The 288358-nt window shown below is 41.2% G+C and overlaps 6 protein-coding genes and 5 long non-coding RNA genes across 23 annotated transcripts; 4 read left to right on the top strand and 7 right to left on the bottom strand.

The window, feature by feature from the left end:
• Positions 1–19845: 19845 nt before the first annotated feature.
• Positions 19846–66969, bottom strand: LOC310909939. The gene is made up of 4 exons (XR_014590217.1): positions 66699–66969; positions 28185–28292; positions 20937–21085; positions 19846–20116 (listed from the first exon to the last, which is right to left on the bottom strand). It is a non-coding gene; the product is annotated as an uncharacterized lncRNA (long non-coding RNA).
• On the bottom strand, positions 46404–49460 carry LOC310909940. Its single transcript, XR_014590218.1, has 3 exons — positions 49383–49460; positions 49192–49286; positions 46404–46496 (listed from the first exon to the last, which is right to left on the bottom strand). It is a non-coding gene; the product is annotated as an uncharacterized lncRNA (long non-coding RNA).
• Positions 66970–84728: 17759 nt separating the features above from the next.
• On the bottom strand, positions 84729–96955 carry LOC310909266 (uncharacterized protein). Of its 3 annotated transcripts, XR_014590050.1 has the most exons (5): positions 96669–96955; positions 96035–96103; positions 86826–87026; positions 85232–86180; positions 84985–85016 (listed from the first exon to the last, which is right to left on the bottom strand). XR_014590050.1 is itself a non-coding variant. In XM_083860906.1 (4 exons), exons 1-4 carry the CDS (start codon positions 96747–96749, stop codon positions 86142–86144), a joined length of 390 nt encoding a protein of 129 aa, XP_083717032.1. In that variant the 5' UTR covers positions 96750–96955; the 3' UTR covers positions 84729–86141. The 3 variants fall into 3 exon arrangements, 2 of the variants coding, with proteins under 2 accessions (XP_083717032.1, XP_083717033.1); XM_083860906.1 differs by having other exon boundaries at positions 84729–86180; XM_083860907.1 differs by having other exon boundaries at positions 84729–86180; positions 86847–87026.
• A 91-nt stretch (positions 96956–97046) lies between these two features.
• MAD2L1 (mitotic arrest deficient 2 like 1) lies at positions 97047–100036 on the top strand. Its single transcript, XM_083860905.1, has 5 exons — positions 97047–97131; positions 97319–97465; positions 97546–97666; positions 97982–98085; positions 98569–100036. The coding sequence occupies exons 1-5, from the start codon at positions 97050–97052 to the stop codon at positions 98739–98741; spliced, it is 627 nt and encodes a 208-aa protein (XP_083717031.1). The 5' UTR covers positions 97047–97049; the 3' UTR covers positions 98742–100036.
• RPL7L1 (ribosomal protein L7 like 1) lies at positions 100016–103774 on the bottom strand. Its single transcript, XM_083860904.1, has 7 exons — positions 103730–103774; positions 103489–103597; positions 101757–101920; positions 101451–101588; positions 101110–101219; positions 100733–100945; positions 100016–100472 (listed from the first exon to the last, which is right to left on the bottom strand). Exons 1-6 carry the CDS (start codon positions 103744–103746, stop codon positions 100737–100739), a joined length of 747 nt encoding a protein of 248 aa, XP_083717030.1. The 5' UTR covers positions 103747–103774; the 3' UTR covers positions 100016–100472; positions 100733–100736.
• A 4104-nt stretch (positions 103775–107878) lies between these two features.
• On the bottom strand, positions 107879–130418 carry LOC310909650. Its single transcript, XR_014590131.1, has 3 exons — positions 130256–130418; positions 120075–120190; positions 107879–107990 (listed from the first exon to the last, which is right to left on the bottom strand). It is a non-coding gene; the product is annotated as an uncharacterized lncRNA (long non-coding RNA).
• On the top strand, positions 127807–234603 carry PDE5A (phosphodiesterase 5A; the record flags this gene model as incomplete). Of its 7 annotated transcripts, none has more annotated exons than XM_083861683.1 (23): positions 127807–128386; positions 130491–130580; positions 176874–176976; positions 196037–196619; positions 197326–197415; positions 203633–203704; positions 204682–204828; positions 206038–206175; positions 206638–206705; positions 208814–208922; positions 210642–210726; positions 213487–213662; positions 215664–215714; positions 218852–218998; positions 220462–220587; positions 221826–221920; positions 225141–225228; positions 226331–226431; positions 226524–226601; positions 226976–227039; positions 227260–227334; positions 227815–227898; positions 229244–234603. In XM_083861683.1, the coding sequence occupies 21 exons, from the start codon at positions 176894–176896 to the stop codon at positions 229376–229378; spliced, it is 2595 nt and encodes an 864-aa protein (XP_083717809.1). In that variant the 3' UTR covers positions 229379–234603. The 7 variants fall into 7 exon arrangements, with proteins under 7 accessions (XP_083717809.1, XP_083717808.1, XP_083717811.1 ...); XM_083861682.1 differs by having other exon boundaries at positions 215664–215723; XM_083861685.1 differs by lacking the exons at positions 127807–128386; positions 130491–130580; positions 176874–176976 and adding an exon at positions 183454–183557 and having other exon boundaries at positions 204739–204828.
• LOC310909648 lies at positions 185762–237198 on the bottom strand. Of its 3 annotated transcripts, none has more exons than XR_014590125.1 (4): positions 237037–237198; positions 202639–202698; positions 194857–194910; positions 185762–186943 (listed from the first exon to the last, which is right to left on the bottom strand). It is a non-coding gene; the product is annotated as an uncharacterized lncRNA (long non-coding RNA). The 3 variants fall into 3 exon arrangements; XR_014590126.1 differs by having other exon boundaries at positions 194857–194907; XR_014590127.1 differs by lacking the exons at positions 185762–186943; positions 194857–194910 and adding an exon at positions 199779–200849.
• A 1961-nt stretch (positions 237199–239159) lies between these two features.
• FABP2 (fatty acid binding protein 2) lies at positions 239160–241287 on the top strand. 3 transcript variants are annotated; one of them, XM_083861605.1, is made up of 4 exons: positions 239160–239382; positions 240052–240224; positions 240827–240934; positions 241160–241287. In XM_083861605.1, the coding sequence occupies exons 1-4, from the start codon at positions 239316–239318 to the stop codon at positions 241208–241210; spliced, it is 399 nt and encodes a 132-aa protein (XP_083717731.1). In that variant the 5' UTR covers positions 239160–239315; the 3' UTR covers positions 241211–241287. The 3 variants fall into 3 exon arrangements, with proteins under 3 accessions (XP_083717731.1, XP_083717732.1, XP_083717733.1); XM_083861606.1 differs by lacking the exon at positions 239160–239382 and adding an exon at positions 239552–239788; XM_083861607.1 differs by lacking the exon at positions 239160–239382 and adding an exon at positions 239795–239935.
• A 1303-nt stretch (positions 241288–242590) lies between these two features.
• Positions 242591–244378, top strand: LOC310909847. Its single transcript, XR_014590198.1, has 2 exons — positions 242591–243041; positions 243341–244378. It is a non-coding gene; the product is annotated as an uncharacterized lncRNA (long non-coding RNA).
• Positions 244379–245321: 943 nt separating this feature from the next.
• On the bottom strand, positions 245322–274529 carry USP53 (ubiquitin specific peptidase 53). Its single transcript, XM_083862119.1, has 16 exons — positions 274434–274529; positions 267016–267750; positions 265252–265344; positions 263227–263361; positions 262059–262172; positions 261888–261970; positions 261439–261544; positions 260875–261021; positions 260181–260330; positions 259528–259699; positions 258768–258917; positions 258008–258151; positions 256891–257617; positions 254864–254937; positions 249869–249980; positions 245322–249084 (listed from the first exon to the last, which is right to left on the bottom strand). Exons 2-16 carry the CDS (start codon positions 267157–267159, stop codon positions 248082–248084), a joined length of 3354 nt encoding a protein of 1117 aa, XP_083718245.1. The 5' UTR covers positions 267160–267750; positions 274434–274529; the 3' UTR covers positions 245322–248081.
• Between the last annotated feature and the right edge of the window lie 13829 nt (positions 274530–288358).

Below are 288358 nucleotides of genomic sequence, written 5' to 3'. Positions count from 1 at the left end.
TCATGGTGTGTCACCCATGGATGTTCAGCTGTGTCACTCTCAGAGCAGAACCAATGCTGTTCAGCAGAGCCAGGGTTGGCACTTCTGAGGGGAATGAAGCCAACACAGACTTGCCCTTTCACTCTGAAGAGTGAAAACAAGGCAAGTTTGTCTTTGGAAGTGTGGGTTTCCTTGTGTTCCTGCAACTCCCTGTCCTGAGGTTGCTCCTTTTTGTATTTTAACATAAAGCAGAGCTGCCTCGTGCTCCACAGCACAGGAATAGAGGAGGCTCCCTGGACAAAAGCTGGGTGCTCCCTGCTGCCTCCAGCCTTGTTGCAGTGGATTTTCTGTGCAAACCCCTTACAAGGGCCCTGAACAGGCTGCTGGTGGGAGGGATCCTTTCTGTGCTCTCTGTGGTTTGCAGACCCCTCTCTCCCACTCAGATCAGCAGCTTGACTCATGTAATTAATGGCACCAGACAGAATTCAGCGTTGGCCTAAAACAGTTATCACCATCCAGCTACTGGTTAAATATGTGATTTTTCAGTTTCATTGAGTTCTTTCCTTCCTGCTGGTATCAGCCTGGCAGCCCTCACACTGCAGGGATTTCCCCTTGGTTTGCTCAGTGAGCTCCTGTCCTGGGAAGTGGGACAGGGCTGCATCAGGCACTGAATTTAGATCCCATAACTTGTCCTGAGAAGGAGCAGAGGCAGTTCAGGAGCTGTGGGCACCACACTGGAGCAGCACCTTCCATCCTCTGCTCTGCTCCATCCTGAGCCACAGCAGGGCCAGTGTCAGTGCTGACAGACAGAGGGGCAGGGCTGCCACGGTGGGCAAGGGAATGCTGCTTTTCCCCTTCAGGAGAGAACATTTCCCACACACAAACAGCAATTCTCACCTCCTGCCCAGGGCTGTTGAAGGCTGGAGATGCAATGGCCACATGCTGTGGTTTGGGCCTGCAGGAATATTCACCACTCTGGGCAGGATTATTGTTCAGCAGGGTACTGCTGGACTCAGTGAGGTGGGTATGTTTTAAAAGGGGCCCTTTCTTTCCAGGAGAAATAGATTCTGTGCAGAGAAACCTGAGGGGGTGTTGGACTCAGTGATACCCGCAGCAAGCAGAGCTTTTCCCTGGCATTCATGTAACACCTCACAAACTCACCAAGGCACACAGCAATCCTCAGTGCTAAGGCTGAGGTGACAAAGCTGCAGGTCAGATCCCTTTGCCAGTGGAGAGCTTTGTCTGCACCACTCCTTGTTTTATTGTTCACCTCCCCTTGCAAGCACAATCAAGTTCACCGGAGTGTCTTTAGGTAAAGCAGGGATTTGTTGGTGTTTGCCACTGCTGTTTCTAGAGAACGGGGTCCTTTGGGGGGCATAAGGAGTGAACTCTCTCTCTCTCTCCAGTCTGGGAAATGCTGTATCACATCTCTTTTAAGTTCCTGACTCATTTTGACAGCACCTCACATATTCCTGCCTTAAAGGTCAAAGCTGCTCCTTGGCAGCACCATCTGACAGATAAGACAATCAGTGCTGGAGACAAACGACATCAGGATGGGTTAATCTGCTCCTTATCAGCTGAGCCTGAGAGGATGCTCCTGAAAACTGCCTGGGGACATTCACCATCAGCATTCCTGAGGCTGCCAAAAGCTCAGCTTTAGCTTCCCCTGAAACAGACTGAAAGTGATGGATGTCACATCTGAGGAGTACTGGGGGGTCAAGGCAGTGCCAGGTTTTCCCAGTCACTTGGGACTACTCTGTCAATGAACCTGACTGCATAACTAAACCTGCAAAGGTGCCCTCCAGACAGAACAGGTTTTACAGGATCTCACTGTCAGAAGAGCTCCAAAAAAGGGACTTTGTGTTTCTCTAATCTGTGTTTCTGGAGCTGAAAGACAGACAAAGGAGTTTTAAAATATTTGAAAAAACTTGAACCAACTCACCTTATTCCATGTGTGACCACAGTGGCACTGCAGGTTTGGCTGGAGAGTTTGGCACAGTAAAATTAGTATGGATGTTTGGGCTTCTCAAAGTATAAGAATATGGAATCATAGAATCGTTTAGGTTGGAAAAAAACCCTTGAGATCACTGGGTCCAATTGTGAAACATCAAATGGGCTTTGGGCTGCCTACAAAGAAATTATTTCCTTGGGTCTTGGCAGTGCTGTGCACTTCAGGCTGTTCAAAGTTGGGCTCAGCTCAGGAGTGATGTGACACGCCATCCTGTAAAAAAATTAATCTAGCTCTATAAAGGCTCAATCCAGAACTGATATACAGAACAAAATTAACTGGGCCACTTGATAAATAATGCTAAAATAAACAAACCATAAATTGAAGTTACTTCCTTCACAAGTGCATTCAGGAAGAGTTCCAGTCAGAGCTGTAGCCCAAAGCCCTCAGTGCAGAGGCTCTGAAGTGCCCAGTGTGGTTTGTGGAGTCCCTGGGATGCTGAGATAACACCAACAGCTTGTGACAGAGAATTCCAGCAGTGCCAAAGCCCCCGGGGCCGGGCTCCTCCTCCCTAGTAGCAGAGCTGTGCTGGGGCTGGGGGGACACCTGGGGACTTCATTCCCTGTGCCAGAGCCTGGGATGTGACATCCCAGCACAGGGAGTGAGGCCTTTGCTCTGCTGCCCCAGAGCCACAGGGGCTTCTCTGGGACAGGACACAAATGGAAAACAGGGAAGGAAGGGATCTCCTTAGCAATTCCACCAAGTTTCCCTTCAGAGGAGTGAGCTCAGTGAGGTCCAACTACCCCTGGCTGTGCCCACTGGACCCCAGAAGTGCCAATGGGGGCACTGCAGGTCACCCTGCCAAGGACTGGGCAGCAGTGACAGTGCCAAGGGAATTCCTGTCCCTTGTCCAGGTCAATTCAATTGGTTTGGATGGGGAATGAGTTCTGAGTCCTCTTCTGTGCAGTCTGTCACAGTTAGTCACAGTCTGTGTTTCCTGTTGCTCACAGAAGTGCCAAAAGCTAAAACCCTGAGGAACAGACCTTAATCTGACTCTATAAATAGCTTTGATGATCTCCTTTTTTTTTTTTTTTTTTTTTTTTTTTTTTTTTTTTTTAGGAAATCCCAATTGACTTTGGTTTTGTACAGCCAGAGTTAATCCAAAGTATGTCTCTTCAGGCCCTTTCTGGCCTGGCATAGATCATGGCACACTTTTTTTCCCCCTTTAATCTTTCTCCTTGCTGGTAAGGAAATGAAAGGAGTGAGAGATGATGTGAGAGGACCTCAGGGAAGGGCAATTGCAAAGCTCCTTGCTCTCACCTTTTAAATAAGGAGGGGGAGCATTGCCCAACAGGCAGAAGATGGAACTGTTGAAGGTGCCCTGTGAGGAAGGAATAAGGAATTAATATCTGTAGAAGCCAAGTGAGTGCTGAGGTGTAACTTGGAGATGCACAATAGACATTCTCCCAGCAAAGGGAAGAAGCAGTTTCTCCTGTTTATGGGGAATATCAGGGTGGCTGTTACTGCTGTTATCCTTGTAACTCTCAGCCCAGGGCTCAGACCATCACGAACAACAATTTCTGCCAGGTTATGGGATTGCTGAATGTCTCCTTTGCTGCTCAGTGATGCTCAGCACTCTCAGTGCTGGTCAAAATGATTTTAGTGGGAACCATGAGGCACAAAAAGTGATTTTCACAGAGACATCTCTCCCCTGTGAGTGCAGGGTGCAATTCCAGCAGGGCAGGGGCAGCTCTCCCTGGCTCTGCTTTCCCTCAGGACCTGAATGAGCCTCAGTGTTTGGCAGGAAAGGGCCTCCAGGGAACTGTCTCCTTTCTCCTCTGATTGGAGTCCCAGCTGTAGAAAGAATTAATCAATGAGGTGAAATAATTGTTTAAAATGGCTGAAAATGAATCTTGATCACAGCCTCAAACCCAGAGCCTGGATCATTGTATCTGCATTCCCATGAATGCCCCTGGAGTTACTGCTGAGCCCCAGAGCAGATATTTGTGTGTCAGCTGTACCAGGCTGAGGTGATGGTGACACCTCAGTGAGCAGGGGATGGGGAGCCTTGGCTGCACCTCCCATAACAACTGCGTCCAACATCCGTGGATGGTTCTCAGTGACCACGTCCATCAGTCCCGATCCTCAGGACAGGTTCCAGCTTCCCCGTGCTGCACTGGGAGTGGTCCCTGAGCCCTGGGACACCAAAGGTTTGTAGCAGCCCAGCTGGGAATGTGTGCAGGGGTGACTCCAGGGCTTCCCTGGGCCAGGGGAAAGGATCCCGGCTTGTTCCCGGGCGTGAATTCCCGGGGGTGGAGCAGTGAGGAGCCAGGGCCAATGGAGAGGGGCTGGAGCTAAAGAGAGCAGACCAGGCTGACACCAGGAGCTGCTCAGGGAGCCCAGCAGCCTGGGCAGGGCAGGGAAATGCTGAAAGGGGAATGTGCCAGGACTTGCAAAGGGCAAAAGGCAACATAAACTATGAGGACAAAAGACTCTTAATTTGCCTTTTAGTAATGAAGTAAATACTTTGCCTTCCTAGGGGCCTTTGTTTATCCCTGGGCTTCTCTGTGCTCCTGCTGGAATATGTGAAAGGTCCTGGGCCGAGGCAGGGCAGTGTTGGAGCTGCCCCCAGGGAGCAGCAGCTCAGGTGGGATGAGCCCATGGGGCTGGGAAGTGTCCACAGCCTCCCTCTGGAGGGTGGCCGGGGACACTGAGATTCAGGCAGCTCTTCCTGTCACACTGGGAACCTTCCCTGAGGTCAGAAACGTTTGTTCTGGTCACATCAGATTGTTACAGTGCCCGAACAATGTTTCTGTTCCCGAGTTCTCCAGGTCAGTTTCCTGCTGGCTGTAATGGTTGGGATGTCGCTGATTCCTTAGGGATGGAGGTGATCAGCCTGAGATGCCGCGTGTTCCAGCCAGGAACATCCCTCACTCTACAGTCTGCCTTGCTCTGAACACCCAGTCACCAGCACCGTTTAAAATAAAGGGGAAATGCTGCAGCTCCTGCTCCGGCCTGGGCACCTTCCAGCCCTTCCCACAGGTTCCATCGGGCCGAGCAGATCCTTGGGTGTTCCCTGGGTGTTCCCGGGCCTCGGGAGTGCCGGAGCCGCGGGGGTATCGCTCCGGGGGCCAGAGGTAGCGCAACAAACCCCGTGTTGGGATAACAAGATATCACATCGTTAGGATGAAAAGATGATGCAGATAGCCTACATTTTATGGCTTCATTTCAGGGGAGGCTTCCCACCTTTTTATCCCACGTGTGGTTTTTTGCCAGGCTGAAGTTGTTCTCACAGCAGAATCAAATGTGTGAGAGCTCCATTCCCTGTCACCTCTGTGGGGATGTCCACAGTCAATGCCACGACCCCGTGAACGGAGACTAGGCATTTTTCTCGTCGGAGCCTTAAGGCCTGTGGGGTCTTTTTTTGGTGGGGGTGAAGGTGTGGAGGGCTCAGGGACAAAGTCACATCGGGCCGGGCCTGGGGCTGTGAGCAGTGACCTCAGCGCTGTGTTTGGGAGGCTCGCCCCGGTCCTGGAGCACAGAGCCCAAATCCTGCATTTCGGGGCCCAGGGACAGCCTCAAATCCTGTGTGCGAGCGTCGGGAACACGGAGCGCCGGCCCCGGGCCGTCCGGGCTCGGCCCCGGCCCCGGCTCCGGGGCGGGTTCAGGGCTCAGAGCCGCGGTCGGGCGCTCCCTCCTGGGGCTCTTCCCGCCGCCGGGACGCTCAGGGGCCTCTCGGCGGTGCCGATGGGGGAGACGGGCCGGGAGCGCCGCGGGGCCGCTGTTCGGGGGCTCGGACCGGCCCCGCCGCGGCTCCAGGTGCCGGAGGCCCCGGGGCTGTTCCCGGGCCGGGCAGGAGGCGGATCGGGAGCCGCGGTGTCTGTTCCTGGCCCGGGCGGTTCCCGGGCCGCTGCTCAGGGACGGCGGTGCGGGCACTGCGGGCCCGGGCTCCCGGTGCGGGCCGGGGCTTTCCAGCCTTTCCTCGGGGCCTGCGCGGAGCCACCGCGGGCGGGAGCGCAGCGGGACGGGAACGCGGGACCGGGGCTCCTCCTGCCCGCGGCACGGGGACCAGGAGGGTGACACCGGGACGGGGCTCTGGGGGCTCATCAGAGGCCGGGACGGGGCACGACAGAGCTCCGCGACCCGCGGGGAGAAGCGGAACCGCCCACGCCCCGGCCCCGCCCGCAGCGGGAGCGGCTCCCCGGGGGGGTCCCCGAGCGGAGAGGCCCCCCCGGCCCCCCGTCAGGAAGGGGGAAGAGTGCCGCCGTTTGAAACTGTTTTACTTAGCGGAAACGATGGCAACTTATGGCGCAGAGTGACGTGACCCCTCCTGCTGCCCACCCCCCCGCCCCCCCGGGGCCCCTGTCCGGAGGAGGGTCCTGGGGAGGGGGCCGAGCCCCGTCCGGTAGAGCGGACCCTCTCCCCGCCCCTCCCACCCCGGTCCCCCCTCCGGAGCGGGCCTGCCCTCCCCTCCCCCGGACCCCTCCTGAGGCAGGAGCCCACCTGGACCCTCCTGAGAAGGGCCCACCGTGCCCCCGCCCGCCTCTCGGTGTGATGAGGGGACAGCCGGACCCCCGGCAGGGTAGGGCGGTGCTGACACCTGCGTGGGGGGACCCGCAGAGCGGCTCCGGCCCCTTTTGGGGACACGAGCGAGGGGCGCCGGGCTCCGGCCCTCTGGGCTTTATTATCCGGCGCCCCGAACCCCCGAGGGGGATAAGCGGAGACACGGAGAGGAGAAGGAACGGGGGAAGAGAGGGGAGGCCAGGAGGGGAGAGAAACACAGAGAGGGAATGGGGGAATAGAGAGGGTAAAGAGGAGGCGGGCAGGAGGCCGGGTCCGCAGGGGCAGAGGGCGCAGGGAGAAGGAGGAACAGAAGAGCAGTCGGGGTCTGTAGGGGAGCGGGGCAGGGAGGGGCAGGCAGGGAAGGCACAGCGGGAACGGGGGCGGTCGGGCCGGGTGCCCGGGGGAAGGAGAGGGGAGGAAGGAGGGCTGGGGGGTCGCGGTTTGTAGGATGGGGCAGGGAGAGGAGGGAAGGGGGGGTTCAGGAGGGGAGAGGCAGCGGGGTAGGGGCTAGGAGGAGGAAGAAGAAGGAGGGGTAGAGTGAGGGGTCGGGGTGTGCAGAGGGGAAGGAGAGGACGGAATGGGGTGTTCAAGAGCGGAGAGGGAGCGGAGTAAGGAGTAGGAGCGGGAGGAAGGAGGGACAGAAGGGGAGACGTCACCTGGGCCCCGCCGAGGAGCCCAGACCGGCCGCTGCCGACCCCACCGGGCTCTTAGGGAGCGAATGGCCGGGGGAAAAACATTGGCGAGATTTAAATGCCCTCGGCCCCGCCCACCTGCTCGGCTCCGCCCCCGCCCCGCCCCTGCCCCGCCCCTGTTCCTCCTTTGTCCCGCCCCGCTCGGGGCCGCTGTCTCGGGGCTGTTGTCATCGCTCGGCCCCTCGCTGGGCGCTGTGCGGGCCCCGGCCCGAGGGGCCGCTCCCGGCAGGGCCGCTCCGAACCCGGGGCGCTGCGGCGGGGCCGGGCTGGGCCGGGGCCGGAGATTCGAGCCCGGGTCCCGCTCCGGCCGCGGGCAGCCGGGGCTGTGCCGGGGCCCTGCCGGAGCTCAGCCGGGGCCCTGCCGGGGCTCAGCCGGGGCTCAGCCGGGGCCCTGCCGGGGCCGGGGCAGCCGCGGGTCCCGCGCTGAGCCCGACGGGCGGGGCCGGGCTCTGCCCGTGGCCCCAAACGCTTCGAGCCCGAACCCGGGGCCGAGCCCCAAACCGGGGCCCCGGGGCTCCGCCGCCAGCCCCAAAGGCGGCTCCGAGTGGCCGGTGCCGAGCTCTCCGTGGGGCGGCCGAGCCCCGCACCGCGCTGTGCCCGGGGCCGCCTTCGAGCCGGGCAGCGACTGAGGTGACCCCGGTGAGAACAGCACAGCCCGGTGTGAACAGCACAGCGCGGCACTGGGGCAGTACTGCCGGCCCCAAACACATCCCTGTGTGCAGCCCAAACCCCGGACACGGGGCTGTACTGCCGGCCCCAAACACATCAGTGTGTGCAGCCCAGACCCCGGACACGGGGCTGTACTGCTGTCCCCAAACACATCAGTGTGTGCAGCCCAAACCCCGGGACACGAGATTTGGCCTCTGCCCCAAGGCCCTACAATGCAGAACTCACTCTCTGTGAGCCCAAATGCTCTTGAGTGACTGCGGCTCCATGTCCCCAAATCATCACTGGGGTAATCGGTGTGTGCACTTGGCCAAAGCAGCCTGGTCTGAGCAGTCAAACTGCAGCACGAGGTCTCCATTTCAAAGCCCAAACACACGGACCATGGTATCTTTTTAGACCCCCCCAAAATGCAGAACTTGGTCCCTGTTTCTCAGCCCTAACTGGGGCCACATAAGGCCAGCAGGACTTTTGCTCTCCATTTCTCAGTTTTAGCACTGGCCACATAAGCCGGGTTTCAAGGCTCAAATGCCGTATAGGACTCAGTCTCTGCCCTATGCCCCCAAAATGCAAGACTAGGTCTCTCTGTGTGAGCCCAAATGTGGCTGAGTGATCCTAGGTTTCAAGGTCCCAAAACACAGGACTTGGTCTCTGTTTTTGAGGCTCTAAAATACAGCACTTGGTCTCTGACTTAAGGCCTGAAAAAGCACAGGGCTTAGTCCCTGTTCCTGAGCCCAAATGCAGCCATATGAGCCTGGTTTCAGAGTCCAAAATGCAGGATTTAGTCTCTGGTTTTATGCTCTGACCCTGAATTTTGAGCCCCTCGAACACAGCCCTTGGTCCCTCTTTGTGAGTCCAAAAATTGATCAAGTGAGTCTGGTTGTGAGCCCCTCAGAAACAGAACAGTGATTCAGGTCTCTGAAAGCACAAAACTGCCTGACTTGGTCTCAGTTCGGAGGCCCCAAACCCAGCACTGAGGCCTGTTCTGAGCCCCTCAAACCCAGTGCCTGTGATGATTGCAATTCATTATTTCTTTATAAACATTCCTCTAATTGCTAAAGCAGGAGGGAAGATCTAACAGGTTTTCCTTTAACAGATTTTTTACTTAAAAAATCTACATGGAAATTGCAGCTTACCCGGCCCTTTGTCTTCTGAAGTATTTAATAATTCTTCTAATATATTTCTTTTTTCTCATTACTGATTTGAACAGAGCAAAGTCAGTATTTTCAATTTGACCTCAAGAAATACTGAAATGTGCTTTAATGTTGAAACATTTTCTGAGTAATTTTAAGAAGTGAAACAAAATGGTGTTTGTCCATCTCCTCCTGCCATTCCCTCATGGGAAGCAGTGGCGGGTGCTGCTGAATCTTTCTCCCCAAGGAGAAAGTGCCAAATGGGAGCTGTGTCCAGAGCCTGGAGCAGGGCTGGCATGACAATTAAACAGAATCAGCACTGGTGCTGCTCCCTGGGAATTCGGTGCTGCATGGTTTGGGCAAGACAAATTCCAGGAGTCTGGATACCATGTTCCTAAGAACCCTTTGGCAAGAAGAGAGGCCAGTACATCCACCTGTTACAAAAAGTGGCTGTGAGGAGTTTGTCCATGCCCTCCCACTGGTGAGACATCTCTTGGGCACTGTGGGTTGTTACAGCACATCCTGGAACCAAAACTGATGTCACAGCTTGTTCTTCCTAGGCCTGAGCTACTACTGATAGGGTAAATATGACTGAGGGTGATAGCCAGAATCCCTGAGAGCCTCAGGTGTGGCAGCAGTGGATCCCCACGTGCCTCCAGCCGGGGATTGGGAACCTTGGCTGGGCACTGAGTGCTGAACACGCTGCAGACGGTGCCTGCAGCCCCCTGGGCACAGTAAGCAATGAGCAAGGCTTGGGAAGGCTCAGGGTCTGCCCCTGCCCCAGAGCCCTGGCAGGAGAGGAGCTGTGCCTGCTGTCAGGCACTGGCAGAGATCCCATAAAGGCACCTTATAACCTCTGCCGTAACACTTCACAGCCCCTTGTTAACTCTTTTTCTGGTCCTGTAGGTAAAGGAGTTCATCCTACTGAAATATCCCTGAGGCTACCAGCGAGGAGCTGCAGAGCTGCTTGAAAACAAATCCAGGTGCACAAGTTCTCTGTGAAGATCAGTGTGCCCTGACAGGGATAAAGCTGCTCCAGCTGCATGGGACAGTGAGACAGAGCAGCCCCAGCACAGGCAAAAGGCTCTGGACTGACACCAGGCTGATGGGGACACAGTGTTTGTCCCAGGATTAGCATCAGGAGGCCCCTTACAGTCACATTTACACTCATTCTGTGTGGATAGGGACTGGTTGGCAATTCCCTGAATTCCAGTTTGGAAGAAAGAGTTTTGTGTCTGACCTTCTATTTTCCGTTTTGTGGGTGTGCCTGCCCTGCTGACGCCTTTGATCCATCCCATTCCATTCCATTTCAGTTAGAAATGAGGAAAGCTAAAGCAGCAACACTGCTCTTTTTTTCTGTTATGCTTTTGGCTTAGTGTTATCAGGCTGGGTTTAGTTTCTGCATTCATTTCACTGCTTTCATAAAACAAACTTGGCAAGTTTGGATGACTGATAAGGAATGAACTTTTCTCATCCACAGCAGCTCCAATATGATCTTTTAAATCCCTCTGGACTGAACAAATGCAGAAGGTATTATTGACAATTTCCAAATGAGATAATAAATCTTGGTAATGTTTTTCATGCATATATACTCACAAAGTCACAGTTTTATCTGAACATAATCTAAATGCTCATAAAATTTCCAGAGGTCTCACAAATACGAAAGTACTTTTCTCAAAGTCACAGGAGGATTAAAAGTGAGAGACAAAAAGACATTACCAAGAAAAAAAAAAAGCGTCAAGTTATTTCAGTGCAAGCACCTTAAATGACTGGCATGTCCTGAAGTCTTGTAAAACAAATTTTAGCTGTTGACAATTAAGTCCGATGGGTTACAGTATCCTGCAAGATTGGATATCCCTAGGGGACGTTGACAACACACCTTTGGTGTAGCAATGCAGTGCTGCCCCCTCAAAGAACAAAGGAAAGCTCCTGGGAAATAATTAAAGAACTTCTTGGGCAGTGTGGGATGCAAATATGGAGTTTTCAGGTTATGCAGAAATAAGCTGGAAACTCACAGAATATCACCAAAACTAACTGACTGATATTTGTCCAAATGGGCCTGAAAAGAAAAGTCTGGGAAAGAGAGAGGACAGGAAGGTTTCTGAGTAGCTGTGGTTCCCAAAAAACTCTCCTCTCTGTCCTAATTTTTTTATTTTTGTAGTTTGATGATGGCGACAAAACTAACCAATCTTTTCTTCAATCCTGAATCCTTCTCCTTCACCTGGAAAACTGACACCAGTTAGGACATTAGCTTCATACTTTATGTATTCAGAATCTTGTTAGAGAACAGTATTTGCCTATTCAAATCTGTTATTTTCACTGGTCTGTGCCTGTGTTCTGTGCCAAGCGAAGCTTTAATGTTATATTTTAATGGTGTCACAAATGAGGTCTCCTCATTACCTTGACCATACTTGGTTAGCTCAATACTTCCAACTGTTCTTCATCTCTTGCTAGTTTTTGATTCAAGAAGAGAATTTACTGAAAAGAATAGCAAGTATTTTAAAACTGATCACTTAATTGCTGATGTCTTATCTAACAAAGCCATCTTTGGGTTATTTTGGCAACATGGTAAATTTAGGAGGAAGCTGATTTTAAATGGGACATTTCAGGATTAAAAAAACAGTCAAATTGAGACTTGAACAATTAGGACACAAACTACAGGGAGCAGCCAGGTCACAAAGTCTCTTTCTCATTCTGCCATAATTCACTAAAGGACTATTTGAACATTTCCACAACTGCAAGATTTTGGACAGAAGGAATGGGGAAGGAAATGCATTTTACCATTTAACCCATACATGGTGGTCTCCTCCTATTCAAAGATGCAAGCCTGAAAAATTAAGAGGTGTGAAGTACATACAGCCCAAGGGGTAAAAAAGAGGGATTTCAATCACTTTTATCACTTTTTGCATACACTGCTGTTTAAAACAGTATTGTTTAATGACAAGGTATTTTTTCTAAGGTACCTGAGTCCCTCATTACTGCTGAAGCAATCTGAAGGGATTATTACATTTTTACATGATTCCTGCAGCACAATGAGGAAATCCCACGATGGCTGCATGAGCATTCTTCCCATTGCTTGTAGTTTGAGATGCAGTGAGTTTCCTGGACCATCCTGAGAGAAAATCCTGTGCTGAAGGTGTAAGCCAGCAATGAATCAGTAAATAGCTGCTGAGGATCAGCTCATTAAGCAGCAGACATCTGAATGAAATAAGGCTCCTGGGGAGTCTGTGGCACCACACATGCCAAAAAGAGAGGCATGAAACCTCGTTATGTGCCATGACCAAAAGGAATTTCTACCTTGGCAGGATCTGTGGTTAATATTCTGCCCTTGTGCTTTGCCCACTGAAGGCCTGGCATGCTTTTGTTTCTGGTGTGCTGGTGTGGCTCTTGTTCAGCACATTTCCATGTGAGCACCCTGGGCACAGAACCGAGCCCAGCTGAAATGCCAGAGGCTGCAGCTCTCTTTGTGACGTGAACAAAGCCAAAGAAAAATAGCACAACTTTTTTTTTTTTTTTTTCCTTTGACAAAAGCCTCAACAACTGCTTCCTTATTCAACAGAATGGTGTTGTATGGCTATATTACAGCTGGTCAAAAGACTCCAGGATTATTTAGCTTTTAATTAGCCTTTTTGTACTGTTAATTTTGCTAGTCATAAATAGCTAAATGACACAGTATTTGTGTAACTTAGCAATACCCAGCAATATTCACAGTTTAATTCAGTAATTCACATGCCAATCGCTAGTCATGATGCAAAAAGACCAAAAGACAAATTAAATAATCATAGCTCCCTTGGCCAATTTCTTGAAAAAGAGAAGCAGGGTCTGTTGAGACATATGGCAAACAATGTTTTCTGCAAAACAGCAAACTAAAACACATCACTGCTTCCATGTGGTAGGAGGCTTTTTAAAGCACACTCTCACCATGAGAAGCAGGAGTGGAACTGAGCAGTTGCACCAGTGTTTGAACAGGGAATTTGACTATTATGAACTGAAAGGAAAGGGAAGAAGGCAGGAGAGGGGATGAAATTTCACAAATTCAAATCGCCATTTCCCAAGCAATTTTTTAAATAAAGACAAATAAAGACGTGATTGAGAATGCTCACTGCACTAAGATCTGTCTCTGCCAACATGTGCATAAGTAGGCATCAGCACTGGAATTATCTGCAGTTAAAATAGGCACCCATGCCAGTGGGAGTGAGGAATGAAGACACAGATTCAATTGCTATAAATCTGCCAGGATTCGGGGTTTTTTTCTTACATCATCGCTTCATTATCTCATCACCCTGTTGTGATACATGTATACTGTTAAAAATGGGCGGAGATAATATTTTTCTCCTTAAAATGCCTTTATTAATCAGCTCTTACAATGGTGGCTCGAGGGGTTTTGGCAGCCCGGTTCGCCCTTGAGGAGGAGGGTCCTGGTCAGCTCTGCAGCAGGAAGTTCATCAGGACTGGAGAACTCTTCCCTCGCTGGGAGTCTCCCCGGAGTTCTGAATTCTGTTTGTTTGCCTCGGGGTCTCACTTCTGGTTTGGTACTTTTAAGTTACAGTGAGTTACAAAAACTGGACCAATCAGCTCCACTGATGCTCTAGGGTATACACAGCCCAGTATTGGTTTTTGTGGGTTTAAATCTTACTTATGTTTATTTTTATAGGGGGTTTTTGGTGTTAAAAAGGGTCTCAAGATGCACTTGGGATTTTTAATCTACATGTACGGGGTCGCCCCAGGGGCGCAGGGGCTGCAGGGGCTCTAGCAGCCTCATGGCATGGCTGCGCTCGGGGAGCAGGTGTCTCGGAGGTCCCGATGGTGGCGGGGGGGGAAGCGGGTTCTTTTTGGAGCGGGGCGGGGTAGAGACATGCTGGCAGTGGCGGCGGTCCGGCGGCCCGGCGGCCGCCCGGATTGGTTTGGCCACTCGCGCCACGTGGTGGTTTGCGGGCTGTGGGGTTTTCCGCGCTGGGCTTGGGCCAGGGTGGGACGGGGCCGGCTGGCCCGTCGGTCTGCGGCGGCGGCTGGCTGCCCGGCGGCAGCGGCAGTTCGGCGGCCGCCCGGGAGCGGTTTGGCCGCTCGCGCCACGTAGTGATTATGCGGCGCGGTGGGAGCGCCTGGCCCTGCGGCAGGAACGCTGCAGCCTGGGGCTGCCGGGGGACGCGGCTTTCCCCACGGGAGCCCGGGGACACTGTCCCATCGGCGCGGCTGCGGAACGAGGCTGTGAAGTGGGGACGGAGCGCGGTGGGCTGGGCGCGGAGGAGACGCGGGGCCGTGCGGCCGGGCCTCTCTGAAGCAACGGGCGAGCCTGCTCCCAGAGTCTGTGCAGGTTTTTCTTAAGGTGGTTCGGGGTCTGGGGGGGGTGCAGGCTCTCTCTCAAGGCAGCAGGCAGTCCACTCTGGGGTCGGAGGGAGGGGGCCTGCGGGCGGCTTCCAAGCGACCAGGCAGCCCCCCCTTCACTGCCCCCCCCCCTCCCCGGGGGGGGGGGAGGGACCACAGAGGTGGCTTTTTACTGTTACATTATAATTTAAGATTATTACATTTAAAATATTAATACACTTATTCTATGACAATCAAGGGTTTCAACTTTTCAAATCTTTAACATTTCTAATTTTCATTTTTATCATATACTATATGTAAAAAAAAATATGTACAGCACAAAAATCCAGAAAGTCCCTATATATGGGTTTACATTGTGTTTAGCAGACATCACCCCACAATGAACAACTTCAAATAACAATGGTTTTCTCTTGACCAGGTTCTCTGCTATGGTGATGTTATTTATCCTGATGCAGCCTTGTGCAGGGAAATCCACTGGTGGCAGCACAGTGGTAAGTGTGCCATTTGTTCGTATTTTTCTATTGCACATTGGAAAAAGTCAAACCCAAACAAAACTTGCCAAGATATAATGATATTCCTTGAGAGGAAGAGCACGGTTTATGAGTCTCAGCTTTGCCAGACATCTCTGGAAACCAATGCTTCAGTTTGTGAATAAAGATGTAGGCACAAACACTGCCTCAAGCAGGGTGAAGACCACCCTTGGACAGAAGTGTTTTGGAGCTGCAGTGATGAAAGGATGGGAGTGTGCTTTGTTCTGCAGGAAACTTGTGTATAACAGGCCTGTCTAAACAGAACTGGTGTGTCTGATGGCTGATCCAGTGTTCCAAGGAGGTCCTCTATTCAGAACTTGTTTTCCTTCCCACTTACCCCACTTTGTGTATTGTGCTCAATTATACTAGTTTCGTAAGTTTCACAGTTACTGTTCATCTGGATATGTTTTGAGGCTCTATAAAGTTTTAACAACTGTGAAGGGGGAAAATACTGAAGAATGCAGCCAGTCTATAGTGGTTATCTTGGGCTTTAACCTACTGTCACCAGCAAGGCACAAAACACCCTTACAGGCCATGTAGAACTTATTTAATATGTTCCTTAATAACAGAGCAAAAAGCATTCTCTTATGAGATAAGAGATTATCTCTTTGTATCTGTAATCTCTTAATGAATGAAAACTCTTACAGTATTAAAATCATACTGACATGTCTCTACACATTCAATCTTGATTCAGGACACGTGTAACTGAATAAGATACTTGGTTAACTCTTGCATTTGTCTTACTGCTTGCTACTAAACAAGGAGATTTTATATTTTCCAACATTTTTTAGTAAGAAAATTTATTCTCATGCTGTTAGTTAGGGAAAGCCAATCAGTTTTGAAAACACTTGTGCACACTTGTCATGTCTTTTCCATGTTTAAAAAGCCTTATTTCCCATGTTATCCCAGACTAAATTACCCTGTCAGTCTTGACCTCCTAGCTCTGTGATGACAGATGACAATATACATCTGGCTAGGCATACCCTGAGTCTGTGCAGGCCTTTTCAGGTCAGTAAGGTTTGGACTGGTCATCTTTAGGTGTTAACATCGGCAGGGACTTGTGCCAGGCTCAAAGGGGTCCAGGCCTTTGGGACCACGTCTCTCTAAGCTGTCACCTGCACATCCTGGGCTAAGCTCATTTCCCTCAGAAGCTGGGTGGGGTCTGTTCCCAGCTGGGCACAGAGTGCAGACCAGCACAGCCACTCAGCAGTTCCAAGTGCAATTTAAGTCTCTCTCATTCAAGCACAGCTTTCTGGTACCTCATTCTTTGGCTATCCCAGATAGACTGATAAATTCTTTTCTTTGGCATTTGTAAGAGAGGATTAAACCAGGTTGGGCAGGACAAAACCTCTTCTCCTGGGGGAGGGGGGAAAAGTTAATGTGAGACCATTATAAGGCAGAGATGCTGTTGAAACAGTAAAGAATTTTCCTGAAGGTTCTCAGTACCCATCTGCAATAAATTTTTATGAGGGTTTGGATGAAATAGAGGCCTGGGCTAACCAGCAGGTTAGTGGCTTGGAAAGCTGCACAGCACAGTTACTGGCAAATCCTTGCTTTATCCATCCTGACAGGTTCTGCCATGCTATTTATTTTTCTAATGCAATAATATAAATCACTGCCAGGTCATCAGCATTCCCACAAGTTTCCAAAGTATTTTTGTGTCTGCCAAAGGTTCCCACTGGACCTCTAGGCCTACAGGATGCTACATAAGCTCCTCTAATGGAGCATGTAGTGCTGAGCTGTGCTCTGCTCCAACATTCCTGCTCAGAGGAAGAGGTATAAGGAATGAGGTGGTCCCAAGAGTTATAGCTTAAAGAGCATATTAAAGACCACCTCTAGTGATAAAATGTTTTGAAACACGAAAGCAAAGCAAAGCAGTATTTTACTTAAACAAAAGCTTTTTTTCCTTTCACTGTCCACTTAAGAGATTTCTATATGAGGATCCCAGAGTAATAACACTGGAATCTATGCCATACTCCTGAGGCCATGCTCCAGCTGAAAATAGCTCAAGTGTAACTTGGGCTGGCCACGAGTCCGCTTGTGTCTTGTTCAGTTTTCTTTCTGGGTTACTCTTTCCCTTCTTTTCCTAAACTCTGGTGGAGCACTTCCAAAAGATGTTAAAGAATGAAACAGAATTCAGGTCACTGATTATTCTGTGAGACTCTGATTTCTCTCTGGGAGCTGAAGTTACACCTTTACCAGCCAGTATCATGACAGAAGTGCTGACACTGAGAGGTGGAGTCTCAGGTGACATCCCACAGTGATGCCACAGTGCTCTTGGGCTGCCCTGCTTTGCTGAATTCAGGAGATCAAAGCTCAGCCTTGCTGAAGGATTTGAAGCACAACAGACCCTTTTCATATCAAGGGCTTCTGAGAGCAGCAGGAAACAAGTGACAGCTCATGGATGGAGGAGAGACTGACCTGAGGATAAGGTGAAGGGGTGCAATAATCTCCATCCTGAACTTGGTGCTGTGCAGCAGCTTCCCTGCTGTGCTTGGTCACCAGGTGAACCACTCTGAGCAAACCTCACAGATTTTCTGCCCACACCACTTAGAGAAAAGCTTGGGGTTCTGTTAAACACCTGAGTCCTCCCCTAAAACCATTCCTTTTCATTAATTAATGACTACTGTCCTCCACACTACACTGGTAAACTTGCCGTATTTCTATGCACTGTCCTTTCTTTGGTGCTCTGATTTGTTGCCTCCAAACGCAAGAAAGTATTCAATTTTCTAAATCTAAAACATTTCTTAGGTAAATTATTATTAATTATTATTAAACTTTTAAAACTTTTTTAAACTTTTTTAAAAATTATTAAACTTTGTTTGAAAATCAAAGAAGTTAATGCATGAGTTCTCTCTGTTTGGCTTTGTTGTGAGGAAAGGAATGGTCTGGCTGCAGAGTTGTTTTTTTTCAGAGAGCATTGGATGGGCATATCTGTCAGATTTTTGCTTTTCCTTCTTTGAAGGAAAGATAAAACCAGCTAATGAGTTGCAGGGTTTCTCTAAGCAATGGCCTCTTTATGCTTGTTGTTAAAATCAGCATAGGCAGTATTATCCACAAACCTTATTAAGGAAAAATGTTTTAATGTCCTTTTCTCAGAGACATCACACATATCTTTCCAGTGGAAGAAAAACAGCTGAGCTAAATTTGGAATTTCTCTAAAATAAGAAAGAGACTATCAGAGTCTCTTCTCAAGAGAACCCATGAGGATTTATTCCCAATATATAATGTCCCAAATGAACCCAGCCATACTACTGGGCTGGAGAAGCTCTGGAACTTCCAAGACTTAACACCAATACACCAGTGGTATTTCAGTATGGAGAGAAGGAAAAGCCATCTGACTTAAAATAAACCAAACAGTGAACAGAGGTAGAAAAGCTCATCACAATGAAGACAAGAAGTGAAGGAAACTCTACTCACCATTTCAGGACTGTGTACAAAGTTCTAAACATTGATGAAAGTAGCTGCATTGAAATACAGTATGCCACTTGAATATTCTACCTGAAATTGAAAAATATGAGCTGATAATAGGATCAGATGAAAGAAAAATTGGGGTAGGAGACCAACTCTTGTCATACAGACAAGGAAGAACTGGCATCTGAGCTCTGGAAAGCAGAGGGGACTGAGCAGTAGGCTGTGCATTCAAGTAGATGGCCAAGAAAAATGGAGAGAAACTGAAAAACAGAAAAGATAAAAAATAATCCTTCCAAGAAAGTTACTCATCTCCTAGTCAGGATGGAAAGTTGACTAAGGAATATGTTTGGAAACAGTGGCAGCAGAAATCAAAAAGTCTGGTGTATTTGTAAGAAAGGTACACAAATATTCTACTCTGACTTGGCTGTGAATTGTACAATAAGAAAAGTACAATCAGAAATTCCTGAGAGATTAAAGTAGCTCCCTGTTTACAGTGTTGACATAAGTGAAGGAAGGGCAGAGGGGATTCAGATACGCAGGCAAGTTGTTTATAACACAAGCATTAAAGACAGTGTGCTTTTGTTTTGATGGCATTCAGAAAAGACATCTGATTAACCTGTCATCTCCACCAGTAGTTCCAGCAAACTCATACCTCTTTCCCAAGGAAGCTGTGTGTGACTGGTGTCTGAAGTAACTGCTGAGTTACAATGCCACAAGTGACATGGAATTGCCGTCTGTTCTTGTTCTCTGGCACAGTCAGCATTTTCACTTAATTTAGACTGTAGTTGACATGGCTTGTGCTTTTAGCTCTAGGAATCCTCTGTCTGGCCCTTTGAGTTGGCCAAGGGACTCCCTGTACAAGTACACTCACAGGATTTTGTGTCAAGGGATCTTCTAGTTGAGTCTCCAAAGACCAGCATCTTCAGTTGGGTTGATTTCACTGAACTGAGAAGGAGCACAACAGTGATGAAAAATCCCATTTCTCCCAGCCCACAGGCTGGTTAATATCTGAGGTGCTAATGCATGGTCATGAGGCTTCCACACTGACACAGCAGCCGGGGAGGAAAGGATTTTGTGTCCTTGATGTGTCTGTTCTATGGTACCATCAGACCTAGCAGAGCTCTCCACTCTGAAGCTGCTGTCAGTGTTCATTCCCACAGGCACATGTAAGCACCTTGATTTTAAGTTCTGAAGCAACATACATCCCTAGCAGGAAAGAGAAAAAAAACCAAAAGTGAAAGAAATAAATTCAGAGTCTTAATAAAACAATGAGAAGTATAGCAGAAAGAATAATGAATGATTGGGAATGATTTATGGCTGTAATGGATCACTCTCCATGTCTTTACAGAAAGAAAATATCAAAATTACCTCAGCTTTCATAGTCATATTCCCAGTGACTGCAGATGAAGAACTTTTAAATGTATGTTTAAGACTGGAAATGGTTATAAAAGATCAGAGGCTTTCAAAACTCACTGTGTACCAGGGCTAGTGAGTGCAATGCCAAGAAAAATATATGAAACCTGATCTGACAGTTTCATAATTTTCCTTTGTTTGAGGAGATCCCCATGCAGTGAAAATTTACAGCAATGTGCCAGGACTAAAAGAATAAGTTAGTGGAAAGGACTCAGAGGTAAGGACCACTAGGCAGTTTCTCGTTGGCAAAATATTAAAACAAAACAAAACCAAGAAGAATTAACTACATTAAGAAATCCCATGGAGAATGGTTTAGCTTAACCAGGCCACTGGAAGATGATGTAGCACTGTTCAGGCAGATGTTTGGAAAGTATTCCACAAACTCTACTTTTGGAGAGGTCTTCTAAAGGCTGATGCTCTTCCACTGCTCTGTGCCATCTCCAATTTATCTTTAGCCTAAAATAGAAAAAAAGAGAGAAACAACAGCTTCTCATTAAATAGGAGGGATCTTTTTAAAGAAACACAGTAAAACATAAGATATTACAGTTCAAATCCCATAGATCCTGTATCTATAGTAGGCTGACAGCTCTCCTTTTACCTATATACAATAAAAATGAAGAAAAAGCAAATCTGTCAAAACTCAGCAGGTTTAATGCAGTCCCTTGGTTCATACTGGCTGCATGTGAACAGTGCACAGAGCAATAAATTGCTATACTGAAATCTTGGGAGTTCAGACCTAGTTGTGTGGTTTAACTTTAAAAGTCTGGTTCTGTATTATACTCTGGCTATTGATCTTTAGCAGACAGTGCACCTGGCAGCTGTTCTTCAGCCCTTCTCAGATATATTCCGAGCTGGACCATGTTCCCATAAACATTAAGCACACAAAAAGGTTACTTAAGTAAGATCTCAAGTAAGGAAGCTTGTGTTTGGGCCAAATTCTGGGCCAAGGCTCTGAAGTTCTGTTGATTAGTTTTGCAACTTTTTGTTCAATTCTGACTTTCAGTTGATGAGGAGCTTTGAGCGTTCTTTAAGTCAAAGGCCAAGAGCTCCATCTTCTCTTAAACAAAAACAAACCTGCTGAGTGGTGCCAGTTCAGCTCTGAAAATGACAACCCCGCTCTGCTTATATCCTGTCTACTAAATTTTCCTGCAGCAGAGGAGAAGTGCTCAATGGTGCTGTTTCCCTGCCTGCTCCCTCTTTCTGACTTCCTGCATTTTTGTGTATCTTTTCTGATCATCTCTCAAAGACTCTCTCATTGTCTGCGAAAAGATGTTACCTCATTGCAATACCCAAGGAAACAGTTTCTCCTTTCCCTTCCACATTTCATTGTTGCAAAATGTGATGAGGAATGGCTCTTGTCGTAATGAAAGACTGTGAAGGTTCCATTGACTTCACCGGGGTCAAAACTTCACCCTCAGGGACCTGCTGGAGAAATGGGAAGGAATTTCCATTTTCACAGAGAATTTGCAACCCTTAATTGTGCTGGAACCTCCAATATTTTCTTCACAGGGCAAAGTTCGTCTCTTATTTCAGATGAGTGCCGTAGCTGAGCGTCATCTGCTGCTGGAAAATCTTTGGAAGTTACTTAAAACTAAAACAGGCATAAAAGAGAAGCAGGGTGGGAAAGGGTTGTTTGTTATTAAACACCAACACAGACCAAGCTGGGCTTTCTGTCTGTGCCCTTCCCCCTTTGTGTTCACACACTCCTCTTCACCCTCCAGACAGCCTTAGAATGCTAATTTTTCTAATCACTTGGAGAATGAAAACTACTATAGAAATCAACTAAAATATTATTTTAAGCCTTGTTTAATGAGACTGGATCCACATGACAAATAAAGTCCCGATCCTTCCCTTCTTAACATTCAAAAATGTTATTTCCCACACCCTGTACAACCTGTCACTTTCCAATTCAAGGCAAATACTTGAAACCACTTTCAAAAAAGGATGCTTATACAAATTGGCAGGTGGGATTTATGGAAGAAATGGTTTTAAGTACAAGTCTATTTGTCTCTTTCCACAGATATTTAGGATTTCTTTTCACATAGCAGCCCAGAAAGAATCAGTGCAATATACTGTACTGATAAAGATCTGATTGTGTTACTCTTTGTTAGGGTTTCCATCACTTTCTGAACTTTAAGACACTCAAATATTCTCTTTTTCTCAAGAGTAAAATATGCATGTAACCCTCAGTTAGCACTAAGAACAATGAGCAAATCCTCACACATCAAAGATGTAACTACGTGCTTTTGTCTACCCTAATGGTTTGAAAGAAAATCCTAATAAATCAACATGAGATTTCTTTTTCCCCCCCTTTTTTTTTTTCTTTCTTTTTCTTACATTTCGTTGTCTTGTTTAGATAGAAAATAATAGGGGGCTGTCAATCTGTTTTCTTTTCAGGTCTTCTCTATCTCTTTCTAAATTAGTTACAGCCTGCTTTTTGTAGCTTCATAGCCAGCCTGACCTAATGTAATTACCATGACTTGTGTGGCTTAAAGATAAATAGTTTTATTCAGCCAGCCTACTTTTGTATAAGTTTTCCCTTTCACAGATCTCTCTATATTTTGCCATTCAGAATTCTTGTCCTCTGTTCTTCGGTAGGTTAACACAAGGTTGGTTTATAGCATTGTCCTTATTTTGACAAAAAGGCCTTTGATACCTTTAGTCCCTGCTTTGGTCTGAGGGCCTCTGTGGGACACAAATGAACAGTTACTGGGGCTCAGGAGCACGGGATGGAAAACACAGCCCTGTGTCCATCATGAGGGAGAAATCCTTGGAGCTTCTTCCTATATTGCTACCGTCCAAGATTTTTTCTTATTTTAGGAAAATATTTCAGAAATCAAAGCTTGAGACTTCTCTACAGATTATGATAAACTGACACAAGTGGCTATAAGATCTCCAGTAACATAACTCTGTAGCATGAAAATACCTTCAAATGCTTTACACAGAGATGTCCCTGATGCACAGATCCCTGAGGGTCATGTCAAGATCACTGACAGATCCTTCTACCATCCTGTTGGCCACTTTTAAATACAGAAAGCAAGCAACCAGCTTATAAACTCCAAAATCCTACTTAAAAAAGGGATCACCATATTCCTTCTTCTCTGTCAAATTGAAGGAAGATTGACCAGAAAACTCTGCGTGATACTAAATAATTTTTTAAAAGTCTGATTTAGGTTCTGTTACATTCCTGTAATCTCTGCATTTTTTTTAATCTCACATATAACACTGAGATGGATGTACAAAGACTACTCCTGTATAAATATGTTGTGTTTTGCCTATGAACACTAAATACATTGTGTAGTAGTTTAAAAATATTTTTGAGGCTTATTGCAGTTCTTAAAACAAATGTAGATACAGAATTTGAAGTGTCATTTTTTGTGTCATCTGTGTGTCATCTTAATGCTACTTTGAGCCTCAAGCCCCTATTTAAAAAGGTATCTACTTGGGCTTAAAAGGAGTACATTTGAGGTCATTAGCAAAGGAAATTGCCAGCACTAAGTCTGACCTACCACAGGTTTTAACAAAAAGAACAAACTGTGAAACTTAAAAGGAAACTCAACAACTGTGTTTTATGAATACGTGTGCAAAATTTTTGTTACAACCAAATAAAATGCTGACATGTGCCAGACACCTTGAAGTTGCTCTCCTGTGTCTAATTCTCCTGAGCTAGATTTAAATTAATCTCCCAGTACTTTGCCTCTTCCCACCCTTGTTAATAAACTAGCAAAAGCAATTTATACCAACCACACCATAAGCAAACAGTAAAATAAAAACACTTTCAAGCCTTTGTTTCACCCTATTGGACACCTTTACCTATAATCACAATAATGTTCTGTTAAATAAAATTACATTCATATAATTTTATTTCAATATATAAAATGTTTTGTTTCCAAGCTCAATATTCAAATGCCTTGTTTCAGAATTGTTTGTCTATTTATCTGATGGCAATATTCCACAGAACTTACATGAAACTAACCTGAATAATTGTAATGCTCCCAGGAAACTGATCTGCTTTGGAACAGATGATGACATTTCTGCAGGTGCAGGGAAAAACCAAATCCAAACTTTTCATATGAACTTTTCAAGAAATATTACAATCCTCAGAAAAATCACAGTTAACACATTTTGAGAAAATTCAAAACTTGAGGGCCTGAGGGTGTACTTCTCATACAAACAGGTTCACCTGCAAAGGAATAATTCCAAGACATCTGAGTGGTGGTTCAACCAGGCTTTCCCATTGTCCTTTTGATATTTAATGATATTTACCTGGAACTTTTCCTTGACTGAACTGGTGTATAACTCATAAATACAAACAGACCTATTTTTTGATAGTTGAGGCAGCTGCTTTCCTTGCCTGCTTCCTGTGTGCCATTGCTTGGATGGAAGGAAAAGATGAGCCAGAAGAGACAGGGAAGCACTTCCTGAATGACTCAGGCTCAGTTTACTATGGTAACTTACAGCCACAGTCTGATAATTAAAAAAAAAAAAAAAAAAACCACACTGCATGATAAATAAGGCACCAGCAGTGGATAAGAACAGCAGGAACAGACACACAGGAAATAGGATAGGAAATTTGTGTGAGACATGGAATCTGTGCTGAAGGACTCAAATAAGAGTATCTGGGCTCCTTGAGAAGTTCTTCTGAAAAAGGCAGAATGATCCTGGCAACAGTGACTGGTCACTTCTGCTCTTCTTTCTAGGAGGATGTAAATCTGTTTCCTTTATGTGTCCAGAGTATTTTAATTTTAAATGCTTCACAAAAGACTACTGAGAGTACAATGGTCCTTGACCTCATTTGGTGTCTATAGGTGGTTTCATGTTGCCTAAAAGTAATAAAAGAGTAACTGCAGATGCACTTTAGAAAATATTCCTTATTTACATATTTATCTTTGTTACACCCTGTACAAAAACTATGTCACAATGAGATATGCCATGAGAAAAAAAAAAAAAAAAAAAAAGCACAGATCAATTCACTGGTCTGAACGTGCATCAAACGCCAACTGCACTTGGCAGAAATGCACATCTGATCATTACTGCAGCCAGATTCCAGGAAACAAAGGACAGAATATGGCACAGATTCCATTGCTCTCATCATGCACAGAAAACAGCTGATATTCTGAGGCTCTGAGGTTACAACATGTGGCCCTTCTGAAGAGCAGACAGCAACCTTGAGGGGCTTGTTTTGTTTTCCAGCTGAAATCTGACATGCATTACATGTGAACATTTGGAAGTCATATTGTTCATCATGCATTACATATAATTGCTTGAACTTTTACAGTGTGCAGTCATTAAACTGACTTCCCCAATAACGGAGCACTTAAGAGAGCCCTCATCCATATGTGACCCAATAAAGAGGAGTGTCTAACTCTGCAAGCACTTTGTCCTTTTGCAGAGATGCACAAGTGCCCTCTTTAAATCAGGGTGATGCTTGCATTGGACGGGAAGCAGGCCACCCTGTCATCTACAGACACATAAACACACACAAGGAGAAATTACTTCTGGCACAGATTGACTTCACTGAAGATTCTCTGAGCTGCAGGGAGACATCTGATATGTAAAACAGTAGGCCCAGCCATGCAGGCTGTGGCAGATAAGAACCTTTCCTAAATTTGTGCTGTAGGGTTTCCATGTGGTCTGTTCCTTCAATGATTTCATATTCTCCTCTGACTTCACTGAAATCCAGGGGAAGGGAAGGAATGGAAGGGAGAGAGGAAGATTATGTGGGCCTTGTTTCTGTCTTATGGGAAGCAATGCTTTCATAGTTCTATTCCTCCAAAAACACTCTGTGAACAAGAAAAGTAACTACTTTATTATCCATACAAGTGTAGCTTTTTCAAAGCATTACAGGGGATTCAACCGTTAATATCTAACAGCAGCAAGACTCGAGTATGCTGCTTTGGAAATCTGCCCTGCCATAGTTGTGCGGAAAAAGTTCATCTAAAAATAGTCAAGAAAATTTCAGAAAACCTCCCCCATCATGAATATCTTACATTGCTTTTTATATCTGTGTATTACTACCTTCTCAAAGTTAAGAAAAGTAAAATTTTTCTAAGCCAACATCTCCAAGGTGCAGAGAGACCTGTGGGGAATGCTAGGTTGTTGAGATGGCAATGTTTTAGTTCATGTCCCAGCTAGAGGAACTTGTAAAATTTTTAACTGGTACTTGCATTATTCCACTACATCAGCAAAAGCAGCACCTCACAGTTCCCTCAGTAATAATTTCACAACGTGAACCTCAGTTTTGATTTACACACCTAAAAAAACTCCCATGGGGTTTTCCCTCCAATCTTGTGGTTCTGCATTAAAAGAAAAGGCTAAAAAGGCTTCATTCTACTGATGGGAGTGGAATATTCTGAGTGGCAGATGGAATAGCTCCTGAAACAACCTGGCCCATGGTAAAGGCAGTAATTCAACAAAGATTATAAAAAATATTAGAACAAATGTTATAGGAAGGAAGAACTACCTTCTCATATACTTCTACCTTAAATTAAAAATTGAAAAGCCTGGCAAAAAAGAAAAGAAAAATTTTACAGTTCTTTTAAGTATAGTGTAGAAATAATTTTTGAGGCCTTACAGGGGGGACTTTTACTTTCTTCTTCTTGTTAACTTGATTTATTTTTATGTATCCTCAGAAGCTCACACAAACTTCACACAAAAGTTACTTCCAACAAAAGTGGTTCATACTTCTGGATAGAAAACAAGAAAAACTCAGATCAAAATTCCTCCTTTACTTCCATGACCTGGGGCATCTACCACTGCCTTTTCAAGTCTGCCTTCTTCTCCTGTCTCTGGTGATTGTTATTCATACAGGTTAGGGAAAGTGGTGATAAAGATCAATTCCCAACCAGAAAAGAAACATTAACTGCTTCTTTCATGTCTTCCATGGCCAGTGAGCAGCTACAGTTTCAAATGATCCCCAGATGTATACTACTCCTGGTGCTCAAAAGGAGCGTAGGTTTTCTCCAGAGCCACGTTGGGCGTTTCTGGTTATCCTGCAGACTTCAGCCGCTTGTCCTCAGCAGAAAATGCAAAGGTCAAATAGAAAGTTTGTGTAGTGTAGAAGTCCCCAAGGAAAAATAAGCCAAGGGTGGTCTCTTACTATTGGCCAGCTTAAGCTATGCCTCTGCACATTAATGCAAGGAATTTCTACAGAGACAAGTATGGGAACACTACAAGCTTGTCAGTTAATTACAGAGAGATTCCCTGATTCCAGTAGAAGTGAAATGGCTGTGGTCTCTCACAAAACCTATGCTGTTTTCGTGGCTCTTTACAGCAGTGTTTTCCTGTTTCTTCTCACTCAGAGTTTGGACACAGGGTAGTCCACCTACCTTTGTAAACATGATAGCTAACAGAAAAATGATTTAAAAAATCCTCCTTAGATAATACAGGATTAGGAATAATAAGAACAATTTTCATTCTACTTCTCTTTCCTCTGCACTTCCTTCTAATTAATCCCAAAAAATGTGAAGACTTACCTTCACTAAATCTTAGTCCCATTGGAAACAATTAATAGTGATAAAACCAGGTGCTTTCCAAGAGCTTTAAACAGATTTTTATCTGAAGAGCCCAAAATTTTTATCATTATTTAACCAGGTAAGTAAAGACAGAAGAACATGCCATCCAGGACATTAAAGTACTTCACCTTCTTGCTCTGCCCCATTCCTTTCTCCTCTCATCTTCTGAGGAACATTGACCAAAAGATTTAGTGCTGCATGAACAGCAGAGATGGAGGAAAAATTCTCCAAACCGTGGTAGGACTCAAACCTACTATGGTTTGGTAATTTCTTACAGCTAAATTTCTTACAGCTGCTACAGTGTGTATAACCTAGAGAATGTAATGAAAAACAAAAGCCTCTCAGCCTGATTTCAGGACGATTATTCTGACTGACCACTCAGGTAACTGAGCTGGGCTCCTCTTTTTAATGAATGAGAAGATGCCAATATGACCTAATTAGATCAGCCCACATAGAAATTAAACATTTACATGTATTCCTACAGTTCTTTTATGCCAAATAGGCAGGTCTCAAACTGACTTCTCTGTTCACATGCAATGGTCAGAATTAAACAAGTTGTTCAGTCTCTGCAGGATCAGAATCAAAATACTCTCTGAAAGGTATTTTGAACAGAGTATGGAATTATTTGACCCTACTTCCTTTGCTGATAACTGAGAAGGTGGTAGGATGGATGGCCTTGTACACAAAAATGTGTTCCCAGGGGGAACAGCAACTTTTGAGTAAGATCATGTTAACACAGCACAGTTCTCCCAGTCAGTGCCCTGGCTCAACATAAAGCTACTCTTTATTCTAATGCAAAAATATTAAACATCTATTTCTGAACAGAACAGCACCTAGTTCACATGTGAAACATGTTCATCTGCTAGTATATAAATGCTGATGAGTGTTAATAGCCTGTTAATTCTTGGGTAGTATTTGCCATAGATTTGTTCAAATTGACCTGAAAATTCACTTATTCAATACCTCCTAAATACATACAATCTTACTTTTATCAAAGTCATGTTACTTACTGATCTATTTCACCCAGCTTATCAAAAACAGCTGGAAAGGCTCTGAAATGCAAACACCACAGCCAGAGGTCTTCCAATGTAAAGAGGCCAATCTTCCTGCTGGGAAAGCTGAAAAAGACAATAAAGTGCATCACTGAATTTCTATTTACCCAGAGAAAAGCACATCCATAAGTCTTAAGAAGTAAATATGAACTGCAATCTCCCTTCTACAGCCCTGAAATGCAAAAGAGACACTAGAACTATGCTGGCAATTTGGTATCATGGTTTGCTGAGAAAAACAGCTTGAAAGCAACTTAATAATTTTCACACTGTTTCTCCCCCTTGCAATTTACTTTATTGCAAATTTCCTTTCCCCAATCCCAAGTCTTTCACCTTTTTGTTTTAGCACTTTAAGAACTCTTTAATGTACAGATTTCCCTTCCTTTTCCCCTTTTTTTGCAATCTAGCAATTGTTTCCCTCCTATTTCACCTTGGGAAAAGTCAATTTTCACAACTGGCTATATGGTTATAGAGGAGAAATATGGAAACGTGGAAAAAAATACATACAATAATGTAAAAAGTAATTTTTTTAACTTCAAAAATTGCAGAACTATCTTCCTCTGAAAATCAATTTCTTTCATAGGGATCCTGCTTCTGAGAGAAATCCTATTGTTAATAGGATTTGATGAATGAAGATGCAAGGTCTTCATTCACCTTAACTGGCCATGACAAGAATGAGACTTAACTGCATGCACAGAATTAAAAGGGGATTTATAGACTGTGATAAATGTGACATTGGGTAAAAAAATTCATGATAAAAGAATATAGCAAGATATGTTAGATTGGTGTTAATAAAAAATATGAAAAGGGTATGGTCCGTAGAAACTTTTCCCCAGTCAGGTTTCCACCACCCTCAGTCCTGGGACAAAAAGAACAGGACAAGGGCCATCACGAGAAACAAAGACACTAGCCAACCCAGATAAGAATCGGCATCGCACCCAGACAGAGAAATTCCTCTCCGAACAAGAAAGAGAATTCTCCGCCGAGGAATACACATTGAAATAACCATGGGCCAGTGTGCTCCATCCACATGTGAAAGGACCTTCCTGGAATACGATCTGCAAAGTTCGACAAATCCAGGAAGCCCATCTGAAAATTATTTGGACTATTTGGACTATCCTGGGCACCTGTTCCACCTCAGGACATGAAAAGCCCTATAAAACCCCAAGCTGCGATCTGCTCCGTGTGGATTTAGGAAAACCGTGCCTTAGACTGCGGTCCCCTCATCCACCCGGCACTGTGCTGTGAATCCTATTTGTGGTTTTCTCTTTTTATTGGTGATTGGGATCGTTTTATTAATAAATTGTTTCTTTGTTAATCCAATTTTTGCCGTTGCGTTTATAACAGATTTGGTGCCGTGACTCGGATTCGGAGAAGCTGCGGGGACCTGCTGTCCAGGAAGGGTACCCACGCTGATTTCGGCAGCCTGGTGAGTCGGGAAACCCCGTAGCTCCCTCCAAACACCCAAACCAAATTTAGGAACAAGAAAACCACAAAAGGACAGAGGGAAAATGGATCCAGGGGCAAAGAGAGCTCGGGAAAGGCAGAGGGCCTTCAAAAGCCACGGCTGATTTTGCTCGTAAAACATCTAAGTGCAAGAAGACATCCACGCAGGAAAAGGAGCTGTAAGTACTGCTGGTTGAGTGGGTGATCGGGCGAGTGTGTGAGACGTGATCTGATCACGAAGCGAGTGTGGACTTCAAGGTCGCAGTTCCGTGTTCTCGCGAGAGAAGCGGTCAGCTGCGAAGGAAGCGATTCTGTGTGAAAGTTCTCTCTCATATCACTCGTCAAGCCTGGGACTAGGGAAAGTCACAGAGGACCGATCACGGGGGGCTAAAAGGGGAAGGGTATGTCCTATTGAGCTCGGGAATTGGTAAACCCTTTTAGCCAACAGACCAAGGTAAGGGTCCAGGTAAAAATCCAGAAGGAGATCGAATGCTGATCAGGGGACCCCTTGGCACAGCTCGCTGGAGGGGCGAGTAATTGGCAAAAAAGCCCCAATCCCTCAGAGAAAGTCAAAACACAACGCAAAGGCAGAGAACGGACTCAGGAAGGAGTCGAAGACTGGTAAGAAATCACATACACAAGAAGCATGGGACAGAGAAAGTGTAAACCTCAGAAAAAGACATCAGGGAAACCTCTCTCCAAAAAGGAGGAGGGAACGCTTGACATCCCTTGAAATAGCCCCTTGGGCTGGATGTTAGAGCATTGGGGAGATTGTCCCCAGAGAAGAGAAAAATCCAGAGAAAAGATGATATATTATTGTGTTGATGTGTGGGAAGGCAAAGAGTTGAGGAGCCACCTTACGTGGCCGGTGTTAGGAACATTTGAAAAATGGACGTGCAATGAATTAAATTTCTATGTAGAAAACAAAAGCCTCTCAGACCCTGAGGAGAGGGAATATGCTCGGCTCTGGCTGAATACCTGAGCGGGATTGTTCCCAATAAAACAGAAAGGGTGGCCCAGAACTGGGACCGAGCCCTGGGAACCTCTAGACCATCTCCCACCCCCTTACAATGGGCTGGACTCACCACCCTTGCTGGATCAAGTGGTGCCTATGGCTCCCTTGGATCCCTGAAACCAACCTATGGGGGCACAAGTATCCCAAGCGGGAAGCCCTATGTCCGTAACGACACAGGCTTCCCGTCCCTTGTCCCCACTGGCAGTTTCACTGCTGCCACCCCCTCTCCTTCCCCTACCAGTCAGTCTGGGTCCGTTGGCGGCGCCCCCGCCGGTGGACGTCATGACCACTGGAGTCCCCTCTGAGATCCCATCCACACAAAGACAGGAACAGCCTTACTCGCCCTTGCCGGCACTGCCGCCACAACCAGGGTCCGCCTGAGCGGAGGAGAGAATCCCCTCTGCCCCACAAACGGCGGTTCCACCCCTGCAGCCCACAAAAGGGAGACAACCCACAGCCATCAGTTCCCCTCCTGCTAGCAGAACATGTTTGAAAGCAAGGCTGATGGGTGATGAATGGGGAGAGAGTGAAAATGAGGGACACAGTTTACTTCCTTTAAGGGAAGTACCGACGGCCCCCGGGGTTATTGGGTTTGTGAATGTTCCTCTCAATACAGGAGATGTGAGAGCTTTTAAGAAAGAGATGGGAGGGTTGTTGGATGATCCTTTTGGTGTGGCAGAGAGGTTGGATGAGTTCTTAGGAAGTAGTATCTATACCTATGAAGATCTTATGGCAATCCTAAGGTCTTTGTTTAACAACGAGGAGAGAGAGATGATAAAGGAGGGGGGTATTAGAGACTGGGACCGGCGCAATCCACAGGGGACACCAAGCGACCAGAAGTAGCCCAGCACTAGTCCAAGTTGGAATGCGCAAACAGAGGATGAGAGGCGGAATATGGTAGACTTGAGAAATATCATAATTCAAGGTGTAAGAGAAGCGGTTCCAAAGGACCAAAACATTAGCAAAGTTTTTAGTGAATGTCAAGGGAAAGATGAATCTCCCACTGAATGGACTGAGAGATTGCGGCGGAGTTTGCAGATGTACTCTGGAACCTATCCAAATTCTCCAGTGGGGGAGGTTCTGTTAAAAACTCAGTTTGTTGCTAAATCTTGGGAGGACATTAGGAGGAAATTAGAAAAGATAGATGGGTGGCAAGACAAGACCTTGCAGGAACTCCTAAGAGAGGCCCAGAAGGTATACATGAGAAGGGAAGAGGAGGTACAGAAATTACAGGCTAAGGTCCTAGTGGCTGCAGTAAAGGAGGTTCAGAAGCAAGAACAGGCACAGGGTAAGTATAGAACAATGCCCCGAAAGCCTCAGGGTTTTCGCAAATTAACCCCGGCCACCCCGAGGGAACTTCCAGAATGTTATTATTGTAAAAAGGCAGGACACCTTCGGTGGGACTGCCGAAAAAGGATAAAGAATGAGAAAATCTTTCAGGAAGATTAGGGGTGTCAGGGGCTCTTCACTTTGGGGACCAGAACATCCAGAGAGCCCCTGGTAAAATTAAAAGTGGGCCCCCAACGACAAGAGGTGATTTTTTTGGTAGACACTGGGGCAGAGAGAAGTACCTTGCAGAATTTGCCATTTGGATGTGAGACTAGTCAGGAGAGAGTGATGGTGATTGGTGCTAAGGGGGATCCCTTTAAAGTACATATAATAAAGAATGTGGAAATTGAGTCTGGAAATAAAATTTGCTTGGGAGATTTGTTGCTGGTAGAAGAAGCTGATTATAATTTATTAGGAAGAGATATGATCATTGCATTAGGAATTAGTGTGATTGCAGAAAGTTCAGAACTAGTGGTAAAAATGTTTAGGCTCACTGTGAAGGACGAGGAAGAGATTAATCTGGAGGTTTGGCACTCGAAAGGAGAAGTAGGGAGGTTGGAAATCAAACCTATTCACATTGAGATTGAAAACCCAGAGGACCCCATAAGGGTCAAACAGTATCCCATCCCGATGGAAGGGACAAAGGGGTTGAAACAAGTAATAGATGATCTCCTGAAGGGAGGTACTCTAGAGCCGTGCATGTCTCAATGTAACACCCCCATACTGACTGTGAGAAAAACCGATGGAAGTTTTCGACTGGTGCAGGATTTAAGAGCTGTGAATGCCAGAACCCGAACTAGATTCCCGGTGGTAGCAAATCTCTATACCCTGCTAAATAGACTCTCTCCCAAGGATGTATGGTACAGTGTGATAGATTTGAAGGACGCCTTTTGGACTTGACCTTTGGACGAAAGAAGTAGAAATTACTTTGCTTTTCAGTGTGAGGACCCGGATACAAACAGAAAACAGCAGTTAAGGCGGACAGTCCTCCCCCAGGGATTTGTAGAATCCCCAAACCTTTTCAGACAAGCATTAGAACAATTGTTGACCCAATTCACCCAGAGGGAAGGGACAAAGCTTTTGCATTATGTGGATGACTTGTTAATAGCTGGACCCACCAAAGAAAGTGTGAGGGAATGTACTGTAGCTTTGTTGAATTTTTTGGGAAAGAAGGGCTTGAAGATCTCAAAATCCAAGCTGCAATTCACAGAGCCCAAAGTAAAATATTTAGGACATTGGCTAACCAGGGGGAAAAAGGAATTGGATCCTGAAAGGGTGGCAGGTATCATAGCATTACCTGCACCAAAAACCAAAAGACAAATTAGGCAGATTCTGGGGCTCCTGGGATGTTGCAGGCAGTGGATTGAGGGCTTCAGTGAAAAGGTAAAATTTCTGTATGAGAGGTTAAACACTGACAGAGTGGACTGAACAGGACGAATCAGATTTTCAGAAATTAAAGAATATCCTCATGACTGCTCCAGTGCTGACGTTACCAGACATAAATAAAGAATTTCAGTTATTTGTGGATGTGAGTGGACAGACAGCACAAGGGGTCTTAACCCAAGAATGGGCAGGAAAAAGAAAACCTATAGGTTTTGTGTCCAAAATTTTGGATCCTGTCAGTTGAGGGTGGCCAACATGTCTACAGGCAATTGTGGCAGTCGCTCTTTTGGTTGAGGAGGTGAAGAAGGTAACCTTCGGAGCGCTTTTGGTAGTTTAGACCCCTCATGATGTGAGAAATATCTTGCAACAGAAAGCAGAGAAGTGGTTAACTGATTCCAGGCTTCTGAAATACGAAGCCATTCTAATCAGCTCTTTGGGTTTGGAGTTAAAAACTACCTCTGCACAGAACCCGGCTCAGTTTCTATTTGGAGAAGCCTCGGAAAAATTATTACATGATTCTATTGAGATTGTGGAGCTTCAGATGAAAGTAAGACCTGATTTGGAAGATCAGGAATTGGAAGGAGGAGAGAAGTGGTTCATAGATGGTTCTGCAAAGGTAATGGAAGGAAAAAGGAAGTCGGGATATGCGGTTGTGGATGGTAAATCGGGAGAGGTGGTGGAATCAGGTCCCCTAGAAGTGGGTTGGTCAGCCCAAGCCTGTGAGCTTTATGCTCTTTTAAGGGCCCTTCGGCGGCTAAAAGGTAAAAGGGGAACTATCTATACCGACTCCCGGTATGCCTTCGGAGTGGTACATACTTTTGGGAAAATTTGGGAAGAAAGAGGCCTGATAAATACGAAGGGAAGAGGCTTAATCCATGGAGAAATAATTAAACAAATCCTAGAGGCCATTCGAGAACCAAAAGAAATCTCTGTGGCCCATGTTAGGGGGCATCAAACAGGACTCCAATTCCAAACCTGTGGTAACAATCTAGCCAACAGGGAAGCTAAAAGAGCAGCTCTGCTTATGGTGAGTGTCCCTGAGGTGACAATGGAGGAAGCCCCTGAATTCCCTCTACCCCCTTCTGAAAAGGAAACCGAGGAATTCGAGAAGATCGGAGGGGTCCTAGAAAGGGGGAAATGGAGGCTGCCCAACGGGAGGGAATTAATATCAAGGGAAGCGGTGAGAAAAATCTTGCAGAGATTGCACAGACAAACACACTGGGGAACTCGGGCATTGGCAAAACAGTTTCTGAAATTTTTCGGGTGCAAAGGGATTTTTGAACTTGCCAAACAAGAGGTACAAGGGTGTGTTGTCTGCCAAAAAGTAAATCGATCCAGATCCAGACAAATTGCCTGGGGGGGTCGTCCTCTCTCATATAGGCCATTTGAAAGGATCCAGGTAGATTTCACGGAATTACCAAAAATTGGGAGATACAAATTTCTATTGGTGATAGTGGACAAATTGACTCATTGGGTGGGAGCTTACCCCAGGGCAAAAGCCACTGCACAGACTGTGTCAAAAATTTTACTAGAGGAACTTATCCCTCGGTATGGAATAATTGACTATATTGATTCAGATCAGGGGACACATTTTACTTCAAAAGTTATCAAACAAACCTCAGAAGCCTTGGGCATCAGATGGCAGTACCACACCCCTTGGCATCCTCAGAGCTCGGGACAGGTGGAAAGGATGAATCAGACCCTAAAGTCTCAATTGTCTAAACTTATGCTGGAAACAAAAATGTCTTGGATCAAATGCCTCCCTCTCGCTTTGCTTAACATAAGAACTATGCCGCACTCTGAGACCGGGTTGTCCCCCTTTGAAATGTTGTATGGAATGCCCTACAAACATGGAATGCTGGTGGGACACCCTCAAGTCGAAGATGCACAATTACAACCTTATCTCATTGCTGTAAACAAAAATTTATAGGATCTCCGAAGACATGGACTTATTCCCCAAAGTGCCCCTCTGGGATTCGCAATCCATCAGATACAGCCGGGAGATAAAGTGTTAATCAAAGCCTGGAAAGAACTTCCCCTCACTCCACACTGGGAAGGACCTTTCCTTGTTCTCCTCACCATTGATACTGCGGTCCGAACTGCAGAAAAAGGCTGGACTCATTCATCAAGGGTAAAAAAGGTTGAGGACTCAAATACTTCGGATTGGAGGATCACCATCCCTCCAGGAGAGCTGAAAATTAGGCTTCAGCGTCACCATAAATGACATATCAGATAAGTTGTACCACTCCTAACTGTGATTGCTTTCCTTTTATTCATTTCGAATGTGTCTATTGTAAACAGGTTTGGGTAACTCATTGTTGGGGAGGGAACAGACCGAGGGGACTGTGTACCAATTGTCTAACTGAAGAACAGGAAAATACTATCCGTCTCTTAATACTTGCTACACGGGCCGGACTTTTGGAACGAGACTCTCCTGAGTGGTACCAAATTTACAAAAAGGAGATAAAAGGGAAATTGGATGCCAAGGCAGAGATTTTGGCAATTGAGTGCCGAAGGACTATCAAAGTACTGTGCAGAAGTGATACAATTAAGCTGTCTCGATGGGCGATCTATAAAAGGAGATTCACTATCAGGACAACAAGGGCCCCTGAAGCTTATCCCTGCTGCTGAGAAGATGGTCTTCCCCGGCATATGTTCACATATGGACGAAGGGCGAGGCAGAGGGATACATCTGTGGGAAATCCTGACTGTCCTGAGTCTACCCGTGTGCTTGACCAAGGGGGCCATCCCCAAGGTGCCTCTAGGGGTGAGTTCCCCAGGGAAGTGTGAGCAGTGCCTGACTACCACATTAACCAGACAGATAATTGACTGCCCCCAGGGCAACAAAGAGGTTATTGTTGGTCTAATGGCACTCGATACAGTCTCTGTGAATTGGAAGGGGAGGTCCAGTGTCAACACTCAGGGGTAAGTATTAAGGACGGTCAGTCAGGAATTCATGGTGTGGGAGGGGAAAAAGCTCCACATGTCATATGTAAACGAAGAGTCAGGATGCTTCCTCCAATCCCAGTTTGTGCACGAAGCAATAAAACTGTATGGGTGAGAGGAAAAAGACAACCAACCTCCTTGGTAAACCCTTTTTTGGTACTCTTCATAGCCTGTTCTGTTGCAGGTATTATTATTCTTCTTTGCTTAATCCCTTGTTTTATTAGAAACTAGAAGGAGGGAGGAGGGAGCGGAAGAGCAGCAAGGACCTTGAAAATATTTGAAGTGAAAATAAATGAAGAAGGTGAAACACTCCAGGGATGTGGTGAGATTTCTCAAGAGGACTATGATCCCAATTGGTATTAATAGTCTTCTTCATAGGAAACAAATATAATAAAGAAGCACGAATTTTTAATTTAATAAAATTATTAGGTGGGGGACTGTGATAAATGTGACATTGGGTAAAAAATTCGTGATAAAAGAATATAGCAAGATATGTTAGATTGGTGTTAATATAAAATATGAAATGGGTATGGTCCATAGAAACTTTTCCCCAGCCAAGTTTCCACCACCCTCAGTCCTGGGACAAAAAGAACAGGACAAGGGCCATCATGAGAAACAAAGACACTAGCCAACCCAGATAAGAATTGGCATCGCACCCAGACAGAGAAATTCCTCTCCGAATGAAAAAGAGAATTCTCCGCCGAGGAATACACATTGAAATAACCATGGGCTGGCAAGCTCCATCCGCATGTGAAAGGACCTTCCTGGAATACGATCTGCAAAGTTCGACAAATCCGGGAAGCCCATCTGAAAATTATTTGGACTACTTGGACTATCCTGGGCACCTGTTCCACCTCGGGACATGAAAAGCCCTATAAAACCCCGAGCTGCGATCTGCTCCGTGTGGATTTAGGAAAACCGTGCCTTAGACTGTGGTCCCCTCATTCACCCGGCACTGTGCTGTGAATCCTATTTGTGGTTTTCTCTTTTTATTGGTGATTGGGATCGTTTTATTAATAAATTGTTTCTTTGTTAATCCAATTTTTGCCGTTGCGTTTGTAACATAGACTTCCCCAAAAAAGGAGCAGTTGCCAAAAAAGCATCCTTCTGTTTGCCCATCACCAGGAAAGGTGGTTACAACTCTAAGATGTCAAACTGCAGAGTCTGTGGGGCTTTTATAATCTTTCATGCCCAAGATTATTCGTGTATCATTTTTAGGTGTTATTTTTGTATAGATTAGCTTGTGTTTTCCATCTGGATTCTCAATGAGATGGTAGCAGCAGTGTGACTTCAATCCTTTTAATTTTTTTTTTATTACTTAGCACAGATTTTAAGATAGGAAATAATAGCAAGCTTATTGAGCTTCAAGAAAATCCCTAGTGGTGAACACTTTAGCTGGGGTGTAGCTGTTAATACGTCTGTGATCTAATTCTCCTAAATTCAGCCAGAGAGCCCACTTATTCAAAGCAAAATAATCATTAGGGTAAATATCCTGGGATCTGTAAAATCCATGGTTTTTAAATTCATCTCCTTTACTCCATGAAAGAAGGCTGTGAGGATTATGCATCTGGGAAGTTGCAAAGAGCACTGTACTACAGGCAGTTAAGGAGACCAAACTCTTCCCTCCTGCAGTTCACAAAAGCATCTGCTGGGGAACTGGGGAGCAGATCCTGGGACACTTCATGCAGCAGGATTTAATTCAGTAACAGCCTTTAGCACTAAAAATGACACCTTGTGCCTTTTAAACACTGGGGTCTGCTGGCATAGTGTGACTGCTTCCATCTGGGCACACACAGCGGCAGAGGAGCTGAGCCCACAGATCCCTCCACTGTGTGACCCAAGTGCACAACTGCCCCCGAAAAGAATACAAACACAGGGGACAAGTGTAGACACTGTCCTCAGACAAACCAATACCAGGTTTAGTACACTCTCTTTTCACCTTTCCTATTCTTGAGCATCCACTGAAGTCTTAAGGATGAAGGACATAGTTTAAAAGTGCAGAACTATGTTTTGTGTCCTTTAGATGAGATGCATAGTAGCAAATGGGAGAGCTGCTTGTCTGTAGGCAGATAAATTTTTATTTCTTCTGTGATAATTGCATCTCATCAAACCTCACCTGATTTAACAACTTCCTTAAAATGTATAGATTTCTGAAACAGGGATCAGGAAGAGCTGAAGGAGCACATTATTGTTTCTGTTTCATTCTTCCTGCAGTGTTCTGGATGCAAAGCCACTTCCCTACGTTTCAGCATGCTCCCTTGCAAGGTAAAGATTTCACTTTCTTAAAAAACTGTTCACCTCTGAAGCTGACCAGGAATGAAGGAACAAAGCCTGTCTGGTGAAAGGCTGCAGATAAAGTGACCAACAGCCACAAGGACACAACCTGTGCCCTGAGCAAGTGCAGTCAGCCAGGACAGCAAGCCAAGCAAACAGAAAAACGTGGTGCAGATGGGCAAGGTGATTGCAAAATAAAATTAACAGGCTTTATCAGGAAGCAGAAAAGCAGAAAGCTTAGCTTGTCCTTACACAATTCAAGCTACATTTGCCAGTGAACATGCTTTTGACTAATAAAGATCTCCACTGACCACATTTTACATGAAATTGTAGAATAATCAGTTTTTTACGATAGAAATGAGTACATGAAGTGCTTTGCAGGAGATCATACAATCTACTGTAACACTCTTGGCTTACTGAGCTCTTTGAAACAGAAACTGAGCATTCCAGCAGAAGTTAACCCCACTCAAGAGTCCTTGAAATCGGCTTTTATTCATCACTCATAGATTATCTACTCTCCTGACTACTCCTCCTTTTCTGCACTATTATTATTAATCATGGTTTGGCAGCAGCCAAGAAATTCCACTGGGTTTCAGTGATGAAGTGCCTCATTTGGACTAATTGTTTCACTTACTTTAAAAGAACAAAGAAACATGTCAAAGCCCATTTACTCTTTTGAGGTCACTTTTGGATATCTGTTGCCAGTCGTTCAGGTTTTGGGAAATGAACACTGAACTTACAAAAATATTTTAAGTCAGAGCAGCACATGGGAGACAAGGTGAAAAGAGCATCAAATCCGTTGCATTTGTGCTGCTGCACATTTCACCTGGATGTCACTAATTTTCCCAGACTGCCTTGGCAGATCTCAGGTATGACATGGGTTGTACATCACAGGTTGTAAGAATGTGGCTCAGGTTAAGCACATTGTTTGGCCCCCTCAAAAATCGAAAATCATTATTTTAGTGTGCACGTTTCCTTGGGCTGGTATCCATTTACACTGCTCTCCAGTCTACCACCCCAGTGCCTGTGTGGATAACAAATTAAAGCTTTAGTACCCAGAGAATGCCATATACCTTTTTATTGTAAATTTTATGGCATTATTTCCTTACTATATCAGGACTCAAGAAGAATGTTAAGAGCCATTTGAATTCAACTATTGGCATCTCTCTGGAGACTGTACAGTTGTTAAGGGAATACTAAATCGACCTCTGTCACTCCTTAAGGTGAGCTGCTTGTCTCACTGACAAGTCACCTGTGATGCTAATTCTGTGACATACTTTAAGCTTCTGTGCAGGAATGAAAGGAGCTTGTTAGGTGCTACAGATGATTAACCATGAGACAAATAGAAAAAATAAATTTTCACTGCTTTAGAATTTACCAAATTTAAGACTTATTTGCTGTCTGTCAAACTGATATTTAAAACCAGAGGACAGTTGAATTTTAAATGGCATTACTCTGAGAATTTGCTTGTTACAATAGAGTACGTGAGTTCACTTGATATTTTTCTTTCTGCAGAGCACAAAATAAATAGTATTTTGTGTCATATCCTTGGACTTAGTTGTATAAATATTGCTTTTTATCTTGAAACCAAACAGATTGTAGTTTTTTCCTTAATACTTGAAGAAATCTGGGGAAAAGCTCTCATACTGTTAGTTCTGTGTTCTCCTGGGAATTCACAGTGAAAGTGTCTTTCACAAACCACTTGGGCTGTAAAAAAGAATTGAGCTCCAGCTCAAAATGTAAGGAGCAAAGAGGATTTTGACACTCTAAGATAACTGGAATGGAGCTGTCCAGGCTCTCTCCAGTGCCCACAAGAAGGTGGGAAATAATGGCCAAGAGCAGGTGATGCAAGTCCCTATCTTGCATGGGTTAAGAAACAAACAAACAAAAAAAGCTGATATTGATGATGGTAGGACCAAAAAGAACCTCAAGTCCTTAAGTATAAAATCATCACTCCAGCAGCAGTCTAGCACCCTCCCTGATTCCAGGCCTGCTGGCCAGTCTAAAGATTTCTCCACAGGGCAGAAAAAAAGAAATTATTGAGCATGTAAATCATCATCTGCCCCCCAGAGCACACCCCATAAAGTCTATTTATTGCAAAGGGAGTTCTGTGAAGGCAGATCCTATAACAGCATGTTTTCAAAAGGTATTTACCAAAAGCCTGTGGCTGAAGTGCAGAAGTGCAGCTCAGGACCACATGCACAGGCATCTGACAGGCACCACATTCCCCATGCCAGGCAATCCATCCAGAGTGAGCACTTGCTCCAAAAGAGCAGGAACTCTGCAATCTAGTAACCTCCTCCCCCACATCCCATCTGTCCACCCTCCTCCTATTTCATAATGCTAGAGGCAAGGAAATACTCCACTTTTCACTGTAACTTCTCTAGCTCCATGATTTCCCAGTTTCCTATCATCAGGTTTACTAGAGGCAGCTCCCTCAGATCAACCACCATTTTCTGACCAAGAAAGAGCCTGAGGCTCTAGCAAAACATGTTTGTCCTGTCTCAGAACATTGCTGAGGACAGGTTTCTGCTTTTATTTATTATTCACATCACTCTAAGAGTTTCAAACAACTTATTTTCAGTACTCTGGTACATAATAACACCTTTTTGTGCAACTTTTGCTCCAAGTCAACAGGTTTTGTTTCTTTACCAATTTTACACTCTCTTTACACCTCTTTGGTTTTTGTCTTTCTAGGCAAAATTAATAGATCCCCTTCACTAGAGTTTGTCAATGTTTTTGTTCTCCTTCTTCTGTGTCTTTTGTACAGCCTAACTCTTCAAGTGGTGTCCCTTGAATTGATTCCACGCTGCAGCTTCCTTCACACAGCATTTGCAATGCTTTGATCATTTCTCTGCCCTCGTCATTTTGTTCTTCCACTGGGAAAAATATATTAACACCAGAAAATTTACACTATGGGTGAAGGGGCAACTTTCTCCTTGGAGATACTGCCTGTCATGTTCAGTTTTACATTTTGCCCTGTTACTGACATTGACAATGAATGTTGGCTACTTGTGGAAAGTGGGGACATAATTCTCACCATAAAACACTTACTAGAGTAAACTCAACCCTACAAACAAATTGATGCATGCAAGGGGAACATCATAAAAGCTACCAGCAGGGCACAGGTTTATTTTATGCAGATGTACAGTTTGCATATTATGGGATTTAACAGCACTCAAGTTTCCAATAACTTCTCTTTTTTGCTTGACCAATTCTGTTCATTACTTATAGGTCCCTGCAGAATTCTGGGCTGTTATTACAAACATATACATTACAGAAGGAACACGGCCTGACATGCATAGCTGTTTAATAAGGTTTTCATCAGCTGCTTTTACTGACATTTTTCATTTCTCTTAAGCCCTGCTTTTAATGTCTCAGCCTTCATTTGATACAATGAAACAAAAGGAGTGGACTATTACACAGAATGTGTTCATGGCTGAATATCAAAAGAATCATACAATGCACTTGAAGCATGAAGGCTCTGTAGGCAATTTCCCTTCCTGTCTGCATATGCAATCTAGACTGGAAATGCTTTCCTCTTTTCCCATATCAGATCAACTCCATAAAAAAAACCAAAAAGCATTCTCAAAGAATTGAAAACAATGCTGAGTTATAAGTCTAACATTCAAAAATGAGCATGCCTGTTTCCAGCAAAAATTTGGGGAAATTTTCCAAGAACTGCACTCGTGAAACTGTCCACCTCGAGCTGATGTTCAGAAATCATCCATCTCAAAGAACATATAAAGCCAAAACAAAGTGTCCCTTTATCACTGAGGAGTGACTGTGAAGTTCTAAACTTGAATCATTTGAGCGAATAAAGTTGGCAAGAAGAGAAAGCAGTTCTCTGACTTACCAAGGTGTCAGTTAAAGGGAGGGTCTGATGGCTAATTAAGGTCCACTAGGACCCAAAGCAAGTTTCTTCTGGCTCAAGGGCACAGCTCTAGCTCATACCAAAAAAACACATTTTAGGCTGGGCTACATTTACAAAACAGAGGTCTGTACCCAACATCAAATTGTTCGTTATGATCCAACCATAAAAAAATAAAACAAACAAACAAACACACAAACAAAAAAAATAGCACCCTGCTAATTTTCTCAGCTCACAGGTCAATATTAGTGGTGTCTCTACATCCCTGTCAGCCAAGATTTCCCAGCAGCAAAGAAGCTGAAAGAAGATCCAGTACCTTTTTTCTAGCTATTTTTCTACTTTGGTGGGGTGTAACTCTTCACCACGAGATGCTTTGTGATATGATGGGGAGAAAAGAGAATGAAGCTTCACAGCCTGTGGTCAAAGGAAGTGAAAAGGAAGTTTCCCTACGGATGCAATCCTGCTGCAATTACACTTCAGCTCACTTCAGTGGATTTCTATCCATGGCCATTCTCACTACACCTCTCTTTTCCTTAGCTCACAGCTTAGCTCTGCTGCATGGGGTTGGCTTTGTCCCAGCTCTGCTCTACCTCCAGCACCAGTGATGGATGAAGGATTAGACACACAACTCCCTTTCCTACATTTGGGATATGCCACAACACGCTGGGCAAACACAGTTTCTTTTCTAGCTCCTCACAAATATCAGCAGGTACCCTGAAATCTAAGCTGCTTTTGCTCAGATCTGATATCCAGCACTGCCAGGAGAGGGTTATGATGAAGTGTCCTGGACAGCTTTGCAGACTGAAAATGCCAGTGCCAGCATGCCTCAAAAGAATCTCAGAAGCTGACTGTTTATACAATAAACCTGAAGATATATCCAGCAACAGCACAGAATAATAATAATAATAAAAAAAAAAATCTGTGAAGAGAGGGAAGAAGCTGGAAAAAAAAATCCAGACAGGCTAAAATGTTTGGAGTTGATGTTCAGTATTAGAAATATTGCCCAAATTTTTTGCCAATCCCTCTGCATTCACAGGTCATGCAGGATGCTCCAGAGAGTCTGTCAGCTAAAATAATTCCCAAATGCCCTGATACCACCAAGTAACCCTGCTGCCTACAGATATCCTTTTTAACATCTGGGGGATGATGATGATGCTGTCCATACAAATACCCACTGGACTTTTTAAGTCACATCCAGTAGCACATCACTGCTTTGGGGCCCAGCCCCAGTGTGTAATCAGAAATAAAAGTGGCTGGTTAGACACCCATCATTCAATAATCCAACTAGACTGTAACAAAGAGATGATTAAAACAAGGCCCATATTTCTGCTTTGCTGGTCACTTACTCAGGAAAAAAGCAATTCTGAGCCTCTTCAGCCTTTGTTAATATAGGTATAAACAGATTCCAGATTTTATCCGCCTATAATGGAGCTCATGTAGTTTCTAGGAGTATTCAGTGATGTTATTTGAGGTCACTTTGCTCATTTGTCAGAAGGAGCAGTATTTTTTGTTATTAAATTTTAATTTGCCATGGCATCTATGTAAGACTCTGCCAACTGCCAGGTTTTGTATGTGCTAAAACAATTTTGCTCCTACAGTCAGGCCCAAGTCTAATTAAAATTAAATGGGTATTTTGAGCATGTTTTGAGTCACCTCTGATTATTTTAAGCTTTGGTTTGTATCACCAGACAAAAACACCCCCTTAACCTAAAAATAGTCCAGAAATATATAATAATTATTTTTTTAAAGCCTGCAATTTACACTGACATTTAACCAATTTTCTGGAGCTGCAATCTGACACCTGTGGAATTACATCTGACCGGTGATAATCACAGACACAAATAAAACAAAGCACATTGAGGCTGATCTTTCTCAATTGAACTTTGCAATTAATTATCCATTGTCTGTATATTTTTTACAATCAAGAAATAATTTATATTAATCTTCTGTAATTACATCCTATTTTTTAAAGTGAAAATGATATCATGGGTTTGTTTGGTTTCTTAGTTGTTTAGTCTAAAGGGACTGCTCACTTCTCATCACCTTCACTCGTGCCGGGAAGCACAATCCATAGGCCAGGTGGGAGACCTGAGATAGTTTTAGCCCCTGTACTTCAGACCATGGCTCCCACTTTTTGTGATGAGAATGACAACACTAAGCTTTCCTCTTTAGCTCAAGTAGAAACAATGGATATGCTTTATGCCTGAAAATAGCTGAATATATACAAATATATAGCTAAATATATACAAAGTGCTACTTACAAATATGTGAGAACAGTTATTAAGGCAACTTATGATGAAACACTTACTTATCTCCAAGAAGAGTTCCACTTCTAATGGAGAAGTATAACCTGCCTCCCTAATTCGTTTTCTCCACAGACCTTTGTCTTCCATCCCCAGCTTTATTTTAGCAATTAATGAAGTCATTATAAGTCTTTCTATTGATTTCAATAGCCTCCAGTAGAAGACTCCAGAATTGCCTCTGAGAACTGCTTTCAGTTCTCTTGGCTAAAAGGAATTTGTCAGCTGTGCAGCATTACATATTAATTTATACCACCAGGTCTGACAGTCTGCCTGGGGGGCAGAAAGGCTGTAATTTAATATTTGAAGGTATATTACATTCATTAAGTGATACGTGTACATTACCTGACTGTAGACGTTAACAGAAATTAATTTTCATATAACAGAGTGCAGTATAAACTAATGAGAAATAAAGGAATGCTGGTAACCACTCAGTAACAAAACATTCTCACTTCCACATGTGGCCCCTGAGAACTGTGACCTCATTCCCTGCCTGACAGAAGTCTACTAACAGTGGGTTTTGTTGTCTGAGGTGGCTCACCTGGAATTAGTTAATACTTCCAAGTGAAGCCAAGGAATGTTAATATTTTAAGGAGCTCAGCAACACAATAAATCCTCGCACTGGATTTACAGTATTGGAATCACATTTAACTTTAGTATCTGTGATGTTTTACCACATTAGGTATGAAAAGTGACTGAGAGGTTACAATTGTACTCTAGAACATGCCTATACTGCAACTAAAACCTCTTTTTCCTCCTCTAATCCCACAGCCAAAATGACTTTGTCATCTGTATTCATCCACCAATACTTCAGGATAAACATGTGTATTTAAAATTATATTCCATAATATGCAAACTGACACACCACATGAAAAAAAGTCACTGAGATGACACAAAAGTAAATGGAAGAACAAAAGATTCATCTAAAGTAGATTGCCATTCCTATTGGATATCAAACACCTGACTTTTTCATGGCATGTTTATTCCTTCTCTAGTGTGTGCTCCTTAGGACAAATGATTTCTTGTGGCAGCAAGTTCTGTAAAAATTTGCAAACCATAAATTTAGGCAAAAAGCACTGGAAAAGACACCTGGGCCTAAAATCTATTGAAACACAAAGGAATATTTAGATTCAAGATGCTTTGGATCAGCACATGAGTGCAAAGCACCTTTTGTAAATAAACATTTTAGGAAAATAATGTAATGAAAAAGAAAATAGAAATATCTGGTGACTCATTTCCTTCCTGTTATTATTCACCTGCCAAATTATGTATCTATATGGACATATATACACATCCAGAACCTGTTCTGCAAGAGGGACTTCATATTGAGACACCACAGCTTTCTTAGTACCCTTCATACTCTTCCCTGTTTTTCTATTGCCTCCAATGACCTATTTCTGTTCATTTTTAAGAGACCAACTAATCCAACTGCACCTCTTGCTAACACCAGATCTTTAGAAATGCATTACAGTGACTCTGGAATTCCTGATTCCTCTCACCTTTGACTGAGATCCAAGGTTTCCAATGGCAAGTCCATGTTCTCACATCAGAAAAAGAGACTGCTCCTTGAATGGACTTAGGCTTTGTGCATCAAAACCAAACACCTGCCAGTGCCTTGGAAATTGTCCTCCACCTTACAAACGTGAAGTGGATTTTTCTACAGTGTCAGCGGGAACTTGTATTTTTAACAGCTTTGTGCTCCACTGGTTCTGGAGAAGAAAATGTCCAGGTTTTAGTAATAAGCACAAATAATATATATTCCCTAATTATAATTTCCATAATACCTGAAGAAATACACCTTAGTGTAGGCCTAAAAGCATGTGCCACAGAAAGCATTTAACTTTCACCTGCACTTGTATATGTATCATCCACGTGACTGAATGCGTGGAACAGAAGAGCACTAAGGAAAAACTGCTAAACGAATAACCTTCCAACCACCTACATGTATAATAATTTACTCTATAATAACTTCATGCAAACTTAAGCACAGCCATTCTTACATAAGCCTTCAAATCCCTGCAGGTGGGTCTGAAGAGTCTCTGAACCTCAAAGGCAATTTTATCAAGCAGTGAGAATTTTCAGAACTTCTCCTCCTCAAAATAAAACTACAAAATCAAACTGAATAACAGAAGCAAAAGTCAGTAAAACACTAAGACTAAAGTCTAAATATTACAGAATTATTTCCATTTTTTTTTCCTGGCTGTTTTGGGGTTTTTTTAATTATTTGAAGAGATTTCACCTGGTGTAAAGTAGAATTTATTCTTTTCAGTCTGGAGCAGAACAAGAACCTACTCAACAACAACAACTAAAAAGCCAATGTCAGGATTTATCTGCTGGTTATCATGGAGGGCTGTGATGCTAATGGAATGTGAGCGCAGGTCCTGCCACTTTGTCCACACTGCCTTTCCAGACCTCGTCCCAAATGGAAACAAAAACCAGCTGTGACATCAGAAACCTGATTAATTGAGAGTGGCATCCTGAGCCTGCTGCTGGTGACCCAATGACTGGGAACTGCCCTGGAGGTTTAAAGTCTCATGTCCTTCCTGGGGTGGCAGTCACAGATATAACAAACCTGTCCAGTTAAATTACATGAGCCAACTACTGTTTACAAGTGCAGGCATCACACAGGGCCTGCCCATTGTCTGGCACAGACAGGCTCAGTGAGCCCTGGCATCTGAGGCTGCTGACGGATTGCCAGCCCCTGCTGCAGATGGTGGCAGCTCCAGAGCGCTAATTACCGATGACATTAATGATGAGGTAACATGTCTCCCTTCAGCTAATAAACAGATGGAATACGTTCCCTATTAATTTTCTTCCCAGATAACAAATTGTTTCTTAGATAACAAATTGTAGCTTTAATGATGGAGAGCAACAAAACCAAATTATCTGTTCTTTGGAAAATTTTGTTTTCCACTAATTGCTCCAAACAATCAATAAGAGAATTACAACTGGCATCCCCCACTGAGAACAGAGGCAGAGGAGTCAAAGTCAATTAGCTTCCTGCAGCACGATGCACTCAGATGGAAAGAGTCATTACAATAGAGTGTAAAAGTCAAACAATAAAGTGTGCAGCTTCAGGAACAAAGCAGGCTCAGATAAAAAGTCTAACATAGGACTTTTACATACCTGTGAACTGTTCATGTACCACTAAAGTTTTCAGTTTTACTTTAGATGCTTCCAAGAAAGGATAAAAGACAAGGTAAGAGGGATCCTGGGAGCCCAGGAAGGCTGTAAGTCTTCAGAAGTCATGACCGACAAATATCTCATTACAGAATAAAAGGAGCAGATAATCAGCTCTGTTTTCTGCCTTAGTACAAAAATGATAAAGGTGGAAAAGGCAAGAACTCCATGAGGGCTACTGAAATATTCTACAGGTGGCAGTGTTAGGTCTACAGGTGAACTCAGTGATGTTAGGGGTCTTTTCCAACCTAAATGATTTTATGACCATCCATATCAGTAAAAATTCAAGCATGTAAGACTGACCTATTCTGCTGGAATGAGTTCTCACTGCTGTTTTATTTCATTTTCCTCAAGAGCACAGGGTTTTAGATGTGCTTTAATTTTTTAGACATTATTCATGCATTATTTGGTAGTTCTAGGGCATTCAATTAGAAAGCAACATTTTAACACAGTTTGTGCTGGACATAACTCACTTTGTGCATTGGAAGACTCAAGTCCCCAATATTATACATTAATTCCTTGTACTTTCCAGTGAACAAAAAATATATTTTGCTCTTGAACACTGAAATCACAGAGCTCTACATGAGCCCTTGACTGATTTAACTTCTCTCCTGGGCCGAGTTCCTCACCATTAGTAAGGAGTGGCTCTGGAACAAGCTGAATGATAGTGCTTGCCTCCCCCAGACCTTTCCATCAGGACGCCTTCCTGCACAATTTCCCTAGAGCAATGTCTCTAATTTTATACAGGGTAAAAATTGCTGGCCACCCAAGATCTTAATTAACTGAGCCATGTTTTCAACAATGATGTAATGCTGTATGTGAAAACACATCATCTTCCCACTTTCTGTTTTATGCCGTGGCACACAAAGGTGTCTCTCACTTTTTCATGCAAACACAATTGCAAAGGCATCCCAAACTTCTGTTTAAGGCCACCTACCAGTGCTTTTCCATGAGTTATCAGAAACGACCCAGACAGCCTATTGAGAAGTGAGTAACAATGGATGGCTGTTCAGGACAGGGAAAGGTTTACACACATCCTCATGGCTCTCTTTATTCAGAGCTTGTTAATAACAACAGCATGCAAGCCCTACAGCCACTCATCCAGCACCATGTTGTGACTCCCTCTGTTTCTTTCCACTTGCCTCAGGCAAAGTCAAGTTCTAATGACCTTTTTTGCCCACTGTATAGAAAACTGGTGTGACCTCAGCACAAAGCACTACATACCTCGTACAAAGCAGATATACAGTCTGTTGACCGCCAAATTCCTCTCACTGGGCTTATGGTGGTTTGTCTACACACTGGTGACTAATTAAGTTTTGCTGAAAGGGAAAACAAACGTTTTGTTTTGTTGCAAAACAGTACTAATTCAGAAACCACTCTGCTGCAAAACAGAAAAAGGAATGAAAAAAAATCACCATATTTAACAGTTCTCAGCTTTTCTCCTTGGCCAGGATTCTTGTAGAATGAAGGCAATGTTCCTCCACAGCTGTGTGCATAACAATAGTAAGTTGAGCCACCTGTACAACATGGTCTATGTTCCTCTGCAAAAGAGAGAGAGCATGTGGTCCTTGGAACAGAAACTTGATACAGGAGGAAACATCTCTCATTTAGAGTCTTATTTACAAAGCCACTGACAAAATTTTAAATATTACTCAGAATGTCTTGGTTACTTTTCCAGCAGAAATGTTTTTTCCTGTACTAACACAAGACAGATTTCCATGGAATGCCAGCTGAGTGCTAACATTTGCTCTTTGCAACATATCCCTCTGTTTAAAATGGGCGGAGATAATATTTTTTCTTTAAAATGCCTTTATTAGTCAGCTCTTACAAGGGTGGCTCGAGGGACTGGCAGCCGGGTTCACCCTTGAGGAGGATGGTCTTGGTCAGCTTTGCAGCTGGAAGTTCCTGCAAAACTGGAGAACTCTTTCCACGCTGGGGGTCTCCAAGGAGTTCTAATTTTCGTCAGGTTGGCTTGGGGTCTTGCCTTTTCTTGGGTATGTTTAGGTTACAGCGAGTTACAAAAAATTGTCTATTAATACTTTAGGGTATACACGGCTTAATACTGTCTTTTGTGGGTTTAAATCTTACATTGATTTGTTTTTATAGGGGTTTTTTGGTTTTAAAAAGAGTCTCAGTGTACACTGGGGTTTTTCATTTACATGTTGATGATATGGGGTCGCCCCGGGGGGGTTATTTTGCAATTGGCGCTGCAGCTCATGGTGGGAGTCGAGCCAGGGTCTGGTGGCAGTGGGACGGCTGCGTGGCGGCCGCGGCCGGGCAGGGAGCAGGCGCCGCAGAGCCGGCAGCTGTTCCGCAGTGCAGGGGGTCGGGCTCTTCGTGCGGGCCGAGAACAGCAGTGGTGGTGGGAGTGTGGGTTTGGTGGCGACCGCGGGAGCACGCAGCATGGCTCTGGTGGCGGTGGCAGCAGCAGGGGTCTGGGAGCAGTGTGCGAGCGAGGCTGGGCCAGGAGTCAGGGCGGCCCCCTGCACGGCGGGGGCAAGGATAGCCGCGCAGGCTCCTGGAGCAGCGGTGGGCCACCCAGTTGGCCGTGCCACACCGGAGTGGTGGCGGGAGCCGGGAACCACAGTGCCGGCAGCCGTTCCACGGCGGGGGAGGTCGAGCCGGGCCGGGAAGCCCAGGGCAGACACCCCGCCAGCAGCCATTCCGCAGCAGGCTCGGCAGCCCATGCCGTGCAGCGGCGGGCGTCCGCCCCGCCCTCCCGGCTTCTTGGCACTCATGGCGGGCAAACTCACTCCAGCGTCGGGGGCGGGGGGGCTGCTGCAGTTTGGCAAGTGTAGGAGACTTCTTCTCTTCTCTTTGGCTGCTCAGGGAGCTGCAGTTTTCAAAGAGCTCCCCCCTTTTTGCTTACCAAGGTGGCTTCTCATTGTTACATTACAAAATAAACATTCAAGATATTAATACACTTATTACATAACAATCAAGGGGTTCAACTCTCCAAATCTCTAACATATATTTAGGAGCTTTTCAATTTTCACCTCTTTCACCTTTATAGATGAGACCAAATTCTGCTTTCCATCTCATTTTGGCAACTACTGTATAAGTAATTAGTTGCACTGTGTCATTCTAAATCACAAATTTTGTTTATAATTTTTAGTATTTATCTCATGTTAGACAGCTTTTCTTCCTTAACACTGGAATCTTCATACTTTATTTACAGACACACAGGGTAGGTATCCAACAAAACTTACTTCAGTTCTCACTATGCAACTCCTGTTCTTCCTTCACACACGTGAAGTGTTTACACAAAGGAAAGGAAATCTTTCCTTATACTTTTTGCTCATCTGGGTCACCTGAAATGCTCTGTGCAAAATGAAATTCCTATAAAGAGAACCTCAGTTCATCACTTTTCCTGCACTCTGCTTCACCCCTCGCTATGCACACAAAGTGGAAATTGCTTTTGCTTGACTTGTTCAAACAGCCATTTTCATGATGTGACAGCCAGGGCACTAATATATTTGTGCCCTTTGTAATCGGCCAGCACTGCTTGTAATTAGGTGCAAAGTTAATTAAGTGCAATACATCTAATAACTGCCTGCCAAGAACTGTAAAGTCTGATTTAGTGCATGAACTGTCAAGGTGTCAGAATGGTGTGCTAAAAAATAAGCTGCTAACAGAGAAACAATCCTGCCACAAGCCATGGGAAAGCACAGTGACAGTGAGTGAGCTGAGGAAAGGAAAAACTTACTAATTCTAGCAAAGGGACATGACCCACCTGCACCCTGATAAGTTGTATCTTGCTTAATGGAATGACAAATTGAAGTATTCTTTTATTTACCAGCCACTGTCTTCTATAGACAATCCTTCCCTTCAAGAGTTCTACATATGGCATAGAACTGTTGAAAGTCTGGAAATAATAGTAGAAGAACAGATTCTACTTTTTAGTAATGCATAAAAAGGGTTATAAGCCAGAGGATCTCATTTCATGTCCACAGACCTAGTCTTGTTTGTTTCTTTTATTGCACAAAACACAACTTTTCTTCCAGTGCACCTAAGAGAATATTCCATATTCTTCTTCTTCCTTTAATTTTGATTTGCTCAGGTGTTCCCTACACCTCCATCACCATTTGGTGTGAGCAGCAAAACGTTCATTTCCTCACATTAAGCATTCAGGGCAGCTGAAGAAGAAAAGTGTGGCTAGTCAGTAGGGGCAGGAATAAAACCCAACAAGCAAATGACACAATTCTCAACAGAGAATAATGCAGGACGAGCTGTACATCAGGTTAGAGGTTCTGGGGAGCACAACTGATAAGCTGCACGTGTACCAGAGCAGCACAAGGTACCTGCAGAGCTCAGTAATCATTTGATTATTAACACACTCACACACACAGATGGATGAAGCTTACAAAATTTCCTGTAAGATAGGAAGAAGGACAGCATGGGCAATGTTCTGAAGCTTTTTTTAGATGCAAATAAATGGATGGAATTTGTATATACAGAGGACAGCTCACAAACCTTCAGAGATCACCTAAGTTCAAGGGCAACATTTCTACCTCCAAAGCAGCCCCCAGTTAAGCTCTCTTTATAAAATACTTGACAGAAATCCATGTCAGAGAAGTCAATCTTGGTGGTTTGTTATTATGAACTGATATCTGCTCTGGGGAATTATGCCCTGGATTGACATGAAATTAATAATGCTTGTTGTGTGTACCCAATGACAAAGGTAAATGCTAATAGCTCTGAAATCCTAATGAATGCCAAAGTACTCTTCTGAGCTTTTATTAGTGCTTGTGTTGTGCAATTATGCTCTTCTATAATTACTGTGAATTACCATCATGATATTATTCTCATATTTTCTATTCCTCTGAAATTCTCAAAATTTCCTGCAGCTAAAAATGGATTTCATTTGCATTATCACAAGCTTTGATTGTTTAATGAAAAATTATTCCATGCAGGCTCTCGTGTTAAATTGTCCATTCAAAATTTTCCTGTTATCTAGATTATGTTGAAGTGTCCTTTCTTTCATTTATCATTTGCCTCTATTATCACAGTCACTGCCCTCACTTCATGCTACATTTCAGAGAGAAAGAAAAAAATGAAAGACATTTTTATTCATATCCTCATCTTTTGCCTGGAAGCCCTTTCCTCTACATGTTCTCCCTTTTCCCTAAAATTTCTTATTTGAAAAAGCTTAAAATGAAAATAATAATAATAATAAAGCAGCTTACTTGAAAATGTGGTAGCTATGCTAAAAAAACCAAATTTTTTGTTTGTTTGTTTTTGACTGCAGTAGGGTCTGCAGAAGGATACCTTGGACTTGCATGTCAAAATGAGTACCAGAACCAGCAAAAAACATTCAAAAGCCATCCATGCATAAACTGTGGGAAATGTGGGTTTGTAAGAGCATGAAGGACCCTCAGAGGTGTTGAGTTGATTAATTTTAAAAAACCACCAGACAGACAAGACCTTCTAAATTTAAAAGCATGAAAGTGTCCCACAGTATAAAGAAGTAATCTGATATTTGAAATATTTCTTCCTACACCTATAACTGCTGCATGAAGTGTGTATATGTTTAAATAGGTGGACAAAATGAAACAGAAATAGTGTTTATACTTCAAAATTTAGGGGAAGTCAGATAACTTCTTTTTGATTTACACTGAAATTTTTCATTTCTATTGCAACAAAAATGGAAAAATCTTTTGACCTTTGCACAGTTTGGAAAGTTTCAAGAACTGATATTTTAGTTTCAGTCTCTCACCATCATTTTCCTGCTTGCAAATTAAAAGCATTCATTGCAGTATTTCTATTAAGAGTGAATCAGTTATTTTTCAAATAGATTATGAGAAATTTTCTGATGTATGGAGAAATGATGGACTAGAAGATCATCTAGATAACTAAATTTATATCACCTGTTTCACTAAATACAAAATATTATTTTCTTCTTTTTTGTCTCCCTTATTTCTTTCCAACCCTTTCCAACTGCTTCCATTTTCACCTCATATATGCATCTGATTTTCCTCTCACATACACAATTCTCCTATGCAAAGTGTTAATAGAATACGTGTGGTCACGATTTCACACTTGTAATATTCAAACAGCTTCCAAGTTAATCAGAGGAAGTTTGACCATGTCCACGTGTACACTTAGGAAGATGAAAGCCTGGATGAGATGAAGGAAAACAACCTTTTTAAAAAAACAACAACAGAAAAATCTTATATGAGGCTATTTATGCCTTAATGTTGGGGTTTTTTTAAGTTTTCACCATGGATAAAAACAAATGGAAATACATTATCATCATGGGGGGAAGATTGAGGCCACATGGAGCATCTGCAGATTGCATCTTTCAAGGCAGTGCTGCTGGCTGTTGAAGCAGGGATGTGCACTCATGAAACTGCAGCTTTTCCTGCCTGTCAGCATCACCAACCTGTTCCCATCGCTTCCCACATGGATCACCATCCCAGGGGGCTGTGTAGGTGTCCTGATGGTGATACACAATCATTTCTGGCCCTGCCAGAAATCCCAGCTCTGTGTCCAAGGTGACAGCATGCCTGTGACACTGATGACAAGACTGGCACCTTGCACACTTGAAGTCACACTGAATTAAGCAGGGCTATTATTTTTAGGTACCCAAAACAAGGGCCCATAAACCAATGTGATGGAATAAGACAGGGATCAGGGATGGGGCACTGCCCTTGCCAGTGATCCAACCTTCTGCAACTGGAACCACTATAAATGGAAATTATTAGAGAAGGTCCCACCCATATTTCATGGAAAGTACCACTCTGCCACCCACATGGTCACTGCCCAGCCCTCCCCCTCATATGAGAAGGTCAGCACAGATCCTGCTCATTTCAAAATTTTTCTTTCATATTACAGATCAGCTTCAAGGGCCTAGGAGAGGAGCTAATCCTACACACATGTGCCTCTGGTGAGATGGCAACTGTCCCTGGCCAAGGAATTAACGCCCCTTTTAAAGTTATCCTCTTTATTCTGAGCTTCCAACAAAAAAATCAAACCCAGCATTTAGCAACTGCATGTTTCACATCACCAAAAGCCCTTTCAGATCTCAAAGCTGTACACACTGTCTGCTGGAATGACCCCAAGCACTCTGTGACAATTGAATTATAAGCAGTGACACCCTCTTTCCCACCCCATTGCACTGAGTTACCTCCACTGGCTACAGAGAGGGCTCCACACGCTTTCGTGCAGCCAGCAATGTGCTGGACAACAGCAGGAACATATTATTAAATATTTCTTTTATCTTCACTTACAACAGATTTAACCAGCCCACAAATATTTTCCATTAGAGTATTGCAGCCACAAAGTTCCAAATCTTGGAGACCAAAGGGATTTTAGGTGGTTATAACTCTCCACTCACTTTAATCTAGCCCAACCCATTTTATCCACAAAACTTTGAAGAAAACACCCAGCCACAAGGCACAGCACAAGATGAAATGCACACAGTCATCTGGTCTGCTCTGTTCCCTGCTAGACCTCTAAGACATCCCAGGTTTAGCTGTTGACCCTTCACTACAGCTTAGATTTTGTTTGAGGATGGCAGAAATATTCCCTGTGATTGGAGAGACTGCAGCCAGTGAGCTGGGTGGTCCTCTTCAGTTCAAGGCTCTCAGGAAGTGATTGTACTAATCCATCACTGAACTCAGTGGCCTGAGCAGCCACATTGCTCCACTGTAACTGCAGTGTGGAGGGGTTTCCTTTCTGGATGAACTGGACTGGCACTGAGACTGGATTCTGCCAGTAAATAAATAATTGTCTGGTTTTTTTAATTATCTTTGTATTACTTTGTGCAATGCTTTACCTGTATGCAGGAAGCACTTTACTTCCCCCTGGATAGGAGACGATGGAAGAGCAGCCTGAATGCAGAGGTGTGAAGAAATTACAGATAGTGCTGGATCCAAATCCCTCCAAACATGGAAATAGTCTGATGGGTTCACATCCATTAGCACATGGTTATTCTATTGATAAATTCTTTTCAATCTACCTGGCTAAGGCTATAGCAGTGACTCTGAGCTGCTCTGCAGATAATTCAAAGGGATTTGGGAGAGGGAATTCTAGTCCAGGATCCTCTGCTTAGTTCATAAATAGTCTTGGATTAATCACTTTCCTCCCCTGGTTGCTATTTTCGATTGCAAAGTACACAGTTATTTAAGTGCAGGAAGCTGTACAAACAAAAGTAATTATTATTAAAGGATACCTTTCTTTTCAAACTCCACTAAACTGCAGGAGGATTTAAAACCTGTGCTGCTGTGATCAGTCAAAACCACAATTTATTTGCCCTAGGATGGTTCTACCTGTCACCAACTGAGCCACACTATGAAACTGTGGCCAAATGGCATTTTTTTCCAAGCAGTTACATATAGGCCTGGAGGGATGCACAAACACTTTGTAGCTGCATGCAACTCTCTAAGTCCTTACTTGACCAACCAAGGACTATAAGGAATAATGCACACAGCTTCAATTCCCTGGACCAAACAGCTGTCAAGTCGGGAGGAAGCTCCTTGACTGCTTATTTGAATAATCCTTCTAGCAGGAGTCAGACACACAGCACACACAGTCGTGGCTGAGTCGGTATCATGTTCAGGTTGGCAGGTGACAAGATCTTCCAGACAACCCCAGTGATGCTAGAGATGTTGCCCCAGCTGCCTGTGACAGAATGGCACCGGGGTCACACATCTGGTTAGTCATCCCAGGTTGCAGTGACAGTCACAGCACATGACAAACTAGGCCAGTCACTTTATTGCATTTCAAAGTGAATAACTGAAGGATGTCATCTGTCCCAGATAAAAACTGGAGTGTAGCCAGCAATCCATAAATCCATTTGTCCTATCCTGAAGGCAGTATGCAGCAACATTTTGGAGTCTCTGAAATGATCTTTACCACAGAGATGACAGATGAGATCCTGTTGGGCAAACACCACTGGGCTACAACACTGAAAGAATCCTGTGCCAGGATGTGTGAGCAGGACTGAAGATGTTGCCAGCTTGAAGGTGTTTGTCTGCTTGTCCTGCACCCCATTAACCCAGCCCAAATACTGGAAAGCAGAAATCTGCAGCTTTATGCACAACCCAAGGTTACACAAATGAACAATCACACACAGTTGACCAAGCCAGGACACTGATTGTCCCCCTCTGAGAAATATCTGCAAGCAAATGAGTGCTAAAAACATTTACAGTCATCCACAAAATTAGCAATGATCTTCCCACGTAGAAAAATCCTAGGTAGTTATTTGATCTCACCTTCAAATAGTTTTATAGTTTAGGAAAAAAATCCTTTTGCCTTAATTTAGCCAGCAAACAGAACCAATATGAAACTTGCTCTGTACTACTGCATCCAAATGTGCATTCCAGTTGGGATTTTCACACACTAACACAGAGTGAGCTGGAGCTGCAAGCGTTTGTTCCATCAGTTTGATTTTCTTTTTAAATTTGTATTTTCTTCTGTTTCCTGCAGCAACTCCTCTCCCGTGTAAAATGTGCAGATATCACACAAGGCAGATTCAGGACCAGCTTATTCCTAGATCGTGACATCCCAGCTTTTGGCTTTCTAAGCTTGGCTGCTATCAACAATTTAAGGATGAAACAAAGTGAAAATTCAGAGCTTTCTAACACAAAACCTCTTTCTCGCATATCTGCACACACAAACGGCATTTCTACAGTACTTGGAGATGACATTTTAACACCAACGGCAAAGTCACCAAGCGCCTTTCAGAGCCGGGAGAAGTAACTTTGCCTCTGGCACCACCTACTGACCTGGGAATAAAAGCGCCCGGACTACGACACCAAGAAAGGCCACATTAATCAAGGAAATACACCCCGATTTCTTCTTGCAGTGTGAATATTCCTGCTTTTTCATCAGCAAGACAGCTTTAACTTACATCCTCGAAAAAATATTTTCTTAGCTTCTCATTACTGTTGACATTCATCAGAGTGCAATGATATAATGTAATAGGATCTTTCCAATCTGTAAGATAACCAGTGCAAATAAACAAAAAGCTGCTTGCACTGACTTTGCAAGCAATTCTTCACCACACAGACACTGAGGAGGAACGAGCTGTTTACTGTAACTGCGAGGAATCCACTGAGCTATGCAAAAGACATTAAAATATGATTGCAAAAATAAAACCTCACACAAAGGTTTAGTTTAGAAAACAGTTTTCTTATTCTTGCCTTCCCAAATATTTCATTTTCCCTTTCCAGACAGAAAATATTCTCCATTAACAGGGAAACCATAAATGATAGGGGAATGTATTTTTGATTAATATTTAGGCTGAAAATATTTCTTTATAAGAACAAATAGTAACTTTTATTGGATTTTATGGTTACTGAAAAGCACCAAAGCTGAGGTTCATAAATTTTTGTCACTATTGAAAATGAACTGTTCAAACAGAGAACATTTGTACTAAATATATACATATTTGTATATATATATATATAAAAAATATTGAAAATTACTCCTAAATGTTGTATAATGTTTGGAGTTATATGTAAAATATTTTGCCTTTGTCTGTATGAATGTACTGACCTCACTCAACAGGGAAACAGAATTTAAACTTCAGTCAAAATGCATAAGGACAAGTAGGGGTTACAGTAAGTTCCAAAGATGAAGACAGGCTGGTAAGTAAAAACTGCTGCAGAATAATAAGAATTGATCACCTGTAGCTCTGGGGAATGAAATGAAGAAAATGAATACTGTCTTAAGCCTGCTGGACACTGAGAAGAAGAGAGCTGTCATGCTTGCAGGGCCCACTGATTAATGCTTGGCTTTAGAGTAATATAAGACTTATTGTATTTTGCCTTAAATGGGTAATTGAATAATCCCTCTAAAAAGCAATAATTTTCCCATGAAGTTCATAAAGTTAATGCACTTCAAATCTCCAAAGAGGAGAAAAGAAACAGTTACACATCTACCTGTGGAAATCACTGGACATAAATCATCATGCACAAATGTGATTTCATACAAGTTTGTTATTACAGTGTTTTACAGGAAAGAATAAATAAATTATTTTAAATAGTGCCTTTATACACTCAGCATGACTGGCTGAATGAACACTGATTCCTCATCTCCCACCTTTTTATATCATAGTAACTTCATTGGATCACTGAATATAATTCTCACTTCACATGGACTAAAATAAAATTGAAACCCAAATCAGCCTGACCCAAAATCTAGTTTTTAGTCTTATGGGAGAACAAGTTGCACATGTACTGCTTGGACTCTTGAAATCAATGGGAAAATGGGGAAAAGGAAAGGAAATTCATATTGACTGGTGGTGTGTTTGGGGTTTATAGACCAAATCCTATAAAAGGCTCAGACAATGAGCCAAGGATTGTATCATTAGGAATCTCTACACAGATGGAGGATGAAATCTTTGTGCTCCACAGTGCAGGTCCCCAGAATGAAGATCCTGTCACAGCAGAAAAAAAAGCAAAGTGCCCTTTTCTAGTTTGTCCTACTTAAATCAGGTCTAAGGGGCTCCAGGAATGACTATATTCCATAGAGATGGATTTCTAAGTGCACAAAGCTGCAGGTTAGACTAGCACACCAAAGATATGTCACTTAATTTACACAAAAAAGAAACATTAAAACAAAGAAAATTAAAAGCAGCGTTTGGAAACACTGTGGTGATCAGAAATTCTGCCTCAGATGATTATAATAATAAAGGAATCTGAACTCAGTGTCTTTCAAAACCACACAAAGTGAGCTGAAATATCCTCAAATCTACTTACAGCAAACCTATCAAAATCCTCAAGATTATGTACTTAGAAGGTCTCACCTTTAAAGCATCAACTGTTACCACACTCTAGACATTCTTCTCTTGAGAAAGCGCTGAACAGATACTGGGTTTGGAGAAGAAAATATCAAACACTTAGACTTGCCACACTTGTGGACCCCTGTTAGAACATCCTTAATATTGAACACTACAACAAAGACAGTGAAATATTTCAAGCTTCAGTTTCAACTGAAATTTTGGCTTCTGAACCTGCATTTTCTCTGTAGGCCGTAGGTAACACCAGAGTTCAGAGGGGCAGAATTATCCACTACCACAACTATTATAACTCAGCTCCTCAGTGAATGCAAACCAGTAAGTTCTGGAGTGGTGTTGATGCCTCCACACACAGCCACAATAGATCAGAACCTGGACTCCAGGTTTTCACATCACTTTTCAACCTCTGGGTTCCACCTGGCTGTGACAATTAAATGGCCTTGCCACGGCACGTTCCTTACCCTTCCCATATTTCCCTCCGTGGGTTACGGCTGAGAAAAACTCCGATTTCTTTTGCTCTAATGAAATGATTCCCAGGCTGGATTGCAGGGATACAATGCATTTCAGACATTCTTCTTCTCTGAATTAATGCACATGGGGCTGCTAATGTGGTACTTTTGACATCACCCATCTTTTTTGGTGGTGTACTTCATGTTACATGTCCTCACTAGGAACACCAATGGAAACACTGGAATTCTCTATTCATAGTTTTAAGTTTCACCTTGAACCATCTGGCAATCTCAGCCAGGTATGAAGTACAATAAATTTTCAGAACATTCCCTACTACTTAAGACTAGATAAAAAGCACATTTTAAAAAATATGATATGGACATTTTGCATTTGAAAGCAATGTCACCACAACATATAAAGTAAGACAATGAAAGGGGGAAGGGACATTTTGGTACTGATGTGCACTTAGAAAGAATTATGCATTCATTCTTCAGTCAGTTTTAGCATGGTATACTGCCTTGGGAATTCTGTGCTAAGATAAAGGCCAGATGGGATGACATACTGGCCCAACAGCTCTCAGGGAGCAAAGGGATTTGGGGTTGCTCCTATTAGAGCAGATTAATGGCATATCAGAATGGCTATGAGAAACAAGGGAATTGTTAGCTGAAGAAAAGTTACTCAATCTTGAAAGCAAGCAAGCAGTGTGGGCTGCCAGTGAAGCAGTCCTCAGTATAAGGCATTACACAAGTGATTTCCTTTGTTATAGTTCAGGAATTTACAGTTCTTGCCCATGTTGGTCTGAAACATGATAAACATTGATCTGTGTTTCCATAAAAAGTCTGTAGTATTTCTTAACTGAGTAGGAGAATTGCTTGAATAAAGGTTATGTCACATTCTTCAAGGGTGCCAGTAAGGCTGGGCCTGGTTGGATGTGAGGTACTTGGGATGCCAAATTTGCATTATCCAAAACACATTCTTTAGTGTCTGTGTGAATGCAGCACCTTATGTAGGAAGTTCTGTTCCAGACAGAACAGCAGATACTAACAGGGAAAAACTGGAAAGGGGAAGTCCATGACCTATAAGCAAATTACAGTGGGGCCCAGTGGATGGAAGTTTGGAATGGCTCAAATATTTTGAGGGGTGAGGAGGGGGACTGAAAATTGGGAGTAATGTGAGATAGCAAATCTTGCCACAATATTTATGTCTCTGACCTAAGCAGGTTAGATCTTTAGATGAGAATCTGTTTGCAACCAGGGGCAGCTAATAAAAGTAAAATTTATGGCTTTCTCATAGTAAATGCTGCCCCAGATGTTCAAACACAAAGTACATAGGTTCACCACCAAACCAAATGCAAGGAAGAAGATCAATAAAACAACATCAAAATATCCTTTTACTGGTAAAGTCAGAGTATTTGTCTAAAGAGCAAACAGTATATGGTATCTCAAGTGGCTCCTTAAAACTCTTGCCATAAAGTTATTGACTATGTTAATATGAGAATTGCGATATGAAGACCAAAACTACATTTTTTACTCTTCTTTACAAGGGGAGAAACAGAGCAAGTCTCAAAACCTGGACAGGATTGATACTGTTCCTGAAAGGTTATGAGAAGTTCATTTAATAAGAGGAAACCCCTAAAACATGAAATACAGACTCACGATGTCTTTTTATTTGAACAGACATACTGCCACATGGACTTTGATGTATCCTCTAGCAATAAGCTATTTTCTGGATTTCTGCACAAAGACTGACACTGCAATTACTGTACCTGTGACCTCAGTGCTGTACACCACAAAATCCTTGGCTTCACCCTAAAAGCTGATTTTGAGGGAGACATTGCTCTGTCACATTTTATTTTCACACAGACATTGCTACATTATCTATTATGTATAAATATGATTAATCACTGTGCACTCTTCATACTCTACAGACAAAAGCATCCAGAGCTGTAACTGCTGAAAGGCAAGATTTCCCTTGCTGCCTGCTGAGCAAGTCCAGAAAGCCTCAGTCTTAGCTGAAAATGCCTGTTTTCAGTTGCAAATAAGCTTTCTGCTATTATTCATAAAGTTTAGGGCTCAATGCATGATTATGCTAATCCTCATGATAAAACAGCAATACACTTGCAACCAGTAAAAAGGTGAGTGGTCCCTGCAAATAGTGAAAGACTAGAATAGGTTGGTGAATGTTTTTGTGGTCCAAACTTTGAAATTTTTTTTCTATATTTGCCAGCAGAGTTTTCTGTCTTTTACAGTGCTGAGGCTTAGGACCTCTTCATTACATTCTACATAAAACTCAGCCTTCCCTGCTACTGCTTATTAGCCACATTAGAGAATTTTTGCTACCAAATATTCAGAGATCATGGATAATACAGAGATTAGACACATCTTGCCTCTAGTAAGTCTGTGAGGACACCATATGCCTGGTTCTCCCAGAGAGCTTTAGCTGATAATCTAATAAGATAAAAGGATGACTTCTTATTCCCTGTGAGAGACTTTAGGAGTGTATCTATGGGGGAAACAGCTTTGGAAACACATAAAAGTTGCAAATTTTGATTCTGCTTTACAAAGGAACTAAATAGAAGTACTTGCCATTTGCTGAAAAGCTGGAAATAAGCAGACTGAAAAGAATCAGAAGACTTAATCTAAGATTTCTCAAAGCCAAGTTAGAAGACCAAAGGATAATCAAGGGATGAACAGCATTCTGTGGCAGTGGTGTGAGGCCCCAGCTTTTGTGCCATTCCTGACATTGAACATTACAGGATTATATTAACAACATTTCAGTTGCTGACAATCAGTCCTACAAGTGCCTCACGTGCATGACACCTCCATCATTTATGTCTCACAGTGCTCTCATTATCCAGAAAAAGGAATGCCAAAAATTTAGGACAGGAAGGCTGATTAATTGTTTCATCCCTGCTGCTTTCCTCTATCTACTGGCGTTCAACACATGAGAAAATCATCTCTGGTCAGACCAAAGGTCCACACCAAGCTGAGCAGCAGATGCTCAGGACAACAAGGTATTTAGGGATTTACCCTTCCCTGGAGATGCCCTCTCAGTCACTGGAGAACTGCCTGCTGGCATCTGCTCAGGTGCCTCTCTTCTCTTACTGGAACAAGTATATTCCAAGTGGAGCTCATTTCTCTGGGACACACAAAAAAGGATGGGACAAAGGGGATTTAAAGACAGGCGAAGCCTACAAAGAAGCTGAGCTCTAACCCTTGTGCTAAGGGTTACATAGTGGTTAGTCCATCACACTGGATTCACCCTTAAAATGCTTTCTTCATTTACTTTGAGTTTCAGTCTCTCCTTTAAACAGCACTGCAGTGCCTGACTTGAACAGCCCATGTTTCTGGATCAAAATTTACTGCTCTTCCTTGAAGAATGCTGTTCTTTGTATTGTCACTTGTAACGACTGCACTGTTAGGCTAATATAGATGTAGTCCAAATTTCACTTCCTTTCACATTCCATTTTTGCTGAAATGAAGTAGATGAGATAAATACAGAAACTTCAATGGGAATAGCCTGGTGCAGATGGAGGAAACCCAAATGTGCTTAGTAGAGCAGGTCTTGATCAGAGTCAAAAGAGTCCAAAGGACAGATGTGTTGCCTGTTAATCCTTCAGGAAACCCTTGTGATTAGGAACTCCTAGATCTCCAAAAGGCCAGCCAACTAAAAACCATGCACACTGCTCCTGCACTCAGAGAACGCCATTTGGGAGAATAACAGGATTGCTTGGCCAGAAATAAGAAAGAACAATGTAAATAAGGTTATTATACATAAAAATCAGAGTGCATGCCCTGGAGGATGGGGAGATTTCAGTTCAATAAATCAGCTAGGAAGATCTGGCAAGGTTCATTGTCCAACTGGCTTACAAATTTAACAAGAATACTAGGGCAGCCATTTCTTTAAGAAGTTTAAGGAAAAACAGAGGTAGATTCAAGCCAATGTATTAAAACACTGTGAAAGGCAAGTGAACGCCATTAGGAAAGAACCTGAAAGCAATTCACTGTGACCCTCAGAGAATATCAGTACAAGGGTGGAGGAAAACCAGAGAGTATCCAATGAGAACTAACAAATAAAAGCATAAAGTCATGTGGAATACAGAAAGCACTCAGACTGTAATAAATTTTTTGCATGGATGAAAATAAATGTCTCCATTTTCTATAATTCTATCATTTTAATTTCTATAATACATGTGATACCCTATACAGTGTTTAATCAGCAGTATTATTTTAAACCTTTTTTCTTATTAATAATTATTTGTATTACTGAGACTTCAGTTCACAAACAAATATGAAGAACACAGCTGCTGTCTCAAAATATGGATGAATACATATTTGTAAAAATGAAAAAAATATTAGTCAACAGTACAATCAATGACATCAGCATACCATCTACATACTTTCAATAAATATTTCTGTAGACCTCATGACAAAGCAGAAACATCAGAGGGTGAAATCTCTCAAGTGCCTTTGCTACTCATAGGGAGCACTTTCTCAACATGCAGAACATCTTAGAAAAAAAGTACAAGATGTTTCTTTGGAAATCTCTGGGGAAATGGGTTCAGTGGAAGTAGCAGAGCAGCTCATATGACCACCTGCAGCAGAGGAGAGGAGTTGAGGGCTCAGCCAAGAACAGAAGCTGATGGAGAACAACAGAGATTTCAGTCCGGACTGAAGGAGACACTGGATGCCCTTGTTGAGAGATTATCCAAGAGGAAATCAGGGACACAAAACCCTGCAGAAAGGGAGAAGGGAACTGGAGAGGATCTGCTTATGATGTGCTGAAGGATCAAACAGGAAAGTAGAAGACAAATTGGTATAATACAGAGGCAGGGCAGCAGACCAGACCATGGTCTCATGCAAAAAACAAGAGCAGTTGGATGGGTCAAAGGGAATGAGCAGGGACACTGAGCAGAGAGGCCAGGAAAGGCTGGATGGAGCTGCAGCCACGCTGAGTTATGAGGCAGCTGCAACAGCCGCCAACAAATACTGGGCTCAAATAAGCACCAGATTTAAGTACTGGAATTCAGTGGAACAGAATGGCAGAGTGCAGCAAAATCATCTCTTTCTTGTTATCCCTAGGTATAAGGATGGAGTACTGAACAGATTCATGGCCCATCCGTGAGGGAACGCAGCAAGTGAAATTACATGTGGACACTGGGACCCCGGGTTCCAAAAAGTAATTAGTAATAGTAATGTCCTCTCATTATGCATACTGCTGAATGATTATATATTCATCACATCATTTTCTTGTTTTGATTCTAGGATGTTCCACTCTTCTATAGCTACAATATTCCTACCTCAGTTGACCTAAGGGTTACAAAGAGTAGCGAGATAAAGAAATTCAAATTCTTTGTTTTCTATTCAGAGAGGAAACAATTCATAACTCTACTTCCACTTCTACTTCCAGTCCAAAGGCAGTTCTGTCTTTCCAGCAGCGGTGGCAGCATACTTACGGAAATGCACCCTTTTTATGATGGCTTTTTTTTTTTTTTTTCAAACACCACTAAGGGTTTTGGACAGAACAACGTTTACACAAGCAGTGTAACACAAAAAACCCACCCCTCCTGTGCTGATAGTTAAAAAATGACATCAGCTAACATATCACTTGGTAACTCTATTAGTTCTGAAGAGGCAGAAAAGGTTTGAAGAGATACAAGCTGTATAAGAGACTCGACTTTGCATCTGACACTTAGCAAATCTGAGACTCGGTTTGACCCAAGGGAAATTGGAATTCCACACATAAATGGCTGCCCAGAAAAAATAATCAACTTGCCCACAGTCAGATCTGATGTGGGAGGTCCTCTCCAGATAAAATCATGAATAATCTCAAAATTAACTGAAATATGTTTTCATTTACTTATCCACATTCTGACACTCCATTTCTTATAACATAAATAAGTCCAGAAGTTATTTTAAGAAAGGAAGCAAAAATTACTTGGGGTCTATCAAGAATTGCAGAAGAATGCAAAATATTTTAATCACAGGATTAATTTTTTTGCTAGTTCATTTCAACATTTAGGTCTTTATCATGTCAGGTGTAGCCTGAATTAATATTACATGCTTAAGAAAGAAACTCACATCAGATAAGTATCATCTGCCAAGAAAATGCACTTTTTAAATATTCTTTAGCGTGCAAAAGAAATATTAGATTTCCATGAACTCATTCTTATGTTCTTACTAACAACTGTGGTGGACAGCAAGTAATAACAGAGACAAGCCAGCAGAGCAGTAAAATATGTGAACACATCAATTTATAAAGAGCAGTATTTGGTTATTATTGTTGGTTTTGAGGAGCGGTCTCACCAGCTGTCACAAAAAGCATAAACAGTTCATAATCTGTAGGAGTTCCTCGGACAGCTGCAAGACCATAAGGAACCAACTTTTATTCCTCAAATGAAAGTTATTTCGGTCCAAAATGGACAGATATTTTAGAAAACATAATTTAAAAAAATACAACAGAAAATCAAGATTTTTTTAAAAAGATTTGGGGGTTCCAAGCAGATAAAACTCAAGGTAAAATGCTTATTATCACTCACTACTTTCCGGAGCCCCTCCAGCTTCCCGTCTTCTCATAACTGTGTTATGCAGCACATGAAGGCCCCTGACAGCCATGGCATGGAAAAAAAAAAATAACAAACACAAGAAAATCACATAAATATTCAGACTATGCAACATAGCTGCTCAGAGTTGGGTGTTTTCCTTTGCAAGAGCTTGTGCAAACATTCTGCTCAATTTCATATCTGTGGGAGTTTGGATCCCCCACATCCAATTTTCAAAAACAAACTCTCACAAAGCCTTATTCTCATAATAAACATCCCCAGCTACATCTCACCTAAATTTTCCATGGTGCTGAGTTTAATAAAAGCTGGATTTAGCACCATTATTTAGACAAGAATTGTTAAACAGTTTCTTGTAAAGAACCCCTTTTTTTCCATCTGCACTAAGAGAGGCACAGAATTGGGTGACTTATGATTCTTTGCACAACTATAGAAAATGAGATATTTTCTAACACAACTTAGAGATAAGTTTAGTGATTACAGCATATAAATCCATTCTTTTGGAAGGGAAAAAAAAAAACGTTGGCAATAATGCCTTCTACATGTAGTATGAAATGGAACAGCTAAGGAAAAATACAACGCAATGTTCAGAAATATTCAGAAATACTTCATTTCTGTGAACAAGTTCTAGGATTGAAAGGTTTCTAGCATTATTATGAAACTGAAGTAACAAGTGCTTTAGAAGAGCTTATTTATGAAAGCATGCACATTGCAGCAAAGAATTCCATGCCAAGTATCACTGTTGGAACATTTGTATTCATGTTTGAACAAAGTTATAGCTCCTGGTTTTCCAGCCTTTTAAGGACAGTAGAAAACAATAGATGGTGTTTCTTTTACCAGAAACTTTGATGACAGAGCCCTGTCATGCTTCCTTGCTGAAGTCTGCACTGCCTTAGGCTGATCTGGAAGGCCATCTGGAAATTACCAGTGATTAATTAGCTGTGAGCCTATGATGTGAGGAAGGCAGATGGAAGAACACAGCACTTCATTGCTCCCAGCCCTGCAAGCTCTACCAGTCCAATGCCTGATCCATGTCAAGGTCCCAGTCTCTTTCCAGGAAGATTGGGAAAGATTCAGGAATTCTCCACAGTAACTGTCCTTCCTCAGCTGCTTTTTCTCCCAGCTCTGTTCACAACATTATCAGCGGTAACAAACAATGTCTTAAAACCATAAGGGAAGGGAGATGCACCAGAGTGTTTTCACCAGAAGTTCTGTCATCTTATCCACAGAACTGAGATAAAACCACCTTGGTTTTACATTTATCACTTCTGGATGTATTCCCAAAGGAAAAAACTGCAGTATTATAAACCTTTTTTTTTTTTTTTTTTTTTTTTTTTTTTTTTTTTTTTCTCCCTAATGGAATAAGAGCATTTGCTTCTCCCTCCTGGCTCCTGTGCTTACACACAGAGTCACTTGTCCATGTCACAAACACACACACACATTTACTGCCCATGACTTTCTGGCCAAGATATGGAAGTCTTTACCAATATCCTGGTCTTACAAGCATCCTAAGTACAGTTTTAGACTGAGAAGAGAGGGAAAGCAATTCAGCTTTACCTCCCCACTGAGCCTTCCACTTACCCTCTCTCCATACACTCTAAGTGGGAAGGACAAGATGAAATGCATATCATTATTGTTATGCAAAAAGAAAATTATTCTGTCACTCCTTATTATTGTCAGCTACTTTTACTTAAAAATTAAGACAGATAAGCAAAGAGGTATCAGCTTTGATCAACAGCTTTCCCTGCACAAACAGCATCACAGTACAACAGCTTAAACTCTCACTTCTTTCAAATTTATGTATTTAATCTATATGCATAAGCATCACCGGAAATCACATTTCCACAGGTTTCCCAAAAAAAGTAAGTGGCCATAACTAATGACTTATGATTAACTTAAGATGAACAACAGCAAATGTTGGCCAGAAGATGGCTGGCTAAGAGAGGGATGAAGAATTATAGTAAATTTACTATTAATGTTGAGAAGAATTTAAGACATAAGTTCTTCAATAAATGATTACAAATATTTCATTGTACTTGAATTAAAACGATATTTTGGTCTACATTAAAATATAAGGCTAAGTACCTGTTCATCAAATTCTTTTTCTCTCTTTACGTTACTTGAGAGCCCCTGTTTTGAAACACCAAACTCCTGACTAGGAACACAAAAAAGTTATCTGATGTCTGCTCAAAGAAATCCTTCCTTCCATACTGAAAACAGAGTCAAACACCAGCTATTTAGCTCTGTCATATTTACTGCCATCAGCTGTGCAATTTTTAGCTTGTCAAACTAACTAGTTGTTTTAAACTAAATTTAAAATATTCCATGAGCAGCCCAAAAGTAGATCAAACCATTATATCTAGTTTGCAAAACCTTTCCAGCTCATTACTATTTTTCAGGTAAAGAAAATGTAAAGATCTTTTATTCCCAATAGGATAAATGACACACAGACCCAAATCTGAGTCCATACATTAAAATACTTAAGCTCATGACTTTTCCAATACAAAGTGAGAAGAAGTTCAAGGCTTTTGCTATTAGCTAACAGTAATATGTGTATGCAACATGTTGTTTACTTTCCCCTCCTACTCTTCTTTTCTCTTCTCCCTTCTCTAAACCCTTTCAGTGACTGTATCTTGACACACGGAACTCCCCAGGTTAGGCTGCTTTTGATTTGCGAGGAGAGCTACAATAGTTAATTACAGAGCATGGTCTTCTGTGCCTCAAACATTTTGTATTTATAGGCTCCTGATATAGTCCAGAGCAAGAGGCTAACCCACATTTAATTTGTCCAACACGTTTCTGGTTAAAGTTCCATCAAATGGGTGACTGGAATTCCTCCCATTCAGCTGGAAAAGTCACTTTGAAGGAGGCGTTTATTAGCAACATTTGCCTCAGCCACAACAGGAGGCCCTGAGGGCCTGGGCAAAATCAGTGCTTGCTTATAACAGCCAGCCTCGGCCATTCCCCAGGGGCTCAAGTGTCAATAACGGGTTAGATATTATTGGGAATTGATTTTACAGCGGGTATAAAATGAAAGCGAGGAGGCCGTTCCTGAAGGCAGCAGAGAAAGGCCTGTGCTCTGCGATGCCCTCGGGGAAGGCAGAGCGGCTCGGCCCCATCGGGACCCCCCGCGCTGCACAGCGCCAGCACAGCCCAGCACAGCTCCTTCCCCCGGCGGGACAGCCCCGGGCACACGGGGACACTCAGGGAACACAGGTATCGGCTTCATCCCGTCCTCACGTCTGCTACAGCCACTTTGGACAGTGTTTAATCCTCTCTGCGGCCCCAGGTGCACATGAAAATTCCACGTGTGTGTGGTTTTGACTGCAAAATCCCAAATCAGAATTGTTAGCTCATAGTATTTTCAAGTGAAATATTCGGTAGTTAGTTCTGAACGGCTCTCACATTAAACCATTTTCAGCAGGGATGTGATGGAATATGTTAGGCAGCCTGTAACTACAAATGTTTATTTCTCTCCATGTTCAAGGCAAACATTATTATCCTTCCTGGTAAGTTCACTGTCCCTGGAAAATTCAGTGTTCTCAAAAGTTTTCTTGTTCGAATGTTTTATGAAACTAAAGCTCCTCATTGACAATCACCTCTAAAATTTAGCCCGGGTCTTGCAATGCTACAGGCACATTGGAGCTGAAATCTCAGTGAAACTCTGATCCAGACCCCCTCTGAAAACAGACTAGCTCATAAACACTGTCAAAAAAAGCAAAACATTTTGACACTTTCCCCCTGTTGTAATCAGATACAAATTCACTAGTCCAACTGCACTTATACCCAGGAATATCAGATCTTTCATCCACCTTATGTAAAACCTTGATTGTCTGAAACATATTTTCAATTCTTTTTCTTGAGGGGATTGTGTGGATTCTCTTCTTTTAATTTTATTTGCTTTTGTTAATGTTTCCATCTCCATTCAATGCTTCTTCATGGTCCCTTCTGCACAAGGCTTCAAAAATTATTTTTAACCATGTTAAAAAACAGGAAACTAGGACTTTAATCTCATGGTGAACACTGTATTTGGGAAAAAAAGAGATTTCATCTAGAAAAGATGGTACGTGACGTTTTTTTCCTGCCTTACTGTTCTGTGTGTGTGAGAGAGTGCTCAAAGGAGGATTTAGAAAGTGCAAGGACTGATGGACCCTAGATCTGCCCTCTCCTCTTTTCATGCAGCCCAGGACAGAGTCAACCTTCTGGGCTGTGAATGCACACTCTTGGCTCATGTCCTGCTTTTTACCCATTTTTCCCAAGAGTGAAGGAAAAGCTGGGCACCCTCTTCATGCATATTTGGAGGTCACAGGGGTAAGAGCACTAATACCACATCTCTGTCATCCAGCACTATTCCACACACCTTGACGTGGCCTTTCTTCTCATACTATGCTTGTGTAAGGAAAAGGTGTCCTGTACTTTCTCTGCTTGTGAGTTGCAAACTAATTTTTAAATCTTTGTCCCAAATGTGCTCTTGCTCAGTAGCAGAGACCGTTCTCAGTCTGTTGACACCTTACACACATGTGGTGTAAAATTCATCCTCGTTCTCCTCCCTAAACTGTCACTGAACTATGAATTCCTGGGGAGGACCTTGACAAATTTTCCTCACTGTCAAGATTAGGCAGATTTTGAGAAAACAGTGCTGGTGTAAATACACACCTGAATTTAGTGCTGCAGTGCTCAGCTGGCAGGGGAGTTGGAAGTAAAAAAATGGCTCATTTCAGTTTCATAGTTATGATACAAGTATCCTCCTCCCACCATACACTAAAAGCAAAATAAAGATGTCACAACTTTCCCCCTCACTCCCCAGTGCCCATCCTCTACATTAAAGAAACAGCCCTGATGGGACCATGATTTGATTTACATTGTCACAGAACCAGTTCAATGGTTATTGGAGATGATTTTTGCCGTGTCCTTGGTGCACTGCTTTCTGATGAAGTGTGCACAACAACACACACATCTGGTCTGACAATCTATGGAAACACTGTGTGAACCATGCGGTAAAGGCTGATGGAAAAAAGAGACCAGAGAAATCTTCTGATTCTGGTAACAGCCAGCACCAAGCTGAGGTAACGTAATTAAAAATATGTGATATTACATGGGTCCAGACACAGCAGTGGGAAATTTAATGTGCCACAAGAAAGGCTGAACTTCAGTAGGTGAAGCTTCTAACAATCATGTGACATTTCTGAGAAAATAATTTACCAATACCACCCATGATATGGTGAAACTGCTTAAGTTTTCACATCTGCTTTTTTTTTAAAAAGTACACATTTAAACACATTTTTCTCACTCTTATGAGATGAAGCTGCTAGGTTGCTCCCTGGGATTATGATGTCTGATTAACATATCTCTGCAGACACATTTCCATAGCTATCCCTGAATTGTAGCTTTGTAGGCAATTTTACACTTAAGTATCTCTAAATATGATAGGAGCTGTTTTTCAAGCTAATAATCTAGCTAGGTATATTAAAGCAGTTTGGAGTGTTTTGGCTGAAAGAGATAAACTAATAATATTTTTTAATTATGTAAAACCAGTGTATTCAGATGGACTTTAAACTAGTACTTAATTAATGCCAAGACTCAGGTACAGCTTTCAAGCTTTCAGTTTGATTTCAAATATGTCTTTTGTTTTATTTTGTTTTTAAATAGGAGCAGGTAGCAGTTCTCGGTTCTGGTATTAATTACACATGGAAACAGAAAATCTGAAGTAGACCTGGTAGCATTTTAAGAATACAGCTATTGTGAATTCATCTGGAATTCATTGGGCTACCCCAAGCCATAATAAATTCATGCTGTATTAGCAGTAACATCATATGTACACTAATAGATGTTCTACTGAGATCAGTATTATTTAATTGACTCAAAGGATTACTTTAAGATCAGTTTTCGTCTAACTGTATTTTAACATGGCTTTTTCCTGAAGCACAGCTTCCCACAAGACAAAATGATGACATCAAAAGAAAAATATGCATAAGAAAATACACAAAATCAGACTATTTTTTTCTCCTTAGGAAAAATACAAAGAGCATTAGAAACCATAGAGTGTATCCCCATGTGAGCAAATCAGTGTGTTTATTTATAATCTTCTCTGTGGGAAACAAGACATCCAACTCTCCAAAAGTGAACATATGCAGATTCAAGAGAGGTATTAAGATGCAACTTAGTAGAAGTGATGTATCTTATTTAAACTGGAAAAGAGATGCAAACAATCTGTTTGTAAAGAAGTATTGAGCAATATCACCTGCATATTTCTGCTTTGTCATGCACACTAAATAAAAGAACACAACATGCAGAAGACTTCACTGGTAATAGCTGCACGACTGGGAAATGGTAACGAATGGAAAAACAATACCTGAATACTTTGGATTGGAAAGATGTTCTTAACTGTTTGCTGTGTCTTGTGAACTGTACAGAAACACTGATGTGATGGTGCTACCCCTTGGCAAATTATGTCCAGTTCATACCCAAGTTTGTATTTCCTTCCTGAGCTGCTAATTCCTGCTAGGATGGAGAGGCTGCTCAGCCCTCAAGGCTGAGATCTATTTAATAGAATAATTTCTCATCACCTGATGATAAAAAAAACTGCAGCTCTTCCTGGGTGTACTTGTTGGGCATCACTGAATAAAGCACAAAAAGTAAAAATAAAGTTTTTATGCCAACCTCAGTGATGTCCTGAGCCAATGCTATGCCAGAGCAGCACTGAAATGCAACCACAGACAAAGACATGGCTAAAAGGATATTTTGCCTCCTGAAAAGTGGGTGTGGGCATGCAATTAAAAGCACATGACAGAACTTTTTTGACACAAATCTTGCAAATCCAACTCATATTTTTACTTACTCTCTTCTGGATATCCTGAAGGAAATAAGGCATTTCTCTTTTCCCTCTACTTTGAAAATAGCTTGGCTTTTCTAATTTTTTCCTCTAAAGAAAGAAACCACTGCAGGGAAGTAAAAACAAACAAACAAAAAAAACAACAAAAGAGATAAACAGAGAATACCTAGATTTGGTAATTCTACTTTTCTCAGACAGTATATTCCATCAACAAATGTTTCCAAGGACAGCAAGCCTTGGAAACCATCAACATTTCTTAAGTCAAACAGCTGCACTTCCTTATCCTTTTGTTTCAGATTATCATCTGTTACCCCAGCCTTTAGAGGGGCAACACGTTGGGACATGGGAGCGGAGCCTCACAGAGGACAGCAGGCAGCAGCTTGGTGAATCATGGAAAGCTCTTTATTATCTGACTCCAATTAGCTTATATACATTTTGTACAGAGGGCCAAGATTGGCCCAAAGAGGTTACAACCTCCTGACTCCATTGGTCAATATGACCATCAGTCAAGTTCTCTCTCAGAGAACAAGAATGCAAAACATACAGATAATTTCTAAGAATGCAATATTGTTTACATGAAGCAGCGTGAGAAGCTGCTGCAAAGACTCAAACACTTGAAGGCAAGAAATTCAGGGACGACATCTCACCCTTTTTACCTTAAAAAAAGAAAAAAGGAAAAAAGAAAATGAACTACAGTTCAATTTCTGTTCCCATGGGAGGACCAGTGGTTCCTCCTCTGTTGACCTTCATTCGGTCACGGTTTCTTGCTTTTCACATTGCAGGGTTAGTGAAATTCTGTGGCACCTGTAAGGTGCTCCATGGCATGCAAAGCCTTTGCCAATTAAATTTGCGGGGTTTCACCCTGCGTTCCCTGTTTTTGTTTTTGAAGAACCAGGCCCCTGTGGCACAACGCAGGTTCTTCAGCAAATGGAACAAACAACATTGCTGACTCCCTTTAAATTGAACAACCCATCTGTGTGCCATGTCGACCACAGAAATTAAATCCGTGACTAAATGAAAAAGTTTCTGGGAAAACTGTGGAAATGCCATGACAGCAGCCCCAAACAACCAAATGGGCTGCCCATCCTCAGGGGCTTCCAAACCTTGCCCTTAAAATCATCCTTCCAAGCAACACTGGCCTACCTCATCCTCCCAAATCGTCTGTAAAGACTGTGGGCCCTTGCAGTAAATTTCTGAATATCTTTGGGCCGCAAAAAGGAAGTCCAAAGGATTCTTGCCATTCGCAACAGCTCATGGCTCCAGAGCATTTGGCAGAAAAACACTGCTTGCAAAGCTCCAATCAAATTCCTCCCATAATACTGAGAGTATGAATTTTACAAAAATCTGCACCCATCAAATTCGCAAGCGTTGTTGCCTGCATTATCAATCGAGCAATGAGCTCATACAAAAATGATTGATTGCCATTTTTGCGGCTGAAATCGAGCAATAATTAGCTCAAACAAAAAAATTGATTGTTTGTTTGTTTTTTCAAACAATATTTTGCCGCCTTGTGGCAGATGGGGCAAAATGACCCATTCCAGAACATGCAAGGAATTGGCCATTCATCAGCCAGTGACACCTGCAGGATACAAATGAATCACAGAAAACAATCATTCAGATTCAGAATTGAGGATTGGCTTTTTTGGAGGACTTATAAAAAACCTCCAGTCCCCAGAGTTCTGTTTCGATGCAGAACACAGGAACGTCCCAGGACTGGTTGAAATTTCCAGATGATCCTGGTCCAACAGCTCCCAAACCAAGTCACGAAGGGCGATGAATGGATCTTGAAAGACAGTCCATTCCAGCTGCCAAACAGCGAAGGAAAAAATCGCAATGTCCGTTCCAAATTGTTCCAGGACAGTCTTTGATCAGAGCAACAGTCCAGTGAAATCCAGGCAGCTCAATACTTCAGAGCAACTGCCTTCTCACCACTGACTCTTTGTTCTGTGAACAGAAAACTCAAACACAAATTAAACAATTTTGGTCCCTTCAGGGACACTGACAGGGAGAGGTGGGTGTGGGATTAAACCTTCCCAACAGACCTCCATCGGCTGTGGGGACTGGGAAGACTCTTCTGTCCGAGCACGCTTCCTCTTTGCACCCCACTGCCCTTTTGACAGAGGTTGGCCTTTCACATGGCTTGCCTTGCAAACATCTGCCATGTAATTCGGCCGTCCACACCTTCCACAAAGAAACAAGGGAGTGATTCCTCTTTTTTGCACTCTCTTTTTTTTGTTTCTTGTTGGCCTTAGCATTAGTCTTGCCGGCCTGAGCATTAGATGAGGCATCATGGGCCTCTGATTTCTGTCCCGTGTGCTCCACAGGGACAGGGGTGAGAGCTTTTCTCACCACACCTGCAAAGCTGGGGAATCCATCCCTGCCCTGCAGGGGGCGCCGTGCTAACCCATGGCCGCCCACAGCATCAGCCTCGGCTGGGACATCATCCAAGACTGAGGGGGATCTGGCACCCCGGGATCCTCTGCAGCGGGGAAACACCCACTTGTGGCCGCGCTGTCCCTTTAAAATTGACAGATCGGCCACAGCTGCCTCCGCCACGCTGCTCCTGCTCGGAGCGGGGGGAGACCGCAGCACTGCAGGAGGCGTGTCCTGCTTGCCAAGCGCTGCCCCCACAGGCACGGGGGGAGTGCCCCGATCAGCACGGGGAGGAGCGGGGGGGCTGGGAGGGTGTCCCAGCCCTGCATTCCCAAGCGGAGTCGCGGCTGTGGCTCCGATGCTTGCTGGCTTCGCTGCGGCTCGGCGCGGGGCCGCCCCGCCCCTTCTTGCGGGGGGGACTGGCCCCTGCGGGGGTGTTTCTTCTCGCTCTGGGGCCGCTCCCTCCCATGGGGGTTGGGCGGGCACTGTTGCCCGCTCCGGGCTGGGCCCGCCGCCTCTCTGGGGCCGCCCCGTCCCCCGTGGGCTCGGCGGGCCCCCCTGCACAGACCGAGCGGGCTTTACAGCCTGCCGTGGGCTGGCCCCTTCACTCCTTGGGGCCGCTCCGCCCCGCACGGAATACCTTATTGACATTCCACAGTGCAGACAGTCCCCAAAAACCACCCCTCCCCCCCGATCCAAGAGCGCTCTCGGCACTTTCAAGGCCAGGAAGGCATGCGGGGGGAGGGAAGTGGGGGAGGCGATTTTTCGCCTCCGCCGCTGCTTTTTCAGCTGTGGCTCGGGACTGGGAGGGGGGGCCGATCCCGAGGGGCTTTTAGAAGCCCCGAGTTTTTCCACATTCCATCGCCGATGAGGCGTGGGTAGGGACGGGTTCTGCTCTACAGAGGACCCCGTGCCCGCCTCAGCTGGTGCGCTGAGTGCAGGCAGGCTTCCCGCCAAGCTGCTACCTTTCCGAGGAAGGGGGGTCGGCTGTCTCGCCCGTCTCTGCGGAGCCGGGACAGGAGGAATGACTCCACCGTCTTCCCTGGAACCCAGCCCAATGGGGCTGGAGCTGTCCTCAGAGCTGGAAGGCTGCAATTTAGGTAGCACTTTCTCCAGCCTGCTCCAGGTGGCTATGAGTTTCAAAAGCTTCACACTGTGATCTGCAAAGAAAACCTGGAGCAGATAGTCGCCCAAAGACTGCCACTCTGCTGTAGAAAAAACTTCTTCAAGGCTGCAAAAAAACCCATGAGTTCTAGCATAATAGAACAGTTTCTGGAGAGCATCTCCAGGAAAGGAGACTTCTTCTCTCCGCAGGACCTCAAGGCAAAGGTCCACCATGAGGGTTTCCTCATCTGAGGAGGGTTTAGAGATCATTATCTCTTACCACGATTGCCTCAGGCAGAGCAGCTACATTCTCTCACTGGGCACAGAGGTCCACCAACGTGCAGTTTCTCTCGCAGTCAGAGGTCACTGGTGTGACCTGTTCTCCCACGTCAGGAGTCCGCTCAGACATGGACAGTGTCCAGATGTGCCGTTCAGACACAAAGGGTCAGCAGATGTGACCCAGCTGCAGTCCAGACACGGAGGGGTCACCACTTGTTACCCCACACCTTTAGAGAGGCAACACGTTGTGACGTGGGAGCGGAGCCTCACAGAGGACAGCAGGCAGCAGCTTGGTGAATCATGGAAAGCTCTTTATTATCTGACTCCAATTAGCTTATATACATTTTGTACAGAGGGCCAAGATTGGCCCAAAGAGGTTACAACCTCCTGACTCCATTGGTCAATATGACCATCAGTCAAGTTCTCTCTCAGAGAACAAGAATGCAAAACATACAGATAATTTCTAAGAATTCAATATTGTTTACATGAAGCAGCGTGAGAAGCTGCTGCAAAGACTCAAACACTTGAAGGCAAGAAATTCAGGGACGACAATCATCCTCCCTGATTCTATCAATCCGTTGCAGAAACAGCTCTTAGCAGAGTTCAGGGTTGTGATCACATAACAAATAGTCTGAAGACCAAACTCAGGATTCAGACAAGCTACTCTCTTAGGAAGCAGGAATTACAGAGTCATGTATCATGTACATATCCATTACTGAGCCATCCCTCACAAGAACTTTAAAGCTCTGCCAGCCCCCTTCAAACATCTTTATCAAAACAGCAGAGGTCCAAAGATGTTAAATTTCTAGAGTTTTAATGAACAGGGAGAAAACTTACTAATGTCCATGTGGAAAAGGAATGGTGTCTCCCAATCCTCAGTGGACAGCAGATAACTCATACAGAGGTTATTATGAATGTCCTAGACAGAGGAAAAGGTTGAAGGAGGCTTGCAGCTTAGCAGACCTCACTTAACCCATTTCTAAGCCATTTTAATTGTCCTGTGGATTTTTTAGAATCCATTTCCAACTGTCTCATTTCTCATTGCTTTTCTCTGTCCAAATTATCTGGCAACACTTCCAAGAATGCAGTTCTTACTACTTCAGTATCACGTCTTTCACAGTGACTTTAAATAAAGGTACAGCAACATACATGCATTTAAGGGCAGTGCAACAGCAATGAATGCTGTGGCTTTACACTAATCACCCACGGCATTTCTACATAGAAAAATATGCAAAAAAAGCTCAAATGTCACCTGGGACACCCTTTGTGTAAAAAGAGGTACTTTGAAAGTTATTTAGTGACAATCTGGTTTTTAATACTGAGTTTTAAAAAAGCCAGTTAGTGTTAATGGGAATGAGAGTGATTGTCATTGAGATTTGACTGATATAGTTACTACTGTAATTCAATTTTTCATAGCAAAACAGCAAAATGGACATTAAAAGTGAGTGAACAGTGAAAGAATCCCAACTTGCTGGAATTCAATTTTCTTCCAGCAAACTCAACCCTTGTCTAAGAGTTGTGAAGGCCCTGGGGATTAATTAAACAGCGTAAGAAAGATATACTGAGCATATGGACACAAAATAGCTACAGAACTTGCTAGTATTTACCAAAAAATCATTCACACAAGGAAAGGAGACCTCCTTTGTGGAGCACATGTGGAAAAGACCCTTGTTCCAGTGCCCTCCCAAGGCACATCAACAGGCAGGGACCAGCACAGATTCCCTTTGAAGACAAACAGACACACTCAGGAGGTTCACTGACCTGGATGGGGCAGAAACGATGTAGCAGCCACCAATCCAATGCCATAACGAGATTTTCACATCTCTGCACAGCAGAGAACAGAGAAGAGATCCCTGAACCAAGTCTGACACATTGCCATGCTTCCAAGGGTCATGCAGTGCCACTGGCTCTGGACCCCAGCTGCAACAGATCCTGTACAGATCCCCAAGGCAGGTTTGGGACATGCACCTGCTTTTGTTTGTAAACCAGCTATTGGCAAGCAAAGAGAAGAGACTGCATTTTGTGGGCAGCTGGAGTGGGGCTGCTGCTATCACATGTACAAGAGCACCTGAATAATTTAGTGCAAAATACATACATTCATTAAAGTATCCAGTCTGGAGACATTATTAAAAAGAGAAGTCTCATCTTACAAATATTCTCTATTCTTGTGGCTTCTGGTGAGTTACTGATAGACATCTGGCTCCACAGGTATTGTGCCAAAGCTTGTTCCCATTTTTATGAACGTATATTGGTTCCACTGTTTAACTAAGTGAACTTGCCTTGCTGAACATTCCCATAGGAGATGCACCATTCCTGAAGATATTCTGATGTAGATGAACTAGAGCTGAAGGCTTTCACTGCTTCATAAGCACATGCAATATTGTGCTGGCTGTGTTAACTTACCCCAGTGTACAGAAGAGAGACTTACCCAGACGAAGGTCAAGCCCCAAATCCCACTGACACTCAGTTTCACACACCATTATAAAACCAGAAAGGATTCCTGCCACTGCTGAAACACCAGGAAAGGTGAGGAGTTCTGTTCAGGGTTTTGCTTTCTTAGACAGAAGCGACCAAAGGTGTCTTCACTTTACCAAGATGCCAAACTTTGTTGCCAACCTTGTCACCACCAGGTGCTGAAAGCAACAGAACCACTGTGCTGCCCCTGACAGAGAAAAGGTCCCAGAGCCTGTCTCCAAAGAAAACAATTAAAGCATATGTGTCTGGCAGGCTTTACTCTTCTACAGGTCCCTGAGATTTCCCAATCTGCCAAATTTCATGAGAAAATGAAGGGACTTGGAGGCATTCTGTGCTGTGTAGGAGGCAGCTGTGGCTGTGAAGACTTTAATACTGCCAAGACAAAGGAGATTGCTCAGTCCCAGAGCCTTCATGCCCAAAGCCAAAGCCTGTAAGATGCCCATGGTGTGCAGAACGCCCAAAGAAAAAAAAAACTGCAATGCTTGTAGAAAAGTGAAGATGCAAAATTAAAACTACCAAATTGATTTGCTAGGATTTTGAGTCTTCCTCCTCAGAGAAAAAAAAACCTGTTCAGTAAAGGACTTTATCCAAAGCTTTCCTGCCACATTTTTATTAATGGTCTGGATGATGGGGCAGGGTGTATACCCTCAGCAAGTCTGATAACAGAAAACAGGGAAGAGCAAGCTGATGCACCAGAGAGCTGTGCTGCCGTCCAGAGGGAGCTCAGCCACCTGGAGAAATGGGCTGACAGGAACTTCATCAGCTTCCACAAGGGAATGTGCAAAATCCTGCACTTGTGGAAGAATAAAAAAGCCTCCCTGCAGCAGGACATGCTGGAGGCCAACTAGCCAGAAAGCAGCTTTCCAGAAAAGGATCTGGACACCAGGCTGGATATGAGGCAACACTCAGTCTCCTATGAAGAAAGGCTGAGAGAGCTGGGAAATATATATAAAACCTTCTGTGACATAAATAATGGAAGAGCACGTAACACAGCCAATACAAATGAGGAATATTTAAAACTTGACTTGCTTGTGACTATTTCACTCCCACACAGCATGCAAATTTACACATTTCCTACTTCCTTATGTTATCTGGGACCTTGTTTTTCATTTTCCTCAGATATAGACAGATTTTGATAATTTATAAAATCTGCCACCAAGCCAATGCCAATTTTAGTATTTACATGATTTAGACCTGGTTTAGTTTAATTGACATTTTGCTTATTTAAAACACAAAAACTGGCCACTGAGGAAAAAGCACTCACATTTAACAAGATCATAGAAATATTAGCAACAGCAGTCCATAAATCACTAAAAATGATTTTTACATTCTCAGAGAATGAATAGCCAGTGTGAAAAATGGAATGGAGGTTTTATGGAGAAGGAATGCATTTTTCTGGGAACAATTATTTTGCTTCACAAAAACGAGTCCTGTTATAAGAGGGCAGTCCTATTCCAACATAAGCATAGTTTTTAGTGTTCCAGTAAATAATGTAGTAAGCCTAATATAAGAAAATTCATTCTCAGGCATATTAGCAAGTAACAGCACCTCTGTTTAAAATTTAAAAAAAAAAAAGACTGACCCCACAAAATTTTGCCTTAGTGCTGTTAAAGGTACTGATAATTTCATGTTACAAATCTCAAGGGAAAATAAGGGAGACAAGCAGTTCTAATGTCACACTCCCAGACCATGTCCTTCTCCTCCACTCAAAGACTGAGAAAAGAAAGAGGAAAAAGGGTCATGACAGGGTTGAGTAGAGACTGAGACTGCCTATTCTAAACACCAAGAGTGATTTAACATAGCACAAATACTCCGTATAAAGAAAAACTAAGGTAGCACTACATAGGTCAGTATTTTGTTTCAGACTAGCTTTTACCGAAATCTGGCAATACTAACTTGCAGTCTCTATTACTTAATACTGAGTAGTGACTGAAAAATGGTTCAGGAGCCCTCTGCAAATTAGAACTAAGTCAAGTTTTCCAAAATGCTTCTGAAGTCACATCAAGAATTGGATCATGAAGGTGAAAGGTGTGCACACAATCACAAGTTACTGCCTTGTTGCAGCAGCTCAGACACCAACTGCTCTGTATCCAGCAAAGAAGGTACAGCTGGTTTTTTTTTGAGCCTTTAACATATCAAAAGTTGGCTAAATCATCCTTACTCACAATTCATCATCCTAAGACATGCCTTTTCTTAGGTAACTCAATTCTTTGCCCAAATCTTCTGAGGTTCTCAAAATCCTGCCCAGCCAGTAGGTTCCCATTTGAGATTTCTCCATGTTACTCTCAAGTCACTAATTTTCCAGTTCTAGTTGTGCTCAGCAGCTGTAAAATTCATTTTATACTGACTACACATCCCTGAACAGCTCTCTCAAGCAGGGGTGGCTGATGAATGTTGCCCAAACACCACAATCTTTTACATACCTGTGTCATTTGTGGTACCATGACTACTGCAACCCCACCTTGAAGCACACGAAACTGAAGAACTGAATTTGTTACTGTGTGTTTTGAGGCATTATACAAAATTTTGTCTACAACACTTACCCACCATTAGATCATGTCCTTTGGCTTTACAGCATCCTGTTTAATGTTGGAGAACACCGATGTAACATGTTCGCTACTGCCCCTTTGCTACAAGTTTTTGTTTCAAGTCTAGGTTCAGTTTTGCTACTATCAGCATTTTTAATTTTTTTTTTTTTTTTTTTTTTTTAATTTTATTTTTATTTTTATTTTTATGAAACTGCAGCTGAAACTGGAGATGGAAGTGATCACATGCACATCCTCCGCCATCTGCAGGGAATTTAGGGGGATTCTTTTTCCCCCTTTATGAATAACAGTATCGCCACCCGCCTCTGCCTCTGGCTAGCTCTTCTGAGGGCAGTGACCTTCCCTAGCGAGTTGCCTTGAGTAAGGCAGCCTCAGCCCAGGTGGCGCAGGGCACCTCGGTGGATTTCAGCTCTTTTGTGAAGTCCAAGACTATCAGTCCAGACAAGGCTCTAGATGTTGGAGGCTGCTTCTCCTGGGGGGGTGATCGCAAGCGGTGCAGAAGGAGACGTGGGAGCCAGGGATGGTCTCCGGGAGGCTTCTTTATTCCAGCACCGCCAACGAACCGAAGACCCCAAAGGGCTCGGCTGTCAGGGTTTTATGCACCTACTAAAGGGGGGTGGGGTTTTACCAACAACCAATGGGGTTAGAAACTGAGGAAAGGGACCAATCAGGGAGAACATTAATAAACAAATTAGGGGATTGAAACTTGGACTAATCAAGGGAAGGATACAGAACTGATCAACCAGGGAACAGAACTGGGGTAGCCAATCCATAGCTGGGGGGTGCTCATGCACTGTCTGCTCTCCAAGGGAGTGCAGGGTGCATGACTCTTTCAATGTCCTCTTTGGAGGCAGGGGCCTCCACAATTCCCCCTTCTTTATTTATTAAAAATTAAAGGTGATACTGACGACAGTACAACCTTTAGGTTGGAGTACAGGGGAAAGGACATCCAGGGGGTAAGGGTTAAAAGTAGTGGGAGCAGGATACTCTGGGGAAAGCATTTCTGGGGTAACAGTCTCTTGAGCCTACAGTGAGGCTTAGTCTTTTTCTTGGAAGATTAAAATACAGTCCTTTCTGTCATGGTATGGCATCCCTGTCGGCACTGCTCACACCGTTGTTTGTGACCTTGTGACAGGGCGGTGTGCCGTCTTTTGTGCTTTGGGTCTTCTTTTCCTCCTTTTCCACGCTGCCGTCCGCTGAAGCTCCAGTGTCCCTGCAGGAGGCTCAATAACATTCAGGTTAGCATTGTCTTTGTCAGTAGGCCCCAGATAGGGCTTGATGTTCTTGGCTGGAAGCCACCTTGGACCTGATGGGGTTCACACACAGGCATACCCTCTCCCCCAGGTAATCAACTGGTGGGGACCCAATATTTGATGTGATTCTGTATCTTTGATCAACACGGGCGGCTTTTCTGTGAGCTTAGCTCTGGCCGAATTTGAAAAGTGCCTGATTATGGGGGGGGTTAGGCTCTGAAGCAGAACAATTTAGGAAATTAATAACATATAAGGCCTTAGAGTCTCTCAATGGGAGATAACACCTCTGTACCTCCCTGCTGTTGATTAAGGACCCTCTTGATTGTTGAATGGGTTCTTTCAACAATCGATTGTCCTGTGGGCGAATGTGGTATACCTGTATCATGTTGAATTCCCCATTCTTGAAAAAACGATATTAATTGTTTTGACACATAAGCAGGCCCATTGTCAGTTTTAATTTTCTTGGGGACTCCCAGCATGGCAAAGGCTAAGTAAAAATGTCTCTTTACAAAGGTGGCGTTTTCCCCAGCATGCGCAGAAGCAAAGACGGCTCCCAAGAATGTATCAACTGATACATGAATGTATTTTTGCCATCTGAAAGAGGGGAAGTGTGTTACATCAGTCTGCCATAATTCATTGCTATTTAGCCCCCTGGGGTTAACTCCTTTATCCAGGAAGGGGACTTGGTAGGCCTGACATTGTGGACATGACCCAACTATAGCTTTAGCTTGTTCTCTTGTTAGGTGGAACATTTGGGTCAGGGCATGGACATTTTGATGGTAAAATTGGTGTGACAATATAGCCTGTTGGAAAATATCTGGCACATTGGTAGTTTGTGCTATCATTGCTAAGGTGTCTGCTCTCCTGCTCCCTTCGACAATGGCGCCTGGAAGGTCCGTGTGTGATCTCACATGCATGATGTGGAATGGCTGCTTGCTGTGGGAGATAAGATAGACCAATTTAGAAAGCAGGGAATATAGATTTTTATTAGACACCTCTTTTAAGAAGGAATGTTCTGCCCTCATAGCAACTCCAGCCACATACGCCAAATCTGTAACCAAATTGAAAGGCTGGTCTTTGAATTTTTCAAAAGCTCTGACCATGGCAGCTAATTCTGCAATTTGTGGGGATCCCTCCACCACTCGGACGTCAGACTCCCACTTCTGCGTCCTAGGATCTCTCCAAGTCATTACTGACTTGTGAGAGGATCCCGAGCCATCCGTGAAAACTGTCACAGCTTCCAAAGGAGTTTTGCTTTGGATAAATTTGGGAATCAGATTAAAATTAGTTTTGAATAATTTATGGCCAGGATAGTGGATAGAAATTTTACCTGGATAGCTATCGAAGGAGAACTGGAGGTTGTCATTATGTTGGAGCAAAAATTCCAGCTCTTCAACTGTGGCCAGTGGGACATATATGCATGAAAAATCACACCCTGCAAGAGAGCAGAGGCATGACCTACCTTTACGAATTATAGCAGCAATTGCTTCTTGGGGAGTAGTAATCGTCTTGTTTGGTTGGGCATGTAGGAAGATCCACTCCAGGATCAGCAAAGGGTCTCTGAGCTTATCATCTCACTGCAAAATGAGTCCATAAAAGTGAGGTGTAGTACCCAAAATGGCGTAAAGAAACGGTAAAGACGGTTCATACCTATAGGCTTGACGACTACTTAGTGCCTCTTGTACCGTGACTATCGCAGCTCAGGCTCCCGCTGTCAGGGTCCTAGGCAAAGTAAAGGAACTGTCTCCTTTTAACAAATTGAATAATGGAGCCAAGTCTTCTGATGAAATGCCCAGGAGTGGTCTTATCCAGTTGATCGAGCCACAGAGCTGCTGCACCTCATTCAAAGTCTTTGGGTTGGAACTGATGACTGCTTGCCATGGTTGAATGGTCCTTTCATGCATGCGAAGTCCAAGGTAGTTCCATGGGGAGGTAAGCTGTACCTTTTCCGGCTGAATCTCGAACCTGGAGTCTGTAATGGCCTGGATGGTGGCTTGGAGAACTTGGTCTAAGTCCGACTGGTCTTTGGCACAAATCAATACATCATCCATATAATGTAATAAAATGGCATCATGAAAGGCAGCCCTGATTGGAGACAATATTTTTGCCACATACCATTGGCATATTGTTGGCGAGTTTTTCATTTCTTGGGGTAGTACTAGCCAATGGTATCTTTTAAGCGGGGCATGTCGATTGGGAGACGGCACAGAAAAGGCAAATTTTGGTGCATCTGCCGGATGGAGAGGTATCCCAAAGAAACAATCTTTGATGTCTATTACAGCTAAAGGCCAATTTTGAGGCAGCATAATGGATGAGGGCATCCCCGGTTGTAGGGGTCCAAAGTCTTCCATTACCTCATTAATTTTTCTGAGGTCTTGTAACAACCTCCATTTATTTTTTCCGGGTTTCTTAATAACGAAAATGGGGGTGTTCCAGGGACTGTTTGATGGAATAATATGTCCTTTGGATAACGGCTCTTCTACCAGGGCTTCAAGCGCGCATAATTTCTCGGTGGATAGGGGCCACTGATCAACCCACACTGGGTGATCTTGTTTCCAGGTTAACTGAGGAGTTTCAAACGTGCGCTCTTCAGCGGCCCCTATTAAAAAACCCTGGAATTAATAGTTAGTGTTGCTCCCCATTGGGATAAGACATCACGCCCCCATAAGGTAATGGGTGCCCTGACAACAAATGGCCTGACAGTAGCTACCTTGCCCTCCAGCCCGCTAATGACCACATTCCGTTTTGCCCGCCAGGAGGTTGCTACACCCCCTATGCCAGAGATAAAACCAGCAACTGGCTCCAATTCCCAGTAGGGAGGCCATTCAGATTTTGCCACCAGAGTTACATCTGCTCCTGTGTCCATCACGCCTAGTCTTTTAACTTTCTCTCCTTTGGAAAACAGAGTGCCCTTATAAATGGGCTTTCTGGATCCCCTAATTTGGACCCATAGCACTGTAGGGTTTTGGGGAACAGTTTCAGGTAGAGGCTTTGGTAAAAGAAACGCTTGGGCAATAGGGACATTCGCTGGTAGGAAATACGGGTAGTCTAAGCACATAACTGAAATAAAAATCTCTTCCCCTGGCTCCAGTGTCTGAACTTCAGGGATCACAGCCAGTTCGGCTGGTTTGTAAAAGGGGTCCCCAATAATCAAAATATCAAAAGGTCCATTTAGTGGAACATGTTTTCCTGTCGCAATCTTGTAAATAGAGTCATTTTCTAATTGAACGGACAGATCACTTACCAACTGGTGCCGGGTTCCCACCTGTATCTGGGAGTAAAAGTCATCTTCCTCATCCTGGGGGGAACCTCTGAAGCTGTTGTTTTTGGTCCGTGTGGAAATTGGTCTGCATCTTGGTCTTTGGGTGTTGGAGTGGGCAGGGTATTTTGTGTCGTCGCACGTCGCCACCCCGCGCTCTGTTTCCCGTTTCCCTGCCTCCACCATCTGTCGGGGTTTGTGGAGAAGATAGCTGAGGAATGGGTAGAGGATAAGGGACACAATAGCTCTTAGACTAATATTGTAACTAGAAGCTAGGACAAGGCCAGCATGAGGATGAGGGAGAGAAACTGAGATCATGAGAAAAGAGGAACTGAACATTACAAGGCGATACAACTGTTGCAATATGCTGATATAGCATGAAGTAAGCTATTGTGTAGTCACTACCAATCAGGAGCTTGGCTTTTGCAATATGTATGAACTAATTATTTAGAATATAAATGTAAGCGAGAAAACAAATAAAATTAAGCCTGATTGATCAACATCGGTTGAGTCAGTCTCCCTCCATCCAACAGGGGTTACTGTTAATCCACTGATGATTTTTCCGATGGTCCTCCACAGCCTCTTTTTTTTGGGCATTCTGCGATAAAATGACCAAACTGCCCACAGCTAAAACACCTCTGTCTGTCTTTCGCGGTGATAACAGCAAAGGCACCTGAAACACCCTGTGCAATCCCTTGTGCCACTGCCTGTGCCACAGTGTTCTCGGTAGATTGATGTTTAATGCACGCCTCAATCATCTGGTCAATAGTCGGGCTGGGGTCAAGGGGTAGTGCTTGAAGGATAGGTTTTGTGGTTGCGTTTGCATTTAAAAAAGCCATTTTGACCAACATCTCCTTCCTAGCATCGGCACTTTCTAATTGTTTCTCTAGTGCCGCTTTAAGTCTATCCGCGAATTTGGTAAAGGATTCTTCAACACCTTGTTTGATGGATGTAAAACTTTGGGACGGCACTGATTCGTCGGGTACTAACATGAGGGATGCCTTTGCTGCACTTGCAATTTCTCTTAATGCAGAGTCTGGAATATCAAACTGGTCGGTGGGCCTCAAATAGTTGCCCTCACCAGCAATTTGCTCCAGTATTAAATTTGGTTTATTGGTATCGTTTCCATAGGCTGTTACCAGTGTTGCTAATTGTTTTTTCCAATTCCTTTCCCAAAGCAAGTATTCTGCTGGGGTGAGCAGACATCCAATTATATTCCGGACATCGTGTGGTAACAGCGTGTGTGCTGCAAAGGTAGCCTCAAGTATGTGTCTAAAGTAATGAGACCCTCGACCATGTTCTTTGGCAGCTTTGTTAAGTTCTTTCAGTTCCAAGAATGGCACAGGATGCCATGTAACCCTTCTAGCCTGTCGTCGGCCTTGCCTGACCATGATAGGGAATACAGTGATTTTATTAGCTATGTCCCAGTCATTGTCTTTTATAGCGTCACCTTTTGTCTTTGCCCAATGATCTTCATATTCCTCACATTCAGAATTGGATATTGCGGACTCACTGCTTTCCACATCCGAGGAAGGGGCTTTAATGATTTTCTGTTTGTGTTTTTTCCCCCTGCGCTTGGAAAGCAGTTAACCCAATGGGGCAGTTGAAGCCAAAATGGCTTCCTTCCGGTGTCTCTCACTGACACTTCCAGTCAAGCTGGAGACATCAGTAGGTGGGGCTGGAGGTGTGGCCTGGGAGGTGTCTGGAGGCAGGGCTAGGGGCATGGCCTCCACGTGGGCGTCACCTGGAGGTGGGGACAGGGGCGTGGCCTCCACCTGGGGGGTGTGATGAAGGGTGGAGTCTGCGCAGGGGGTGTAACCAGGGGAGAGACTAACGATGTAATGGGGAAGTGGGGTCACAACACAAGGGGAGGGGCCCGCTGCGGTTACACCAATCGATGCAGAGGGGTGGGGGATAGGGAAGGAACTTGACATGCCCACAACCTGAGATGATGTCACCGAAAAGGGGCCATTTTGTGAAGAAAGGGCGGGAAAACTTGGACAAGGGGAGGACAAAATGGCAGGGCTGACCACACTGGCAGCGCCATCTTGATTAACAACAGGGTTAACTTTTGGATGGGGCACAACTGGGTACACAGGCATAGGAAGGAGGTCACAGGGAAGGCCCAAGGCAGTGTGGCCAGCACTGTCCTGGGAAGGGTAGAGAAGGGGTTGGGGAGTGCCCGAGGGACAGTAGTCTCCCGGCACAGTACTGTGGGACACGCTCGCCGACCCACCCTCAGGAAGGGAAGAGGGTTTAGGAGTGGGGGGTGAGGAAGAAGGGGTACAGGATTTTAACTGGGAGTCCCGAACTCTCTCCCCGCATCTTTCCCCGAACTGATTCCCTCCAACACTTTAATTATTAACTTAAATAACGGAAAATATTTTGCCACTGATAAATTTCCTTCCAACTGTACAATTGTCAACTTGCTTCCCACATCATCCCAAAAATGATCAGACTTAACTGAATCTAACTTAACATATGAAAAATGCTTAAAAATCTACTTAACAAAACTCTTTAAAACCACCCATCTGAACTTAAAATTTGCCCCAACAAGGATAGCTTTAACTTGGACATAAAACTCCTGTTCAGGATGGGTAAGCGATGGACGGCTGAAAATGTTTCCCATCCTGCCTTCACTCCCTCCCAACCGGCAAAAGGTATAAATAAAGGAAAAGCCCAATTAAGTCACTCTTTCTTCGCTCGATAGCACTGATGGGCAACAAAAAACCAGTGAGAGGTGGCCACCTGGTGCGACCGGCTGCAGTCCGATGTAGTTTGCAGTTCCCGGACAACACCTCTGACGTAGTTCCTGCTAGAACACAGGGGGGTCCGCCAGAGGAGCTGGGCTGCCCAAGGCTGTGTCTTCACCTCGAGATCGAGGACGGCTCGCTAGGGGAACCTCCAGAGGGAGGGCCTCACGTTGGGCACCAGCTATCGCCACCCACCTCTGCCTCTGGCTAGCTCTTCTGAGGGCAGTGACCTTCCCTAGCGAGTTGCCTTGAGTAAGGCAGCCTCAGCCCAGGTGGCGCAGGGCACCTCGGTGGATTTCAGCTCTTTTGTGAAGTCCAAGACTATCAGTCCAGACAAGGCTCTAGATGTTGGAGGCTGCTTCTCCTGGGGGGGTGATCCCAAGCGGCGCAGAAGGAGACGCGGGAGCCAGGGATGGTCTCCGGGAGGCTTCTTTATTCCAGCACCGCCAACGAACCGAAGACCCCAAAGGGCTCGGCTGTCAGGGTTTTATGCACCTACTAAAGAGGGTGGGGTTTTACCAACAACCAATGGGGTTAGAAACTGAGGAAAGGGACCAATCAGGGAGAACATTAATAAACAAATTAGGGGATTGAAACTTGGACTAATCAAGGGAAGGATACAGAACTGATCAACCAGGGAACAGAACTGGGGTAGCCAATCCATAGCTGGGGGGTGCTCATGCACTGTCTGCTCTCCAAGGGAGTGCAGGGTGCATGACTCTTTCAATGTCCTCTTTGGAGGCAGGGGCCTCCACATAACAACGCAATTTGTTTGGTAAATATAACACAAAATCACCAAGGGTAACGTGTAAAAACCTGCAGGTCAGCACAGATTTTTACAACTTCTAAATTTGTGCACAACCTTCTTGGCCAAACCGTGCCCAAGGAGGGAGCACGGTTAAGGCTGCCATGGAGAGGAGATCTAAACATCATGAGGGTAATGCAAACCTTGTGTGCAGCAGTAACTGGAGACAGCCCAGCCCAGCGAGATGGAGCTTTTGGCAGGGAGAGCTCAGCAATGGGGCTGTGCTGGCCAGGGAAGGGCAGCACCAGAGGGTGCAGGGCATTCCACACAACCAACAAGCAGACAAGGCCTGTCATCCTGCAGCACTTGCGTAATAATAACAGGAGAAAAATGCCCCTCATTTCTTGTAACCATCTAGGGCTACCAGAGGTATCTTTGTTACCATTTCCCACTAATACTGTTTTGTGGCGTTTTAACACAGCTTACAATGAAAATGTTCTATAAGGAAATGTGACTATCAATAAAAAGAAATATTAGAAAAGCATCTTTGTCACAAGTTTAATTCAGAGCAAGAGACCCCACTGTTTAAATTTTATTGGTACTGAAAAGCCTATGCAAAGTGAAAATATATGGAAAATAAAGTACAAGAAACACAAAGTAATTTGACAGCTGGACTGTGGTTCTGCACTCTCTTTGCCAGGCTTGACCATTAAAGCTCCATCTCTTTCTCTTCTCTGCTGTCTCCAAATGGATTTTCAAGTCCCTTCTGTTCTGTGGCACAGTTTCAAGAGATGGGATAAGGAATGTTGCCCAGCCAAACTAGCTTAAAGCTTGGTGATGACAACACTTCCCTGGGCATGGGAGATGAGGGTTTGGATTTCCTCTGGATATAAATGTTACTGAACCTCAATTTTCTCAGTGTTAGATGACTGTTCTCATATCAGAGCATTAAATGAGTGTGGGCTCTGTCATCACTGTCAAACCTCTAGAAAAACAAAACCAAAAAACTAGAAAACTAAAAAAAACAAAACAAATAAATTAAAAAAAAAATCCCAAAACCACAAACCAAACAGAAAAAAAAAAAAAAAAGTAGATACCCTGTTCTTGAAAATAAAAGGATGGCAGTGCACAAGGCATCTCCACGGTAGAAGCTGCAGAAACTCAATGTACATGAGCTTGGCAGGACTATTAAATCCTTTAGTGGAAATTTGAAATCCACATCTAAACTGATTAGCCCAAGTTCATACAGAGTCCCAGGCAAGGAAGGATGGAAAAGGAGAGTGCTGACTCCCAGCAACCACAAGGGAATTTTCCTCAGTAGCCAGAGTGACCTGACCCTTCAGGTAAGAATCTACCTTCCACTGCCTGTCAGATTACAACCAAGGAGTAGCTTACCTTGAGCAGTAATGCCATGTTTTCACTCAAATCAGATCTCAAGAAAGGAAGACTGTAAGGAACAACAAGCATCAAAGTACATCTCACACTAACTACTGAGCCATCTGGTTTCCATTTTTACACTCCTAGCAACATCACAACATGAGGTTTGGATGAGACCATCCACTGTGCACGAGGCACAGGCGACTGCTTTGAAACTGAGTTTTGAAATTGGACTTTCAAATATTGACACACTCTTCTGTAGTTTTTCTCTTAAAAACTTTGCAGGTGCTGACTAACAGCAAGCAGTGAACTGGATGTCCTTCTAGGCTCATGAATGGCTTAGAAAATCAAGTGCATCAATTCAAATTACACCGGCAAATCCTTTCTTCACTTCTCATGTGTGATGCAGAATTGTGTAGGCTTTGGTTTGTAGCTGATATTTCCCCCACCTACCTCAATGCTGTTCCTGCGCAAAGACACCTTCTTTAATGGGTGTTAAGCCACCAGGGCTAGTAATCAGACTTTGCTCTGATTTCCAGATAAAGGCCTTTTTAACAGTCCATGTTACTTTTAGACTGCTCATGTTTGTTTGTGAACCAGCAGAGCAGATGAGTTCTGAATAAGGCACACGGAAAGTTTAGGAGTCAGTCCATGCTATGGGATATGGGACTTCCCAGAGAAGCAGCATGCACTGAGGGATGCAGGTATGGGGTGGGGAGAAACTGCTCAGGGCACAGCCCCAGCCCCTGTGGCCTCTGTGCCTCAGAAAATATTTTAGCTCAGCTCACTATTATGACTCATTGGTGACAATTAGTCCTGTATCTTTTTAAAGAAAGGTATATGCATCAATTTCTCAAAACATATGGGAAAGGATGTTTTTCTTGAAATAAATTACGTTCATAGAAGAATTCCTCCTACCACACAGGAGTAAACAGCTTTAGAAAGTCATCCTTTGCCATTTTCTTAACCTGTCCAATAATTTGGAGAAAGAATTTGAGTATTTTTATGCCTGTTCTCAGTAATGATTATCATTCTGCCAGCAGGACACCTAACTGTCCTGGAGATCTAACTGTAAGAAAAAATGCATAAAGACTCTTAATTTTCAAGTGGAAAGAAATGAAGTATTCATATTTTTGCCTCAACTATTTCTAATGCCAAAAACATGCTTTTCACAATGTATCTCTCTTCTTCAGCCATGACAGCTCTCAGGCATTATGTCAGCTGCACTGTATTCCTTGCCACACAATCAACTCAGCAAGACCACCGTGGTTAGACATCAGAAGTAACCCAATTGTAAAGCAATCACAAAGCAACAATTCCCATCTAACACGTTGCAACCACACAACAGAATCCTATAGAATTTCCCTGTGGTACTACCAAGGCATATTTACTGTGCTACCAATCTTCAAGATCCATTTTCCCTGTTTCTGATGACCCACCAAAAGCCTCTGTTGATAAGCCTATAAATGATAAATCAATGTTCCAGGGTATTTAAGAAGGCTCATTTTGAATTTAAAGCTAAACTGACAGCAATATGGGCTTAGTAAATTCAAGCTACCTGAGAACTCCCTAGTTTTCCACTGATTTATTAATATGAAAACTTCAGATGTGACAGGAGCTAACTGGACTGAACTGGATTAACGTTCACCTTTCAAACTATCAACCTTCAGGCTGGGGATTAAGTAATGAAGGGGATTAAGTTGTAAAGAGCAGGATTCAGTGGAATCCACATACTTGTTACCAGTGTAACATGACATCATCCAGCACTAAGGAGTTCTAAAGGCACAAAAGCTCAGTAAAGCCCTGCTCTTCCCAATTCTGAAACAGGATTCCTGTCCTCACACGAAATGTTTGAAGATAATCATTCCTCTGTTATGTTGTCTTTAATGCAACAGCAACCAGAGGTAAACACGAAAGCTGGGCATTAAGCATCCCCTTCATCTGGAGCAATGATTTTAAAACTAGAACAAGATGTAAAACTAGTAAAGAAGCGAACAGTGAAACAGCCAAACTGAAGGGTGCAGATAACGCGAGTGCCTATCGCCATCTCCTGGTAGTTCAGAGGTAAAATCGCCACAAAAATTAACTTCTTTTCCTTTAGAAAAATGTCAGGTCTTCGAAGGAAGACCTTCCCCAAAAAAACAGACAAGAAAAAGATACAATTTTATGTTCTACAGAAGGAGCTTTCAAAATTCTCAAAATCTACAAGAATTTATTTTACTGTACAAGGCAGCCACTACCTGGATGTAGCTACTTTCAAGTTAAATGGAGGTCTAACATTGGCTTAAGTCATAAAACATCAAAGCTCTTTCATTTTATAAAAGAAATAAGTACTCACCCGAGCTATCCTAATTTCAAAATACATTCAGAAAATCAACTTTAAAAATTTCCACATGGCATTCCAAACCAAAGAAAGTCCCTTTGGGAAGCCTGCTCATCATATTAAAAGTTACAGTGCAGATTATTGGGCTATAATGATTCATTTTAATATCCATTTCTTTTCTTGAATTGAAGTTCAAGACAATCTTTCATTGCTGCAGTACTCTCATTGCCTTTGGTGAAGGGCACAGCATTGCTATTTGTAATAATATTCCACATTTTATGTTTTAAAAATAGGATTAGCCAACCTGAAAAGAAATTTTGACAGCTGACAGGAGGCACCTGTACTTATCCTGCAAACTTCAATGCTACACAGACTGTTGAAACTTCCATTTCATAGGTTACTTTGCTGTGCTGGAGAGAAGAGACCTGCCCACATCCTCCTGAAGGTTAAAAAATGAATAAATAATGGGAATGAACTCTATAAGTGGATTATGTCTTCTTGTGTGCCAAATGACTATGGGAATGTGACCTGGCTTGCCTGAAATAAAAATGAAGGCATAGCAGTGATTTAGATTGCCCACGGTTCACTGACAATTGCCATGGGGAAACAACTGTTAAATGTTGCAGAAAAGCCAAGCTAAATACAGAACATTTCCTTGCACGGAAGGAGAAGCAAAAAAAAAAAAAAAAAAAAAAAAAAAAAAAAAAAAAATTGTGCCCTAGCATCAAGCTGTAACTGAGAAACTGAACAATGACTGAAGAGTTGTAAGAGACCTAAATTAAATCCAATTGGGATTTCACATGCCTTATGAAAATGAGGGCTTATGAAAAGCAGGGATACATGGATAAAAATATTCCCTATAACACAGATCACAGGCACTGCCTATGGAGCTTGCTCAGGAACATGGATAAGGATATTCCCCAACACAAACCACAGGCACCTCTGTGTGCAAACCATCCAAACTGAAACACAGTGACATTAAAAGGCAAACCAAGAAGTGTAGGAGAAAAAAAAAAAAAAAAAAAAAAAAAACACCACCCAAAAAACCCCACAAAAAACAAAAAACAAAAAACAAACAAACAAAAAAAAAAAAAAAAAAACAAACAAACAAAAAAACAAAACAAAACAAAACAAAACAAAACCAAAAAAAACCCAAACAAACAAACAAAAAAAATAAACCCAGAGGGCTGAGACCATTTTGGGATAAATAAATAAGAGCACCACAGTACATAAGGTTTTAAGAAAAAAAGCTGATATTCACAGCAATCCAACTCCTAAAAGTTTTTTGGATGAAAAATGCTTCCATTATCACAGCCTTGGAAATATACTCCTCTTACTCAGAAAATATTTTGTTCGAAAGACTTTTGTATAACAAAATCACAAGTGAATAAGACGCAGAATAAATTTCCCCTGGTTAAATTAAATTATTCAGACCCTTTCAGAACTTCAGCACATGACTTCAGGACTATAACATTTGTTTTAACCACAGCAGCCTGAACTTTGAGGGAAACCATACATCCTCTTGGATCAAAACTAGAACCAGGAGAAAGCTTAAACTTTTGAGAAAAAGTGTTTTATTATAATAAAATAAGCAATCACAGCATCAATTCACTCTTTTAGCAGCTGGCCAGTACATTACACTGTACTATGTGTACCACACATGGCTTTTATCCTCATAAATATTTCTGTTTTGAATGCAACCTCATTTTAAGACTGTTCAATTTGTTTCTTTCAAGGGCACTGTGAGTATCTAACACAGGTATGTCTTAGAGGATTATATCAGATGATGCTTTGGAAAAATCACATTCAGGGAATAATTTCATTTGCAGTTCTTCTGTGTCCAGCAAATCCATTAATCTTCATTTTCTTGCCTATAATTGATTTTTATCAGCTAATTAGCTGGCCCCCTTTTTTACTATCCCAGCAGACCACAACTTTCCCTCTTCATATTATCAACACACTTCAACATTTCCTTGTTTTGCTCAGTCTCTCTTACCTGTTCACCTCTGCCAGAGCTTCCTCCAGGTGACAGCCACTGCTGGTTGCAAATTCTTCCTCCGTCTCCCTGTAGTAACAGGACTTAAGTTGTTTGACCAAGTAAGTGGCAAATTCCCTTCACCAAGGCAACCCAACGACCCAAATGCCTATTACCTCTTTTTTTTTTTTTTTTTTTTTGGTGGTGTTTTTTTTTTTGGTGTGGGTTTTTGTTGGGGTTTTTTGTTTGTTTGTTTTTTGGGTTTTTTTTGTTTTGGTGGGGGGTTTTTTGTGTTTGTTTTTTTTTTTTTTTTTGGTTGGTTGGTTGGTTTTTTGTGGGGTTTTGGGGGATTTTTGGTTTTTTGTGGGTTTTTGGGGGGGTTTTTTTGGTTTTTTTGTGGGTTTTTTGGTAGGGTTTTTTTTGTTTGTTTGTTTTTTGGTTTGGTTTGGTTTTTGTTTGTTTTTTGGGGTTTTTTTTTTGTTTGTTTGTTTTTTAGTTATTATGGACTGAAGGAAAAATTATATATCCTGCTTTAGTTCATTCTCCCCACCTGCCTCTTCAGAGCACTTGCACAACAGTATTTTTATTTGGAACAGCTACTTACACCATGAAAGCCAGCAAAAAATCATAAATGAAATATTTGTTCAGTCCATACCTGGAAAATACCATTTTTAGGTTCATAAGGCCGAATACAGGTAGGCAAAAGCTGGAAGGCGGCTCCCCACGGCATTCCCATGGCTCCTCCCTCGCTCCAGCCCCGCTCCGGGCCGCCCTCAGCCCCGCCCACGGACACGACGGCACCGGCAGGGACGAGGAGTTAAACACGGGGGAAAACCCCCTTCCTTTGCCAGCAGGCAGCCTGGGGACCCCGCACACAGCCTTTCCCGGCCGGTTTTCCATGGATGAGGGGCGCAGGGAATGGCCATTCCCCGAGGGAAGGCCGGGGGGACTGCCTGAGGCGGTGGCGGGCCCGGAAGGGGCGGGGCCGGACGGGGGCGGGGCCGCATTCGAACCGCGCGGCGGGGAAGCGGCGGCCATGGCGGCGCAGGGGCAGCTCGGGCGGGAGCACCAGGGCATCACCCTGCGCGGCAGCGCCGAGCTCGTCGCCGAGTTCTTCTGTGAGGGGGCGGCGGGGGTCTCGGGGACCGCGCCGCGAGAGAGGGAGGGAGGAAGAGAAGGAGGGTTGGGAGGGAAGGCGAGAGAGGGCGGGAGGCCGCGCCTTGTGGGGCGACGTGGCCGCCGGCTGGGGCGTGGGAGGGGGAGTGTGGTACACATCGCTTTCCCTTCTCCGTCTGAATCGCGCAGCCTATGGGATCAACAGCATCCTGTACCAGCGGGGCATCTACCCCCCCGAGACCTTCACCCGCGTGCAGAAGTACGGGCTGACGCTGCTGGTCACCACGGACCCGGACCTGGCCAACTACCTCAACAACGTGACGGAGCAGATGAAAGGTGCGGGCCGGCGGCGGGGTCCTCCCGGCCATGTCCCTGCCGCCGCTCCCGCTCCAAGTGACCGCCGTGCCTTCTTGCAGAGTGGCTGTACAAGTGCATCGTGCAGCGCCTGGTGGTGGTCATCTCCAGCATCGAGAGCGGCGAGGTCCTGGAGCGCTGGCAGTTTGACATCGAGTGTGACAAAACTGCGAAGGATGACAAGTGAGTACAGCGGTCCCTCCACTTCCCAGTGCCGGTGCAGGCACAGGAGCAATGTCCTGGACTTGTTCCTTCTCCTTTCTCAGTGCCCCGCCCTCTGTTTGTCTGCAAGCCAAACATTTTATCATTGAACACACAAACAACAATAAAGGGAGGCCAGCTATCACTTAACTTTTCTTAGGACTTGAAAGCGTCACTACTACTCTAAAAATACTGTAACAAACAACACTACCAGAGCTTAACAAAGAGAACTGTATTTAGAAGAAACGCAGCACAGTAGAAGTTTTTGCTCTTACCAGAGTTTTCTCACTTTTCCAGTGGACCACGAGAGAAATCTCAGAAGGCAATTCAGGATGAAATTCGCTCTGTCATCAGACAGATCACTGCCACAGTAACCTTCCTGCCACTCCTGGAATCTGCCTGTGAGTATTCTGAACTGAAGAAATCAGACACTTTTGAAAAGCCTTAGTAACTTTCCAACTTTAGAAAATATTTCCTGGTTTTCCGAGGCTTTTAAAATTATTACACGTTGTGTATCACCACGTTTGTAAGACAGCACTTTGTTAGACCGAGATCAGGACAGAACTTGGGGTGGCTGAACAAACTTGAGGAAATTAATTAGTATGTGTGCCCTAAGGAATGCAAGTTTTCATTTATAATTTGTTCATATGAAGTGTTACACAGAGCTCAGCTCCACAGCATTGTAACATGTTTAAAAATAAAAAATATGACACTCACTTGAGAAAACTAAAATGGCCTCACATGAATACAACTTAACCATTGTTTTTTTCACATGACTAGTATCAGTGTAACTTCTGAAAACCTTGGTCCTTGTCTCAAGCTGTAGAAGATGCACTCCAACCCTGCCATCTCCTTGTGGTGAATTTGTTCTCCCTTGCTCCCAGGTGCCTTTGACTTGCTGATCTACACGGATAAGGATTTGGCAGTGCCAGAGAAGTGGGAGGAGTCAGGGCCACAGTTCATCGCCAATTCAGAAGAGGTTCGGCTGCGTTCCTTCACCACCACAATCCACAAAGTCAACACCATGGTGGCCTACAAGAAGGATTCTGTTCCCTAAGATGCAGGGGCAAGTTCTGTGTGTAAATATCCTGTCACCTTGTACAGTTTCTGTTCATCATGCAGCTAAGCCATGACTACATCATTACTGCCCTCTTGATGAAGTATGATACAAAGACAAAATGCCTGTCTGTGATAATGTGACACTAGACTAAGCTGGCATCAATCTTTAAATCATTTCAAAGAGATTTAAAAAAGGTATTCATGGTCATAGTTCAATTCTTACTTTACTGAATTAGCTAAACTGATGGTGTGTTAAACCACTGCCTCTGCTGGAAAAACTGCCTAAATCTAGGATTAGCTGCTAGAATTGTGTTCAGATCCTGTAATTTTACATTTTAAAATTATTTTAAAACTGCCTTCTGTTAGCAGTCTTAAGTTCTCTGTACAACTAAAAGATCTCATTCCTAGCATGTCAGATCTCCTCTTAAAAGGCTGGGCTGCTTTACTACCAGAAATAACCCTACAATGAATCAACCAAGCAATTCTTGTAGCTCTCTACAATGGAAGCAGCTGTTTATCAGGAAAACTTTAAATGCATGAAGACTTCTATTTTAATGACCACTGGGCTCTAGTTCTGGAGACAGGGTTGTTTTAAGTCTGTGTGTGTCTGTAGTGTCTGTCCACCATTTTCTATGTTTGTATTCTTGTTTTACAGAATAAATCTTCAAGTTTTATAGTGTTCTCTTAATTCAGAGTCTGTAGTCCTTTATATTTCAGATGGTTTTACGAATACTACATCCTAGTTTATAACTCTCACAAAAGTAACACCCAAAAGGCATCCTGCTGGTATTGTTACTTGTTTCCTTCCTGTGTCTCCAAGTGCTGTGGAGTCCATACAAAGTCCATTCATGGATTAACAGTTTGCCCCCACCCAAGTCTTCAAATAACAATTTTAGTAGTCACAGTGAACTACTGACTAAGCAAAGTGGCCTCCATATTTGTTAAACAGCAAACTCTTCATGTGTTCTTACCCATTTTTGTAGAAAAAAATAGGGATTTAAAACCCTAGCACTTTCACACTCTTCCATGGTTTTGTTCACTTCCTTCACTAAATTCATTCCAGACAGAGTGTTAAACTCTGTTTTTTCCACTCTTTTCCAGTGACGTAGGACCTTATAATAATTTCAAAAATTTATTTTAAAAACATCAATTACATATACCCCACCCCACGACTGTATTACAATCTTTTGGGGCTTTCTTATTTCCGGGAAATAATTCTCTCCAGCATTCCCAATCTAGCAGAAGTTAAAAAAAAAACAAAAGGCAGTCCTCTTTAAATCAGGAGCACAAACCCCAATATTTTTTAAATTAAATACAATCTAGGTTCTTAAAAAGTTACATTATTCACTGCCAGGGCTTATGCTGCAGTAACAGTAGAATACCTTTTATTTTGCCTGTCAGCACAATCGTGACTGCAATATCCCTTCACCTCCAGAAGGAGATGCACTTCAAAGAGTGAAGTCTGCAGCAGTGAGCGTTAGAAACCCCACTTATTTTACAGAGATGCAAAAGTCAAATTGCTCCAAGAAGCTCATTCTTGTACCAAACAGTTTATCTTCTTCTTTAAGAAGGGCCAGCCCAAAGTCCATCTCCATCATTGTCTCTGTATTTTTTCTTTTTTACAGGCACCAGCAGTCAAGAGAACTTGCATATAGATCGTTGCATATAGGTAATGTCCATGAAAGGTGAGAAGGAACAGGTCGTAGATCCTGAAGTTGTCACAAAACCCCTGCAGAATAGGGAAGAAAATAAACAAGAAAGTCGTATTATGTCCCAGGAAGCAAGACTTCATGGAGGTGTCCAACAGCACGTGCTGATTCCTCATGGGACCCACACTCTTGATCAGATTCCCCTACCCTGAAGTCACTTTTGTAGAGCAACAATCAAACCCAAGGGAGCCCCCCCCTTCATCTCCAATGGCAGTGTGGCTCTCCTCAGGAAAGGGAAGGAAGGGTGAGGCTCAGGATGAAGGCAGCAGGCACTGCTCACCTGCCTAGTTGAGCTGCCGGATGAGCTGGTTGATGGCATCCCCCCTGTAGCCAGGCCTGCCCATCTCCTTGAGGAAACCCACTCTGTTCCGCGAGGCGTGGCGAGCCACTGACAGGTGGAACGGCCACAGGAAGCTGGTCACTCTTTTGAAATACCTCCCAGTTGAGTAGATTTCATGAATAAGGTCTTCCAGGCAAATGATACCACAGCCCCCTGTACAAGAAAAAAGAAGAGATACCCAACTGTATCATCTCACATAGCTCCAGAATTGCCAGTCCTCTAGTTTGGCAAGATTTTGTCTCTCCTCGCCCTTTCAGATCAGACTGTAAATTCTCAATGCCTAACTCTTTCCTCAATTTTCTCACCCTCTTCCTCACCTAAATGTTCCTCTATCAGCACGTTGTCTGTCAGAGGCACCCTCTTCTTCTTGATCTTGGCTTGACCCCGTTTCAGGATGAGCTCTCGTACAGATTTCAGGTTAGGCTGTCTGTACAGAAGCAAAAATCAGATTCAGTAACAGAGAGACAGGACGCAGTGGGAAGCCCCATCCCACTTTCTTGTGCACAGGTGGGAAAGTAATCAAGCTATATAAAGAACAATGAGAAAATGGACAGCACCAAGTTTCAGATAGGAAGCTGATTAAGTTCTGACCATTCCAGGAGAAGTAATGGATCTGTGACAGCAGCTGGAGAATCCCAAGTGAGGGATACGTACGTACCCCCACGCCACGTAAGGCTCCACGACCCGCAGCATCTTCAGCGACAGCGGGCTCAGCTTCACAAACACCCCAGTGTAATTCTTCCTCAGCCGCAGCAGCTCCATCACCCTCTTCACCCTCTTAGTCACTCCCTTAATACTGAGGGGAAAAAAAAATGTGTTAGTAACCACATCTCTCTAATACAGCACCAAAAGGCCTCACATCACCTGCAAGGAGACCCGTCCGGGTTGATCCCACTGCCCTGGCGCAGCAATGACCCAACAAAGGGAAGCAGCAATGAGGGAATGGGCAGGGGCAGGTCCTTACTCCTCAGTCCTCACGACAAAGGCCAGTTTGCTCTCCTGAGGGGCCGCTGCGTGCCCAGGCCTCTGCTCCATGCGCCTCAGCCGGGCGTCATCCCGCCGCTTGCGCCACGAATCCCGGACAAACGTCTCCAGGCGCCTGAACTGGATCTGTTTTCCTGTCTGCTGCTACAGACAAAAGGAAAACAGAGTGTCACCCACCCCAAGTGTCTCAGAGGTTTACATCTGAAAGGCCAAATCAAATGCAGAAGTAGTGAAAAATGTGCTTTCCTTTGGAGGCAGTAAGAAAATAAATCTGATTATCTAAGCCCAAGGGAGACAGAACTGAGAGACAACACATGAATTTACACACAATTATTTCTTATGAACAGTGAACAAAGAGATCTTCTGCAGGGAAAATATAAATTAGAGAAAATGGAGCAAGACCCAGGATACTTCTAGGCACACAGCCCAGCTAGGGCTAGGAAAGCCAGAAACAACGTGTGGGCAAAATAGATGCTACAGCAATACCCCAGTGTGACTCAAAATCACCCTCCAACAGAAAATCACTACACTGGAAGGCCTTTTCTATAAAGACACACATGTGGGGAAAAAAATAATCAAACATTCAACTATTAAGTATTGCTAATTTAAACAGAGAACACCTGGCTCATCTGATTAGTCTTTTCATTATTACTAGAACATGTAAAGCTCCTTTTCAAAATTAAAAATATGTTTAAATGGCTCTCCTTAGCTTAAAAAATAGAATATCCATTTATACATAGTGTTTTCTCATACAAATAGGATTTGAAAATCCACAGCATTACACAGTTATATTTAAGACACTCTACTGGCAGGCCATTTTAAATTAAATAATCTAATGTTGTGTTTCTTCTGTTCTATTTCACCTTATACATCACCCATGAAATTGGTTTGTATTTTCAAACCAGTCAGACCAAATCAAAGTCTCATCACTAAGATCTTTTCTTTTAATGAGACTCTTAAGGAGTGGCTATTTAATGTTACTGCTTATGCTTCCACCTTGGAAATACAGCAAGCCACTGATGCTTTTAAAAATGTAAACACGGTCTCAAACAAAAATGACAGGAGTTCTGCACATAATGCCACAAAATTCACTGTGAAACCTTTAAGACAGACACCTGTATTAGCTGGGGTACAGTAGATTTGAAATTAGATTTGAAATCAGAAATGTTTGCTATGCTCTGCCAGTCTGGAAATAGCACAGTGTGCACAGGGTCTGTCATGCCACCCCACAGGCACAAAAAAGCTTCAGCATGACCTGTGCTGCTCTAACAGATAAATAACTCTAAATGCACCCTCAGAAAAGCAGGGTTTCCATGCAGGGTTACAGCACAAAGGTGGGTTCAGACAGTGAAATCCCAGGGCAGAAGAGACAACCCAGCAGCGCTGCAGTTTCCCACCTGTGGCTGCAAACATCTGAGCACCACTGATCCAATAGAAAACTCACGGCCTTCCATACACTTCTGTTTCAGTGTAAAAGCCTACAGAATTCTGTGCTCTTTACAAGGCCCAGCGGCACACGGAGATGACGCTGGGGGACTCAAGCTCCCCTCGGAACCCCGAAAGATCCCTGCCCACCTGCGGCGCGGGGGGACCCCCTCCCTGAGGGGCCCGGCCACTCGGATCATCTCCTAGGAATTTCAAGGACATGCGATTCCCTGCTCGGGAGGACGAGCCGGGGCTGCAGGACCAGGCTCTGCCGGGACCCGCCGTACCTTGCGCTTGTTGAGCAGCGCCTGCTTGGCCTGGGTGGCCTTGATGGCCAGGTACGCCTTCCTCTTCTTCAGCAAGTTCTCCGGCACCAGCGGGATCCGCCGCCTCGGCCTGCGGGCGGGACAACCCGGTGAGATCCCGGTGACACCCTGGTGACAGCCCGATCCCCCCGGGCCGCCCCCAGCTCGCAGATGGCGGCGGATCCCGCGGTCCCCGCACCCTCCCCGCCAGTGCCGCACTCACTCCTCCAGCTCCGCCATCTTGCCGCGCCGCCGCGCATGCGCGGGGCCGAGGTGGGGCCACGGCTGCTCCCCTGAGAGGCCGCTCCCCTCAGGCGCCGCTCGCCTTTGCCGGGATGGCGGAGTGCTGGGAATTGCTTGGCTCGGGGAAAGGGACGCGCTTCTGGCCCGCCCTGCGCTCTGCCAGCGGCACCCACACATGGCCAGCCCGGGAGAGGAGCGGTGGGACGGGCGGGTCACCCGCAGGTGGTGCCGCAGCCTCACGCCCGGTTTTGGATGGTGCTGCTGGGCTTGTGCTCCTGGAGGGCTCCGTCCGTGCGGGACAGAGGAGGGACCTGTGTCTGTCTGTCTGTCTGTATGTCTGCCCGCCGTGAAATCATTTCCGTGTACACTGACCGCAGTGTCCTCTCGCCAGCGGGGAGATCCAGCCTCGCTGCGAGGTTCAGCCGTGCCGGGGTTTCACTACTCGCCTCGGCGGTGCCGCCAACCTTCACGGCGCTCTAAATGAGCCCACTAATGGTTTGACGCCTAAAACATGAATATCTGTATTTAGGAGCTCGATCCCAAATGCCAGGAAGAGCGCAGCCCTCGGTGAGCAAACACAACTCCCTATTTTTTGGATGTGAGACACAAAGCAATAAACTTACAAAATACATAATCTGAAGCTTTTTCCATAACTACACAATTTTTTCCCCGACTTGCAAAAACAGCTGGAATCCCTGGTAGCTCACAACAGAGAAAGCGCCCCATTTAAATCTACAAATGAACGTGCTTTGTTTAACAAGAGGGAAATGCAAACAGGCTCTCGGGTATCCCATTATTAACGGCAAGGAAACAATAAATAAGTAAATATTTGAAGCGCTGTTGCTATGAAATGTCTTCCAGCACAGCAACAATCCTTGGCTTACTGGTTAAACTTTAACCAGTGGTTATATTGTTTTAATGAATGGATATGCAAATATCCCTGATTGCAGGGATACCCAAGAAAAGTGTTCCCACTTTCCTAGAGAGTGACCTCTTGTACACCGGCCTTCAGCACTCCCAATTCCTGGGCACAAAATTTTAGGGCTCCGATTCCAAAAGCCAAGTCAGGAGATGGGGTGGGATGTCAGAAGTTCACAAAACTTCTTGATTTATTTTCTCATTCCATGTGTGTAAAACCCCATTAAATTAATTTCAAATCCCACAAAATCTTTATTGACACTGTGTGCAGTCTCAAAACAGCAAAAGGGCTTGAAGTCCATCACTTTCATCATCGAACTGTGCCCCAGTGTGAAATTTGTATTTTAATAAATTCCTTATAAAAAGAGCCAAAGAAACTAAATTTTGTTTATTTCACCAATGATATAATCTTGGGAGTATTTTGTGATCCTAAATTATGTCTATTTTCAGGAAAAAGTTTATATGATTTGGAAAGATGCCCAGAAACTACTCCATACACACACTCAAACCAATAATTATTAGAGAGAAAAGTCGGGTGATCTGAGACTTTCCTTCATGAAAATAGCAATCATATGGAGATAGACTATTATTTCATTAATTTAAAAAAAAACAAAACACTGTGGATAGATGCATGGGTTTATTCTTTTCCAAATAAGCTTCCTTAAGATGGGTATTTTGGTCAGAAATGCTGCACGTTCTCTGCAAAAGGAGCAATCTGGGTATAAGGAAGACACCTGGATGAGACTAACTCAGGTGTGTACCTTCAGTTAGCGGCCCCTAATATGTCAAATTGAAAAGGCTAAAACATAAAACTTGTCTTTGTGTCTCCCTGAAAAAAAAACCAAAAACTGAGTGGGGCAAACCAATTCATTCTTTAGTGCCAGTAATTTACCAGCATTAATGGGAATATTCCAGTTTGAAAAGCTCAATTTTACAATAACTATTGTGAATAATTCAATGGAAGAAAAGCAGACTACTAATAAAGGCCTGGCACTGTTCACAATTATTGTCCCTGGAAATTATATCTGGAGTTTTAAGTTAGAAATATTAAATTACAGGTTTATATCTGTCAGAATGTTCTGACATTTTCTAAAAGAGTGGTGGTACCTATTTACAAGTTTCCAAAGTGAAACAAATTTAATTGTATCTTTAAAGAAGAAAGTGGAGATAAAAATAGACATCATTATATGTCATCTCCACAGGTCTCCGTGACCTCTCTCCTTCTTCCACAGGGATGAAAAGCTGCATTTTATTTGGGAGAAAGGCCGATTCAATTATGTCTGAGATGAAAGACAGTGAGAACAGAATAGGAGTCTTTCCCAGACTCAGTAATTGGGAATCCTACCTCCACAAGATCACTTTTTAATTGAACCTTCGAGATAATTATGCCATTTAGGTGGTGGAAGCATATTAATAAGTACACCCCAGCATAAACTATTCATAAAAATACTACAGACTGGGGAGCCATAAAAAGAGATGGAATGGAATAACCTAATTAGGAAGTTGATCATGTCAGTGTAGACAACTTAATAGGGGATGCTTTGTATAGACAGATAATGCTCTATGACCCTAAACTTCAGTGATTCTGATACAGTGGTGGTGGGTGGTGGATGATAACTTTTACTCTTTTTCTAAAAAATAAAGCATTTGATTAATTTTATTTTATGGCTCTGGTTACTGACACAACTACGTAAAATCGTTTTGCAAGTTCAGCTTGGGAGACTAGGGAAACAACAGGCAGCAGAAAAAGGAATCAGAAAAGGATTAAAACATCACAAGTGAGAAGTGACCTGCAGTAATTAATATAAAATCAGAGCAGAGTAGTTTCATTGGTTTGCAGCAAGGTTGAGCCCTGAAAGAAGCTGTGGCCCTGAGTGCCGTGACAGTGCAATAGGGCTGTAAAGGTTCTCTCACTTTTTTCTCTGTTAATTTATGCAGAGAAAGTTCTGATTGGAGTATTTGATTTTGCCTGCAATTATTAGTAACAACTGCCCAGTCAAGATAAAGCTACAGAGCATTGGGATTTGGCCAGGAAATACCAGGCAGGGAAACACAGAGGGATGTAAGTGGTCACCCGTAGCTTTCTCCCAAGAAAAGGGCTGTGTCCCTTCACACAGCAGGAACAAAGGAAGGGAGGAGGTAGTTGCAGGATTCTCCTCATGGCACAGCAGAAGTTGTTATAAGGCTTAGTGCTAAGGCAGATAAAAATCAGTAAATAAAAGTGCAGCAATGATTCACACATTTTTACATGAAAGGATGGGCTCAAGGTGAAATAATAAGCTTAGGAGTAGGGTTTTGGAATTATTAGAGATAGATGAAAATATCAGCTTAATGCTTAGGACAACAGAAGAGTAGTTGAAAATTATTAGAGAAGGGGTGAAGAACACAGCAGATACTGATTCCACAGTGTAGCCTCTTACACCCACATTTTGGATGCTCCAGCTTTGGTCAGTCATCTTTCTTCCATCTGTCCATCCCATACCTCCACCCACCTTCCCCCAGGACAGACTTGGAAAAGGTTCAGAGAAAGAAGATCAAACGCAGGGAATAGTTTCCATCTGTGGAGCAGTTACATAGACTGGGCCTGCCAGCTGGGAGAAAGGTGTCTGAGGGAAGGAAGATAAATTAGTCGGTAAAATGATAAATGCTGGGATAATTGTCCCCTCTTTCTTACAGCACAAGAAGAAAGGAGCCTCAGATGAAGGTAGCAGAAGGCAGGTCCAGAGGAAATGTGGTTTTTTTGGCACATGAACTTGTACTGGCGACCCCGACCTCTTCGTCACCAGAGGTGTTCCACTGTCCAGCCATTCATCCCCACCCAGCTCCCCCCACTCCCCAGTGGATCTGGCCTTTCTGCTAGCTCAGCTCTAAACTTCCCATTCAACTGAGATGTATCTTATTTTATATTTGTCCTTGCTATTTGAGCTCAACATCAGAAAAGGCAGAAACCAGTTTCTTTTTGGGCTCATTTAATCTGAATGCACGCCCTTCTCCCCTGTTCACCTGCGCTGTGTCCCACTTTCCTGCCTTTAAAGTCCATCCTTTCCAGTCTTTAAAGAGCTTTGGATAAATGAATCCTGTTCCTGCAGTGATCTATTATTATCAGCACTGTCTAAAACCTAGAAGGATGAGGCAAATTTGCCAAAAACCTGAGGAGAAGTGGAATAAGTGAGAAGGGAATCAAGGAGCTGTGTAGCTCCAGTTAGCACTGCCTGGACCGTGGCTGTGGAGAGCACCTGCAGCAAGCAAAGCCCAGGTGCTTGGTTCCAGCAGCTTGGAGCATCCTTGTCCAGTTGTAACAGTAATCAACCAGATGGCATCACCTGGAAAAAAGGGGTATGAGATGAGGGGAATGCCTCAACAGGAATAAACCACAGATATTCAATAAACCACAATTCAGCTTTGCTGCTACTCTTGTGCTGTGCTCAGCAAGACTCGATTCTTCCCTGAGAGTTTTCCATAACCCCTGGCAGGATCAAGGCCTTTCTATATCAGACACCGTGTTCTCACATCTGAGAGAGTTTCTGACACAAGAGATTTCCTTAGGAAGAGCTCCTAAAGAAAAAACAGGTCCTGTTTCCAAACCAGTCAGCAGGATAACAAGCCTGTCTTGCTAGTTCAAATTTTCTATACACATATTAATTATACTGTAAATTAATTTTGATATATTGTATAGAAAAAGTTAAAGATTCATCATCTTTTTTTCCCTATTTTTTAATAGTAAGAATAAGCTTCTTCCTGTCAGTCCACAAACCCTATAGTGAAAGAAATCACTTGGGTGCAGGTGTGCTTCAAACAAATGTTAATTACCAAAATTATCAAATAATTATCAAAATGTTAATTATCAAAACAGTATCTCCCACCTTGGCAATGACACACTGCAGTTGTAGCTGAAACAAGCTGACAAACACATCCTGTTGTTTTCTTTAAACCAATTTTGTCAAGGCACTGCCTAATGTAAGAGTTGGTGCTATGTGACGAGGAAGAGCTGATTAGTCAGGTATGTTTTATCAAAGAAGAGAAGGCTCAAATCTGCACCAGCGGGAAGAACTTGACCTACTTTGTGTATATCCTGCTGCTTTCATTTCAGGTGTTTTCACAGTCTTCCTAAATTCCCAATTCCCCATATAGCCAATGTAGAAAGGCTTTGCATATTTTCATAGTACTTAATTTATTTGATTTAACTCAGGTTTCAGTATCTCCCTGTCAAAGAAAAACCATTCCTCACAGCCTTTTAGACAGGAGATGGAAATGAATGCCTCCAAACCCACTACATTCCTAAATCTTGAAATCTCTATTTCAAAATGCTTTAATAGGAAGAAAGAATGGGAAGTGATGGCTTCTCCATCTTGCGTTCTCTTCAGTTCCAGACTGGCTCCCTTTCTGGGAGATAAGCCTGAATGAAAACAGTTATCTGCAGGATTCAGCATACAGATAACAAGGTGCATATAATGGATTGACAAAATGCACTGCTGCAATGGGATCCTGCCTCTGGTATCAGGAGGAACGTGGGGCAGGAAGAGGTGCCCATTCCGAGGCTGGGACTCAGCTCCAGGGATTTACCACAGCTGTTTCCAGCTCCTGGTAGGGCAAGCCCTGGAACCCTCCTCTCCTTCCCTTTGTACCCTGACTTCTATGTGGAAAAAGTGGATGTGCTGGGCAGGAAAACGCCAGGAAACATTCCTGCCACATCCTAGGGAGGCCTAAGAACTGCAGACTACACTGCAGCACAGACCCGTATGGGCTGGGAAGTGCTGCAGCCCCAGGGTTGCATTTTGATCCAGATAAGGATTTAATTCAAAGAGGTCACTTGGTCATGGATACTTCAAAACCTGGAAGGCACTGCTGGAATTCAATCCTGTTATCTGTCTGTAATGATCTGAAGACACCTGGATTTAGTAGTGTTTTATTATTATTACTATAGATCACCCACCAGATGGTTTTAATAAAAATACTTGAGATGATGAATAGCACATTAATTCCTGACATTACTTTAAAGGTTTGCTTTTCTGAATTTGCATTGTGAAAGTGTTCCCTTGGGCATGTGGTTTTCTGTTGCTGATTCTCTTCTTCAGTTTACAAGACACCACATCCACAAGTTGCTTTCTGAATAATCACATCCACCTTTGAGGTGTGGACACTTCTACCAGCACACACGGGCCACTTCCAATGCTTTCTCTGTCTACTAACAGAAATTGACTGGAAAATGAATGTAAGGTTTTCCATATGGAGCTAAAAGGGAAATTTGGGGGATTTAGTGGAACAAATAGAAATATTTTTTCCTTCATTCACCCTAATTAAAATTAATACCACTTTGGCTCCAATGAACCCCAGTGACTGTAAGGAAATGAGTAGTTCAAACAAGCAGCTCGCTGAGCTGAGATGCTGCTGCACATATGGTCTGTGATCACAGACTGTTCCTGAGAAGAGCCCAGATGGGTTACAGCAAGCATGCAACACAGACAGCCACGCTTCACCCTCACTTGTTGCTGTTATTAACTTGTCTCTCCGTTTCACTCTACTTCTACCTGTGAGATACTTGTCTGTTTTCACCTTAGGCATAGTCTCTGCAGCTCAATCGTAATTCCTCAGCGCTTTCTTACAGCCCCTCTTCTAATGACACAGGTATTATTATAGATTATTACACAACGTGCATCTTTAACAGACTTCTCCAAACAGATAACACCCTGACTGCAGCAGTGGCATTAATAACCCCTGTCACACCTCACAGTCCTTTGGGAAACTGCGCTATGTGCCAGTTCTTCACATTATTCCCTAAGTGGCCACTGAGAGTGTTTCACATAAATACATACAACAGGAGACATTCTTCCTGTTCTTTTTTGAACTCAGTTTTGAACAGAAATATGTGGTTTGTAGTTTGTATGCTTGATAGGTTCTTTGGCTGCTGCTCATGAGGTGTGAAATATTCTCTTTCATTCCTTCCAAATTCTATTAAAACCTATCTAGTGCTTAAGTTACACTTCCCCTGAGCTTAACCCATTTTAATAAGTTTTAGATGACTATTTGGTTTCTAAAATTTATCATCCATCTCCTAAATCTCTTTCCTTGCTTTAGCATACCCTTTGGAAGATACATGCCCAGAATATATTAAGAAAAATAATTGCCAGTGGTGCAAATGTAACAGTTTTATTTTGTTAGCAATTCATTTTACGCCTGCAGTTCTAATGCTGGTGTTGGGCAAAAATTAAACATGGCATCTGTAGCAGAAGGTGTATTCACGAAGCATGAGAATATCAGTCTATTGCAAGCCAGCACAATTTTGTACCTAAAAAATAAGGAGCTTCTTATGTTTTTGTATTTGTGGTATTGGAGCACTTTGTAGAGATTTCACACTGCACTGAATCAGAGAGAGACTGAATCAGAAATTCCACCACTCCTCTAGAGCTCCCCTTCCTTCCAGAAGTGCATTTTAAGCTGAAGGAGCAGCTTTGGCCACATGTTCTGGCAGTGTGTGTTTCCTTACTTTCTGTCATCAAGTGCTGGATCTTTATTATGCTGACTGTAAAACGGGATAAAAAATAGAACTATGCTAAATCTTAGTTTATATAACAGTAATTTAATAGGGAGCAATTAAAGCACAGCTAAAATAGAAATGTGCCCTTTAGCCCAAAACTTAATTTCAGCTGAACTTGTGTTCTTTCCAACATAACAGAAGGCCCATGCTAATTCTATAAAAATGAACCTTTTAAGTTACACTTACTTATTAGTAGCATTTTCATTAGGACTGACAAAAAAAAAAAAAATTATTACTTGCCTAGGAAATTATTCACTCTTAAAAAGCTATTACTTATTGGGATAGATGTAACTCGTTGTGATCTTTCCTTTTTTCATTTTGGTTATTTTAAACATGCTACTTTTGAGAAACTTAGTCGCGTGATTTCACTGAAATCTGAGTTAAGCAGTTTCTTGGGAGAGGATTTACAAGGCAATAGGTGCTGTGGTTTGTGTTAAATGAAGTGTATGCAACACAGGTGGTTCCATGATCAACATGCCAGTTGGACACAAAGATCCCATCTCCACAGGTGGGCAGTGAAACCCCAGCCTGTAGTGAACAAATTTATTGCACACAGTAGGTAACTATTTGTTGTACCAAGTCTCATAGTTGCTTCTCTATTATTTTTTCCCCTATCTCATTAAAACTGGATTATGGCTTAATATTGCTTTCTTGTCTGCACTTTGCCTGCACAGCAGCACAGCAAGACTGTTACTTGAGATTTTGAAACACTTTTACACTGATGCAGATGAAAACGACCCTCAATTCTTGTGGGGGCAGAACAAGAGAAGGAATTGATGACCACCTGCAATTGAGGAAAAACTTCCTGTGGTGACCAGTTCTGTGTACTTCGTCACCAGCTGTAGGAATTTCTCATAATTATGCTCTGCAGGTAAATTACCATCAACATAACAAATACATCCAGACATTAAACATGAACTGAGAGGCATCTGGGATCTTTGAAGAGACAGAAAATGTAATGTGATTAGAGTTGCTCTGAAGATAGTTATGAAAGAACTTTCTGTTTGAGAGGATTTTGCCCACACATCCTCCCAAGAATAATACCAAACAATAACTGACATTTCTGCAGGGTCTTTGGACCATGGAGCTTACACAACAGAAGTGAAACAGCTTCCAGTTACCCAAGGGTTTTTTATGTTTTATGATCAGGGCCTCAAAGTCAATGTTCCAGCTTGAAGCTGTGCTTCTTGGTAGGGCAGGATGGGGCTGACATTCCTGTCACCCATGGCAAAAGTTGGGAAGACTATGCCTGACAGACAAGATGCCCATGATCATTCATCCACTATGATAGAATCTAAATGCCTTGGGGCTGGTGCAGGGAGACCTGCTTCACCTCCTGTGCTTTTCACACAGGAGTTAAAGGCCATAAGAGTAAGCCCCAGATCAGCTTCTTTCTTCATCTCCTCCCAGCAACCAAATTTCGAGTCTGAGCATACTCTTGTGGACTGTTGTCTCTGTTTGAGAGCAAATTAATTACAGGCACATTGGAAACGTGAGCAAATTAAAATCCTCCTGCTTTCTATATTTGTGTCCTGTGGTTCTGAATTTCCTGAGAGAAAATGGACAATTAAAACTACACAGAATTCCTTAGGAGCTGCAAGTAGCCAGCACATGGCTGGGAGGTGGCAGCCAGAAGCTTGGGAAGGAATAATTGAAAGGACTAACAGGGAGTGCCATATGCCCACAATTCAGATGTGGCCACAGGCAGCACAGAGCATGCAGCCAGGCCAGGAAGGCCCACAGGTGCCAACAGCTCTAGGAACCAAAATAATAAATCCCTAAGGAAAGAGTAGCTAGCTATATCTAGGACATAGCCATCACTCCATGAAGGATCTGGACGGAGGAGTCCTAGAGGATTTTGCTGCATCTGTGCAAGATATTTCTGCAAATACAGCTGTGGAGTGACTGGAGAAGAATCGGGGACTGTTCCTTTGCCTCAGGCACCACTGTCTGCAGTGCAGTTTTTAAGCCACAACACCACTTTTGCGGGGTTTGTGCTGAAACAAGGACTTGTAACTGGCACATTGACAATGAAGACATGTATCTTGCTCTGATGCTGTGACAGGGAGTGATGGACTATTTATCTGTGGGCAGCACTGCCAGGTGCCTCTGCCAGCTCAGCTTTATGGTCCCATGTGAGCTGAAAAGATGGTCTTGTTAGGGCATATTCCTCATGGGAAAGGAATCTTCTTCCAGGTCCTGCCCAGACATATCAGGGCTGTTCACAGCCTGGCCTTGAAAAGAAGATCAATGCTCCTTCCCACTGGCTTGTGTGTTCTTTTATCTTACCATATACCTAGAAACAACACACTTGAAGAAACAGTAATTTTTAAAAAGCCAGAGGTGAAGTGTTTAGTGTTGGTATGTCCTTTTACTCCGAGATAAATGGTTAAACTCTTCCCAAAGTATCTGAACACAAGAGACAAAGCTGCTTTTGTGACAGCAAGTTCAGTGAGGATGTGGGACTCGACTCTTCTGGGTACAGAATTCTCTTCTCTGAGCTCACAGCCAAGAACTGGACACTGGGAGAGCCTAAGCCCTGACTGTGCAGCAGAGGTAAAGCACTGCTTACCCACTATATAAGGAATAGATCTCCAGGCCTGCAATCTCAGCAAAAGGAGGAAGACATACCAATAAAGTACTATAAACACAGAAGTGTTTATGGGACATGTTATTTAATACTTCTCCTCAAGCTTTGTGCCTTCCCCTGCACTGACAAACACCACAAAACATTTCATCTCTCTGCCTCTTTATATTAAAGGGAATCTAATTTTAAGAACAGAAACTGGGCCAGTATCTTATGATTTAAAGCTATAAATTAGCATTCATATGAGCAAAGAGTTTGTATCGTGTTTTATTTCCTGTTTCTATCCTACCTTCCCCCTGCCAAGAATATTATGCTTTTTTTGTTCTGTTTGCAGACTAGTGCTGGAAGCAGGAGTAGTTCCCCAATTTCAGAATGCACTTAAGAGAGAAAAAAAAATATTTTTCAAATGAATTAATTGAAGAATTACACTAAAAGGCTTAAGTAATTTTTATGATGGTTGAGGTAATAGATGGTATCTGCTTTTCCTTGCAAATAAATGTCAAGTAGCAAGCCTACGATCCTAAAAGATGTGAGCAGCTGCTAACCAAAAAGAGGCCAAAAGTTGCAGTGGAACAAAGTATTTTCTTAATATGTTGTAAGGAAGACAGTCTGGCTTTGCCTGGTTAACATGGGGAGATGATATTAGATCCCCATATAATCCTCAAGTTGAAAGAAAATGCAAATACAGGGAAACCTCATCCCAACCCATCCAGAAGAGTGAACACAGCAATGATGCTGCTGTCTCATACACACCCAACTTCCATGATAAATATAAGACACATGTTTTGGTACAAGAAAGGTTTGTGTCATTTTCTCCACAAAGAGGTGTGTTTTGATAAACAGAATTTCTACCTCTGGGCTTTGAGGACAGTTTGTGTAAATAGTTTGATTTATAGTTGCTGGGTCCTGTGCAGGAAAGGAAGAGAGGGCCAGCCATGTAGGAAAAAAAGCGCGTGCTGTGGGACTGCATCCCTGGAGTGCAAGCATGGGAGGGAGCCAACTTTGTAGCTCTGTGAGGGGTTCAGCTGGCAGCACACCAGGAACATTTTGCTCCCAGCTTGGAGTGAGTATGGGAAGAGGTTGGAAAATAGAGCACCTTCACAATATGTCATTTCTCATTGTAACTAAAAGCTGTCATGGCTTGAGGGAAGAATGTAGGGGGAAAAAATGGAGCAGGAAAGAAAGCATATGGAAAGCACAGGAGGAGAAGGGGTGTGGAAACATGGAAGTAAAAACAAGAAAAGGGGGTTAGAGTAGGTAGACAAATTAAAAGAGAGTAAATAGGAGAAAAGGAAAAGGAATAGGAAAGGAGAAAAAGATCAAAGACTGTGGAAGTGGAGTGGATCAAAGGCTTTAGAAGTGACCATGTCTGGGGCCCTGCAAGGCTGCTTGGAGGAGCAAGTCTTTATCTGGTAAACTCAAAGGCCTGCCTGAGGTCATTTTCACCCACCCAAGCCTTGTGATAGGTTTTGCTGCCTACACCTGTCAGGGTCTCCATACAAAGAGCTTCATGAGGGAGAATGTGTCAGGGCTGGGGCAGGGTCTCAGCCAGAAGGGGACACAAAGCCATTTGCACCTGTGTTTTACAGGTTATTTCCACTATGCAAGCAGTCTACCCTTTCACAGATAGCACAACTGCTGATTTGCACTGCTGCTCCCAATATACTCTGCCTTTCCTGTTTTTCATAAGATTCATCTCTCCATTCTTCAGTCCCTTTCCTTTCCTTTCCTTTCCTTTCCTTTCCTTTCCTTTCCTTTCCTTTCCTTTCCTTTCCTTTCCTTTCCTTTCCTTTCCTTTCCTTTCCTTTCCTTTCCTTTCCTTTCCTTTCCTTTCCTTTCCTTTCCTTTCCTTTCCTTTCCCTTTCCCTTTCCCTTTCCCTTTCCCTTTCCCTTTCCCTTTCCCTTTCCCTTTCCCTTTCCCTTTCCCTTTCCCTTTCCCTTTCCCTTTCCCTTTCCCTTTCCCTTTCCCTTTCCCTTTCCCTTTCCCTTTCCCTTTCCCTTTCCCTTTCCCTTTCCCTTTCCCTTTCCCTTTCCCTTTCCCTCTACCTCTCCCTCCCCCTTTCCCTCTCCCCCTTTCCCTCTCCCCCTTTCCCTTTCCCCCTTTCCCTTTCCCCCTTTCCCCCTTTCTCTTTCTCTTCCCTTTCCCCTTCCCCTTCCATCCTTCTTTCAGAGCCTGGAAAACTCAGATTTAGAGAGGACAGGAGAGCAGCTCCCCAACATCTCCTGGAAGCACAGGCTTGTCTCTCCTGCCCAGGCTGTGGGGAGCACTGGTTCCCAGTACAAGCCCAGTCCAAGAGGGCAGGCAGGGCAAGCTGAGCTGGGGGCAGCAGCAATCAATGCCTGGCTGGAGTGCAGAGCCAGCCAAGGACAAATCCATCTTGTGATTGCACTCAAGGCTTCAAAATCTGCTTTTGTTTCCACAAGGAATTAAAACAAACTCTTCCAAACATTTCTGTGACACAGAGTTGTGTTGAAACATCTGTTTTCTAGCTGAAGATATTTTTTATTATTCTCTTAGTTTGGATATGACCAAGAACTCTGTGCTATATCCTTCCAATTAAATATTTTGTTGTGAAAGACCATGGCTGTTTTAACTAACCTTTTCTTCAGGTTACTGCTCAGATATGATACATACAGAATGCCCAGTAAGTAATCAAAAATTCTTTGTCTCTACAATGTATTTGCCTACAAATAAACTACCTTACACTCCCTCAATAAAGAAAAATGCAAAGAAAGATGCCATTTATGAAATTGTTAATTGAAAAATAATTTGGCTGAGGCATGATTTCAGGATACTTCACAAGCTCCAATTTCTTTATTCAAGGCAAAAAAGAAACCTGAAACATGTTTCAAGCTCTATTTCACAAGGGTTAATTTAATTCTTGGCAATGAAACTGAAAATTATTTCAGATTCAGAGAAAAGCTGGGCTATGAGAGAAAGAACCGACTTTGCAGGAAATGCAGTGAGACCTGAACGTGTTTTCTTCTCAGCTGCTGAAAACATTCCACACAGGAAAGGAATACTTGGTATTGGGGTTCCAGCCAGCACCAAAAATATGGAAATGGAGGTTCAGTGGAGGTACAAAAATATATTTCATACTAATTATTTTTTCACTTATGTTTCACCTATAGAAGTAATTTAGCTTTGTAAAAATCGTTATTCAAAAGGTCTGTTAGGGCATTAATTGTTAAAACCAGCAATATGAACCTACTTATTTTTATCACTGTTTTAGTTCAAGTAAAATAAAATAAATATATATATATATATATTTCAGATATGTAAGCTCTCCAAATGGAAAGCTGCTACATTATGATGGAAATTATTTCGAAATATTTAAAAAAAATATTGCTAAGGATTAAGAATCTGCAAAGTAGTGAACTGAAGACTCCTGATTTTTCTTATTGAGGAGCCTGAACTTTAAACTGCCACAGCTGTTTTTCTTATCCCCTCATCTCTGGAAGTCTTTGGAGTCCTGTAGGGATTCTAAGGATAAACACAGTGAACATTTTGTCTTTGCTATTTCCCCAGAAGTAGTAAACATAACTTTAGAGAAAGAGTTACTCACTTCTGTGATCTGTCAAGTCATTTGAACATAAGGAATAATATTAAACATTTCCCAGAGGAAAACAGATTTCAAGTCCATTAATTTGGACCAACTCTCATTATGTCTTCTTGATGTCAAATCTCATGTAGGAACTTGATTTCAAGAATGGTCTTTTGTGGATCCTGCTCAAGGAGTTGGAATTTGAGCTGGACAGAAGGAAAATGTTTAAAAGCTTACCCAATATGTAAACATAAGTTTTGTAGCCTATTTCCAAACACCTATCCATGCAGCTTTTGTTTATGCTTTACAGCCAAGCTGAGCTCATGCAGTGCTGGGCAGTTCCTCCTTGCCCTCATGTAGAGGAATGGAGACAATGGAAAAGAAGGAAGAAACCAGCAGGAAGATCAAATGCCAGGCTTGCTTCTTCTCTTCCTCTCCATGGCCAGCTGACACCACACAAACACCTCTTAGTGTTACCTCCACACCATTCCTAGTGCTTCAGCTGGGAAGTGGCACAGCACAAAAAGCACAAACCAGCACCCCTAAGAGATGAGCTGTGTTTTTGGGATACTGGAGAACTTGAGAGCACAAGCCCATTCCTGAAGTCTTTGCAGAAAGTGGTTTCACTGCCAGTTGTGCTGGACTCAGGATGCCCTTGTTGGACTTGCAGTGAGATGACCCAAGTGGAAAAGAGAGTCTGGGCTTTGCCTTAGAATCAGAGAAGCACTGGGAAGAGTCCCTTCTCCACAGGGGCACAGCAGTCACTCGCCCAGATCCATTGCTTTCTTCCTGCAGTGTCCCTGTTGGCACTGCATGGCTGCCCCAAGCTTAAGTCTCTTCTCTGCCCCACACAATATTTCTGGCAAAATCTTCTTTCTCAGGGGAAAGTGTGATAGGCAGATAGATCAGAGATTGATTTTGACCTCCTGGCCTAAGCTGAGTAAAATGGGAAAGTTTTAAAAAAACAGCAACATAAAAAGCATTTTAATGAAATATGCGGCATCTCCACAGGTCAAATTTCTCCCTAGATCTCACTCTCAGAAAAAGATTGTTCAGAACAAAAGGCTGTTGTTTCTTTCTTGGGTGCACTCCCACCACTGAAAAAGCCCAGGTGAAAATGTCCAGACTGGAGTGCCTAAGCTGATAAATGGGAAGTCAGGCCCCGAAGCAGATCTCAGGAATGGGCAGGGAAGCCCAGCTGGGAGGCAGTGAGCCCAGCAGAGCAGGCTGCAGTTCAGGGTGCCCCAGGGGACTGCACCAGGCTGGGCCTGGCACTGACTGCACCCACTGCCAGGGCACCCCTGCCCAAAGCCCCGCTCAGAACAGGACGGGATCATTTGCTTTGGCTGGGAAGGAAGCTGAAAAGCAAGAGCCTAAGAGATGTCAGAAATTAATAATTTCTCAGATCAAGGCTCCAGGCAGTTCAAAAAGCTTTTCTGCTGACAGTAGGTTGTTTTCAATGCTAAGAATGAAGTATTTATCTTTATCCTTTGAAGGTGTGCCATTCATACCAATAAAGACACAAGAATCCTGAAAGGGATACTTACTAAAACAAAATGCCTGTTCAAAATTAAAATATTTTTCTGTTTAAAACCACATTGTACACAGAGATCCTTTGGAGCATTTTAAAGACAAAAGCAAGAAAAATAAAGAAAAGAATCTTAAACCATCCTGTTCCTATGCACCAAGCAGTAATAAAAACCCAGGAAAGTTATGTCAAAGTGAACCACTGAATGAGTTTGCTTTCTGTAAATCAAGCCAATACAAATTTCATAAAACTTTCCTTGTTAGAGGTACAAACCATCCACTAAAACAATAACATTGTCAGGCCATAATATTATCATTTGCACCGCTCCAGCTGAATATGAAGTTGCCTATTGCGTTGAAACAACAATATCAGGTATCACAAGGCCATGTCCAGCACCATGACAGCATACTCCATGAAAGGAGCCTGACTCAGGGAGGTGAAATCTTAATTACAGAGGTACTGCTGAGGCAGTCTTTTCTTGCAAGCATTAGGTTACTGGTGCACTGAAATTATTAAAAGGGCATCTATGAAAGTGAATGTCAGTTTACTCTGGTTTCCTAACAAAAATAATAATTAATCCTTGCACACTGCGCTTATATGTGGAAATTTAACTTGGTCATTCAGGTTTTTACATGGCATTTAGGAATGGGTTAGCCATAGCAATCATTACATTGGGGTGTCCTCACCTTTTGCATGGTACCTGCTAAATAGCAGCATATTAAAAATCGTTTAGATTAGGGATGTTAAGATCAAGATCAACAAACAAACCAAGACTCGTTATGAAATTCCCACAGTGCTTCTATTGTCAAATTTCAGAGTGAACAAGAGTGGTGAGCACTGGGCAGCTGCACAAACAACAAATCATGAGACAAAGCCTTAGCTGATATCACATGAGGCTGACACTCCCCAGAGCATGGTGAAGGTCACAGGGGCAATTTATCAAGAGTGTAACTCGAGTTGTTTTCTATCATATTTATATATTCGGAATGTTAAGATAAAGGAAGTGAATGCTGAGGTTGTTCTTGAGCATAAAAGATAAAGCATTTACTCTCTACCTGTTTTGTAATTTCCAGAGAGGCCACAGAGGTTATCACAGGTCTCTGCCTTGTGCCAAAAACTACCAACTTGTTATTGCATTTACTCTGTAAGAGACATTTTTATGAAGTGACCCATGTGCAGATTGCTCCCAGATATGCAGTGGCAGGTTCTTACCTGAGTGAGTGATGTCTGTGTCCACCCAACTGAGTCAACCTTTCTTCAGAACCTGCAGTGACTTAGAGCCATGTTTTCAGAAAGAGCCTCATACCCAAGAACTTCCACTGAAGCACCTAAACAAAAGCATTTTATGTGGTTCATGACAACACCACAGTTACTCACTTCTAGAATTAGCTTGAACAGGGACTCACCTTTAATCCCAGTCCCACTGCTTCATTAACCAATAATGAAAATAAGGATGCATCTAGAGATTTCCTGCAACTCATCCTGAAGTTTTCTCCTCCTGCTGCTGTCATTCCTCATTTATGCAAGGACAGAAGCTCCCTGCTTCTGTGCCTTAAGGCATTTAGTCACATATCAAAGCCTTTTTTTCCTTTTTCAGCCAAGAGAACTCTTGAAAGATACCACCACGGGAATCAAAGTAAGGCAGCAGATAATTTGAGGTTTTATCATAATGTTCCAAGGCCACTGTTTGTAAGCTTGACATTAAAAGATACAGTAAAACTTTTCATAAATAGCTGTTGCTGATCCATTGTCTCACTAGAGCCTAAAGCACTTGCACACATTTGAATGCTGGATAATTTCTTTTCCAACCCTTTTCTAACTATTTGAAGAGCTTCTATAAACTCTGTGATTTAGGTATTATGAACTAATATACCCTTAGAAGGAAAGGAGGAAAAAAATACCTAATAAAATACAAAAATCATTCACAAATGAGCTTGAAAAGGTGTCAACCTGTAGAAAAGAATGCAGTGCAAAAGTAATTTACTGTTTCCATTGGGGTCTATAGGTTAATATTTCAAATATGTACAAGTGGAACATTCCATAGTGCAAACTATCCACATCCACAGTGGTGTTTGTCCTATAGTAACACATGGAAAGGTTAATTCCTACTGTGTTTGTATGGAACAGATTGAACACAAGCTGTTTGAGGAGAACAACAAGTTTGAAAGGCTTTTCATCTTCAGCTGCTTCTAAAACATGTCAGCTGCTGGGGTTGTTGTGTTTTATTATGACTTTCTGATTTATGCCATCAGAAGGAACCCATTACTTTTGCAAAAATGCAATGATGTGCCAGCTCCTCTGAGCAAGGGAAGTCTGCAGCATGAGGAGGAGAGGAAGCCCTGAAAAAACCCCCACATCTGAATTCAGCTGGTTTCTTAGGCAAGGCCACAGGCCATAGCTATTCTCTATTAAACAAGAGAAGAGGGAAAATCGGGTCTATAATGAGCATTATTTTAGAGAAACTCTTTTTCTAGTTATTCCAAGGAAATGGAAGTGCCAAGGATGATTAATGTCCTCACGTCCACAGAGTGCTTGAAGGTAAATATAGTCTCAAAGGCAACTGGACAGCAGGCCACTAATCCTCCCCTGCCCACACCTTTTGATCCCAGCAGTGTGGAGAGCTACCAGCAGACATGCCCAGGGCACACATTTCTCCACAGGGTGATCAGGTTTTCACATGCTCTGTGGAAACCTCAGTAAATGCAACTCCCTCCTCCCCTCATCTCTTCATCTATCCCCAAAGAGTGGCACAACAAAGCCTCTACTGTTGCTGTGCTCCTGTTTTAGTCTGTCACAAAAGCCCAAGAGCTTTCAGATGTTCCTTTGCACATTTTCTTAGTAGACTAAATTACCTGACAGCTTCTGATGTAAACTGATGATGAGAAACCTCAGATCTGAGGTGTGTCAGGAACCAATAGAAGTATCAAAGCACAGAAGCAGTTGCCTTGTTTGTGGTATCTTAGTGATGACATCTTTAGTAAGGCCTCCTCAAAAAGCCTGAAAGTCAAACCCACCCCCCACAACAGAAAGGGCTCATAGAAAAGACGCTCCAAGGGACTTTGTCACAAATTAATTTGCATGTTGATTTACAAGAAAATTGCTTACTGGAAGCAAGGAGAAGACACCTCAGTACAGGTATGTTACCAGTGCTGTGGTGACATCTGTTATTCGCTGTCATCCAAATTGATGGGACTAAGGCTTTCTTGAGGGGCACATGAAGCAAAAGACAGTTTACCCTTGGGGTCATTTTTGCAGCAACCTTCCCAGGCCCTCCAAGAGCAGCACATGGCCCCTCCATCAGCTCCCTGTTGGGCTTTCTCTCCAAGTGCCAGCACCCACACAGGGTTACACCCAAGTGCCCAGAGCCTGCCCTGGTCCCTCAGCATGACCTGCCTCCTGTGGCGGTGCAGAGGACAGAGCCCTGAAAAGCGAGCCCTGCCCTGCCCTGTCCTGCTCACCATCTGTTGGTGGATGAGGCTGTAACTCGATTGCCTTTCAAGCCGGGGCCGTCTGCAATTCAAGCCTAGCAGCACCCCGAATGCATCAGCAAAGGTGGCTGGTGCAATTCAAACATCTTTCCAGAGCTTTTTATTTTCCCTAAAGATTGAATTATGTGCTGTTTCTTTTTTAATTATTGTTTTATTTTATTTGACAGTTATCTCTGATCAAAACCTGTGTCACAAGGCAGGACATGGAAGTGAGAGAAATTTCTTTGGAGCTAGAGCAAAAATTGTTTTTTTAAAATTCTTTCTTCTACTATATTTACTTCGGGTTAGCTTTTAGCATTGAAAATTAACTTCATTTGAACAAATCCATTGCCCTCCTGCTGCAGAACATAGCACTAAGTAGAAGAGTTTATCTTTTGGAAGCAGTAAATTCAGATCAAGCGGGGCAGCAGAGATTAGTTAACTTCTGATTTGATCTTTGCAAAGTAAGATTATTTTTTTTAGTAAACAAGATGGTTTCACAGAACAAGTCTCTAAGTCTGTATGAAATTTCACAGAGAGGACCAAAAAATTATCTCAGTTTCAAGGATAGAGATGAGAGAAAATTAATATTAATTTTCCCTGTCATTATCACAGTCCACGTGGAGCAAACATGAGCAAAATGGGATCTAACGTGGCTCATGAATTCAGGATTTCTACCATGACCTCTCCCACACACCAGGGAGCAGCAGCGGCACAGGGAAAGGAGGCAGGAACACCCCACTCTGCCTGGTGGCAGCTTCCTCAGGACCAGTTTTCTGCAGCAAAGAATCCACCTGGTAGTGTCTCAGCTCATCAGCTTGCTCAAAAAAATACCAGAGGGAGCAACAAAATTCCTCCCTGGTATTTGCAGACAGGATGTCTTTTGAATAATACCTCCTTTACTTCCAGTGGAGAAATCCTAGTCAAATATGCCAAAGCATGATATTTGACTGGGAACATAATCCACTGGCCAAGTCTCTTCCCATGGTTTTCTGGATCTGCTGGAGAGATTTAGCTCCCAGCAGCACCTGAGGGACTCAGGTGAATAGTAAGTGTACTATCCCCTCATCCAATACCTGGTCTGATGGGCAAAAGTGATTTTGTTTAACAAGTCCTGGCAGCGGATCTGCTTAAGAGCTTAGTCATCTCATGGAAATCTAAGTAGAAACCCATTAAACAGAACCCAATGTATAATAATCATTGGCATTAATCAGTGGCTTCAATGAGGAAATATTTTAAGCGACAGTCAAAATAGCTGTGGGTAGAGTAAGTACAGGACTTTATGACAAAAGAGAAAGGGAGAACCATGCTTGTTTATTGTATATTCCAATGAGAACCTTCTTCCTTGGTAAAGATACCCAAATTAATACATGTTACAGAGGGGTGGAAATGCAGAGCTTCTGAACCCAAATTCTGAAATAGCCTCAGCCCCTTGTTTCGTATGGACAGCAAATGCTCCAACTCATCCAAAGGCTGCAGACAAGTGAAGACTGAAAAATGGAGGAAACAACACTGCACTTACACATGTCCTGGTGGAATAAGTGGAACTGAAAATTAATACTGATAAACTCTTTTTTTGGAACATGCTTCTTTATCTGGGTCCAAAGAAACATCAGGGAGGAACTTTTGGTTAGAAAACTAGGCCAGAAATAAAGCAGCTTTTCAGTTTGCAGTCGATGCAGGAACAGATTTGATCAAATTGCTCCTTTTGGAATATCACACAGGATATCTTTTACATTTGTGAGCTGCTTGTATTATAATCAGATTGCCCAAGGATTGTCTTTTAGCATGTATAATGCCTCACAAATTGAAGCTTCCCCCTTTCCCCCAAATATGATTGCATCTCCCAGAGTTTATATCAAGGCTTGCAATGCCATCCAGATTAAACTGGAAATAAGAAAAGTGCCTTGAAAAGCTGCAAGTCTATGATTCCAAATGATAAAATCTCTAATGAAGGGAAACACTCCACTATGGGTAGAGTGTTGCATGTGATCCTAGAATTGCATTTCCTACACTTTCCAGAGCATTTGTCACTGGTCACCACCACCGACAGTAATGTGGCTGTGGTGCAATCCAGCACGACAATGCACCTATTTCACTGTAAAAACATATTAATCCTCTACATTTTCATTATACAAGTCAGTTAAGAACCATTAATTTTCTTTTCTTTTTCCCAGAAAGTTTCACTGCAGTTCATTTACCTTAAGCAACACATTAATTTTACCATGACATGGAAGGACTGTAGTCACTTGGCACCAGAGAGTGCATGGTCCCAGCCTTGTTCCCACTCTGAAGCCCTGCTGACTGATTAGGTGACTTCAGCAAGTCCCTGCGGTTTTACTAAATTTCAAATATATTCATATCTCCTTGACCAAGGGATTTGCTCTTTCTCTGGAGGTTTCCAATTTTAGATGGCTCTGTAACACTTCTCAAATATTCTCCAAGAAAAACAGGGCTGTCATTCAGAGAGGGAAGTTTCTAGGTGCATGGAGCATTGCTGAGCTGAGGAACACCTGTGATTCTATGGAAAAAATAACATGCCATGGCATGGTGAGCATTTCATTGGCATAAAATTGAGCTAGCTTCATCCTGCTAAAGGAAGGAGCTGCAGTTACCTCAAAGAAAACTATCTGTCTTTTCAATAAATCAAGCAGATCTTTATAGGATTCTCTCTGTAGACCTGTTATGGACAGGAAGCAGCTTCTGTCTTAAATGAAATAACTGAAAATTGTAAAAAGTGAGAGCCCCTCAAAGATTTCAGCATTTTCTGCTGCTAACTTAAAGAAGTCTCTTCTGATTAAATAATCAAATTGTAGGGGCGGATTCTTCAAGGTCTCCCAATCAATTACCAAATGAGTCTAAGAATCCCATTTTTCACAGGTAAGCTAAGGAGGCTATGCAACTGTATTTGTACACGCACACAATCATTGGCACACAAAGTTGGAACACTTGGGTGCATGAACTGAGACTTAGAAAGGGAAATAATGATGAGCAGGTTCACCTTTGGCCATCTAGACCTGAAATCTTTGATCCTTTGTCATCATTAGTCCACAAAAATGTGATTTAAAATTGCAACCAAAACATGGAATGAAATGGACTCATCTGAAAGAGCAACTAGAACTTTCTTAGTTTGTTTTCAACACCGTCTCTACCTCCCCTCTTCAGGGATCAGAAGTACCAAAATAAAGTGAGAAGCACTTCTTCCACTATTCCTTTCCTGGCTGAAGACAGGAAACACTGGAAATCTCAAAGGAAAGACCTTTGCCAACAGCAAACCTTTAGGTATGCTTCAAGTAAGTAAAGAGTTTTGGATAATTACCTGTCCCTTGGCCAGATTTCTCTAGCAACTCATTGAACTATACCCTGTTTCTGATCACTGATGAATACAGTTTATTTTTGCTTTCATCTAGGTGGGCATTTCTTCCTTTTCTCTAAATTTCTCAGGAAACACAATACTCAGAAATACTTGAGATACCGAGGAGAACAAGACTCCTGAAAATGGGTGTTTGATAATTGATTTTTTAATGAAAACCCTTAGCAGTCAAAGATTAGCTTTTAAAGGTTTTTGTCTCTTCTGCATGCAGTTCAGTGCCTAGTGTGGCTTTCAGAAAATGTCTAGGTAACTAAACTCCTTCAGAAATGTTTTTCTTGCTGGATAATTTGTTCTGAAGTCACAAGGAAATCTTCTGGAAAGCTATTTATATCAATAGCTATCACACCACTGAAGTCATCCGACCTAATCATCCCCAGAGAGCTGCAACAGTGGGAATTAAAAATAGCAAAAATATCCTGGATATCATCTCCACTATTTTAAAAGCATTGTTTTCATAGAGAACAGTAACTCAGAAGAAATCTCAGGACATAAAGTATCAGAATATGTACACACTTGTCACTGCCAAGAGGTCTTTCCAAGGACCAGGTACTTTTCCCTGAGCTAAAGCCATTTAATGCTGCAAAGGTGTCACAATGGTCTGTACATTCTCTGCCTGGCTCCTGGTTTCTCTTTCATAATATTATGCAAGGAGAGAACTGAAACTGTGTTGATAGATAGCCTGGAAATGCAATAGGTTAGACAAGGTAACAAAAAGCACTGTCCTAGCTTGTGGATAAAAGGAAAACTGCATTCAATGAGTTGTTTATTTCGAGTTCATTTGCAGATGGATTCATTTTGCCATCTTCTGCATTGCAGTTTAAGGGTGTCCAGGACAAACTGACCTCTACAAGGCCTCTCTATTTGTTTTATAACCTAGCTCCCCACACAGCACAAATCCAAAGTGTCTTAAATAATAGTATATGCATTATTTTAGTAATTTAAGCATTTCTTTATTTCAGTGGAGTTACACACTTGCCCTCTCTGATGAGTACTGCCTGAGAAAAGCTGGGATATTGAACCCTTTACACTGTTTCAGTAGTATTCAGAAGATCCTCCAAATCCATAGATAAAACCAACCAAAGATCCCCATATATGTAGTTCCTTATATTATTGTATAACGTTTCTAATGCAGACAGAAATTGGAGTGGTTAGTCAGATGCATGGAGAAAGCCCTAACTCTATAACATGTGAAAAGTTATAAAGCCAAACTTCAAGTATCCAGGTTGAAATTTCTTCTTCTTTGACTTAGTAATTTTTTTTTATTTTTGTATTTTAAATTTGGTAGAAAATAGTTCAGCCATTTTTGGAACAAACTTACTGACGGGTGGTTTCGCCAACATTCATATTTTTCATCTGTTTTCTGAAGAGCCATAGTGATTTATAAGAGGAGCTTGAAATCCAGCAATGAGACAACCCTCAAGTTAGAATGGTATCTTTGTCCCCAGGAAAATCCATTCCTAATCAGATATGTTAAAAGTTACAGAAAAATCTCAGTTGGTATTCACAAAGCAGAAAAACATTTTGATTTTCAGAGTGTTTCAAAGGGAGTGTGCAAGTCCTGAGCCTGCTCAGCCTCTTGTCCTGGGCAGGTACTACATGTCTGTAGGCACAACTCAGGGCAAGTTTTTCTTGAACAGAGTTCTTGTTTTCTTACAGCAAAACTCTGACATCAACAAAAAAGGCATAACAGAGGAGTTGACAGGGAAGGAAAAGCTAATTAGGAATTAGTTGGGTATTAGAGGCTCCTAACATTATTAGACAGTATTAGAGGCTCAGCCTGCACAATAATAATTTCCCTAGAATTTAAGGGCTTATTCTCCAGTTGTTCTAACTCAGCTCTATTAATTTCACTGGAGTTACATTAGTTTGCCCTGACTAACAGCCTTTAGTTATGCAGACAAGCAAATAAAATCACTTTAGCTGTTCTTTTAAAGTCATTCCCAAACATCATCTGAAAGGCTCCCTCAGTACAAAAAACAAACCCCAAACCCGGGACCCCGATCCTGAAGTGGCTGCACATTCCACATTGGGGGTCAATAGGAGTTGCACAAGGATACCCTCGGTCACGGCTTCCTTGCAGCCACTTCGGAGGGAGGGGAAGAAAGGCTTTGAAAAACATTCCAGATTTCAGCTGCGTTTCTGTAGCTGTGCAGACACAGAAGTTGCTGAAATGTCCGGAGGGACAGCCTGAGCAAGCCTGTGACCTCCTGTGACAAACTGGACCATGGCATTTCAGAAGGGATTTAGCTGGGATTGTTAAACATGTGCCAAAAAGAGAACTGCTTCTTGGATTTTTTTTCTATCAAGCAGCACTATATTTGGACTGGAAACAGCCCGTGGATGAGCAGGAATAACCATTAGAAGGCAAGAGAAAAGTTTCAAGCAGATACTACAGTCAAGGAAGAAACAACTCGAACGTATCTGGGCAAGTTTCCATACTGACCGAAGCCACACTTTTTTCCCATGACATCAGACTCAAAACAAACAATATATTATAGTCCATATGTTGACTAAGGAAAGCCCAAGCCATGCAGAGCCATGCACCAGCCTTCAGAACAGCGACTGAACAAAAGCTGGATCGCTTGCGAGCCATGGGAGTTAATCAAACAAACAAAAAGCCCCAGGTTCTCAGGATAAGGTGCCCGGGTTAGACTTCTCAGCACCATGAGGTTGTGAAGCCCGAGGTAAGACTGAAAGCAAACTGCCTGGATCAAAGCTATGCAGTCTGACTAGATGACAAGGGCAATAAGTAAACAGTGCTTTGAATATGCAGCAGCCAAAAGGCTCAGGAAACTGTAAAGCTGGTTACAGATAATGTGCTCAGAGAACCTGGAGTTCTCTACCTACCTGAGGTCATACAGTATTTGCACGAGAAATTTGGACTTTGGAACGGTTTGCAGTCAGAGCTCAGAAGAGCTTTTGGCAGGTTAAACGTTCCCAGTAAGATGATGATGAGGATAAACTTGCAAGAGAAATCTATAAATGCTGTTTTCACAAGAATAGTGCTGTTTTTTTAGAACTGCCTGTATTTTAGGGAGGAAGGCTAGAATGCAGTCCTGATGGGATGCCAATACAGTCCGTCAAGAACAGTTAGTAAATCACATAGCTTAGCAACTGAAAAGGACATGGTACATTTTCAAATTCGAAACAAAAACAGAACCATGTTCCACAGGAAAGAGGTACTTGTTTAGAATGTATTGAGGCTGTTTACAAAAGGATTGGGAGTTTAACTCTTACTGTAAAATGGCCTAATAACATCATAATTACTGCACACAGATGAACTCACTGAGATATTTTTTCAAACCTTGAATTATCTGATCCATTGATCCTCTGTAATAAGGAACAGGAGGGCACCTTTGATCTTTCTCACAGAATTTAATAAGTCAAAATTAGAAAAGAGCCCTTTCAAATGAGGACAAATTTGACTAGGAGGATAACTAGGCAAGTTGTTAAATTTTAATTGTGTTTTAACAAAATTATCTGAGCTCATAGATTTAATAGTCACAACAAATCGGAAATAAAATGCTGCATTATTGTCACTGGTAATTTAAAGTGGCAGAACCTAGGTTTATACAAGCATTAAGGGAAAATCTTTTGTTTGCACAGTACTGAAAATCTTTTGTTTGCACATTCACAAATCCAACAAGAAATGCCTTGTTCCTTAGTCAGATTTGAAAAATGCAATTCACTTAATGATTTTTTTTTTCTATTTTAAATTATGGATATAGTAAAAAGAGTTGTTTTCTACTTCTGTACATCCATTTTTATTTCCTTATACTGTTTCCCAGTGCTTCAATCCAGGAATGACTTTTTTTTAGTGTGAAGCCACACAGTGAGAAACTCAGCTAAAAAACCCCATCTATGTAAACAAATTTGGCAACCACAATTCTTCATCACTCAATTTGGATCTCTGCAGCCATTTCCTTCAAGACAGACCCTTGTCCACAGGGATCTTTAGACAACAGTAGACTAAATTAATCCCAGGTATTGTCAAGAAAAGAGACACTGAAATGTGTTCCAAATAACATCAACCCTCTGGAGAGAGCCGCTCCAGCAGGCTGATATCTGTCAGGAAGATCCAAGGCCCTCAGTATTAGTGATTAGCTCCTACAGCTCTGTGGGCCTCACTGTACATCTGCCACAGTCTTTTAAAAATTGAATCTTCCTGCCAGCTGAGGTGTGTTAACATCTGCCTGCTGCTGCTGCACTGATCATCAGTGCCTAAATCCTAAGGGAACACTTAACAGCTTTCTTCACGGAACTCCCAGTTCTGTTTTTTGTGGGAAGCAATGATGACATATTGGCCAGATTTGCTGCATAAAGATCAAAAGAAGTGATGAAGAGGAAGAATTGCACATCTTTGTAAGATTACCTGGATTTTAATTATTTAACTTGGTCTCTAGGTCCAGACTGAAACCACTGGTATAGAAATTATTCACCTGCCATTGTTCTGTACTCACTTGCAAGTTACTCAGAGTATAATGCACATCAATGCTTCATTACAGCTTCAAATAAACAAAAAAAGTAATAACACTGGATGTTCAACAGCTTACCTTAAGATACAGTTAATAGCAACTTGGCTTTCACTTATGATATCCATCCTATAGGCTGATGAAATTCTAGAAGGAAAAAAAGGTACAATAGTCAGGTAGCCTTAACTAATCCTGAGGAAGTCATTCCTGTGAAACTGTGGTAAACAAATACTGGTAGTCTGACAATTATCAGCCACAAAAGTTATCTATTAGCCCTTGCTCTTGATTTTAAGTTGCTGCTGTACATTCCCCTCAGTGTGAAGAAAGAAGAAGGGAGCTCAGCAAGACTGAACTGAGAAGAAACATTCTGAACGTGGCAACTGGGACCCGTGTGCAGGACTGAGAGGTCAGTTATGTGCTATACTTCTCGTCTTCCATGCTTCATTCCTGGGATGCAAAGGTAGAAACAGACGTGGTGCAGTTTAACCTTGCACTGACTGCACTGCTGTGAGTACCCATTCCGTAGGACAAATCTACCTTTCTAATCTATGACATGATTAAATTATTAGGATCTTGATTAGGTTCTGTATAAAGCACTCATCACTATTACAAACACTTCGTAGGAGCTTTCTCTACATTCTTATTCTAAACTCAGGCAAGTAACCTCTGCTCATTTAATTTAATTTACTGCTCAACAGTAAATTGTTTCAATTATAGCAAGAACCTTTTTCATTATTAGTCAGCACAAATTACCCCAGTATTTGTTTCACTGGATGCATGTAAAACATCTCTGTGACTTTGTTTTGCTTTCAGTAGTTAGACCACCAGAAGTTAAAACCTTGTAGCTCCACAGGTCATAGTTTCCACAATTTACCTAGAGATTCTGTGAAACTTATTTCAGCGTAACATGCCAGCATGATTTAATAGAAAAACCAGAGATTTTCACATTTTGTCTCCTTGTATATTTTATGCACATGATTGCTTTTCAGATAATATTTATTTTAGTGTAGGAAAATCAACAGAGTGGCAGTAAAATATCAGGAAGCACTGGGCAAAGAAATGTTCTGCTGGACTGAAGCAGCTGTCAAACATGTCTTCTCAAAAATCCTGAGAGCCATGTTAGCTGCTACATCTCAGTTTTTGTGCACCTCAGCAGTTCTTCGTTCTGGCTGGAAGTGTAAGCTGTGAAACGACTGTTCACAGCATTCCGAGTTTGGCCAGGGCCACGGTGTCCTGGAATTGTGACACTGTATTCTTTGGGATCTATTCAATATTAACTAAGTTTCCAAATGCTTCTTGGCTCAGCAGCCATTAACTGGACCTCAAACTTCCCATTTGTATTCAGTGGCGGGGGTCTAAACCTGCCATCTGTTTTGACAAATGTTTTCCATTGCCTCTGCATAGCTGTCAGAAAACGAGGCATATTAAGAGAAGTTAAAGTTGTCTTTCTGAACCACCAAGAATTCTTTGAGTCCTCAGAAATCCCATCAGAACACAGCTAATTGTAATTCTGTTTGCAAAAGATTTTAGTTTGTCATGAGCTGCAGGTCTTAATATCTTCCTAGATCCATACTACTTGTTCTCTGAGCATCTGCCTACTCTTCATTCCTTTGGGGCAAAAATCTTCACTGAGTGGAAAATCATAGCTGCAGGCATTCTGGAAAAAAAATAAAATAAAAAGAAAGCATCACCTCTACTCGTGTCTTCTGCACTTTTCTTCAGCCTGAACAGTCCCAGCTCTTAGCAGAACCAGGAGAATCAAGGGAGCTTGGTAAGGGTTGCCAGTTATGATATCAATAAACAAAGAAAGTGTCCAGAAAAAAGTAGTAATGAAAAGCTACAGTTCTTTTTGAATTTTAGTGAGCTTTTCTAGATTTTGTGGAAAATACATAATAATCAGACACAATTGGTCTTGCATAAATTGCCCTACAAAATGTGCATTTAAAATATTCAGGTCTGAACTGGAGCTGAATGTTTAATTGATGCTACCAGTAGAAGAGAATAAAGGAAAGATGAGAAATAAGGATGCCTCACTAAATGAGCTCTTCAAGTTTGAGCAGATGAACCATGTCAGCATGGAAAAATAGTCTTGTATCATTCATGCCACATGTAACAAGACATCTTACCTGTGATTGCTGCCGTGAGCCACTGAGCCATTGTGCACGTGAATAAATCAAATGCCGTGCAAGACATGCAATTAAGTTCAAAATATCTGTTTTCAGATCTGTTTCAGATGGGTAATTTATCCACACAGATGTAGCTGTCACTTTTTACAGGCTGGACTGTCACTAACAGATTGTAATTAACTAAAGCCAGGAGAGCAATATTCCACATATTTTTCACATGGGGTATTTGTGTTCCTGGTCATACTATAGGTTCAGCCACTGAATACATGCCAGGAGTCTGTCTGAGGGATCCTGAGAGATTCCCAGCCTTCCCCTGGCAATCACCCACCCTGCCAGGGCACAACAGAGAGGTTTTACTCTTTCCAGATGCATCAGTGGTGTCTGTGCCATCCTGTGCTCCACGAGGCATTAATGGTTTCCAGATGTTGGCTCACAGGGTGCTGACACATCTCCTGCACCATTAGAGGATCACACAGCAATATTATGAGAAGGATCAGAAACACAGGAGAATTTTATAGCCTTTGGAATCCAGAGTGACAAGAAGAGCAAAATACGATGCTGCTGTAACACTGAACTTGCTCAGCATTGCTGCTTAGGATCTTGTCCAGATCAGACTTGTGCTGCAGCCCAGAAAGGGAGAAACTTTTAAATTCACTGTGCAATTTCTACCATTAGCTGCTATACCTGAAATGCTGTGTAATTACTTAAGTAATGTCAGGAATAAGTATTAGTAGCTAGGTCTAGTTGAAAATGATACAGTCATTTCACATAAAATAGTGAAACTTCGTTTTCTCTTTCAAAGTATTTGAACACATCGATTTCCTTTCTGAAACACAAAATTCTTCCATACTCGCCTTTCCTACTTGTCTTCACTTACAAAACCACATTAAGAGAAGAGAATAGAAGAAAAATTAAAAAGAAAAAAAAAAGAATAGAAGAAAATTTAAAAACTGGTCATAATCACTAATTTTTTAATCATTATCAGATTAAATGATATAACTTTCTTTAGAAAAAAAGACTGGCAAACATAAAAGTACAATCAAAACTACAAATATAAAAGTATATTCTAGAATTGGAAAAGACAACAACAATAGTATTTTAAAGACTTGAGACAGATTTTAAGAGGATTAATTGAAGCTTCTCCTAGCATATCAGAAAGATTTTAGACCATAGGAAACCTGCTGTTTTTCAGGGATATCATCTCAAATATAAAGATGATTATAAGGAGCTCTTCACTCATCTCATTTAGAAATTATTCCCTCATCTATGAAAGCAGAGACAACAAGTCTGTTGATATAAATGAGAATAAAAGAAGCTGCTGATTTGTGGCTGCATTTGTATTTAAAAAGGTGACCATGTAACAGCCAGTAAACACAAACCACGAGAAGAGGAGGGAAGCCCAGTGATAGTAACCATAAAACATTTAAAGGGCAAAACTAAGAAGAAATACAATTTGATCTGGTTTAGTCCATCTGACATTTTTATATCCACATGTAACTAACAGGTCATTAATACCCACACAAATGTAAGCAAGGCAATTTTGAGCCGAGATGTCTTGTTTGAAGCAATAAAAGGTTTATTCTAGCTCTGCTTTTACCTCAAACATTTCATAACTTGGCAGCCCTGAACAAGCACTCCATGAGCTGCCAGTCCAATGGCACAGAATGGAATAAGCCAGCATCTGTTTAAAAACTCCTTGCTCTGCTATGGAAAAAAGCAGCCATCATTAAAGTTTTCCCCTCAGAAAAACCTGGCTACACATGAGGGGAAAAATCAGATAGCAAGCTGTGTGCAACAGGGAGTTTTAGTTTTCCCTTTTTGCCTTCTAAGTAGAAGAGATTCCTTCAAGTGAAGTCCTTTTGCAGATTATAACTTCCTAAAGAGCTACAAGAGGATTTGCTCATCCAAGTTCCCTTAATACAGTCCTGTCCTATTCCGAAACATTCTTAAATGCTGAGATCAGCACATAGCAAGAACACATGTTAGAAGAGATGTGTTCTTTTTCATTCAGGGGAAGATACCAGGGACTGCTTTTTCAAGTTAGCTATTTGCAATTTGTCAGAAAGTCTCAGCTTCCCACTTCAAACAATGGTTTCTGCAGCTGAACTTCTTTGTGCAGACTGTGCTTCATAGAAAACAGAATATCACTGAAAAAAGGAGGATTAAAATATTAGAACAGTATTTTTGCCAGCATAGTATTTCTAATAAAATTTTCCATTTTCTTGACAATTTAAAGGGAAAAAACTTATTTCTGAGATGACCCTGTTTTCAAAAAGAAAACCAAAGACAATCCCAAACAGAATGATGCCTTCCCAACCCTAAATCAATTTGCTTAATGACTTTAGGTTTGTAAGGAATATTTCTATAAGGTTTGCATTTAGGCATGACTACAGTTGGGATTCTCACAATGCTCATAAGACTTAAACAGTCAGTGCTCCAGATATGTGCAATGATTAAACCTTCAAGAATGGTTTCACTGACTTTGAGGTGCCCAGGTCTGATTTTCACAGTTTTTTATTCTAAAAAGAACACTATGAAGTTGATGTGGTAGTGAGTCTCATTTTGAACTGGGCTGAAACTAATTAAGTCTTCTTTTATATTTTTCCCATGCTAAGGGGAAGATCTTATAGTACCTAAATCTCAGGTAATTTAATGGTCTGTTGGGACAGTCCCATTGTTTTCAGTGGGAAGTACGATTTTAATGGAGCATTTTTTAAAAATTAAAGATTTTTCCTGAGGGTCTTTAGCAAAATAAGAAAATGTGTTTGTTAGCATAAAATACACTCCATGTACACAGAATTACTTTAATGCAGAGTTGGATCAGCCATAATTCAAAGAGAAGGATGCACAAGATTGAAGCTGATAGGAGACATAGGCCAGGCTTTGGGAAGCCTGGCTGAATCAACACCATGACTAATGGGTGAATCTCAGCTGAGAACACATCTTTGGGAAATGCCACTGTAAAGATGACTGGTGAGAGCAGGAAAACTGATGACTTACTTTGTCAAGAACATCTCTGTGTGTCTATGCAAGCAAAGAGCATTTTCAGGATATATGAAAATCAGCCTGTTTGTCTGGGCTGACAACAGTCACTGTCTGTGGAGGGCTGTGGGTTGTGTGTGCCGTTGGTGAGCTCATCTTTCCACAACTCCAAAATACATTGTGTGATATTGTGGCCATAGACAGCCAGTTCAGCAAATATTATTCAAGGTCAAACACTTCAAAACAATGTGGAGACAGTCACAGCTATCAGAAAAGTCTGGGTTTAATTACAGAATACTGAAATAATTGATATCCACATCGGATTACTTTGGGTCCATGACTTACCTTAACATTTCTGTAAGTAATGTGTTGTGTTTAACAAACTGAGCTCATAATCCATGGTTTCAGTTTTGCTTGGAAGCCCTCTTGAAAGTTTAATTTCTACTGCAACTTGTATATGCATTTTCTCTCTGTTGAATGCTAAATGAAACTGATTTGCTTCAGACAACTCCTGAGGCTAAATTTCTGCAAGGCTCTGGGCTTTCCCTGCTTTAAAAATTAATGGCCTCTCCTACTTAAAATATAAAGTGGCTTTTAGTCACTGTGAAGGTTTTCATGTCGCAGTGTTGTCATTGAAATAATCTCTTCTCACCAGCATTTACCTTCTGTTATGTAATCTCTATAACACATCACCTGTCTTCTATTTTATTAGCCTAAATAGAACAAGTTTTCCCATATTTTCTTATGTGTCAGATGAGCTGGCAGATTCCATCAAGCTCTCTTTAATATTTCATTTCTATGTTCTACTCCCATTTTCACTTTCCTGCCAGGTATTCAGAATGAGTTCTGTAGGTAAAGTCTGTAGCAGGACTTTTGTCTGTGGCACATGGCAGAGTCTAAACAGATCACCAGTCCCAGTCAGGAAGAAACAAGGGAGCACTCAGACTTCAGGATCTAAGTGAGACTTTTGAATCCAGAGTAATATCAATAAGTCAAAGGTGAAAATAAAGTCATCTCCTTCCTTCACAGAATTTATCAATTCTTATCCTGAAAAATGTTGCCCCTCAATTCTCTTGCTGTTCTTTGAGACATGTTCCTGCAAGAGAATATTTTGTACCAAGTGATGAGCTCATGTTGAGAGCAGCCCTCAACAAAATTTCCACGTCCAGATGGCGTATGAATTATAACCTTCTATCATGGACTTAACAAGCCGTGGGCTGCTGTTAATTGTCACTTCCAGGTTTCAGTGTTGTCACTAATAAAACCTGCTGTTCTTCTTAATAACAAATCAGGAAATTTTAATTTTTAAGGGATACTCTTAGCATTCTACCTTCCTTCTCCCTCCTATTACATTCCTGCCATGACTGTCTCCTGTGCTTTTCGAACACAATCAGCAATAGGTCAAATCTTAATATATTATTGAGATTTTCTTCATACCCTTTTCAGGCAAAATTCTTAAAGGGAAGAACTACATGCCAAAACCCTTCTGCTGCATCCATTCATTATTGAGAAAAGATTTTTTTCCCTTCATGCTTATTACTGTGAAGCAAATTCAGAGTCCCTGGTGAATAATACGTAAAGAGAACGTGCACAATATGAAAATACATCTAATATTTTATTATATTTTAGCTACCTGTTAGGTATTTCACCCCAGCCAGCAATTTATAATCATGTGCAAGAGGCAGCTTCCTGAATTTGCATGGTTTACAAATAGCAAAGGAGAAACAACATGGTGAGGGTAATTACTTTTAAACAATATTAGAGCAGAGCTTAGTGGATTAGTGCAGCATCTGCAAAGTTCTGCCCATTAAGAACTGCAAAGCCTTCAGATGAGGCCCTGAATAACATGAGCTACACAAATTCAGCCTGTTAATTGCAGAGCTTTTATTAAATTAGTTCTCAGATAATTGTAAAGTGGACGTCGGAGTTGGGGCTTCCAGAGCCGCTTGAGAAAGTTCAGGGTATATAAAACAATCACTACTGGAATGACCAGAAACAAGGCCCTGGTGTCAACACAGTTTCAGCCCAGGACTCCTGTGCTTCCCCACAGGGTTAAAGGGAGCACTCAGCACCTCGGGCTGGCAGAACCTGTCCCTACAGATTAGGAGGGCCTGGAATGCAGGGAGTGTGTGCAAAGAGAAGTGAGGACACTGAAAGGAGAGGAAGGTGAGCATGTGCACATCTCCCATCATCATATTCCTCCCCCCACAGCAGCACTCAGGACAACAGGCCAAGGTCATCCTTCATAACCACAAAACTGCCTGGCCAGCCCATCTGTGGATGGGATCTCCAAGGAAGTCACTTTAACCTCAAGGCCACATGTACAGCTGTAACACATCCTCACGGCCCGGAGGGAAGGCTCCCTCCTTCAGCCTTCAAGGCATTTCCCAGCACAAAGTGCAGCTGTTTGGGGTTTGTGCTGGGAACAATTTGGAATTAGGGCTTTGAAAACCCTTCACTTTTTATAGCTATTTGAAAAGTAATGCAACTGCAACTCACCGCAGAGAGGTCAGCTAACCCAGCAGTGTGGTTTGCACGCTTCCTCTCGACACACATCAAAGGCAAGCCCAAACAAAAAGGCTTTTCTTTGCACTTATAATTGGCACTGGGCAGAGGCATGTTCTCCTATGCAGGCCCCTGAAAGAAAAGTAATCTGATAATGCAAACTGGAGGCAGACAATTCCAAAGAAGTCGTGCACCCCAACAGCTACACAAATACCTGGCATGGCCAGTGACCTCTTCAAATTGATGACAAAGTAGAGAAGAGCAGCACACTCAGAGCAGGTCACATCAGCACAGCCTGGCAGCTCCAGGAGGGACAGGGTCACTTTGTCACCAAATGCATCCCCCTAACAGCCAGCTCTGCTCGAGCCTCTGTCTCCTCACCTACATGTAGGAACAAAGTTATCCTGTCTCCAGGACAGACTATACACCATGGACTTGGACTCTTAAGTTCCAAGTAGCTCTTTTAGGCTCCAACTGCATATTAAATCTTTTTCTCAGACTGTTAGTCATGCTTAAAAGACAAATATTGCATGAACACATGTGAGGTTCCAACATTCTGCAGTCTTGTATGCAAAGTAGAAATAAAATCCCAGTCAAGTTTCTTTTTAGACAGTCTCCTTCTCAATTTCTGGGAGCAACTCCTGCTTTGCCTTTAGAAATTTCTTCTCTGACTCCATGCACTAATACAATTGGAACTACATGTATGTTGTATATTAAGATGTATGCACAGTACATTCCTTTAATCACACATGAGCTTCCTGAACTGTATTCTTTTTCAGCTGTTTTTTGAGTAAACAATACAGGAAGAAAAACAAACAAACAAACAAAAAAAAAAGGAGTGTTTTTCCAGTGTTTTGGAATGTGTATTTTGGGGTAAGAAAGTATTATGTTGGATTTACTGTACTTTGGTACTTCTGTCTCAGTTACTCAAGATCAAACCTGAATTCCCCCAGCCAGGGGGAGGGTGGGAACCACAGTAACCCTAGCTTACATGGTACAAATGGTATTTACAGTTGGCTATTACCAAAAAAATCCTACCATCAGTAAGACAATCCATCCAAGGATACTAACCAAATTCCATATTTTCTGTGAATTAAATCAGCTGTCATGACTTAGTTTCCATACACTGGAAGATGTTATCTACCTACTGAATTGGTACTATTGGCTTTAAGTTGCAGCATTTTGCTCTTCAGGGTACTTTGGAGCAACTGCATGCAGAACAGCATAATGTAGGTTTTGGAGCATTTTCCATAACAGTAGTGATTTTACTCAGATTTTAATTCCTACAGGAATGGTGTTATTTCATTTAAGAGGAACATCTCTGCAGCAGCTCTTCTGGCAGAGACAGCTCATTCAGCAATCTCTTGTTTCCATATATATTGGGTCAGCTTCTCTCAGAGATCAGTCCTGCAAACTCTTTTTGGGCCTGGGGAAAGCAGTGTTCTCTTTCTTTTGGACAGTTAGATCAGATAATTATAACCCATTCCTCGATGTTTTTTGATAATTCAACTCTTTCCTTTTGCATACTGATTTTTTTCTCAAATATCTTCTGCTGTGAGCAGGCTGTGTAATATTTTCTGCCTTCAACACACACCATAGGATAAGATCTGTCCTTAGCAGAAGGAGTTTTCAGACTTTGACATCCTATTCAAGCCCCTCAGATTTTCATGCAAGTAGCTTCAGCAACTACTCTGATAACACCAAACTTCCTGAAAAACATACCAGTCAATAGAGAAAGGCTCCCCAAAATCTATCATTTCCCTCACCTTCTCAGATCTTTGAATCCCTACATAATCCAAATTGCACAGAGCAGAAGTAATCCTGTACTCAGAGGAAAGCAGAGCTGAAAGGTCAAACAAATCTCAGGCTATGCTGCCTCAGGCCTTTCTGCCTCCAAAGGAGTGGCTAATGACTTGTTCTCTGGGAAGACTGGAAAGAGTTCAAATATGAAGGCGTGATTAAGAGAAGAAAAATCCTCCACACCAATTACAGCTTCCATGCTTTTGGCCAAAATCCATAACCCAGCTTCCAGGGGCAGCCCGATAACTTTTCACTTCCCTTATGCTCCACAGGGTCAAAAGGATAGATGCATGCTATCAGCTTTCTATTTTATAAGCTGGAAAAGAGAGAAACTGGACGGGCAGGCTGTCTCGACAATTCTTTTGAAACATAATTGGCACTGAAAGTTTTCCCAGAAGAAAATTATTCAGGTTTCAAAATTTTCTGAGATTGAGGACTGCACTCAAACTATGTTTCTCTCCAAGCTCATCATCACTACAGTCTCCAGTGCCATCACAACTTCAAAAAAAAAAAAAAAAAAAATCTCAAAACACAGGAAATTAGAATAAAGTAAAACATTCCAGCACTTTTTAAAGCACCATGCTCTGTATGCTCACATTTGGCAGCCTGCTGCTTTCCAGCACTTGTTAGCATGCTCTTCTCTCTGCATTTGTCTGCTGCCTTTCCGGCTCACACAGCCAGAATTGCTCACATCCATCCCAACAGCATCCAAGCAGTTCTCCAAAGTGAGAGCTTGTGCATTTACTGATGGTTGCCCAACGATGTGGAGGGTTTCAGATCCTGACAATGCTCAAAGTATTGCCAGGTGAGTGAGAAACGTGTGAATCTGTGGTGAGGGCATGAGAATTTTAGTGAACAGAGCAAAGACACACAGTGACAAGGCATTGTACTGCAGTACTCAGAGCTGCAGGAATAAATGCAGATCTTTGAGAAGGAACCAATATACTTGCAGCAGCATGTATGAGAACCACAGATCACTCTTACAATTAGGTCCCATCCATCTTTCAAGGTTTGTCATCAATTCAGTGGATAAAATTCACAGCTTCCATGAGTCTCATTTTTTGCTCCTGTAGGTTTTTGGCTTTACCTCCACATTACTTGGCCCCAGGAGCAGGGGTCAAGGGTGAAGCAGGAGGAAAGGGTGCAGAAAGTATTCTAATGGTTCCAGCTGGAAGAACAGCTCCTCTGATAAATCCACATGGCTGCTGTAATTTGCATTAGGTAACATCTTGTTCCACAAAACTCAGAAAAATTATCCCATTCCACTGATGTGATAAAAAAGCAATTGGAATCACCCCTGCCTTTTACTGCATGGATCATGAACAAATAGAAATTGGGCCAGTGTTTGAGGTTTGACAAGCACTTGCTGGTTTTTCACTCACTGGCTTTATACAGCTGTGATCAGCAGCACGTTAGGGAAGAGTGGAGCTGGTATAGATATTTCCAGTTCAGCATCAGTAATTAGATCTGTAAGCATGAATATAAATCTAAAGACCTGACACCCAAACAGCTGCTTCAGGGCATATTTCTATTTACTGTCTCAAGATCCTTCTTTAATCTCTTGTAAAACTGTGTATCTCATTCAGATTAAGCCCTGGGATAAATTTCTTCTCTTTCCACTTCACGCCCATGGAAATGATTTGGCTTCATTATTCAGCAGTTCCAAGGGCATGATCCACAGATATCAGAAATAGCAAGAACTTACCTAAGTAATGAACAGCCAGCACAGCCAAGGTCACACACACCTTCAACTTAATTTAAGTGGCTGGGCTTCAGTTTTCCCCTCCAAGCAGACAACCAAACATACAGTTTGCCTTAACCGAATTGAAGAGACTTCCAAGTGGAATTTCCTTTTGGATTTCCTTATTTCCTTACAAGAGCACTAATACATTATTTCTCAATTACATTCTGTATTTTGGCACAGTTTAACAGAGTGGGAGGACAACAAACTTGCGTCCTGTGAGGGAGGAATACAGCAGGCAACAATCAGAACATGGATGTGACTGCAGCTCTTTGCTGGTTTTTTTTGTTGTTTTTTTTTTTTTTTTTTCCAAAGCAAAAGTTTGTCAGAAATAACTGGAAAATGGATAGTGAGAGGATGCATAAAGACTCATAACCAGGATAAACAGCATAATGCAGTCAATAGCTGGCATGTTCTGCTATTTCAATATCCATATTAAGAGTCAAGTATCGATTACCAGTAACATACAGCACATTTTACAGAGTAGCTCCAGGAGTCCTCAAATCACAGACACACCCCTGACATACTCCTAAATAAAAAAAATAGCAACTATTCCTACACAACAGCAGCAGTGGACCAAAACAAAGATGAAAAAAACTAAAGCCTTCTATAATATCTTTAAAAATCGTTTTCGAAACAAGGAATGTTAATACATTAATCACAAGTAAAGCTTCAAGAGAAGTAAAAATACCATCAATAGTATTGGGAGCTCTAACATTTAATATTTTAAGTAAAAGGCAAAAGGAACCTTTCAAGTTTAAGCTGGAATACAAATTTGCTTTGTGACTTGGGGCCATGTCCCGTCTCCTTTGTGCCTCTATAAGCCCAGCTGGAAAGTGTAATAATAAATTAAGAAACACAAAAACAAAAGGCAGGCCTGCAATGAGATCCAGATGCTCCATTAAACTGCCGTTCCCCTTAAACACCTTCCAAACCATAGCTAAATAGAAATACGCCTGACAGCTGGATTTTAGGCATGCCTGTGAAACCATGGAACAGTCTTTATCTGTTTTCCAACAATTAGAAGCTACCATGCCTCTTCAGGAACTGGAACCACATCAGCTCCTACTATCTACTATTAGAACAGAACTCCACTGATGCCACCTCAAGATTAAAGGATCATACACTCCCTGATTCTCTGTTTGTGCAGTAACTTATTGTGTGATTTACCTTGGCCAGGCAACGTGCACACTGAGACTGCTGCGTGTTACATGCAATTCAATCTTTCCACTGTTGCCTTGTCTTTTCCTGGCTTTTTAATTCCTTGCCCTCTCTGAACTTTGTATGGGGTTTCCTCATCTTTACCTGTTTAGATCACACTGTTTTTGCAAAGGCAGTATATTGTTATTGTATGTACTTACAAAATGGTGATTGGAGCTGAATCTGAGAGTACAGAAATTATGCTTGAGTGTCATTATCTCAAGGTGTTTTAGTCAGAATTTTTGCTGGATATACTTTAGCTGCACAAAAAAATAAGCAGGAAATGGGAGAAAACTGTAGGACTGCCATGTAACTGAGGACTGATGCCATTTCTTTGTGTCTGTGGTGCTCAGCTTTGGTACAGCACCTTCATTTCCAGCACCATTTTTGTAGGAGGCGTTTGCAGTACATACTACCAAACACTTGACCTCCTGCAGAACACATTTGTCAGTTTTGTTGCCTCAGACTGCCCTGCTAGGATCTCAAAGGGAAGAACATGACATGGGGTTCCCTCAGAAGCAGTTTCTTCTCAGATATTAAGGACATGCCTGTGAAGCCTTGAGTGCTGTTGAAGTAGTATTATACTCTGAATGAAAGTGCTCAGTTGAAGAGTGACACCTACAGAGAAATGCCTTCTTGCAAACACATAAAGGGGTCCCAGAACATCCCATAAAATGAGGCATTCCTAATGCTGACCTTACTGCAACTTGAGAGAAGTGCTGCTGAGCCCTTCAATAACCTTGAAGGTTATTTTCTTGCCTCAATAGGAAAAAAGTCCTAGTGAATAACTTTACCACTTTTCTCTGAAAAAGTTACAACCTCAGGATAAGCCAGAAGCAAATATGTGTCTCAGAACTCATTCTTAAATTATCACCATCTCTTTTCTAGGTGAGCACAGTGCTCCACATGCTCTTATTTCTTACTGCTGGTAACAGGATACACTGGCTCCAGAAGATTTCAAGCTCAGCATAACCGCCCATGATAATTGCCATTTTCTTTAAAACATCTATCACCACTTCAGTAGATTATCAGGCTCACAGCTGAAATAACAGAATGTGGTTGCTTCCCAAAGGAACGGAGAGTGTTAAAACATGACATTGCTAAGTGGCAAATGACAAAAGACAACCAAGGGAATGGGAACTGATTCATACCAACCGGAATGAAAAAAGTGCAGTCACTGCCAGCGTGCTGAGATCCAGCAGAGGCCCTAAGGCTGTGCTCCACAGGAATATGGCTTCTCCCATAAAACTCCCAGACACACAGAGGACGGTCCTCCCGTGTCCCCAGCGGCAGCGCCACAGCTCATTGCCACCTGGTGGCTGAGAATGTTTGACACAGCCCACCTTGGCCCCCGGCCTCGGCGCAGTTTCAGGAGGGTATTTTCTAAGTTTACTCCCTCTTACAGATCAGCCTCTTCCCGTGGTACTGCATGGGAATGCATTCAACGCCCACACCAGCAACTGCAATCGCAGCTAAATTTCTATTTATTAGAAATGTCTAAGGTAGCATGTTCCTAAAGAAATTCCCTGCTTCTAAAGCGATGTGAAATCACAGTATAAGTTTCCAGCTAAGAATGGCACGCAGCTAAACACATCCACCTGAACTGGGACCTGCACTTCAGCAGTTGCCCAATGCTTACATTTCATCACCTTGAAAAATGTTATAGATTATTCAAAATAAGGTCACAGGCATTTACCATGAGACTTTCATCACTGCTCTGCATATGGCTCACTAACTTTAAATTAAAGTGAAAGAAGAAAACTGATACAGGCAAAAAATGAGCTCCATTTTTATGACAGCCTGAATCTTGACCCTTAGAATCCAATACGGTTTTCTTACAGCATCCTAAAAATTACTACATACTCCTTTGCATCTGTATTTCTCAAGCTGGCCTACTCCTAACCACCCCATCCAAAACTGGGCAGCTGAATAGTTGTGGAAAGACAATTGCCAGTTCAGATGCCAGAAAGAATGCCCTTTAAAAGACAAAGCCAGATGTGAATACCAAACTGTGCAAGCGCTCAAGTGAAAATAATAAAATCATAGGCTTGACCTTGCTCCACCCATTAATTTTGGGCAGAACTTGCCCAGAAAAGTTAATGGGTTTGACCTCAGTTTCAAGAGATGAAGCTAGCTCATGTGGAGCAGGGCCTTTGATGTCAGTAAAGTTATGCCTGATTTACCCCAGCCTAGCCAAAGTTAGAATCTAGCCTGAGGGTAAAAACGTCATTTATGTTATCCAGGCTAGTCCTCCCCCGTGCAGGTTTCTAGCTGCACCACGGTGGCTGTTCTCCATTTCATGTGACTTGGAATATTTCATTGTCTTCTCCTGGTCACAGTGCAGGAGAGATGCTCAGGGTCACAGTTATTATGGGACAGTGAAGGGAGCTTTTCTTACAGACTTCTCATATGATCCCCTTTTCCTGCATCCTCTTCTAAGTGTAACATCTCCAGCTAAGCAGAACCAAGGAAACCAACTGGGTGGGATAACCTACGTTTTCTCCAAGTCTGGAAAGTCGGAGAGTAGTTCTAAAGTAAAAATTGTGAGAGATGAAGATACAGGTTGAATTTACTTTGGTGATCTTGAAAACCAGGATTCTCCTACCATCCAGCGGGATTAATGCAAGCCTAACTATTCAGGGAAGGAGTATATTAGTGACAAGAAGGGATGATGAAGGAGCAGAGAAAAAACCCCTAGATCAAGTGAATAGAAAGCAAGCTCATTATTGGTTTTAACTGCCAAAATATCTTCCTATACCTGCCCCTCCTGGTAATTTAGTAAATGACATCCCACCGTGGTTTTTCCTCCCTATGGAACGGCACAGAACATTTGCTTTCCTTTGCTGTAAAGCTCAATGCAGGAAAGCCGAGTGTGCTGAAAAAGGCTTTCAGGCACACAGTGGCAGATGCACAATCACTGGTCACAGCACCTGGGACCCAGCTCTGGTCCCAAGGCCTTTTGAAGGCTGCCTGGGAGCTGAACTGTGTGGCTGCACTGAGCACATTTCCCTGGGGCTCAACAGAGAGGCACTGGACAGGCTGGGAAACCTCGAGTCAGACACCAAGAATATGCAAAAGACCATGAGCAGCCTGTTCTAATGTCAGCATTAGCCTTGCCTGGAGCAGAGGAATGGGACTAAATCACTTCCTGAAATCCCTTCCAACATAAATATTCAGAGATATCACCAACATTTTTAAAATTTCACGTTTTTTTTTAAACATTAGTTAAACATGAATAGCGGAACAGAACCTCTCCAGAAATAAGCTGTGTACTATTAATAAGCATACGGTAATAAAAACTTTAAGTGATCCTTAAGTGACCATTAAACACATAATAATACACTTTCCTACAGACAGCAATGAAATTGAGCACTAAACACTACAGGCAGAACAAAATCATTTAGCATAGATGCCTGGAAATTTCATTATTAAAATAAAAAAAAAGGACATTTGTTCTCCCTACATGTGGTGCCATATGAAGAACTCATTCCCACGTTTTTACTAGACATAAGCTTAGCTGAAATTTACTCTGTGCTTAGGAGAGCAGAGTTATATATAAAGTTTCTTAGAAGTTCCTGGAGAGATCTTTGCCTAATAGAGAATATTGCAGTAGGCTCACATGCTCTGTGTCTGCAGCTTTTACAATTAGCAACACAAAACACTGGCTAGACAACGAGGAAGTAATACTGTAAAGAATATTGTTTTCCAGTCAGGTAGACAAAGTTCCTTTTGTGATATCTTAACTTGGATTTGTTTGCTTTATCACTGCTTGTATGCTCTGCAGCTGTTATCAGACTATTCCAATGGCTGTCTCAGTCACTGGTGTGACTTACAGCATTCCATCCAGCTGCAAGCACAGATTCACGGATGAAGCCTGCTACAGGAAGTCAAAAAGTCTATCTATGATCTGTTCTCTCAATTAATGTTGCTTTGCTTCATGCACAACACAAGCCAGTCACTAAACAACTGTTTCCAAAGATGGGTAGACACCTGAGGGTGGGAATGGACTATACTGTTTATCTTAATCAGACAGAACACATCTGTCTTAGCCAGAAACGCCAGTATTTCTGTGACAGAGGTTTCAGACATACACCCCACCCCAAACAACCAAAAGTCGCTGCTGACATGGAGCTACATAAAATCTAATAACAAGTTATTTCTATTTTCAATCTGATCAGCAGATGCATCTAACCTTTTCCCCCTGTGTGGCATCTCCCCTCTAGGTCTGCATAAAGTGAGGTCATGTACCTTGCATTTCCAGCCCCTTGGTGTTCTTTCTATAGTACAAGCCCAGCTAGCCTTAACCCAATAAATAAATATTTCCAGTCTTGCTGCCTTCTCTCTGTGCTGCCCAACTGCAGTGACATCACAGCAATAGTTCCTGGCACTGGGAGATGATGGGAAAGTATAAACAGTGCTCCATCTGCAGTTCATGTGCTCTCACTATGAAAAAGAGACCAAAACAAGCTCTTGACTGATGGTTGCTTTCCACTGTTTGGTGGCAACAGCTTTGCAAATGAACTATTTCAGGAAGGAGCTGGTGGCAGTTATTTGATAAAATGCAGCAGGGCTGATAATACATGAGGGTTTTTTTAACGTGGACTTTGTAAATGAAGGATTCAAGGACAAACTTGTCAGGTCAAATCTGCCCCAGGTGCTGAATATGTAAAAGCCGAGAGGTAGAGATTACTGCAGGGAAGATTAATGACACTATTAACATGACTCTGTGGAGCTACATAGCTCTGCTCAGAGGAAAAGTTTGGGCGGCAGGCATAGGAAATGAAGTCTGGGTATGCTCTAGGCATACTTGTGTTCCCTTTTGTGTAAGAGATCCTTTATTTCAGAGTTAATCAAATATACTCAAGCTTTATAAGTGAACCTTAAAAATTAACACATTTTAACAATCCTTTTAACTGATGAATCAGTTACAAGGTAAAATCAGCACAGGTTTGCATCAAATTACCTTCTGTTTAACATTATCCAGCTAACTGTACTGAAAGCTCAAAATACTCACAGCATTGTCCACAGCTGCTCCCTGTAACAGAACATGTTTTCCATGCTGCTGCAATGCAATTAGTGTGTGATATTTTTAATTATTATAATTTCAAATGTGTGAAGCTCAGCTCTGATTCTCCCTGGGAAAACCATTCTATAGCTCATCAGGTGTGAAGTACTCCTGTATGGAGAACACACTTTTTGTGTCAAACAATAGGAAGACTTGAAGCCATTGTGGACAATATTCTTTCCTGGCGAAATCAGCCAAGACTTTTCTAATTTCATTACTTAACTCATTTACATTGGCTGAAGAGATGGCACCCAAGGGAGGCAGGGCCACCCAGAGAGAAGGGCAAAAAGTTTTTTGTTCCCCTGACTCCAATTCATCCTTCATTTGCAACTGGTCCTGTTGCTGCCAACAATGTCAAGAAAAATTTTAAGATTTGTTTTTCAGCTCATCCTTCTGTCATTCAACAATTTCAGTGACAAGAAGCAGTTTTGGGGGAAACTGGATTGTGAGAACACAACCCAAATGTTCCTGAGTTTAACGGAAAGTTCACTGAATTCAGTTCACTGAGCTATTTTTCAGTCATCTCTCAGTTTCCAGAGATGGACAAATAATTCAGTCAAACATAAACATAATAAATTTTGAAATCTGTTCAATAAAGGAGCTTTTCTTTTTTTCCCCTGATCACGGCCTGCGGTTTGTTTTGGGTTAGTGGAAATGCATTGTGATTAAAGCACTGCACATCACCAGAGCAACATCCTGCTCCCAGGTCAACCCATGAAGATTGTTCCTTGCTATCAGTTTGCAAAGTTCCTGAATATTCATGGGCCTTATTCTCTTCAGATTAGGTTGAAGTCTTGCACTAACTCTGGAGACCAGGCTGTGAACAGCAGTACTCAGATTTCTCATCTGCAAAACGGTGTTTCTTTACATCACAGAGGCATGAGAAGCATGAATCAAAATACTTTCCAGGCAGGGAGGGCTTTTGAAGAAAAGGGTACGTAGGGGCTGTGCAAATTCACCTGGTGTGTTGCAGGATTTTTCATCCCTTTTGCCCCTACTGGAAGTTCCTGGCATGCAATGTGGCCATAATTGTATGCCAGTACTTTTCTTTTAATTGAAGCTGCTTCTATTTCAGAGTATTCGAGGAAAGTAAAGGAGCCTGTTGGTGGTTAAAGTTCAGTGCTGCTTCTCCATTCATCTCTCAAGTACCTTGCAGAGCTCCTAACTGAAAGCTTGAAGTTCTGTACTAATTCATTGAAATGTTTATTTTACAGCCTTTCATTCCTTCTTTTTGCAATGAGCAACTGGAATTGCATCTTTTGTTTTTACTAAACCTTTACTCACAATGGCAACCCACATATAATCTCTCCTTTCCAGCTGGGAATTGTTTGTTGCAATCCCCCTGTACACACCAGAAATGCAGGAGGATGAATGAAGGCAGTGACAATATTAAGCCATGTGCCATGTTTTGTCTGGGTATGAAATTTCAGGATATCTGCTCAAACCCCAAAATGGCTGAGTAACTCCATCCACCTCTCCCTTGCTCATAATTATTTACACGGAACCATCAGGAGACAGAGTGTCATAATATCCATTTATACTTGCAAACCCTAAACAAGGAGAGCGCTAAGCCAGGACTAAGTCAAAACACACAGAGTAAGAGACAAGTACATCTGGCAGGGAATAAACAGCCAGATTTTTGCTTCCTCTCCTGGAAACTTTCTTGACTTTTGTTCTATCTCAGTTTATCCTCTCGGAGATGGAATGGCCTGCTTTAGCATTTGTGTAGCAGTTCAAAGCATCCTCAGATTTGGATGTCATTGAAGACTTAAATGTTCCAGAGCAAAAACAGAACTGATTTTCAGAGCTGACAACCTCTTGCTGTATAGATGAGCACAGGCTGAAGGAAAGAATCCTGATTGTATAATCAGCTCTCCATCTACAAAGCCAATACCAACAGGGGTGAGAATGATGAGCATTCCTTACTGCTCTTCTGATGTTTGAAGCATACTGCATTGTAATGAAAGAGAGCTTGGGGAAATATACACAACAAATTGAATCAAACTGGAAATGCTGTTTGCCTCCAGAACAGACATGGGGAATTAATGCTAGAAACCTTCATTTATTTTATCTGTCTCCATGCCATGGTAACTTGCTGTGTATTTTTAAGTACAATAAAAAGTTCAGTTTATTCTTCTCCGAAGTTATTCTAATGGAGTCATTCATCCTCTTTTAACAAAATTGCAACAAAACATCACAGAAACATTTACTGGGGAGGCTGAAGAATGGTAAACAGAAAGAGACTTAGGATTTAATAGTAATATTTGTCATATTTGTCATAGATGAGTAGGTACATTCAGTTATTTCTACTGACTCCTCTAATCCAAAACCTATGTTCCAGACACAGTTCTCAAAGATATTTTTATTAAAAGGAATGACTTTTCTCAAAATTCCCTCAGTCATGTTTAAAACCTTCATATAGGAAAAAAACCTGTTACAGAAGGGTAAATTAAAACCAAGTTTTATCTAATGTTTTAAGAAAAAGGTTCCTCTGATGGCAATTGATTATTCTAAAATTAAGTCATATACAGCAGAAACATGAGGGGTATTTACAAGGTAAATGCTACCAGAAAGATAAAATCCAAGTATCAGTGGTAACTTTCAGTAGTCTGCATATAGCCTTTACTTTGTTATTTACAACCATTTAGCATTAATTTATAGAAATTAATTTTGTAATTTTATGTTTATTAATTCTAGCTCTCATCTCTCTCCTAGCTGAGGGAACTGAGCTTTCTTAAAGAAAGGATTTCCAAAGGTTTCCATAGCTCACAAATGCTTCAGCAACAGCTCCATGTCTGTTCAATTACTCTACAGTGTAAACAAAACAGGATTTCAAGAAAAGGTGAGAGTTTGCTTTTGCAGATTTCCTCTGCACATCTACCCAGACTAAATCCAGAGCTCTTTTGCTTTTAGCACACATGCTTGGAAATAAGAAGCTTGATAGTCAAAAGGTCACAAATAGGAGTGTTTTTCTAGAACCAGACCTGTGTGGATAGGCACTCACATGTACATAACTCTTCCAAATTTGAAGGAGCTCCCAAATGTGTAAAATTAGGAACCGTTTTTGTCTGGTGGCCTTGAACGAACTGGGCTTGCCCACAGACGGGGACCAAAGATAGAAGTTAACCATATTGGGAGGTTTTGTATTTTTTGTGTAATAAAACTTATCCTTCAGCTACATTTACCCACCTCAAACAATGAGATCACCACAAATGTATCTGCCTTGCTTTGGGAGCAAGACAGACACTATTTATATCCAGAGCTTTGAATTTTTACTGCCTAGTAACACAGGACAAGACTAAGGAGATAAAAAAAGGAGAAAGTAGTTCACAGCTATCTGATAGTTGGTGCCTTTTCCCCATCCTGGAAAGTTTTACAAACAACTGTTGCTTATTACTTTATGGGTTTAACGAGACCTCATTCTGAAATCGGTGGTTTGAAATTTGGCTTGAAGACACTTCCCAAACCCAGTACTTAAGCTTTAATGGTGCAGGACTAATGATAGGGCAGGATATGTAAAGATTATTGTAAATAAATAGTATGATGTGCCAGGAAAAATGAGGAAAAGAAATAATGAAAGACAAGTGTTCTACCAGGATTTAGCGAGTTCCATCTCAGACTGGCACCAGCACAGTGAAGTTCTATTATGAACTTGAGCAAAGCTGCAAGGAGCAAAGCCCTGAGCTTTTCTTTTGCACTGAAAATGTTTTGAGAAGATACTTTTCAGGAATTTATCATCACGAAGAAGAACTACGTTTCCCTACTTGCACTCTTTGTGGTTTTAATAAATTTAAGGTAAATTATTCCAATTAGATATTTTTCTTGGGATTTTTTTTCCCATTTAGGGGGAAAGAGATGACTGTTGTGAGAAGGATTTAGTGCAGGCATTCAAGCTGTGCTGCTGGAAAGGGTTAGTAGCAAGTGAAGCAGATCTCCAATGTCAACTCATTGTCTTTGTTTCATTGCAGTCAGGCTTGGGTAAACATGAGCAAATTGAAGTGTGTGCATACACACATCCTTCTGCTTATGGAATGTAGAACTCCAGGAGAGCTGAAATATTGTGACAGAGAATAAACACAGAACAGTATAAACAGATTTCATTGCACTTGGTAGTCCTCAGCTAAAGCTTTCGTGTATCCATGTAGTGCCAGCCCCAATAAAGACACCATTTAACAAAACTGGATGTAAAGTCCAAACCTAGGATCCAATTACATTTTAATGTATGTAGAAATTTTTCCTAACAAATGTATAAATAAACTCTGGATGCAAATATTTTGTAGCTAATCTGGGAACAAAAAGCTCAAATCTGACCCCCTTGCTCAGTTTTCTGTGAATCAAAGAATGCCCTAAACTTTGTCATTATTATTTTAAAATACTCTTAATTAAATTCAGAACAAGCTGTAGCTAAAAGGTCATAATTTAAGGGCTTTAGACCATGGAGATGCAGCTCTGAGGAAAAGTGTGTTTTTGTGTTGCTAGGGGAACCCTTAATGTGCTATGGCACCAGGAACGTTTGGAAAAACAAGAAATGAAGCAGAAGTAAGTATTCAGTAATGAAAAACATGAGAAGATTAAACCAAGGTCTAGAACTCCAAAAGAGGGAGAGACACAGCATTTTAAGGAGTATTTTAGAAGAGTGGTATAATGTCTGTTTAAAATATTTATTTAGAAAAGTCATATTTAGTTATTTCAGGGGAAAAGTTTAGACCTGAACTATTGCCAGAGATTGCTTAAATAAAAGGACTAAAGGTGCTCTGAAGGGTCTCAGATGTCTGATGTTCAATCAGTGGAAAGGTGTGGACTGGGATGTTTCACAACATTCTCTCAGAAATCCAGAAAATGTTTTCTGAGAAAACATTTTTCTCAGAAATTCAGAATTTGTTATAAATCAGATCTCAAGAAATCCATCTTATATGCATGGTTGTGCCATTTTGTACAGTAACCTTCTCCCAGAGGAATACGAAAATCCTTTTGAATTTAAGCCTAAACAAGGACTTTCTCCATTTGCTATGGATTGAAACCATTGTTCCACATCAGAACCAACAGGTCAGAGGCTATGCTGAGCAATGCCCATTTATACCCACTGAGCAGATAATCCATAAAAGATGTAGAAAGTCATGTCAAGGAAACAAGTTTTTGTATAGCTTGAGTAGAACTGTGTGAATAATTGAAATTTTGGCCAACTGATCATACTGTGTCACTTAGTGACACTGAAGTATTAAGTGAATATAGCTAAACCTAAACTCAAGCATAGTTTGGCATTCAAAATTACACTAGCTAAATATTGAAACAAAACATTTTGACCAGTCTAAGAGAAATCTACTTGCTTGGGTCGAAATTATTTGAATAAACAGCCTGAGGTTACTTCATCCTTTCATTGCCCTGACATTATTTTGCTGCATATATTTGAAAATATTTCCAAGAAGAGTGGCAGGAAAACAATCCTGATTCAAAAGCATTTTATACCCAAATGATTGACATAATATATGTTTAATCATACAGGAACTGAGCACTGCTTGATAGAAATCTTCCTGTCTCTCACAGCATCCACAGAGCAATGCTAATTTATACCAGATGCACATATGGCCTGGCCTGTGTAAAGAAGCTGTTGAGGTGGAAATTTAATATTTAAACTAGTACAAGTCTACAGAATTCTGCAAAAAATTAAAATTGGGTAAAGGATTAGTTACTACTTTCATTATCTACTAAAGGAGGCTTATTTTTATAGCAGACAGACATCGCAAATAATTGGAATCGATATTTTTGCTGCTAATGCAGTGTCAATGTCATTACACCCTGAAGGTATTTAGCTCCCAGGTAGGTGAGTGATGTGGATAAACGTGGTGACAAAGTGACCCAGCACCTGAGGTTTCCTTCCTGCTTTTCTACAAAAGTTGCACACAGCCACATACATGAACTCTTTATAGAGAGATGAACTTTGACAAATCACAATGCCCTTAAGAAGTCACAAACCCTGAAAATCAGGGAAGATGAGAAGAGAAATATTTACCACACCAGGCTTTTTATGAATCAAGGGTTGCTGAAGATACTTTTGGGACCAAGGCTTCAGCTTAGCAAGTTCTTAAAGAGAAACAGCTTTTCTATCAGTCCCTTTTCTGCTCTAACTCCCCCAGTTCTGCTGCTGTTTCTTCTTTCTTCTGCTTCTTTCCTTCTTTTTATCAGGATATAAGGGGGAAAGGATAAGATGGGGCTCAAATTATGACTTTTCTTCTGTATTTGTTTCTTGTTTTCAAAAAGTGGGACTAGTCCTGAGGGCAGGTGCCTGGTGCCCTCTCAGTGACTGAAGAGGATGTGGAATAGCATGGTTGGTTCCCTATTGTCCTGCCTTTCCTAAGCAAACTTTATCCTCCCTACCCTAAATGGGGTTTGTCTGGCTTTGCTATTGATGGGTCTAAGTGATCACAAGTTTTAACATAAGACCTGAAAAAGATAAACAGAGTAATAGAATATTAAGCTGCCATGTGGTTTTTCTTAGCTTTCACCTGACATTCCAAAGATTTAATTAAGATTCTCCAGTTCTGGCCGCTGCTGGGAAGTGTGATGGAACAGAGAGGGATCACTGGAATTTGTGCAGTCCTTGCCTGACCTGAGGCACAGCAATGTGAGGATGTGCTGGAAAGTCCTGCAGAGAGCCAGAGGATAGAAGGAACAGTGTAGTGCATCTTCCCCCCCACAACACTGAACAGCTACAGTATTCTCCTCACATTATTTTCCTTGGATTAGCCTGACCTTTTTTCTAATGTGATGCCTGTTGGGTAATGGGGGCATTTAGATAACAGCTCTAATCAGCCTTACAGCTCCTGCTTTTCTCTATAATGGTCTCTGAAGGCACTGCTTCCATATCCACCTTCAGTGCACTCTGAAAAAAATACATTGTGGAGGGATGGTGGGGTGAGAAACAAAAGGCATTCACCATCAGCAAGAAAGGAATAATTCTGTAGATATTTATTTGTTAATCTATCTCAGTCTCTATGTGCCTGCCCAAGGGGTGAACTCTTGTAGAATTAGCAACAGACTTCCCAAAGCTTAGGGATGAGGTAATGGTGCACTGGAAGTGTGACCAGCACGACTCTGAGTGCTGCAGGACAATGCACATGCTACACAACAAATTGTTTATGCACTTACAGCAACAAGAGCAGCTGGAATTTTTATAGGGATGACAAAACACTGGAATATGAGTGGTTTGATGCCATTTCTTAGAAATGGATTTGAGTCAAAGATATCAAAGCACAGACAAGGACTTCATTCTGTATTAAGACCCCTTTGTCACTAGGTTTGAAATATCATCTGTTTCTATTCTTTTTGGTTCAAGAAATTTTCTTTACAATTTAGGCCAGCAACAATTAGCCCTAGATTTGATAAGGGATCTTCTAGCACACATCCCTATCAGCTTGTCCCTCATGACCAACTATCAGGGAAATTCAGCACAACCTGACTTCACAATTACAGAAATCTATTTGCGATATTAAAAAGCAGTCTATGCCCTTATTTCATTAAGATGTATTATTTTCATGGAAGTCTGAAAAAATTATTGAAATATTCATGGAAAAATATCTTCCCTTTCAGGTGTTTTGAGTCACTATTCTGTTGGGTATATCTATTGAGCATGATCAGCATTCAAAGTTCCTTTTTAAACAAATCCAAAATAATTCACCATAATACTAAAAAGTCTATAACCCAAACCTGATAATCCTCTATCAAAAAATTATGGAATGATCCTGATTATGGAAGATTTCTGCCAAACAAATAGAATGGAATACAAAACAGCTGCAAAAATTATAAAGCAGAATTGACCTTGTGGACCATTTGGTTAATTTTTCATGGTATTTTCCCATGTTTTCATGCCTCATTAGTCCCCATGACTATGGCTTTAAATCTGTGCCCAAGGCCATAAGAGTGAGTATGAAATAATGAATCCATGTTATGTCAGTGGACAGGACCAGACAGGAAATCTATGTGAAATGCACCCAATTTAGTAGAGTTTTCAGCAATTTCTATTGTTGAAAGCTATGAAAAAAAGCAATAAGTTACAATTAAGTTCCATTCTGGCAGATTAAATATGCAAACTGGACACTCAGTACTCACACTCTCAATAGATGGCTAAAGCATTGCCAGACAACCCACCATTTTCTGGATAATATTCTTTTTTATTTGGTATTTCCAGATCCTCTGAAAGAGCCATCTTTGCTATTCAGTACAAATATGCCCTGTGGAAGATTTCCCCCTAAACGGTTAAGAGAGAAAAATGTCTCCTCTGAAAAAAACAAGCATTTGCTGGAGGAACTGAGAAAATGGCCTTCCACTTATCTGAACATAATTCCAAGAACCAGCACAGAACTTTAGATAGTGGACTTTCTGCATTTTCTAACTGCTTGGTTCATTCTCTTATTTCAAAGCATATATTCTTTAGAGAAGACAATATTTTGTCCTAGTCTAATGTAATATTGCCATAAATCACAAGTGATTACAAGTCACAAACACAAACGTGGCATAAGGACCAAGCAGTATTTTGCTATATATTCTATATTTACACAGCAGCTATACTATAAACACCAAGTATGCAATTCCACAATCCTCAAAAGAAAAGGCAAGTGATCTGTTTTTAATTTTAGGTTTTCTATGTTTATATCTGGGAACCGTATACTTCCAGGAATTACAAGTTAAGTTGGAGGAGAAACAGGAGCAACTTGCTTTGCCAGTTTATAATAGAGTTCACTGATTTCAGGAAGAATTTCTTTTCCACATGCTGAGGCTTCTCCTGAGGGAATAGCTCAATGTTACAGTAAGGACAACAGGAGCAAGGTGTCTTCCTACAGTGTAACATCAGAACAGTAATGACTAGATATAAAAATTCGTAATTTAATGCTTTGAAAGGACAAACATTTTGAAAGCACGTTTCCAAAATACATCTGCAAAATACCTTGTCCTTTTCTTTTATTCACTCTTCCATGAGACTCATGGTGTTATGTATTATGGTTGCTCAACTCCAGGCACAAACATTTTCCTGCTGAAAGACCAGCAATTCTTTTTGGCAAAAGGCATAAGCCAAAGCCAGTGTGGAATGGATCTCCAGCATGGATCCACTGAAACAGTGCACTGCATCTCTGCAAGTGACAGCAGTAGTGAAATACTATAAACATCTTTCCTCCTGATCCACTGTTGGTCTAAATGAATTGAGATTGTACACGAGGTATATGATATTCATGGTCAAAGCTCAGAATGGTTATTGTATATTTTTCAAAAACTATGAATAACTTATCAGCTGCTAAATTCATGGCTCCTGCCCCTAAATTACACTCTATACTTCTCTTGGCACAATTAATACTAGTGGTCATGGTAGCTCCAGTGGAATGGAAAAGCTGTGGAACAGCAGCTCTGGCAGAATCAGACACAGCAATAAGGTCACAATGTATGGAGGGAGCAGCCAGCACTGTGCTTTCTGCACAAGAAAAAGCAGAAATGGAAATTTCCATAGGAAATGGAAAAACACCCAAAGAAATATCTGTTAGCAGAGAGCAAAGAAGGTCAGCCAGGCCCTCTAGGATCCCTATTTATAAGAACCTACCCCTGAGTCCTCATTTGTGTAGGTGACTATTTTTAATAGGAATGACAGACCGAAGTCTAGTCATATCACACAAAGCGATTTGTGTACACAAGAAGTATCTTCTGTGCTTCCTTTTCTTTTTCCCAGAAAGTTTGGAGTTTCAAGCCATGCAAGATGGATGAATGAGGACATGGTCTTGTCTTTGGAGTTTACACTGTTCAGATTAAACTGAGGATATTTTCCAAAAGCATGTGTTATGTATTTAAGAAGAGAGGTTCACTGTGGGGTGATAGAGATCAACTTTTTTTTTTTTTTTCCTGGAAGAAGCTTTGTTTAGTTTCCATTAAGTAATGAGCTGCTAAAGGATTTGCTGCTACAAGAATCTGAAAAAAAAGACACCTTAAACACACTGCAGCAAAGTATTGTCCTGTGGGACAATTCCATAGTACAATTTGGTGCCAGTAGGCATTCCATCACTGAAATACCAACTAGAAATAGCTAAACACTAAAAATTTGTTCCAGAAACATTCTTGAGAAAATTGTTTTCCTGAAATACATAATCATGCTTATTTTTTTACATTCCAGTGTTTTTACTGGTTTGGTAGTCTTGACAGGAGGCATGAATCACAAACTTACAAGCAGACAGCATTTTGCATTCATTTTTGTGAAGAAGTTGGCCCCTCATGGTTTTTGCAAGATAGAGCAAGGGAATATGCAACATGAAGATTGCTTATTTGAGTTTCATTTATATAAGAATGAGAAAATTAGATACTTCTATGGTTACAGTTAAAATGAAAGTTGTGTCAAAAAATGTGCTTTATTCTTTACTTAGTAATGTAGTTATTTATTTTATAGAAATAATTTTTTGACTAGAATACTCTATGAAGTGTGCATGACTGAGAACAGAGGGGCAGTGGAGTCAGCTGAACTTCATACTGAGGAATTGTTGGTCAATATACCACGCAGCCTTTATACTTCAGAAAGTTTCTCTTTGTTGCAAAAAAATAACTAATGTCAGCCCATATGAAAGTTTTCTGAGTGCTCAATATTCACAATTCAGCATCTGAGATGTTTGCTCAACCTTAGTTCCTTGATATTGTTTCTTCTTCCTGACTGGATAGCCTCCCAGACTAAATTTGTTTCAAATATCCTCTATTTCATCATTAAATTAATCTCGATTTCAAGTCCAACAGTCACGTTCTGCAAACATATTGTCACGACAAGAAAATAAAAATGAGTGCAGGCATTTGCTGGGAAAAGGGTGAATATTTTCCTGTAATGCTGTTGCATTGCTCCAATCATCCGGTCTCCCGTAAAATATACCAGCAGTAAAAAAGTGATAAACAGTTGGCCAACACTTATCCACTTATTTAGAAACAATTCCTTGGTGAAGATTTGTGATTAACACTGTGCATGTGTCCTCAGCTGTGGGGCAGGATATGTATTTTATCCAGCCACACAAGAAGATCTCATCTTTAGTTCCTACTTGTGGAAGTCAATTGGGCGTGATGCCAAGCCGTGGCTCCTTGCACAGACACTGTTCTCTGAAACCAGGTCTATGTGGAGCTCACAGCACTGGCTTTGGCACTAGAACCAACCCCAAACACCAAAACTCCACATGTGCTTACCTAGAATTCTGTTTGCTCCAGCCTTACTGGAAGCCCTCATATTTCAGCCCAAACAAACCACAGTGAGCTCCAGGCTGACAGAAATAAATCTGGCTTACTTCAGGCTTGAGATTCACCACAACAGCTTGACCCTCAAGACACTCATAGGGAAGACAACAGGTATCAGATCTTCATGCTGACAGCCTAGCCTTCCACACTGGAATAGCTTTCAAGCAATTTGAACAAATAACTCTAAAAAAAAAAAATCCAGATTAAAACAGCTCTTCCTTGCCAGGTTGGTACAAGAAGGAAGGAACAGATCCAGCTCACTTGTGCTGGAAGTGCAGAGCTCACCAGCTTGGCTTGTGACACCTGTGTAATGGGAACAGTGCTGCTAATTTACCCATTTGCACAAGGATTTTCCTGAGTGAGCAGCAGGAAAACATCTCCTGTGGAGACAATAGATCAATTGTCTCAATACCACTCCAAAATCTCTCTGCAGGACAGAAATACAAGTATTACCTGCAAATGGGTAATTGAGTATTTGTACAAAATCTGGGACTCCTTCAAATCTTGGCTGTTCTAAGTGCTTACCAATTTGTAGGATTAAACCTGATATTCATATAGGAGACAACCTCGAGCTGAGATCTCTGTTTCTGCTTTGAACTTGGGTATACAACTCTGTCTTCCAGAGACAAACTTTCAACATCTGTCAAAAAAGGTCTGAAAGTACTATTTTTCCCTAAAGGGAGAATTATAAAGTGAACTAGTTAACACTTAGAAAGGGTTTAGGGTTTCAGCAAACTAAGTACCATGGAAATGCAGGGTGCTGTGATCCCTTTATAATGGAATATTTTATCATCCAAAAGTGGCAATTTCCTTACAAGTCAATCTTTCTTCCACTGTTATTCCACGATACCCTTAAAAACAGACATGATAGGGTGTTCCTTGCATTTCTTACTTCAGCCAGACAATCCTCCACTCCTGCTTGGAAAAGAATTGAGTACAGTAATGCTTCTGCTCCCACCCTACAAAACACTTGGAGTTTTGCACTTCACACTTGGGCTCGTGTTGTATAGGAAATGCTAATGGTGACAGCAAGGAAAGGAAACAGCCCTTCCGAGTTGTAAGCTCCTAGGTGAGCTGCCTTTGTTTTTCAGAGTCAAAGCATGGCATGAATGTTCTAAATTAAGAATCAAAGCATTCCATATCTCTGAGTACAAATTGAAAGTAGGAGCTTATAAAATACTTTAAGCCCTTGAACAATAGGAGGACACCACAGCCCATTCCACAGTTTTGGGCTGGTTGGCTGGTCCATTAACATTTTATATACAGTTGGGCATATATCTGATAAACACTCCTACATAACTGCACTTTAAAAAAAAAAAAAAAATCACTTAACATGTTAAAACAAAGATGCAAGTAGCAGAGGTCAAACCAAAACACAAAGTGCAAACACTCATAGATTTTCAGAACTTTGAGATCTTAAAAAAACTTGCATTCTGGATCCAAGCATTCTCATACTAACCTTGAATTTACTGGATGGCTGGAGACTTCAGAGTGGATGAAATCCAGTCAGCAAATGCTCCAAGTTTCTAAAACTCAAATACTTACCTGAATTAGAAGTATATCATGAATTTGTCTTCATACAGTAGAGACAATTTAAGTTGCATTTGGTACCCATCCATTAAATTATGCAGACTTGTAAAATGCACAAGCTTATAGTAAGGACCTCCAGAGCATTCAGAACAAAGAACATTTCTAGGTATTTTAATTCTCTATGTTGATGAAGGAACAAATCAATATAAAATATGTTATTTTAAATGTGTGCTTTCAAAGGTTCCCCCATTTACTACATGTTAAGCAATTTTTTTCAAAATTGTATTATTGAGAAATAAAGTGGAAGGTAAAAATATGAATCTTAGATATTTAGTGTTACGTCTGTAATACTGTCTCATGTCACAGCAAGTTAGGGAAAAAGGATGTCCAATGTGAGTGCAGAGCTGAACAGTTATGTTCCTTATCAAATGGGAGGATGTATGAAATAGATGTTCCAGGGGTCTGTCCCTGTGTTATTCAGTGCTTTCACTCCTTACCCAAAGGTCACATCATAGAAGAAGCTGTATGTTTGATATACAGACAAATGAAGTCTGGTACATTGCCAGTACTTTGGAGGTCAAGAATAGGATTCCACATAGTTGTGACAAACTGGAGATACGAATGGAAAACTTTTTATCTTTTTTGACTTCTACAAGCGTGAGCATCACACTCAGGAATAATGACCTGCACAGACAGAATATGTGGAATGGCTGAGGAGGGAGAAATTCAGATAGAAAAGAGCATAGAAATGACAGCTGAGAGCAGCCAGGACGGGAGCTAACAACATCATGCTGCTGCCAACACAGAGTGTCATTCTGGAATGTGGAGAGCAGACAAGTTTGCAGAGGAACCCTTTTGCTAGAGCAGCACTGATAAGGCTTTAGCTGCATTGCTGTGGCTGTGTCAGGGACCACACTTCCAGAAGTCTATGGACTGGTCAGAGACAGTCCCAAACATAGCAATAAAAATGATGGAGTGATCTATGAATTATGAATTAGGGTAAAATATTGGAAAAGTGGGATTTTAGCCGAACAGACTGAGGAAAGCCTTGATAACAGTCTCTCAGACATGCAGAGGGCTATTTTATGTGTCTGCAGAAGTAACAAGATAAAATTCAAGAAAGATTCAGGTCACATCATCAGAAACATTTTGTAATGAAAGGGCCATGAACAGCAGGAAAATTTGACTGAGGTTTTGTGCATCCCTACTGAAGATTTCAAGGCAGGCTGACAAATGTCTGCCAGGAAGCACCCAAAGTTTGCTGCTTTTGCCTTGTATCAGGGGACTCTTATTCCTTCCAGCCCTATGATCCCATGGCTCTGTTTGCTCTTTATCCTGTTAAATTCAAGCACTAAAAGTTCTGTCACACACCACACTGTGAAATACATTTGATTTCAGTGAGCCCAGAATATGTTTCTGCTTATCCACCTTCTACTTTTACTTCCTGCTGAAGGCAAAAGACAAATTATTATTTGTTGGAATTTTGGTTCTCATTCACCCAATTGTTCTAGTGAAACATCAGTTTCTCAGTGATGATCTAGAAACTGAAAGGCTCAGGCCTGTGGGATGTGAACACTGTGGTCCCAACTCAAATATAAAAAAAAAGGTTAAGAAGAAGCAAACACATACTTGCTGTTTCAGTAAGTGTGTCAGTGTCTGGTAGCTTGTTCAGAAGGCTCCTTATCTTGTATGGAGAGACTGGGCTGTATGTGTTTCATTCAGGCAGAAAGACAACAGAAAATTAAATCTTGAACACTGCCATAAATATCTCCAAAACATTGTTTGTTGTTTAATTTACAATTTCAGATGACTGGCACAGCTCAGACTGAAAGGACAAAAATGATGCAAATAACCACAGGAACTAAGAAATGCCAACAATGGTATTAATCTTTCTATGGAGGTTTTCTGAAAGTTTCGTAGAAAAGCTGGCTTGTAGGGAAATATGAACTAATTTTATTCCTTTTCTTAACCAGGCTGAGTTTTGTATCAAATGCCCATCCACAGCTCATTTGGAGCTATTATAGGGATTAGGTGAAAGGCATAAACTGTAATTACGAGAGAAACCATGCCAAGCCAACATGGGCATTGTTCAGGAAGTCTTGCCAAATGGCATCCCAAGCACACAATGTGGAGAGAGGATCTGCCAACAATTTTAATTTGTGAGAAATTGTCTCAGTATTTTGTTTCACTTTGATAGTAACATGTTTTTTTAAAATGTCAGTCAGTTACACAGGGGCTGGCTGCAGTCCAGATGTGAAACTGTCATGAAGAGGGCCATTAGTGAAAAATGCCAACCTCTGAATTTCATGTCATTAATATTTATGACACAGTGTGAAGAATCTTATTTAAATGCCACTCTGTGTGCGGGTTGGGGGTGAAGAAAAAGAGAGATGCTAGGGAAGGAGAGTTACAGTATTTATGCTAAAGTGTGCAGGCATCTTGACAAGGAACAAAGCCCTTGACAGACATGGGGTAGCAATAATTAGTCTAATGATTGGATAGTTACACTTCATCTGACCCCTGATTTTAATGGCATAAAATTCTAAAAATCACTGTTCAAATGTCAAGCTGCCAAGTAAAATGCATTTGGATGGGTATTTGGAAACCAAATATAATTTTTAACCATCATCTATTATTTTGGGCAAATTGTCTGAAGTGGACTGAACCTCAAATATTTGTTTCATGCCAGCCTGCTCGTCCTGAAATTCTGTTGAGATTTCAGGCAGACAATATGTTTTGCTCAGTAGGGTGCTATAACTCCTACCAGTGCCTGCTGAAGTCCTGCAGCAACTGAATTCCTCCCTTTGTAGAGAGTGAGAAAGAAAATCTGCCGCCAGGGAGTGCTGCCCTAGAGCCTTCCTGGGTCACAGGAGGTGGTGAGGCACTTTCACATCCAGAAATTCCATAAGCAATGGGGTTTGTGCACCTACCAGATTCAGATTCAGAATTTGGGTTTCTCCACAGTGAAACTATGAACTGTTTGTGTGCCTGTCCTGGGGTGTCAATGCTTGGTGCTTTGTCACAGGCTGCAGTGAGTCCCTCTCATGTTTTTATAGTTCACATAAGATTTGCATGAACTATGTAGCAGAGTCGTCGTCTCCCTGTTTTTAATGCAAATTGTCTCCTTCTCTTGATATAAATAGTCTGTTTTATGTCCTAACTTAATTCCTACAAACTGCTGTGTTTTTTCAACTTATGTTGTTATGTCAAGAAATAAATGAAGCGCACTATACACATCATATTTTTCATGCAAGTGTCTGGCCTGAGTATTGCTTACATTAAAAAAACAGCATTGTTTAAGAAAGAGAAGGATTTAGGAGGAGCTGGTATAAGATATCCTTTTTTTGTTTTTTAAGCAGCCATTCCTTGGAGTTTTTGGTTTTTTTTCAAATGACAGTATTTCATACTGTCAAAACACAGAAAACCATCAAGTAAAATGAAAGTTAGTATTTTATACAAAGGACCCCTGCTATTTGTAGCACTGAAATATAAAATGAAATACTATTGGAATTAACTGCTGAAATTTTATTTTAATATGTGCTTGGTCGTGCACTCTGTTACCCAGGGAATGTATCAGCTTTGAAGTCACTGTCTCCTGTTTCTATTCAGAGAAGGTCAATGCTAAGGTTCATCAGGAAGCCAGGAACTTTTAAGGCAAGGATGAATTAACTCATGTGTCATGTTGTCCTAAATTATTGCTTTGTTACTGTATCCATCTAGAGCATGCAGTAACATCCAGAAGTTAAGGATAGGTGATTGTACTTTGCACTACACAATTAGCCATGAAATAAGAAAGAGCTTGGTTTCTCATTGACTTTTAACTGATAAATAATGACTATGGAGAAATTCCTTCTAATGAATTTTAATAGAATTCTCATTAGTGGGATATCCCCTTCTGCATTCCTCTGGTGGTTCTTTAAATCTGACTGACTTTCATACATTTGCCAGCCTCATCTCAGGGTCCATACTGATAAATTTAAAAATGCTTCTTGCCATGTCAAAGAAACCTCAGTGGAAGGAGAAGAAGCCCTGTTTGATAATCCTGGGAAGGCCATGTTCAAGGGGCAGTGAGGATCAGCCCTGGCTGGAGGGCTAACCCAAAGCTGCTACACTGCAGCAGTGTTAGTTAAAGGGGAGGCTGCCCAGCATCTGGAACTGTTTAGCTTTTAGTGAGCATTTTCTACTGAGCACTGAGATTATTTTATCTCCTTTCTACCTCTGTGCAACGTAGAGACCTGTGTTCCAACATGGTTATTGTTAGTGGGATTGCTACATTGACACAATTGCATCAACAGAGTTCTTCAGCATTTGATCCATTTCCTGCAAAGAGGGAAGGTCTTTGACTTCAGGCCTAAAGAGGGTGACTGCAGGCTGATCCCAAAGGTGCTGAACACTGATGATCAGGACATCTCCGAATGAAGTGAAGAGTTCAGCTAAAAAGGTCCCTGACTCCCAAGAGCTGTGCACCTCCTGGGAGGCCCCTCCAGCTGCCCTGGCCATTAATGCAAGCTGAGGATGCTCAGTATTTTGCATAACCCAGCTATAAATGCATTACACTTAACTGCATAATCTCAGGGATAAGGGAACATCTGTCATCCAATAGCAGCAAACACCATCTGCTTTTGTACCACCATAGTCCTACTTGAACAAATGGAGCTCAAGGGACATTGGGCACTGCTTAAGAAAAAAACAAAATGTATTTAGATTTGTTACTTTGCCCTTTTGCACACTTGGAATAGCTGTAATGAAAGGCTTTGCTCACAAAAGCTTTCATTAGAGTAATTTGCTAGTCATGCTTTCTCCCCTATAATTTCAGAATTATATCATTTTTCTCTAACCAGCTCATGAAAACTATCCAAACTAGTTATGAAATAACTCACCTCCCATTACTGCTGACCTTAGCCAGTAGCCTACATCCTTTTTAAAGATAATATCAGGAGTCATTCTTGATCTTTTCAGCTCTTGTCCAGAAGAATGGCTGGTCCAGCCTTCTGCTTCTCCTTGCTGGTACTAAAAGAATAGAAATGCAAAGGCAGCATGGTATCAGGAAAAAATCTTCTCTGGAAGACCTAAGTAGACCTCTGGAATTTTGCCAAAAGAAATTTACAGCTGAGTTGGTTTGAATTCTTTGTACTGTTCATAATTTATAGTGACTTCTGATTAATAATTTTAATGTCTGGAGGAAAACAAAATTACGCTCTACTGCATTGTGGAGTCAAATTTTAAAGATGTTCAAATTATCTGACTAGATAATTGTTCCTCTTCTGGCTTTTGACTATGACTGTTCCTTCTGTTACTTGATTAAACAGATAGCAGAGCATGTGTCTTGGTCTGAAGTAGGAAATGGTTCTTTAGGAAGCTTTGGGAAATCTATCACTTCTCTCACTACTTCAATGCACTCTAAAGGCAGTTAATGATAACAATTGGTGCTGTGCTTTCCAAATTTAGCTCTCGAGGGGTCGATGTGTTGAGTGTCCCCAGAAGAGTACTTGATTGGAAAATCCAACTTAGGGACTGGCGTAGAAAAGGATGCTCGAGTAGGCCAAATGAACCAAATATAAACACAGCTCCAAGAACTAAGAGGAAATTAGTGGAGAACTAGAACAGCTCATAAATCTAGAGAGACAAAAAATATGTTTATCTGGAATCTTGGAATTCAAATTCAATTTGTATCTAGTGCTTGGTTGAACTTTTCAGACAACATTTTACAATGTTTGTCATTTGCTATACAATTTGTACATTTTATTATAATTTATAGAAACAGTCTCCCTGTTTCCCTAAATATGTACAGAGGCAAGGCCTGTAGACAGGTTTTGTACATATTTGACAAATTACATCCATGCAAACCCCCTTTGAAAGAATAAAGCATTTTATTTGAAATGCCTTTAAGCTCGCAGATGAAGTTCCAGCTCTAAAGTGAACGGCATTTCTAAAGCCCCAAAGTCTTCAGAGCTCCACACTGGCATCTCTGTTCTCATCAAAAAAATGAAAAGTGACATCTCAAGGTAATGTTTAATATTATTTGTGTCTCACAACAGGACTTGGGAACCTGAAAAACTGTTCCCACAGTATTTAGGAACTGTGCAATATCTGTAATACGAGGCTATCTTATAGGTTTTAGGTTATTAGCTCCTAACAGACTGGGGGTAGGAGGAGAAATAAGCTCTGAGAGATGAAATGTTACAGCTCTATTGAATTCTAATCCAGCAAATGGCACAACAGGACACATTAACTCCTAAATTATCACAGAAACTGGAGCAGCCTCTGAAGGGAAACTCAAGTACTTGTGTGCCATTGTTTAAAACTATTTCTAAGTCTGGAGACTGAAAGAAAGATTTGCATTGCCTTGCAAGTTGAAAGAAAAGAAGAATTTGTTCAAATTCCCAATGAGCACATCTGGAATAGCCTCCAGTATCTTCTGCCAACCTTCAGAGCCAGACACTGTGAGGTTTCTCTGGTTTTATCCACACCACAAGCTGTGGTACCGCACAGCCATAATTGAGCTGTTCCTGACCACTCTGCCTCAGCTGCTGAAAACAGGATCCTTATTAGTGCTGACATTAGTGCAAGCTTATTTATCTCACTCTCCCTCCACTGCATTACTACCATGCTTCTCAGAATGTCTTCTCAGCCTCAAATTAAATTTCAAATTATAATGTAAATTAAATTGTTCTTTTTTTCCTGGCTATCTTTGGTTTCAAGAAGGCCATACTTCCCAAATAAACAGTACCATAAGGCCTTGGAAAAAACGACATGGGGAGAAGCCACTTGTCTTCTTTTGGCTGAAAATCAATGGGATAAACAGGCTTCTGTCATGATCACACTTCTAGATCTCCATCTCCTAGTTTTTTTTTACATAAATCAGAGGTAGTTAAACCCTTAGAACACGTACTTCAAAATAATCCAGGTTACTTCAAATATTACTAAAAGTATTTTGGTTTGTTGCTTTTTTTTTTTTCTCTAAATGAATGCTCTTTAGCACAAATTTCATTAATACCTTTGTCATCAAATTATAGGGATCAGTAACCTCTGCAGAAGAAAAGGCAAGTTTTGATGAGAAACTTTAACAAATGTGCACTGGGGAGCATTAACCTCATTGCTGTGGTTTGCTGGAGCTTGAGCAGGGCCCAGCTCAGCAGCCTCATGAAGGGTTGGCTGACAAAAACAAGCCCTGCATATGGGATGTGAGACAAGTCAGGAAAAGATCCTTTACAAGGCTGCATGGAATACAGACTATTCCCTTGGACCACTTCCCATCTTTAACCATTTCATTAGTATTGAACCCTTCAGGGCTCTGAGGGTCCACGATAACTCTCCACTGCTGCACAGCTACCACTGGGTGTTCTATATGTAATGTGAGCTGAGGCTGTGACACGTGGGGCTTTTCAATGTTTTCCCCTAAACAGAAAACTTTCTCTGAAAACTTTTTTTGGCTAAGTTCCTGGAAAGAATTGTAGGGTGGGTTTTTTTCCCCTTCTCATGAAAGGCAAGCTCCAAAGTGACAATTTCTTCCAGTGGGTAAAAGGAATTAGTACTTACCCTAATAACTGAGTACTTTAGGGCAGTGTACAAAAACTTTTGAGATAAACATATAGATACAGATGATATAGATATGAGCTTTTCCAGACTAATCAAAAGACTTAAGGAGCCTTCCAGAGATCACATGCAGTTGATATCTGTTCACTGGTGATGATGTAACAACCTCTTTCCTCCTGCTGTTTGCAACTGATACAGACTAAACCCCTTTTCCTCTTTCTCTGATGGCCCTTATATTCTTTTACACCTAAATTACAAAAGGAAACAAAATTCTTTCCGTAGGCAGATGATACAGTTTTAATTTTCCTTGCTGGGAATGTCAAAGCCGGCAGTGCAATCCTTCCTGCTTCAGCAATAGGAATAAACCCTTGTTTGATAGGTTGCTGATTCCTAGATCATCTATTAGAAAAGCTAAATGACCAACTTTCTCCAGTTTCAGTCGCTGACATATTTGCATATATCAAATGAGAATACATGGAAAACTAATGATTGAAAATCAGAGATCAGTGTTCTAGCGCAGAAGGCAAGCAAAATATAACCTATGACAAAGTAGATCCCACATATTTATAGTGCAACTTCTGGCCAAATTCCACTGGATGATACTGACAGGCGGATGTTTCAAATCCATGTTCAGTACATGTCTGATTTATTTATTTACTTCATCCATATGGGATTCTGAATATTTATTATGAATTAACAACATCTTTTTCAGTAATAAATAAATAACTATTTATAAAAAAAATAATCCTCATTTGTGGCAGGGGTAGAAAGGAGTGACACTTTTTCTATGAAGTCAGTAAAATTAGCCAATTAGACAAAAATGGCAGGAAATCAGAAGGAACTAAATCCCTACTTGTATCCAGGAAGGAACTGCACTGCTGGAAGCCCTGCTCATGTAACTGAGAGCTTGAGCCACTACAGAACTCAGCGCCTTTCTCTGGTTTACAGCTCCAGCTTTTCCCCCCTCTTTCCACAGCGGTTTTATTTCTGGTCTGTGCACTGCAGCCACGTTAACTAACTGGTGAGATGGAAACTATCCTTTTCCATGAGGAAGCCAATTCAAAGAGCAAATCTTTGAAGAAGAGCAGGCTGGGTGAGAATGGAGTTGTGGCCCATGCTAGGCCCCCTCAGCCCACAGCACGAGTGGCAGGACAGAGCTGATGGCCAGGTCCCATCACAGCCTGCCCATGCCCCTTGCTCTCTCCCTCCTCCCAAAAGCGCCCTCTGACTGAGAGCAGCCCTGGCTGCTTTGGACATGGAGGGAGAAGCGTTTGCCTGGGGCAGCCCTGGTGCCCCTCTGCCCCATGTCTTTATCAGAGGGTGACAGCCACAAAATATCAAAGACTGTTTTTCCTCTCCAAACGCCCTGCCTGTTGTTTTTTTGTCCAAACGTGAGTCCATCTGTGCCTTCCCAAGCGATGGACGTGCGGCAACATCTGCGTCACTTCGACAAAAACATTTGTGTGCTTGCTTCTCACAGGAAGTGGGAATTGCCAAGAAATCATCGCCAAGACCCTTTGTTGCTTTTCCCTTTTTGCACCTATTATTTCTGAGCAACCTCACCGATGCAAATCTGATTTAAGCTCACAGAGTTACGGAGAATAAGGTTCTCAAAGCATCAGAACCAATATTCTTGATTCCAGAGGGTATTTATTTACTGATTTAGATTGCATAGATAACCCATAGCTGCACTGAGCTCCCACTGACATCACTGGACTTCCTGTGTGGTAGCAAAGTTCTCAGGGCAGTTCTTGGGGCCCATGTGCTCTATTAGTCACTCAGAGATATTCAGACTGATGGACACTTCTATGTATTCCCAAGATAGCACTGGAGACCAAGACAAGAGTATTTCTATAAACTATTGTGAGACAGAAGTGAATATGTTATTTTAGAAAAAGCTGAATCTGGTAGTTCAAGAAAAACAGTAACAGCTTTTAAAGCAAAATTGTTAAAGTGAAATAACACATCATTCAGATTTGGTGTTTCCTCACAGCTTTGATAGAAATCTCCTAATGAGGGCAAAATGTCATCACCAACAAGCTTCACCTTTATACTACATTTGTATAAATACAGATAAATCCTAGTGAAATGAGTCACTCTAAACATACAGTACAAGGTAGAGAGGAGACCCACACATCTGCTTCTCAGACTTAACTAGTTTTGCAGTTGTGAAGAGAATATGATGGTGAAGGGGACGGCAAAAAAAGTATCCAGGTACCTCTGCAGCCATTTCTGCTCCTGAGCCTGTGATATTTCTTCTGCATTCTGCACTTAGTGAGGTCACTGACGGGCACAAATCTGTGCATCATATCCTGCCCTTATCTCAGAAAGATGAAATAATGAGCCACTCCTTGCCATAAAATACCTGTGTTTCACAATTCCGCCTCTTTTTCGTCATTATGATTAATTTATTTCAAGGCAGCTGATAAGTACAAAACATTTTGTTTCAACTCTGCAAAAGATGTGGAATTTTCCTGAGGAAAACCAAACCATGCAGTGACAACACTGTTGACTAAAAACACAACAGCTACCATCCAATGTAGCTTATGATTTATCCCTTCTGTGGCAGGAGGGACATTATTTTGATAGTGGGGATGATAAGTTATGGAAAGAAATTAAAATCTTTTATCTGAACCTTTCAGACATATCCTTTAAAAAACCCATCAGTTCTTCATTGATTTTCCTTTTTCTTTGGAGGTTGCATTTGTGAGTTGCAGCTCATCCTTAACTAATCAAGGGAGGGTTTACTTAGACACAAGGGAATTTTAGCATGAAATGTTCAAAATGAAGAGATGAGAATAAAAAAATTTAAAAAATTAATTATTTTGGCTTCTCAAGACCAGATTATCTTTTCAATCACATTTAAAATCTGCTTTACATTCCCCAAAGTGAGAACTTCTGGCTTGATAGCCAAAAATACAGACTAATGGGAATTGAGTATAATTTCATAAATATTGGGTTTTTTCTGCAAAACCTTCCAGATTAGTAATCAAAGTCACAGGTTAATCCATGAAATGAAAATCTATAAAATCTTAGCCAGCAGTGCCATTACGTAGCAGGCTGAAATTATCTGAGACAGCTATCTGGTGGAAAGAAATCATCTTTCTACAGAAATATTCTTGGTGTTCATGAGACCTCTGTTTTGCAATCACATTGCCAAAGCACTAGAAACTTAAGGGAAGAGACAGATTTCTTAGGAGGGATTCCTATCTCTGGGCACCAGTAGCTTTTTCTTCCAGACAGGATTGCCCTGTGGGAGTTGTATGAACTTTCTTTAAGGGACACAATTTTTGCTTCAGAATAGCTCAGACTGTTCTGAGCTGCAGGTATTTTGAAAATAAAACTAGGTTTCCATACAAGGTTAAAAATATTCCCTGAGCCCTCTCCCACATCAGACTGCAGGAGCTGGACACTACTGTGCTATCAATACAGTCAGTATATTTTTCAGGAGCAAAATACAAACATTGAGTTAGAACACTTAATATAAGTTTGCTAAGTACTTCTGCTTCCTTTCTTGGTCATGGTTCTGAGAGTGTTTGTTTAAATGAGGAGGAAAATGAATAGATTCCCCAGACTTCCCTCCACTGCCAGCAAATACAGCGCTCACCGTCATCCTTTGCATGCCATCTGGTGAAAGGGGAAAAATTAGATTCTCCTGTTAAAATACTTGTTGTCTGTCACTGCTTTGCTTTTCACTTTTCCTACAAATGTATACCTATGGCCACTTCAGTTTCTGCTGACTCTTGTAACAAGAGACTTTGAGAAACATCTTTGGTGCAAATTCTGTGCTCACATGAGCTGGCATTAATTCTGAGCTTTCCTGCCATCCTGACAGCAATGCTGAGGAGTGTGCTGGGGGACTGGCCCGAGGGTGACAGCTTTTATTGGAGAGGTTTAGTCAACCACAGCAAAAGCGTGCTCTTGAAAAGCGAAGGATGCCATTCTAGCCTCCCCTTTCTGCTGGGCTGCAGAGCTGCCTGGAATGGCACATTAAAAGGCTCTTTGAAGAGTGAGCTGTGCACCGTGCTCTGTGGATGAGGATCATGGCCCCAGCACTGACAGATCAGTCCCTTTCAAAGCATATTAAAACTCTTACATGCAACTAAAAAAGCTTCTTTCCTTAATTTCTGGGATATATACCTTCCAAGAAGGAATTTTAATGCAATGTGCACACATCATTTCCTACCAGATTCATGGAGATACAGGGATAAAGACAATAGTATTAACTATACATTAACTTCATATCCCTTTTGTATGAATTTCTTTGTCATTCTCATGTGTGAGACATCTGTGAACAATCTGCTAGGAACTTACCAGGGAAAGCATCTGTGCTCAGGATAGCAGGGTGTATGAATGGTGCTGCTCATCTGCCTGTGGAGCCCAGGCCATGCCAGCTGTTTGACAGGATGAATTGGAAGGCAGATCAATGAGAGGCTCTGTGAGAGAGGCCATGGCACACTCCAAAACCAGGTTTTTTTTCCTTTCGTTCCCCTGCTTTTATGCACTGCTCATATTACTTCAGTTATTTAACTTCTTTAATCTGATAAACATTAATAAAGCAGCAAGTTCTCCTCCCAGCACTGAATTTTTTAATCATTTTTTTAGGCAGTGAGCTTACAGTCAGCTCCTTTGCCAGGGTCAGACAGCTCAGATTACACAGCCACCTTCCTGCATTAGCACCCAGGGATTTATGGAGAAAGTTTCTATTCTGCTTTGTAGGCAGTGAAAATCAACAAGACTGGCAGCACAACCAGCTTTGTTGCAATGCCTTCTGTTCTGAAGGGACCATTGTTGTTGATTACTCAAGTGGTTTTACCTTTAATGGTTTTCTTTAAATTGTGTTTAAAGAAAACCATTTCTTTAAATTTCATTGTGTTGTGCTTAGTTCACTGGCACTCATTAATCTGCTCTGCTGAGGAAAGAAGTATTGGTTGTGTTTTTCTCATATTTGAAATAAAGACAGATTAAGTTGAATTCAAATTACCCATTTTGCCAACAAGGAGAACGTAAATATTAAGAAAGCTTTCTTCATCATTTTGAAGGCCTTTTCTTCTCTATTTACAGTCTTTTTATTTGAGCTCCATGAACATTTGTGTGGGCAAAGCTGTGTTGGCATGCACAGTACACAGAGAGAGTTTTGGGCCAGTAACAGAGAGTTGTTATCTCCAAATTAGATTCTTGATTAAATAAACCACATTTTGACAGCCCTAAAGTTGCCTTTTAAAGGTCAAGACATTCAGCCAGAGAACAGAAACACTCTGTACAAAACACAAAGGCCTGGTCTGTGTCCCAAGGACCTTTGCTAAGCAGCACAGGTCTGCAAGCAAAGCACAGAGATCAAAAGGGGAGCAACAAAGCAGAAGCAGCAGCGTGGTCAGATAATGATGACTCCCTGTTGACATTGACTCGTGTCTCTGAGTGCTGCCAAAGAAGAGTTTCCTGAGGGACATGCAAAGAGGAGAGGGTATTTTGCTCTTGCACTAGAGTGTAAGGTATTTCCAAGCACTGGTGATGATAAGAGTAGGAAGGAAACGGAATATGGTGAAATGTGGTGAGGAAACCAGACACACCAGAAAAGAACTTTAATCTTGAGATGGAAGATCGATGTGCAGAGGGACATTTCTCCAATTCCTTCCAAACTAAAGCTAGGAAGGCAAAGTTAGGCAAGGTAGGAAAGTTATGCTGTGTCCACACTCTTTCTGGAAGTAGTGGGTGAGATGTGTAAGCTCGATGTTAGCAGAGGAAAAGGAGCAAGAGAGCAGAGCCCAGCCTGAAGCAAGAGAGACGTTTGCTCTGGGACCATCAGAATAAATCCAGCTGCATTTCTTTCTATTTGTATATTTGTGCCAGATTTTTAAGTGAATCATATTAACACCTTCCTGGGACTGTGCAGAGCCCCAGTGGAAGCTCCAGCACCAGCAGGCTGTGGGTTCTCTGCTGCGTGGGTGCTGTCCCCTCCTGAGATGGTCACTGACACCCTGACTCTTGATGAAGGCAAGAAAACGGTGTCTCTTTTCAACAGGACACCTATTTCTTCTGAGGTGTTCACAGTACTTTGTTATATTTATCTTTCCACTGGATGTGCTTGAGGCTGGCTAGTGAATTTGAAGGGTCCTGAGGTTTCAGGAACTGATAGATACTCAAAGACATAGATAAATACACAAACTGGAAGATATTTCAGATATTTCACCCCCCATATTTTTTAATTATCTTGTAGTAAGAGCTTCAGAAATTATTTTATATTACTATTCATGAGCATAAATCTTTAGAAACAGCAAGAACCCTGGGGGAATTAAAACAAAACAAAACAAAACAAAACAAAACAAAACAAAACAAAACAAAAACAAAAAAAAAAACAAAAAAAAAAAAACAAAAAAAAAAACAAAAAAAAACAAAAAAAAACAAAAAAAAAAAAACAAAAAAAAAAAAAAAAAAAAGAGAAAAAGAAGAAAAAAGAAGGTCTGTTTTTAAATGAGGGAGGCTGTTTCAATTTCAATCCAAAGCTTTCCTACTGAGATGTGAAGGGTCCAAACTGTCCTAAAGCTTTGAGCCACTTGGAATGAAAAACAGCCAGAACATGCAGGGACCCCTAAAGCAAGTAAGGCCTGTTTAGCAAAGGGAAACAATAGTACTGTGCATGTTTCAGCTCAATGCTCAGCTGGGCTGTGTCTGTGGTAAAATCTACTTTCTGCAAGTTTTTATGGCTGGAAAGTACTTGGAAAAATTTGCAGCATTCGCTTTCAATTTTACCAGCTTGTTTAAGAACAACTTGTATTTATTTCCTTTCCTTATTAGTAACAATAAACATTATAGAATTCCAGTTCCTGTTCCTTTTGTTTCCATAGATATAATTATAACCTTTTTTTGTTATACACTTTCCTTTCTAAATAATTCAACTTCTAGCAAGCAGTAGAATTACAAGATTATAGGAATGCCAAAATTTGTTTTACCTGGTTGTAAATTAAACTCCATGTATCAGTCAAAATTAATATTAATCCATAGAAAATCAACATCTTTCAACCTCACTAAAATTCAAAACCAGCAGGAAGATTGATTTAGTTTGTGTTGTGCTTTTCCTTTTGATGGTTTTCATTATGTACAGCTCTGTATTCTCTTACTTCCCTGAGTACTTTTAAGTAACAAAACAAGGTCAGACTTTTATCTACACACAGAGATCAAGAAATTAAGAGTCAGCCACTAAGTATTTAGAGGGAAGAGCTGTGATTTATCTCCTATAAACTAACAAAAATATTTTGCCTAAGACAGAAATTCTGGGAAGATAAATCAATTCACATCTGAAAGACAAAGAGCAGATTAAAAGAGGACAAAAATTTAGCAAAAGAGCTACTCTGGTCAATTAGCAATGACATGTTTGGTTTCCATTACACTGGAAGAATCTGTGGTGGCAAGCACTTTCTGATTTACCTTGGGTTTTCAGGGCCTTAAAGTAAGAGCAGAGGAAAAGATGCGATTTAGGGGGCCTGAAGTAGCTGTTTTCCTGTTAATGCAGAATGCAACCCTGTCAATACAAATTTAATCAGCTGTGAGGTTTTCCTCACAAAACACGTAATTCAGCTGTCACAGAAAAAGCAGATGTTGACAGTTCTAATCAAATGCACACACTGCAAATTCAGACAACACAGTGTAAATGAATCTGAAGTCAGTATAAATGTACTGAAGTCCAGTACTGCAATGCTTCTCTGTCCAGGCTTTTACCTGGTAATGTCACTATACTGGCAGTGTGCAAGTAGCATAAAGTTCTCATAAAGCACAGGAACTCTTCTATATCACTAACAAAGGAAAGCAAAATGGCAGAGAGGTACTATGTCCCCCACACACAAAAACTTGCTTTTCAGTCCATTTTGCACTTCTGTCACTCAGTCTCACATGGAAAGGAGGAAAACAGCAGGGAATATGTATGTGCTCAACACAGGAAGAACTGAGGAGCCAGGCTGCAGCCTGCAAGCACTCAGCTGTCCTCACAGGCTGGCCCATGCTGTGTCACTCTTCATTTCCTCAGGGATGCTTGTGTTGCTCACTATTTGAGCCATGAGAACACCACACCAACTTGTTTCCACATAAACATTTTACTGTGGAAATAAACAAAATTAAAACAAATTCAATAAGCTCAAATAAAAACTGAGATTTTTCAAGGTTCTAAAAAGAGACCAGACTTAGAAGCCAGAAATCAGGAACATCAGGCACAGCCAGTAGCTCACAAGCAGCTGGAAGGAGTTTTAGGCTCATCAAGAGCCTCCCTAATATTGTTCTATATTGGAACAGTTTAGCAAAATAATGTGCTTATTTCCATCCTGTTGTCCCCACATTCCTCACTCTTTCTGGCAGCTTTCTTCTCACACAGTTTGATTCTCCCCTGCTCTAAAATCTACTGTGAAGGCCTCAAAAGTGGGTGCCACAGCAGTGAACGGGCAGGGCTGAGCCAGCTGCTTGTGTTTTGGGGCTGAGTGGGCAAGGTTCTCCTTCACCATGAGCACAGGCCAGCAGATTAGGCAGCCACCAGTGAGGTACAAGCTGTTTTCAGGTGCTCACATTATCCATTTGGGAGCAAAGGTGCCAAATGAAGTCTCCCACATTGTTGACACGACTCCTGCTGCACCTCCCAGGACCTGGGATAAGCTGCCAGAAGTGAGCGCGTAACACTTGTGGCTGTAGAAAGACAGATTAAAAATCAGCTCCCTGGTGATTTAGAAGACTAAATGTAACACTAAAATCAAGTCACTTATTTGATGTAATTTTACCTATAACAGAAAACTTTTCTATAACCTAAGTGAAATCCCATGAAATTTCTACCTTGCTACAGCTACCAATAGTACAGTACCAGTGACAACTATTGCCGTCCTCGCTGATCAAATGGAGGGAGAATGATTAATAAAAAAGCTCATAAGGGATGCAAATGATGTTTGGATTCCAACAAAAAATGGATTTAATTTGTCCCTTGTATTGGTTTTACAGCTGCAGATGAAGAACCAACTATGCTAAAGGCTGCAGAAACACATGGCCATGGAAAGCCCCTGCCTCAGAAACCTAACAGTGTGCAACCTGCCAGAGATGACAGGTAAGTAGCAATTTCAGAAATGTGGCACCAAATGTGAAAAGCTAGGTACCTATCACAATTTGGAGCCAGCAGCTCTTGTAATACTCACTCATTTCCTGAGTAATATGGCTTCACTTCTTCAGGGAGGCAGAGTGATGCTGACCCCAAGCTATTTGATGGGAGAATCTAAAGATCCATTTCACTGATTTGCTCTAATAGTTTTCTTCATTTATTTACCAGAGAGAAACTAGTTACCAAGTATCAAAAGGCTTTGAAAGCTCCAGGTGCTCACATCAGCCAAAGCTTTAAAAAAAAAGAGATAAGAAACGAATAGGCACTGTGGAGAAAACCTCTCCATGAGACTGCTGATGATTTGGGGTCAGCAGTGGTAGGTACATTGTGAATACTCTCATTCAGATTCCCTTGGCCAAACAAACATCAACACCACAGATGTCTTCAGGGATAGGCATGAAAGGTGAAGGAGAACATGGAAGGATCCTGAGTGTGCCATACCTCCCCCCAAAAAATCAAATGAGATAGTCAGAAATGGACACACACTCCTGTTTAACAACGTCTTTTCAGTCTGACTGTTCTCTTGAGTATAATTAAAATGTTATGCAAACCCTTTACATTCACTTAGCAGCACCACAGTGAGCCTTAGTTACAAACTAATCTCTTACACATTTTCCTTTCACATTGTTCAGAACAGTGAAAATGTTGTGGTTATACTTTTAGGTTATAACATCAATGTTATACATAAATAATCACTTTATTCACTGTATTTACTGTTCCATTTTTTTGTATTGCTCTTTCACAATCTGAGATTAATATTTCCCTCCAATACCAGAATATGTCTGTGCATTCCTAAAAAACCCTGAAAACAATTTTATGTCCATTCACCAGCTCTGTGCCACTAAAATATTCTTCATGTGATCTGTTAAAGAAGAAATTCATATGTTCACTATTAAGATTCCAAAACATCAAGAACTAAAATAATACCAGTTTAACAGGGATGAACCCTAAACCTAAACACTAAAACATAAAATTAAAAAGAACCAAACTAAGCAAAACATGTCTTGAAATTCCTCATAAGATCTCCAAGACAGAGGAGAAGCAAGCATTGTTCCATGATTTAATAAGGAAATTGCAGATCATTTTGCCTGACATCAACGTCAGGGAAACTGATGGAAAGGCTGGTACAGGAAGAAATCAGTGTACAATGAAAGGATGATAGTACAATTAACGCCAGTCAACACAGAAAATTAGTTTTGTCAGGAATAAAAAAACCTTTCTATTTTCCCATGAGACCACAAATTAGTTTGATAAAGTAAACTCCTGTAAGATTTAATTAGGGCTTTGGCTCACAAGTCTGCAGGAGTTTTGATAAAAGCCCCAGCAATGTACACTAACAGTCTGGTCCACAGTAAATGGACCCAAATCATACTGAATGATCTGAACAAAAGTACAAAATTATTGACAGAAAAAGCTGCAAATTACAAAAAGTTATAGAGCTATAAATAACATGAAGGCCAGGCCCTTAATATAGACCAACTAAGAATACCTATTGAGGTCTGGCCTATATTTTTACACAGAGTTTTTCATTAAAGGAACAAAGAAAATCTCATTTACAAGACAGGAAATAATTTTTTTAAAAGGAGTTACTGTGAAAAGAAAGAAATAGTACTAATAGGCCCAAGCAGACACATTCCCAGAGCAAAGTGTAGGCAAAATTATTCCTATTGCCCAAGGTGGATTAAACCATGACAGAGGAGTTGGTGCTACTAAACCTCTCTGTGGTTTCAAAAAGATCATTACTGGAAGAGTGTTCTGAAAAAACATCTCCAGAAAACCAAGGGTTTTACTGATGATACTAACATTCTACAAATCATTTTACAAATGATACTAACTTTTGATGATAGGAGGCCTTCAGAAACTCAAGAGGATAGATTAAGGTGTGAGAAGTTTAACAGAGAATTGTGGCATGTGAATACAGAAACAGGAGAGTGAAAGCCCACATTGCAGTGGTATGTACTGGAAAAAAAATTGACTAATTTTTCATTTATATCATTTGCCACTGACTCTCCATTCCCAAACAACCACAACTAGGAAAACAAGTCCCTTATAACTTGACTCAATATTATCTGTAAGACTAGGTATAAACCAAATACTTCAATTCAAAATCAAAATTACTAGTAAAAAATATTAATAAGAGCAACTACTAACTGAAAATTACCAAGTAATTGCTAAGAAGCTTTTTAAAAATATGCTAAGTATCATTGTAAATGAAGAAAGGGTTTGATATGCCATTGATAAGGGCCTGGAATGAATCTGCCCTACACCTTCCAAGCAAATCACCACCTTCCAAGCAAAATCCACCAAACCCTATGCATACATCATTCATCTGCATCAAACCCTATCAACTTCCCAGGCCTTCAGCAAACCTGCACTAAGCTTGGCCAAGGAGACATTGCAGGACAGGCACAGAATTCAGCTTGACAAATTGGAGATGTACTGCAAGTACAGGATGAAATTAAAAATGTTCAAGAGCAAGAAAATGCAGTTAGGCAGAGGTAAACATACAGGCAGCACCTGAGTACATGGCAAGTATATAAAAAAGGGAACAGAGAGTACAGAAGTCAAAAATATCAGGCTGTTGCCAAGAAGGTATGAGCAAGGGTGACTATTAGCAGGAACAGAGTTTGCAAGGAACCCAAAATATTCCTTCCACTTCATTGAGATTTGATCTGTGTTCAGCTGGATTACTTAATCCTAGCCTGGTGAGACACTGCAGGGATGGGAGAGACAATCTAGGGAATGCCCAAAGTAAAATGAAGGATCAGAGGGCTGGACAACATGATGCTCAAGGAAGAACTGAAAGATGTGGCACTACTTAGCTTACAGGAGAGAAGGCTGAGAAAAAGAGAGAGATTTGCTAACAGCTCTCCAACTTAACCTGAGACTTCCAATGGAAATCAGAAGTTAAAATTTGAACATACTGGTAGATTTACATATCAAATGCTAATATGTCAAACTCAAATCCTAACTTACACTTTTCAGGAGATAAAGTTTGACAGTGTTATCCAGACAAATACCCATGAATTAGAAGCAGCTTTGAGAAGCTGCTGCTTTCCTGATGTGAACAATAATTTCGCCTGGTACTTTGATTGACGCAAATGTTCAATCACATTTAAATCAAAATAGGAGGAAGCTACTATTTTCCATGGCTTCCTGTAGGACATATGCACTGTTATCCCAGAGGAGAGGGCAGGTTATGCAATTGCTGAGCAGCTCTGGGGAAACATTTCCAGCAATTATTTGGAAAGGATTGAGAGAATAAACTTTTAAGACATTCTCATCATTTAGTGTTTTCATCACTAAATAATGGTTAGATTTTAAATTAACTGGATTTTGGTCACTATTTCACCCTCCTTATGCAACGGAATGGAAGGGAAATGGAAACTTGCCTCACTAGTATCAGGATTCTTCCACTGCATGTGTGTGAAAGTGCTGGCTAATAAAGAAGTGGAATAGTTTCCTCTACGTTATTATATCCTAGCCTCACTGGCCATAGAGTACAGTCCTAAACTTGATTTAGGAGCCAAAAGGGACCAACTGTTTTCCAGATATAAGAGACAGCGGAAAGACAACCAATTCCCACTTCATAGAAAGCTCAATGCTGCTCCAATTCACCTAATGATTAAGTCAGACAAGTTAACAATGTTGACATCTGAAACGTTATTTTTTCTCTTTTAAAGGGAAATGAAATAGAATGGTATTACTTGCAAATAAATTTAAATATAGAGTTCTTTGAGCATAAATTATCACATAAATACTTTTTCTCTAGTTATATACTTCCTTATTTATTCTTACCAATTATCCTGAGTTAGCAGAATTTCTCATTTATGTGCTTTGAGCATACAACTCCCCCATCCCCCTCACACATACATTTTTTTATCTCCTTACATGACAATATTTGCAAACCATCAGATGAAAGATTTCAGCTATCTAATTTTCCATCCACCAGCAATAGCATGGCCTACTGATAGAAAAATTTCCTGGCTTCAACACTGGGCTCTCAAGCAGCTTCTAAACTTGAACTGGGCATTTTTATTAGTGTGTCATTACTACAAGGCCTTCTCAGGTTTAGAGCTACTCCACATCAGTTCTATCCTCTGAGCTCTGGAAACAAACTGGAAAGCTAAGATACACAGAGCTTTTTCAGAGCACTTTGGAAGCCAGAGTTATGGAAGACTTTTTCCACTTTGACCATTCATTTTTTGTTATGCTTGGCCTTTGTCCCCTCCTGTCACCTTAAAAACGAAAACAACGCATTCATTATTATTCATGGAAATTCATGGATACAGAGAAGGCATCCCTTTTCCCCCCAACTCTTCCCTTTTTATTTCTTTTGGGAAAGACCATGCTATTCTTTGCTTGGGTAGCAATCCTTTGAACTGTTGCTTTGCCACCGAATTCACAGGAAGATAATCATTTGCATTGGCTTCACTGATTCTTATCTGCAGGCTAAATAAAGGCCCCAGCAGCAGCTGCTGCTGCAACCACGGGTCCCAGTTCTTTGTGCCATGGAGTACAGGGATGCTGGATGCACCTCAGCTGGTCTGGTATTTAATGTTACATGTTTACAGTGCTCCTTGGTGCAACCTCTGCTCCTGACTGGGGCATACTGGATGTTACCACAGGATAAATGCTTATTTCTATTAGTGCTACTCCTAATTACATGAAATGAGGCACTATCTATTGCAGCTGACATAATTGCATTGACCATTACCTTGTTATTCTCCTATGAGACAGAGAGAAAATACTATCTTACTTTTTAAATACCAGTAATTAAATTATATATTTGTATTTCTCCTTTGGTAAACAAACTCTTTCTGCCTCTTTACAAAAAAGATATTTCCATGTGTTTGGTCCTTCTTGTTTTTCCTGTCTAGATCACCTCTGATGATTCTGCAATTGCTATTTGAGATTGGACGAGCAGTACCATGATCAATATTCCATATAAAACAAATCAGGGAATGGCATTTCAGTTACTTCTAAAATCTGCATTCTATAATTGTATGGTTTACATTGCTATTATACTTGAGCATTTTAACATAGTGACGTTTTCCAAAACCTCTGCCTAGCTTGGGAGCTTTAGCTGCCATGTCTACTGTAGCCTCAGAACTCTTTTTCTGAAATGAAACAGTTAATGCAGAAATCTGTGAATTACACAAAGGGTTTATTATTTTTTTTCCTAAAGTACCACTCTTTCCAGGTTCTGGGACTAATCATCTGCTTCATTTATTGCCATGTTGTCTGTTAAGGCAATTTGCTTGGTAATTCTGTATTTCCCTGCTGAAAGATTTGTCTTTGCCTTGAACAGCAGTTTGGCTCGTGCTGCACGTAACTGGCTTATGTTTTATCTTCACCATTGCTCTCTGGTCACCATGCACAACATTTCCCCTGAGATTCCCTTTACAACAGAGTAACGTTCATGTCAATCTCCCTTTCTGTGTGCCTCATATTACACACAAACTCTCACAGCCAAAAGACACACATGTCCAAGTCAGTGCTATACACAGATGTGACACAAAGACACAGAAGATAAAACTTTTCCCTTGAGGTCATGGACAGGCTCTGAATCTGTTTGCTGTGATGTTCCTGCTGCAGCCCCTTCTCAAGCTGCAGAACCCCACCTCTCTACATATAGGAGATATATCTCTGTATCAGGAGTCTATATACATCTGAAAGGAGGTCAAGAGCAGCAGAAAATATTTCTTACAATAGCTCTCAATTGACTACACAGGAGAATAATTTTCAAGACTCTGTATATTCCCTTCCCCTGAAACATTGTGCCAATTTGTCATCTTACCTTCAAAGATACGTGTGGCAACACAGGAAACCATAGATATGCATCGGACTTTGTGAAAGGTGTATTGTGAATGCAGAGCATGAATTATTGTAAATGTGTGCATGTGCACATCATAGACTGGAACTACAATACATCAAAGTGGTGCTCAGTGCTAACCAAATTGCAGTCCCAGCTGTCTGATTTCGAGAAAGCAGGAGCTGTATGTTGAGCATCCTCAAAGTACTTATTGAGAGTCTAAAATGGATCTAACAGCCGCGTTGTAGGCATGAAGGACGGTAAAGCCAGGGCTTTAGTACTCATATCCAGGCTGTAGTCTGACAGAGACTACACAGTAACACCAGACAGCGGAACCCTTCAAAGTGACACTCGGTTTACCACTTTTTCGAAGCAGGCGGGGCCGCGGTGGAGGTGGAGCCGGCTCTGCTCGCTGCGGGACCGGCGGCCGGGCCGGAGATGCGCTGAGGTGCCGCGGGCCGGGCTTCCTGCTGCCCGCACACCTGGGAGCGGGGCGTAGGCGGGGGTGGGAGCTCCGGGCACCGCAGCTGGAAGCGGGGCCGGGCCGGGCCGGGCCGGGGGAAGGCAGCGCCGGCAGCCGCGGCGGGAGGCGGCAGAGCGGCGGCGGGAGCATGGAGCGCTGCTCTCCTCCCGCGCCAGAGCAGGAAGCGGTGGAAGCGTGGCTGGACGATCACGGCGACTTCACCCGCTCTTACTTTGTTAGAAAAGCTACGAGGTAAGACCGGAGCGGCGGCGGCGGATAGAGGCAGTTCCTTTCTTTACAGGAAAACCTCGTTCTTTGCCATTTCATTTCGCTGCCTCCAAAGAAAATAAAAAGAAGCGACTCCCCCTCCACCCCCCGCCGCCCCCACTCTCGAAAGAGCACGAACTGAAACCACCACGCAGGGGCTCCGTCCGGCTGCCACCGAAAGGCACATGCGGCGCTTCCCCGCGGGCTCTCGCCTTCAGCCCCGGCCCGCGGCCGCGCTGCGGAGGGGAGCGCCCGCCCGGCACCGCAAACCGCTCGGGGAAGCCGTGCCAGCCCCGCAGCTCCCTGCCCCGCGTTCTCAGTTATTTGTGTTCTCCTCCATTCAAAACAGACATGGTCAACTTCTCGTGAGTAGCGAGCAACTACGTATTTCCCCGCCCTGAGAAAGTAGGTAGAAGCCTCAAAGAGCATCTGATGTCTCGGGGAGGGCGGGTTTTGTCAGTACTTAGTGATCTCGAAACAAAGCGCTGCTCTTCAAGAGTTCCGTCACCCTGTGGGTTCGTCACCTTTTTTTGACATGAGGGCGGCCCCCGGACCGCCGAGGGCCAGGGGTTAAGCGCCGAGGGAGCTGATGAGCCGTACGCGGTGCAATCGAGACCGGAGCTCCGCCAGAGGAGGGGGGCTCGGGAGCCCGTCCAGTGAGGAGAGCGCCTCTGGGACGCTGAGCCTTCCCCCGGGAGGGAGGCGGGGTGCAGCCCGGGCAGGACGGCGGGCAGAGCGGGGGTCGCTGCCCGGCCGAGCGAGGGGCAGCCCGGGCAGGGCGGGGGTCGCTGCCCAGGGAGTGGGCGCGGTGCCGGCAGGGGGCGGCCGCTCCGCGCTCGCCCCTTCTCGGTGCCGGTTCTTGCGAAGAGCCCAATACTGAGGACCTGAAGAGCTCGTCTGGGCATTTCCCCCCCCTTGGCTTGACATGCTGCCTTTTGGAGATAAGACGAGGTATTTTCTCACTGTTGTCACATGCTTCAACAGCGGGACTTCAAGTTGAATTGGAGTAAATTCGGCTATTTTTAGAAGTGGAGTCAGGTTTCCATTTTGAATATTTTCCGATAAACAAAGCCGTGGGGATGCAGAGCCCGGGCGATCTGCAGCTCCCACGGTATATCTTAGCGGGAGCTTGGGTTAGTAAGTCCTGCGGTCTCGGCTCCTCGGACGCGCCGTCTCCGCGGGCTCGCTGCGCTCCCGCTCCCGAGCCCTCGCACCATCTGCTCACCGCTGCTGGTTCGCTCCTTCCCCGAGTCACTTGGCGGGGATGGATGCATTCTGAATGAGGTTTTGCTGCTGCTGCTCCTCTCTGCATGGGATGGGGCGGTAAGAAGAGAAATCCCCATTAATAATTGACTCGCAGAGAGCTAGAAAGCTTCAGGGGTCACCTGCTTGCTTGTGACCATCTGTCAGGCAGTCCCCTTTCTTCTGCTGCTGCTTCCTTAGGCTCATTTAGGAGGAAAAAAGGCTTTTAAAATGTCTTTTAAGTGTTGAATTTATTTTTTTAAGGCTGTACATAGGCGCAGGATACATAGATGGAAGTCGTTGCCCTTGAGGCTCTCCAGAACCACCAGTGCGTGGTGTGGCACTGAAGGGCAGCTTGTTTGCCCAGGAAATAGGGTGCTAGCAGCTTTGAGAAGTAGCATTTTCCTAGTCCAGCCTGTCACATTTCCTTTGGAAACTGGATGTAGTATGGAGCAAATAGGAATGCTAATTAATAGTAACCGCTGTGTCAGATTTGTTTTCTCCATGGACTCGGTCGGTTAGTCCTTTTTTTTTTTTTTTTTTTTTTTTCAGTCTGAGGCACAGTTTTGCGTTTGTGCCATTCTGAAAGAGGCAGTACTTCAGAAAATACAATTCAGTCGAGTCTCCGTGATGGCAATGCCTCTGCAGTTAGAGAGGGGTTTGCAGAAAGGCTGTGGACTTTTGAGTCCTCGCCTGGCAACAATTCTGTGGTGTTTTTGAAATGACGGAAACATTGCAATTGTCTCAACACTCTTTTCTCTGCTGTCTTGCATAGATTATTATTTTTTTTTAATCCTTATTGTTTAAATAGAAAAGTATATATAATAAGGAATACCTCTGTTATACATAAGTTTGTATTTGAAAAGGCAAATGACAAATTACTTGACTGTATGTTAGTTCAAAGATAACACGTAAGGCTGAATGGTTTGAAAGAACTGCTGTACTGTTCCACTTGGTAGTGTTATTATTTAGGGCTAAGAGAAAATCCTAGCATCTAATACCATGCTTTGTTTTAGATGAATCCTTGCAGAGCAGCAAACAATGAACAAAGACTATGCTGTAATGTTTTGCTACTTAGCATTATATTTACTCTCTCAAGTAAAGCAGCATTCCCTGAGCTACTTTCAGCTCTTTTCTAATCATAATTTACTGCTTCTCTTTTTCTTTTAAGTTGTTTTGTTTTCTAATATGCTGAAGTTCTCACAGGTCCTGAAAGCAATAGACCAAGAAGTTAGTTCATCTGGTATCTTGCCGAGCACAGAGGAGCTGCATGTTCTGAGGCACAATTGCTAATGGTTCAAGACAGTTTCTGTATCTGTTTCTCAAATATTTCTACATAGGAATAGGAAAAGATTACCAGCTCCATCATTTATGACTGCATAATACAAGCTGTTTCCACTCATAATAATAAGCTTCGAATTAGAACCTAATTTAGCTATTTTATAATGAGTGTTGGATAGTTAATATTTTTTTTCTGCAATTAATTAATTCCCACAGTGTTTTATATAGTAGTTCTACTGGTAATTTCCAGACACAAAGATTAATTAAGTGTCTAAATAATACTTAGAAGACATATGCTTTGTTATTTTTTAAAGTATGGGGTTAGGTTATCATCTCATATAATGGAATAGTTGCCTCCTGATCCAGTTTGCATACAGCAGTTTGATATCAGTATGTTTTCATGGTTTGAATAAAAATTGTATTTTCTGGCAAGGTGACACTTTAAAAGATGTTACTTTCTAGTCACAATTTGTTCATAAAGTGACAACTGTTGCAGTTGCTGTGCTCCCCAGTCCATGTTCCCTGGATTCTTGGAGAAAAGGGCTGCAGGTCATCAGCCTAACAAGTGTGCACCTGTGTTCCTCTTTCCCCTCCAATGTGTTGCAGAAGGTGAGCACATTCCAAGGGCTTACACCTCATGTTTTGATCTGCAATGCCTCGAGGTTGGCAGTGTCTGCAGGAAGGCCACATCCCAGCCTCCTTCCAGGCTGGGCTGGCTTTATGGATATTCTCCGATAAAACTGCCTCCATTCCACCTGAGCAGTGCGAGGCTACAATCCTACAAGCTTGTCATCCAGGTGAACAGCTTTGAGTCCTCCCTCCTTTGAGTAGGTGAATAAACTGGGATCCTGTAAGTAGGAAGGTATGGAATCAGTTATTTATTATTTTATTTCCTACCAGGGAGGTGAGTGGCATGTGGAGGTGATATAAATAGCTGTTATCCATGAGATGCTGTTTCAGGATGATGAAAGTGCAGCACAACAAAGAGGAAGTGTGTCACCAGCACGCTCAGGGACGAGATGAATTTGGTTCACTCAGTGAGACTGTGCTGGCTGACAGAACTTCTGCCTGGGGAGTTTTGTACTGCAAACCGAAGGGTCAAGAGTTTCTAAATGCCTCGCTCTTATGAAGTTTAAGCTTTTTTGGGGTTTTTTTCCAGCTCTTGTTGTTTTTCTCTTCCCAAAGTTTTAGAATTGCCTATCATATTTTGGCTTCCCAGAAGCAGAAACATTTTCAAGTGAGGTGATTCTGCTTTGTTGCTACAACTACAGTTGTTCTAACTAGATGCTATAAAGGCATAATCTGCAAGTTTTTGTTGTTGTTGTTTGGGGGGTTTTTTGGTCACGTTTATGGCTAGATTCATTACCCTTTTGTCTTCCTCAAGTTTTATCATTTTACATTCCTTTAAAAAAACAACCCATGCATTGCCATCTTCAAACATCACACTTATTTTAGCCCGCTATGGAATCTTTCTGTACTTCTGACTTCCTGTTTGTCCCTGTATTAAAAATATGGGAATGATTCTCTCATAGTGCTCTTTGCAGTCGGAAGCAGCAGACTGCCAAAACAGCCAAAGTAAAATTTCTCCTCTCAATTAGAGGTAACTGTATTCTTACAGGCAGCTTTTACCTGATTCCCTAAATGTATGGTGTGATGAAGACAAATTATTGACCCAAATCTTATATGCCCTTCAGTGAAAATAAGATTATTTTGTTATAAATACATCTTGGCTTCTTAGCTGGTTTGAGAAATGCTTATAAATGAATTAAGGTGAGGTTGTATTTGGAAAACTAAATGTTCCTAACAGTATGGTACTTCACATTACTCCACTAAAGATTCCAGAACTGGGAGTGTTTACTGGGAAACTCTGCTAAAATTCAGATATTGCATTACTTGAATGTATCAATTACATTTATTACTTGGAGAAAACTCAAGCACAGTTGTTTGGGTTTTTTATTTTTCTTCTTGGTGGCTGGTGAACAGTCAATTTGTAACGTGCTGCCTGTGGTACTACATTAGGCAGGACATTTGCCTTCTAGTCTCTGTCTAGAGGGCTTTTAAAAATGTCTTTCAGTTTGAGCCAGCTATAAGAAGTTGACTCTCTGAAATATTATGTCATATGTGTTCTGTGAATTGGTAATGCGTGCATGCTTAATTTTTTGAATGAATGAATTAATTAATTAATTAAAAATGAATGAATGAATTAATTAATTCATTTTGAATGAATGAATTAATTGAATGAAAATTCTGACTTTCAAAGCTAAAGCTACTGGAGGTTTTCTGCACTGAAATGTGCTGTGGCCTGTGTTTTTCTTAAAAAGGTGTTGCACACAAAAGTAATAATCCTAAAAATGCCCAGGTATGAACCGTATGCACTCCAAATAGCTTGGTAAGTAGACAGTGAGCTTTGAATTTCCATGATTGAAAGACCCCAGTAGCTTTTCAGTGGAGGCACAGAATGCTCTGCAGATAGTCGGGATATGCTGAAAGGGGACTGGCTTTTCTAAGTTACTCAATATAAACCATTTACAAGAGGGCTGCAGACCCACTGATTATTGGGACCATGGCTTGAAACCCACAGGAAGCAGTGGTGTTAATGCAGGGGATCAGAATATTTTCTCCCGCTTATTTGGTTTTATTGGATGTTTACTGAGCTTTTCTGAGAACTAAGTACAGGAAAAAATCTATTTCTGTGAAATCTTGGAGAGTTTTTCTTGTTGGTGTAATGATGTTCATAGTTATCCCACTTATAAATAATGTATCCATATCCTTCCTTATGCCTTTCATGATAGCAGCAAAGTTTTAAGATGATCCCAAAATATTTTTAACTGCTGATTCAAAAAGCATTCAGGAAGGTGAGGAATGTTATCCGTATTCATCAAGTTGCAAATGTGATTGACTACTTCTGGCATTTGTTGTTGGAAATGAAGGGAGGTGAATGCTGGAGTATTTTGGAAATTATCTCTAAAACAGCAATTACTGTAGACTGAATAAACTGTCATTTGAGGAATGATAAGAAACCACTTACTAGCTATTTACATCTTAAATTCCCCCAAAGCTCTAAACTGAATTCCTACACAGAATCTTTGGTATGGAGATGAACCAGTCAGCAGAAACTCTGAGTAGCTACAAGGAAAATGTGCTTTCACTCAGTTCTGCTCTCCCTATGTGATAAAGAAACAAATGTGTGCAGGATACAGTAATTAAATGCACTGGTAAGCCTTAGAGGATGGGTAGAAAATCAGATGGGGCGCACCACTCTGACAGTAAACATCCCTTTTTGCCTCCGTGTTTCAGGGTAACTATTACCATATTGCAGTACTTTTGATAATGCCAATAGGCAGTGAAATCTCACTTCCATTGTTGGGCGTTTTTTCGGCTGTAATTGGGGAGACTTTAGAGAACAGGGTCAAATTCCTGGCAACTGGGGAGAAAAGTGGAGCTGAGGTACACATTGCAGGAGACTCAGGGAAGTTCAATACATTTATTTGATTTCTGAGTTATAGAAGATCATGGAGGTTCTGTATTGGGTATCTGGGTGAGGATTTAGGCAAGACATTCTTGGCTTGAACTGATATGCTACCACCTATTTTCATTTTCACCATTGAAGCATTTTGGTTTTGTCGTGGAAAAATATAATTAATAAGAGAAGAGTATAGAAGTTTTTCTTTTCCTTACTGGAAAAGAAGCATATATTTACATGGAATGCTTTCTGATTTATATGGCTGACCTGAAGAAAACCATATTTTAAAAAGGGCATTAAATACAAAAGGAGCTATTTGCAAAGTGCCAGAAAATAAGCCCTACTCAAATAGCCCTTGTGGATAACACAATGGTTGTAATTTCTCATTGGTCTGGCACTGAAAATATCACCACAAAATATATTTGCTTAGTAAAAGATATATAATTTCCCACTTATTTGTACGTTATGGATAACTCACCCCAGCAGAGAGAGCCATCCAAGAGCCTCTGCACCACTTCAGTCATACCTGATCCCTGGTTTAGGAATTCAGGTGGAAATTAAGTAGTGATGAAGATTTACGTGAAGTCTCCAAGTAGATATGAATTTTAATCTTAATCCGTTTTTCACTGAAATTACTGATTTGTCCTACTGCTTTCCCAACAAAATCATTTGGTACCTACTTATTTTTAATATTTCTTATTTTGAGTTTGACTGAGAAGCAAACATAGGGAGGATAAATAAAGGTCAGGTTTTAGAGTTCAATCTCTTTAATCCCTGAGGGTTTAGTCTGTCTTTCTTTATAGTGCAAGTAGAAAGTCTCTTCTGTGGAAGAAATCTTTCTTGTAAAAAGTGAACCTTGAAGTTAGGTTATTAAAGAAAACTTAAAAATAGCCAAGAATAGCCTATCAGTGTTTTCCAATTTGAATACTTTTGCTACAAATAATAACGCAATCTCTGCCTTCTATTAAAAAAAAAAGAGCATTCAGACAAGATTAAAATTTCATCATTCTAAAAAGTTATTTCAGTCTCTCATGAGCATGGTTTAAATCAAAAATTAACATTCTAAGTTAAGAACTGTATTCAAAAAGAAGTCATTTGTGCCAATTGAAATCTTTAAAGCTAAATGTATGCTAACATATTTGACCGAGTTGTGCTAAAAAACGGTCATACTTCATATTCTAGAGCTGCTTGCCTACCACCATGAGAAATGGCATCTCCACTAACTATAATTGGGAAGGGTTTAAGGAAAAACATCTAATTTTTTTGTCAATCTACTCTTTCAGTCAGTTTGAATGCACTTCTTTTACAGTCAGTTTATTGTTTCCATCTCATGAGGCTTTACACAATTTATTTAAATGCTTCCATTGCTAGAAAAGAGACAAAACCACCTAGAATGTGATTGTGAAAGAGGAAGTATGAGAAAGAAAATGGGAAGGCAAGTATAACATCCAAGTTGCTTTGCATTTCAACCTCCTTTGCTAAAACCAAATAGTTTTGGAGTTTTTGCTAATGCCTTAAATGATTTCCGTGTCTAAATTATGTCAAGATGCTGGAGAGAAATTTGAAGACATCTAGTGGTTATTTTATGGAAGGCAATTGAGAAAACAGTTATGAAGTTTAGCTTGAAATATTGTTGATTTCAACATTGACGGGATTAGGCTACAGGAATTCAGACACTTGAAAGCTGGCGTTTTCTAGTAGGCAAGTTTGTAATCCCTCTCCTGAAGTGTGTTACCATTAACTGCTGGTTTGAATGAAAAATGAGCAGTACCGTCCATGCAATTACTAAAAGGTTACACACTGTATATATGAATGGTTTATGAGCAACAGAGAAAAGAGGGAAGTTGCTGTTTCCCTGAAAACTACTTATCACTGTGTTCTGTCTTTGTGTGGGAGATAAGTACTATGCAGTTTTTACTGTCACTGCTGCATCTCAGTGTTACCTTTGCATTCTGTTTTCTGTACGTTTTCTCCGAAGGTGCCACGCAGTTGTGCTGAATCGTCACATGGGTGTGTTCTCGCATAGGCAGTGTGGTTATACATAAGCAAGACAATCACAACCTGACTGATAATATTTAAACATCTTCACTGGGTCGGGTTGTTGGGGTTTTTTTGAGAAGTCTGCTGTGCACTTTGAAGATAATCCCAATGAAGCAAAGATGGGTACAATAAATTATTTAATATTCCCAGTGTATGACTAGCATAGTGATTAGTGTTGTGTCAGTATGGTTTGATGCATACAGCACAGGAAGTACAGGAAGGTTCTCTTCAGCTCTACATGTGCACTCTTGGATGACCTGGCTCAAGACATGTTGCTTCCTTGTGCCTGTGTTTTCTCAACCATTGATTTGCTATTTTTCTTGCCTATTAATACTGAAAATTTCTTGCTCTAAGGACAGGTCTACTTTATGTGCAGCATTTAACAAATCGGGGCCAAAGCGTCTTAATTCCTCTGAAGCTCACAAGGTCTCATGTACTGCAGATTGTGTGCTTGTATATAAGCAGTGATAGAGGGGAGGATCACACCATCTTTCTTTCTCTTTTTCTTCAATGTTTTGCCTTCCATTGTATTTTTATCCCCTCCTTAGCACTATCACTTCAAAATTTCGCTCCAGTTTTGTCATCTGCTGATGAAGTCACCAGCCAAATTCAGCAGTTACTACTGTCAAGTTTTATAGAGGAAAGATTGGATTTGGCTGATAGGAGTGACTAAAAAATGGTAACTTCATATTCTACTATTCCTGTTCATGAGCTCTGGGATAAATTACATCTTTGTATTAAAGGATCATAGTGCAGTAAAGGATGCATCCTGGTCGTGAGGAATATGGGTGCTGTAACTCCTCAACTCGCAGTGATTCCCATGGTGGGAGAGAGACACTGCATTGAGTTGAACCGTCTATATGGATCACTGTGAATCAGTATCTGCTCCTGCAGCTTCCAAAATACAGCCAGGGTCTTGGCTTTACAATCAGCTCTTGACAATGCTAATGCTTACTGAAGACTGTTCATATGAATAGTCACAAGTGTTGGTTTCTTCCTGCAGTCCTTTCAAAACGACATCCTAATTTCACATGGCGCTCATTGCCGATTTCCAGGAGCCTCACTCGTGGCTCAGGATGTGTCTGGTGTCAAATATCTGCTGAGCTAATTCTGTGCTGTGAGAGTACTTGCGTTAGTCATAATACCCTTCTTGTGGTGCATTATTAACTAGGACTGAGTGTCAACAAGCGAATGCATGTCAAGACAGGGAGAGATTTTAAATAGAGTTAGAATACGTCAGCTTATGCGAAACGCTGGTTCTTCCACCCATGTGTGGAACTGGGTGAGTAAAAGGAGCTAAATAGTTTCTTTGTTAGAAGAGGCATTTGGTAAAGGTCACTGAACACTGTTCTTTTTCCAGTTGAATTTGAATGGCTTTCCTGTTGCCCAAAGTAAAATGCTTAAAAGGCTTGAAGTTGAAAACCATGCTTTAACCAGTTTAGTTAAGGATTTGTTGTTGTTAATCTAAAGAGCTTTCTGAGAATCACGCACTATGTTGGCAAATTATTGAACCATCACCCAAGAGAAATGAAAGGACAGGAATATGTTACTCATAATTATGCAGCTCCACATATAGCTCTGTTCAGTGTTTAAGTGCTTTGTAAACTGTGCTGATACCCAACCAGTAGTCAGTTCTTGTTAAACATAATTCCTTCCACGTGAAAGGTTTTACGGCTGTGTTCCACATCCCTCAATAACCTCCATAAGAAATGTATGCTTATTTTACACAGTAAAAAGACAAGAGGGTAAAAAATTAATAATCTCACGGCCACTGTTTGACAACAGGTATTAGCATTCAGAGTACATTGTTCTTACTGCTTGCTATTGCTACACCATTAAGGCCTGGGGAAATCATAACACATGACATTACAGAATAAATAAAATGACAGGTTTCTACTGATAAATCAAATTTCTGCTGTAGCTCTTTCTTTATGCATGAAGGTTAACAGATTCTTTCTCTGCCCTGCATCTTGTATCAATTCATCCCCTTCTGATTTACATCCACGTATGTAAATCAGAAGGGAAAATGATAGCTTTTTATATTCTCCTTTTCTCAGGAGTAAGTGAGCAGTGAATCAGGCTGCTCTGCAAATTGCTGTCGCCCAGCACAGGTTCATTTCTAAACGTGCCTTCAAACATGTGCATTTTGAATCACATGGCTTCTGTGCCTCTCATCAGTTGTTGGAGAACACCCTCCATCTGGTATGATGTTATTACTGCTACTTTTCAATCTTACCTTTCATTAATACTAGTCCTCAGTGCTCAGAAACTAACTCAGCACACATGTGAATCTGGGTCAAGTCACCAATATTCTTTAAAACTATCAATTTTTCTATACCTACCTTTTTGTGCCTTTTGTGTGTGGTTTAAATGCCTCCAGCTGGCATTTGCAGGCTCCTTTCTGCAGTCTTAGTGCTAGATGATAGTTTTGTTTTGGAGAAGCTAAAATTTCTAGGTAATTTTTTATTTTGAGGAGATCAGAGTAAAACAGGACTCATATATAACATAATTGCTAACAAGAGTTAGCAGCACTGATTTTAGAGGTTGTACTGTATTTACATACGGAATTTTGTATCTTCAGCTTTTTAATTTTCTTAAGGATATTTCTGGTCATTTTAATTGAAAACTTTTATTCTTTTTCATTTGGTCTAACAAATGAAAATTCCAAGTGTTACCAAATGCTGGCTTCTTATTTTGACTCTCAGTGAAAGAGCTTTTGCAAATGTGATGCTGTTCTATGCAAATCATATTATGCATTGCAGTAATAAATGGTAACAGCTCCCACATTTAATCCTGTTTAAGTATTGGAAAGTAATATTGTTAAAGTCAAATTTCTAAAAATATATTTAGTTGTTCTTTCTTCACTGCAAGAAACACTTGGATGAGGTTAATGCACAAAAAAATAGGTATCAATGCTTTAATAAAGGAGGCTCAATGGTTTTTAATAATTCAATTTCTTATAGCATGTTTGCCTACAGTTGAGGTCTCCAAATGATATGTGATCGAGAAAACTCCTTCAAGCCTTCCTAACAGAAGTCAAATGAGTTTGCTTTTGTGGACGGCTTGCTATTAAAAATAATATTGTTGGACTTTAGATTTTAATTGATCATTTTGCTTTGAGATAAGAGTTTACTGTGCTTGCAGTATTGCATCCTACAGCCAAGATCAAGGTGTGCTGTAAGAAAAATAAGACTATTGTACAGTGCTTTTCATATGTAACGTACACCAATGCATGTAACTGGTCAGCGGCTGACTAACCTGACTGACTTCCATGGCTTCATTCAGCTTCACTCTCAGAATTCCTGTGGTCTGCTGAGCAAATAAAAAATATCCCAAATTTAAAACATGACCACCATGAAAGGCTTCCAAAAGATCAGACTTGTTAATAGGATTTTTTTGCTGTTCCTAGGCTTGTATGTTATGTAAGACAGCAGGAACCCATTTCTTTTGAGAGCTGGGCATGTGCTGTGAGGAATCATTGACACTGAGCGAATGAAATAAAAAACCCTGTATTGAAAAGAAACCCAACCCAAGAACAGACAAAAAGAAACTGAAAAAAAAAGCCCTTCAGATTTTGGATAAGAAAATATTACAGTAATTAAAAAAGTGTACTCATGTTATGATGATATGCTGTATTTAGTGAGGACATAATTAGGGTTGGCTTTCTAGTGCTAACTTAATTTGAGAAGCACAGTTAAATACTAGAGATGCATGGCATTTTTTTTGATTGGTGATGAACCCTTTAGAATACCATTTTAGGGTTATTCAGTATGGGGTTAAGTTGGACACTGAGTGTCATCTGCAAGGAAAGGAAATAGGAGAGATGCATGAAAACGTTTCCCTATTTGAAGGGGGTTGAATTGGTAATATTCATGTTTCTTTGATGGTTTTTAAGCAAAACTTTTATGCTTTTATGTATCCAACCAGCTTTTTTTTATAAACTTGGAGGGGATGGGACATTAACTTAAAAACAGTATATTGGCAGCAGAAAAATAAGAAGGGCTGCAGGTGATTGACAAAGTTCAAAATTATCTTCTTTGAGGTTAGAAACAGAAAGTTTTGTCTTCAAATGAATAGATATATATATATGTCTTAAACAGAAATCCAAATCTTAGGAATGGAAAGGACTAGAATTTTTCAGTCACAAAACGATGGTGTGAACTTCTAATCTGTACTCTTGAAAGCCACAGCGTAAGTGATCCTCCTCTGCCTTATTCAGGTGCTTTCTCTAGGCAAAAATAGCTTCTTTTTTTATGGGGCAGAAAATGTTACTGCTTAATCTGGGCTGAGTGCTGCACAAAACTGGAGACTATTGATACAGAGGAGTCAATGCCCTCTGTGTGAAAAGTTTTAGTTGCCCTTTCAGTGTCAGCTTCCAATACGCACTAGAGGATTTCCAGTTCACGTCATTTGGTGTATTTTTGGTTTTGTTTTACAGAGAAATGGTTAATGCATGGTTTGCTGAGAGAGTTCACACCATCCCAGTCTGCAAGGAGGGGAGCAAGTCCCAGAGCGAAGCCTGTGCCTGTCACCAGCCTGCCTGTGCTGAGACCTCCAACTCTGGGACACCAGCGAGGAAAATCTCTGCTTCTGAATTTGACAGACCCTTAAGGCCTATTTTTGTCAAGGACTCAGTAGGAGCAGTGAGCTTCCTCTCTGGCTCTGACAAGAAGGAACAGATGCCTCTGCAATCTCCAAGGATTGAGACCAGTGCAGGGGATCAGTGCTCGAGACTATTAGAACTTGTGAAAGATATTTCTAGTCACTTAGATGTCACAGCGCTTTGCCATAAGATCTTCCTACACATCCACGAGCTGATCGCAGCCGATCGCTATTCCCTGTTCCTGGTGTGTGAGGACAGCTCCAACGAGAAGTTTCTCGTGAGCAGGTTATTTGATGTGGCTGAGGGATCCACCCTGGAAGAGGCTTCCAACAACTGCATTCGCCTGGAGTGGAACAAGGGCATTGTGGGTCACGTGGCGGCCATAGGGCAGCCTCTCAACATCAAGAATGCCTATGAGGTAAGCCAAAGGGATTTATCTTCAGCAATTCTTGGAAAAGAAGCTGCCACATTATCAGCTGCTGGAATATTGCCATTTTAGTGCCTGCATTTGGTGCTGTATTGACTTCAAGTGGTCAAGATGCAAACTCGACAGCATGGTTTTGGTTATAGCGCATGTATCGCAGCTAAACATGCATACAGAAACATGACTGTAGGACTAAAAAAATCAGAGTTCTATTGAGGTGATTATTCAGAGTTCAGTACTGAGGTGCAGAAATGAAACAAGCCATCTCTGATAAAAGCAAAACCATGAACCACATTTATGAAACTCTGTTCCTCTGTGGGCACCAGTCTTTCAGTTTATTTCTATCATTTCTTCTTGATGATAAAAGGTAAACCAGGGATGGTTAATCCATGAGCATATTTATTATAATGATGGTCTAGGCTAAAAAAAAAAAAAGCTTTTCGTAGGGTTTGGGGCTTTTGTTGTTTATAGCAGTGGTCTTAATCTATCAGCACTCATGTTCCACACAAATGCTCTTCTGTTGTTAACACACCCATAGTAACAACTTCAAATAATTATTGGCTTGTAATGGAACGTTTGTTATCCTGGGTAACAGGCAAATAAAACATTAAACTTTTCTTTATCTATAAACCAAGGAAGAAAAAGAACTGGTCTTTAAGGCAGCGGTCTAATAATTGCTTTTTTTTTTTTCTTGTATCAGGATCCAAGATTCAATGCAGAAGTTGACCAGATCACAGGATATAAGACTCAGAGCATTCTCTGTATGCCAATAAAGAATCACAGGGAAGAGGTAAGTTGCAATCTTGGGATCACTTCATGTAATACTATTTCCAGTCATGCTGATGCTTTAAACTTTCATTAGCTGACAGTCGTCATCTTCCAACCATCTTTTTTTTTTTTTTTTTAGCAAGACTGCTTATGTTTGTTTAGACTGTAATTTTGTCTTATCTAGTTGAGTAATGTAAGCCAAAGGGAACTGTCAGGAGGAGTTTAATCCCAAATACAGCAGTAGAATATATGTATTTAACTCCAGAAGTGCTGTTCCTGTTTCCTGTCCTCAATATCTGTCAACATTAAAGTTCTCTGCACATTTAGCGGTCTATCTCAAATTGTGATTAAGTTACTGTACTTCAGCTTAGTTGGTCTCTATATTGCTTAATTCAGAGGGCACAAACTGGGTTTTATCATTGTCTAAAAACCTGATTATTTTTACATTCTCTTAACTCAACATGGTTCCTAATTTATTACTCGTGAGCTAAGTGCCTGACATCAGGCATTGAAAAACACACTATGTCGAAGTGATTCAGAAAAGTCATCCTCAAGTCTTAACTTAAATCACTCCTAATTTGAAACAGTGAGAATCTGCTCACTGAACTCTTGTCCATATTTCCTGTCCATGCTGCTTCTCATGGGAGCTTTCTCATCCTGTCTCATGCTATTGCAGTAGAGAGAATTCTTATTGTGGGCTAACAACACCTTCTTAACCCTGATTATTTGAAGAGTGACTTTCATTGAAGCCAACGAATGGGGAAAAGATGACATCCACTCTTTGACTTAGGGAGTAAGTATGGTTGGGTTTTCTTTCATCCTGACTGTAGTGGCCTTCAGCCATATCACCAGTTCTAGAATACTCATAGAATGTAAGGCTCTCCACACAGTGTGTCAGAGCTTTGAAGTGGAGATTTTGCTCTCCTGGAACTCATTTGTTTTTCAGAGCATTTATAGTTTGCTTCCAGAAAGCTCAAGCTCCCAAAAAGAAATCTTGCCAAGATTTATTTGAAGACATCATAGCTTCTTTTTTCTGCTCTTCCATCTTTCACTCCTGTTGTAGAGTGTCACCTTGACTTCTACTGCACTGAACCTTTTCAAATTAAATGAATTGATTAAACTCCTGCATTAACTTGTTTATTCAGTCTCATTCTAGCCGACCCAGATGGTCAGCCAGTATTTCCTGTCTTCACGTACTGCAAATTTCAGCTTAAATTATTTTGTTCGCTTCTTCCAAGGACAGCACTTGATCCTTTCCTACTCCCACTCCTGCTGAAGTCTTCCCCTTTCTACCTGGCAGCAGCCACTGCTGGCCCTGGGCCAGCAGATGAGCAAAGCAGATGCCATGTGAAGAACTGTCAGGGACCAGTGGTCCATGTCAGGCTTATGCAAAGGCTTCCAATTTCACCCGAGCCATGCCATTTTCTCTTTTTTAAGTGGAAAAAGATGGAGCTGGGCACAGAAATGAGCTACCGAGCCCTGCTGCTGCCTGGGGAGTGTGGAAGTGCTCACTTCTCACCAGGTGCTGCTGGTGAGTGGGGAAGGAATGAGAGCTGCAGTCTGTCTGTCCAGCCCACCATGACTTAAGGGCTGAATAAACCTGCAATGGGCCATGTCTTCAGGCAGCTTCCTGCTCCTCCTGAGTGCATCAGCAAGCGGAAATGAAGCAGGAATTTGTTTATTTTGACAAGTTCAGCCAACCTGAAGCTTGAGGAGTGTTACATTCATAGGCAGTCATTTGAAGGTTGTTAATCTGTAAGATTTCTTACAGGAAAGGATGGCAGTTCCTAATCTTTTTTCAGATTTTTACAGTCTCTACCAGAAGGTTTTTCCCATTCTCGTTGTAACAAATGACTGACATGTTTTTGGAGAGACGCTGGAGTCAGTGAATCAGTCCTTGATTTTTCCACTTGCATTCTGCTGTTTTTTCAGTTTAAAAATCCCCCAGAATCCTGGCTCCTCCCTGTTAAAATAACAAATCGATAAAATTTAAAAACCCCCAAAGCCCCTCTAGAAATATTGAGTTTTGTGAATGCTGCCTTAGCCCAGGATGTCAGCAATCACAGTCAAAAGACTATTCTGGAAGACATCCAAAAATAAACACTGAGAAAGAGGAGCAACTGGAGCTTTCTGTTTGTTTGTTTAGTATTAGTGCTATTTTTTAAAAAACAAAAGAGTCAGTAATTGAGAGGAGGAAAATCTCTTGCTGATTAATAAATCCTCTGGGCCTGCTGAAGTACAGAGATTTTTCCTGTAGATGTTTTCCACATTTGCCTATATTTCCACAAGGCATGTGAGAAACCAAAGTCTCATTTACAAATAACAACTAGTAAGAAATTCCATAAATGCAAATGATTTGATTCACAGAAGAGCTCATGGAAAGGACCCAGGAATTAGTAACGAGACACATTGCAGTGCAGTAAGAGGACTTCACCTTTGATATGCTTTTGTAGCTGTCCAGCAGGTTTGGAATACCTGGAGAATGGGTGGTCTCTGAAGCACAGAGCCACCACAGCTACCATAAAACATCTCCAGAAGTGACACAATTTTCTGTTATTGCTGGGTTTTTGGGGGTTTTTTTGTGGTGTTTTTTTGGGGGTTTTTGTTTGTTTGGTTGGTTGGTTTTTTTGTTTGGTTTTTTTTTTGTGAGTTGGGCATAGTAATTTTCAAAAAAGTCAATCGCAGTTTAATTTCTGCTAAAATCTGTAAGATTTTCCCATATGGACCTTTTAGCTGAATTAACTGAGATGTCTCTCCCAGGCTGTAAGCATGTAAGATTGAATTTCCTAGTAATTGGCTAGGGAAATGTTGGGGTTTTTTTCCCTGGCAATGCCCTCTCAGTCATTTGGTTTGTTATTTACTGGGCCCTATCTCCTGTCACTGGGAAGCTCTTCTCAACAAATCAGGGGTGCTACTGCTTACAACAGCCTTTGAAAATCCCCCGTTGAATTTTATTGTGTAAAATGGGACTGGGCATGTCACCTTTAGCCAGAGAAGTTATTTTCTCCCCCAGTGAACCCTTCAGATATCACACAACACAATCATTGCAGGATAGAGCAGGTCTAGCTAAGCTGACTTTAAGCAAACTCAGTTCCAGCAGCAGTCTTGCTGCTGGATTATGGAGATCAGTAATTGGCTTTTTGGATGGATTTTCAGTTTATGCTGAGACTCACATTGTAGTTGCTAGACTGCTGCAAAGTGTGGAGGCTACTGCTGGCATGAATGATAGAAAGGGATGTGAAATTTTTGCTGATAAAAAATGAAAATCTGTAAATACAGTTCTGTCACTGCAGGATAATTTTATAAGCTTGAATCCAACCTCTACAAGACCAGGAGTGCAAAGTAAGGTCAACACCTCTTTGTATTCTGATGTGGCTATGTTCTCTTATCAAAAATGTCAAGTTTCCCATTTTCTGTTACCATTCTTTGGCATTAATGTAATTTTCCTTCAAATGCCTGCAAAGAAAATAAAAAATATATTTCCTTAAAAAGCAAACTTAATTACATTAGAAGTCATCTTAAGTAAGAGTCTACTGAAAAAGGCACCAGCTGCCTGTAGAGCTGAAACAGCTTTCACAGAGTTAGGCCTGTAATTTTTATGTACAAAAAAATTGCAGCCTGAAACCATCCATATAAAATTCAGAGCACAGTCATCAGCATTGAAGTCATCAGTCATCACCTACTCAAGGTAGCCTGCTACTTTTAGAGGCAGGACTCAGGTGTTGCAAGTAAACAGTAAAAAATGAAGTTCTCTGATAATGAGAAGAAATCTCTCCTTGTAATGTGGACCAGGATTTATTAAATTGGAAAAGTAGCTAGAAAAGAAAGGTTAGAGAACAAGTAGAGCACTGAAAGATCACCTGTGTTACCAGCAAGAATTCAAGGAGGAAAGCTGTGTTCAGATATGGTAAAACACATGTAGGTATTGAATCAGCAATTGATTCAAGGAAGGTTTGTTCTTCTTTGGGACTGAAAATAAGGGAACAATTCCATCATCAAATTTCTTTTTGTCTTTATGGTCTGTGTCTGTATGATGTGATCTGAATGGAAGATAGCCAAGTACTTGGTTTCTGATTCAAGGGGAATTTCCTTCTGCTTACCCTTTATGCTCTTTCAATAGAGCAAACCTGGAAAAAGGCTCTTGCTGGGAACTGCAGGACTCCTCTAGATATCCTGTGTTCTGTAACCCCACCTGCCTAGTCCAAATTGGAGGGAAAGCTCAGGAAAAGGAGCTTGTAGCCCTTCACAACCCCTGCTTACTTCAGTAATTAGGCCATAAACTCACTGGTGTCAAAGCATAAGCAGATCCTAAATTCTTCAGTCTTTCCCTTAGCCTTGGTTTTCTTCAGTCCAAAGTAATATCTTAAGCTTTTTTAGTTCTCTGTGTAGCTGAGCCCAGAGCAGTTGGTTGCCTTTGATTCAGGTTTTTCTGTTGGTGCAAGCATAACTCCCAGCTGGAGATCACAGATTGGGCCTATTGTTATTTGTGATTTGTTTAGAATAAGTTTTAAAAGGGAGGATTTGGGTTTCACACTGTGCTTTGTATTCTCTAAAACGCAGGCATATGTTCTCCATGGCCCCAAATGCTGCCACATGATTGACTTTTGTCCTAACTACATAATTACTTTAGTAACAGGAGCAGATCCTCTCGAGTTTCCTACATCTTCTCCTAATTACCTGGTTGCAGGCAAGACTCCAATGGATAAAAAAACGCCTGTCTGAAGTTTTTCTCATTACTGTGCCTGCACCATATTCTATGGGATTCTGAGAAGTGCACTGAAATTTTAACTTGATATAAATGACGCCGGAATTTGGACCAGTTTAATTATTAAAACTGTTCATTTTGTATGAAAAAGAAATGGACACAATACAAAGTTGTCTGGAAGCTTAGAGTGCCACTGAAACAGCAACTAAAAACAGAAAGGTTTGCATATGCACAAAATTTTTATCCTAATCAGGTCAACATGAATTTTTAGCAGGTTTGTTCTCCTCATTGCTTCCTTCCTCTTCAGTCAAAATCCTTTATTGAAAGACCTTATCAAAGATCTAAAACTGACCATTGCCCTTGAACACCTGCCATTGTTAATGTATCTGAAACCTGGAGTGCTGATGAAAGGAGCCTAAATAGTCTTCTTTTTTTTTCTGTATTAATATGGTTCTTTTATTGTTATAGCTTTTTTTAAGCACTGCAGACTTTCCTTTCGTGGAGGGGATGTATTTAAACAACCAACATGAAGGTACTCACCTTTTGAGTGAAAAGCCTCTGGCCTTGTTAAAAGTAGTCTTAGCTCATGCTGGATTGAAACTGAAAAAAAAGATAAAATTAAATCAGCACCCAGGGAAGACAGTGGCATGAGAAGAGGTCTAAGCATTAACCTCTGCACGTGTAGGTTAACATAAAAGCATAATAACTGGTTAAGGGATTTGCTTTCACTCAAAGTCTGCCAGAGAAGCATACAGGCTGGGTGTACATTGTATTACAGAAAGGAAGTCCACTGGATGAGAAATATTCCTCACTGAAGTAAGTTGACTGTGGGGAAAAATAGGGTTGCATGGAATGTAGCTGACAGTTGAGCTTTATTTCAGACAGATATTCTTGAGCCCCCACTTGGCAGTGATTCACATTAAAGAACAATGGCCTTACTTACAGCATCAGGATTTGGGGAATGCTGGGCTAAGAGATAGTCAATTGTCTTCTTTTCCATTACAAAAACAAAACCACGTGTCTTCCATCAGTTTAGCAGTTACAGCTTTGCCATTAATGGTTAAATACAACTTTTTAAACGTGCTCACTACACAGTTTTCCTCTTATAGTGTTTATCATAAAAAAGCAAGATGAAAAACCCATCATTAGCATTTCGCATTGGTTTTACATTAATTACACTTAAAACAAAGCAAGTTCCTTGCAGTTTTTTTCTATCAGTTGTTATAATCATGCTAAAAAATCTGAAAATATCTAAGAGCTTTGCATTATACTTTGTCAGATTAATGATACTTCATCTCAAAAGGTTCTAGAAACACAGAATTGTATTAGGGAAAGGCTAAGATATTCAAATCCTGTGATCTAGGAAATGTTTGTGCATGAGAGAGAAACATTTATTGTACTAACAATTTGATTTAATAGTCAACCAAGTAAATATCAGTAATGATCATTTATTATCTTATATAAATATGCTAGAAATGGATTCCAGTGACAGACTCACGAAAATTAGCTGATTTCTCTATTTTGATTACGCTAGGTTGTTGGTGTGGCTCAAGCAATCAACAAGAAATCTGGAATTGGTGGCACTTTCACTGAACAAGATGAAAAGGTATAAAACTGGATGTTTGTTTAATTTTCATGCTGCTCACAATTTTTTAAGTTACTAAAAATTAAACATCTCTGAGAAAGCAAACATTCCTGGTAATATTGCAATTTTTTTTCTTTGAGGCCATGAGAAAAGTGGATGTGAAATGATTTCATTTCTGGATCACCATGTCATACATCTCTGAAACACAGGCTTACTTTACTGAAATGCATTGTAAAACACTTTCATAACTTTCAATGGACGTAATTTTTAATTAATTGGTTCTAACTCTCCTGGCAAGCCCAATGAACACAATTTGAATATTAAAATTTGTGGAATGATTCTCTTTTAAAAACATCATGTCACTTCTCAGTATAGTATTTGCAGGAAAAGAAAAAGCTTTAGATAAATTATGAACAATATATGAGAGATTCAGGAGAGCAGCCAGTAGAATTGATTCCTAATTCTCCCAGTGCAGTTGCTTTTCAAAACTTTCCAGATTTCATGTTCAGTTAGGTGGGGCAAAAAACAGGCTCTGCTCAGGCTGAAGAAGTTGACTTAACCATCAGCAGTAAAAGAATCAGAATTCACCCTTTCTCTTTGAAAAGTTCCCCTTTAAAACAAAATGCACACTGCATATCTTCAGGCTATCAGAATTAATTCCATCCTGTATGAGGGAAAATCTTTGCTATATTAGCAAATTTTTATTTTCACTTCCGAAGGTATTGTATTCCCTCAGAAGCGAGTTGTCTGTGGCCAGTTTTTTCTAGCTAAAACGTGCATTGCTGCACAATTAATTTTTCCTTTAAGCTGCTTTTTAGATGAACCCTACTTGTACCAATGTAATGACCTTTAGATTTTAGCTTAAAAAAAGAAGGGATTCTTAAGGAAATAAGAAATTATGAGTAGCTGGAAAAAAACCCTGAACGTGCAGTTGCCAAAAATAACAATAAATACTTCAGAGTGAAAACCAAACGTTGCAGTAGCTGATCTTTTAATAGAGTTTGGATGCTGTGGGACGTTATCTCTGTGAGATGCTGAAGTTGGTTTATCTCCAGGATTTTGCGGCGTATTTGGCGTTTTGTGGGATTGTTCTTCACAACGCTCAGTTGTACGAGACGTCCCTGCTCGAGAACAGGCGCAACCAGGTACGGCCAGCAGGTTTGTCCTAGGGATATAGAAATGAGGAGGGTTTGCAAGTAAGCAGTGCCTCCTCTTCCCGTTGCTGATGTGGTAGTTATTCCCTGGCTGCTTCTATTCCCTGTGACTGAATGCTGTGTGTCTCTGATAAAGCTCTCACCAGCTGCCCTGGGAAGAGGCTGGGCACATTCCAGCCTGGGTGGTGAGAAATGGCCCCTGTAGAGGAAGCAGGTAGAGCCACATGGCAGAAAACTCATTCCATGTTAATAGAGTTGATATTGCCTGAAATTATCCTGTGGTTCACTGTATGTATTTAACAACCAGAAGTGTCAGACTTCAGAAATTACAGGCAGGAATATCCCTGTGGAATAGCAGAGGGCATACAGACTGCTCCTTCAGGCTATTACCACTATAACACTCACTAACCATGTTTTCAGCAATGATCAAATGGAAAGCTGAATTTCCTTCACATTGCTATAGCTCTGCTTTGCTGCCAACTTCATAAATGATGGGTTATTAATGCCACGGCCCTTATGGGTGACTATGCCTGCCCTGTATGATGTGATAATATTTCAGAGAAAAAACTAGACAGCAGCTGTTTTAAGGTTTTCCTGGTAGGTCTGAGTTTCCAACTGACTACAAGTGTTTTTAAATTGGTACAAATTTGGATAGTTTATTAATTTGCCTTCATGTTTCTTGTGAGGGGAAAAAAAATGTATGAGCATGTCTGAGCAGCTAACAGCTCGTATCTGAACAGCAGCTTTGAAATACAGGAGATTGTATCTAAATGATGTTTTCACCAAATGAGTTAATCAGGATCTGTTAGAATTACTAGAGAATAACCATGTTCAGAAGTCTTAAGAAATGTAGATATCAGTGGTTTGAGAGTGCACACATGAGCCATAGGAAAATAGGCTTCCTAAGGTTGTCTGGATTTCACAGGTTTCATTGGACCTATTAAGCCTAAATCTATTCTGCTTCTCTGAATGAAAACATCAGACAACTAATTGTGATATTTAATTCTTCCATAAAAAGTGTCAAACTGGCTAATACTGACTGTTACCTTGCAGTCTGTGAGAGCCAAACTTGCTTCTGGTCACAGACATAAACATTGGCTTCCTGATTCAGGGGAGAGGAGAAGACTCAAAGACATCAGTAAAGATAATTATTGGGTAAATCACAATTAGTCAAACCCTCACAGATGACCTTTTCTTCAGGTGCTTCTTGACCTTGCCAGCCTGATTTTTGAAGAACAGCAGTCTTTGGAAGTGATCCTGAAGAAGATAGCAGCCACTATAATATCCTTCATGCAGGTGCAGAGGTGTACCATCTTCATAGTGGATGAAGATTGTCCAGTAAGTATGTTTATCTTGTCTGAAGGTAGAGGTGTTTATTCCCTGGGAGTGGGATGGGCTTCTCTCCATTCTCATATGTTCTGTTATCTTTTTGTTCTCTCTTTTCTTTCATGGCATCTGCTCAGGTTGGGTGTTGACATGAGTTTTGGCTTTTATGTAATTAAAAGAATTTTTGTGCTGGCATAAATTTGGTTTGGCTTGTAAATACTGGCATTACTTCTTTGGGTCGTGAGTAGAGCTTCAAGACACTTCAGTGATATTTAAAATCGTATCAAAAGACACCTTTATGGTAGGATCCAGTATGCTTGATGACTGACAGATGTGGAAGGAAGCTAAATTTTACACTTGTCTTTAGTACAGAATAGGTCTTGATAACTGCAACAAGGTTTTAATGAGTAATACTGTTCTAAATAATGGCAACCTAATACACTTGTTTATTCAAACATCCTCTTGTTATTCCAGGATACATTTTCTAGTGTCTTTCACATGGAATCTGAGGAATTAGAGGATTCAGCTGAAAATCTGAAGAGGTAAACCGATTAATTCTGACTTTTGTTCATCCTAGGAGAATGCTGAAGAAACTATGGTTTTAATATTCTTTTCACAATCACAGACTTGGTTCTACTGGATCCCATGTATTACTGCTATCTTTATAGAGCAGCTTTTCCCCTGAAGTGGCCACAGACCAACCCTCTTGCCTTAAAAAGGTCCTACTGAGCAGAGCAGGAGAAGGGCTCAATCTCTTCACTTTGCCAGTCTAAGAATATATTTATATTTCAAGGCTAAGCTATGGAAATGTACAGAGGAGCTGCCCTAAAACTGATTTCAAAGAAATCTGTGTGGATGACTATGCTGTAGAGGAGGTATATGCAAATTAGTACATAATAACCAAAATAATGCTTTTGATCAATTATTTTAATCGTTATCCTCATCTCCTAGATAAGGAAGATGACTCAAAAAACATGTCTGACTAATTCAAGACTAGAGTCCTAAAGTTCTAACTCTCACTCATCTTTGGGAAACCACTAAGGAGTTCAGCTGGGAGGAAAAGAAAGAGATAAAGAGCTGAATTAAAATACCCAGAAAAAACAGTTCCCAAAGTTAGCCTGAACCTCTGTACTGAAGTTTGAAAACTACTATCTCTGTCATCAAAAACAGTTGTTTCAAATACTGACAGAATGAGACAGTTGTACATAAAATGCTCTACTACAGACACTTTGTGCAGGGAGGAAACAGATTTTCTGAGCCCCTTTGACGTTGTTTTGCAGCAAATATTTATTATTTTAAGTTTAATTCCATATGTTAGAGAACAATGTCCAAAATGTGTGACTTGAGCAATTAAAAGCTGTTGAGCTGTGTTACAGTTTTAGGCAGTGTTCAGCCAGAAAGCACAGAGGTACAACAGCCTGGTAAGATTACAGGTGAAGAAGAAAATTCGTCTTTAGTCCTCTTCTACTCTAGGAGAATGGACCCTTCCTCCTCATTATCCCTTTTATGGTGACTAGGTAATGGACTCAAAATGTTATTTACTGCTTGCATGAGCCACCGGGAACTTATTTCTCATACCTGGTAAGGAAGAGGAATCTTGGAGGCTTATTTGCCTCTCAGATTCTTGTTCATGAATACAGCACAATTATATGCCAAGGACTGCACTGTGAGTCAACTATTGCAGCTACAACTTCTGCTATGCTTGAAGGGCACAATTTCAGGCAAGAGCAGAAATATAGTGACGTGGATTAGATGGGAAGTATTATTTTACATAATATAAAATTTCAAGCTTGTTATGCAATCAAGGACACTGAATCAAGCCCCAAATCAGACTGTTTGTGACAGACTGTGTTTGTATGTGTGAAATAATGAAAGAATAATTCCTCTCCTCCAGCCCTGGAACCTCCTTACACCGAGAGGATAACAAAAGTCAAATCAAATGTTGGAGGGAAACTACAGGAGCTTAATGGGAATAGGTTTATAAGTAGGATATTTGTCCTCCTCCAAGGCAGGCAAAAGGGTCTAAGAGAATTAAAATACCTTAAATAAATTGTGGCTAAAAAAGTGGAGATGATTGATTCTGTAAAGATACTTTATGTCCTGATTTGGAATAGACAGTTCTATTTCAGTAACAGAACCTCCATGTGACTGATTTTCTCTTTACTTTTAAAAAAACTTTGACATGAACTTAAAAGCAGAAAATTCACAAGTGATACTTGCTGCACTCTCTTGAACTAATATGTGAATTTCACCCAGTATTGGTTTTTCAGGAGTACCAGATTTCTGAATGCAGTCTGTTTTCAAATACTCCTGTTTATTTCTATATAAACCCAGCTGTTCATTCTTTATCCTTCATCTGTGTAAACTGTGGGGAATTGTTTATTTCTTCAGTTTGGTGTTCAGTGTTAATGTTGTTGAACATTAAAGAAATGGTGGGAAGCATGCACCAATCCATGCTGCAGTTCTGTGATGACAGCTGGGTTAGGATACTGGATTTGAACTCAAGTTCATTATATATCTATTGGTTGTATCTATATATCCTTCTCTCATATGGGAAAGATATTCATATTACCTGCCTGGCATAATGAAATAAAATGAAATAAAACTCACTTTTATGCAAAGCACATAATAATAATGTTATATCCTTCAGGGACTATGACACAAACAAAATCAATTACATGTATGCTCAGTATGTCAAGAATACGATGGAGCCCCTCAACATACCAGATGTCTGCAAAGACAGAAGATTTCCATGGACAGTAAGTAAAATAAGCTTAGATTTGAAATTCAGAAATGGAAAATGCTTTTCTGTTTAACTTCTAAACCTTTTTTGCTTTCTCCTTATTATTTCTGTTAGTGTGGCCCCAGATAAAATGGTGTAAACACACAGCCAGTGTTGGGAGGGTCTCAGAAGTTTCTTCTCTTTTATCCTTTCCTTTCTTGTACTGGCAAAGATTAATGTTATAGATGCAAGTTCTTTGCTGCAGTGGAGATGGATCAGCTTTACTTTTCTTTGGGAGCTTTTGCCTAACATTTCCTAAAGTGTGAGCTGGTGATGGGATGGATGACTGAGCACAGGGAAACTGGACAGTGAGGAAGGAAGGTCACTTAGCAAGGCTTAGGTTCCAGTCACATTTCCTTCATGATCATCATCAACAAAGAGCAAACTTTTAATTATGCCTTTTTCCCATATTTCCAATGCAGAAATTAGAAAGATGTCTGCTCTTACTGTTATGTTTAAGCCTGTTGGCAAGAGATTGGTGAGAGAGGGAGGAGCTACTATGCAGATGTCAGCAGATGGCTTTTTACCAAAATTTGTTCTGAGATACACAACAAAATTATTAGAAAAGACCATGCTCAGTGTGATTGTTCCAGTAAGTAGAAAGAAGGGGCAGTCTTGTGGTGGGGAGCTGGGTTGTTTCCCTTTCTTTTCCTGTGCAAGGTTTCTTGGATATTGTGGAGTGGGTTTCTGTGACAGATTGAGCAACATAGGAATTCAGTTTTCAGACTAACCCTGTCTTAACTGCAAGACTGGAAGTAGAGACAGAATCCAGTGGATATACCGTAAAAATTAATAAGTTGTGATGATTTTGAAGACATTTAAAAATAAAATTAATACCTGGAGAATCATCCAGACAAGGGTTTGTTGGCAACAGGCTGTTCAGTAGGGTTAGAGTTATTTTGATTTTTTTTTTTTCATGGAATTCACCCTATGTATGTAAAAGAAACCCATTAAAAAAAGCAATAGTCCTTTTAGAAGGAATCTGGATAACGTTTTTCAGCAACACAGAGACTGCACTTTTACTACTGCAGGAGCAGGGCAAGGCAGGCTTGTAGGATAATTGTTTTGAAAGCTGATGCACCCTGACATGAGGGAAATCCCAGGTGTTGCCAGTGCCCTAGAAACCTTGGCTTGCCTCTTTCTTTGGAGGACATTCAAAACAGCACACTTACCTCATGAAAATCCTGCCAAGATACTCTCTACAGTCCTTGCACAGCACCGGAGCACAAAGCAACAATATAAAAAAACCAGTTATAACCTTTGATCAGAAATATTAGTGCGTGCCCATTTCTTTTGGTGTCACAGCCAACTAGAGATCAGCACAAATGTACTTCTCAACAACTGCTGCATCATTCCTGGAGCACTCAGAGCAGAGCTGTGGCCTTTTCTCCCCAGGTGTTTGAAAAGGAGACATTATCTCTTTGTTCTATCCTTCCACTCCCCAAATCAATTCACCTCCTTCTGTTGGAGCATGGGACATGCTGCAAAGTCCTGGGAAGAGTGCAGAATGCTGACCCTGCTTGGAGGAGTTTTCCTGCCTGTTGTTTGTGTGCAAACTCATTGATCATGTGGTTGCTTTTCAAAGGAAGATGTAAGCCAAGAGTAGTTGTGGAACCCAACCCTACAGCTTTTTCACTTCAGCCACCTGGAAAATAGCCTTTAAAATTGTAACTGTATTTTTCTGTTTGTTTAACAGAATGACAATGCAGAAAGTGTAAGTCGGAGCATAAAGAGTTTGCTGTGTACACCAATAAAAAATGGGAAAAAGAATAAAGTGATAGGTAGGTATCTTTACAAAAATAATGTTGTACATGTCATAGATAAATTTATGTGCTCCATAGTAAAATCACAGCAACATGCAATCTCAAGCTAAGAGAGAAGATCCTTATAATAATAAGTCTACTGCATCTTTGAATATAAATTGCTCACCTAATAAGCTGCCCAAGAGTAGAGAATGGGTGTCAGTCTTTGTTCCTGGCGTCAGTAAGTCCCATGAGCAAACAGAAAATAAAATATGCTGATTCTTAAATAGGAGCATGGATCCAATTTCATCAGCTTTTAAAAATGTGGCAAGTAAATAGTAAGAGTTCCAAGAATCCCTTTTTAATGCTCTTAGAATCATTTTCTTTGAGAATGATGGCAAAACTGCATGGCCCAATTTATAGAGTAAATATGATGTCCCTTTTTTGTGGAGACATATTTAGTTTTTTAACATCTGAGGCTGAAAGAGAAACCTCATCTTTATATAATGGTGTTCTCTGAAATTCCTTTTGCTATTAGCTTCTTTCACAAGTTCTTTTATTATTTTATTTAAATATTCCAACAAACCCTAGAAGACCAAGATGAAGACTGAACTGTGGAGCTTTAATTAGAGATATTTCACCATGCTGTGAGCTATTGATAAAACAGTTGCATCTGCTTTTTTTATTCAGTTGAGATTTTCTATTGAAGTTCAAACTGAAAGTTTCATCCAGGCCACCCATTTAGGTGGGCTTTTCAAATCTGAGTCATTCTCACTGGGAAATGTTCTTTGAAGTATTTTCTGGTTTCACAGCTGCCTCATGTTCAGTTATTTAATAAGCCAAGGTCAATAAGTTGTCTTTGGGACAGTACCCAGAAGTTCCTTTACAATACTACATAGCATGTATGACTACTATTATGAGTCTGGTTTCTTTTTAAAATTATTTTTAAGATTAGGATACCTCAAACCAGAATTTAGGAAGTGGGATGGGGATGGGAAAAACTGTCCATATCAAACCCAGGCAAATCTTACTAGCAAGAAAGATGAAAAGAGATTTATTCTCCTGACTTGTGCATTTCTCAAGCATGTGGTAAAAGCTTTGAAATATTTTTAAAAGCTTTATAAAATCTTATAAAATCTTGCTGAGATTTTATAACTCTGTCCCAATTAAAGATGTTGGAATTCCTTTATTTGTAATTAATGGACCTCTCAGTGCTTTGGGGAAGTTTTTGAAAGAGGTTAGAGAGTCTTAAGTAATACACCATATATGTACTGCAGTTCTCTATTTTTTAAAGAGATGTTTATGTGCAAATACTGTGTCTTTTAAGAATTCTTTTACTTTTGTGGTATATTCACTGTTGGGTCTTAATCTTGTGTTCATTACATCAGAGTTGCTATGGAAATAATTATAATGTCATAAACTGTACTAAACAGAAATCTGAAAGTTTCATGGGATTTTTCCTAAAGAGTTTTGTAAGTCAGCTTCTTTTTTCTCAGAGAATGTTAATCTTGTTCCTTATTTGAATTAACCCTTTTTTGATGAGGTTCTATTTTTTTTACTCAGCTACTCCAATCCCTGCCATTACACTTGGTGGCTGCAACTTTAATGGTCTTGATCTCTTTAGTGCAAACTGTGATACCAAGTTCCCCAAACAGAAAATAATTTGGAAATAGGACAATGCTGCATTGTCACCAGACATCAGAACTTGTGAGGCCAACATTCTTTTAAAGCCACAGTTTACATGTGTGTGCTGCATTCTTTTAACTCAGTTTTATTATCTTCTGTAATAGGGAAGATGCACACGTGGTAATTTTTTTCAGAACTTTTAATTTGCAGCTGGGGTGTCTTGGCACTTGGCCAGGAAAATGCAGATTTTATGCTCATGGGAGTGAGAAAACATTTGGAAAAACATCTCTTAAGACAGTACTCACCCACAAAGCAGTTTTGGCCAAAGACAACCTATTCCTATAATTCAGCTGCTTTAGTTAATATTCTTGTTTCTTTGCAGGTAAGACTAAGTGGAGGTGTATTTCTGAATTGCCCCCAGCCCACAGTGGTGTCAGAGATTTAAAGTGCAGCAAGGTGTGGTAGAAGTTACCAGTCAGACTTCTTCAATGACACGTGCACACAAAAGCCCAGAAATTCTTAACAGAAAATTGACAAATGTAAATATCAGCAAGTTTGAACCTAACAAGCTGAATTCAGTCAGATGCTTCTCAAGGAGTTCAGTAGTGTTTGTAAAGGGCTGTAATTCAACCACATCCACAAAAAATGGGCAAGTGTACTTCAGCTTTGAACCTCAACTTGGGTATTCCCTGTTTAGTTAATTTACTTGAAAAAAATCCTAGTACTGGCTCAAATAAGGGAGTGAAAACTCTGTGTACCACTATTCTGACTTTCATAAATGTTCTTTTGGCATGGTTGCAAAAATTTAATTAGCCTCCAAAGGACAAATTGTCTTTAGGGATTAAATCAATCTAGAATACTATTAATAATAAAAGTTAGGATGAAAATGGCCATGGAATTTTACAGGATAATCAAGTCTTTAAAGCCCAACACCTTTAGTTTACAAATCCTAATAAATATTTTTAAATTAACTACGTATATATAATATTTTAACATTTATTTTATAATACATTGAAATTACCCTTGGAAAAAAAAATGAAAATCCTACAGCATTTTTATGTGTCACTTATGTATGTTAGTGGTTCATACTGTAGACTAATCTGTCCTAAACTTAATTCCTGATGGTGATATGTTCTCTGTATTACTTCTTTTCATTTCTGTGTCCTGACATAGGGGTTTGCCAGCTTGTGAATAAGATAGAAGAAAACTCAGGAAAAATCAAGGCTTTCAACAGAAATGATGAGGAGTTCCTGGAAGCATTCGTCATCTTTTGTGGCTTGGGGATCCAGAACACACAGATGTACGAGGCTGTAGAAAGAGCCATGGCCAAACAGATGGTGACATTAGAGGTGAGCCCCAATCTAGATGATCCTTAATTATCCCCACACAGATCCTAATATTCCCCAGATCCTCTCTGTTCTGCACAGAACTCACAGGGATGCTGAACAGAGATGATCCCTCAGGAGAGCATCATTTGGGCTGTTGAGCTGCTCAGGAATTTTCTGCTTGTTTCTGACTCTTGCCAGCAGACTCTTTAATTTGGTATTGTGTCCTGACTTCACTCCTGAGATTTAGTGGGGAGCTGGAGGCATCTCTTCCTCTCCATGATGCTACACTGGGTCTTTTTCTGCTGGCAGCAGTGGGGGTGTTCTTTTGCGTAGGAAGAGGGAAATGGTTTGGCAGATTAAGGGGCTGCTGCTTCTTGTCTCAGGGTTTTTGTGATGATTTTGGCTCAGTCCTTCAGACAAACCAGTGTGAAGAGGAACAGAAGCGTTATTGTAGGTTCTCAGCATTTTCCTCAGACTCCATCAAACCATATCAAGATGAACATCATCTGGTCCCAGCCTTTGAACTGGTTCCTGTTAAGCTTCACAGCTTTAGTCTGAGAAGCTGAATTACTGAGGGGTGATAACTTGAAGCCGAAAGTGAAAAATGTGTAGACTTTGGATCTCCTAACATTCATTATGTAAACAGAGTGTTTGCAGAGCTCCTAAAATGGGATTATGTGCCTTGTGGCCTCTAAAAGAAACATTACAGTTCTCAAATAAACCTATATTAGGTCATGTTAAATAAAAAGCTGGTAAAACTATTATCAAAATCATTTGCTTATATGGAAAATTAGCAATTCTGTCTTGTCACCACCCACTGAGGCCCGGCTAGCTCTTCTGGGGGCAGCGACCTTCCCTAGCGAGTCGCCTCTAAAGAGGCAGCCTCAGTTCAGGTGGCGCAGGCACCCCGCTGCAGTGATTTCAGCTCTTTTGTGAAGGAAAGCCCGTCAGTTTGAACCGGGCTTTTAAGCCGAAGTGGCTCTCCGTGGGGGAGGCGATCTCAGGTGACGCGGAAAGATCACTTGGGAGCCAAAGATGATCTCCAAGAATCTTCTGTATTTCATCCCTGCCGACGACTCGAAGACCTTGAGGTGCTCAGTCAGCGGGGTTTTATACCCTCACAAAAAGGGGTGAGGTTTCATTAACAGCCAATGTGATTAACGGTTGAGAAAAAGAACCAATCAGAGGGTTCGTTAATAAACAAATTAGGGGATTGAAACTTGCACCAATCAGGGAAGGGATTCAAAACGGGCCAATCAGGGGACAGAACTGGGGTACAAGGCAACATCCAATCATAAATAAGACAGTTAATGTACCAGGAGGTATGTAGCTAGGGTAACGGGGAATGGCCAACCCCCTCTGCAGCACCCTCAGAGGCTTGGTTCCCCACACTGTCTCCTACTATAACACTTTAATCTGGCTGGAACGTCCTTCATTATCTATATAGGTTAGTGTATAAAATGGGGTCTTTTTAAAAAAAACAAATTTCTGTGACATTTTCACATCATATGTTCTCAAGAGTTAAAAATCTGAGCTCATTTTTTTAATTGAAAATGAATATAGTGTCTTTCAGACTTTTGTGCCAAGTTTCAGTTAGGATAAAATTTTCTTTCATGTCTTCACATTATTCTTTCACGAATAAACTCTCAAAAGAATTACTATGGCAATAGTAATGTCAGGCTCATAATAAGAGCTGTTTTGTGTATTATTTGTCTCTGAATGTAGGCCAGGAAAACTTTCCAAAGAGAAAATCAGAGTTCTTTGCTCTTTTATAGAAGGTATTTATGTTTTCCTGGCCTAATTATCTGAAGAAGAATTCTGTGCTGTGGGAGATTTGTAAAAGATGGAGATATCTCCCCATGTGCATTCAGAGAGCTCCCCTAAAACTGGCTCAGGCCCTGCATGGACAGAAGATTTCATCAGCAAATGCAGTGGAATGCTGAAAAGTCTGCTCTAGGAAAAGTACCTTGTTATTACATTGCTCCTTTGTTTGTACTAAGGGCTGCTATTTTCTTCCTGTAGGTTCTTTCTTACCATGCTTCTGCTGCTGAGGAGGAAACGAGGGAGCTGCAGGTAACAGTGGTAATTGAATTTTTTACTATTACTTTAGAAATATTGCTTTAATGGAACAACCAAGAGCAGTCCTGTGTACACATGTAATTCCTAAAGGAGCAGAAGCACATGTTCCAGAAAAAAAATGGCAGTGAAGCTTATGGTGATGGGTTCCTGAGCTGAATCACATAAAAGAGAAATATTAAAATGCCTACAGTGAGAGAGAAAAGCTGGCCAGAGCACTGTGAGAACCAGACCTGTGCTGACTGATTTTTCTCAAGACTTTGTGACAGTCACTTCTGGTACAATGTCAGTATCAAACTCACAATGATTAAGTATTCCAGAAGCAGCATGTTGAGAACTCTCCATTCTGCAGCTGAGTCTGAGTGCTGTGTATCTTACAGCTTTGGTACCTTTCAAACATCCCAAGTGTGGGTGCAGCTTTATGGTCTTACATAGGAATTCTATATCGAATTTTTAATGCAATGATTTAAAAAAAGAAATGTTTTGGTTGCTTTTCTATGCAGTGTCCTGTTCTGCTCATGTTTAATTCTGTGTTTAGAAGCCACTGCCTAAGGAATAACTACAGCTAGGATTTCAAGTGCATTTCAAAGCACAGCGTGTGTTTAGTTTCTCCAAGCCTTCAGCAGCTATTCCAGGGAAATAACATCACCCTTGCTGCACAAAAACAAACAGCAGGGATGGAGAGGAAGGAAGGCATAAGGGACCATGAGCTGGGTAGCATGGGACTGGTCTGGCCAAGTGACACAACAAGGTAGGAGACTAAGGGTGTTTCTAGAGTGGTGTCACACAGATCCTTGAACCTCAGCCCTGCCACACTGCTGCTCATCGATAAAGAGCTAGCCACGACAAGACCAGAGTGCAGCTCCTCTCTAAGGTTTCTCTTCAGGGCTTGTGAGGGAATCTTTCTGGTTCCATCATTACTGCTCAATGAAACAGAGCCACAGTAAACCTAGAACTGGGCCAGTGTCCAGCTGCGTGGCTGAACTGTCCACAGTCCTGGCCTGTGTCAGCCACTGCTCTCTAAGGTGATACCAGAGCACAAGCACAGGCCTTTTCATTTGCACTCATAATACTTTTATTTTAGTTTTTATTTTTTGCACTCGTACTGTTGTATAAAGATGGCCAAAATAGTTTGAAATTTTTTTTCTGGATATGCCTTTTGCTTTTAAATAATCTGTAAATAGATCCTTATCAGGCAGTTGGACTAGAAGATGGTTGTAGGGCTCTTCCAACTGGCACTATTCTATTCTATTAATTATCTACCTCATGGAATAGGCTGCAATCAAATTTTTTACTTTAATCATCATTTCCAAATAGTACAGAACTGCCCTATTGCATCACTCACCTCCTTTGAGCCCGGATACTGTCTGCAACCTGTGTTTTATCATCCAAAGCAGATAAAACAAAGCAAAAGTCTTTATAATTGCCACACAGTGGTCCCACATTTTCCATAGCCTTCTTTTTGCTGCCAATGTATTTACAGGAACCATAGCTCAATAAATTGAAATTAAAATAGCTGATGAACTTTTGTGCTGTAAAACAGGAGGCAGAAGGCTCTGGTGGCTTTAGTGAAAAAGGAAATAGCTAATCTGATTAAACAAGGCTATAAACTGCTATAGTGTGCAAGGTTTTTATGTTTCAGCTGAAATGAAACTTACTTTTGTGGCTGTAAAAGGCAAGAGATCAAGGAAGGGAAGGATAAATTATGAATGAAGTGAGATGTGAGGTGTTCTTTTGAGCTCCTTTTGTGTCCTTCCAGCCCCTTTCCTTGTGAAGTCCCAGCCTGCAGTTGCAGTATTTTGAAATTATGGCAGCAGCTTTGCTGAACAGTTGCATTATTTACCACTGAACATGCAGGCCTTTCATGTGCTCACGGCTGAAATCCCCCATGAATCCAAACAGGAACACAAAATTACTGGCACAAGGAGTGTGTAAGAATGGTGTGTTTTTTCCCCTCTGTCAATATTCTTTTTCACAATCTTCCATGACTTCCTTATACTGACACACAAGAGAGAGGACAGCAAACTGATATGGGATAGAGGCTGGCAGCCATAATTCTGTGGATTTGCATGTTACATCTACTAATATTGTAGATTATGACAAATGCTTCCTTTTCAGTTCCTCAGCCTTCTAGGGCACAGCTGCCCATACTGGAGAAATGCTTTCCCCTAGATTTACAAAGAGGAAAAGAAACACAAAGGTTTATTTCCTTCCCTATTTCAGATCCACCTGATTTGTTTTGGACCACTCATATTGGGGTGAAACAGCTTTAAAGCAGTAGCACTGAGAACCGCCCCACCCCCCTTTTATTCTAATGCAGAAAATTATACTCCATTTTGTTCTATAGCATAAGATTTAGCATTTCTTTTATTAGTATAAGAGTTAATATAAGTTAATAATCTCAACAGTGGTATTTTGAAGGGCAACCAATATAAATACTCTGTATTTTATAACTAGGTAAAGGATGTAATACATGGAGATACTGCTGACAGTTAAAAACTTAGATTTAGGAGTATACAGGATGGGGAGTGTATTGTGTACCTTGTGATCTCAAATTTGGCACTGAAGGTTTATGGTTGTATGCAAACTGTACCAACTGTACCAAAGCCACTGCTCACAGATGAACTCTAATTTTTCAGGTTTCTAGCCCTGAGAAAACTCTGCCTGTGGACACGTTCCGATTCCCATCGTGCTGAATGTGGATTCTGTTAGCAAATCTGTTTTACTGACATCTTTCCTCAGCATTTTTAGAAAAAATGCCAACAGCTCCAGATTTTGCTGTCTGCACATCCATAAAAACAAACATATAACTCCCCTGCCTTATTTTCTCATTCTCCCAATTTCATCAATACTTTTGGTTACAATTTACTTTGGGTGATTTAGATAACCAGACTGACCAGGTAATTCTATCCTTATCCTCTTGATCTATGGAAAAGTGCTTGTTCAATCTGAGGTAATAAGGTAATGTTAAACAAGAGACACCTGGCAAAGTAAATGAGAAGCAATCATCAGTTTTCATTATCACATGAAGGTAAAATTTAGTGTCTCTTGTTCCATTAGTCTGTTGAAAAAGCAAGTATTTGTTCTGCTTTCTCTGCCCTGGTGCTCAGCTGTGTTCTCTCATTCTTCTCCAGGCTGCTGTAGTGCCATCTGCACAAACTCTCAATTTGACTGACTTCTACTTCAGTGACTTTGAGCTGTCAGACTTTGAAACAACACTGTGCACAATTCGAATGTTCACAGACCTCAACCTGGTACAGAATTTCCAAATGAAACACGAGGTATGGTTGCTGCCAAACACTGCTCCACAGAGAGAGAGAGCCTAATTATTAGGAATTCAGAGTCGTGAAATGATCCCACAGTCAATAGACTTGGACATCTGTATTAAAGAGTCATTAGCAAACTAGGAAGGTGTGTGAAGAATTTGGGTCTGTCCTCAATTTGGTTCTACTGAAGGATTAATAATTTTACAGTCTATGATTAATGGACTAGAAAACAGAATACTGAGGACAGAGAGGATAGCAACTTCTCAGGAGATGAAAAACTCTTACAAAGAGGATAATACATTATTTCCATATGAGGGAGCAATTATCTTAGTCTTTCCGTACAAAGGAATAGATTAGAAATTAGGGGCAACTTCATGGTTATGAAGATAGTAAAGACTGAAGCAGATGATAAATTAGATGGGCTGTGGGAATTTCTCTGAAGGTTTTCACCAATACATTGTCAGAGGTGATCAAGACAGGTAAAACAGAAAAATCTCTTCAGCCTCTTCCACTCAGTGCACAGAACACCTGTTTGTAGAAACTTTCATTTTTAAATACCTTATTTTTTGCTTTATAACCTTTCTAACAAAACCATCAAAATTTATATCAAAATGCAAGATTAATTTGTAGGGCTTTATAGGCAAACACATTAGTTAAAGAAAACATGTCTTTATTTTCTAGATCAGTTTATAGACCAGTTTAGATTAGTATTGTTCAAGGGCCAAAAGTGCTGTATTACCTAATCTTGAATATCCTAATACTTAGTTTCCCCTCTGTAGTAAGGTCAACAACCTTAAGAAATATTGTCCCGACATCAAATTACTACCTGACCTTCATACCTGTCACTTCCTTACAAAAAATGATGTAGGGAAAAAAGTCTGTGTTTATATATATATATATAAAAAATTATAACCAACAATTTCTAATACTGTTGAGTAAAACATGGAGGACATGCTTTCCTCATGCATAAAAAAGAAACTATCCTGCAATGGTAGTAATCTTTCTTTCTATCATACTTATTTGCTTTCCAAAGTCCAATTCTGCTTAGGTTTTCACAAGGTCATAGGAGGGAAAAGCTGCCTGTTCATTTTCAGAACAGTTCTTAAGAGGATTCAATAACTAAATAAATTTTCTCTATCAAAAATGTCATTATAAACTAGGAATTTTTTTTCTCCCAAGTATCTCAACATACCTTAGTTTCTGAATTCACAGCAGTGCTTTTGACACTAACATTTAGCCATTAGTAATAAAATCCCAAACCCACAAGTATTTACACACTCAATTAGGAGCTGTACTAGTGGGTGTAAGCCTGTTCTTATCTTTGTTCACAGTTACAAGCGTGTTATATTTGAACTTAAAACTGAGTTAAATGGAATTTTTTTTCAGTAGCAGAGTTCCCAAGTGGTATTAAGAAAGTTTTGAATGTATTAGAAATCTGTTTTTATGACAACATGTCTATGTGATGCTGTTTCTTAAAGGTTCTCTGCAGATGGATTCTGAGTGTGAAGAAAAACTATCGGAAGAACGTTGCTTATCACAATTGGAGACATGCCTTTAACACAGCTCAGTGCATGTTTGCTGCTCTGAAATCTGGGAAAATCCAGGTACATTTCCAGGTCCTCTATTGAGACAAATTCTCTAATGATGCACAGCTCTGATGGTCATGTCAGTAAGATGTTCATCATTCCATGGTATCACCAGTGGAATCTTCTGCTGAAGATGTCTGGCTATGAGGGCTTGGCTTGTGAAACTGCTGCTGTGGTTTTTTGTTCCCCATTTCAGTAAAATCCTCTGGAAGTGGTCATTGGGATGTTCCCAACGGGAATATTTCAAATAAGGCATGTATGTGGTTATGTCCTTTTTTAAAGTTAATGCTTACGCTTCAAGCAAGTCAAAAAAGTGGAGAAGAGAAGGCTGACCCATTTTCAGGATGTTTCCTTAAAATTTTCAATAGGAATTTAGGTTCAAATGCAGAGCTGAGTACAGCTTTAGATAAACAATAGAACATAGAAATAAATATTTAAATGTTCATTCTGATGCTTTTGAACAAATTTTCAGCCTTTCACTTAAAAAGGCACTTAACAATTTAGAAAACAACCTAATAATTCTGATTAGGGCTAGACAATCCTCTAATTAAGATACTGATTCTAGACTCTTCCAAAACATGTTTTTAGGTTTTGGTTTTATATTCTTGTAGGAAACAATGTTTCTGTTCATTATGAATAAAGGTGTTTGTTCAGTTTGATTACAGACAGTTGTTACTACTTGGTTTATACTGCTTTGGAGTAAGCACTGCTGAGAGCATAAATAAATCCCATTTGTAGTCCAAACCCCAGTGCCAATGAGGAAGAGGCATTTCTTTCCTCTACAAACTTAATCTCCCTAATGAAAATGACAAAAGATGCTGAAAGAGACCAAGGCAAGGACATCCATCTTCCCTCCCTGTTGGAATGGACACGGTAGTTTTGCTCTGTGTGCGGCCAAGCAATCTCTGATGATCCTGATAGTTTGCCCGCTATTTTTGGAATCCTGACAGTCTCCACTGCAATTTCCCTAAATTGTTTATTCTTAACTACACTGGATTCACTCCCTGCTGATTCTTATGTCCTAGATTCTGGAGTCTGAACAGCATTGAACATAACTTAATTTTTTCCTGGTTTGAGGGGAAAGGCAAGCGTTGGGAGATGCATCCTCCTAGCAGAAACATAAAATCAGTCATTTCCAAACTGAGTTGTCTTTTGCCTGTACTAAGAACAGGTCTCATTATTTAGAAAGCAGATGTAAAACATGTACTAAATAAAACCCCCACTCACTTCTGGCTTTACTGTTTCTTTGCATACAGAGCAAACTGACTGACTTAGAGACACTGGCTTTGCTGATAGCAACTCTGAGCCATGATCTGGACCACAGGGGAGTGAACAACTCTTACATACAAAGGTAAGTGCGTCTGAGAGAAGCTCATTAAAAACAAGTGAGTGAACAAACACGAGCACACAGCTAAATTAGGTACAGCCTGACTGCTTTGATGATGTGGGGCTGTGCAAAGGAGCAGGTTTTCACAAAGCAGAAAGTGCAAGAGCAGGCAGAACCATCGTGAGTCCAGAGCTGCACAGCCTCAGTTGCTGACTACGATGGCAGATTAAATGAAGCCTTTGTTGTGGAGGGACGTTTTCCTGCTCCCATTCCCAAAGTCCCCTCCCCTACTTCCCATAAAGTAACAGCAGAAGGCTGCAGTTTCCAAGGAACAGCGTGTAGGAAACATGCAACATTTCAGATCCCTCCCTGCTGTTCCCTTCTCCTGCGGGCCAGCATAGCACTGAGATCTGCAGCCCCCTGATACAGAGGGGTGTCCCCATTGTTCTGAACTCACCTTGTTTAACTCTTGGTTTAGCCACAGTTTTCCAGAATTCTAAGTTGTTTAGAGTAAGTTACGTGATTAAAATCACATTTAAAATGTATGGCTGTTTTGCATGGATTGTCAGTTATCTGTTCTTCAACTATGATCCAGTCTGGAATTACAGAAAAGCCTTTACAATACAAAAAGGCAAAATACATTTAAAACATTGAAAAAAAAATTTACTAAACAAAATATTTTGGTTTGAAGTTACCAAAATGAAATATCTGAACAAGTCTAAAATTTCTCCAATAATCTTAATTTTTAACTGGATTTTTTAGAATTTATTAGTAGTTTCAAATCTGCCCCATCCAGTGAATTTGGTATCACTTCAAATAATAGCACATGAGTCTTCAGTTGATTTAAAGCGTGGCTTAATGTGATTCCTGTGATATAGCAGAGTGCCCTGGTCTGACCATAGCTGGGGAAAAGGTACCCAGGGATTTGTGCTTGTGTCTTCTTCTGACAGAGCTGGTTCTGAGAGAATGGTTTTGAAGTGACCTGTGAAGAAGTGGTTCGCTGTTCTCACTATGTCTAAAGTAAGATAATAGGGGAGGAAAAGCTGGTTTAAGGCACAGAATACTGAAAGGCAGAAAATAAGAAAGCTGAAGCAGAACTCCTGCATTTCAAATTTATATGTTTGGAGTAACACTGATGTATAAAGAAAAAAAAAACCAACCTCCACAACATTAGAAGAGTTAACTTTTTCTAGCTTGGTAATACAGGATTCCAGCAGTAACTGTAGCCTCACAGCAACTGGAACTAGTTAGCTATTTTTTGCTTTATTTATTTAAAAATAAATTTCCTGGAAGACATCTGGAGATGCGTCATCTCCTCTCAAAAATGTCCTGGGAAAGTGTCATAGACAGCAAAATCTAACATTTACACATGCTGGAGAGCTGAGATGGCTATAGCTTAATAATTCCTTTCTCAATAGAAAGTTCCATGAATTTCTTTTTTTAAACCTAAATACAAAAGTTTTTATTTCTAGGAACAGATCCCTTTTGTTTTTTCCTTTGAAGCAGGGAGGGTGGATATTCAGTGTATGATTCTTTCCTTAAGCAGCAGGGTTTCAAAAATTGAAATGGTCCTGGCAGCAATAGAAGTTACAGAAAGGGAACTGCTTGAAGGCCTTTTGGTACTTATGCGGGGGTGGGGGGGTGGTATTTTGTTTTTGCTCCAGTCCCACGTGCAAAGTAGGAAGCACAGAAAGCTGCATAACCAGACCCCTGTGCTCAGAAAGCCACTGTGCCCTTTGGCCTGGAGTGGGGGTTTGACCAAAGTGCGACTACAGCAGTTGGACCTGAATTTATTTGCAGCCCCAGGCAGGGTCTGTGAGTGCTAAGCGGGCTCTGGTTTGGAGCAGTACTTGGGAAGATAACCCACAAGATTTCTCACGTATGTCTCTCTCCAGTCAGGATGAACTCTGGGGAGACACAATATGCATCCCACTTAATTCAATGGGAATTTCACCCAGCATGGGTTGGCACCATCCTGCGGTTTGTTTCCGTACAGAAATACACGAGTGCATTTGCTCTACGCCCCTTTTGTAGTGGTCTCAGAGGGAGGTGCTGGGCAGCCAGCCCATATTCCTCAGGGACTTGCATCCTTTAATCTCCTTTTCTGTGTTTTTGTTTGTCTTTCCATCTTTCTCTCCACATTTTTGTGCTTCCTAAATCCCCAGAGTCTCCTCTTGTGACTTTCATTTGAGCCTCTGTGCACTCACTCATACAGGGAGCCAATCCTGCAGCCACTAAGTCTTGTGAATGGTCCTTAACTATAGAGAAAAATCTCATGGAATTAAATGCTAAAAAAGAGCTACTGACATGATTAAACATTTGTAGGTCAGATTATAATTAGAGTAATAGGTCCAGGATCATCAGCAAAATAGACTTCCAAAAGAATCCAGATTTAGTTGAAGAGATGACATGACCAATATGGGACCAGGGGTTGCAAATGAAGACAGAGCAGCAGAAACCAAGAACTGTATTATTCAACAAGGAACAGGGAGAAATTGGAAATCCTCAAGAGAGAAGGAGTTTCTGTACTTTGGCTAAAGCTACTCAAAGAGCAAATTCTGTTTTCTAGATGAAGATACTTTTAACTTTTGCATTAAGGTATTTTACAATACAATACTGTACCTATACAATTAGTTTCCTGCTGTTCTTCACTGTGGTACAATCAGCATCACTGTTGGCCTCTAACAGTTTTCCTTTTGGATTTTACCCGGAGCAAAGGCTAAGTAACAATGTTGCAGCAGTTTAGTCGTGACAATAGTGGTGATGAAACACCAGTTACTAACACTAGGAAATCACTTGATCAATATTTTGGGCCCAGCACCATATTGCACCAAGTTCAGCAGGAATTTTTCCATTGGTATCAGTGGGTTTCCTATTAGGTTTGCATTATTACTTACAAGCTCAGCAGCTGAGCTGACTAAATATGCCAGGTGGCTGTTTAAGAACATCTTAGAGAAACCAAAACTGTTTCCTAAACTGTGCTGGTGAATGAACTCTTGGTGTTACCTTTGCTTTCTATACAGGAACTTTCACTCCTTATGAAACCTTGTCTTACATTCTCACTCCTTGTGTGCTGCTGGTCTCTACAGGCAGAGAAGGCAGAAAACCAGAGCTGTCAGTGCTCTGACAAAAGAACAGCATTATCTTTTTATCTATATTTTCACAAAGGATGTTAAAAGGGAAGTTATTTCTGGATCACTAATATGTTTGTCTTATTTGATTCCTCCATCTTTTTCCTCCTCAGAAGCGAACACCCACTGGCTCAGCTGTATTGCCACTCAATCATGGAGCATCATCATTTTGATCAATGCCTTATGATCCTGAATAGTCCAGTGAGTGCCACATTCCTGTGTATGCTGAAGGAAACTATTTTAATTTCTATTTTTGGCTTTTGGACAGAATCCCACCCTTATATGTTCTTAAGTGCTCTTTATTCCTTTTTGGGTAAAGAAAGCAAATGCAGCAACATAGAAATCACAGCTCTGTTGCTGAGTGCCACCAAAGCCTTCCAAGTGCTGCCCGATAAGGGAAGTCTTGCTGACATCCTTCTGAGTACCTGCTTCCTTGGACCAAAGGAAACAAAAGGCTTTGCTGCCATTTTGATGACCTCTTATGAACCACCAAACAAACCCCAGTCCTTCCTCTCCTTTCAAAAAACATTCAAGCCTACATATACACAAAGCAGCCCTGATGAGACCAAACCAAACACTGCTCACGTTGACATTCCAAAGTGAAGCCAAACCTAAGTTTAGTCAATGTCTAAATAAAACTACATTCTTCTTGTTTGATGTTATTAGCTAATTCTCAAGACCAGTTATTTAGCATTCACAGTCCTTTTGAAGCACTGCTCCTTTTGTACCACAGGTTGTGGTACTCCTGGTATTGTAGTGATACTTTCCTATTCACGTAGGCAGATACGGAAAAATAATGGAGGCGAATTCCATTTCACCAGTGCTTTGGTTTAACAGGGGGCTGCTGAGGTCATATTTCTATTTAATAAGTTGTTATTTATGCTGCTTCATAAAAGGAAAATATTTTCATTTACTAGAGGTGTACAGGCAGGTACAGGAATCTGTTATAATTCCTCTGCCTCAAGGAGGGGGAAGGAAGAGGAAAGGGGAGCTGTGATACAGCCAGTAACAAATTTGATTTGAATGAATGAAATGGACTTGAAGGCTTTGATGTTGCTCTGCTTGCAGTTTCATTTTGTGATAGTGATGATGTTGCTGCTGTGCAGCTTTCTGCCATTACTCAAGAAGACTGGAATTTTTATTTTTAAACTAGGGAATCTGCAAGAGGAAGGAGGGTAAAAGAATGACCTCAGATATCAGCAAGCTACTTGTAATGATTTGGTAACTTAGAGACACTTTAGCAAACTGCTGTGCTGTTGCCCATTTTACTGATAGCACTGATTTTTGGCTTTTTTTGGTAAAGGGAAATCAGATTCTCAGCAGCCTTTCCATTGAAGAATACAAGGCTACACTGAAAATGATAAAACAAGCCATTCTTGCCACAGACCTGGCACTATACATCAAGTAAGTCAGAGGAGACTGTCTGGATAATCACTGCTGGGTATTAGCATCATGTCAGCATCCTGAAAAATCTTTTGTTTTAACTTCTTTTAAAGGAGGAGAGGAGAATTTTTTGAACTTCTAAGGAAGAAGCAGTTTAATTGGGAAGATCCCTCACAAAAGGAGCTATTTTTGTAAGTAAAAGCAGAATAATCAAGAAGTCAGTTAATGTTACTGGGTACCCAATTTCCCATCCTGTGTTGCTGTGAACTTCATTAAACCCAGCAGGTCTTTGTGCTCTGGGCCTGAACAAGCTGCCATGGTCACATAGGTCACTGAACTCCCTGGGTCTGAGCTACCAAGTGTGCAACCTTAGAAACTAGTAGAAGAAACTTCGTTAAATAGCATGTGAAGAAGTTACATTTAAAACTTTTCTTTAATTTCACTTCTTTTTCTGACTTTGATGTTCCTTGAAATTCTATATTCTATTTTACTAGTCATTAAACTTGGTGGCTACGTACATTTCACATAGAGTAATTTATCCCTTTTCTTTCTGTTTGCTCTGCAGAGCAATGCTGATGACTGCTTGTGACTTATCAGCCATAACCAAGCCATGGCCAGTTCAGCAACGGGTATGTATTCAATTTTTAAGATTTCCTAAATGCAAACTGCATTAAAGTTTATTTCCTCGACCCAGTCTTCATTGCAAAGGCAGTGGTGGAATGCAGAACCGGAGTCTCACAATGTGTGTGGGGGGCTAATACGATCTATCCTAAGGAGAGGTAGGAACCACTCTTGTTTGTCAGCAGCAAACAAACTTTCAGAGGTCTCAATGAGTGAAATCTCTTACAGATTGCTGAGCTTGTGGCTACTGAGTTCTTTGACCAAGGAGATAAAGAGCGCAAGGAACTCAACATAGAACCCACAGTAAGTGGCAGAACCACCTCTTGCAAAATGTCTTTTGAAAACAGCACTTAAAATTTCTCCCACTGACCACAATGCAGGGCCAGCTCCTTCTCAGTCTTCCTAGCAGTCAGTTTTGTTCTGTGGCTCCAGAACACCAATAGTGTGTCATTATCTCTGAACCAGAACAGACAATACTATTTCCTTTAAGTCAGTATTACTGAATTGGCTAGGAAACACATTCCTGAATTGGTACCTATTTGCAGCTATCCAAACCCAGTAAGTTTGCCTGGTTATTTGGGCTCTGTTAACCCAAAGGCAGCCCCCTGAGGGAAGTCATGCAGTCCAATTCCCTTCATGGGAACATCTGTAAGGATACCCCACTGTGCTGAGCTTGCTGTGCTGTTTAAGGTGTTGCTTTTCAATTCCAGACTCGCTTTGGTTTTAGTTGGGTTTTTTATTTAATGCATTTAAACACAGACCTTGTTTACTTATTATCTGCAGGATCTAATGAACAGAGAGAAGAAAAACAAAATTCCCAGCATGCAGGTTGGATTCATAGATGCTGTTTGTTTGCAGCTGTATGAGGTATGGTATCTAAGGAAGAACAGCAAATATCTGAAACCAGAACTGTTCACTGGTAGACACAGATTTACAATTAGAATAAAAATCAAATTAAAAACTAGCCCCTCAGTTAGAAAAATATTTTTTATTTTATATTGCATATGGTTCATTATTCTGTTGAAGAAATTATTCTTTTAGAATTTTTAATTAGTTGTATATTTGTCTGATTAATGTATTTTGTCACATTTTTTTAAACCTAGTTAAAATCCTGTGCTCTGTGCAATTGATGTTATGTCTCTAGGTTATATTCTGGATTATCAGGGAAAATCACAAGACTAATGCTTTGACCTCTAGGGAAAGAATGGTATCCAGGTAACACATTGATAGAAAATGTTTTAAAGAATTCAGAATTTGTCATACAAAATGTGACAATCTCCTATATAGAGGAAACTGACCCAATTTTAACACTTACTATCCCATTCTTTTCCTTCTCTTTCATCACACACCAAAGCATTGCATGAGATAATTCACTGAAATGCTTCTTTGTCCTGGTCACAAACTGTATGAGAAGCTGCTTGGTCAAATATAGTGTGAAACACAACATAATGATTTCTGGGGTTCTTTTAAACCAGTATATCATTAGAGTGAATGTCTTTTATTTGAACTGTAGCAAGTGTTTTACAGAAACCAAGGTAATAAAAAGAAAGGAGATGAACAGATAACTGAATTCTGAAGAACCTTCCAGTGCGAGGAACAGGATAATTACTTGAATTTTTCCTTCTGACACAATAAACTTTTCTAAAAAGAATGCTCATTCACCAGTTTAAAGGAAACAGGGATAGAGAAAGGGAGCTACTAGCTGCTGTCCCTGAAAATCAAGTGTTTCTGTGCTGTAGAAACTGTCAGGAAAATAAGGCAGCCTTTGCTTTGAAGCCTCAGAAAACTGTCTCCAGTAGGAGGTAGGCTACTGAAAGAAGAGTGAGTGTCTCTGCAAAGGTGCAGATTGGATAAACAGAAAACACTTGAACAGAACACCTGAGCAGGCTTGAATGCCCACAGTTCTAGAGCCTGAATGTCTATACTTCTCCCTGTTAGGTGAGTGCTTTACCCTTTCCATTGATGAAAAGACCAGAAAAACTGGGATTATTTACTCTGCAACATGCACTGCTGCTGATATCTATACAGTTACCAAGTGATCCTAGTCCAAACTACCCAGCTCTTGTGTTAGGAAACCAGAGCAGTCAATGATCTACAAATCTTACCCTAAGTTCAGAAATCTGAAAAAAAATACGAGAGACGTGTTTCGGTCTGAGTTTTTTAAATTAAAAATGGAATGCAATCTCTTTTCCATGTTCTCCATTTCTTTCAGGCCCTAACGCACGTGTCAGAGGCCTGCTCCCCTTTGCTAGATGGCTGCAGAAAAAACAGGCAGAAATGGCAAGCCTTGGCTGAGCAGCAAGAGAACCTGATTAATGGAGAGAGCAACCAAGGCAAACGGAACTGAGATGCTGATTCCACTTCCACAAGCTCAAGTTTTCATGTAGGAGACACAGTAATAGGGGAGTACTGCATTTTGCTAAACACTCTATGAATTTGGCTGATGTTTTGCACTGCTGTATTATTTTTTCCACATTTCAAGATAGAGCATGACCGTGTAGATGCCGAGGTGATATCTGAAGACAGTATGTTTCTTTTATTACATTTGAGTGAGATGGAAGAAGACCTGCAGGTGTGGTTTTTGCTATCCCACCCCACAAGAAGGTACTGGTGCAGGCACTGACTGTGCTGAGAGCCTGTTGATTTACAGATGTACATAATTGTTTAGTGATTGTGTTGTGGCCAGTATCTGAAAGACTACTGCATTTTGCACCTTTTCTCTCCCTCTTCCCATCTTGCTGTGTTATGTTATCAAAGTATTTGAGCAGTCTTGCCTGTTCTCTTTCCAGAGGTTCAGAGCAAAGATTGGGACTCACTGTGGGGAGCCTATTCCAGCAAAAACTATTGCTAACCTCTCTCAGAAAGCAGAACTGGGCTCTGAGGTTAAAAGCCCCAAAATCTGTACAGCCAGTAGGGTTTGGGGTTTTTTCCCTATCAGACAGATATCTTAGCAAATGTGTTATTCCAGCTGAAGAAATTTCTAGGACCCCTGTGAATTACTAGGCAATGGGAGTCTTAGGAGTGTTGTGGTAGAGGTGTCTGAGTGATCCAGCCCAATGGAAACTCCTTGAAGACCGATGAGACATCCCAGTGTAACTGACAGGCTGCCATGGAAGGACAGCTCCCATAGAAAGCTGCAAGGAGCACGCAGAGAAACAGAAACAAACCAGGACTAGGTTTGTACGCTGGTTTTCACTTCATTCGGAAGTTGATTTTTAACATCATCTAACCAACAGACTGGATCACAGGCAGAAGAGAATGATTGCAAGAGCAAGAGGTGAAAAGCTGACTCAGAGTGATGCAGGAAGAGCACACTCCTGGTGACCATCAGCGACTGATTCCCCAGACCAGTGCTACTATGGAATGGCTGTGACCACTTACAGCAACATTTCATGTTGATGTCTCATAAAAGTCATTTTTCAAATTAGCTAAAAATGATCCTGATGTCTTGAAGAAATAGGGAAAAAAAAATACCAAAAGCAAAAATAGCCAAGAGTGCTACAGGGATTTGCCATTTGTGAGGCATTAATGCTCTGACAAGTAAAAAAATCAATTAACTTGCACTAGTAAAAAAATGTGATCTATTATTTAGACGAAGATGATTAATAAAATGGTTTTGAATAGGGAACCAGTTAAAGAAAATATACACATTGGGCAGATTCCAAAAGAGAAATACAAGGAGAGTGCTATTCTTCAGGTAGACAGGATAAGGAGATGAACATCAGCAGTCTAAAATGCATTAGCAGCACATGTAACTTTGGCTGCACAGAGACGCATGGAATGTTCCAGGTTTTTAATCTGTAATAATATTTTTTTTTTTTTTTGTTAAAATCAGCAACTATGTTTGGCAAAAGTAGCACATTTGGCATTGTGCTTTGAAGTGTAGGAATTTAGTTCTATCACAATAATCCAGGAAATTCTAGCTGGAAACTGCAATAAATTCTTCTTCCCAGGAGATTGTCAACCCAACTTGTAAGAGCTGGTCAGAAAGACAGGGAAGACTCCTCCTTTTTATCAGTTTCTTCTTTTAGATAAACAGTGCCAAAAGCTAAGAAAAGATGAAGCAAATGTTTTGAAATGTTTGACAATACTGAGTTATAGAGTTGATGTTTGTTTTAAATGTACAACAAGGTATTCTGACAGTCAGCAGTATTTCTGCCACCCTAAATTATTTGTCACTGATTAAGTCCTATCTTGAACTTCTCTAGTGAGCACCAACAATAAATTGTTGGAGCTGTGAATTTGAAAACATTTTTCTATAGAAGTATTTCTCCTTATTCTGTCCCAACAAATAAAATAAAAAAAATGTATTTCAACACTGACTAAGAATTCCAGGACTGCTGTTTTGCAGTACTCCATATGTGTATTTCTGTGCATACACAGTATGGAGGTGACAGCAGCCCCCCACCAACACACAACCTCCCCAAAAAAAAGTTTTAGATACTTTTTGATAAACAGAAAACGGCTTCAGGATTTGCATAGTCCTTGTATAGTCTTTTTCCTGAGTGCTTGAGATACTGATAATATAATTATAATGCTAACTGATGAGATACATATTTAATATAAATACAAATAAAATATATGTATATAAAGGTGTATTCTTGCTATTATGGTTGAGACTAGTAACTCATGGTGACAACACAGCAGATAACTATGGTGATACCACAGTGTAGTGATGTAACTTTGACATTAATATTCCAGTCTTTCTTTTCTTTTATATTGTGTGTTTAGCAAAGTTTTATTATAACTAAATTTATAAATGCTACAAAGGAGTGCTGGATTCATATCTTTGACTTGAAAAAAAAGGCGTGATGTTACTTTTTTTTAAAGGTTCGCTTAAAATGAACAGTTATACAGTATGTGCATATATTTAATTACATATCTGTACACATTTATCCCACAGGTTTTCTTCCACTCTAAATGTTGGAACGTACATTTAAATACAGTTCCTAGTAAATAAATATTTAAAGAAATTAATCTGTATATATTTCTACAAAACCAAAGCCTTTAAACTACTGGTTTAAGAACCTTAAAAGCATAGAGTGCTGTATTTCATGAAATTCAAAGCCTTTGCATAGTGTTTTACTCTGCCTGAAGGCAAAATCAGAGTGTGCTGGTTCTCTGTCATGGCTTTGTTTCAATCATTTGCAGAAACTGCTCCTTCCTTTCATAATGTAGATAGAGGACAATATGGGGGAAAAACCCCAAATCCAGCCTGGCTAGGTTTGCTGCTTGAAGTTCACAATCTTCAGCATTCAACATTTCCAAAGCCAGCTGGTGGATTACAGCCACACAGCTGTCATTAATTTCATCCTGAGCTGTTTATCTCATTATTTCAGTCAGCTTTCAAACACCTTCTCCCCAGTTTATATTGTATAGCTATAACAATCAGTATGGCTTACATAAGAAAGCAGCTGAAGTGGAGTTTATACCTTTGTCAGTTCAGCCTTAAGTCCATTGAAACCATTGTCACATTTTCAATTTAAATCTCTGGGTACAAGAATTTGTCCCACTAATTCTTAATACTCCTCTCAATGAAGACAACTAAATTAGTCTCCTACTTGATCTCAGATACAAACAGGTTCTCTCCCAAACTCACTCCACAGTACAGTTTAATGCTTAAAATGCACTTTTATTTCTTGGTTGGTTCTGAAAAAAATTACTTGTGCTAACATACACAAAATTACTGATCAACCCTTACCTCTTCTAATTCCAAATACCAATGAGGCTCTTGAGCTGCAGGTAACATTTCTTTTCCAAGAAATTAGCCATACATGCAATGTTAGCTGTAGAAGGGCCTAGGTTTTCTGTTATCTCACAAACTGGGGGAGAAATAATGTAATGCTGATTTTGGAGATGGTGTTAATTTTTAATTAGAAGCAGTTTATAGTTAAGAGCAGATTACTCATATCTTCACTGAGCACATTTACAAGTGAGCTGCTGATAAAAGGAAACAATTAATTTCACTGATGATCAGCTGATTTCTCAGAAGAAAGAACCAAAGCCTGTTTATGTGCACCACCCCCTGACATTGCAAGCATCTTTTGAATTCCAACCCAATATATTTTACCTGGTAGGGGCATGAACTGACAAATTCAGGGCACTTATCTATTTCACACAAAGGGTTTGTCAAAATTACCAGGTAACTGATTTTCCAACCCATTACACAGAAAGATAATGAAGAATCAGATCTAGGCCATTAAAATTAGAGCAGTGATCCAGCTGCTGTCCTTTCCAGTTATGCATAAGAACATAGCAAAGACTTTTTATGGAAAAAAAATGCCTCACTCATAATAAATTCACATGTTTTTTAAGGTTTTATAAATACCTGATATTTCAAGCAAATTTATATAGTAGTATTTGTTCAGAGTCTTATCTCTGTGATGCTGCAGGTTTTTTCTTCATGTCAAATTACATGCAGTTTACATTCCAGGTTTCAATTTTATTTCCCAGTCCCTTTTTCAGGGGTTTACACTAATTTAAAACATAAGCTTCAATAGCAGAATGAGTTTGGCCTGAGTATGGTAAATAATGAGAGCTGAGTTTTTCAGTTTGGGCTTTGACAGGAAGGAGAAACATCACAGATTCTGTCCTGGTAATTAGTGACACTTGCTAAATGCAGCAAATTGTGACAGCAGGATCTCTTATCTTTGGTCTTTGCCAGGTGAATGGAATTTGCACAGGAAAGTTTCTTTTCCAGATAAGGAAGGCTGTTTTCATAGAGAAACTCGTATCTGAGTGTTTGTAAATGTGTATTTATGAGACTCTGCTCTCTTAATTGCTGGTCCCCACGAAGTCCCACAGCACAAGCTTGGCCTGCCAGGGCCTCACACGTGCTCAGGTGCCCACCCAGAGTCAATATTGTGGTTCCCATTTACCTCAGAGGGGAGCTGGGTTGAGCTGCATAGAAAGTGAAAGAATGGGTCAAATCCACCTTTTTTTTTTTTTTTTTTTACCTGTAAAGAGGGACCAAGCCCTTACCCTCGGTGACAGCTGCCTCACCTGCTCTTTGCTGGGTTCAGCTAATTCCCATTGATGCCCAAGGTACCTTACAGATGTAACTGAAGTTGGAATTTGAGTCCTCTTTGTATTCACATGGCAGACACCTGCACGTGTCTCTTAAAGAATGTAGTTTGGAATGCACTGTAAATAGTTTTAACATACATTCCTACCGTAGTTTAATAAAAACCTTAATCACGGTCACTAGTCACTGAGCTTGTCCATTTGTATTCTATCTTTTAAAAATACCTGAACAAATATATAGTTTCTGGGCACAGTATTTTTGTACTAGGTTAAGGGGTTTCTCTGTATATTGTGTTTTACTTTAATACTTTAAGCAGTATTAAAGTCTTCTGGATGTTGTGTGTTCCCTCTTGCTTCTGTCCTATGACTTAGAATAAAGCTAGTCATCACTTAAGAGAATCATTAGCCCTACTTATTGTACAGCTGCTAGAGAACATAAGGGTCAGCTTATTTTCTGTGGTCAGACTGCTGCTTATTACTTATTTCCTCATTCTTCTCTTTGTACTGTTTTCATGCTTTTTAAAATAAAAAGGACAATGTCAAATTTTACTGTTTGTTATAATTAATATTATTGAGGTGTAATTTTAAATGCCTGATTCAAATCATTCCTTCTGTAAATTTACATTTCATAGTAACTTTTCTATATCCTAGAAATCCTGAAAAGTATGTGTTAATATCAGGATACTTCTGAGTACTACTGAGATCAGCCAGCAGTAAAGGAGTTCTTGTTTCACAACCACAAGAAATAATTCAGTGCCACTGACCACTAGAGAGCACTGGAGCTGCACCTCCTGAGAGCTGTCAGAAACCAGTTTATTTCCGACAGAAAGCAGAACCAGCGAATACAAGAGTTACAGAGATGTATCCTCAGATACAGTTCAGTTCCTGGGGATATCAATTGCAAGAGAGATAGAAATAGCCCAGAGCCTTCAACCAAAACTGTGAGGGAAAAAAATTATTATTTGACAAGCAAAGCCTCATCTTGCAGCAGCTGCTGATCCTAGAAGTAATTCAGGACCAGTGGGCTTCTTGGCAATTTCTGTTCTTTGCCTATTAGGTCCTTCACAGCAACACTTCTGGCTTGACTTTTTTTCGCTCTATGCAAAACCAGAAAGTATGTGCACCTCTGACAAACAGCAGGCTCATTCAAGGAGTTATGAAGGGCCAGATTTAGCTCAGCACAAAACACAAGCACTGTTTGCTCCAACCAGCTGCAACTGCACAAGTGCCCGTGCATATCTGCAAACATCAGGTCACCGTTTGCTGCTGGGACCGCAGCCTTCCCAGCCCCTCAGCAGCCCAGCCGTGCTCCTGCTCAGCCTTTCTGGGCTGCTGCAGGTTTGGATTCCCTGCTGAGAAGGTGCAGCGTTTGCAGCAGGAGCACCGGGATCCATATCTCACCCAGCCCTGGGAAGAACACGACCTGGAGCGAGGGCATTTTTATTGAAGAGGTGAACGAACATTACATGAGGGCTTTCTCTCCTTGTACAGCTCTGATGCCTCTTTAACAAATGGGAAAGATGAAAGCTCTTTTCTGCAGCCACACTTACAGCAGCAGTGGTGACAGCTATTGCATTTCACATTCCCAGGAAACCTCACCCTGTATGATTTTTAGGAAAAGACTCACGTGGGTGAGTTTGTTCTGACTGTAAGCTTTAGGGACGGACTTAACAGAATCTGACAGTCACTGACTTTTAGAACAGTAGCATTTCTTAGCACACACACAGAACTTCAGAACCACTGCAGCTGAAAAATACCCCAAGTTCATAATGGCTGCAAAATCTACAGTTTACACAGGTTTCTCTTATTTCACACCAGCAAATTCTAGGAGTAAAATCCGTGGTCAAATCATACCATCAGTTTACATGTAATATACTTACATATGAGCATCCAGAATCCTTTTATTGTGGTAATTAATGAAGTCACTGGCAATTTATTTTACGATATATAGAGCTTCTTAAAGAAAGTTCATTTTACGGGTAAGTAGAGGGGTTAATTTGATCAAGGCCACATGGGAAGTCCATTTCTGAACTGGAACAAGCACCAGAACCTGGGTGTATGTTCTGCTTTTACATGAGATACATGATGCCCAAACTAAGAAAATAATTTCAATTTGAAATCATCTTTTCCTTGTGCAAATACAAATATTTAAATATCTTAGCCATGCAGGGTGCTCTCTTGCTATAATGCTGCACTCAGTAGAGCTCTGAAGCTCACTATTTTACAGATGAAATTAGATTCAAGCCACTAATCCGGATAATCACAATAACCTTTTGTGGGGTTTAGAGCTATTTTTATAATCAAGATAAAAAGTTTACTGTAATTAAAAAGTTATGTTGAAATGAGCTAAATGTGCAGTTCAGATTCTGGAGAAACTGAAATGACTGATGCAGACTTTCAATACTGTACATCCTTAGTTCACTGGACTCTAACTTGACCCCATCCTACAATCATATCTCATATTCTAAACAAAAAGATATTGGGGAATACAGGAATATTCAGATAGAAATTTAAATACCCTTAGAAAAGCCTGACAAAAAGCCTCACATGGCAACTGGCATATCAGTCTCTGTATAGCAAGTGTGAAATGACACTAGTACTCAGCGATTCATTTAACCTTTTTTGGAAAAGCACACTTATTTTTATTGGCAATTGCTCACTGTCACCCTTTTTCCATTGAAACAAGGCCAGAATCTATCATTCTATGTAATCCTAGGATTCATTTTACCATACAGAAACTGATAAAGTAAATACCAGGGTTGTTACTGTTTTAGTCCTAAATTTTGCTTCCACATTTTTTCAACCTGGATCTTATTAACTCCTGCACTTCAGTTCTCTCCAATAAAAAAACTCTCAAAATTGCAGCACTTTATGGATCAGAGTCATTACACAGGCATTAAAAAGCAGTGTGCACAGGCAGTTTTAAAGTTTTAAACCCCACAGCCCACTGTTAACTAATCACACAAATGGATCTATACTCACTGGAAATTTCTAGGCAATCCTCAAATGCTGAGTTCTCTTGCTGAACAGCTTTCACATTAGCAGCATCCAGGAGATCCTCCTTGAACCAAAACAAAAGCAGAAATTCAGCAAACAGGCAGTTGGATTAGGACAACATCCACCTGAAGCAGGATCCAGTCCTGCTGCAATGCAACAACTGCAGTATGTACTTTGAAATTATTTATCCAGGACATGGCATTAGTTAGGCTCCATCAAGTTCCTGGTTGCCAGGCCACCCACTGTCATGCTTAAGTTGGCTTTACTGGCATAGAATTGTCTATTTGCCACATGGATATAAAATGGAATATTGAGGTTCAAATGCTTAGTGAAACTTCCCACTAAGGGATCCATCTTTGCAACCCATCTCAAGACATGATGAAGAATCATTCAGTAGAAAACAGTGCACCATGAATCTGCATGGCTTTATCAGGGATTAATCTCTTACTTTCAAAATCAATATTTTCATGAGTGTATTCTGTTTATTCTGGCACCAACCCTTAACCAACCCAACAGTTCTACTGTCCTAGCTAATTTTAGTCAGAGCAACTTGAATACAAGCCACAAATCAATAAGCAGGAGAGATGAATACAACCCCCTGCAAAAGCCTTTCTATCACCTTGATCTTTGAACTACACCTTGCCACGATAATCATAGATTGGCAGGATGAAGTTGGCATAACCATATAAGTTAATAATTCATTCATATCCACCTTATCTAAAGATCAAACTTCAAAGTTGAGTTTGTCCATTTTCACTGTTCTGGAGCTGGCACAATGAAGACAGCCACGAAGCCAAGAAACACACCCTTGGCTTTCACAACTGTCATGAAACCAGCAACACTAGAAAACAAGATTTCAATGCACCATCAAAGAAAAAACTGTAGTTCTGAAAACCACACAACCAAGAGGGAGACAGAAGAAGGAAAAATGTTGTGGAGATTTCCACAACTAAGAGAATCTATAAAACCTATTTTAACTGTGCCTTTAGAAGGAAAACCAGCTACCATAGGAAGACAAAAGAACCCTAAATGAAGTGTAGATTATGTGATTCCAGTACATGAGAAAAACCAAAGTCACATTTTGTCATATTGAGCGACTCACATTACCTGAGGCCTCAACTTTCTACTCAACACAGCAGAAGCTGCAGTACAAGCACTGCCAGAAAGATGCTTTCTGCAAAGATGGTAGAGATAAGGTATCGGTTTTGTTATGTAACAACAGCCTCGATGAACTGTAACTCCACACTGGGTGATGTTGTTTATGTAAATACACTACAGAGATCGTGGAAGACTGACAGTGGTAACTGCAAAGGTCAAGATACACGGCAGTGCCATAAAAACAAATAATCTGATCCTTAGAATAAAGTCTGCCCAATTTCCTGAGGTGGCTGAGGGGTAAGAGGGGAATGCATGATTGGCACAGCACAGGACATGGGCTAAAACACCTGTGGAGTCAGGTAATCAAAAGCTGCATGAAATTGTGGGAAAAACCTGCACTACACACAAAGACCTGACTATTGTTGTGAAATGCACATTGTGAGGTACTTCGCCCACCACCCTTAGGAGTAAATAGCCTGAACACCTTCCATCTGGATGGTTTCTTCACTGAATATGTCATAACGAAGAACATTTGTAGATGCTGCTGAGAATTTAAGATACATACATACATATATATATATATTAAAAAGTGATCACATGAATAGAGACTACCATCCCAATTTTCACAGCTCAGTGCTAGGCAGGCAGCAAGAGGTGAGTTTTCTGAAACAACCTGCACACATTCAGTAAATCTCCTGCCCCATGCTTGTCATGCTGAGCAGAACAGAGCCCAAGCAAATTATAATGGACAAAGCAGAGACTCGTGTTTGTTTTGCTGGGTAAACAATACCACCTCCAGTTGCCTGAAGACTCTCCCACAAGCTTGAAGATGCAACTGAGACAGAAAATGTCAAGCACTCCTGTTAATTAATATTTTCACTAGAAACCTGAGCTTTACTCCTCATGATGGACAGAAGAGAATGGATCAGCAATTGTTAACTGAGATGAGCAATAAAGATTGTCATGATCTGAGGGCAGTAAGAGACAATTCAGGCAGCAGCATGGTCAGGACTGGGGATTTGATTAAACTACAGGAAAGTTTTCAGTGCACAAGTTGAGCTTTACTCGGCCACATCATCCTGTGAATTGCCCTCCAGATAAGGCAGTCCATAAATTCCCTGTGCAAAGGCTGGTCCCTGCAGAGCAGCTCCCCTGCAGGCACAGCCATGGCATTCAACGGCACCTGGAAAATTGACAGGAACGAGAACTATGAGAAGTTCATGGAGGCAATGGGTAAGACTCAGTTTCCCAATCTCTCCTGCAGGAAAAAGAGCACTCCAGCTGAATACAAACTCTAGCTGTCTGAGAGGGACCTTTGGACCAGCCTGTCCCTTCCCTCTTGGCTGCTCTGCCACTCCATCTATTTTCAAAATATTCTGGGGGAAGGGGGGGGAAGATGCTGACAAATGTTCTGATTTTAATTACACTGTGTTAGTCTGAAGTATCTTAACTAATTCCAAATTTATTTCAGCAGAAGAACAAATCTTTTAGTCTAGATTTGAGGAAAAGGCTCAGACAACTTGAGTGGATAAACTTTAATCAGAATTCTATAGCTGGACTATTGTTTTGACAACATCAAACCAGTTTAAAAATTAGACAGGGAGGAAATCATCAATCCTCAATTTCATGCTTGATTCAAGTAATTCTAACATCCTGATAGTTACTTAAAGTTTGTACAAACTGTGCATTATATGGATATAAATATAACCACAGTTAAGGCAGTGATTTGTATTACACGTGCACCAGTGAACATGGCCTGGATGAAAACTGAAGGACAAAAATTTGGGTCAGAACGCTGGAATAAACTCACTTGGCCACATAGAATTCACTGAAAAGGGACAATTATGATGCTCCAGAGGTTTGGGAGTTTTTGTCTGATTTTTGTTAACTGATCTTTTTTAGGTATTGGCATGATGAAAAGAAAGCTGGGAGCCCATGACAATCTGAAGATCACCATCCAGCAAAATGGGGACAAATTTAACATCAAAGAGCACAGCAACTTCCGAAACATCGAGATTGAATTTACTCTGGGAGTCTCCTTTGATTACAGCCTGGCTGACGGCACTGAACTCTCTGTAAGAGCCCTCCCACACAGTTCAATGTTTACTCTATGATAATGACTTTGTAACTTGCAGTTTCAAGATGAGCAATTTGTCTTCCTAGTTTTTAATTTAAATTCTCCTTCTGAATTACATTAAATTTTCCTGAACCTGACTGTATAAGCTGCTTGCAGCTCATACATCACAGCACAAGGGGGTCCTTACTGTTAAAGGTTCAACACTGTACCGTGGATCTCAGGGTTTCAGAGAGCCCAAAAAAGCAGAGCAAACAGCAATTTTCACAAAATGAAATCCAGGTGATTTGCAATTTGACTTCTTCTAATACTCAAGTCCACCACCTAGAGTGCAAAGTGGGTATTTGTAAGAAATTACAAATCCTCGTTGATACAATTATTTAAAATAAGGTGTATTGAACAGTAAAAACCACCTGGCTTGGCTATTATGCATTTAAATAAGCCAGTGGTTTGATTGAAATTTCATTTTTACAGCCTTTCTAAAAAGCATCATTACACTGTTTTAATTTTCTTTCACTTTTAAGTATTCTACACCCTTTAAACCACAGCAGTGCCTTAACTGTTGCAAAATATTTGTTGTTGTTTTTTTTTTTCCCACCACAGGGTGCTTGGACCCTGGAAGGAAATAAACTCGTGGCCACATTCACCAGGAAAGACAACGGGAAAGTACTTAAAGCAACCAGAGAAATCGTGGGTGATGAACTCGTTCAGGTGAGTTAAGAAGTCATTTACACACAAGCTTGGAGTAGAACGAACAGAAAAAGTTCAAAGTGCTTTTCTAAAAGTAGGAAATGTTTTCTTTAAGCCAAATAACTTCATTTGTCTTTTGTTAAAATTCTCAGTCACCTATACAAAATTTAAAACTCTCTGAACTTTGTCTGGGACGTGAAACTTTGCAATTCCAGCCACTGATTTTCCTCCTGAATTTTTTAACAGACCTACGTGTATGAAGGAGTTGAGTCCAAGAGGTTCTTCAAAAGGGGCTGAACCCTTCACACACAACTGCACCAGGATGAAGAAACAATAAAAGACAATTTTCTACTCATCCTCTGTGTCGTTGTTTTTGCCTTTCCATCTCCTCGGGACGCCTCCGCGGCTGCAGTTACCAGCCCTGCTGCAAACACGGGCCGATTCTTTATGCCACTGTTTGGCCTCAAATGAACAAACTCCCGTTACCAAACGCTAAAATGTCTTTTGTACCAAGCCCCATCGAAGTGTCACAATACAAAAGGCTGCAGAAACTATTTTGCAGGAGCAGAACTCCAGTATTTTTTGCACGAGCTCTCAAATGGAAACTTAGTTTCCTTATGGAGATATTTATACTGAGAAACAGTTTCTCTGTGCAAAATTATGGGAAAACCGACAATAAACGAGATAATACGGATGGGGACAAAGCTTAAGAGGGAAGTCTTAAGCCTGATTAAGACAGGCATTCTCTGACATTCTTCATCTACTACACATGCTTAACCAAGACTTGCTATATAAAGACAAATCCATCCTTATTTCTATTGACAGAACTTATAAAGGGAAACTGCTACCCTTAAGTGCTTGTTTAAGAAAAGTAACCTCTGTTCAGAAGCAATCTGCTTGCAATCTGCCTTATCTTTTAATAAAATCTCTTAATATTGAGGCTAAAAAGGGGTAATAGCTGCCAAGGGAAGGGTTTTGTTTCACATTCCTGGGTTTGTGGTCATTCCTCTGGACACGAAAATAACAGCCCTGATTCCAATACGGAGTGAACTGGAAGGACTGAGGGTGGCACATCCCCCCTGTGAGTGTGGCATCAGGTTGTGCCACTTCATTTATTTTTATTTACTCCTGCAGCTATGTGTTGTGCAAATAAAGCACAACAGAACGCACTATCTACGTGAAAACTTTCCCAGTTTGTTCCGTGCACAAGCTCCAACCAACCTTCAAGGAGAGGAGCGTTATCTTAAAACGATTTTCATTTTCCTAAACACCTTCACAACAGGATTTCCCGAAAGGTCTTCTAAGTTTTTCTTGGGGCATCGTCTGCTCTCCAAGAAACCGGCATCGGGACGAATTGGTCCATGTTTATTTCCACACGAGCCCCAGCACAGGCGGCACGGTCTGACAGGGCTGAGCGCCTGCTCCTCCCCAGGATCCGCATCCCACCTGGCACAGCAAGGAATGCCAGTCACCAGCACTGGGGAAGCCACCCCGAGCATCGCCTGTCCAACAACAGAAGGACAAGCAGGGATACGCTCCATGCCCCGCGCGTTTACAGCAAGAGCCCAACCTTTAAGGCGGTGCCCGAGGCGGGAAGGGCGGGGACGGTGCCTGAGGCGGGTATGAGGGGGTTTGGCTGAGACGGGAATGGTGGAGCCGTGCCTGAAGCGGGAATGAGGAGCTTTGGCTGAGGCGGGAGGGGCGGAGCTCTACCTGAGGCGGGAAGGGCGGAGCTCTGTCTGAGGCGGGGATGGCGGGGCGGTGCCTGAGGCGGGAATGGCGGAGCTGTGCCTGAGGCGGGAGGGGCGGAGCCGCCACGCGTGATCCCGGGGGCGCGGCCGCGGTACGTGCGCGCCGTTCTCATTGGCTCCGCACCCGGAAGAGCTGTCGGCGCCTGCGTGGTGGGGCCGGGGCGCTCCTCCCCTTTCCCTCTCCGAGATGGAGGCGGCGGCGCGGCGGCGGCCGAGGGAGCAGGAACGGCAGGAGCGGGAACAGCGGGACGGCGGTGGGCGGGTGCTGTCACCATCCCTGTCTGGACAGTCCTACTGGTTGGACCTGTGGCTCTTCATCCTCTTCGATCTGGCGCTTTTCTTGCTTATCTACCTGCTGCCCTGAGGGCGCGGCCCAGGTGAGGAGCGGCGTTCGGGAGCGGTCGGTCGGTCCGTCCGTCGGTCGGTCGGTGAGCCGCGACGGGCTGTGCATCGTGTAGGGAGCGGGCCCCTGGGAGCAGCCTTGGCATTCCCACAGCCCCGCCTCAGAAGGCCTCGGGAGCGCAGATGCCTCTCAGGAAACTGGAAACTAATTCCAAACCACCCCCAGCTTTATTTGTTTGCGAGATTTGTTCAGGAGATGTGACTGATGCTCCTTACAATTCAGAAAGGCTGTACAGCACTGCGAACATAACCAGACCCTTTCTGTTCCCTGCAGGGCCGTTGCCACCAAGGCAATTCTCACCTATTTCGCACCTTATGAACACAGGCGGTGGAAGAGAAAGACCATTTGTGCGGGATAAGCAGCTGGGAACGCGACCCCAACTCGAGTCTCGGCGGAGGAGGCACATTTTTATACGGCATCGTGATAGATCTCTCTGTGTAACTGTTCAGGTTTTACCTGTGTCCTGTTGTGTGTCCTAAACTGCGCCTTAAAGCTCAGGTACGACAGACTGACCGTGCCCTTGTGATCAGTACCTGAAGGTCTGTTGTGCAGAAATGGAATTATGCAGTGTCTGAATAAAATCCACTGAAACGACACCCTGCCCAGTGGCTGAAAATAAAATACAGCTCTTGTGTGCCCTGAAGTTGTAACTCAGACCTAACAGATGAAGCTTAGCCAGGTGTTTTACTCCCAAAAAGTTCATCCTGATGGGTTGATGCTGGTTCGTTTTCTGTTGTACCATCCTCTGCTTTTTCTTTCTTTACCTTCAGCGGTGATTGAGCCCTCTCAGGCTCAGTCCTTACAGAAATAAATATATATGTGTATATAAACATGTCAGTGTTAAATCCAGCAGCATTGTCCTGTCCTCACTTACTGATTAAGATAAGTCAGGTTCTGATTTCCTTGCTAGAAACTGTGAAGGAGGAGCTGACAAGAGCAGCCTTGAGGCAGATGACACATAAAGATCCCTCCTCCTCACGTCCATGGAGGGCTAGAAGTGGACAGTGACAGGTAATTAAGAGGTTTCAACATCAATTTCCTCTGTTTCACTAGAGGAAGACTTTCAAACCTGTGTTAAAGGCAGGAGTCTCTTGCAGTCTTTGGAGAAAGAAGCAGAAGCTGAACACATGGAGTGAGCTTTCTGCAAGGCAGGTTTGGGGGAAGACAGTTTTCAAGCTATGGGTGAAGGGGGTTCGGTTTTCTTAGGCATTTTTCCCTTGGGAATACTAATTTCTAATTCTGAGAAGTATGATCCATGCTTGGTTGGCTGTTTTTTTTTTTTTTTCCCAGGAGTACATATAACAAAGTAACTGGATTGCAGAGACTTGGAAGTGCAGAGTGGTTCAGTGTCTTCCTACACAATAAATGAAAATGGACCAGGATGAGGTTAGATAGGATTTGGGATGCAAAAATAGACAGATACTCTTTCCTCTTATTTTTATTTGTTCAGACAGTTGTGCTGGTGGCAGTGGTTTGTTTCCTGTGTCAGACCTGTGCTGTGAGAAGAGAGATGCTGTGCCCTGCTGGCACTTACCACCTTGGTGCTGGTGCCTGTGAGATCTGTGTGCTCAGAGGTCCTCACTCAGGGTGCACAGGAGCCCTGAGCTGTGATTGCATCCTCCAAACATCCTCCAGTTTTTCAAATGAGGCCATCAAAGAGACAAATTCCCTACATTCACTACCTGTTCTTACCCGTGTCTGGCATGACAGCACAAGCAAAATCCCCAGGGAACAACCTATTGGGAAAGGACTGGAATGTTGCTGCATTTCTTTTTTGATGAGGAAGACAGGTGATATTTAAAGGCTATTAAGGCTTAGAAAGTTGAATATCAAGGTATCTTTCACTAATTTTGTTTTGTCTTTTAGCCATATCTGGCATTAAAGGTTTTGCTGGTCTCAGAATTAAGGGCTAACAAAGGGCAGGCTTGTGCTGCACCGGACTCCAGCTATTCCACAGCTCTTAAATACACAGATCCAGACAAATTTTGCTTACCCCTAGTAAAGACAGTAAGATAGCTCATATATCTGTCCATCACTTGTCAGCAAGTCTATGGGATTATGGTATACAAATGGCTTTATGCATTGCATAGCTATTTAAAAAGTTTCATCTATTTAATAGCTTTATAAACAGATACTTCAGGAGATGAATCTCACTGTTCAGAAAAGGTAACCAAACCACCATCTCCACAAAAACGTTCAACCAGCAGTAGCAACATTATCTGTCATGTGAAAAATGTAGTTCTGGAAATTCAACTTTTTTTTTTTTAAACTTGGAACACAAAAAGGACAGACATCAAAGATTTTAAATTTTTTATCTTGATATTTTGAACAAGTAGAACTTTGCAAGTAAATAATTCTAAAGACTGAAAAATATATTAATTACAAGACTTGTTAATATCTTTACTGTTACAAAAATTGTCTAGGCTCTTATACAAATCTATAGCTGAGGGAGGGACATTTATAAAAAAATAAATAGGCACCCTAGGTAAGTTAAAAGGAGTTATCACATATTAGTTAGCAATATTACATACATGCACAGAGTGCAGAGTCAAATATAAAAACGAAGGTGCCTTGATTAGCAGTCTATTTAATAATGAAATGTCTGGTAAACATGGGTCACAGAGGAAGCTGTCTGGTGAGATTGTTCCGAGCTAAGCCAGGAGACTGAAGTACACCTAAAAGTTACTGCAGCTGCTTCAGAGAGGAGTTTACCAGTTTGTGCTTACGGGGAGCAGAGTTCATTGGTATCAGTCAGAGGCATTCGTATTGCTCGTGGTACAGAAGTATCAACATTGCTATGCATGTTTAAAAATAAGTGTTCTACCATCATTCACAGTTGTTGCTGTGCTGTCCATACATAAAAATACTGTAATTTCAAATACAAGGGTTTTTTTTGTTGTTTTTTTTTTTTTTTGCAAAACATTTTACAAATTATACATTATTTACAAATTCCAATAATCTTTGTTTTTACACCGGTATTAGAGGACAGTTGTACTTAACTGGCTATGTATATTATGTAACATGGCTAGATAAAAAGTTGAATTTACAGGTTCTGAAATCTCTCTTAAAAATATTACAATAGGAATCACCCAAATTCTTACATTTTTAGTGTTCTTCTGTATTCAACTGATTTTCTTACAAAAGGATCATTGTTTAAGTTGCTGTTTACTAGCAGCCATACAGAAACATGCATATTATTTTCACTATATATTCTAGAATTCATTTTTTTTCCCATAAGTGCTACAAGGAATTTTGATCAAGAAGGTAGAAAGAAGGTTAATCTGAGATACCTGGTTTGTTGCATATATATAATGTTCCAGTTCTACTGTAAGGTACATGTTATTTAAAAGAAAAAAAAAAAAAAAAAACCAAACTGACCTTGCCACAGAATAACCAAAACTACTGTTTAAATGTTTAATGAAACATTTGGATAATTGTGCTGAACAAGTGCCATCATTTGGTCGAAGCACTGAAACACATGTACATAAGGTTATAAACATGAAAAAAAAACCCTTTCCTGACTAACAGTACAAGTAAGAGTGTTTATTATGCATATTTAACCTTCTTGCATTATTTTCATAATAAAAGGCATTGATGTTTAGGTGTAATCAGCAGCACCCTAAGTTAACACTCTAATGTGAATAATGGAAAAAATTTGCCTTTTTGGGTTGTGTCAGGCTTTGCTGACGCTGCCTCAACACACCCTAGATGGTTCTGTGCACTGATTTAACTAGCAAAATAAAAGCCAAATAAACCTTCCTTCTTGTCACTTGAGATAAATCAGGGTAACAAAAGACAAGGTAAATTCCTGAGCTGCCAAAACTGGAGACAGAGCAAGAGAGCAGAGAAAGAGAAAGCTCTTCTTTCCACGCCCCCTTGGCCACCAGTCTGGCTGCACATTCAGCCTGATCTGCTAATGCAGACCATATCCATGTGTAGGACTGTTCCAAATGGGAAAACATGTGATTAAAAAAAAAAAAAAAAATTAAACGTGTGATCCCCATGAACCAAAATGTCAAGATGGAAAAAAAAAAAAAAAAAAAAAAAAAAAAAAAAAAAAAAAAAAGGAGGAGTTTAATAATAGCAGCATTGACTTTACATACAATTGTAGAATAAGTCAGAATGAAACGTAAGTAGGTGTTACTTCTAAAATGTTATAAAATTCATCTTTCATAGTTGCATAATCATATTTAAAATCAGCATCCTATTCTGTTATACTGGTTTGGAACTTAGTTAAATTTAATAAGTATACAGCTTAAAGGGTGAACAAATCTAATAAATGTGTTTAAAAATGTACACTAACAGAGCAGGGGTATTAATAGGAAAGTATTACTGCAGTTTTTACTTCAATTCCCTTTGAAAATCTCATTTAACACTTGCAAACCAAAATGGTTTTTAAAGAAATATTATTATTATTATTATTAAGGCTTTTCAAATAAAAAATAAATCCTCTGGGTAAACTTGCATTAAAGACACTTGAAGGTTTGTTGAAAGCACAGACTCTGAGAGACATCAGTTAAAAAAACCATGTCACCTCCTGCTACCTCTGAGGACAAATACTGCTCTGTTACGACTGCATGTGCTGCATTAGTTGTGGTAGCATGTTTTTTTATCCCTTTTGTTAGTCTGAGAACAGAGTGAGCACAGTCTGAAGGAACACTTCTTACACTGCTGCTAACCAGATCTTACAGAATTCCTGACATCCAGCCGATCCCGCTGCTGCAAGGTGTGCACGCCCCAAGGGACCACATGGAATACAAACTGAAGAAGACAAGCTGAGTAACAGAGGTAAGCATTAAGGCAACTAGAGTAAAAAATCAAAGAACCACAAGTTTAGCACCTCTTCTTCTCTGTTGGCCTCTGTTTGCATATTCGTTTGAGCAGTCACAACTCCCAATCAAGTCCAGTCAGCCAGTACTGGTTATCCCCCCCACACACAGAGATTCGAGGCTGTGCCCCCTTACAGACTGCATGAAATGCCAAAGTCACATCAGGTGTGGGTTTCTTGAAGAACCTATCGACTGCAGTGTATTCCTTCTGCATTTGCCTTGTACCTCTGTTCGGGGGTGGGATGCCTGGGCTCCAGAGGGGTGGGGTATGTGGCATTCAGATCTACTGTAGCTGCTGGAGGATGCTTCTCCTTGTGGAAGCTTCCACTCTCTGTGAAATGCAGCTTGGGCCTCTGGTGGTACTTGAGCCTGTAAGTGTCAGTCATGCAGCTGTCTACTGAGAAGTAAGTGGTTAGGGACACGCTGTCATTCCCATCCACATAGCCAGGGCTGGGTCCCATGTGATGAGACCCTTTCTTCAGCATGTTCTCAGACACGGTCCAAAACTCATTAACTGATAAGCGAGGTGGAGAATCTGATTTATGAGCAAACACTTTGTTCCCTGGAAAGGGCTCTTTAAGCCTTTGTTCAGCTGGGACTGCACTTGCTTCTGGTGCAGATTTTGAAGGTGCACCTGTTTGCCTTAAAGGACTGTTTTGCAACACTTCCGTTGATTTTACATCCGCAACAGAGTTATTCTCCGATCCTGCCAAAGTGCTCAGAACATATTTCTTTGGAGGTAAGGGGGGAGGAATGTTCTGGTACATGGCTTCAGGCACCCAGAGGGGCTCTGCCCTGCAGAGCAGGTGCCCAGCATCCTCGCTGGGAGGGCCGGGCGGCACTGCCGGCCTTTCCGGCACGTTCTGAGGAGCGCAGGGCATCAGCCCCACCTTGGGGCCCAGAGTGTGATGGGACACACCTCTGGTGTGGTGGGACTGCAGCTGGGCAGGGAGGGGAAAGTCGCTGTGGATGGGCCTCTTGGCGCAGGCGCTGTCTGGGAAGGGGTGGGACGCACAGTTGGTGCTGTACAGCGGCACCAGCACCTTCTCGAGCCTGTCTGCGGGAAGCCGCTCGCAGGAGTTGATCTCATCCCCCTTGGTTCTGCTGTCTGACTTCACAATCTCCCTGACAACTGTCTGGAGAGTTGAGGATGGGAAAACCTTCCTGCTGGTCTCAGGCATTTCAGCTCTGAAATATAAAACCATGCAAGATGTGAGTATCTGTAAAAACATGGGGAAAGGCTCAGATAACAGGGATGTTTTCAAACACAGCCTTGGTAAACTGCAGAAAGACTCAAACTGACAAGAGAATTAGGATCTGATCAACAGGATACAGCCCTTGGAGTTCAAGTTGTATTAAATTACTCCAGAGTTTCTTTAATTTGAAATGTAAATGTGCCCCAAGAAGGTAAGTTAAATTCCTTCAACACTCAGACCTATGTCAAATACAACCTCTGCTCTCTTCTAAACATCCTTGCGACTCTGAAACATGCCTTTTTCAAATACTGGATGCTACTTTAAGTGGACAATTTTGTATTTAGATTCTTGATTTTTAGGAGACACTGGGCATCTAGAGTTCATATTAGAAACAACAAGATACAGCAGTAGCTTCTAAACACAAATTAACTTTTCCCCCCCTTCCAGGCAAACTTTTTAAAGCTTTATGGGGTGTCTGCACAAACCACAGATTGGTTATTCACTGCATGTTGCATATAATTCCAAACCAAAAAATGTTAAATCCCTCTGTTTCTGGTAAGAGGGTTTCAAACAGTCTAAGCTATTTGGTGACATTGTCAGTGTCAAAATTGAAGACAGAGAGAATTCAGACCCATCAATCATGCAAGATTCAAAAGGAATTGCCTGTCAAAAATATTGAGTGCCTTAACTTGTCAATGCTTAATATTGATCATTGTAATATAACAGAAATCAATATTTCTTAAACTGTTACAGAGGAATATGCCAGCAGTGGTTACCTCTTTACTGGAGGACTGGGCACCTGCAAATGTACTTCTGTTGGGAAACCAACATGAAGATGAGGTCTGTAGTTAACTTCAGAATTGATCTGGTCTTTCCTCAAATCTGGGGCTAGAAAATAAAATATTTCAAAATTAACAGATATACAATCCAATTCCTTCTTTGTAATTCCTCAGAGATTACAGAAGCAAACAAAATATAACAGACAATCTCTTTCAAGATTTGAGATTAATAAAAAAACCCCAAAACATTATGAAGATAATATGTCATGGAAGGTCAGATCTTAGAATCTGGAGGAAATTTTCTGCATTTTCTTGTTACCAGAAAATAGGTAATTATCACAATTTTGAAGTCTTGTAGACATGTTTTCAAGATCACCTTAATATTTAATCTAGCTAAAGGCACATTTTCAAAGGAAGCTTTTCTTAAAATGGTGTTTATCCAAACATCCAAAGCCATTTAAACTACAAAATAAGAACTATGACTTCTAAAAATCCCTTTTGTGTTACAATAATTAAAAGGAACGCAGAGATTGCGGGTGGTTTAGGTTGTTCTGCTATTTGTGGGTTTTAACAACCCAAACCCTGGAGCAGACTGTAAGGCTCACTGTCACCCACGTGCCCCAAACATACACCACTGAGTGCCTGAGCCAGCACTACTGCACTCCCAACTCCAGAAGCTCCTTTTATTCCCAGGCTAATAATCTTTCCCTGAAAATACACAAGTTCTGAACGAGGCAGCTCCTAATGAGCAGGAAATAAAGGAAGCATTGAAGTATTTGTGTCAACACCACACAGAATAGAACACTCACTTGGCAAGTGAGAAAGAAGCAGCAGTCTGTTTGCTTAGAGATAGGTACTCCAAGCCTTCCTAGTGCCATGATTATCAGTCCTAGCCCATTAATATCAGTCATCTGCTCTGAAGCCACTCAAAGGAATGGCTTCTTACTTTTATCATTATTATTATTAATACAATGGTGTTTGTCTATGTACAGAATAGACTCATAACTGCTACACCTATTTCACTTGTTATTTCCCTAAGTTTAAGTATTTAAAGTCTTGGAACTTTAGACTCATGAACATATGACCCAAAACCCCAACAACAGAGCAGAACTAAACTGAGAACTTTGGGTGTTGCTGTTTGGTGACACTCATTTTGAGGGTCAATATCTGCACTATCTTTAGGTGATGTGAGACTAAAGACACGATGAATCTTTGACCAAGAACACAGGTAGTAGAGGCTAAAGCAGCACATAGCACAAGAGACAAAGCCACCATATGGCTTTCTTCAAGTCTTGAGATTAAAAAAAAATAAATATCTATCTCTAAAAAAAAATGTCACAATGCTATAACCTCAGAAAGAATATTTATGGGAAAATATTCTTACTGAATGAGCCCATGCAAGGTGCAAGCAATTAACCTGAGAGTTCCAAACTGCCTGTGTGCCACGGAGCTGCCTCACAGTGAGATAAGCAGCACGGAGGTAACATTTCACCCAGAAAACACTCCGCGGGGCCGCAGGGCGGGATGGTTTGCAGTGCCATCCCCGCTCCCGGAGGAGTCCCGGACTCCTGGGCAGTCCCGCAGGCAGCCGGGAGTCGGCAGCACAGGCCAGCACAGGAGCGGCTCCCTCGGGCACATCCAGCCGCGCCAGGTGCTTCGTGCCCGCGGAATTCCGGCCAGCTTAAAAATAGATGTGTTATTTTCCCTTCTGCTGACAGGACAGCCATGCACGGTTAAAACCAGACGCCGGCTAGATTGGGAGTTTTGGCTCTATGTTCTTTGCAAGCCTTAATCTGGGACACAGGAGTCCTGCTCAGCTGGAGCCCGGCGTGCTTATCGATGGGTCATAAGAGCTGGGCAATAAATGAAAGGTAATTGTGTTCTGACATGTAAAAGGGCCTGCTTTTAAGATTTACAGACATCTATTTTCATATCTGGGTAGTCAATACAGATTGTCAAGAGATTAACATCCATTCTACAGGTAAGACAAAGCCCACAGGTAGGTTTTGTCTCATATCTCTATTTACACAGACAGAACGTGTGCAAAAAATCTGCCAAGTGCAGCTTCTTTCTGATAAATCCCAAAAAGAAAATAAATACAAAACTCCCACAAAAACCTCCAACAAAAACTCAACTGCACATTAAATTCAACTTCTTTATGGGTTTTAGCCGCACATTTCCTGGATTTATTTTTTATTTAATTTTTTTTTAAGTTGCCAATAAAAAACCCAACCACAAAGCATAATACTTATTGTTACAAATATTGTAGCAAATCCCTCTCTCTTAGCCCAGATATTTTCTGTATCCAGTTGAAATTACAGGCAAAATTAGTGGAAGTTTTGGAAGTTTGGAAATTTGGAAACAACCTCTCAGTCAAGGAAGTAAGCATGTTATAACTTGTCCAAAATGGAATACAGTGACCAATCTTCTTTAAAAATATATATTTAAAAAATTAAAAATCCTTATATTCTAGAAACTTTACTTTTGGAGCAACATTCAGTTGCAAAACCTTTCATAAATGTCTTTATCATTTAAAGACACTCCAGTAAAGCATTTATTTGTTTCTCTTTCACAGTAAGTAAACTAGGTAGCTACAAGCTTTAATTCTCTACTCATTTCTTTAAACTTGACATTAATGTACATTGACTGTGCCATAAGGGTAAGAACTGGATCTCCTTAAGAGCAGTCGCATCTTTTAAATTATTCCTATAAATGTACAGTTTTCCTAAGCATATGAGCTGTCTTTTTCAGAGTTATGGTTGGTTTATAGGATTTTCTCAAGTAACACAAGCAAAGGCAATTTGGATTCTTCTTCACACACTAATCAGATCTTCAGAATGATTGTAGATTTCAGTTTGAGCTGTCTCTATTGAACTGAACAATTAAAACATTAAAAAACAATGAGAAAACCATCAAAATTAGTAATCTTTAACTTGCAGAACATGAGGTTGGAAATTTTGCCCTCACACTGCTCATGTCTCAAAAAAAAAAATTGCCTCCTCAGCTTATCGAGTTCAAACTTCAGAAACACAGAGTGGTTAATATTAATCACAGACACTTCATCTGCTTACTCAATATTTACATTTTCCTGCCAAAATCTGACCACACAATTTTGTGTGGGACTGGCCTCGTGGGACCTTTGCTTCAGTACTACAGTTATCCACTGCTTACTGCCCATGTAAGGAGCAGCCACTTGCTCTCCCCATCACTGTGTGATCCAGTGTTTCTATCTTTATAATGTTCTGACAATAAGTTTATTTTTGTAAGTCAGGGACAGAATTCCTCAAGTGCTGAACAGTAGCCTCATTCAGCTCCAGTAAAGAACAAGAAGCTGGTAAAGCACAATTATACAAACAGTGGGCATAGTTACAAGTCCAACATTATTTCCATAAGAAGTTTTCCACACACACAAAAAAAAAAACCACTCAGACTATTTTTTTTTTTTTTTTGGAGTTGCTATGAGAGCCTAACAAAGATTTCTTACATTGCATTCCTCTCTCAGAAAGGACTGAAGGACTGAGCATTTGTTTTTTAAAGTCCTGTTTTCTGGGAGTCCGTCTGGTATTTACCAATCCACGCCTCGCTCGTAATATTCAGAGAAGGAACACAAGGTAATACAACTGAGAGCTGTAAATGACTCCTGCTGTCCTTGCTAAAGGTGTCCTGACACTTTCTGACAACCCAAAAACTAAGTCTAAAGAAATCTTTAACCCCACATACATTTAAATTAGTAATAATACAAGTAAAATTATCGAATTCTTCAGATCTCTTTTTGGTCCATTGATGACTTCCATTAGAAGTATTATTTTCCAAAATGGAGTTAAATACATGCATTTTTTATAAGAAGCTATTTAATAATTAGTTACTGAATTAGAATAACTGAATAGGTGGGATCCTATAATCAATTTCTTCACGATATCTTGGAGGATCCCATGGAATCAATACACTTTTTAAAGAAAATGTAGGATGCATGTTGAAAGCTTTAAGTATTCTGAAGTACTCTCTCCAGAGAACAGTCCATTGCTTTGACCCACTCATTTTTCATGCCTAAAGAGTATTTTAAGTATTTTTCACTGGTGGCTTTTTTCCCCTTTTTCATATCCAACTGTGTTTGATAAGAATGGCATAGTACAGAACTAAGGCAGAATAAATCTTACGCAAAATCAGATCGTTGCATTCCATGCTACTCACTTTTCTTGTTTTGGGTAGGGTTTTTGGGGTTGGTTGTTTTTTTTGTTTTTTTTGTTTTTTTTTTTTTTTTTTGGTTTTGTTTTGTTTGTTTGTTTGTTTATTTGGTTTTTTTTGGGGGGGGTTGGGGGGGAATATTTGTTTGTTTTGTTGGTGGTGGTTTTTTGTTTGATTTTTGTTGTCAAAATTAACAAACACTAAATTAGCTCTCTTTCTGCACCAAATTAGAATAAGGACAGAAAAGGGGTAAGTGGTATGGCAACACCCCCACCCCCACTTTAAGCCCTAGGAGAAACTATACTATACATTATTTGAAAAGAAGTATGATATCTATAAAAATCAAATGTTTCCTGAGGAAGTGGCCTAATATTTATTGCCCCTCTTTGTACAAGCACCCTCCCATTGTTTCAGCAACAGCAGATAATGATTTTGGCTGGCCTCAGGCTGACCTATAATATTTATATGCCAAGGCATTTATCAACTTTATAAAACCCCAGCAGACAGATTAGTATGTAAAAGGAAGTAGACTTCCTTATTACAAGTGTTTCTTCCTGATACTGCTTTCATATCTAGGAGGAAAACAAATGGTGCCACAGTCCACCCAGACATTAAAAAAAAAAAAAAAGTCTTGATTAGTATCCACCAAAAAATCTCCTAGAAAAGCTTCTGGGGAAACCACAGGGAGTGAACCAAAATACCATATCATCTTTGTTGAGGGTTTTTGGGTTTTGGGGCTGGGGAGAAGAGAAATTCTGATATATCTACAGTAGTTTTTGAAAACCTAATTTTTATATGGGTTCTTACCATGGAAGCTTCTGTGCTGCTGGGGTACTGAATGTACCACACTGTCAGCTTTTTTGGTTGGCAAGTTTTGTTCACTGTAAAAGAAGCACATATTGTGATCACAGCACTGAAACTGTTGAACAGACACCACTGGTCATCTAATCCAATTTATTTGTAGGTATCAATATCTTAAGTAAGTGTAACCTGTTAACCAACATTCATCTTATCCATTTTCTTAATTTGATAATGTGCTATTCATTAATTCTTTGTTTTGATAGCAAATATTATTCTAAGTTGTGATTGCCACTTGGTATCTCATTCATAGGGATTTTAATTTAATTTTTTTTTTCTCTCAAACTGGAATAGAACTGGAAGGTGACAGCTACAAACCCAAAAGGAGAGAAAAAAAATTATCAGAGGATTTACTAAATCTTGCTGGGTTAGATAAGCAGAAAACATTACTAATCCAGATGGGGAGCTGACAACCCCCCTGCCAATTTCTATCTTCTAAGGGAGTAAAGCAGGGAAGAAGATACACAGGGGCAAAAGTTCAATTAAAAAAAAAAAAAAAAAAAAAACAACGGATATTGAAAGGACAGGAAAACACGACAAATACTGAAAGAAACATGAAGGATGAAGTTTAAAAAAAAAAAAAACCCAGTAAATTTTTTCCACTTTCTAAAAGAACTTTCATGTAATTAATTTGTATTTTGGGGGGGGTTATGAGACAAGAGTCTGAAAGGTTAACAGGGAACCAGTAGGTATTGCCAGCGAATTGAAATTACCAGTCATATAAAGCACTTCTCGAAGTCCCAGGAAGCCAGTTGTATTTTGATAAAGTATGTTTGGTTCTTTATTTGACAAATGTTTAAACAAAAATATAAGCAGCTTCTTAATGAACTGCACTGTTTGAAATTTATCATATTCTCTCTCAGGAAATGACACATTTGGGTGCCGATTGCCTCTTGGGAATGCTTAAAAACAAGACAGTTTCAACTGTGCAAAATCACTGTTTGAGGCAACCACCAAACACCGAAAATGCAACCAGGAGTTGGAGTAGCTTTATACATAATTGTGTCATTAACCAATAAAAGCCCATCATGTTTTTGCGTAGTGGGATTTTGTACAGTTTGGTGGGAGGGAAATAATGGGACAAAGGGGAGAAAGGTCAAGGCCCTTTCCTGTCCTGGTATTTGCCATTCTCTTTTCCTGTGAAATAAATTGCCACAAAAATACATGTCTGAAAATTTGCTTGGATCTAGCAAATTAGATCTATCAAAGAGACTAGGCTTGGGCTCCCAACTGTGCTCTTCCATTTCATGGATACAAACGAGATTTGAAAGAAGAATGAATGGGTTTTAGAAGGATCTACATTCCACACACAGTCTGTGGTACACAATACTGAAAACTGCATGCAGAAGGATTATAACTTTCTGTCTCAAGCATCACATAAATTGAAGTTGGAATGGACCTCTTCAGATCGCGTCCAACCAGCTTTAGGAATATTACACATTTCAGCCAAGATTTATTTCAGACATGTCAATGAATTACCAAGTGATCAATATGTATCTGAGGTGATCTAGAAAACCAAATTTCTGCACTATGACTGGTAACAGCACCCAAGATTCACCTACTGCCATTCCCATCTCCTTGTCAGGGCCTGTACCAATGTTACAGCTGTGATTAATACAGACACAGTATTATTCCATTGCAGATGGAAAATTACACACAGTCTAAAAAACTTGTCAGTAAAGAAGTGTAACAATTACTACAAATGAACACACCCTGCCCCTCAGCAGGGCTCAGCAGTTCTGGCTCAGTGCCTCAATAACTGGCTCAGTGCCTCCCAAAGAGAACCAGAGTGAAGGTAAATTGAACACGTAATTGCCCACACCCTTATTTCTAGATACACTTTAGCTTTCCACATACCTGACTTCAAGCAAGTTTCAAAGCACGTTTTCCTGGGTGGTTTTGAAGAACACAAACATTAGAGCAGGTTATTTTTCCATAAATACAAACTATGCAAGCTCTAAGAGCACTAGCATTACCTGCAGGAAGCACTTTCCTTCACATTCTTGGCATCTGCTGCATTGATTCCTTCAATAACAGGGGAGTCTGGATTCGCAGATCCGTTGCTGATATGGTCACTGCTTTCATACCCAGATTCTGTCCTCTGAATTTGCCAGTTATCACCATGGATTTTTCTCTCCGTAAATCCTTTGCTTTTTTCAGCATTCCCTTTTCCCTCAGAATCCAGTGAACTTCGACTTCCCGTATCCTGTTTTGTCTCATCTTCGTATATAGTCATTAAACCCTTCTGCATTTGGCTCTCCTTTGGCCAGTGGTTAAAGCTCCGCTCCTTCTCATGCTTGGATTTACTGCTCAGGTTTGCTTTGTGCTTTGGGCTGTGCTGCTTTTTCTCAGTCTCACTGAAAATGCTGTCTACATTCAACGTCTCTCGCATGGGTTTCCACCCTTTACTCCTGCTCCTGCTGCTTCCTCTGTCCCTGGAGTCTTGACTGGTGTCCGTGTCATAGCCAGTGATGCCATTGGTCCGTGTCCTTGTCGCTGGTTTCTCTCCAGCAGGAAAATGTTCTGGTTTGTTGGATCCCAGCCCGTGTGCAGAGAGCTTTGCCTGGTGAGGGGCTTGGTTGTCGTGCCTGTAGGGGCCTCTTCCCTGGCTGCCATAGATCCGCTGATCTGCGCCGTGCCTCAGCCCATTCCCGACTGGAGGAGACCCTGACTTCGCACTGGAACGGTCATCTCCAGTCAAGTCTTACAAGAACAAAAAAGGAGAAAAGTTCCATTACAGTTCTCATTAATATTTCATAGAATGATTTCTGTTGGAATGGACTTCAATGACCATCAAAGTTCCAGCTGCCCTGCCACGGGCAGGGACACCTTTCCACAAGACTAGGTTGCTCGGAGCCCCATCCAACCTAGCCACGAACACTGCCAGGGTGGAAGCAGTCATTTAATTGGTATTGTTTAATGTCTCTTACAGTATATCCCTACAAATCCAGTGTGTATTTGAGAATACTGAAAACTGGGAAAGCCTCATCTTACATTTCTCTTAAAAGGAGAAAAAAAAATCTGCACATGCAGCACTGTGATGCAAAAAGTTTTTTAATCCATTGATTCTGTGGTTATATTTTTAAAATGTACCTCTTTGTCTCCCAGACTCTTTCCTTGGTCCTCTGTCTACATCTTTCCGTAAAGATGTGAAGTTTTTCATGTCAGCAGCTTTCTGGGCACACTCTCTGGATAAATCCTTTAGCCTGTCCTTTTGTTCGGTGTATCCTAATTTGGCTGCAAAAAATACTTCTTGTCAAACATCATTACTCCAAAGCAATTCATCACCAAAACACACAAACACATTTATGGACAGTAAGATTTAGTTTTTACTGTTAGGACTACTTCAACTGACTAATGGATTATTTAACACAGATTAAGAAAGTGAGATTTCTTTACAGCCATAAGATCAAGTCCATTAACCTTCAGGACTACAAATAATGCTGATATCACAGTATTGCTGGGGAAAAGTGTTCCTCAAGAAGCCAGTGACCCACAGAGCCACACCTCAGCCTCAAGCCACTAATGTACCTTTTAATCAGCAAAGCTTGAGAGTGTTTGAGAAGTGGAACAAGGCCCCAAGAGCCCCTTCAGTTAAAGAATAACAAGGGTATTAAATATTCTGCATTTACGGCTCTCTCTGGAAACATTAACATTCCATGGCAGATATTCAGATATTACTTAAACATCAAATAAATCTTTGAATAACAACAGAGTCAACGATGGAATTTTTTCCCTTAGAAGTAGTTCTACTCCTGAGGTTAGAACCCACCTGAAATGCTATCAACTGAAATATTTCATAATAAGACATATCTGGTTTGGTTTTTTTGAGGGGGAAGTAGGGAATACATACCTGGACCTCTACCACCACTTGCTTGAATATGGCTTCTACTGAATACTGGATTATCTGGCTGAATTTTTTTATTACTCCTTTGATTAGTGGAATCTCCAATTCCATTCTCTTTCACATGGTCTGATTTAGCAGCAGAATGTTTTTCAAATCCTGTCAAACAACATATTTATCTTTAGAAATAAAAGGCTTCCTATTTTAAATTTCCAATATCTAACTTAAAAAAAAAAAAAAAAGCTTCTTAATTGTAGATTTAAAAGCCAGAAGAGAAACACCACCAAAAACCACACTACATTTCAATATTCTAGGCAATAAGGTTCTGTAATATTTTATATACTGCCATATCTCTAGTTGTAGCCTGCAGCGAAACAGGGTCCTCAATTCTTTGCTCCCTGAAGTAATTCATGTTTTACTGCTACACATGACATGAAGAATAGCGTGTCAAATTCAATTTGTCTTTTATTCCTTGTTCCTTGTAAGTTATGCTTAGCATTAAATTAAAAATGCCAACCTGAGACAGCAGTACAAACTACAGAACCAAAAGATTGGATTCTTTTTCCCATTACCCTCAATTTGTATCTCCTTATTAACAGGTGTAATACTGAGGATACACACTAATCTCTTTTCTTTTGAGACTCTTTAGATAATGATTGATAAAGGTATTTCAGAACAAAGCAGCCAATCCATTTATTCTCCTTTATAATCATCATTTCAGAAATATAACTGATGCTGTTATTAAAAAAAGTAAGATACATCTATTTACCCAGGTCTTCCCCATTTCCTCCTGCTGCCTTGCACTGAGACCAGTGAATAATCTGCTTTGGTGCATCTTCTGGAGACACAGCTGTGCCATCTGGGTTAGCATAAAATAGCAGCAGTGGCTGGAAGTGACACCGAATGCACCTGGACACCACGTCTTTCCATTTTGTTCCAATCTACGGAAAAAAACCAGCAAAACAAACCCCCCAAAACTTTATTGACAGTTGACCTCAAATATGGAAGGAGTAATTCATTTAGCAAGAGACAACAAATGCCTAATTCATTCCAAATGTAATGAAGATACAACATTTTAGCACTGTGTTTTGCATAAATTGCAGCAAAAAGACAGAACTAGTATTGAATGGGCTAAAAATCAGAACATCATCCCTATGGATACAGCTGCCAGTATCTTCTTTTAATGAAAGAAGTACAAATTCAACAATGGACAAGTCCAACAAACATTCTGAAACATTCAGCATTTGTAAGGCACAACCATTAAGCAGTGAAATCAATTCTAAAGGTCATTTTAAAAAATTACTTACAACACTGAATGTTTGTTTAAAAAAAAGAGTTGTTTGGCTTTCTTCAACACTGGTATCAGAAGAACACTCTCCGGAAAAAAAAGACTCCAAAATCTGGTAGGAGTAAAGTACTCACCTCTTTTACATTAGCATCATCAAACAGCACCCATTTGCAGCTCTTGGTGTGAAAGGCAAAGGCACAGTAATGTCGGCTCGTGTAGCAAATCATTCCCACAAGAAAAAGCTCACTGTTTTTGGCATTTTCATCTGTAACCCTATAAAACAGCTGTAAAAATGATTACATATTTTAAAACACACATAAAACATAGCCTCAATTTCCTGACCTACCACTAGCATTTCACCAAGGCAACAGGTATTTAATGCCCTGTTGTATTATACAATTTTTCCTGAGCATAAATACTGATTTTTGCACTTACTACATCTATTTTGATTTTTTTGGCTTTTTTAATATTTGAAAGAGTGAAGTATTAATGCTCTGGAATAATTTCACAAATTTCAAACTGAAAATGATATTCCTAGATTTCCAACTAGGAAGTCCACTAGATTAATCACTGTACTTAAGAGACAAAACACTTCCAACAACACGACATTTTCCTCTCAAAGAAACTACATCAAGCAGTGCATTATAAAGAACTGTAAAAGTAGACATAAACTTTATATAAATATATAAACTTTAGGTAAAGTTAAGTCATGTTTACAAAAGAATATATATGACTATTTCCATTTTTTTTAATATATTCACATATACAAAAAATAAACTGTAAAATTAAATTCTAGAAAAAGCAAAGAGCAAGTTTTAGGTGAGATACCCCCGGAAGATAAAGTTGCGTTGCCAGGTTCCGCACAACCTCTTCTGTCAGGTCAGAATGTTCTGAATCCCAGACCAGACCAATGGTGACAATCTCAGGGCAATTCATAAGAACACGACGAATTTTTATTTTTTGACCACAATTACTCTAGAAAAAAGGGAAACAAGAACCGTGATGGAAAGGAAAGCAAAAGTGTTTAAAAATTGGAAGTCCAAAGGTGAGTCACTACACAAGAATTAGCTTACAACTCCACAATGTCTTTAATTCCAAAATGTAGCTATGGTATTTGTTTCTAACAATTTAAGGATAACATTCTTCATCATAAAAACACTTTGATGAAGACTACAGCTTAACTTCTATATCCAATCACCACCTTAAAATAGAAATCTCTATAACTGGAACCACAAATATAAGTGTAAGAGCTTTGTTTGCCCTAAGCTGACTCCTCTGAAGCAGCAACACTACACATAACCCTGCTACTAGAGGAATACTTCTAGCCTGATTTAATACCCTAAAAAGTCTTCCCTTGTATCCCAAAGTAATTCAACATTTTTGTTTACTTACAGGACACTTTCTGTAGTCATCAGTAGTATTTGCTGCCTGCAGCAATTCTGCAAACATTTCTGGCTTGAGACGTTCATGCCTCTCCATCATTTTTTCTACTTCATTACTGCAAAATATAAATTGCATTGAATATGGATCTGCCTTCCAAAGTGTAACAGATTTCAATTAGCTGTATTGTATAACTAAACTAAAAAGAAATTAGCTGTATTGTATAACTAAACTAAAAAGAAAACACACAGTGGTAGTAAAACAGTAGCAATACAAAATTTTTGTCAAGCCCTTTTGAAATCCAAAAGCTATTTTTGAAGTGTATCTCAAAAACATGTTGCAACAAAATAGACATCAATTTTTAACACTTAAAAGCCTTTGCATATTATCAGAATATATGCTTTGCATATTATTAGAAGGATGTATATAGAAAAAAGAGTGACAAGAATAAAAACTCTTACCACAGGGCAGTGGTGGAAATGTAACGCACAAATTCCGTAAAAGGCAATGGATCTGATGATGCTCCACAACTGCGACACACACACTGCAAAAATAAAAAAATACTTTTATTTTTATTTACTCAGGAAAGAATAAACAAGGTATTTGTTAAACCAATCAAATGAAGGTCTGACCTGCTCATACAGTGTCATAGCAAACTTCTGGTGAGAAATACAGGATTTCGAAGTGCACATATCTGTTTCACTGTTTGGCACTAAGTGGAAATGAATCCTCTCAAGGATATTTTCCTAAAAAGAAACAATATAAATGTAAACTGAACTGATGAAGTCAGAACACATGGAGAACATTTCAATTTAATACTCCAACTATGCCCCTTGGCTCCCAAATACTATGGCTGCAATGAGTTTGTCCCTTGAATTAGCAAGGCCATTTTTTCCTTTTGCCAAAAATATCAGAGATAAGGGGAAGAAGGGAATCTGTTCAGGTAGATCAGACAGATGATTAGTTCAGGAGTCCAAATGCGTTTTGAACAGATGGAGCAGTAATAACAGACTCTGTTTCATGACTGCCAAATCTCAAACAGCCTCTTTCAGGACTACTGCACTGGATTTTCCTGTGTATGTGAAGAAACATCTAGCAGGAAGGAATTAATTTGTGGATACTCCTGAAGGACGTCCAAAGCTCAAAGTAACTGAAGCAGGAACCGTATTTCCTGCCCCTCAAATCCATGTCTGAAGGTTAATATTGCAGGTGTTTTATGGCGAACATTTTCATCGTCTAACACAGGATCCCTCAGGAAGGTCTCTTTACCAGAGTTCTGTGACACCTGGAGTCACCTTTAAAGGCCACAGCAGTGGCTCATGTTTTTTAGTTGGACACTACACTGAGGCAGAAAGTAATTACAGCAATACCTTCAAGCAGTTGTTCACCCCTGGGTAAGAAAATAGAAATCTCTTCTGCAGCAGAATCCAGCAATGAGCTTGCCAGTTGTAGCACATTGTATTTCAATAGATGGTGACTCAATACTTCAAGGAACAGACAATATATTCAAATCATTAGGTGCTCCTCCTGAGGAGATAACCTTTCTCTCCATCAAAATATTTCTAGGAGTGACTCAGAGTTCATCATCCTCACCAACCTCCTGCTCTGCCTCAGCTACAGAGTTAAGGGAGGAAAGTACAGAACAGATGCAAGAGTATTCGGTCCCCCTTACCTGACATTACTCCGTACATCTGTTGCCCTAAACTGGCATAAGAAGCTCAGCAAGATTCTGTTATTTGAATCCTACCTGTGAGCCTGGAGCTACCAAACCCCCTAAACTGCTCTCAGAAAGACACTCACAAAGCACTCTGCTGCATCATCCATGAATCCCAGCTGGAAGCGCTGCTCGTCCTTGAAGCTCTCGGCCAGGGCGTGTCTCATGTTATCCGACGGGAGGGCTTTTTCCCGGCTGTGCTGGAATTGGGAAAAGATGGCCTAGGAAGAAATGCAATGGTTACTCAGCTTCACTAATCACTTGGCTGGACACCGTGGTTCTACACAAATCCATCATTTCTTGCATAATAAATAGGTGAAATATTTATAATGTTTATAGACCTTTGTAACTTTCAAAATTACTGTTTCATCTTCAAACTGGTTCCTCTACAAGAAGTTATGGTATCAAGCTAAACACTGAACCTGTAGAACAACAACATACAAAATACAAAACTAAAAGTGATTGACTTGGGCTCCCAGAGGCAACACGAGCCCTGTTCTGTAATTATATAGCTTTTTTAATTTGGCCCCTGGAATAGCAGTTCATCCATATGTATCTCATGTCTACAGATGGTGTGTATTTCTTAGGGCACAATATAATACCACTCATGATTCACTAAGTAATGTAATATTTACTGCTTAGGAGGGGAGTATATCTTTATTAAAATTATGGTTATGAAAAACCTCCCATAAATTGGATAGAATGCCAATAATCCTTGCTATGAAATTAGCTCAGGGCTGAACCAATGCTCACAACACAAGAGAAAAGGTCAATATCTGCAGTTCTGGAACATGATAATAAATTGCACTTGGTTTTTAATTCATTTCCCAGAAGATAGAGTTGGCTGCTACTTTTCTTTTTGGCAGAGATACCCATCCAAGTGAGCTCATCATTTAGCAAGTAAATGAAGTTGATTCTGAAAGAACTGAAAGTTAACAGCTACTAAATGTATTACAGATTTGCAGATATTTAAAGGTGTATTCCCCAGTCAAGAATTCTTAGTCAACCTTTAAGGAGAACTGAAGACACTAAAGAGAAAGTAAGTCAGGAGAAGCCATGTAATATGAATAAAAATAAGGATATGCATTCTTCACATAGACCTCCTATAGGTAAAATCTGTTGTATAGAAGACAAAGATAAAACAGAGAAGCAAAGTTTCACTGCTAACAGAAAGTAGAATTTTAACCACGACACATTCTAGGGTGCCCTTCAAGTATTTAATCTTCCCATTCAAAACAAAAAGCAAGAACTACTGACAAAAATTACAGCCACTATCCTCATGTAAACATTCAAAATGAAGTTTTTAACAGATCTGCTTTGAAAACATTTACCACCTCCCATTTTGGCTGCTAGGTCATTTTTTGGTATGCGACATAGCTTTATATGTCCAGCTAAAAAAAGCCCCAACCAGTACAGATAAGCAGTTGTGGAGATAGGTGTGTTCAGTTTAGTGGCTTGCATAGTCCAAGTACCAGAATTTATTGGCTGTACTTTTAGTTTATAGAAGAGGCTGACAGAGATAAAATATCCTTCATTGTTAAACAGGTAAGAAGGGTTAAAATAACCCAAGACCACAAAAAAACCCTAAACAAAACAACCCAACCAAAAAATCCACCCAAGTCATAAACAAGTCACTGTTTATCCTCATCCAGTGTGTACATATTGCATGGAAATTAAAATGTCCAAGATTCTGAACACAGAACAAAGAGAATTACTCAACCAGTATCTTAAAGAGCCAAGAAAGCAAAACCAGTAGTGTACAGAACAGCTGGGGACAGACACTTCCAAATGAATTAACTACTCTTTTGTAAGGTCAGTACACAGGCCATGGAGTTAAACATCACAACTACACTGCTAAAAAAATAACTTACACCATTTGAACCAACTCCAGAACTCTGCAATTTTTTTCTTTAAATACAAGAAAATATTTCTCTTACAAACACCTGTTAAAAACGTCCTTAAAACTAATTTGCTTCTTTATACAAGCATGACTTGGTCACCCAGGGATAGGTATGATACAGACACAAATTAAAAAAAAAGAAGAATTGAAATTATTTTCCCCTCATTTTGAAAGATGGCTTTTCCAGAGGTTTTTTTTTTTTTTAATTTACCTTTAAAGCACAAAATATGCAGGCATCTCCTTGACACACGTGTCCAGTTAAACCTCTTAAACTTCGTCGAAATATGTCAAGTTGCCATAATACCTGTAAAGATAAAAAGAAAACATGTCATCAGTTCTGAAGGTTCTTTGTTTAATACAACATATGGTAGATTTTAATTGTTTTTTTATTTCACATTATATACAAGGTAAGCACCAATATTGCTGCAGGAAATGTGGATTTTCTCCATTAGTTTGGTCAGTTGTGGAGGTGGAAACAAAAGTTTTACTTTCAGCACTTAAAACTTCAATCTGTCTTTTAAACTTTTTGAAACAATGTACTTTGGAGAAAGAGCTGGAGAACTCTCAAGGAAACAAGCAGCAATCTGAACTCTGTACAGGGACTGTAGCAGTTTCCTTAAAGCTCGACATAAAAGTGCTACATTACATCCTTGTGGTCTCTTATCAAAATGAAATACGTTTGTTTTTCCACAGATCAAAATAATCCTGGTGCTTATAGAGGTATGTTTCTACCTTTTATTTGTGTAAATACCCTACAAAAAGGTAATTAACAGCTTGGCTACACCACGCTGCTTTCAATACCTGTTAATGAAGTGAAGCAGTTATTATTTATTAAAAAAATAAAATAAAAAAACCCTAAAAATTACTTGTCAAGAGGCACAGTAAGACAACACCTGCAAATCCAAGGGGGAAAAGATAACCTATCTATAAATATAAAAGCTAAAATGAAATAGGATGCATTGGAAAATTAAAGTCCAAAGCTCATTTCTGAAGGTTGAGCAGAGGTTAAAAGAAAAGAAAGAAAGAAAGGAACACATTCCTTCTTGTAAAAGGGCAGTCACCAACCATCTGCCACTGTTTGATAAACAGCACTGGGTTGTGAAGTCATAGGACTGTCTAAAACTAGAACTAAACATTATTTAGGGCTTCATTACAGGAGACCCAAGTGAAAACAGCAGAAATGCAAGAGAATATAGGTCATGCCGCTCCCACTGGATGCAGAACACCAAACACTAGTTAAACTACAGCACATTTTTATCTTAAATACATATAGATACCATACACATCACATAGCTATACCTCTCATATTTCCTGGCTTTAAATCCACACCGATTTTAAGTCTTCCAATTTTTAGGCAGTCTATGCCTCTATTAAGCCCTCTGCCAGTTTGAGAAGTAATTCTGTACAATTTAAAAACATTCAGATCCAAAATCTGAGCACTACAAGAAGTATCTTGTTATAAGGAGAATTCCAAGTCATATTTCTTTGGAACCAAGTGTATCTCCTACTCTAATTCCCCAAATGTTTCCTAAGATTAGAACCGAAGCCCTCACTACATGTGCATATTCTGATATACCCAAGTATCAGAGGCTCATGTGCCAATTCTGAGAAAATGGGATTTTAATAAAAATAGTGTCCTAGTCAATACAAATAGTAATGGTTGCTCCACATAAAAAAGTGTCATGTAAATGTTGGAAGTAATTTAGCTGTTTGACAGAAACATTACTTTTAAAATTCAAGCAGAAAGTTTTAAAGCTTTAACTCCTAGATTTTCAAATACAAAAGGAAAGTTTTTCAGATGAAAATAAAATTTTGTGCAAAAAAAAAGTATTAATACCCTCAATTCTTTACAGTTAAATGCTGAATAAAATTACCTTCATACAGTGCCTTATTCCTACAATTGCCATTTTTGTTTCCCAGACACACTTGGGAAAGTCTATTCAAAAGATGTTTAACAGATGAAGTTTTTTCTTACCTGAACAGCACTATTAAGAAAGCAGCTGTTTTGTCCAGGTTCATTTAATAAGCCTTTTGTAGGGGCCAGGGACATGATACTTCCAGGCTGATAAACTTTTCCAAGGTTACCCCCAGGTTTTCTTAGGAATTTCACCCATGCCATTATTTTTCAGAGTTTATAATCACAATGTTCACACTTAAATATTTAAGGATATGACGGGTGCAAGGCAAAGAAGGTGGTTCTACAGCAGTATTTCTAAAGTCATGGCATTCCATTCAACTCTGTGCAACCGTCACCATCCGTGGGCTTAAGTCCATTTTCCATGAGCAGCTCTGAGCCATCCCTCAGGATCAGCCTCCCAGTAAAAATACAGCTGAAGGAAGTTTTTAACCCTCAGTCTTTAAAAAAAAAATAAATAAATAAAGGTGTCCAGTTAAGGTTAAAACAGGTTAAAAATTCATTAGAATAAAAGTCCTTATTAAGCAAGTTGCACAGTAACTGACTTCTTCCAGGGATAGCAATAAAGTATTACTATAAATCATTAGTTGTATTATATTGAAAGTTTTATATATATATATATATATATATATATATATATATATATCTCAATCACAGAACTGGAAAGTCCTTGTCAGGTGTTATATTCCCGTTCTCTCATTTTGTTCCATCTTCTCTTTTACTTCTAACTGTAACCCATGAATTATATTCCAGTTTAGAAGACTGCATGTTTAATTCATTCTCTTTCCAGTGAACCTGAAATAAGAAAGAAACAGAAATTATATTTAAAAAATAAACAAATCCAAAAAGTTAAAGAGCTTCTAAATTAGAAAAGAGATCATGGCTAAAACAATTTCTAAATTTAGAGGCAAGATGAAATAGCCATGAAAGAGAAGAAGAAAATATTACCACCTAAAAATTGCTTTTAAGGCATAAAAATTTTCATAATTTATCATCTCCTAATTTCTTACACATCTCTAAAGAGCAAAATAAAATTGCTGTAAAGGTTCTCCTCATGACAAGTAACACCTTATAAAAGGACTATTTAATACATGAGTTATTCAATCTTTAAATCTCCAAGTCTAATAAAAAACATTACCAAGAAATAAATCTTTTTATTAAACACTCAAAAAGCTAAGCTGGTTTTTATTTCAATTTCATGGATGGATTGTCAGCTAGTACTCAGCTTTCAGAAGTTTGTACTGCCTACTAAACACCACATAAATGTGTCATTAACCTGGCTGCATCTTCAAAGCAACCAGAAAAACAATGCCAGCAGCAATGCAAGAACATTCTGGTCGCTGCCCCAATGAGCAATTCCAAGATTTTCAAATTCCAACAATAAGGGTTGTTGCTCCAGCTCTTGAAGGTTAAATTAGTCCATTTACAGAACATCCCCACGACCACATGTAAAGCCCAAGCAGTGATCCTCTCACAACAATGGATTATTCTGTTGGCTTGGCATTACCATATCACCCACACAAACATTTGAAGGAACAGCACAGAACGGAATAAATTTAAATAAACCAACACAATTGAGGTTGCATATGTGGGAAAGAAAGAAGGGAAACAAAACAAAAGGGTGAAATTTGGGTCTCACATTTCAACGGAGATGTGAGATACTAAAGACACATCAGTAAACTTCAAAACCTGCAGCTTCTCAGTACAGATTTTTCCAATGTGTAAACTTACCAAGATTAACGAGGAGCATTAAAAACCAAAAATTAACTGTGTAGTTGGAATACTGTATAAACTGGAAGATAACTTTGCTCAGCTCAGAACGAGCAACACCACACTCTACAGCTCTCTAGTACTGGAATATGTGGCTTTCAAAAATACCAGCAGGAAGTCTTGCACCCCTGAAATCGTTTGACTTTATTTAAGAGAAACATTGGTACTTGCTTGTATTTAAAAATGAAATCAATAGCTGGAACTTAACCAAAAGTCTCTCTTGCCCCATGAATAATCAGATGAGTTCTGTTTGTTTACTGATGTTACTGTATCTCACCCGTGAGTAATTTGATTTAATAATACTGGAGATGGTAAGTGTGATTTGTGGCAGCACTGAGCAAGAAGTCTGAAATCTAGCTGGAAACCGACCTTGACAGAACATCATTGTAACAATTTTGTTTTCTTTATGTTCACGTCAGTTAACCCAGAAAGAGGATAGGAAAAGAAAATGTAGCTGGAAATGTGTATTAGCTTCAGATCTTATTAGAAATACACGCTCTGTTTTGGAAAGAAGAGTTTTCTGGAACAATTTAGGATAATGACAAAGAGCATTCATTTACTAAGAACTTACAGGAAGTAATTTTCTCTTGCATTTCAAGAATGCCCTACAAGTAACACTCTCTGCACCAAGCATTTAGCTGTTGGGCTGGCTCTCAGGAGAAGTTATAATGATTCACTGCAAGAATTTAATGAAAAAAATGTTTCTGGATTAGCTCTGTGTTACGATCCCATTGCATTAAAATGTTTCCTGCTCAATTTCACAACCACAAAGCCGTGAAGACAAATAATTCCCTCTATCACACAATCTAATTCTAAAAAACTGCAGAACACATTAATTGTAGTTTTCATATGTAAAAGTCTCACTGCAATTTTTTTCCACTGCGTCAAATACTAAGGTGCATAGCTTCTCATTCATTAGTAAGAGAGACTGTAGATGAGCCTTCCAATGGTGCCAGAAGCAATGGGATTAATTTGTCATCACAGTCTTTCCATAAGGTGAGAAAGCCTAGAGTAGCATCTTGTTTTGAAATTCACATTGGGCAAATATTCCAGTTTTGATTTGAAAAAACCCTAAAAACCCAACAAGAATATTATTCCTCTGCTGACAAGCATACCCCCCATCACAGATGGCTCCACAAACCAGAGAAGTGATGCTGCTGATCAGTTTTGGCTGCTTCACCTCCCATGAGTCTGGGTGAACTTTTGGGTGACTGGGACTTAGACCAGACTCCCAAAACCCAAATTCAATAGTCAATAACACTGTAATTAGCACCTGAAGACTTCTTTCTTGTCTGTGGTAAGCCAGTGTTGCTGAGGGCACTGTAGCATTTATTAACCTCTGGGGTTTACCAGATGTTTTTGAGTTCTTGGCTTGCCAAAGGTGTGAGTGACAGAGTATAGACCACCAGTCAGTTGTGGTAGTGTTCAAGGGCAAGTTGGATGCGGCTCTGAGCAACCCGGGATAGTGAAAGATGTCCCTGCCCATGGCCAGGGAACACGATGAGATTTAAGGTCCCTTTCAACCCAAATATTCTGTGATTGAACCATAAAGAGTCTACAGTAAATGCAATATTCCAGGAGAAGAGTTATTTCACACAGTGTTGGTGGCATGCTACACAAGATTTTTAGTAGATGAAAATTAAAGGAATATTCTTGCCCTTCAGACTACAGGGATTGATTGTGGACAACTGTTGTCAACCAAAGACACTAAACAAGGGCTATAAGCTCTCGAACCAATATCTATTTACCAGCCTAACTCCTTCTACCTTGCCCAATTTCAGTCACTGTTCTTCAGTCACAGATGATCTCATCAAGCACCTTAGCTGTGCAGCCTCACAGGACAAAACACATGCCTGTCAAAAAATTTCTGGCACTTGCCTTTACAGCTTCCAGAACAACAAATCCACTTGTCAGCAGAACTGCACGTTATCGCCTGCTCAGCTGGTAGACCCCAGCACGTAGCTGTGGCTGACACAGACTCTTTAGTTGAAGCAGCAGTGTCACTAAAGAAGCTTAGAAATCAGTGCAGCTGATATTTTGGCTAAACAATCACTTTCTACAAGCACATTTGGGTTTAAGAATCTCTGATATCCATCGAGATAAAACTGATGAGATGAACAGTTGGCTCTGTGAACACTGGAACTACCAATGCCTGGGCTCCCGATAATTTTCAGCCTCATGGCTGAGTTCTCAGTTTTCTCCCTAGCTGGGGCATGAGCCAACTCCGCTCCTCACACCATCTTACAAGGTCTCTCTCTTCCAGCCAGCTGCCTCTTTTTATGCACTTTCTAAGTACATAATCATCTTTGAGGTTTCTATCCCTTCTACCGAATTGAGTGGAAACCTGCCAACAAGTTCAAAAGTTGTTGACTGCTTCCATCCCTGAAATTTTGCTGAAGAATAGTTATTCATATCTTCTTGGCTTAACTTTGCAACAATTCTCAGTGTATTGCACAAATTACTGATGGCAAACCTTTCTCATGCTCAGTGCTGGGGTGACTTTTAAGCCACAGAGCATTTTGCTTCTGCTTGCAGTTCATGCCTCTGTGCTGAGCCTGGCAACTCCACCCAACAGCCTGACAACTCTGGGAAATCAATTCCTAAACTGATGTAACTTGGGAATTTAGATACGAGACAACAAAAATTGTGAAGGAAGAGCAATGAAATGTATTATGAAGGAATAAAGCTGTGATGGGAAACCACTAGAATTCTCTGCAATGAGCCAATATTATTAGGACTGGGGTTACTGTCTCCTCCTTAACAGAATGAAATTCATCAAAAACTCAACTTGCAGCCTCAAGAATTCTAGTGTTTTCCTCACTTCAAAAAGTTGTCACTTAAAATTGCCAAATTTTGTCAATGGAATGAAAACCTGATTTGTATTGTGACAGTGCTGGGGGTTGCAGCAATTTTTCCCTACATTAGGAAAATGAAATAAACAAACAGTGAAGCTGCTTTAAAAATATAAGAAAATACCAACATTTGAAAGGAATAATCCCTTACACCCAGCTCAATGAGGCTGAATTGTAATGTTTTTGGTCCCTGCACAGATCCTGTCCCCTTCCACATTTAGCCCCTCCTCGTTAAATATATTTGTCAACAAATTTCACACACCTTAAGATACATGTAATGCTTTTAGTAGCCACCAGTCTTTTGTCTTTGGAAATGATACTATTCCCTTCAAAATTGCCACAGAAATATGTTTACAGGAATGCAAATTCTCACCATTTTAAACACCAGAGAGGGAGAAAAACTTCATTACCAGCACTTACTTGCAACACAGGTAAGAAGAAACGAGAACAACACTACAAGAAAAGGCCAGTACCAGTGTATTACCCTGGCTGGTGTTGGTCTGGCACGTTGTTTCCCCTCTGGTCACTGACTCAACAAGTCCCCAAGACACCAAATAAGTATTTGATGGCATCTCCTCTAGAAATTCTTCCAAACAATCCCTGTAGATTTTCACTCCAGACTGTTTTCTTTTTTCAAGACCTCTATTGTCTCTTCTGGAGCCCTTGACTGTTTAGCTGTCCCTCCTACGCCAAACCACTGCTCCTGCACGTCACACATCTCTGTATCCTTCCAGGATGGAGAACCAGAAGCCTAGATCCTATCCCACATGGCTTTTGTGTAAGTGTACAATTTTTTGCTTTAAGCTGTTCCAATAAAAACTTTCCTGTTTGCACCAAAACCAAGGTTCACAGCTCAGCCTCCCTCATCTTTTACAAGGGAAACCGACTTTAGAAACAGCTAGTGGGAAGTCTGAGTAAAGATCTTGGAGAACACAAATTCCCAGCCCATGACATGGCCCAGCATTTACAGTGAATCATCACACAGACACTACCAAGGAGATTTTTGTTTCTCTGTCTTCCTACTGATTTACAAGCGATGATTCAAAGACTACAACGTGCTCTTTACGTGAGCCTCAGAAAGACAGAATGTATCTTAACAGAGATACTCGCACTTGTCTTTTTTGTCTCAGATTAATTGCCTGTGCCTTTCAGTTGTTTGATCTGCCCAGATGTTAGATCATTAACAGAAGTGTAAAATACCAAGTTCTGCTCTTCCTAGAAAAGCTTTCTGAGTTCTTAAGTCACCAGGAAAAAAACAAAAGACAAAACTGAGTTACAAGGAACGGCAAATGTGAGCATTACCTTTAAACTCACACATCTTTTACAGGCTTGACAAAAAAAGAGTTTGAATGTCTGAAACACTATACCTCATTAATGTAACACATCCCTCATTAATGTAACCTGTACAAACCTTCCTACAAACATCTCACTCAGTCTACACATCTAAAATCCTGATCCATCCTCAACCCATCATCATTTAACCTGGCCCCAACAAACTCCAACTTGTTCCTGCTCAAACCTCGAAGTTTGTGAAGAATTCTGTGAATGAGTTTTGCTCCCATCACTACACCCCTCGGTGACTAAACTGTTTTACTCCATCAAGAGGCACAAACCAAGGAATGACCAAGGATATTGTTAATACCCTGACACCCTCTGGGTCTCACATCCAAATAATTTTGTCATTAGCACATCATGCATAACTGTATGGCCAAAAAAGATTCTGCACTATCAAGGCTGGAAATGAAAGTCAAGTGCATATTTTTTGTGGTTTTACTGTCAACATCCCACTGGTCAAGAATAATAGTTTTTTACACAAGTAATTCGATCCTTAAAAAAAATAACCAGTAAGTACCTCTTACTTTCCAACAATTTCTTAGGGGAAGAAAGGATTATTTAGACTTTGACAAGGCTAATTTATAGACAGATTATAACGTGAGGTCTCACTATTTTGACACCAAAACCCACCCATTCATTCCGTAAGAAAAGAGCAGGTAATCATAAAATCAGCCACGGGATATCCCATTGCCTTGGCATGGAAGGGGATACTGCATCATCAACCGGGCACAATGCTGTTTGCACGATTAAGTGGTTGTTCTTAAAATAATCCTAGTAGCTTCAAAGTTAAGAAAGTTTAAGTAGTTTGGTGTCTGGTATTTTTGGTAGGGGGGTTGCACGAGCAAAATAAAGCACTAAGTAGAGATACATAAAACTCACACTTATTCTGGGAAGGAAAAAAATCCACGCTGAGAGAACAAGTCGTGGATCCTCTGAAAAGCTAATTTTAAAATATTTGCATTGAAAAATCAAAGAAAGGGAGATAAGTAAACTCAGACCAGATGCTCAGCAGGTGATTCGCATACATTTGCATCCATCCACCCACCCACACGCCTCTGAAAACTCCATCTGCGTACGAGAGAACACACAGCAAACTCTGCCTCCAAAACGCTGGCGAACCGATTAAATTCCAAACAGCTCCAACACTACCTGTACCGGCATTTCCTGTTCCAGCCGGGCAGCCTCTGGGAACCCTCCCGCACCACTCGCTGCCGGCCAGGCGGGCGTGCGGCGGCCGCGTTGAACATTAACCGCGCACTGCGGCTCTCGGTGCGGCCCCTCCGCGCGGCTTACACAACGCGCGGAGCCGCCGCTGACCCCCACCTACGCAGCCCCGGCAGGGATTTCACCTCCCCGCCCGGGAGGAGGCGGCGGTCCCGTCCGCCGGCGGCTCCGCGCTCCGTCCCCACCTCGGCACCGCGGCCCGACCTCTCACCGGAGCCGACCCCTGCCCACCGCAGTTTAGCCCCTGCTCAGCCGCTGTCCCACCCCCGCCTCAGTCCCCGCGGACCCTCGGCTCACCGGCGGCTCCTCAGGCAGCTCCTCTCCCGCCCCCTCCCGCCGGCGACTCCGGGCGCGGCCCCGCCCTCACGGCAACTTTTGCTGCTTCTTCCCCCGTTTCCCGCTCCTCCTTCGCGCTCCCCCTCCCGGCCCGGCGCCGCCGCGCCTGCGCACAGCGGCGGCGGCCGGGACGCTCTCCCGGAGCGGTGTCCCGGATCTTCCCAAGCCGGCGACGGGAGGGAGGGAGGGAAGGAGCGATTGGAGGCGCTGGCCGCGCCCTCGACCCGGCGCGCCTGCGCTGTGCGCGCGCGGGAAGGCGCTCGAGGCCAGGGGGCGCCTGAGCGGCCACGATGGCGCCTGAGGGCAATGGGGCGATGGAGGATCCCCGCGTCCTGCCCGAGGCGATGGGGCGGGAGCGGAGCCTCGATCCCCCCGTCCTGCTCGAGGGCCATGGGGCGAAGGAGCGGGGCCTCGATCCCCCCATCCTGCCCGAGGTGCAGGAGGGAGCCAGGGGCTGCCGCAGCCCTGCTCCTCCCTCCCCGCCTGCCCGCGGTCTGAGGGCACCGCCGCCCTTAGTGTACCTCAGGTGCTCGGGTTTGGAGTTATCAACCCCGTTAAAATGAGCCCGGCGGCGCTTGTTTTTTCCAGCAATTGTTTTCCCAGTTCTCATTCCAGGATATCTGGGCTGTGCGCGTTGGCTTTCCTTGAGGTGCCCGTGGAATAGCGCTGGCATAGAGGGATTTGTGAGCCAAACCCCAGACAAGTGTATGTCCACCTCAGAGATGGGTTTGACTTCCATGCGGCCCAGAAAGATCCTTCCTATGTGGTCACTGTTGTATCTGTCACCTGCGCCAGAGTCACTGCCCCAAAGTTGTGTTCCCTCTGATTTTTATCTGGTCTATTATGTTGGCCAGGGAGGGGTTGTTTCCTTTTGTTATTTGAGATAGGAATTCCGTATCCACAAATGCTCATATTTCTACTTGCTCAAGTACCTTTTATATTCCACTCTTATGATCTTCTTCCTGGATAAACACGTAGATTTCACTAACACATTTCATTCCTAGATTAGCAGTGAGATTTTAGATGCTACCACGCCCAGCATCAGTTCTTGGCACATGCTGATGGATACAACTTGTGTTTTTTCTCTTCCAATTGCCCTTCTGACAGCCTTCTAGGAATGGAAAAGTGATTCTGTGCCTGAGAGCAGGTTCAGTTTTCCAACTGCGTCTTCTGCAATAGTAAATGAAATAATCTCCCGGTGAAGATCCCTTTCTGCATCTACTTTAGGTCAGCCAGACTGCAAAATGACTGTGTGGAATACGAGGCGCTGCATCAAACTAGCTCTCTGCCTTAAAGATGACATTCTTGTTCTTCTTGAATCCATTTTTTTTAAAGTTTCTTGCTATTGTTTCTTCCATTATATTGCTAGTGTAAAAAGCCCACAAAGGAAGTTTATCCTATCAAAGGAAGTTTAGCAGCTTCACTCTCCAATGTTTTTTAACAGCTTTTTGATTTGGTGGTTCTTTGGCAAGATTTTCATTAAATTTGCCAGACCTTTGTCTTGCATATACAGAGGTAGCTAGATAACAATCAATAGTCACGTTTTTCAGTGATTTGTGGGGTTACACATTGGAATTACTTGCTACAGGATTTGTATGAAATGAGGTTTTTTGAGGCATTAGGATGTTTTAACCAGATGCTGTTTAATTTTTAACAGATACCATATTTGCTTGTCTCTTGCTTTCTTAAAATCTTCCTAGAATTTTTGATTTTTTTAAGGGACTTGAATATCTGATCCATTGTTCTGAGACTCATACAGTATCCTGGCACTACTTTTTTGTGTAGTTCTTTCTTAGCTGTTTTATTGAGAGGTTCTCACCGGAAATTTAAGGGTAAAAAGCTGTTGGCAGTCAGTGTGTTAACATGGCAATTAAAAATCTAATTTTATGTTTGTGCATCATGTTATTGTACACTTTTAAAAAGCATTCTGCTTATTGTTTTGAGCAGTGTTGTGGACGTGTGTGGGCGATTCCCAATGATTCCCTTTTTGTTATTTGTACTGTTTTATGATGTTAAAGTTAATACAGTTATTGAATGGTTTCTCCCTGTTTCTCCCCTCTTATTCCCTCCTTTGGTTCCTCCCCAAGTTGTTTACCCCAAGTTCGTTATCTGTCAATCATTTAGTTATATAACTCCTGGTTCTGTCCATCATCTGCAGGCCTCTCCCCCATCTAGAAACTTCTAGGCTAGGCCCAGGGTGATTGGATGGAATCAGGAGCTCCCCCTCCCCTAATTTAAGTTACTGGTTATTAATATGATTGATGTATGTTGAGCCACTCCCTTTGTCCCTGTGATTGGTCCCTGCTCTACCCACCCCTTGTGTACCACCCCCCGATAAAAGAGACTGCACACTAGGTTCTGGTGTGTCTTCGGAGCACCGGCCTAGAGGAATAAACCCCTCTGTTGCTGCAACTCGAGGAGTCCCGTCTCTTCTGTTTCCCCACGCCGTAGCTGTGGTCCTGCTTGCTTGGCTGAAGGGCCCCCGTGTTGTGGCGGAGTCAGGGCTGACCAGTGCCGGCAGCACTTGGGCGGACAGCCACCCCCGTCGCACAGTGTCGCTTCAGACCATGATCCCTGCATTGCTTCTTTGCAAAGCCAGTCAAGCAAAGGCATCTGTGTGTCCCAAAGTGGGATTTTGACCTCATTCTGATTATGACCTCATTTTGATATTTTTACCCTCCCTGAACTCTGCTTTTCGTGTTTGCCTCTGCCCTTTCCTCGGAACAGATTTGTTTTTCACCACTAATCTTTGGAAGTCCCTTAGGATTTATATTGGTTTCTTCTGTTCCTTTTTTTTCTCCTCTCGGAGTGAGTATGGTCTCTGAGCTTTAATTATAGTATATTTTAAGATTCTCTAGCAGTGAATCTCAACAGAGCCTTCCACACACAGTTCAGGCAGAGAGTGACACAGGTGCAGCACAGGAAGCCCTAAATGAGGCAGCAGAAGAATTTTAAAATTAGAATAAATAGTACACGTACAAAACAATGCTGCCAGGGCAAGTGATTTCCTGCTGCCATTTCTGGCTCTGCAGGATATGTGCTAGGCATGATGCAGAAGAATGTTTCTGTGGGTTTATGAGTACACTTTGGTATTATTTGTAAATAGATTGTTACACTGGAGAGTTGATGGACAGCTGAAGAGGTGCTGAACTTGGAGGGGAGGGGTTGGAGGGTTGTTTGGGATGTGACACAAAACGCCGAGCTGGGAGGGAAAGGAGGCAGAACTTATCCAGATCCTTAAGCACATCCTGGCTTTGGGGGTTTGCACGTGTCCATTCCAGGGTAAAACACATTTATGGATAGCTAGATGCCAAAACAAAAATCTTAACCTAGTTAGGAGACATCAAAATGTTCAAAGGTAATTGCATTAAATATTTTTCCTCAATGCTGCAGGTGTCACACATTATTTTCATCAATGTTTGAGCTACAAATCTCTGTTTTATAGATGCACACAAAGATTTATTTGGGTGTTAAAATGCTCCTGTTCCAAGGTCATCTCTATTCTTGTTGTCAGTGGCTGTTCTGTAAATAAATTCTGACGTCTTCCTCTGAAATAATTATATTATGGGTTTGTTGTTTTGGTTTTTTTTCAATATGCATATTTTAATGAACATTTTCATACCTTAGCTGTACCAGAACACCTGTTCTCTAATTTCTTTCATATTTTTTTTCTTTAGTGCTTGCAACACCTTTACAACAACCTTTTCAATCAACTGCTGTCCTCTCCATATTTAAGTGGTTCATAAAAAAATTATGCCTGCTCTAATTCTTCTTAGGGGGGTGGAATACTAAAGTTCGTGGGGTGTTTTGAAAAATAATTAAGCAATGGTTTGTTGAGTCATTGATTTTGTCATTGTTGCTCTTGTCTTCTGCATGGATCTTTCTCCTTCTTCATGACTGTTAATCATGTGAAATCAACTTTGTGTACTGTCCTGGGTTGCAGTGTAGGATGTACACAAAGTATTTATTCTATCACCATCTTCATGAACTGTTGAAACCAGGTGGGCTAGTGTTTTCCCAAGGGTGTCTTCTGCTAATGGCCCATCAACGCCTGGCCCATGACTCACAGGTAACTCCCTCCAGGGGTTATCTCTGTCTAATGGGCCATCAAGGACCCACTTCACACTCCTCATCCTATTGTGAGATGCTCTGCCCAGGGGGAGGAGCCAAGCATTCTCACCTGGATATGAACTGGTATGTGGGACAGTGCAAATGGCACTTATCCGCTGGATTCCCAGAGGACCAGAGTTACCAGACCTTTCTACAGGATCACTGCTTCAGGAAGAGCACCTCACCTGGACTGCTTCCACCATCCTGCTCAGGTTGTATTCTGACTCTGTCAGTGATCCTTTGTGTTATTGCTTTTATTTTATTTTGTTTTTTTTTTTTTTTACCTTTTTACCTTTCTTCTTATTAAATTGTATCTCTGACTTGGAGTCTCTCATTCGTTTTGCTTTCAAACCACAACATGTACTTAACAGGAACTGTGTCTGTACTTACTGGAGTATTTTGCAGGAAGTAAATTGGCAAATTATGTGTAAGGTCTGAGGCAGAAAATTCCACAAGCCAATGCAGAATTTAAGGTGTGCTTTATTAGCAACATCTCTCATTTTAAGTGTTTTCACTGCATTCAATTCAGCACTACATGTTACACTGCCTTTTGTGGGTCCAGTCTGTTTTACTGGCCTGTCATAAACAATTTTTATGTGATCAAGTACCATTTAGCATTGACTTTAGGACACTTATGAGATAATGCCATTTTAATTGAAAAACATGTTTAATTCCAGTGGATGGGAACAGCCATCGTGTTGTTGTGAAGTAATTACTGAGCTCTGAAGAGGATGTTTGAGGCTGTGCAACTTTTCTCAGAAGAAAAAAGGATAAAGAGAATCATTCTAGAAGAAAATGTAATTTGAAAGTTTCCAGGGACACTGGGGCCTATTCTGCATAGGCTGTAGCAGGATGAAGTTTCCTTAAGTAAGGTAAGGGTTACTTCAGGATATGTGGTTTTTCCACGTTCTCTAAGCCTTTGGGGTATTGTCAGATCATATGTTTAAACAGTTCTGCCTGGAGAGGAGCAAAAGAATCTTTCCAATTCCAAGATGTTCTTGCAGTTGCTTGTCTTCAGGAGCAGTGCTTTCTCATTGAATGGTTTGCTCAGTGCTCTGCATCACTCTGCAAGAGTAAAGGAAAACACCCTGGCAGGATGGAATGCCATAAAGGTGGAGAAGAACCTGAGGAAAGGTAAATAGTATTTTTATTATTTGTGAAATCAAATAGCAATTGTATGCATCTGCTGTGGTTTCTGAAGGGAAGCCCCAACAACACTTTAGCCCAAGTTCTCTAGGCTGTATTGCCACAAAAAGATCCAAAACAAGAGCACAATGAAAAACACATCTTCAGCTTGCAGTAAGCTACATGGGGATGTGTTTTCTTATGGGGAACTTCAGCTAACTCCATTCCAGTGCTTAAATCTTCCCTGCCATGAGCATCTTCTTCCCACAACCTTTCTTTTAAACACACTCTAGCAGTGTTTTCCTCATGTAGTCTGTAGCAAGAGTCACATGGAGCTTACTCATCTGATTGATCTCATTCCCACATCCTGCATAGAGCCTAGAATTTATACATGTGAATTGAGGACATTGGAAGACATGAATGAAAGAAGGAGAAAATGGGTCCTGTCTGAAAAAAAACTTCACTGGCTTTTTTCATCTTAAAAGCTCTAAGTGAGGCTTCAGAAGCAATGAGAGTGCTAAGTGGTGGTTTATTTTAGCTAAGTTAAAAAAAAAAAAAAAAATACTGCCTAGCTTTTCTGGTCAAGTTTGATCTTTTTCTTCCTCTCAGTTAGCTGTGGACACTTTCATAGAGCACAGACACCTTTTTAAAACTTTTCTTCCTGTAGGTGCAGGAATAAATACAAGGTATTTTGCTCTTATTCACTGTACATTAGCCTGACTGTAATTTTTCCTGGTAGCTTTCAAGGGCTACAATGTTCAATGGGGTGGCAAAAGCAATTTCATTGAATTTCATCTAGAATTTCCCCCTAAGAAACAGAAACATGGGTTTGCATTCTTCTCCAGACTTTTTGATGATAATGGACCTGGAACAAGGTCTCTGTGTTCTTAATTTTTTTTTCATTCTTCAGGAACAAGGAAAAGGGTGGGGGTTGTGTAAGTCTTGCAACTGAATATTTTTCCTCTTGGATAATCCAATTTCCAGTCCAATAATCTACTTCTGTGGAACAACAATGCAATAGAAATCCTTTCCTATTTTAGACAATTCTGTTTTTAAAGTTAGTTGCTGAAACAGTCAGAGTATTAGAAAATTCTGTGCATGCTGTATGTATCCAACAAGTGTTTAAAACTGTGTCCTCGTCTGGATGCTCTTGGAAAAATAAAGATTTTTTATTATGATCTCTCTTTGGTTTTCCATCAGTCTTCAACAATGCATTAAAGTTTCCAGGTCTCACTTATTGCTTCCTCCTAGCATGTAAATCAATAAGAATGGATGTCTGCAACAGAAAAGGAAGAGAAAGAGACGTCTGATTCATACAGACAACTCCCGTGGTTGAATTGAACTTTCAGGGTGAAACCCAACATGAAGTAAAATGAAAACAAAAGAGAAGAATTTAGTGAGTATAAAATTAGAAGTAATGTAGTGCCTGACATTACATTATATATATTCTGTCTCATTAAAAATAAAAAAAACACATTAAATACTTCAGATAATGAAATGCAAATGCAAAAAATGTTTTGTATTTTTTCCTGAGTGAGAAACTGAACATTATTTGATTTAAAATACAGGAGTTGTGTCCCTTCCACATGCACCTCAGTCTATACCCAAGTAAAATATAAAAGGGTTAAAACACTGTATTTAAAGATGATAGTGACTTCTTAGGGAAAAAATGTGGAAGTAAATAGGATTTTTTTTTCCTTTGGCCATAGGAAGATCATGCCAAACTTGCCTGCTTTCTTTCTGTGTTACAGTAGCTTCTTTTCTAGATAAACAAATCTGTTACACTGAAGAAAAGGGGAATTTCTAAGGTAAGTGTCAGATGGGCAAAGAAGTAGACCAGAGGAAAAAGTGGCAACATGTTACACTTAATGGCAGGGGGAAGCTGTTGGAGCTCTGTCCAAAAATTGATATTGAAACTCATGTTGTTTAATTTTTCATTAGTGATCCTGGCAGAAAAACTAGAACTTGCTAATAAGCTCTGTTGACATGACAAAGTTGGGAAACAGTCCCTGTAAGGTGATGTTGTACCAAACTAATTGGATGAGCTAGAGGAGTAGAGAAATAAAATGGGATACAGTATAAAGTAAAAGGTATGTGATAGAGCCTAATGGAAAGGCTCCCTGACAAAAGCTCAGAGCTTGTTGGATGGAGGATGAGAGAATTTTAAAGGTGTGGGTGTGCAAGCCAAAGACAGAATGGCTGTGAGTCACTGATTTGATGCTACTGTGGAAAATGAGAATCCAGTCACAAATAATTTTAGCCCTGTACTTGTACAGATAAAACAGGACTAATGCCATGTGTTGTACATGTGGTCAATGAGATCTTAGAACAGAACAGATCTGGAAATCCACATGCAAGAAATAGGACTTAGAAGAGTTGAAAAAATATATTTTAAATCCCTACTAAATGAGAGGGGTGGACAAGAGACTAAAAGGACTTGAATTTTTTAGTCTGGACAAGTGAAGCATAAAAAACTTTACAGTCTTTGAATATACCAGTTGAACCAATGTGGCAGAAAAGGAAGCATGTATTAATTAAAAAAAAAAATCAAGATGGGTATGACCAAATTTAGATTGAAAATTAAAGGAAATTTTTTAACTGTTGAGGTGTTAAAACATTGCTAAGAGAAAACAGCTCATGCACAGAACACATTCTAGAAGAGCACTGTCCTCATCTCACAGAACCCTATTGCTGCAGGTCTGCTTTACTGCTTTCTTCCCACTGATGCTTCCCAATTCCATATGTTCCTTTCTTTCTGCCTATTTTATAAGCCACATCTGAATGAATGATAAAGTGACATAATTAAATATAAGGAGACTTTTCATTTTGAGCTGTGTGTGGTATCTCTTCCTTTTCGACAACGAGACATTAATGAAATGGATTTGCATCACTGCAAAACCCAGATAGGAAATACACACTCCCATTTTAATTCAGCTTGCTCTTTTGCTTCCTTTTTGTACAGCATGTTCTTATTTTCACCCTTGCCAGCAAATAGTCAAAACGTTCTCATTAAGGACTTGAGGAATGACATAGTGCTGGAATTCGCTGCTGGAATTGAGCCTTACTTGGCTCCTTGACGTACTGTAGGCCAGCCTAGGAAGAGCCTGTCATGCCTCAAATGTTTGTTTATAATCATTTGCAGTTATCTTGCATAGTCATCTTTCAGTAATCCAGAGGGTAATGACCACAGTAACTACTGTTTCAAGTTAGTATTTGCCTAGATTAACTTGGCTCTGCAGAGAATCTTCTCAAAGGAAAAGGAAGCAGAATGATGCACTCTGGACTTCTGCATGCCAGCTTTCCCACTATGGGATGGGGACTGGGTATGGTCAGCCTCCTGCACCCAGGATCTCCTCAAGATTTGAAACTTTTTACTTTTCTTTTCTTTTGGAAGATGACTCTCCATATGTCCTTCAGAACTCTGGAGAAATCCAGTTCTAAGTTATACCTTCCATGCAAAGTAGCCGGAGGGCATTCCTGTGCTAATGAGTACAGCCAGCTCTGAACTGGCAAAGTTCAAGTTGTTCTTTGTACAAACACCATCGAATATTTTAATCTCCATTTGCTTTTGAAAGAATAGTTGGCTCACAATACCAGGGCTTATTTTCACTCTTACAGTGATTTATAAATCCTCTGCCTCTTGCAAGTGTTACTTAACTTTGTCTCACAGTATCTTTGTGCAGTAGGGAAGTATTGCAAATTTTGGGCCAGGTATTTTGGATGAATAGTCTGTTTTCAGGAAATCCAATTTCCATCTGAAAACAAAAGGGTTGTGAATTCATCCTGAATTTAGTTTATAGCTTTGTCCAAAAATAACAGTAAGAGAAGTTATTTGGACTTTTTAATAGCTAAAGTTACATCTTTGTTTTAAAAAATCCAATACTAATTTGTTAATACTTTTATTAGTTGGAGTCTGCCCCTTGTAGAATGAAATCCAGTATTTCAAGTAAAATGGAAATAGAATGCTTTTCTACTTCTCATGCTTCTTGCATTCATTATACAACGTGGCCAGGAATATTATATATGTACTCATGTAAGGCTGTTTTTTACTTTCTTTATTTTTACCATGAAATTCATTCTTTAACTTGAAAAAAAAAAAAAAACAAAAAACCCAAACCCAAACAAAAAAGCCAAAACCCCAAACATGCAATAATAAAAAGAAAGGTTTATACAGCCTGCATTACTATTTCTATTTTATTAAAGGGCAAACTGAGGAACAAGTTTTGTATGTTTTGTCCTAACCTGAGCTCTCTCTATAGGATGAGGAGTCTTCCCAAAGTTATAACTGAGGTCAGGCTTTTGTGTTCCCTGCTGTGCCCATGTGCTGTGTGGGAGGTTTAAGTTAACTCTGGCTCTCTGGTTCCAGCTTACATTTAAATGTCCCCATTTCCATGTGAGAATTGACTTTGGTCTCACTGATCCCCTAATGAATATTTTGATGTAAATTAATGGACATCGGTACTAATGGCACATGCTAGAATTGACATGGTACTTCAATACATGACTTTGGAGAAACAGAAAGTATTTCATAGGACTGACAAATCGTTCTTTTCCAGCTCTTTGACAGTGCCCAGTAGAAGGTATTTATAGAAAGAAATGGGGTAAATGTGGGGTGATCTTTCTCACACACTTCCTATGTTCCAGGTGCAGATCCCATGGCAGCCATTATCCATAATAAGCATAGTTACCATGATGAAGTTGTTTATCCTGTTTTGAAGTTATTAATAGTTTTTGACCCATAGCATCTTACGGCACCAGGTTCCACAACCAGGCATTTCTTGAAAAAATATTTATTCCGTTAATTTTAAAGTTGGTTCCTTACCATTTTATTAAGAGGCAGTTTGTTCCTGTGTTATTGTTCCCTCATCATCTTTTCCATACCATTTGTGGAGACCTCTGTCATAACTTCCTTTATTTGTGTTGAGATAGTTTAATTACTGTGTCCTTGCAGTAAAGTTTTATTTGTCTCTTTGTCTTCTGAGTCTCCTCTTTTGTACTCTTAAACCATGATAACTTCTTTTTCTTTTTGGAGAAAAGGGTCAGAGCTCTATAGTAGTTTTTCCTTGCTCTGAACACTTAGTCTGCAGGCTGTTTAAAATAATGCATTATTCTCTTGAAAGGATTTCACCCTTACAGTGGGTTTTTAATTTCCTTTTAGTAAGAGTATTTTATATGCAATTTTTTTGTCACTTAAACTGTATCAGTATGCTGGCTGCATTTTGTAGCTGTTTTTTACAATCTATATTCTAACACCCAGTTGCATAACAGCTCTGTGGCAAACACACTATTTATAAATCATTTAGATCATTTTTTATTTGGTTTTGAACAGTATGTAGCCTCTGGGAATAATGAAGGAGACAGTGCTTGTCAGCCTTATAGGGATCTTCTATGGTGTTTCTGTCTAGTCTGCTTATAATTTATGGGCCTCACAATGAGAAATTCTAATCTGACATATATGGGGATTTATGCACAGTCTTTATGTATTTCAGGAAGTCTGTTTTATCCTCTTGGTTTAGGTGCTGCCCAGAATATTTTGTGCTGGTTAGTAAGGCCATCTAAGAGCTGAGGTAGAGTGCAGATTATTCGTGTCTGGTCTGAAAATAATTTTGTCATCATGTACATTTTATCACTTTTTTTTTTTTTTTTTTTTTTTTTTTTTTTTTTTTTTTTTTTTAAGAGATCTAATGAGATGTGGGCTCATTTTCCCCTGAATTTCCATGCAGTTTCCCAGAGTATTCCTAAGGCATGATTAGGGTTGTTAGCACTTCACCATATGTAAAATGCAAAACGAGCTACCTACATAGTTTGGCCCAGCTCTGTACTCCAAAATATCTATTCTGATGCTGAATACACAGTATAAATTCTGATTACCGATACATGTTTGTGATGAAATAAATACCATGTAGAAGTTCTGTCTGCACAGAGGGCAGGGCCAAAACCTTTGTTTGATTTCATTGGGAGTAGAATTCTGTCTCCAGTGTGTTTTTCCTGCTTCTGATTGAGACAATGTGGATAAAATTAATTTAAACACAGGGATACTTTGAGACAATAGAACAATAATTTATTTCCACAATTGTCAGTTGTATGGATCATGCAGGAGGGAAAGCAGCCAAGACATGCTGACATATTTCAGACTTCTAAGAAGGGAACATGCAGTCATTATTTTTTCTCCAGAGCAGACAGTACCATGAACCCTGACTTTTCATGTCAAAAAAGGTTTAAGGTTCATATGTTTTAAAAATCCCTTATAGTCATGGAGCTATTTAGCAGTGTACATGTCTATTTATTTTTTCCATACTGTGATCATAGGGCATTTTGTATAGACAGAAATAGAAAACCTATTTTCTCAATTCAACACATTTTTAGTGAAAGCATTTACATGAATTTTTGAGTTCCCTTTATACTGCTGCAATAGGTACCTTAATGTAAATAAAAATGATGCAAAAAAGCCTTTGAGAACTAAGACTTTTAGGCATTTTTATTGTATATTTATTATCACCATACATCTGCCTTCTCACCATACCCTTCAGTGCCTTTCTCTTTTTGAAGCAAATACGAGTCTTGTGATAAAATGTACATGATGTTAAAAGCACGTTTCCTGAAATGTTTATAAACTTGTGCTTGTTTCTGTTTGTGTAAATCCCTCATTTGTGTGTTTTCCCATTCAAGCTGTTCTTGCAGCTGTATTTGTTACAGATAAAAGAAGCCTTGAGAAGCCCCCCTGCAGCTTTCTTTCAGTTATAGGATACATTTCAAGTGCAATATAACAATCTGAAGAAATAAATGCAGGTCCTAAAACCCAGTGAAGTTAACAGTGGACTTCTGAATTCCCAGTCTTACCAAGAGATGTTCCTTTGTGGCAAACGAGTCGGGTTTTGGCAGAGGGATTTGTTTATTGCAGTGGGACTTGCACAATGAGGCTCCATCCAGGCTGATGCAGCCAAGGAACATTCCTGGACACCGGCACTGGCTCCTGCGTGCTGTTGAATGCTTAGCACATTCCAGAGCCCTCTGTCTGCCAATTAGCACTCCCCTAAACCCTCCCCAGGCACGGTTCAGGAGTTTCGGGTGGCCTCTTCCCAGCAGGTGGTTTGGCACAAGCACCTCAGTGCGGGAAGGTTGAGCGGTGCGGCTGCAGACTCTTCCCCGCCAGCCGGGCTCGCACGGGGCGCTGCCATGGGCTGGTGTGCCCGGGGCTCTCCGGGGATAGAGCTGGAACAGCAGGCACGGGGCAGCTAATGAATGTCTGAGCTGAGAGGGGAGTCGGAGCTCCCGCTTTGGCGGTGACACAGCTCCTTCGAGAAGCCTCAGACAGACCTAAGGACTGCCGAGGTTTTTCTGTTTCTTAGACCATCAGATGAACATGTCCATAGCAGGCTCAGCGCCTCTCAAACATCTGAGGCTTCCCGAGCCCGTTCTGCTATGAACAGAGACCTAAGTTGCTGTTATGTGTGCTGTGTAAGAAGCAGGGTGGCATGTTCTGCCTGTATAGATTGTTTTAACAGAGAATACAGTAAAAATGACGTATCCTCCCTTCACAGTCCTCACTGTGTATTTCTTCTGTGTAGTTTTCTCATATTTCTCCTCAAACAGCCTTATGAATGCTCATAAAATACTAATTCCTCCAGAACTTGTTTGCATTACACCTCACCATAGATTTTTCTTTAGTCTTGCATCTTTAACTTTGAAGAATTTGTGGTTTTGTCGTTGTCCATTTCATGGTTGTACAGTGTTAACAGTTAAGAGCCCCAAACTAATCCTTTGCTCAGAAAAGTGTTCTCAGTCAACAAGGTGAATTTATTTTTTTAAAAAAATTATTTGTTTATTTCCTAAATTTGTTCAGGATCTCTACATTTATTTGTTAAAATCAAATGACACAATAAATTAAAGAAAATGGACGGCAAAATTTTCTTTGCCAACTACCTGCCTTGGAAAGACAATTGAAAAACACATACACTGATATTTGCAAAATATCAGAGCTCGTCAGCATATCAAGGGCAAGGACTCTCTCATGCTTTAAGTCCCAGTATAGATGTAGGGGGAAAGGTCTATGAAATTTCTTTGTAGTAAGAAAAACATTTGTGGTAACAGAGCTTGGTGATACTATTTTTGACATACTTGACGTAACCAGTCATTGCTGGGGTTTTTGGTTGTGAATAATACAAACATTCTAGACATCCAGGAAATACCTCTGTACTTTTTCATCCCAGTACGTAATCCTCGTCATTGCCAAATTTACTGAGTTTTCTGTAAACAAATCCAGGTGACACAGGCACTGAAGTGCATCATAACAGCTGAGGAAGAGTCAGAAAGAAGGAAAATGGCCTGAATTTGTTGTCATTGAAGCAATGACACAATTCTTACCTTGGGCCAAAGGCAGGGTTTGGGAAGAAGGTTGATTTGTCAGAACTCATCTTGAGCAGGCAGGACTTGGGGTGCATTGAGTGCAGAATTTGGTTGGTTGTTTTCCCTAAATTATCAAGTCACTTGAGAGTAAATCATCAAGTACCTATTGAGGCATAGATTTAGAAGAATTAAAAACTGTAGTCCAAATAGATAGTGCTGAAATAATGTACCTAGAACTTCCTTTTTGCTAACAGAAGCCAGACTGAAAGAACTGATAATCCTTGGAAGGAACCGATCAATCAGAG

The sequence above is a fragment of the Zosterops lateralis genome, assembly GCF_965231275.1.
Source record: "Zosterops lateralis genome assembly, chromosome: 5".
Classification (NCBI taxonomy): Eukaryota; Metazoa; Chordata; class Aves; order Passeriformes; family Zosteropidae; genus Zosterops; species Zosterops lateralis.
This window is presented reverse-complemented; position numbering and strand designations above follow the sequence as displayed.

Coding starts and splice junctions, on each gene's coding strand:
- FABP2 (XM_083861605.1), top strand. CDS start 239,316: ATGGCATTCAACGGCACCTGGAAAATTGACAGGAACGAGAACTATGAG. Junction 239,383..240,051: donor GAAGTTCATGGAGGCAATGG/GTAAGACTCAGT, acceptor GATCTTTTTTAG/GTATTGGCATGATGAAAAGA. Junction 240,225..240,826: donor CTGACGGCACTGAACTCTCT/GTAAGAGCCCTC, acceptor TTCCCACCACAG/GGTGCTTGGACCCTGGAAGG.
- RPL7L1 (XM_083860904.1), bottom strand. Junction 101,220..101,450: donor GAGCCTTACGTGGCGTGGGG/GTACGTACGTAT, acceptor GCTTCTGTACAG/ACAGCCTAACCTGAAATCTG. Junction 100,946..101,109: donor GCTGATAGAGGAACATTTAG/GTGAGGAAGAGG, acceptor TTTCTTGTACAG/GGGGCTGTGGTATCATTTGC.
- LOC310909266 (XM_083860906.1), bottom strand. CDS start 96,749: ATGGGAATGCCGTGGGGAGCCGCCTTCCAGCTTTTGCCTACCTGTATT. Junction 96,104..96,668: donor CTAAAAATGGTATTTTCCAG/GTATGGACTGAA, acceptor CTGTTACTACAG/GGAGACGGAGGAAGAATTTG. Junction 86,181..86,825: donor TGGGAACCCGGCACCAGTTG/GTAAGTGATCTG, acceptor GTTTTTTAATAG/GGGCCGCTGAAGAGCGCACG.
- USP53 (XM_083862119.1), bottom strand. CDS start 267,159: ATGGCATGGGTGAAATTCCTAAGAAAACCTGGGGGTAACCTTGGAAAA. Junction 263,362..265,251: donor GCATATTTTGTGCTTTAAAG/GTAAATTAAAAA, acceptor ATTTCTTCCTAG/GCCATCTTTTCCCAATTCCA. Junction 258,918..259,527: donor AGGAAATGGGGAAGACCTGG/GTAAATAGATGT, acceptor GTTGTTTGACAG/GATTTGAAAAACATTCTGCT.
- MAD2L1 (XM_083860905.1), top strand. CDS start 97,050: ATGGCGGCGCAGGGGCAGCTCGGGCGGGAGCACCAGGGCATCACCCTG. Junction 97,132..97,318: donor GCTCGTCGCCGAGTTCTTCT/GTGAGGGGGCGG, acceptor TGAATCGCGCAG/CCTATGGGATCAACAGCATC. Junction 97,466..97,545: donor CGTGACGGAGCAGATGAAAG/GTGCGGGCCGGC, acceptor GCCTTCTTGCAG/AGTGGCTGTACAAGTGCATC.